The 266,190-nt window shown below is 39.1% G+C and overlaps 1 protein-coding gene across 1 annotated transcript; it reads left to right on the forward strand.

The window, feature by feature from the left end:
- The first annotated feature begins 38,253 nt into the window (after window positions 1–38,253).
- On the forward strand, window positions 38,254–199,190 carry PLCXD3 (phosphatidylinositol specific phospholipase C X domain containing 3). Its single transcript, XM_046671055.1, has 3 exons — window positions 38,254–38,501; window positions 139,142–139,850; window positions 192,677–199,190. The coding sequence occupies exons 1-3, from the start codon at window positions 38,399–38,401 to the stop codon at window positions 192,828–192,830; spliced, it is 966 nt and encodes a 321-aa protein (XP_046527011.1). The 5' UTR covers window positions 38,254–38,398; the 3' UTR covers window positions 192,831–199,190.
- The last annotated feature ends 67,000 nt before the right edge of the window (window positions 199,191–266,190 follow it).

The raw sequence follows: 266,190 nt of genomic DNA on the forward strand, positions 1-266,190 counted from the left end.
ATCTAGTAAAATGCTAACAATAGTGGAATAGAAGTGGAGAGTATACGCATGTTCATTGCTCATTGTAAAACTCCTTTTAAAGTTTTCATAACTACAAGTTGGTAATAGAGAGTATTCAATATTGTGGTAAAAGAAGAATAAAGAAAGCAAGAGCGAATGTGGGCCAGTCAGTTAGGAGGTTATTGCAGTAGTTCAAGTAAGACCTGGAGCATAAACTAAGGAGTGGTCCAGGACATGATCCAGCACATTAGATGGCTGTTTAGGGAACAGAGTGGGTTAAACAGAATGGAGTAGAGCTGATTATTTGGAATAGCACCTGGCACCTAGTAGGCACTCAATTGTCTTAACTCATAAAATAATGAATATATAACATGGGATTAAAAAAGAGGAAGGAATAAAGATGACTTCCAGATTTTTTACTTAGAACCGAGTACATTTTTAATTAGAATAGAAAATGAGAAAGAGCATGTTTTGGAAAAAAAATGGTATGAGCAGGGTGAATTTGAGTTTTCTCACAGATCATCAAAGTGGAGGCATCAGGTTGGTAGTTATACAGAGAGCTCAGGAGCAAATGATTTCAGAATTATCAGCCAATAAAGTAATTGAAGCAGAAAAAACTGCCCAGGAAGAGTTTATAGAGCGAAAGCTAAACGAAAAAAGGTCCAGGATAAAGCCCTGAGGCACTCTAACATTGAATGGAAGGGCAGAGATGGGCAGCTGGCCAAAAATACCGAGATTGAGTGACCAGGGTAGTTGGAGAAAAACCAGGAGAGAGTGGCAGCAAGCATGTTAAGGGAAAAGTATTTTCAGAGGTAAGTATTTTGACACTGTCTAATATTGTTGTCAAATGCTATTGAAAGATCAAGCAAGACGGATTGAAAAGTGAATCTAAAGCCCTAGAAGACTGGTCGCTGGCCTGAGAAACCGTTTTAGAAGAGTGGTAAGAGTAGACATTCGCCCACACTGGATTGTGAAGTTGAGTGACGGGAGGAGATGAGAAGAGCGAGTGCGGCTAACTCCTCTGAGAAACTGGATTGTGAAAGAGGAGACATAGACTAGGAATTGGAGAGACGTGTCGATGGAGGAAGGATATTTTTTTAAATGTGGAAGACATTTGAGCATACATAAATGCAAATTTGAAAGAAAAATTGTAAGGAAAGTTTGTAGTTACAGAAGAAGGAGGGAATACTTGATAGTGCAAGGTCTCTGAGAAGACTGAAGATGGTAGGATCCAGAGCAGACAGATGTAAGACAGGTCTCATTATCTAACCGTATTGGGTTTCAAGTTTTTATTGGTGAAATGAAGGGCATTGGCTGAAATATTTCCAAGGTTCTTTCTAGCTCTAACAACTTGTATTTTGGGGTGTCTAGAGGAAGGGGAAAGACACAGAGGATGGATCATATTAGGCATCAAGACTATATAAAGGCAACAACAGGATACCATCAAAGTGCCAGGTCAAGAATGATAGTCTTGGGGTGACTGTGTTCCTGGGATGTCACTTGTAAGAGATGAAGTGAATGAATGGACACTTGTGAAAATCACTCTAAACCTTGAAGTGCTGGTCATTGGTACTATTCCCATCTAAGCGAGAACAGGAGGGAACGGAAATCAAACATGATTTTGCAGTTTTCCCAACGGTGAGTCTTGCAACTATCAAAGCTCTGCTTTAGAGTCACTCTGAAGATTTTTTTTCAACCTGCAGCAGAATTTAAAATAGTTTCCTTTTAGTACTGTTTTCATATACAACTTTTGTAAAAGATCTTGACCTTCCCAAACATATTTTGGACTTTTGTGATTACTGTGCCTGGTATAATGATGTTGCAGAGAGTGCAGACCGAGAATAGGGAGATAGTGAAAAGAGGGATGGGGACCAAGACGTGAAGGTGGGCCAGTGCAGTGGAGGGGAGAAAGATGACAGGATAGGGAATGGTAAGCACTGACACTGGTTGTGACTCCCGTAGGGGTTCAAGAGTCAAATTTGTTAATGTTACTGTGAATCACGACAACAATAGTGACCATTTATTAACCACTTACTATGTGCTAGGCAGTGTACAGACTGTTCATTATGCAATTCTCAAAACAATCCAATGGGGTACTATTATTATTCCTCTATTTATTTATTTATTTTTTTGCTGAGGAAGATTGGCCCTGAGCTAACATCTGTGACAATCTTCCTCTACTTTATATGTGGGTCACTGCCACAGCGTGGCCACTTACGAGTGGTACAGGTCTATGCCCAAGAACCAAACCCAGGCCACCAACGTGCAGTGTGCGAAACTTAACCACCAGGCCATGGGGCTGGCCCCTCCTGTATTTTTTTATTATGGTAAAATATATAACACATAAAATTTACCATTTTAACCATTTTTAAGTAGCATTGTTGTGCAACCATCACCACCACCCATCTCCGGAACTTTTTCATCTCCTGAACTGAAACACTATACTCATTAAACAAGTCCCAATTCTTACCCCTCCCCCCCACCCCCCATTATTCTTGTTTTGAAAATAAGGCAGCTAAGTCTTAAAGAAAGTAAAAAATATTTCCCAAGGGCATAGAGATAGTATGTGTCACTAATTTTAGAGTCTGGCATTTATGTGTCCAGAAGAGTTTGATTTGAAGTGAATATAGATTTCCAGACAGAATTGCCAGCCTGTGCCATAAGTTTCTGGATCCACTGATGTAAGAAGAATCGTGCTAAGAATATAAGTAAGTCTGAGTCTGGAATACCAGAGACCGTTTAGAACAGTTAACCTATTGCTCGCACAGCGCTGGCGGATGACTTCACCACTCCACGGTTTCTCACTCATCATCAGTACTTTGGGCCTCTATGAGTTTTGTAATTCCAAGGAAGACAGCCTTTTGATGACCACTGGGAAATCTGCTTGAATTACCTTTCAGGCTAGAATGGCCTACAGAAGAATCTAGTAAAGTATATAATTTAATTCAACACTGTGAATTCCCCTAGAAATTAGTAATTTATTAAGCAATAATAGCTGATCCTTTTTTTTTTCAGATTTAGCCAGTAAATTAAAAAAAAAAACAACTGAAGAACAGTTCTACTTTTCCTTGTGATTTTATTCTGCTTTTACCTTTTATGCCTTTTCCCTCCCCCTTCAACTCTTCCTGTTGTCAAGCTTTCTTAGAGACTATACATACATCAGTAGGCAGCACACTTTAATACGTTGCTTGGATACAGATGTTTGGAAATATAGGAACACAATTTATACCTGATTCTGTTACTAAGGAAACCAGAGCAACTTTGGAATTTTCCCGTGGGAATCACGATCACAAACCGGAAAGAAATCTATTAAGAGTTTTAGAAGAAGAAAAATATGTAAGACATGGTTTAATTGTATTTCTACACTGGCAGGTTAATATTTATAAGCTTCTGTAGCCTTTTTCTGCCTGTGGTATAAATATTGCTACATACGTCTTTGCAAAAAGTTTGATCATATTATATGGTATGTGGGGGTGGCCAGGGTATTTAAATATAAACACAAACCACTTGTAAAACATTTTATAACACAGGCTATAAATCAAATCATTGGCGCTTTAAGGGACAACACTTACAGGATTTTAGTTCTACTAACCTTTCTTTCACAATCAGCGCACAGGATTTGCAGGAGAAATGCTTTTCTTGTGTCAACCCTACTGGAAAATCATCTCCGGGAAAAACAAACAAGAAGTTAATTTACAGAATCTATTTTGTTTCTCCAGCCACAAGGAAACATTATGCCTGCCTCAGATTTCCTTCCATCCAAACCCTGACAAGCTTCCTTAATATTATGGAGGCTGACAGTGCCGGAGGTAAGTTTAGGATAGCAAGAAAAACTCCGCCTGCCCAGGCTAGCTGATAGGGCCTTTTCACATGTATAGGTAATTATGTGCTGAAACATAGCTCCTCATGAAAGGGAGAATGTTCTCTTCCAGACGGTGTCTTCAACAAAGCTCAGTGTTCTTGTTATAGCTCAAGTCATCTTCTAAAAACTGCTGCAGCCCGGCAGTAGGAAGCACCTTGTCTCTGAACACGGAGCCCAAACAGGGCTAAAAAGGGAAATGGAACATATGGTAATAAACTCTCTGAAGCTCTGATGCCGGGTTGTAATCAGCAACCAGAGCGAGAGAGGCCCTGGTGACTGTGAACTCTCCCCCTAGGGCCTCATTAACAAGGCCAACTGTGCCTCAATGGAGGAAAACAGCATCACATCCTCCAGGGAGAGCGCAGCCTTTCAGAGCAAACCCTAGATTTTCCTTTGGCTGGAAGGAGCATTAATTGGAAGGAAAGGAAACTTCAACGAGAAGCTGGAAGAAAACCACTGCCCAAGAGTCCCCTTTACCAGAAGTGTCTCTGTTTATTTGGAAATAATATTGATGAGCTTTAGAAAGCTTATTTTTGCCAAATGTTGCATCTAGAGCACTGACTGTAAAGGATCGGAAGATTTCCTCTTTGGCTCCTCCTGGCTCTGACCATAATGGCGGTGGGAAGTCCTCCTTTGTTTCAGCTTTCCCATAGGTGGGATGGGGATGGGACTGTTGGATACAGGGAGGGGGGGGTGCCTGGTCTGAATGTTCTCTAGAATCCTCTTACTGTCCCACTAAGACTCTCCTCCCCACAGGAGCACTGAGTTTTGGACATTTTTTCCTGTGGGAATGAGAAGACCCGTGGGCGATTTTACGAACACTGCCAAGACAGTGTGCATCTTCAATGTCAAAAGGCTTCCTTATGCACAAGTAGTTCTGAGGGGCACTTATATTTGTACATACTGTATATATTCCACCACCTTCTGGAATTCCTCTGTCTCTTCCCTCTTCCTTCTCCTCACCTTCTTCTAACTTATTAATGATAAATCTTCAGAATTCTTGATACTGCATGCTAAAGATACTCATCAAAATAAGATACGAAAAGGTTCCAGGCTGGGTATCATCCCTGGTTCTCCCAATTGTTATAGTCACAGTGGCCTCTGGTAACACATTCCCTATCATATTAACGTATCCATTTGTATGCAGGGTTTTTGTTTTTCAGATTTTGTTTTTACCTTGCAGTGCATAACTGCACCTTACCTCTTTGTCAACTTGAATGCCAGTTTATTTTGCAGCTTTTCTTTGAAAATAATAATAATCATTATTATTCAGCAGTTATCAGTTATTCTGGGTTTATTACACCCTTTAAATACGGCATCACAATTAATCATTAAAAAAAGTCTTTGGTATAAGTATTATTATCTTCATTTAAAGATGAGGAAACTGAGGCTCCTCAAAGCTTAGTCAATTGCTCTAAGTCACAGAGTTAGCAAGTGACTGCCTGGATTCATAGGCAGGTGCCTGACTTTGAAACGTGTGGTCCTTCCATGATACCAGGCTACGTTTCTCTCAGAGTGTCTAGAAAGACTTTTAAGATAGTAACAAGGTTTGGTTGTAATTAGCCTGGAGCGAAATGACCATTAAAGCCCCTTTCAGAGCTATAAGTTGATGCTGTAAGTAAAACAAAGTTTGGAGATATTGGCAGCCATGATACTTACAGTGAAATATTGAGAAGTGTATGAAGACGTAGCCAAGAAGGCAAGACAGACTTAGATTCTCCCCCTATTTCCACAGGTAACAAAATGTGAGACTTTGAGCAAATGGCTAACCAGTTTGCCCTCCTATTCCTCCTCTGTAAAATGATTAGTGCACTTTTAATAGACTTATTGATTCCACGATTACTTTAAAGGGGAAGTAGAAACTTTTCATTAAGCTGTGACATGGAGAAGTTAACTAAAGTCTGTATAACATTTTACATTTTTCAAAGTCACTTGAAGCTTCATAGCATCTCTTAACAACCCGGAATCTGTCCTAGAGGAGGTAAGTGTCCACCCTGAATGACATCCTTGTGTCTCTGGTATAGGACTTGAGGTTGAAAGGAGAGAAAAGGAACAATCAAGAGATCATTGATAATGGTTGAAAATACCTTTGGACCCCAACTCGGGACCTCACACTCATGATGCCTTTCCACTGGGGTGTCCTAGATCATCAGCCTGGGAGGGAAACAATAAAAGTACGGAGAAACAGCTGCAAGCTCACTGAAGTTTTTTTCTGGGGTAATTGCTTGATTTTCAGCTCCACCTCTCAGACCTACACACATTTGCTTCTAGCCTCATTTCTTCACAGAATGAGGTGTGTGATCATCAGTGCTATAGATGGCCTGGGAGCAATTGCTCTTCCTAGAGAGCATGCATTCGTAGGTGCATTTCCTCTTGTCAAGAGAGCTGTTCCCCAAGCAAAGCTGGAGAGAACACTCTATGCTCTGTCCCAAACTGAGCACCGGTCCCACATGGGGCCTGTTATGGGTGCTTTGTGGATTCTTCTTTCCAGAGCCCGTGGTAGCCCTCTTCCTTGGAAAGAATAAAGGTTAGCCTCCTGTCACCACCTATTGAAGAACCACACTTTCTCCTTCCATGAAATCTGGGCTAGTCTGCTTCTGTCTTCCGGCTAGATCATCTCTCTTATCTATGAGGTCTTATTCTAATAAGATAGCAAGATCTTTTATGTTAGGTCTGTAAATTTGGCCTCTCACCCTTTGGAAGTGCATGTAATATATAGTTCTAAAAACTGCCAAACTATGTAATAAACATCTATTTATTGAATAAATGAATAAACTCTTAACTTGCATCATGAGAAAACACAATGATTCCTCTGCTTTTCCTCTGGGATCTTTTCCCAAACAGGCCACTTAGCCTTTTGCTCAGGTTCCTGCTCGTACTACGACATGGGCTAATTTTGCAGCAGCATCTTCCAAGGTGAGATGTGGAGCAGGGGGTTTTATTCTTGCATGTGCAGACTTGTATAGTCAACTTCCCACTGGACATGGTATCAAAACTACTTGGGTATCAAAAAGAAATCTAAAACATAGTATGTTCAATGGTCTCTTGATTTTCCCTCTAGTACCATCTATTTTCATATTCTATACATCTGTAATTGATTTCTTTTTGTCAGTCTAGCCAAAAATCTTGTATTATCATCGACTCTTCTCCTTCTTTCATACCCCACAACTAATCTACAGCAAATCTTGTTAGCTTTACCTTTAAAAAATATCCAGAAAATCACCACTTCTCACCATCTCCACTGTCAAACCACCATCATCTCTCACCAGGATTATTTCCATAGCCTTTTAAGCTGGATCCCTGCTTCCATCCTGCTCCCCTATCGTCTATTTTCAACAGTGGCCAGGAAGTTCCTGTTAAGATGTGTTACATCGTGTTATCTTCTGACCAAAATCTTCCAAGGGCTTCGTATCTCATTTGGAATAAAAGCCGAAGTCTTTACAGTCTGGCTCCCCTGTTACTTCCCAGAACTCATCTCCTACTGCTTCACCCCTTGTTCACTCTGCTTCAGCCATGCTGGCCTCCTTGCTGTTCTTTGAACATGCCTGGTACATTCCACAGAACCTTTGCATTTGCTCTTGTCCAACCATTCACTAGCTGGCTCCCTCATCTTCAGATCTTTGTGCAAATATCTCCTTTTCTATGTGATTTCTTTTGGCTACTCTATTTAATACTGCATCTGACCCCCATTGCCCCTACACACACATCATATTGAGTTTCTCTGCTTACTTTTTCTCATAGCGTCTGTTATGGGTTGAGTTGTGTCCCCAAAAGGATATAGTGAAAGTCCTAACCCCCAATACCTGTGAATGTGATTGCATTTGGAAATGTGTCTCTGTAGCCTTAATCAGCTTAAGGCAAGATCATTAGAGTGAATCCTAACTCAATATGATTTGTTTCTTTATGAGAAGAGGAAAACACCATGGGAAGACAGAGACACCCAGGGATAATGGTATGTGATGACAGAGGCAGAGATTGGCGTGAGGTAGCTGCGAGCCAAGAAGCATCAAGTATTGATGCCCACCACCAGAAGGTAGGAAGAGGCAAGGAATGATTCTATCCTGAGCTCCAGATGGAGCACGGACTTGCTAATACTTTGATTTTGGACTTCTAGCTTCCAGACTGTGAGAGAATAAATTTCTGTTGTTTCAAGCCACCAAGTTTGTGGCACATCATTATGGCAGCTCTAGCAAACTAATACAGCATGTATCGTACCATCTGATATACTACATATTCTACCTATTCGTTGTGTTTATTCTCTCTCTCCCCAACACTGTAACGTGAGCTGCTGGGTGGACACACCAGTTCTGGCTCTCTGTTCCACATTGCTCTGTTCTCTGCTGGGTTCTATCCAATCTGACTTCTGCCTAAAGGCTGATTTTAGTCAGTAATATTGTAATAAGCTTGTATGGTGACAGATGGTAACTAGACTTACTGTGGTGATTATTTTGTAGTATATACAAATATTGAATCACTATGATGCACACCTGAAACAAATAGGCTGTTGTATGTCAACTATACTTCAATTTAAAAGAGAGGGAGGGAGGGAATGAGCGAGAAAGGAAGGAGGGGAGGAAGGAAGGAAGGAAGATTGACTGATTGGTCTTAATGCTTCATGGGTGAACCTGCAAATTAATCTCATGAAAATAAGAACTGAACTCAAAACAAGAAGTGGAAGGGGCTGGCCCCGTGGCCGAGTGGTTAAGTTCGCGCACTCCGCTGCAAGCGGCCCAGTGTTTCGTTGGTTCGAATCCTGGGTGCAGACATGGCACTGCTCGTCAAACCATGCTGAGGCAGTGTCCCACATACCACAACTAGAAGGACCCACAACGAAGAATATACAACCATGTACGGGGGTGCTTTGGGGAGAAAAAGGAAAAAAAAAAATAAAATCTTTAAAAAAAAAAAAAAAGAAGTGGAAGTTCTAGCTCCCATCTAAGGATAGCAAAAAGAGTAATTTTGGATTTGGTAGAATTTGGAGACTATACAGATTGTGGTGCTACCACAGAGAAAGTTATCCATATGAACTCCTGTCTAATGCTGACAGTGTTCCCAGACGGAGTGGTGAAAGGGGTTAGGCAAGTGCCTGCAGATTAGATGAAGAAAATGCTGATGGATTGGTTGGACATAGAAGGACAAATACCATAGAGAATTCCTGACAGTTATGAAAATATCTTGTCCAAAATTTACTTGTCTTTATTTTTTCTCATACTGTTAGTTTTAATAGCTTTTAATTTTTTTCACAGCACTCAAGGTGTCTCAATAACACTATGCTCCAAAGAAAAATATATTATCTTTGTAAAAATTGTGTTATTGGTGAAGCTAAACATGTTAGAAAAGCGATACACAATGTACAAAGCATTCTCTAGAATGCTTTAGAGCATTTAGAATGACACCAAAAAGAAATGTCCATCACCCAGGAGATGTCCTATACCTTATCCCTGGTCTTTGAATATAAATAGAAAATGTTAGGAGGAGAAAAAAGTAAGGAACCGAAAAATAAAGTGAGGGCCCTTAGGACAGGATAGCGCAATATTTGAGGGAATAGACTATGGAGTTAGACAGAGCTGGATGTGAATTCTGGCACCAAGACTCAATAGCTGTGGATGGTCCTTAGCTACTAACCTTAAATTTCCCAGCAATAATACCTGCCTGAGTGTTGTTGTGGGTTATAAATGAAATACACATGGAAAATACTTAGCTCAGTCCTCAGAAAATGGTACCCATTATTGTGATGTCTCCCAGTGCAATTAGTACCTGTAGGTGAGATTTCTTTTAATGTATTGTGAAAGAACATCTAGTGAGAGAGACTCAGCTCGCTGCTGTAGAGCTGCTCAGAATCTCCTTTCAGGCAATGATCTGAATGTGCTTGTTGACAGTAAGTATTATTCTGGAAAAGGATTCATTCACAGCCTTCCTGATTAACTGCCGTATCACTTCCCATCATTATCCTTTTCATCTTACTTGACTATAAATACATAATCTAATGATCCTCTCACTTAAATAGCTCCTTTGATGATGGAATTTTCAAAGTGCTTTTCAGCCATTCCTTCATTAGGCAAATCCACCCATTTTTCTAGAGTCTATCACTGAGACACTTGAGAACTTTGAGGTAGAAAATTCCCCCTGATTTTCTAGAGAAGATAGAGAGACAGCCCTACAAATGTCAAAGCATCATGTAAAGGAGGAGAAAATTTATTCCAGGAGTTAACCTTATTACTATTGCCTTACTAATGCTGTTTCTTTGCAAGTTCCTTGAAAAGCTTTTACCATATGCATGAGTTGACCAGAGTCCATGACGTGACAATTACACCCTCCTGGAAACTATGCCTCCCTATTTTTAATTATCTTCCTCGTTAAGGCCTGGTATCATGAATTCTGATTCTCCAGCATTACTTTCATCTCTCTTATTTCACATCATGGCAAATAGTTATCCAGCTGAGTGTTCAATTTTCCCCCTACCAAGGCGGAGTTGGCTATCAGATAGCTATGAATTTAAAACTACACAGCTAAGGAAAACATCCACCTGTAAATGAACCAGGAACTTGATTGGATCTGAGATTTGGCTGGCAATCTGAGCAAGGAGCTTGGCTGTCACCAAATGAGGCATGTTTTAATTAAAATTTTTTGTTACATCATTACAGGGCTTAAAGACAGTACGGTCCTTGAGATTGTGCACTAGCTGCTTAAGGAAGCTCTCTGGCCATTAGACTTGTCAGAATCTGACCTTTGCCATTCTGGATGATGGGAAAGAAAATGCATTATCTTCCTTGGCTTGCACAGTGGTTAAGAAAATAACTAGATTCTTTGAAATTGCGGAAAAAGTATTCCTCTTCAAAACTAGTTATTTTAGAAAAAGAGTATGAGATCTTTACTGTGCCCTCTGCAGGAAATCCACTCCCCAAGGTTGTGTGGCATCCTTCTCACTTTGCTTAGTTCTCTCTACTCAGATGCCTTCTCCTTTATCTTTCTTTATGGCACACGTTGCAACATTCTCATTGCATTTTATAATTTTTGTAAGGTTATTTATTGTCTCTCTCCTCAGCTGGAACGTGAATTCTATGAGAGCAGAGACTTGAGATGGTCACTACTCCATCCCCAGTCAATAATTGTTGAATGAAAGTTGAATGACTTGAAGGGGATGGTGGGAAGATGGAGTTAAAGATGCATGGTGTAAAATAATGAAATGGACACACTAGCTGGTCTAGGGGCTATTGGACTAGTTTCAAAGAAATTTTCTGAAAACCTAACTCTTCTTGTAACAGCCTAGTTTCTGTCACTGTGGTTATGAGAAACAGAAATAATTACAATCTATACATAATCTACTATTCTCTGCGCCCCTTTTCCATAAGTTTGGGAACGCTTTTCCCTTAAGTTTGTGAGTGTCCACTGTTACGTCTATTCAACATAGTTTTGAAGGTTCCAGTCAGTAGAAGGAAAAGAAGAAAGTTGTAAAAGTATTAAAGAATGAAATAAGTTAAATTGCCTTTATTTACAAATGACATAATTACATAAGAAATCCAAAAGAAGTTATAAACTACTAGAATTAATAAGTAATCTAGCAAATTTGCAGGATGGAAAATCAATATAGAAAAACTACTTTATTTATATGTATCAGCCCAAAAGAAAATTAGAAAAACAATATCATTTAAAATAGCACCTAAACACCATGTACCTATGGATTAAACTTAACAAAAGATGTGTAAAATATAATTAAAAGTACAAAATTTTGCTTAAAGAAATTGAAGAAAACTTAAGAAAATGGAGAGATATATCAAGTTTGTGAAAGACTCAATATTTTTAAGATGTAATGTCCCAAAATTGATCTATAAATTCAAAATGAGCCCGATCAAAATTCTAGAAGGTTTGCATGTGGAAATTGACAAGCTGATTCTAAAATTTATATGGAAATTAAAGGACTGATAATAGCTTAGGTAATATTGGAGAAGAACAAAGCTGGAGGGCTTACACAACCAGGTTTCAAGACTTACTATAAAGCTCCAGTAATTAAGACAGTGTGGTGTTATACAAGGAGAGACAAACAGGTTAATTGGACAGAATTAAGAGTCTAGAAATAGACCCACACATATAGAGTCTCTCCATTTATTACAAAGGTGTCACTGCAGTTCACTGGAAGGAAGGGTGGTCTTTTCGTTTATTGTGATATAGCATTAAATATTCATATGGAAAAAATGAATCTTGCCTCCTACATTACAGCATACAATAAAATTAATTCGAGATGGAGTATAGATCTATATGTGAAAGGCAGAAAAATAAAGCTTCAAGAAAAGAAGATGTCTTTATGACCTTAGCGTAGGAATAGATTTCTTAAATAAGATATGTAAAGCACTCACCATAAAAAAAACCTAATAAACCAGACTTGAATAAAATGATGACTGTTGATTCATCAAAAGATATGAATTGTTGGGGTGAGCCTGGTGGCACAGCTGTTAAGTTCGCATGGTCCGGTGGCCCCTGGTTCGCCAGTTCAGATTCTGGGTGAGGACCTAGGCACTGTGTGTCAAGCCATGCTGTGGCAGCTGTCCCACATGTATAAAATAGAGGAAGATGGGCACAGATGTTAGCTCAGGGCCAATCGTCCTCAGTCAAAAGAGGAGTATTGGCAGCAGATGTTAGCTCAGGGCTAATCTTCCTCAAAACAAAAGATATCAATTGTTATGAGAATGAAAATCCAAGCCATATACTGGGAGAAGATATCTGTAATTTATATATCTGCCAAAGGACTAGTATCCTGAATATGTAAAGAGTTCATGCAAATTAATATAAAATAAACCATGTAATTTTTTTTTAATTTTAGGCATTTCATAAAATGGGATATCCAAATAACCAATAAGCATACCAAAATCTAATGAATCTTATTAAGCATAAAGAAAATGCAAATTAAAACCACAATAAAATAACACTTTACATCCACTAAAATGGGAAAAAATTAAGTGATTTACAGTGTCAACTCTTATTCCCATACACTTTTGGTGAGAATATTGATATAAAATGATTTGGAAAACTGACAGTATCTACTAAACCTGCATACCGATAATTCGAGAATTTTACCCTTAGTTATATAAAAAATAGAAATGTCGACATTTGTTCACCAAAACTTCTATAAGAATGTTAATGGAATTACTATCCATCATAGCTAAAAACACAAAATATCAAAATGTCTATCAACAAGAGAATGGATTAAAAACCATGGTGCATTCACACAATGGACTGATATAGGCAATAAAAAAGAATCAACTACTGATCAACAACATACAAGAATATCAAAATAATTGTGCTCTAAGAAACCAGACAAAAAAAGAGTGCATAGTTGTGATTTTATTTACAAGAGATTCATAACAGGTAAAACCAATTTATTTGTAACAGTAGTCAGAACAGTGTTTATCTCGGGAGAGTATAGTTATTGGGAGGAGCCATGAGAGAAGTTCCTCCAGTGCTCCTGGTACTCTATGCCTTGATTCAGTGGTGGTTACACAAGCCTATACATATGTAGAAACACATTCAGCTATATGGTCAAGATTGGCACATTCTATGTACTTTACGGGATGTACGTTATACTTCATTTCAAAAGGAGGCGAAGCTAAAAATTAGAGTTTAGTGAAAGTAAAAAGCATCAGTAAAAGACCATAACCAAATAGGATAAAATAATAAAGATAAGCCGACAGATGGAAGAACATAAGTCCCAAATTCTCACACCTTTCAGAGACAGGCAGACCACCAGGGTACAGCATCCTGGGGGGGAACATCAGGCAGCATACGCCGAGGTCTGTGCAGGATTTAGGTGCACTAGAGGTCAGCTAATCCCCTGAGCAGCAGGCTTCAGAGCTAACAGCCCTTCAGCTCCTGTGGAAGGCTCAGCTCGTACCAAACAGGTATTAACACCTCAAAGAGGACAGAGAACTAAGCAGCCTCAGGCACCCAGCTGAAGTCTCTGCAGTCCAGTAGCCTGTAGCAACCAGAAGGGAACTTGGCGTTTAGCCTTCCTTTTCTCACCAGCAGACCCCTGGAGGATGCCTCTGGCATGGCCTGACACAAGACCTTTGCTTTTTGTCCATTATCCACAAAAAATGCAATTCCATTCTGTGCAGACCTTTTTGATGAGGGATTTTTAGGCATAGTCAATAGACTACCAGTAAATAATCTTTTTTTAGGATGTTGGAAAACTATTTGTAATCCATTTTGATGGAAGAATTTGTTCAGGAACAGAAAGAGTATTTTAAACCTGGTGTTTGGATTTCATATCATGTTCTCAAACTTTGCTGTGTAAAATGGATGAAATCAACGGCCAAAGAGCTCTGTCTATATCATTGCTTTCTGTTGCCCTAAGCTTGCTCAGTGTGGATGCTGGCCCAGAGGCCGAGCTGAACCAAGAACATTGTAAACTTCTAGGCTTTGGTGTCCTAAACTGTAATGACTAAAATAATAGCCCTGTTTGATGGTGGCCATCTGAGCCTCTTATTCATCTCAAGCTGTAAGGGATGGCACATTAGTATCTGTGGTCACATAACTGACCAGTTGAAATCTCGTAGATTGCTTTCAAAATCAAGTGAAAAAGTGGTTTTCAGGGATGAGGCACTGCAGGAGCTACAGAGCATTGTAACTGGTAGCTCTTTGCCCAGCACATATTCAAACCTACTAACATTGTCTTATGAGACCTCACAATTTCAACACGCTTCTGTACACATTGTTTTATTTGGTCTTCATAAATTCCCCCCAAATAGGTATCATATCCATTGAAGGTCCATTCAAAGTCGCTCAGTAAGTGAAGGAGTTGGGACTAGAACTCAGGTTTTAGTTGCAGACTCCAGTTTCTATAGTTGGTGAGGCTGGACTTTCATAAATGGAATCTGTTACTTTTAAGCTCTTAAATTTGCAAGCTTGAACTAGCAAATGTCTTTTTCTCTTTCTATCTCATTTTGGCACAAAACTTTGCAATTATTGACGTTTATACAAGAGATGTTCATCACCATCCTATGAGGTAGGTCAGACAAGGAACATGGACCCTGTGGAGATCTTGTTATATTTCTCCAAATTAATAGACAATCATGAGGAAAGTAGGGCGCTTGTACAAAAAGATAAAGCTACACGTTTTGCTTTAGGTTTAGAGAGTTTCAGACAAACTTTTATTAAATCATTAGAGAAGGGAGACAAAATCATAGCTGCCATCTCAAACACCTGAGAAGTGGCCCTAATATTTTTATAAAGAGTAAAATATAGGGCTTAACCGTAAGAAGGAAGTTAATTAAAAAAAAAATTAAGTTCTCTGTAAGTTCATTCAGCATCTGAAGTGGTTAAAAATGTAGTTCATGAACTATCACTATTTCTTACACTAACCATGTTATTTTTCTCCATTGTTTTATTGAGGTATATTTTACATTCAGCAAAATTCCTCATTTTTAGTGTTTAGTTCTGCAAATTTGGGCTAACACATGCAAATATATAACCACTACCCAAATCAAGACATAGAATAGTTCCATCATCCCCCAAAATCCTATATCATCTATGTTTTACAATTTTGTGTTTTTACAATTATCTAAAATGTGTGGACAGACCATGACACAAGAAACAGAAGTTGTGATATGTGTGTATATACCAAATGTGGGTATATTTGGGCATTATTCGTCCTAAATTTACAGGTTGGGAAATTGAGATTCAGGGAGGTAAATAATTTCCTTAGTATTGAAATCATGTCTGTCAGATTCCTCAACTCTTATCATTCTTCTGGGGTACACACTGCCGAGACATGGAGATATACAGCTACAGAATACCCCAACCTATGTAGATGGACCTAGGAACTGCTGGACTACACTCCAGCTCCATGGTTATTAAAAAAAAATGTATTTTTCTTTGACAGCAACAGAAACCCTCCTTCGTAAATAATTTTTGACTTAGCCCAATGTGAGATTTTTCTCCCCTGTATGAATACTGCTCTGATTTTCAGTAGAAATTTGTTAGAGAACAGAATTTACAGAACTGTACAGTACTTGTAGAAATGTTTAATTCCACAATTCTATGCTTCTGGCTGCAACTTAACCATAAAGTAAGGATGGCTAATTTTATCAATAGGCAAGCTATTCCAGACTGAAACCTCATGGAGAAAGAAGAGATGATTAATGGGACAAGTGAAAATTTGCTCCTTATGGCATCATCCAACTGTGTATATAGCAAGCATCATTGTATTTTAACATGCTGGGAACACTTGTCTGGATTGAATGTTAGTCAATAAAAATTCTCTTTTAAAGGATGGCTGCTGTGGGGTCTGCACTTGTTTCCTGAAGCTGCAGCGACATGCTGAGAATTCAAAGAAAAGCATACTGCACAATACTTAATAAAGTGCTAAAAGTACTAAAGAGGCACAGTCCGTTGTCCATTAAAAATGCAGTAAATTTTTCTGAAAACCAGATTTAATATCGTGTGTTATTTTTCTCCTTCTTGGAACCACACATGGCTTAAATATTTCCATGAGATCCGAGATAAAGTGAAATGATAAAAATGATGAAATGAAAAATTATAGCTCTCCTTTGGATAGCAGAAGAAAAAGGAGATAGGGAGATTTATAATAAAAAGTAAAACTCAAAGGAATTCAAACTCAGTCTGTTTGTAATTAAAGCACAGATTTAAGTCGTGAGGTTTTGCAGCCTTGGCAGATGAGCTAAGTTAATTTACAGGTATTTAATTCACTCCACAGGGTAGAGCCTCCTGTTGTTGCTTTGTGAATATAATATTTATATTGATAATTATAAAATTCATTTAAAACATTAAAGGAGACCTAAGTAAATACGATAAAGCCCATTCTCTCTCAGACTCCAAATGGTCCATACTAGATAGTGAACACTGGCCCAGTGTTCAGCAAGGGCTTCACTTAGGACCTCAGTGGTCGGGGAAGGAGAAGGAAGAGGCAGAACAGGAAAATGTAGCAAGATTCCTTCCTTTGTTTTCTTTGGGTGGAGGAATCTAAAGAGTGTCTCTTTCTCTTTTTACTGCCTTGGCTCAAAGAAATATAGGGCGAACAACAGGAAACGCCATCTCCTTTAAAGACACAGACCACTGACAAATCACTCTACCCTTCAATTAGTATTTATTCAATGGAATTTTTTTTACTTCTCTTGCATTCCTCCCACTCCTACACAGGCACATTTTTATTTTCAAAGTCCAAGGTCATCACATGACTGTTTTCTCTCTTCTCCATAAGAACTGACTCTATTCTAGAGTTTGCTCAAGAATCAGCCCACACAAGCTACAGAACTCAGGGGATTGTGGGCATGTCCCTGCTCTCTCAGCTGTGGGGAACAACGCTGCTGAGTTTAGTGGGCAGAACTCTCTCAAAAAAATTCCATTGAACTCAAACTTCTTAGAGGAAGTAATAGAAATGTAAAAAGAGGTGTTAGTTGACAATATTTACTGAGCACTTAATGGACAATGTCTATATAATTTTCTCTAAGCTTTGTCCTACCTGTGTTTGGAAAGGAGAGTGGAAAGTGTTATTTTCTAAATTGTCTTGAGTTAAAGCTCTGACTGATTACAAAAGGAGAAATTGTTAGTAGAGTAAGCATGTTTTTAAAAGAATAAGAACATTATTCATTACTCAGAAGTCTGTACCTACAATCCAACTTTACAGCTATCTACTATAATATCCAAATCAGAGTAGAACTATAGTGAGAAACTTCCAGTATTTAATGACTAGTTCTTTAACTAAAAGTAAATTTCTTAGCCTAGCATTTAATTGAATCTCAACAGACTTTGCTAGCCTCATCTTCTCCTTCCTTTTGTAAAAACAGAATAATATAAAACTTCTGTTTGAGAAGAAGAATGTGGAAACGAGAAATATGGGATGCAAGAAGAGAATCAGCTCTATTTAATGGAAAGTTTTGAAGCGACCACTTTAAATTTTGTTTATCTAGGTGCAGTGCAATATGTTCCAAAATATTGATAATGACTGGTGGAGCTTAAAGCCCATTGCCTAGATTTATTAGACGAATGTCAATTATTCCAAACCAGACCACACTTTTCCATACTTCATTCTTTCTCATGAAGTTTCATCAACCTTTAGTTTTTGACATCTGAAGTCCAAGAAGAAGTTACTGTAAAAAATAAGGTAGTAAGTACATGGCAGGCAACTTGAGAATGATAGGTATTCAATAAATCATCTCCTTATATTATAATAATTTGGAATACATACTAGATCTAGCCTATACATTAAATCTAGTCCAAGGGCACTACTGTCTAACACAAGTTCTTCCCCAGTCTAATTTTTGTTCAAGCTTTTTGTTTTGGCTTATATAAAATGAGTCAATTTTGTACCTCCATATATATGTACATAATTAGGAATATTTTTGCTTTTTATAAGTTTCCTAGAAAGTACCACAGTAACTCTCAAAGAACTAAAGAGTTTTGATTAATAAAAAGCGCCAGCCGTCATGTTACAGTAAATAACTGGTAATTCCATAAAATATATCTTAATCACCAGGAAATTTCCTGCATCTCAGAGCATCACAAGTCTTATAATGGTTTCCATCTGCTTTGGGTAAACAAACACTCAAAGGCATTTAAGCCTATGCTTAACTGGAAGGCAGGAAAGGCAGGCTCTGGCATGAGAGTCTCTCTGGCTCTTCCTTCAAAATCAGAACTTAAGCTCCAGGTACTGGGAAATGATGGAGTGAGACTGGTGAGGCCCATGCTCTGAGGACACTTCAAGTACGGAAAAGCTGGCATATTTTGTATTCACTATATGCCTGGTACAATTCAAAGACCTTTACATGTATTAACTAATTTCATCCTCACACCTACCTAGTGAAGTAGTTTCTATTATCAACCACTTGATATCATCCATTTTGTAGGTAGGAAAGCAAAACAAACAAAAAAAATGTTAAATACATTGCCAAAGTCGTAGAACTCATAAATGATGAATCAGGAATTTGAATCTAAGCAAACTGGTTCCAGAACTCGCATGCTTAATCATTATCCCCTCCAATGCGAGAAAACAATAAATCTTTCTAAACTCTAAGCGTTTTGAGATTGTGGAGTTCACAAGTGTAGCGTTAGGCCATTTTCCTAGGAAAAGGGAAATTCTGCAACTATTTGTGCCTTTGTCCTCTGAATTCCTTTATTTCCTGAAGATAGGTTAGCTTTCTTTCTTTTTTTTAATTCAAATGTTCCTGAGTGATTTACATGAATGTCATTCAAACTTGATGTGAATTAGTTTAAAATCTCATTTTCTTTCAAACAACTAGCTGAGATAATTCACACCCAATGATAAACGGGAAACTTTTAAACAATGGGATCAGAGGTACTTTGGAAAGTGGGATATATCCCTCAGACCTCAGCAGACCATGCCTGTAGGTGGGGACTTGGGTCAAGCACTGTATAGAAGGAAGTCATTTATCGCCCTAGATTGTATGGACCCAGGAATAGACGTGAGAGATGTCTTCCAACTGGCTTTTACTAGTCTGTAACAGAATTTGGATGTGTGAAAGAAAGTTCACTGTATTTGCCTCTTTGTATATACAAGAAACTACTCTAGAGAAATGTGCTTGCCTGGGACAACTGTACAATGAAAGAAAGGATGGGACACCATGCTGAGGTACAGAACTTACATAATTAAAGGAAAGAGATGGACAATTCCATGAGCAGAGGCCAGTGAAACACTGTCCTCTTTTTATAAAGTGATATTGGCAAATGTTGAGAAATGCTAAATCAGGACCTCATGCATTATTTAGTCGGATTCTTCCTTTTGGGACCAAAATCACACTTTGAGAAGCTATGAAGGCACCTACAGTTCCAGTGATCCTGGCTAACCTAAAGCTCAAATAAAATTCTCAGTGGTTTAAACAGAGCAGTTCTGCAGAAATATCCATGACATGCAAGAATGGATTTTGAGAAGTTTCCCCTCCTTGAGACCAGAGACTGCTGAAATGTAAATGTAAAGCATGCTCCTTTTGACCATAATTGTGTTAAACAGACAGATTATTCCTAAGCAATGGATCTCAGGAGAGGAATTTTAGGTAATATGATGGATGGTGGTGGAAACAGTTTGAGGAGCCAGGCATTTTACCACCAGCTGCCCACTTTACTTTCTGACACTCTTCCTACAAAAAACCAGCAGGCCAACTGCAGGCTTTACTCTGACAACTCCATGCTGATTGCTAGCCCGCTGAGAAATCCTATGAAGTAGGTATTCCTAATATTGTCTGGTGTAGTTTTGGGTTCCCCTGCAAGCTGAATCTGAAACAGGAACTTGGGTGCAGAGTTTATTTGGGAGGTGACTCCTGGAAGTAGAGTGATGAAGCAAGGGAAGAGAGGGAGGGAAGGAGGAAAAACAAAAGAAAAGGCACATTATTGAGCTGGCTACTGGTGGTGGGCAACCACAGAAGAGTGAGCCTCAGAATTATCTCTCTGAAGGATAGGAAGCTGGGCCATTTATCTATCAACATCCATCCTCAACTGTGACTAACGCTGCAATGAACATGAAAACGCAGATATCCCTTTAGATAGCGATTTTATTTCCTTTGGATACAATACATGTTAAAGTTACAATTAGTGAGCTTCTATTCAGCATCCATATAGCTGGCTTCTATCAGAATTGCTGCTGTACTCCAAGGTCTCTGGTAGTGATGTGACCAAGTGGAGAGAAAATTCAACAATTCTTTAGTTACTAAACTAAGGATTAGGCTTTTTTTTTACCTATTAAAAATCATTTCACAGGATTAACTGCCTTTGCTAGACTTGTAAGTCTAAGCTATTTGATACCATGTATCTTTAGAATGTATGGAAGTATTTTGACAAAGATAAGATCGGAAAATATTAGCCAGAACGAAGAACATAACACAGAGTTCTGGACTAGAAGAAAGGAAACTGAGCTCTTGATTCCAGTCCCAGGACTGTCTCTATTTAATTTGTGACCTTGAGTGAGTCACTTGATTCCTCTGAAGTCCTTATTTGTAAAGTGAATAAATGAATAGACTTGGAAAGAAGACATCCAATGTCTCCTCTATCTTTATATTAAGGAATAATTTGCATACCGTGAAATGCATAGATCTTCAGTGCACTGTTTGATAAGTTTTGGCAAATGTATACAACATTTTGACACAGGTATACCCATCATCCAAATCAAGATACAGAAAATTCCCATTATCTCAGAAAGTTCCCTCATGACCTTTTACAGTTAATCCCAAACCAGGGTAATGTCTGTTCTGATTATCACCATATTTTAGTTTTGCTTGCTCCCTGACACCATTAGTTAACTGCTGTTTCATAAAAACAACCTCAGAACTTAAAGCAACTATTTATTAACGGATCAGCAATTTGTGCTGTGTTCATTTGTATGGTTCTGCTTTCAGAACGACTCACTCAAGCATCTGTGATCAGCTGTTAAGTCTGCAGCTCTAGCACAGCTTTAGCTCTGACATTGTATCTCTACTTCACATGGTCTCTCATCCTCTAGCAGACTATCTCAGGCTTGTTCACATGGCGTCTGCATCAGGTTCGAAGAGCGAGTGGGTATGTGCGTGATCCGATCTCAGAACTGGCCCATCATCATTTCCATTGCATTGTATTGACAAAAGTCACATTCCAGCACAGATTAAAGGAGATGAATAATTTACCACTCTTGATCGAAGGTGGGAGAAAACATTGCCAAGGGCAGGGGTATGGGAGGTGTAAAAGGGCTTTTTTGCCATCTACTATATTTCTATGAAGGGAATGATACAGTATGTGCTCTTTTGTTTCTGTTTTTTTTTTTCTCACAGCATAAAATTTTTGAGAGTCATCCCTGTGGTTAGATCAAACTTTAATTTGTTCATTTTTATTGATGAGTGATATTCCATTGGATAAGTAGACTATGATGTATTTATTCATCCTCCTCTTGATGGACAGTTGGCTTGTTTTAGTTTTGAAATTGTATTACTTTCCTAGGGCTGCCGTAACAATGCACAACAAATTTGATGGCTTAAAACAACAGAAATTTGTCTCTGGGGCCAGAAGTCTGAAATCAAGGTGTCAGAAGGGCCATGTTCTCTCTGCTGGCCCTCTGGGAGAATCCTTCCTTGCCTTTTCTAGCTTCTGGTGTTTGTAGGCAATCCTTGGCTTGTAAATACATCACCACTTTCAGCACACGGTTGTCTTCTCCCTGTGTGTCTTCACTCTGTGTGCGTCTGTCTCTATGCCCAAATTTTCTTTTTTAGAGACACCAGCCATATTGATTAGGGCCTACTAAAATGACCTCATTTTAACTAGACTATCTTTGTAGAGACTCTGTTTCCAAGTAAGGTCATATTCAAGGTACTAGGGGTTAGGTTGTCAACATATCTCTTTTGGAGGACACAATTCAACCTGTAACAGGGATGCTATGCGTAAAGTTGTTATGAACCTACTTGTGTAATTCTCTTTGTGGTAATATACCTCATTATTTGGGGGTATGCCCCAGAGTGAGTAATAGGTAAAGCACATGTTTAACCTTGTAGGAAGCTACCAAATAGTTTCACAAAAAGCTGTATTATTTTACACATTTATTAGAAACGTATGAGAGTTGTAATGATTCCACATCCTTGCTGAGACTTGATATTGTCATCTTTTTGAATCATAGACATTCTATTCAGTGTGGCTGATATCTCATTTTGGCTTTAATTTGTATTTCTGTGATGACTAAGAATGATAAACCCCTTTTCATGTATTTTTTGCTGTTTATATATTTCTTTTGGAGAAGTGTCTGCTCGGTATTTTTCCTTGGCTTCGGGGGGAGGGTTGTTTAATTTTCTACCTTCAAAATGTTATCATTTGATACTATGCTGTATTAGTTTCCTATCACTGCTGTAACAAATTACCACAAACTTACTGGCTTAAAACAACAAGAGGAGGAGGTCAGAAGCCCGAAATGAGACTTATGGGACTAAGACCAAGGTACTGGCAGATCTACATTCCTTCAGGAGGTTCTAAGAGAAAGTCTGTTTCCTTGCCTTCCCAGCTTCTAGAGAAACTGCCTGCATTCCTTGGCTTGCAGCCCCTTCCTCCATCTTCAAAGCCAGCAGTATAACACCTTTAAATCTCTCTTTCTCTCTCTCCTCTGCTTCTCCTCCTTCCCATTTCCTTCTCTGACTCTGATCCTCCTGCCCTCTTGCCTTCCTCTTGTAAGGACCCTTATAATTCCATTGGGCCCACCCAGGTAATTCAGGATAATCTCCCATCTCAAGATCCCTAACATATTCACATCTGCAAAGTCCCTTTTGCTATGTAAGGTAATACATACAAAGGTTTCAGGGATTAGGATGTGGATAACTTTGCGGGAGCCATAATCCCGTCTACCACACATGCCAGTTGCTAAGCTGTTGCTCCTTGGTGAGAAACGTACTTTTCTATATTTCTGATTTGAAATAATGGGTCTCGGCAAAATACATTTCTGCTTTAGTAGCTGGTTCTCTCTTAGGTTATGCCAATAGGAGGCATTAAGGGATACTAGAAGGCAGGAAGAGGAAGAAGGGACTTAATTCTTTCTGTTTAGCTTGATGCTTTTAATAGCTTTACCCCGCATTTGTCCTCAGTGGCAGCAGCAGATGGAGCAGATCCCAGCTTTATGCCACATTCCCAGAATGGCCACACTTCCAGAATCAGTCTCATCACCCTTAGAGGTACTCACATAAGCTGGACAATGGATATTCAAAGGTCTGCGTCTTCACTCATCAGAGCCACTGCTCCAAGCATCTCAGTTCTAGTAACTTCAAATTATTTTCTGTTTCTCCAACTAGAGATGACGGCAGCTTCTTGCAATAATTACAATAGTGTACATTTTTAGATTTTTCAGTTCACCAACATCTGTTTAACCCATTCTCTTCATTAAAATCTCCCGGTTGAAATATCTAGTATATTTTTGTTTTCTTGATACACTTGCACTATGATCAGTTATTCAACTCCCCCAACAAATGGCTACAAAGTTACAGTGATAACAGGCTTAGAAGAAAAGGATAGGAATAACTGTGAAGGAAGAGAAGTTATCTCAAGGCTGTCTGATGCTGGTTCTTTCACAGGAAACATTATGGCATAGAAAGGCGAGTCCATCTTCCCAACAGAATCATTTCACAGGATTATAAGGTCAAAATTTTCTTCTTATTGTGGAGCAGCCGAACTCTCAAAGACATTCACACTGGTTTTGATTATTTTGAAACAGAAAAATCATTTTAAGGAATGCAATACAGGATTATTAGAAAGTCTTAATCCAGCTTAAAGTTAAAACTATGCATAAAACTGACGTAGTTTGGCCAAATTTAATACCTATGTAATTTTTAATACCAGTGGTTTAGTAGTTCATCTCAGTCATCTTAATAAAATTTCACAAGCACACACGTATGCACATGCATGCAAGAGATTTATAAGCTACATAGTCTTATTGTCTTCAAATAAGCTGCCTAAAGAAAATACCCATTTGAATTTCTAGATATGTGCCATAGTGAAGCCACACTCACAATTTATGACCTCATTTATTACATGTTTGAACATCCTTTAGATTACACTCTTGCCAGAGATAAATGGGCTTGACATAAAATAATAATGTTTCAATCATGGAAATGTGATCTTAATCATGTTTAAATCTGCCTGTTATATTGACATTAATTAGCAACCCAGAGCCCCTGCTAAAGCTCCCCACCCACCTTTGAAGAGGTTATTCATCAGATAGGAATGATGTTTGTCTAGGAGTGCACTTCTCTTAATGGACTTAATATCATTATTTTTTAAATGTCCAGATCCTCACCTCCATCCCTTCTGCCCCACTTCCTGCTCAATGGCCTATGTAGCTCTTTAAGGTCATTGAGACACTGGGAGGAGGTGGTGTGATATAAATCTATCAGAAGTCAAAACAATCAAGTACATATGCATTAAAAAGAGGACACCTTGGGAGTGCGTGGGAAGAGTTGAGGACCTGGAGCAAGTCACACTGAAGAGTACCATATGTCTGAAGTGGGGTTAAAATGAACAATGGCAATTTAAAGAGAAAAATAAAGCACAAAAGGAAAAACTGAAATGGGGTGTGTGTGTGTGTGTGTGAGTGTGTGTGTTTAGAGTCAAAGGTAGATCATATTACTGTGTTCCAATCTGAAGTCTAGTGCTGGTAGTAAGGACTCCAGAGAATGTATTGTAGCTTCAAGTGTGTAGATTCTTTTCCACTTGCTGCTCCCTTGAGTCAGTGCCCACCCTTCTCCTGCATCGTCCTCCTCAAGGCACAGAGCCTCGGGGTTATCACAGAATTTTCTGATACTGTAAGAAAGGCTTGTTTACTGAGACTTTAATGAGCTCTTATGATGAGATTAGTTATACAATTGTCTAATATGTTGACCCATCATAGAAATGACCTGAACAGTCTGAATTATGGTGCAGTATAAAAGATTCTCAATGTATGCTAGTTAGAAAAAAAAGGAGAGGTTCTACGGGAAAAAATTAATTTTGATTTGAAAATGTAGAGGTAAGGACAAGGACTATCCTTGAAGTTTAAATTCTAGAGGAATAATACCAAACTTAAAGAGACCTGGATTGAAAGGAAGACCAAAGAAGGAATCAAATCAAGGAGCAAAACCCACCTATAAATTAATTTTAAGTTTATAAACCAGATTTATGATTTAAAACTATGGGCAAAGTTCTAACTGGCAACTTTAGTGCTATGCCCAGACTCCCACACACTCTTCCTCTTCATATCAGAGGATAGTGAGCATGGGAAAAGTGAAAATATTGGAAAAACATATATTAAGGGCTATAAAAATGTTATGGTTGTAGAGAGAAGGTTTGAGGATACTTAATACATCAGCAAAAGAAACATGTGGAACATGGCTACAGGCTACAGTGAGCCAAATGGCAATTAAATTTGAGTAGATTTATATTTAATCATGGGGACATTTGCATTTCTTTGATGACTCAACTGAAAGTTCAAGACTGAGAGAGGCCCTTGGGCACTAATGGGTTAATGCATCTTAATCTCCATGTAAGGTAATAACAGAATTATATGCATAATGTGTGGCTCACCCTAGTGCCTATAGTGTGTACTAAGGACTCACTAACTGTACCTAATATTATTAGTGTGCCTGACTTCTTCCCTGGTAGTGACTTTCTGGTAATATGTGTTTGAGAGTCTGGATCACTGAGTGAAATATGGCTGAATAATTTCTCTTTTAATTAAGTCAGATGAAGCTATATTTTCTGACACTGTTTTAAAAAATGTTTAAAATTATTCTTAAGATGTTATTTTCCACCTTCTTTTATCCTGGTATATATCCCTGGGGATTAAACAAAAATTTGCTACTTGGGTCTAACATCTGTTGGAATGATATATACTGCCAAAATATCTAAACAAAAAATGAAGAAGTTCAGGGGCCAGCCCAGTGGCATAGTGGTTAAGTTTGCATGCTCTGCTTTGGTGGCCCGGGGTTCACAGATTCAGATCTGGGGCACAGACCTACACACCACTCATCAAGCCGTGCTGTGGTGGCATCCCACATACAAAGTAGAGGAAGATTGGAATGGATGTTAACTCACGGGCAATCTTCCTCGAGCAAAAAGAGGAAGATTGGCAACAGATGTTAGCTCAGACTCATCTTCCTCACCAAGAAAAAAAAGAAAGAAAAAACTGAGGCCTTAATGATACAGGCAAAACATCTGAATAATTGAATGAATCACCCCATTTTCCTCTGTATGTTTTGTGCGAGGGTGGTTTTAGGCATAACTACACAATAGAAAGTGAAGTGAAGAGGAACAAGCTAATTAGTGTTGTCAAATAAATAAGAGCTAGAGGTGCCAAACGTGGTATCTTGATCCAAATTAATTGGTCAAATTTTCTACAGTAATTGTATTAACTGAATAACTTCCAAATTTCAGTTTTTCTTTTTATTGCAGAGAATGGTAAAAAAAAAAGAAAAGTTTGTGATTTATTTCATGGTCATTCCTTTTTACCCTTTGCCATGTTTTTCATCTAACTTGTGTTCTAGTTTCTCTTCTTGTTCCCCTACTTTCGTTCTATGATGGTTTCTGGGTTTCTTCTCCTTCTCTGTCCATTGCTAGTAGGACAGATTACACAGACTTGTCCACAGGCTAATCTCAACATGTTTAATAGTTATCAGTGGGAGAGGCTTAAAATTATTCTTTGTTGGTCTGAAATCCTTGCATCATATTACTTGCTGGCTGACTTGCCAATATTTGCTTCACAAGAAATCTGTCCACATAATTTCCAAATTTGTTACAATATATTTTAATTGCTCCTATAACTATTAACTTCAGCAAACATCCCACCATCAAATCACATCTTTAAACATATGCTTGTGGAAATGTGCTTACTTTACAAAACCTTATTATTGTTTCCAACAACTATTTTGTATAGTTTATTTTAAAATTGTTTTTAACTAAGTGAATGCCTCCCAATTCCCTTCAGAGCCGTTGTAATGAACTGCAGTCAGTTCAAACCCATTCTTTGCAAATGCTGGATTTTCCAGACCCTGTGTCTCTTAGATATAAGCCAAGAGCCACATCTCAGCTTTTTCAAAGCTTGTGAAAGAAAATAAGAGCAGTATGAATAATCATAATAGATGTATTCTTTTTCAATCTCACTAATCAAAGTTAATAATGAGGTATAATGAGTAATATCTTTGTGGAAAATTATACCAACAATTGTCATGTATGAAGAATTCAAGTTTTATAATTACACAAAGTATATGATAATGCTGGGTTATAATTTTCTTGCGATAAATTATTTTAAACAGAAAATTACTTCCCTGTTATTAGCCAGTACATACTGGGACATTCTTCCTTTGTTACTTAACAGCCTGCAGGTGGCCATATTACTTAACCATAACTTTAAGTATTGCATTTTTGAATTTCCATGCAAAATCAAGATTAGTCTTGTGCCCCTTTGTGTCTAGAAACCAGCATTATTCACTTTGAGAAGTGTGTCATTTTTCAGAGCCCTAACTGCGTGGATTTTCTGCCAAACCTATTAATTTGGAGGTTGCACACTTATGATTACTAATTTTTCTGTTTTAGAAAGGAAGTTCCATAACTTCCTCACCGCACAATGATATTTGTGTGTGGGTGTCCTCTCGTGTTATATCTTCTCAGTTCCTATTTTCTTCCATGTGCTTCACAAACTAGAATCACGCGGACAGGGAAATAAGACATTTAGGTATTTGCAATCTCCTCTTGGACCTTTTTGTCAGTTGGTAACTGATTTATTATAGATTTTGACATTTATCTCTTCTAGGGCCAAAATTATCTTTGTTGGGGCTGGGAAAGCTACTCCTTAGCCATCTTGTATTAATAATAATTTGTTTTTGTTGGATGTTATATAAATTTTTTTAACACTTTCTGCAGAGCATTAAAAAGCAAGTTTATTTACAAGCTCTTTATGTCAGCTTTCAAAGACACTCTGATTCCAAATATAGCCATTTAGTATTCAGTACAAATATTATATAATCATTAGATAGAATGCATTCCTATGTCTTTTAAATATGTTGTTTCTCTATAACTGTAAAATGGTCTTTATAAGTATTTGCAGAGACACTTGCAAATGTATTCTTAGTATTTTTGTCAAATGTTATTTTCAAGCTATATTCAGTAATTAAGTAAAATTATATTATTGCCTATATGGGAAAGTTAAAAATACTATGTCTTACATAAATGTGATACATAATAAAATAACTTAGTAGTCACATGGGTTACTTGATGTGTAGTGGATAAAATGAGCCATAGATCTTAGGTTCGATTTTTTATCAGACATGCATGCATTTTCTTCTGCTTTTTTTAAAAAACAGACTAACGTTTTGGTAAAAAATACACAAACAAATCATTTTAAAAGAGAAAGGCTTTAGACTATAAAGAATAAATGCAATGATTACGACACACATAGATTCATGGAAATTGCTTATCTTTTCAACAGTGTTTGCCCATAGTAATTGCAGATCCAGTGGGTGTAGTTACTTTGAATTTAGAGTACTCTATAGTTCTAAAGTTTTAATTTTATTTTTTAAAAATTTTCCTACAAATTGTCTGTAGGGACATATAACATCGCCAAGTAGTGTGTATTTCCCTACAGACAACTGAGTTAAATAAGAGAACTGAAAGCATCACATTTATATTGTATCCAGGTTACTAATCAGTGAAGTCAGAAAAATCTCAGTCAGTTCATTAAATCATTGGTGATTTTTAAAATCTAAAGTGACTGCTTGACTAAATTAAATAACCAACTTAATATATTGAAACATTATGGATGAGATGTTATCATATATGGAATTTATTTCAAAATAATCCAATATGGTAGAGAAGTGTGTAAAAAGAAATAGAAATTGGCCATGAGCTGCTAATTATTGAGGCTGGGTGATGAGTGTGTGGAGGTTAATTAACTGTTCTCTCCACTTTTGCAAGTGTGTGAAATATTTTGTGATAAAATGTTTTATTTATTTATTTATTTATTTAAAGATTGGCACCTGAGCTACTATCTGTTGCCAATCTTTTCTTCTTCTTCTCCCCAAAGCCCCCCCCACCCCCATCCCAGTACATAGTTGTATATACTAGTTGCAGGTCCTTCTAGTTCTGCTATGTGAGATGCCACTTCAGCATGGCCTAACGAGCAGTGCTAGGTCCACACACAAGATCCGAACTGGTGAAACCCTGGGCCAGCGAAGTGAAGTGTGCAAACTTAACCTCTCAATCACGGGGCCAGCCCCCATGATAAAATGTTTAAAAAAAAACAAGTCAGAAACCAAGCTGTGGCTGTAAACCACAAAACAAGTTTGGTATTTACCATCAGGACAGTATAGTCACAGGGTTACAATAGCTGGCCATGATAAACACATGCCTAGAGCAAATTATGAATCTGTTCATGTTCAGCACTAGAGTTGTGGACAGCTACTCTGAGCATCTGTAATTATGACTTGGATTCAAGATCCTCCAAATTTATGCATTTGCTAAGACAAATGGAGGATGTGAACATTTTCTTATATCTTTATGATGTTTTTGAAAATCTAAATAATTTACAGATAACTTTCTTCTGGAATGAAGAAAAAATTTAAATGCATTCCACTTTGCTTTCACCCATCCTACCCTCCCCTTTATAATCTCTTTGAAAAGAGTGGTGTGGCCAAATATTACAATGTTGATTTTTAAAGCTCAAGACACTATAAATGATGTGGAATTAACTTTTTCAAATAAAGGGGTTACAGTAACATTTCTTTAATGCATGGTTACATTTGAGCCATTGAGCTAAGCATGAGAAAGAGTAGCTTCAATCTTTAAATTGTTTCTTTATATGATGAAAACAAAAGGAAAAATTTCACACTTAAGGGTGAGGGATTGCATAGAGCTGTAAAGAAAGGTTTAGTACTGAATGAAGATGACTGTCCAATCTTTAAAGTAACCTTTATTAGGCAAAGATGTGCTCTTAAATGATGCTAGTCTGGTAGTCAGAAAAATGAATAAGCACAAATCGTCATTGTCTCTAATTCTTCTTTGTTTCCCAGTGTTGAGCATTACTCAGAGCTCCCTGAACAGCCAGGCACCTGTTCTGCCTCTCACATCCTGCCCAGATTTCTGACACACTCTTCCAGAGCTGCTCTGCAGTTCTCGGACTAGGACTAAACTGAAAGCTCATTATTTGACTTTTCTTCTCAAAATCTCTTGCTCTAAGGTGTGAGTGGTGTCCCACAGCATTATCCATGCCTGTCAGACAGCCCTAGATATAGATGATTGCCTTTGGGGTTTGCAACAAGAGACTGGAAAGAAATGCAAATTTTAAGAGACACCCTGCAGCAGGAATTGTCTTTGCTTCTGTGTAGCTGAGGAAGTATTCGAGAATGGCAGAAAGATACAAAAGGTTTTGCAGGGCATGCTTGTGCAAGAACACTCATGAGCTTGCACATGGACGCATATAATTTGCTTTATTGCATCAATCTGTTTGTACATAAAGTGTAAGTGAAAATCTTCTTGGTGGGGAATACATATCAACGTTCCCAATGACATCTATCATTGACAAAGGTCTGCTAGTACTAGACTAGCACTCTTAGACCCTCAGATAAATTATATTGGGCTGTGTCCTTCTACTTATTGGTGACAAAGAGAAAAATAGTCCCTGACATCTGGGAGTTCTGCTGGTACTATAAGTCAGGCCTTGATGTTCACCTGTTGAACATCAACACATTCACGGAACATCAACATCAGACAAGGTCATTCTGTGACCTTGATAAATAAAAACAAAAGAACATGAGCCCTCTGTGATCATATATGAAAACAGAGAAAACATTAATATTGTTCATGACACAAAAATGATCCAACATCCCCCACTCTAATGAGTGACTCCTGCTTCTTTTCTTACTACAACTCTAACCTTAGTCTAATCTCTCCTCTTTCAGGTTAAGCTTTATCAAGATACTCATTGAATTAGCCCCCACACCACTTCCTGAAAGCATCCAAATCAGAGCAAAACTCCACCTTCTAAACCTTCCTCCAAATCACCTAACCTATGAGCAAATTCGTAATAAGTTCTTTATAACACCCTCTTACTAAGACGTCCCAGGGTTCCCATGATGTGCATTCTCCTTTGCTGCAAAAGGTAATAAATCCAATTTGTATAATTTCAGGTGTGTTCCTGGCAGTCATTGGCTGGAGTATAAACTATTATTAAATGGTTATGATGGGAATTTTATAATTGACAAAACAAATATGTTTCTTCAGTCTAGCAGTGTCAATGGTCATTAGTTTGTTTGTCTTTTTATTGTGATAAAATATTGCCATCAAGTTGGCTCCAGCTCCTGGTGACACTATGAGTAAGTGATGTCCACAATGTCCTGTCCTCAACAGCTCTGCTCGGCTCCTGCAGACTCATGCCTATGGATTTCTTTATGGAGTCAATCCACCTCATATTTGATCTTCCTCTTTTCCTGCTGCCTTCTACTTTTCCCAACATTATTGTCCTTTCCAAAGAATCCTGCCTTCTCATAAAGTGCCCAAAGTAGAACAGCCTCAGTTTTATTTTTGCCTCCAGTGATAGTTCAAGCTTAATTTGCTCTAGAACCTACTTGTTCATCTTTCTGGCAGCCCAGGGTATACATAGAGCTCTCCTCCAATACCATGTTGCAAATGAATCCATTTTTTTCTTATCAGTCCTCTTCACTCTCCAGCTTTCACACTTGTACATAGTAAGTGGAAATACAAGGATGTGGATAATCTTGGCCTTGGTCTCTAGTGATACTTCCATACACTTGACAGTCTTTTTCTTTTTTTGAGCAAGATTAGCCCTGAGCTAACATCTGCCGCCAATCCTCCTCTTTTTGCTGAGGAAGACTGGCCCTGAGCTAACATGCGTGCCCATCTTCCTCTACTTTATATGGGGGACGCTTACCACAGCATGGCTTGACAAGTGGTGCCATGTCCACACCCAGGATCTGAACAGACAAACCCCAGGCTACCAAAGCAGAAAGTGCAGACTTAACCGCTGCGCCACCGGGCTGGCCCCTTGATGGTCTTTCTTAATCCTTTCATTGCCGTCCTTCCAAGACTAAGTCTTCTCTTAATTTCTTGGATGCAGTCTCCATTTAAATTGATGACTGAGCCAAGGTGAACAAAATTTTTAACAATTTCAATGTCTTCATTGTCTATGTTAAAGTTGTGTAGTTCTTCTGTAGTCATGATTTCTGTTTTCTTGAGGTTCACACGCCGTCCTGCTTTGGCACTTTCTTCCTTTACTTTTGCAAGTGTATAGAGCAGTAGCATTAAGTGCATTTTCATTGTTCTGCAACTATCACCACTATCTATCCATCTCCAGAACTTTTTCATGAGTTAAACTAAAACTCTCTACCCATTAAACAGTGAATCCCCCTTCTCCACTCCTCATCCCCTAATAACACTGTTCTTTACGAATTTGACTATTTTAGGTACCTAATAAGGACAATATTTGTCCTTTTGTGTCTGGTTTATTTCACTTAGCGTAATGTCTTCAAAATTCATCCATGTTGTAGCTGAATTGCATTTCTATTTAAGGCTGAATAATATTCTCTTGTATGATTATACCACATTTTATTTATCTATTCATCTGTCGATGGATGTTTGGGTTGTTTCCACCTTGTAGCAATTGTGAACAATACTTCAATGAGCATTGGTGTAACTATGGTCATAATTTTTTTAGCAATGATGAGTAAGACAGTTTCAGGATTTTTCTGATTCTGCACATGATCCTAAAGCAGTCTTCCTCTTCCTTCCCATTTGCCATGCTCTGAGAAATCAAGCATAATGCCAGTAGTGACCCCTGGAAATCTAGATAAGTACATCAGTTGTTTCCAAGTGTCATCACTGACTTTACCAAGATAGCAAAAGGGCTGGGAAGACTTAGGGGAGATGGTATAAAGAGGCAAAACAATTCTGAACCAATTTTTCTTTCAAAATATATTTTCAAGTTATGTCTTATGCTACTTAGTGAAGTGCTAAAAAATAGGCATGCTAAAGGAGGGTTTTTGACGTTGAGGTGAGAGATACAGCCAAAGCATTTGTTAGTCAGCCATTAAGCTATCATTTGCCACTTTCTGCTTGAAACACGAACTCAGTCCATTCAGGCACTTGCTGCTCTATCGTGTTTCTCTAGAGTAGAGCACATAATAGACATTCAATAAATATTTATGAAATAAGTGAGCAAATGAATGATTATAATGAGCCCTTATTCTGTCTTAGGCACTGTGAGAGGCATTATAGGGTATCAGATAATACCACCTCTGTCCACATAATGCTTTAAGGCCAGCTGGGGAGTTAGAAACACCTACAAGATTGGTATAAACAAACTTCAGTGGATGTGCAGCAAAAGGAAAGATTGCTTCTACTTATGGATAGTAAGGGAAGTTGCAGAGATGAGTTGGTTCGAATGGAAAGAATTTGGACAGATGAAAGCATGCATGTGCGTGTCATGTGGCATTAATAGCACGGACAAAGCCATGGTTCCAAGAAGCATAACAATCAACTAGTTTACTGAGCTTCCACTCTGTTCAGTAAACTTTAAATTCTTCACTTCATTTAAGCTTCCTAGAACCTTCCATTTTCTCATGCCCAGAAAGAAATAATTATTCTCTATACTTCACTTAAAGAAACCAAGAAACATATAGTAACTAATTGGGAAAACCTGGATTTGAATCCAAGCCTTTGGATCCCACAGCCTGTGATACCAAGCACTAGATTATGTTCATTGGGTATTGATTAGCTTATTTTTGGCTGGCAGATAAGGCGTAGATGTAGGGAAAGAGAGGAGAGGTAAGATTGAAAACTCTGCAGGGTTCACGTGCTGGAGAAAAGTCGGGGTTATCAATTTTTCCTATCTTGAATTTAAGTACAAAAAGTATTTTTATACTTAAATACAGTCAAGTTCTTTGGATGAAATATCTAGGTAGAGGTTGTAGAGAATGGTAAAAATGCATTTATTATTAACAGTTAATTTTACAAAGGTTCTTTATTGCCTTTTGGGATACGATTTTTTTAAGTTTGACTCTGTAAATGTATATTTCTGAACATTGTGGGTTTTTTTTAATGATTCAGCTTAATTGTTTTAAACAGAGTTCCTTTTTAAAATATTGTTCAGCTGAAATGTGTGCTAATGTTTTTTGACCTATAAGAATCCTTGTTTTTCAGAACATAATTCAAAATCAATTTATTTGAAAAAATGCATAGCAAAGAGCCATGTATTTTTAAGGGTGGAGGAGGATATGAAGTCAGGAAACGTTCCAAATGAGTAGCAATGTTTATAAACTGTGCATAGTGGGGTTTTGATGGACAGCTGAGGATTATATAAAACCACTGCAATAAGTCATTTGTCTCTATTTCTTTTTTTTAAATGATTTATCATGCTGGTTCTTTTTTTTTTTAAATTATGCCTTTTTGTTGTTGTTGTTGAGGAAGATTGGCCCTGAGCTACCATCTGTTGCCAATCTTCCTCTTTTTTTTTTTCTCCATAAAGCCCCAGTACATAGCTGTATATCTGGTTGTAGGTCATTCTAGTTCTTCTATGTCGGATGCCACCACAGCAGGGCTTGATGAGCAGTGTGTAGATCTGTGCCCAGGATCAGAATCTGCAATCCCCAGGCCACCAAAGCAGAGTATGAAAACTTAACCACTCAGCCACGGGGCCAGCCCCCTTTCCATTTATTCTTAAAAGAGTTGTTTTTGTTTATTTGTTTGTTTGTTTTTTAAGGTTGGCTACTATTGATATCACACTTAAAAACCATTAGTGTTTTCTCATCTCTGTTGTAGTGGTAAACATGTTGATCCACACCTTGAGCTGTCTGGATGGAGTAAAAAAACTAAGGTACCTATTTACATTCCTCCTCTTCCTATCTCCAGCAGATAAATGTATGAGAAAGAATCACAAAGGAAACAGAATTATAGAATAATAGAGTCAAAAGGGACCCTAGAGGTTAGTAACAACTTCTAGTTTAGTTTGCCAGTGGGCGTGATGGTTAATCTTATGTATCAACTAGGCTAGGCTCTGATGCCCAGTAGTTTGGCCAAACACTATTGCAGATGTTGCTGTGAAGGTATTCATGGATATGATTAGCATATACAATTATTTGACTTTGAGTAAAGCAGATTACTTTCTATAATGTGGGTGGGCCTCATCCAATCAGTTGAAGGCCTTAAGAACAAAGACTGAGGTTTCTTGAACAAGAAAAATTGTTCTTCAAGACTGCAACATAGAAATCCTACTGAGTTGCCAACCTGCTGGCCTTGCCTTTCAGATTTGCCAGCTCTCACAATCGCGGGAGCCAATTCCTTAACATCTCTCTCTCTCTCTCTCTCTCTCTCTCTCGTCTATACACACACATACATACTGGTTCTGTTTCTCTGGAAAACCCTGACTAATACTAATAGTGGGAAAGCTGAAGCCCAGAGAAATTATGTGATTTTCCTAATATCATTTAGTAATTGGTGGCAGAGCTGATAATAGAAAGATGGGGAAACTGGGGATAAAATTGCCTAAATGATTATTTTTTATATTCAGGAAAGAAATTCAGAACTATTGACTTCCAGCCCTGTCTTCTCTAGTGGATTGCATGCAGAGAAATGTAAAGTTTTATGCAAAACCAATACATTAAAAATTCTGACATTCAAAACAGGTAAAACAGGGGAGGGGTTGTTCATCTACTTTACCAAAGACACAGTATATGATTCTTTATAGGGCAGCTTTGCTCAACATTTAGAGTGGTTTCATTTTTAAAAAATGCTTTGTAACCTTTTAGAGACACATAAGTTCAACACACTTGAAGGAGATGTTTTTAAATTGTATCGTATTAAAAAATGTTATCAAGATTCAGTAATTATTTCATCCTCTTGAATATGAATATTTTATAATGACTGAGAAGGCAAAGAGGGCCCAGCCCCATGGTGAGTGGTTAAAGTTCCCCACACTCTGCTTCTGCACCTGGGTTTGCAGTTCGAATCCTGGCACAGACCTGCTCCTCTCATCCACTATGCTGTGGAGGTGTCCCACATACAAAAAAAAAAAAAAGAGGAGGATTGGCAACAGATGTTAGGTCAGGGCAAATTTTCCTCGGCCAAAAAAAAAATGAAAAAAAGGCAAAGAGAGGGAAATACACATATGTTGTTGTGTTAATAAACTTAACTCTCACATTTCACATGATGCCTTGCTAATAGCAAAGCTCTTTCATATACACTTTTTCCTGGAAGCTTCACCACAAATCTCTGAATTATTATTGCCATTTTATATAGAGACAACTAGGACTGACAGAGACTAGAAGACTCACCCAAACTACTCATAGCCAGAGCAGCTGATTCCCAGAGTTGAGCTCTCCGCATTGCCCTGCAGTGATGTCTAGAGCACCAACATTAGCCAGAAGTGTGATGTTTGTAGATCTCTTGACCAAGAATCCTATAGTGAGCTAAATTCTCACTCTCATCAAAAGCATATGTGGGTTCTACCATGCTAGTAAGAATACTAAGATTCACCTTGGGAAAAAAAGTCCCAGTACATCTCTTTCTCATTCTTAAAGATAACACTACCATACCCTCTCGAAGCTATGAAGTTAGTCTATGGGAGAATGGAAAACTTGATCACAAGGCTAAGGCATTACGTCTCCTCTCTCCATCTTTCCCACAATTGTCCTCATTTAGAGTGAATATTCTTTGGGCTTTGCATCCCTGTACAATAAGCAAGTTTTGGGTGTTTTTAATTCTATATGATTTACTGAAATAAAACGGCCATTCCCATGTTTTACAGGTCTCTCTCCTACCTTGGTTTTCATTTCCCCAACCTAATGGCATTTACTTTAGGAAAAGGATTTACACACCACTGGATCAAAGACCAGAGGTACCTTTACTGCATCTACTTTCTCTGGGTTGCAAAGACCCACCACATTTTCAGTCCATTACTTATTCCTACTCAGGCCATCCCTGGACTTACCAAATTTGTAAGACTTGATTTCTCTCCTCTTTCTCATATGAGAGCAGGTGGACCAAGACAGCTCTTTGGAGGCTCAATGAGTGATTTCTCTTGAGAAAGGTACATCTCTCTAGTCTGCCAAGGAATGAAAATTCAGACAGTCACAAAGATCATTTCGAATGGTGCCAAATAAATTCCACCAAATGCGACTGGCAATAATTACAGCATGTCACTGAGAAATCTGATGATTTTCCTCTAGCATCAGGCTTCTGCCTGCTCCTGAGTGTCATGAGAACGACAGAGAGAGGACATAGGCAGCTTTATCCCTAGAAATAACATAGATTTCTCATGATCGGGGAAATGAAGGAGTTGAAGTGCTTCTTTACCTTGAAATGTCTGAAACAGGATACTAGGGATTAAGTAGGAACCACCTAGAATTTACTGCCTTTTCATGACAGCACACTTGTCAACTACTCCAAAAATTAGGCAAAGTGGTGAATAAAGACCACCATTTTGTTATAAGCAGGGCTGTGGGCTCCAGCTGAGGAAAGCCATAACCTGTTGTAGCTTACAAAAAGGAAAGCTCTCTGGTAAGAATGGAAAGTCCTGAAAGCCAGTATGAGAGTCAGCTCCCCAGGAGACGATAGAATCCCGAAGTCTACTAGGATTTTAGGTCCAACCACAAGACTGTCTTTTTTTTACAAACAAGACCAGGAAGTCACATCAAAGGGCTGAGCAAGACCATAGGCAAAGCAGCTGGGTAAACCAAGTTTTTTTAAAAAAAAAGAATAACGATAAGCCAAGGAGAGCTGCAGAATGGCGAGAAAAGGCAGAGACGCATAGGAGGGATAAGACGGGAGGAGGGAGTCGGGGAGGGAGGGGAGAGAGGAGAAAGCCGAACGCGGACGTCAGGAACAAAAGCTCCGGCGGAGTCTGGCGGAGGCACGAAGGGAGCATGGGGTGTTTTGAATAATTATTAAAATTAGCATGTGTCTGCGCCATCCTGTGGGTGTGGCGCAGAGCGGAGTGTAAACTCTAGCGGGGCTGGAGCAAACATTGGATTAGCGGCAGCAACCTGCCAGCCTGCCCAAGGAGTGCGGGGACCTGCGCGCGGCACGCAGACCAGCACCATGGCCTCGTCTCAGGGGAAGAATGAGCTGAAATTCGCCGACTGGATGGCAACTCTGCCGGAGAGCATCCACAGCATCCCCCTCACCAATTTAGCCATCCCAGGTAGGCGCGCTGAGGCTGCCGACGGGGCGCTTGGCGCCCGCTCCACCTGCCCCGCCCTGCTTTATTTGCCACTAAGTGGTAACTTGCCCCGATGCCCGAGGGAGGGAAACTCATCTCCAGGGGTGGGTCTCGGGCCAGGCGAGCGCGTGCCTGGGAGCCCCGGGCCTCCTCGCCTTTTCCAAACCTCTGGGGACCGTGGCGCTTGGAGTCAAGGTGACTGCTTTTGCGCTGGGCTTTGGAAGCAGGCTGTGTGAGAGGGCTGGGTTAGGGGAAAGGCTCAGCTGTAGGATGCGCTTCGCGTTCCCCTCCCACGGTTTTCCCCGCAGACTCAGGGGGTGGGGGCGATTTCTGGGTCTGTGGGAAGACAGAGCGAGGTGAGCGCGAGCTGGCGTCCTAAGGGCTCGGCTGGTGGACCTCGGACTCCATCCTGTCACAGAATAGAGCGGATTTGGTAGATTTCTCCGCTAGAACCTACTCGAGTCATTGACATTCGTCTCCAGTCTCCTTTAAAGAGACAAAGCGCTTCCCGAAGAGTGATGAAAGTTCAGGGACCGGCGACGGCATGATCGCTGCCCTTGACTGGGAGCTGCAGGGGGCGAGGGGCGAAGGGCGCCGCGTCCTGGGCTGCGTGCATCCCGAGGGCCTGGCCGGGTGGCCACCTTCTGGATTCTGGTCCAAGTGCTGTTAGCAACGTATAGCTCCCGGGTCAGAAAAGCAAACCCTGTAGACTGTGCGTTTGCTGCTTGGGACAGAAGCCGGGTAGGGGACCTTGCGTGAGCAGCGGCTGAGGGATGGGATTCACAGGCAAACCATAGGGAACGGCGATTGCGCGGTGTCCAGACAGCCTAGAAGGAAGGAATCCTGGGCAAAGCAAGGAAGGGATCCAGAGGCTGCAGCATGGTGCGTGCGACTTGGACCAGAGGACTGGGCAGGTTTCTGGGGCAGCAGCCCCTAGCTCAGGTGTGCAGAGCAGACAGTCGTTTCAGGACAGTGTACCATGGTGACAGCTGGGGACACAGCCATACTTTGTTACCAATTTGACTTTTCACTTGGGCTGAGGGTGCAGACAACTGATCCTTCCAGGACCCAGCTAGAGGGCAAATTACCCACAGGTGGTCCATCCCCTGCCCTGAGCCAAGCCCAGTTATCAAGTTCATCCTTCTGGTCTACCTCCTCTTGCTCTGCCCCATTCAGTGCCCTCTCTCAGTCACTGGGAGAAAACATAGAGAAAAGAAAAAAATGGAAAAGAGGGGTACTCCTAAATATCCCAAGAGGCTCAAACCAGCAGCGCTAGAATTGATTAGCAACTCAAATCAATGGCTGTTAGTCAAGCGGATGTTTGGAGGCTGTGATAGGCACAGGCCACGCTGAGCGCCAACCCCAGAAGGGAAAGGATTGTCTCCTTTTACCCATCATCAAGAGGTAGCTTCCCAAGAGCCCAGCTATCTCTAAGGAAAACAACACCGCAGCTTCTCCACTCTGCATGTACCCTGCTACCTGGGTGAGCCTGGGGATTGCTCTTTTGAAGGAGATAGTAGAAAGTACACAACTTTGTTGGCAAAATTCCACTCTCATTTCCACAGGCGTTCTTATCCTCGTTTCTTTCTTTGTTTTTATTTGGTTTTTAGACAGTTACTTTCACATGGTCTCACCTGAGCATTTCTGTACACAGAGAAGGTAAGAAGGGCGAGGACTCTGACGCCAGCTTTCTGACAGGTGGCTCTCCAGGGACACAGAGAGATTAAAAGCCTAAATTCACATTGCTAGTTCTGAGGGATGGAATGATACCATGTCTGGATCTATCTTACATTTCTGTATTACTTCGCTTTGCAAAGCCCTAGTATGTACACCAGATCACATAATCCTTCCCCAAACCTTGGGAAGCAGGCAGTGCTGGTACACTAAACTCCATTTCACAGACGTCAACATCGCAGCTCAGTGAAGGCAAATAACCTACTATTAGGTTAGTGATCTGACCCCTAAAGTGGTCCTTAGGGAAGACCTCCTAGGAATTTTGGAGGGAAATGCTTTGGAGTTCATATCTGGATGATTCAGTTGCAACAAGTACTAACCAGGGTGGGGGGCCGAGGAACTGGGCATAAGTAGGAACAGGGAACTTTTTCTTTTCTCCCCATGGCACAAAGTGAAACCTGAGGTCAGAGACTTAGATATTCTGGTAATCTTAGAGACATAAAGATAATGGCATTGGATGCAGTGGGAATTTCCACTGTGTTCCCAATCCCTCTTAGTAAAGTAAAAAACCCCTGCAAAGCCTCCATTCCTACCCCCTGTACTTCTGAGAAAAAAAAAAAAAAACATATTTCGCCAAGTCTCCATCCTTGAATTCCCCCATGATCCTGTAAAGTTGGTTTGGTAGATCCATATATATAAATCCAGGTTTTAAAATGAGTTTGGTATCTTTCTGCATTACTCAACTGTGAGAATTTGGGGAGGAAAAAAGACATTCAAACTTCGATAGTCAGAGAAGACTAATTGGAGACTATTAAACACTAATGGAATAATTGCCTTGAAATCATGCTAATAGCTTCCTGGCTGCTACATGTTTACTTGGCCAGTTGCTACAGCTTGAATTAAGTAATTATCTCCACCATTTAAAACCACTCCTGATGCACCACACAAGTGTTTCTGTGGAAGGGAACTGCTGCTCAGTCATCCTCAAAGCTTCAGGTTTTCTTAGGTGAAGCAACTGGAGAGTGAAGAGCTGTCTAATTATGAGGCCACCCACTTGGGGCAGCTGACCCAGAGTACCCAGGGCTAGTGCAGGTGTGTGATATTCCCCACCATGAGCACGGTTCTGGCATCTCGAAACATTTCTCAAGTGTCTGCGTCTCGAATGCTTACAGAACCAAATCTCTCAGTGGCTGTTTTGCATTTAAATGGCTTCATGATTTGGTATTGACTGGCCTTAGGAATTAATTTAGTGATTGGTATTAGTAGTTTTACTTTTCATTTATTTTTCAAAGGAATGTTGGAACACGTTGACAGCTACTCAGATTTCAGTTTCGTCTGTTATTTCTTCCTATCTCTGATGACACCAAACTGAGTTTTCATTCATACATGCTTGTTTAACAATATCCTGGCATTTTGGATTTTGAATGATACCTTCTCTCACCACAAGCAGGTCAGAGAGGACTAACAGGGATGGAAACAGGAAGACAAAGTATAAAATTCAGGTGAGGTGAGTCTGATGAATTTCTGGCTGCTTTGAGGCAGAGTTCTAACTCTATAATCGTGGTGCCTCCAGAACCGTTGTAAAGAGATCCATCGTGGGAACGAGCAAGCTGTTGCTTGATCTGGGTAAGGTGTTGGTGATCTGGATCTATGACAGGGAGTCATTCTGTCCAAAATCCAAAGAATCAGGAAGGGATTTTTTTTTTCCCCATGGGAGGGGTCTGTTATGCATTTTCTGATATGTGATGAAAGTCTTCTTTACATAATACAGCAAATTGACCATGCAATAACAAAAGATGGGCCAAAATATTGTGAGACTAGAACCTCAGACACAGTGCGTCTTTCCTTGATGTTGGAGGAGATCAGCGAGAGGATGTGACCGCAGGTTGACCTGAGAGCTGGACCTGGGCAATAGGAGACCCCTTAACCCTGCCCCTGTCCTTGGAATGTACGATTTGACCACTGTTCCCACAGCCAGAGCTGGTTTCAAGGAGACAGCCTTGAGAGAGAAATGTTTTGTTGAGACCATCTGGATGGTATATGTGCCTGAACCCCATTAAGATCTCTATACAAACGTTTAAGATTCTGGCGGGTGGGTGCAGAGATCTACTCATCTTGTGGCCGCCCAAGACGAGCCTTGGATGTGAGTTCTCTTGCTTATTAAAACTGCTCCCTTCCAGTCTGCAGTGGTCTGCTTCTTTCTTCCGTTTCTCCTTGCCCTCTGTGTACGGGGGCCAGTTTGCAAACTAATGCTTGAACAGGAATTGATTGTACTTTAGATAAGAACACAGAAATGCTTTAGAAATCAATAATTATACCTGTCGATTTTGTTCATTTCTTCCGGAAAATGCCAACACCAGTGAAAAAAGAACAGTTTCCTAAGTTAAACTAGATGTTTATACAGTTCTGATTTTTGTGTTCTTGTGTCTGCTTTTCTTAGTTTTTAATTTCTTCCCTCACAGTGATCTCTTCTTCTTGTTGCCAGTGTTCCTGGAGCCAACCGTCTTCTTCCTTTTTCTTGTGACTTACTATTCCTATTTCAATTGGGATGAAACAATCTAAGGACAAATCTGTGACTAGCTCTAACTATACAAATTTCTTTTGAAAAGCAGGGGATGTTTCATCGTTTTAGTCAGATGGTTATACGAAAGTTAATCTTTCAAAGCACTCAAAAAGCAATAGAATTGTTTAGGATATTTCTTGTGTTGCCTTTCCAAGTCCCAGTTTTGTTTTTGATTTTGCTAAAAAGAAAAAATTGAAGAATATCTGGAACATAACTTATTCTGCTAGAACTTTTTCCTGATGAGTTGTACTGAATCCCCAACTATTACTAATTAATATCAAGTGATACTTATGCCATTTTACAGTTTACAAAGTGTTTTCTCATGTACACGTGTGCTTTTCACATGTCCTATCAATAATCTTCTAAAACCTTGCTGTTCAAAGTTGGTCTAGGGACCAGCAGCGTTGACATGCATGGAAGCTTGGTAGAAATGCAACATCTCAGACCCCACCCCTCAGACCAATTTAATCGCAATCTGCAGTTTAACAAGATCCACAGGTGATTTATGTACACATTTAAAGTTTGAAAAACATTGTTTTAGAGCATCTCTAAGGGGATCTTGATGTAAGTGGCAGAGCCAAATTTGAATATACATCTTTGACTAAGCTCTTTCTATTCAATCATGCAGTCTATCCACGAGTGTTCAAATTTACAATCAGGCTTAGAGCCAGAACCCCATATCTGAGTCAAGGCTAATGGCCCAGGCTGGGAACATTTCTGATAAGTGACATTGCAGTTCATCATGCATCTTGAGCGATAAATGTATTTAATTGCTACTTAAGTGTTCAAATTAGGTCACTGTGATAAATGTAAAACCTTTCCCCTCCTTTCCTTAAAGTCCTGCTGCTCATTGATATCAGCCATCAACAGCACTTAAAGTCAGCCCATCTGGTGATGCTGGTGGGCACTTATGACAATCTAGGAAACATCCCTGTGTTAGTTCTTTGTCCATTTAATCTCATTCTTTGTTGTGTTATAGCTTCAGCTACTTTTGTTATATTTATGTGTTGCAGATTCATTCAACTCATCTATAAGCTAGAACTTTTCAATATTGCTCTTGAGTGATAGTGACATCATCAATGCAAAATATAGTAATAATCAGCATCAGAAAGCCACCAAAAACTAAGGTAAACAGTAAATTGATTTTTTATGGAAAGAAAATGATCAATCTTGTTTATATTTGCAAACCATGCCTCATTTATTTGAAGCATGGTTTACATGGAATAGAAACATGCATAAATGTGGTTATAACTCACTTGTTTGACTTTTATTAATTTGGGATAATCAGTGTTCTAAAATAGTTAAAATTTAAAAACCCCTCAAATTGCTAAAATGGATACCACAATGTTTATGTTAATATTCACATACTTTATTCATATGAAAATTTCTCATATCCTTACTCAGAGCTTGTTTTCTCTTATTTAATTCTAACCCCACTCAATCAGAATAGAAAGAGTAAATTACAAAGAGGAACGAGACTGCTGAGTGCCATACATCAGCAATAACAACGGGGAATATTCATGAGGGAAGACTAACAAATGAAGACACAGGGACCCAAAAGGTAGTGTCCCTAAACCCTGCCAGCCTGAAAGTAAAATCAGAGTCATGTTGATTGTCACTTTTGACTCCTTCCAAGTACCGCCTTGATGTGCTTCCAAGTAGTTCTGTAAATCTCTGGACAAATTCTTCTGTATGGTTTATCAGCCAATTTGGGGGCTACCACATGGCATCTGCCATTTTCCTTCTTTCCTGTTTTGGGGAAACTTTGGAGAGTTGTCACTTTTACTGCTTTGACATATAGAGAAACTGTACTTCCCTAGTTTAATGCCTAAAACACCACTGCTGCTGGCAGTCCCACTAGGGCCTGTGCTGTCTGCAGAGGCCCAACATTGAGGATGTTAATGTGTAACAAGCACCCTAGATTCCTCTATAGTCAAAGGCTCCCAGAGCCCGTTCCCCCGCTGTGCAAGCTGCTGATGCCAACTTCTACTGACTTCTACTTCTGCCATTGCTGCCGAAGCCATGGATGCCAGCCCTGCCAGAACTTTTCAATCATTTTGCCTGGTATGGATGTCAACAAAAGAGCTCTTTGAATTTGTATTGATTCTTTTGTTGCCCTCTTGCCCTGGGACTCAGGTATGAGTTTATGAGGGCTGGGCAGAGGACAATATGTGGGATAGATTTTATTCTGTACTCTGCATCATTCTCAATGTTGGCTCACTCTCTGTGTGTATGTGTGCACGTGCACATGCGTGTGTGTGTGCCTGCATAGTGTGTACTGATTTCTCTTAAGATAACTTTCTTCCCAAGAAGCTTCTTGATTTTTCCTACAAGTAGATCTCTGGTGGGTGCTACCTAATTAATCATTCTTCCAGGGAGGTCCATAGTAGGGATACAGTTGGAGTATGTACTGTTCCCAGTGAGCAGCGTGGGACAATGTACATCTGACATACCTAAAGTAATTGCTAATATCTCCATTATTTTAAAGCACATTAGTAGAGTAATTGATGTTCACTGAGCCTTCAAGGAAAGGCTAAATTTCACACACATGCACATGTATGCACATATTTTAATTATTGTTGGTTAAAGGGGTCAGCTCTATTAATCTGGAAATTGCACCCATTACTACCAACAAGGATGCTTCTTACCCATAAGCATTAGTTGTTTGAAACAAGAGGACATGTCACTTTGATGGGCACTCAAGGAACTTCTAGACACAATCATGGGATTTGATATCCTCAAGAAGCTTATACATTCTCTTATCTCTCCTTCTCTGGGTAGGGTTAGGAGTAATCTCCGAAGATGGGGGACCAGAAAAGTGTCTAAATCGTATGTACCAGAAGGCAGGGAAAAGTGAGAGAAATTGACCATGGTGCAGATGGAATTCTTCTTCCAGAAGCTTTCTACAGCACCATATGCTTTTATTATGCTCTGTTAAGAGAGGAAGATGGGTCAGGAAGAGGGGCAGGAGGAGATGGTTAAACATTCTTGAGAAGCAGCCAGGATTAGTCACCTCCGGAGATCAGGTACTGAAACAGATGGCCCGTGATGTGTTAGATGTGCTCTTGTTATGTGATCCTCTGCTTCATTACAGATCCTGGGAGTGGACAGCTCATATACCTCTCTATCTAAATGCCAGCTAATATGATGTCTCACATAGAAGAATTCTTCCTGTGAATTAATTTTTATAAAGCAGCCGTGTTTATCCTTAGTCAACATTATAAATGATGGTTGTGTTGCTTGATTCACTTGAGGAATTTTTATTTCATGAAGGAAAGTAGACTATGATGAACGGCAATCTTGGTTGCCTGCTAAGCTTTCCTGTGGGTCCCGTTGGCTTGTTGGGTGCTGAAGAGAAGGTGCACATGAAGGAGTTCTGATGGGCAAATGGGAACTTGCCTCAATGTGTGTCTCAGGCCATGCTTCCCTGTTGCCGTGTATGGAGGAGAAGGAGGAGGAAGTATGTGAGGAGGAGGACCAAGGCTGCCTTAGCACAGAGTTAGCTCTAAACACCCTCTTGCCTTGACCTGTTCTGGGCTTTTCTCAGAAAAAAAAAAAAGTGATCAGGGGGATGTAAAGATCCTGCCTTGAAAGTTGCTCGAAGGGAAGGCTGCAGAACTGTGAAGTTGGGCTCAGTCTTTATCACCCCCCTCATGTTTTCATTTGTCTTCGTATTAGTTCAAATTCCTTGGGTCCAGCATTAGAGTCTTAATCTTGAAAATATCCTTAATTCCTTTGGCTCACTCTTTCCTGTTCTGCTTGCCTGGAAAAACCCCAACACAATTAATCTCAATTTTTTGCCTATTCGATCCCAGAAAACTTCAATGGCTAAACATTGCTGGAGAAAAATTGCACAGCCTGGATGCCCCAGCCCACTGGAAATTTCTGACCGTGACTCTTACTGCACGTCCCTAGTGTATTCATTTTCCTATTCTCTTAAATGACAATTTCATACTTCTTCTTGCTCCTTAAATCAACACCTCCTTCCCACCTTGCTCTAAACTTAGGACTTCACCTCTTATTTTATAGAACAAAAATAGACGCAAACAGAAAAGAACTTCCTCAGTTTCCCTCCATTAACCCACCAACCCACTGCATCTATTTCTGCATATTCTGCATTTTCTTTAGAAGTCCTGGACCTGCTCCTACCTGCTTCTCTACTTGTGTCTGAATCCCATCCACTCAAATCTCCTCAAAGTTTACCCCTAAATGTATCCGCTCTCTCTCCCACATCATTATTTTTCTCTACCTGTGCTGAATCATGCTAGTTAGTGCACAAACATTTGTTAATATTACCACTCTTAGGAAAAAGAAAAGCTCCCTTTGACTCCACACGTACCTCTCTATCCACTGCACTGTTTCTCTGATATTTGTAAAAATATCCCCTCTGTCTTCAGGTTGTTATTTCCCTTTCTCTCCTGAGCCCATGCCAACCTCATTATTTCCCCACCACTGCACTAAAATTGTTTTTATCAAGGTTGCCAATGACCTGTATTTTGCCAAAGCTAAAAGTTAATTCTGTGTCATTTTATTTGAATGTTCAGCATCATTTGATGGAGTTGATCACACCCCTTTTCTTGGAAACATGTTTTTCCTTTGGCTTCTTATGGCATTCTTTATTGTGGTAAAAAAAAAAAAACCCACGTAACATGAGATTTAGCCTCTTAACAATTTTTGGGGTGTACAGTATTGTTAGCTATAAGCACAATGGTGTGCAGCAGATCTCTGGAACTTTTTCATCTTGCATGATTGAAACTTTATACCCCTTAAACAGCAACTCATCTTTTCCCCTTCCCACAAGCCCCTGGCAACCACCATTCTACTTTCTGCTTTGATGTATTTGACTGCTTTAGATATCTCATATAAGTCTAATAATATAGCATTTGTCCTGTGACTGGATTACTTCACTTTGTATAATGTCCTCAGGGTTCATTTACATTGTAGCATATGGCAGGATTTCCTTTTTTCATGGCTGAATAGTATTCCATCGTAGGCACACACCACATTTTGTTTATCTAGTCATTTGTTGATGGACATTTAGATTGTTTCTATATCTTGGCTATTGTGAATAATGGTGCAATGAACGCAGGAGTGCTAATGTGTCTTTGATATCCTTATTTAAGTTCTTTTGGATAAATACCTAGAAATGGGATTGCTGGATCATATAGTAGTTCTCTTAATTTCTTGAAGAACTGCCATATTGTTTTCCATAGCAGCTGCACCATTTTACCACCAACAGTGAACAAGGGTTCCAATTTCTTCACATCTTCACCAACACTTGTTATTTTCTGATTTTGGGTTTTGTTTTTTTAAAAATGAGTATCCTAACAGGTTTGGAGTGATATCTCATTGTGGTTTTGATGTTAATTTCCCTGATTAGTGATGTAGAGCATCTTTTCATCTACCTGTCAGCCATTTTTGTGTCTTTTTTGGAGCAACGTCTTTTGCCTTTTTTTTTTTTTTTAAAGATTTTATTTTATTCTTTTTTCTCCCCAAAGCCCCCCAGTACATAGTTGTATATTCTGAGTTGTGGGTCCTTCTAGTTGTGGCATGTGGGACGCTGCCTCAGCATGGCTGGATGAGTGGTGCCATGTCCGCGCCCAGGATTCGAACCAACGAAACACTGGGCCGCCTGCAGTGGAGCGCACGAACTTAACCACTCGGCCACAGGGCCGGCCCCCCTCATCTTTTGCCTTTTTTTTAAATTGAGTTATTTGGTATTTTGCTATTTGGTTGTAAGAGTTCATTATTTTGGAAATTAATTTCTTACAAATATATGGTTTTCAAATATTTTCTCCCATTTCATAGGTTTTGCTTTCATTCTATTGATTATTTCCTTTGCCATGCAGAAGTTTTTCAGTTTGATGTATTTCCACTTCTTCTATTGTTTTGTTGTTGTAGTCTGTGCTTTTGGTGTCATATCCAAGAAATTATTGCCAAGACCAATGTCCAGAACTTTTTCCCCATGTTTTCTGCTAGAAGTTTTACATTTTCAGGTCTTAAGTTTAAATCTTTAATTCAATTAGAGCTGATTTTTATGTATGGTGTAAGATAAGGGTCCAGTTTCATTCTTTTTCATTCTTTTGCATGCATTCGATTTTCCCAATACATTTGTTGAAGAGACTATCCTTTCATCATTATGTTTTCTTGGCACCCTTGTCAAAGATTGGTTGACTGTGTATGTGTGGGTTTATTTCTGGGATCTCCATTTTCTTCCATTGGTGTATATATTTGCCTTCATGCTAGTACCATACTGTTTTGATTACAGTAGTTTTGTAACATGTTTTGAAACGCAAAGTATGAGGTCTGCAGCTTTGTTCTTCTTTCTCAAGACTTGTTTTAACTATTTGGGGTCCTTTATGGTTCTATATGAGTTGTGGTATTGTTTTTTCTCTTTCTGTATAAAAGCACCATTGGGATTTTGATGGGGATTGCATTGAATCTGTAGGTCACTTTGGGCATTTTAACAGTATTAAGTCTTCCATCCATGAACATGGGATGTCTTTCCATTTGTTTGAATCTTCTTTAATTTCTTTCACAAATCTTTTGCAGTTTTATGAGTAGAAGTATTTCACCTCCTTGGTTAAGGTTATTCTGAAGTATTTTATTCTTTTTGATGCTATTATATATGGGATTGTTTTCTCAATTTCCCTTTTGGATTGTTTATTTTTAGTGTATAGAAATGAGACTGATTTTTGTATATTGATTTTGTATTCTGTAACTTTACTAAATGCATTTGTTCTAACAATTCTTGTGTGTGTGTGAGCGTAATCTTTAGAGTTTTCTACATATAAGATCATGTCATCTGTGAACACAGATAATTTCAGTTCTTTCTTTCCTATTTGGATGTCTTTTACTTCTTTTTCTTGCTTAATTGCTCTGCCTAGATTTCCAGTATTATGTTGATTAGAAGTGATAAGAGTGGGCATACTTGCTTTGTTCCTGATCTTAGAAGAAAAGCTTTTACCTTTAGATATGATGTTAGCTGTGGGTATTTCATATATGACCATTTTTATGTTAAGATAATTTCCTTCTATTACCAGTTTGTTGAATGTTTTTATCATGAAAGAATGTTGAATTTTGTCAAGTGCTTTTACTGCGTCTACTAAGATGATCATGTGATTTTTATCCATCATTCTGTTGATGTGATGTATTACATTGATTGATCCTTGTATGTTGAACCATCCTTGCACTCTTGGGTTAAATCTCACATGGTCATGATGTATCATCCTTTTAAAGTGTTGTTGAATTTGGTTTGCTAGTATTTTGTTGAGGAGTTTTGCATTTATATTCATCAGGGATATTGACCTGTAGTTTTCTTTTCTTGTAGTGTGTTTGTCTGGCTTTTATATCAGAGTAATGCTGGCCTCACAAAATGAGTTTGGAAGTATTCCCTCATCTTTAATTTTTTTGTAAGGGTTTAAGAAAGATTGGCAGTAATTCTTTAAATGTTTGGTGGAATTCAGCAGTGAACCCACCTGTGGTCCTGGGGTTTTCTGTGTTCAGAGGTTTTTGATTACAGATTCAAATCTCCTTATTAGTTGTAGATCTGTTCAGATTTTCTATTTCTTCAGGATTCAGTCTTGGTAGGCTGTGTGTTTCTAGGAACTTATTCTCAGTTATACAGTTTATTGGCATATAATTGTTTATAGTACTCTCTTTTAATCCTTTTTATTTCTATGGCCTCAGTTGTAATGTCTCCTTTTTCATTTCAGATTTCCTTTATTTGTCTTCTCTTTTTTTCTTAGACTTGCTAAAGTTTTGTCAATTTTGTTTGTCTTTTCAAAAAACCAACTCTTAGTTTTGTTGATTTTTTCCATTGTTTTTCTACTTTCAATTTCATTTATTTCCTCTGTAATCTTTATTATTTCCTTCCTTTTACTAACTTTGGGCTTAATTTCTTCTTCTATTGCTAGTTCCTTGTGGTATAGAATTAGGTTGTTTGAGGTTTTTCTTCTTTTTTAATGCAGGCGTTTATTGCTATAAACTTCAGTCTTAGTAATGCTTTTGATGCATTCCATTGGTTTTGGTATGTGGTGTTTTCATTTCCCTTTGTCTCAAGATATTTTCTAATTTCCCTTTTGATTTCTTATTTGACCAATTGGTTATTAAAAAGTATATTGTTTAATTTCCACATATTTGAGAATTTTACCATTTTCTTCTCCTATTGATTTCTAGTTTCATTCCATTGTGGTCAGAAAAGACACCTGGTATGATTTCAGTCTTTTAAATCTGTTGAGACTTATTTTGTGACCTAACGTGATCTATCCTGGAGAATGTTGCATATGTGCTTGATAACAATGTGTGTTCTGCTGTGGTTGGATGGAATGTTCTGTATATGTCTACTAGCTATATTTGGTCTATAGTGTTGTTCAAGTCTTCTCTTTCCTTAATTGATCTTCTGTTTGGATGTCCTATCCATTATTGAAAGTGGAATATTGAAATCTCCTATTATTATTGTGTTGCTGTCTATTTCTCCCTTCAGTTTTGTCAGTATTTGCTTCATATATTTAGGTATTCTCATATTGGACGCATATATCTTTATAATTTGTGTATCTTCCTTGTGAATTGACACTTTTGTAGTGATATAATGTCCTTTTTGGTCTCTTGTGACAGTTTATGACTTAAAGTTTATTTTGTCTGATATAAGTATGGCTACCCCTGCTCTCTGGCGGTTACTATTTGCATGGAATATCTTTTTCCATTCTTTCATTTTCAGCCTATATGTGTTCTTAAATCTAAAATGAGTCTCTTGTTTCAACAGCAGATTAAAAGGATCATGCACCATGACCAAGTGGGTTTTATCCCTGAAATATAAAGATGGCTCAACGTACACAAATCAATAAATGTGATACACCATATTAATAGAATGAAGGATGAAAATCATATGATCCTCTCAATACCTTCCCATGATTTTCATTTGAATGACTTATAGAAATCTCAAGCTTAACATGACCCAGAAAGAACTACTGAGTTCACCATCCATTACCAAGTTTGTTCTTAATCAAGTTTTCCCCATCTAAGCATTTTGCATCACTATCTATCAGTTTCTCAAGCCCAAAAGTTTGGAGCAATTCTTTATTTCTTTTTTTCCCCCTGAAACTCTAAACCATCATATCTGTAAATCCTGTTGGCTCTTTCTCCAAAATGTATCCCAAATCCTTTCATTTCTCACTATTTCCACCATTACAATCCTAATCTAGTTGCTGTTATCTCCCACATGAATTCCTCTGAAGGCCTCCTAACCAATTTCTCTGCCCTCATTTTTGTCCTTCTACACAGAGTGTCGTTCAAAAGTATAAATCGGGTACATCATTCACTTATTGTAAACCCTCTGCATTTACTTACTAAAATTACTGGCCCCTGTCTGTCTTTCTGACTTCAGCTCCTTCTACCTTTCCTCACTCACTTATTTTAGCCATTCCTTCTCCATACCCTCCAGATTTTTTCTTGTTTTAGAGATTTTCTTGGAATCCTCCTCCAGATCATTACCAGTCTGCCTTCTTTTCTTTCTGGCCTTCAATATGATGCCTTCTCCTCAGGAGATATTCCCCAACCATGCTAGCCAATGCAGTTTACTTCCATCCTTAACATTCTTTAAACAATTGCTTGGTTTACCGTTTTCATAGTGCTTGAGTAGCAACAATTGGTTGCTTTATTTATTTGTATGTTTATTATCTATCAACTGAATAGAATATAAGCTCCTTGAGGACTGGACCTTGTCTGAATCTTTTCTGATGCCCAGAATATGTCTGGCCTATGGTCAATGTGTGGTAAATAATAGTGGACAAATAACAAATGACAAACCAGTGTAGAGGGACTCTGACCTTGCTTCTGTTCTGTTCATTTGAAAACAAGGCAACCCCAAGGAAGTATTCAAGTCAGCTTTATTTTTCAAGTTCTTTAACAAAAACAGGCTCATTTCAGCAAAGGGATGATCTCAATGAACTTTAATAAAGATTATACTGGGCCCAATGTTTTTTGAATGAGTCACATGACAATTGAAAAGGTGAAATAGAAATTTGTTTTATATGGCAGTTTTCAGCCATTACGGCACTACACGTTCAAGCAATTTTCTTGTAATTTCTACGTTTATACACTTAATGATTATTGATGATGATAACGACTTTGAAGAAATATCAGATTGGACTGTGCCTTCAGGAGAAAAAACTATGCTATTTTTAGTACTGCTTTGGTTTTTAAGTTTTGTATTCTAATTATCTGTAAGATGGTAATTCAAGTATGACCTATATAGTAATGTATTTAATGAAAATATAGTAATCATGCTCACCCCCACAATTATTTTGAATAATGCTTTTATTATTTGTTAGCCTCTGTTAAGGAATATGGGAAATTCTACTGAAATATAACGAAAGTATACATGATAGCCACAAGGCAAAAAAAGAGGATCCACCTAAGAAACCAATATAATAGATTTAAAATGCCTGTACAAAAGATGTAAGAGCTGGCATTTAATTGCAGAAATGTGTCAACATGGCTAAAGTCAAGAAACGGCCTAGACTAAAACAATGAAAACATACCAAGATCTCTCTTCGCTATGCTTGGAGCTAGAAGTGGTACAAGGACAGGCTAGATCATGGCTTGTGACAGATAGTGTGAAATTAACAGATGGTAAGAAAAAAAATAAGCACTACCTAATTTATACAGAGGAGATGTAATTTTAAAATGTAGGCTCTAGTTTCAAATACCTGGGTTCGAAGCCTGGCTTTGCCGTTATTAGCTCTGTGACTTCAGGAAAATTACTTAACCTCTCTGTGCTTCAGTTTCGTCAATTAAAAAGTGGGGATAATAATAGTACTTCAGAGGTTGTCAGGAGGACTTCATAGGAAGAATGCTGCTTAGGTGGTTGTAAGGATTAAATGAGGATCCACGTAAAGCGCCTAACAGTGGCTGCTGTACACGAGGCTACCGATTCATATTTTATTGGTGATTTTCAATCAAGATAAATAATCTTTAGAAGAAAAGTGAGAAAATAGTAAGAAAAAATGTTTTCGAATGTGTAAAGCTTTTGTGCCGAGGTAATATATATCTCCACGTACTAAGACGAAAAAAAAACCTGATAAAATATTACAGAACCAAACAGTTGTTTCCAGAGATTGTGAAAACTGAGGTATAAAGATACGTAAATGTCACAATTTCTAAAAGAGCAAAAATGGATCCCAGCAACTGTATAGGGTAATACATGAGTGATTTGTGACTAATTAAAACAAGGAAGTGATGCTAACCTACATGCTGGTTAAGGGAGCACCTTATATTGTGCAAAGTGAGCTGCCTGGGATACATGAAACCCCAACTGCAGTCTTGGATCTGCAACCAAGTCTTGGGCAAGTCACTTAACTCCACTGGGTCTTTGGTGTTAAAGCTGTAAAACTGCATAGCGGTTGATGTTGTGGACAAACTTGGTTCAAACCACGGCTCTGCTAGTTACCAGCTGAGTCATGGGAGGCTCTAAAAATTCTCTGAGTTACAATTTCCTCAGCTCTAAAATGGAGATAATGACAGTCCCAACTTCATATCCTTTGTTGTGAGGATTCAATCGGATAATATATATAGTATACCTGTCACAGAGTAAGGGGTCAATAAATGTAGCTCTTTTTATTATTCCGTCATGCCTAGTTAACCTCATTTATTTTGCTAACAGGGTCCCTGGCAGGGCTTACCTGGTTCTCTGCCTCTCTAATTTCCTTTTTCCTTGACTCCTCTCAGTTAAAGCCTCTCGACTTTTCTCTCTTCCCTTTTCAGGTCCAGCCGTGCCCTACGCTCCAGAACCAGTCCAGTTATAGACAAGGGACTGTGAAGAGGGCTATTTCAACAGTTGCCTTGCTGTGTCCAGAGCTCAGCTTCTGTGATGCAGCTGGTTCTAGAAGATGAGCTGTTGTGGGAGGGGCAGATGTGAGTAGCCCAGAGAGTGGACTGGATCTTCCCACTGGTGGAGAGGATATTGGCTAGGAAACACAGTGACAAGTGACAGGGAGAATATCCATATCCAGAGAGGACAGTGACCAGCAATAGTTCTGGTTCAGCAGAGGGAACACAGTCCAATATATGGACAAGATAATAGCAGATCTGCAAGTAAAATTCCTAGAAACACAGGGAAAATTCAGCCAGATTGGACTTCCTTGTATGAAGTTTCCTTGTCCGAGTCTGAGCTTTGGAGACCACCTTAGATAACTAGACTTTTCTCTCTAAGATGAAGTACTTCAGCCCCAGACTATACCTATATCCTAGGATGAGAAGAATTCTGTATTATTCTTCCCACTCAGTCCCAGAATACCTTGTGCCTGGCTGAGTTCTCTCTCATTGTGATTTATGAGAAAACTCCCAGTTGTTACAAGGCTGATGGATATATTAGGTGAGGAAGATTGGCCCTGAGCTAACACCTGTTGCCAATCTTCCTCTTTTTGCTTGAGGAAGATTGTCACTGAGCTAACATCTGTGCTAATCTTCCTCTATTTTGTATGTGGGTCACTGCCACAACATGGCCTGATGAGTGGTGTGTGGACCATTGCCCGGGATCCAAACCCATGAACCTGGAGCCACTAAAGTGGAGTGCGTGAACTTAATCACTACACTACTGGGCAGAAAGCCTAAATTTTTAAATGATTTGTAAACCTGAAGATTAGTTGAAACTATTCCAATAAGCCTTAACAAGAGTTGAACTGAAAAAAAATGAAATATAAAATATGTAAGAGCAAGTTGATAGAAACCTGACTTTACGATTTGTGAGAAAAAGACCTGGGGCACATAGCCAACTGGAAGCTGACTATAACTCAGTAGTATGACGTGGCAGTAAATGTACATCTGGGCTGCATCGCCGGATACAGTTCATAGAACAAGGAGGGTGCTAGCCTGACTGACCTTGTGCTGGGCAGAACCATCTGCAGCCTGGTGCTCAGTTCTGGGCTTCAGACTTTCAGAGAGACTCTGGAAAGCTGCCATGTGTTGGGGGAGTAAGGGGTTGGGGATTGTAGGTGGAATTGGAGATTTACCAAGTCATTGACTGAAGTTTCTGGAAGCCAAATTGCATGGGAATATAGTCACTTCTCTTCACACACATGTAGGAGAGATCTCTGGAGTTCTAAATTAAAGCAACCAAAAAATAGAATTTAAAAGGATGAAGCTTTGGGCAAACTGAAAAAGACGGGAAGAACCTTTTATCAATGTGATTTTTAAGTAGTGAACTCACCCTCCCTAGAAGTGTGTAAAGAGAGGCTGGATGGTCATCTTCTGAACATCTGCACTGACACAGCGGTTGACCCAAATGACCTCTCAGGCCTTTTCTGATTCTAAGAAGCTGTGTGATTTTGGGTATGTTACTTCAACTTCAATTTCTTGTATGAAAATGGGGCAGGAATAGTACCCACATTCATATGATTGTTGTGTGAATTAATGGAATAATCTGTGTGAAACATTTAGCATAGTGCCTGACACCTCGTAAGTTCTCAATGAATTTCATGAGTTATACAAAGTTACCTTTGTTAATCTATGAGTTAACAAAGTTACAGTTACCTTGACAGACTGAATAAATCCAATCTTTTCACCAATCACTACTTCTACCTTACCTGTCCTCCATCTATGGCATATTTTTTATCTTTTACCTGTATTGTTTTTTAGAATGTTTTACTTATTGTTTAATTGCCTAGAAAAACTTAGCAATCTCTTCTAGAAGGCGGGATATGGACTGAAAATTGAATACAGCAGGAACAAAGCCCATTTTAATTTAGGACATGAATATTATTTCCAAAGCTATTAGATTAAGAACAATATTTTGGCATATCAGTAGATAGAACTTATTTTTCTCTTGTGTCAATGTGAGTATTGAGACTGCCCTCCTGTGATGGAAGATGTGCAGACTGTCCACTGCGATCATTCCATTACCACACACAGATTGGGATCCCCTGGGCCTTTCCTGAAGTCAAGATGCCCAAATGACCCTAAGGCCCTGATTTTGAGCAAAGTTCTTGAAGGGGAAAACAACAACCCTGAGTTTAAAATTTTTCCAAGAATGTTTTTCTCCTTAAAGCCAGTTTCCTCTTCAGACATTTCATTATGTTAATGGACAATTCATTGAAGGGCCATTTAAACAATTTAATGGGGTGGACTACAGTATTTGGCAGCAGTACTTGGTTGGTAAATTGTTGATAAAACGAAAGATTGGAGTGAGAAAAAACTTCCGGACTTAAAGCCTAGAAATGTAAGAACAAACACTTTGCAAAAAGTTGCTAAAAAATAAAGGTGTGTGACTCATGGAGGCAGTAACTTACAGATGGCTCACCTACTTTGGTCTCAATTGTTCAATGAATGTGCATGTAAATATTTTAGAATACTGTAGTGTCTGTATGTGTGTGTGTGTTTTAGGATCTTAAATCATACATTTTATTGGTATCAAGCATTTATCAAGTCAATCTGATTAAGCATTGGAATTTATATATATAGAACTAACCTACCAGCCCCCTCAATGCACATGTTAAAATGGACATTACGTTTTTTAGTAATAACCGACAATTTGGACATCTAGGGTGGGGCAAGTCACTCAACATCTTTGTGTTTATTTCCCCACCTATTAGATGGCAATATCAATAATTCCTTTCTCAAAAGGAGAGGGATTCTATGCTAATGCATATTTACAATATATGTTTGATAACACAAGGATCAGTAAAATTAGAATGTTTAATTTTGTATGTGTTCGTGATGCTAAAAGTATTTTGGATAGAGGAGGGCAAAAAATGGCAATTTAAAATCTAAATACACATGACTATTAATTTAAATAGGAAAATAGTATGACTATCTACTTCCAAAATGTGTAATCTAATAAAGCAATCATTTTTCAAGATTTAGTGTTGTTTTATATATATATATATAATTTTCTTTTTTGCTTGAGGAAGATTAGCCCTGAGCTAACATCCGTGCCAGTCTTCCTCTGTGTTGTATGTGGGATGCCTTTCATAGTATGGCTGATTCGTGGCATACATCTGCTTCCAGGATCCGAACACATGAACTCGGGCTGCTGAAGCAGAATGCATGGAACTTCAACAACTTGGCCACAGGGTCGGCCCCTATATATTTTTTTAATAACTTGTTTTTTAAAAATTATGGTAAAATATACATAACGCTGGATTTACCATTTTATCCCTTTTTAAGTGTACAGTTCAGTGGCTTGAAATACATTCACGTCGTTGTACAACCATCACTGCCGTCCATCCACAGAACATTTTCCATCTTGCAAAACCGGAAGCTGTACCTATTAAACAATACCATTTTCAAGTTACTTTTAAAATAATTTTCTCTTTCACCTATAAAACACTTTAAATATTACAAAAATATAGTATATATTTTATCTTATTTGTGTTTCAACGATCTTTTAAGAAAGGTGGGGACCCAAGGCTCAGAGACACTTGGTAAGTTGCTAACTCTCACTCCTTCAGTTGAGTGAAGAGCCAGAGCTGGAACTCAGGTCATTTGGCGCCCAATCTAGTATTCCTTCCTGCTTAATCCCATTGATAATGCAAAACCGACTCGTTGTTTGTTTCACCTGATCTCTCAAGTGACTGGGGTTCTTGTTCTCTGATTGTGCTCATCTACTATAAACTTTGTACTTACTTTCCAAGTTCTCTTTTGATCCCCAGTATTTGAGATTTGTGGCTTTTTTTGATAGGATAGTATCAGATTCCCTTTAATTGAGATCGTTTATGGTTTAAATGATACATGTAGAAACTGATCTTAAAATGAACTTGTCCAATGGATGAACCTTGAGAACATTATAGTAAGTGAAATAAGCCAGTCACAAAAAGGCAAACACTGCATGATTCTACTTGTATGCAGTATCTAGAATAGTCAAACTCATAGAATCAGAGTAGAAAGTAGGGGGAGGGGAGAGGGGGACTGGAGAGTTGTTTAATGTGAATAGAGTTTCAGTTTGCAAGATGAAAAAGTTCTGGCCAGCTGTTGCACAACAATGTGAATATACTTAACACTATTGAACAGTAAACTTCAAAGTAGTTAAGAAGGTGAGATTTTCTTTTTTCTTTTTTTACCACAATTGGAAAAAAAAAACCACTTGCCCAGTCAGGTCAACTTTTACAGGTTTTAACATAATTACCCATAGGTTCGCTTTGCAGTTTTCTGCAGTGTTTGTAATTCTTTGAGGCTCTAACACCAAAAAAGGGCATTTTCTCTAGCTTTGCTCCTGGCTACAAGGCTAATAATCTTGTTTCTCCCTCTTCTTATTTCATTCTTCTTTCATTCTTGATTTCACTGATTGAAGATGGCCAAATCGCATTACCTTCTCGGGCCTCTGTTTCTTTAGTGTGATATCAGGCTAATGTACTTTGTCCTCTTAAGTATCCTGCTGGTAAGGATTAGTGAAATAATATATGGGAAGCTTTCAAATTCCTTATATTGGAAATATCTTCCTGGGTGTGTAAACATGTTAGGATTCACATTGCCCAGAGTCACCTTCCAAGGACAATTTCTCTTCTTGGAGGGAGGCAGTGGCACCATATTACAACTTGGACGAGATCAAGATTCATCCATTCAGAAATTACATACTAAACACTAAATATGTTCCAGGCTGTTCTAGAGGCTGGAAATGGAGGTAAACAAACCAGATTCGGCAATTCCATTCTAGTAGTAGAAAAGAGATCATAAACAACTACACAGAAAGAGCCTTTGGAAGAATACACCTAAATCAGAGGAGTCATGTTGATTTTTATGGAAATCTCTGAGCTCCAGGTCATAACAAGTCCTCTTGGAGGACTTCATTTTTCATTTTCACATTAAAATTTGGAATATGGGTACAATGGTTGAGAGTCTGTCATATGCTCCCCATAAGCACTCGTGGCTTGGGCTTTCAATAACCAACTAAATAGTGAAAATTCCAGTCTTTCTTTTAGATAGTCACAAATATCTAGATGAAAGCTTAACCTTTTCATCTTTCACAGGGATGTTTCTGTGGACTCACTCCCTGATCTTCATGCTGGAAGGTGGGAGAAGGGAGGGAGGCGGTGGCTGAAATGTGCATACCAGAAGCCTCCCTCCCTTCTTTTTTTTTTTTTTAAAGATTTTATTTTTTCCTTTTTCTCCCCAAAGCCCCCGGTACATAGTTGTATATTCTTCGTTGTGGGTCCTTCTAGTTGCGGCATGTGGGACGCTGCCTCAGCGTGGTCTGATGAGCAGTGCCATGTCCGCGCCCAGGATTACGAACCAACGAAACCCAGGGCTGCCTGCAGCGGAGCGCGCGAGCTTAACCACTCGGCCACGGGGCCAGCCCCGCCTCCCTCCCTTCTTTAACCTTATTCTACACATGGCCTTAGTTTCTTTTACAGGTTCTTCCCAGGCCCAGGCCCCGTGACAGTTGCTTGCAATCATATTGCGCTCTTCATTTACCTGCATCCTTAGCTTCAGACCCTGACCAGGGTAATATCGAAAGAAAGTTTCTCCTTTTTCCTGGCCCTTTTAGAAGCTGTTGATCTAGTTGGAGAGCGCTCGCTGAGTTTTAGGGCCGCCCTGCGCCTTAGAAGTCTGAAGGGAGTTCTTTCAGAGATGATGGAAAGACAATTGTTGAGTCTGCTCCATGTGTGTGATTCCAAAAGAATAATCTGACTCCTCTTCAGTAGGCTGGAAAGCTCTTCCTGACGCAGAAGTATAGTTCTGGGAGATCCAGCTTAAAGTACTCGAGGAGTACGTTCACAGGAAGAGATCACAGTAACATCAAATACAATACCATTTACCAAAGGCCTGCCTTCTGAGAGTCACTTACATGTATTAACTCTAATCCTTATAACACCGCTGTACAGCCAATATTATTCCCATTTTACAAATGTGCAAATAGAGAGATTAGATACTTGGGCTCACAGAAATACTAGGCTATGGGATGGAGAGCTGTCAAGTTTCAGCTTTTTTAAAAAAATTAGATCTTATATCCTGAATAAAACTCCTAGATTTTGAGTAGCAGTCTTTCTTATTTCTCCAGGACTCTCTTCATTGATAATTATAAGTGATATATTTCTGTGTTGTTCTGATTTTAAGTAATTAAGTGCATATTTCTTTGAGCCCTTTTAGAAACAGTCGGTATTCATGCATGCTAATGTTTTAACTTACTTTTCCATTATGTTATAACTTTAAAAATGGACCTAGATATTTTATTAAATGCTTAAACAAGAAAAGCACCAAATCTAATGGTACTTAAATTCATCAAGAGTGAGATTAAAAGTTTGCTTTATGCCTTCAATCCCAAATTGTAGTTTTTCTTTACAGCCTACACTTGGTTGCAAAATATCATCATACTGTTTTCTATCCAACGAGAATAAAGCAAACGTTATAAATGAGAAAAATGTTCAGTGCAGCTGCATCAGCCTCACCAGGGTGTAAGTGGGACTCTAAATCCCAATGTTATATTCAAAAGGACATTACCGTGTGGCGAAGCTCACAGAGCCTCTCGATGGATGATGCCTTGGTCCTCAAACCTGGGAGATGGCATTTTGACTTTGATTGCTTTTCTATCAAGAATTTAGAACCTTTCTCAGAATATTGCTTTCAGGGGATTTTTCTTGGCTAATGTTTGGGCAAAAAATCATTTTTCTTCCTGGTGAAAGGGATCTTTTTCACCAGCATTCAGAATGGAATATGACAAAGCTTTAGTGCCCATCTCTAAAATGGCTTGGATCTTTGTGACATTTGCTGGCAGTCAAAACAAACGCACTTTCCCAAACTTTAAGACAATACTCTAATAGAAAATTAGATGAAAGAAATAAATTTTACCAGAATTTTTTTCTCCATTAAAAAAAAAGTAGAAAATGGAACTAACATTGGATGATTACTTTCTATTGTCTAGACAGTATGTTGGATACTTTGGCAAACATTGGCTAACATTTGTTTGTAATGGAGTCATTTTTTTAAATTATAGAATTTGCCCCTTGAAGGATGACACTATGATTAATTTGAACTATTTTAGACAAGATTTTTTAAAAGAAGACCATCCTTTTTCTCTGTTTTTATTTTTTAGCAGAATACTAAGGGCCAATATAATTTAATCATTTTTATGATTATCATCATTATTATTATCAGCATCAATCATTGAACTGTATATCATACAGAGATAATTGGAAGAATCTATTGGTATGTGCACAGCTGTTTGTGCATACACTCACCGGATCAATATCTATGTTTTTAAGTTTTTGTGTTTGATTGTTGCAGTTTTATTTTTATTTTTATTGTGGTAAAATATACACAGTATAAAGTTTACTATTTTAATCATTCTCAAGTGTATAGTTCTGTAGCATTAAGTACATTCACATTGTTTTGCAACCATCATCACCACTCATCTCCAGGACTTTTTCATCTTCTTCAAGCCTGTTAATCAACACTGACTCCCTACTCCTCCCTCCCTCCATTCCCTAGCAGCCACCATTTTTCTTTCGGTTTCTATGCATTTGACTACTCTGGGTACCTCATATAAGTGGACTCATATAATATTTGTGCTCTTGTGACTGGCTTATTTCTTGGCATAATATTTTTAAGATTCATCCATGTTGTGGCATTATCACAATTTATTTCCTTTTTAAGATGGAATAATATTGCATTGTATTATGTATATACCACATTTCATTTATCCATTCATTAGTTAATAGACACTTGTGTTGCTTCCACCTTTTGGCTATTGTGACGAATGCTGCTATGAACGTGAGTGTACAGAGATCTGTTCGAGTCCCTGCTTTCACTTCTATTGGGTATATTCCCAGAAGTGAAATTACTAGGTCAGATGGTAATTCTTTGTTTACTTGTTTAGGGAATCTGTTATAGTTTTGATCCCTCACCTCTGGCTGCCATTTCTTTGTACTGTTAGTGTGCCTGCCTACATAAAATTTTCCCTACTTATTTACACCTCTTTATTTTGACTGTTTATTTTCTTCTAGCTGAAGAGGGATTTAGCTAAGTTGATTATAATTAGGCTTAGTACAGAAGTAAATAGGCTCTGAGGGATGTTTAATTAAGTAAAGTTCATCATCTTTAGGATATAAATTTTATCACATCTATTTGAACACTAAAAAGTCTTTTTATTTTATATACTTTTAATGTTATAACTGAAAATGTTATTGATAGTGTCTTTAGATAATTAAGATCATGGGAGTGGTGACTTCTAGATAAGTAAGATACTATAGTTGTTGGAATTAAGATTTCTTAATCTGGATATTAATTATATGTGATTAATATTCTGATAATGGACCAAACATTGATGATATCCATAGCAGAAAATATTTTGGAAATTCATGAATTCTTATAGATGCTTATTATGTATCTGTGTCAGTCCCTAAGCTCAGTTTTAGGTTAGTGTGTGGAAATATTGAGTGAGTCTAGATCTCAGGTATAAAATGCGAATATAAGCCTTTGTGCACCTGTCAAAAAAACAAAATAAATAATATATTTTGGTACAAATGGCTTTAATAATAGCCAATAATTTCACTCAGAATAAATAAATACCAATAAATAACATGACCACATGGAAAGGGGATGTAATAATCAGTGTATTATTAAATATCAATCTTTAGCCATGATATACGTAAGTCCTCCTAAGAAAACTTCTCAATGGTCTCATCTTTATCCTCTGACTTTTGAAGGATTACCCTTACTCCTGCAGCATTTCAGCAAATTGTCTTCTCTGACTCCTAGCCTTCTAGGCAAGCCAAACTACCCAGCAAATACCAGGCACCTCACACTCCAACCCTGATCGAGACATTTATCTTGGACCCTGGTTCTTTTTCTTCATTCCCACTTGTGTTTTGGGTCCATGTTTCCATCCAATGTCTATTGGTTTCTGAACCCTTTGGCTTTGTCTTCTATTTCCACTTGCCTCTCATACTTGATAACAGAAAGAAAAATAGTTCTCTGCAAAAATAAAACAAGAAAAATTATCTACATTAGAAACTTCATAAAAACCAAAACCAAAATGGAAAAGACTTCCTTCTCCCAAAATGGAGAAGCTACTTCACTGAGGATTAATAGCAGGAAATCAGTATGTCCTCCTTCTCTCCCTCCCTTCCTCCTTGTCTTTCATTCATTCAATGATGATTTACCTTACAGAACTTATTAGACACTGCTAGGTTCTATGCCCACAAAAAAAATGAATAAGATGGCCTCTACCCTCAAGTTGTTCACAGTTTCCTGGAGGAAGCACACATGTTAAAAAGTGCTGAGAATACAGCATGATCCAAACCAAAGTAGAGATCTTCCTAGCTTCTCTGCAATGTATAAGCAGTAGGGGGAGTAGACAGGGAAGATTTACCATTAAAAGTAATACTAAGGTTGAGTCTCAAAGAATTAGTTTTCTTGGCAGAAGAGGAGGTTCAGGGCAATTCCAGGCAGAAGGGTCAATATGTGCAAAAAGCATCAAGGTGTCAAGTAATACGGCACATTCAATGAACTGTCAGTTGTTTGACACAAGACGTTGTATTTGGAGATGAGATAGAGCAGTGGATGAGAGCTAGAAGAGAATGAGACAGAACTTCGGCTGGAGCTGAGACAGAAACATCCTGGCACCTATGCTTCGGGAACAATTCTAAGGTAAGATGTAAACCATTACATGGTGAGAAGAACTGTCGAATGAGACGTCATACTAGAACAGCAGTAAGTCTAGGGAATCCCGTGTCACTGCAGTCCTTGGTCTTTGGACTGGGACAACTCAGACTTCACCTTGTAGTGTACCCAGATCCAGGTATGTCATCCAAGACCGTCTCTGGGCAATGGGAATATCTCTCCCCATAGCTTATTGCTTAACATTAATTCAGCTTCATTTCCCTGGGCATTAATTTCTCAGTGAAAAAGAGGCTTTGGATTAGATTGTTAGTCCAACTGGTGGTCTCACTCTAACTTTTTACACAAGGTACAGCATTGTGCCCTGAGCTTAGGCTCCACGCCCTATGTTGTAATTTTAAAGGGAGGGGAAAGGCTAAAAATAGCACTCTATTTCTAATTAATTTGAGATATTTTTGGGAAAAGTGGCTTATATTCATAAGCAAATAGGCTTCTTGATACAGAATCCTAAAGTTAGGCTGGCTTACATTTAGGGACTCTGATTGTTACCGCCTGGCAGTGAGGGAAGTGTAACACGTTCTCTGGCAGGGCAGGATGTCTACCGAGGTAGACAGGCTAAACGCAAGAAAGATATTCTTGCAGCCTGCTGGGAAGGACTGCGGAAGTAGGCAGGGATGCTAGGGACGTCAGAAGTCAGGAAGGAATTTTCTCCCCTCAAACACTCTCTACTCAGGTTTCTATAGGACTTGAGTTTTGTCTTTCCCTATAATCCTCCAAAAGACTTAAGTTATGCCTTGAATTGTCATTCCCATGATCGAGCCTGCTATCCAGTTGGACACCAGGATACCGCCTCTATCTTGGCTTTCTTTTCTTGCCTCCTATTTAAACTTTCTCCAGTTGCCTTCTGGGTTTGTCTCAGCTCCATAACCTGTCAACAAAGCCTAACAGCCAAGCGTTGTTTATGCTGGGTGATTTCACTCAATCTTTCTAAACTCCTGTTCCTTTAGAGGGGAGGTCGTGGTATGTGTGATTCATTATGGTACTAAAAATGGTTTCCTCTGGCTAGTTGTTATTTAACTTTTCTGGTACTTAGAGTTCTTGTCTTTAAAATTTGAGGCTTGGACTAGATGATCCCTAGATCCTGGAGGCTGTTTTATCCTATGGCTCTATAGTAGATTGAAATATTGGCCCCAATTCTCCACCTCTCCTGCATCCACTTGGCCTAGCCTCATTATGAGCAGAGGATACTTCCCTCCCCCTTGACTTTGGAATTGGCCACATGACTTGCTGAGAATAAGACAGAAGGTGCAGTATGCCAGTTCTGAGCCTAAGCCTTAGAGAGATCTCCCTCTTGCATTTCTGCCATTGTTGTGAGAGTAGCTTCCCTGGGTCCCAAGAGGAGGATGGGAGAGATGTGGAGGAGAGCCACACAAGCTGTGCCGCCTGAAGTCAAGTCTTCTCAGCCACTTCAAATTGTAAACAAGAAGTGATTGTTCATTGTTGTATGCCACTGAGACTTTGAAGTTGTTTGTTATGCAGCATTATTGTGAGAATCCCTAACTGATACAGCCTCTATGGCTGTAGTGTTTGGCACATAGTAGGCTTAATAAATATTGATTGAGTGATTCTATTATTGAGAATTATTTCATTATACCTGTTTTTGCATGAAGCACAATGGTCAAGAAAATGTCCCCTGCATTATAGGTATTATCAATCTAAAGTACAGTGACTAGAGATTCTTAAAACTTTTCTGTAGGGGAGGGTGGAGTAGTCATTACCCAGTGCTATACTTTGTCAGATATTTCTTAAAGTTCTGTGACCCCTTCAACCACACTCCTAGCCAGTACATGTCTGTCACCGATCCTTAGAGACTCACTCCTTGCAAACTCCCTTCAGAAGGTTCTCGAGTGACTTTGTAATTTTTCCAACTGGTTATATTAGGCCATCCTGACCTAGATCATTTAGGGGAGAAAAGAGAGGCTGCTAAAGAGATGAAGGCCTTTAATGAGACTCTTTTCACTGGAGTCTTTACGAATTAGGTCAGTTACAATCTGATAAAAGCAGAGGCTAGTCTGTAGTGGATAATTAGGAAATTGCACTGAGATATAGGACAGCCTCTTCAAAATTACTGCTAATGCCTAGATGAGTTTTTCTGGAGCAAGCTACAATGCTGAGAAATCCAGAGTTTGGAAGTTACTTGGGTACAAAGGAGGTGGATTTTAGGGATCATGGAAGAGACATCTTGATCCTGAGTACCACTTCAGAGCAAGGATCTGAAAAAAGAGGCACCTAATTCTATGATGTGCCCTTCAAAGAGAACCAGGTGAGGTCACAGACCTATTAACAACAAGGATGCTGAAACTGAGAAAAGGTAAGAAATTGGCCCAAATTCTCTCAACTGCCCAGTGAGATCCTTGTTACTTTCTATAGTGCCATGCGAATAAAGTATGTTGGGGTTTTGGGAGTTTTTTGGGGGGTTTTTTATGCTGAGGAAGATTTGCCCTGAGCCCACATCTGTTGTCAATTCTCCTCTTTTTTTTGTTTGAGGAAGATTGGCCCTGAGCTTCCTCCATTTTTTTGTATGTGGGACACCGCCACAGCATGGCTGGTGAGTAGAGTAGGTCCATGCCTGGGATCTGAACCCACAAACCTGGGCCACCAAAGTGGAACACGTGGAACTTTAACCACTCAGCCAAGGGACCAGGCACAAGTATGTAGTTTTTTTATTGATCATCTACAGTAAGCTCTGTACTGTATGAAGAGATAAAAGGATCATTGGACATTATAGGAAATGCAGCTACTCTTAGTAGCAAGTACCATTTCTTGAGTTCTTACTTTGAACTAAATGATTTTTATCTGTATTATTTCATTTAATTTTTATAATTTTACTGTAAATATAATAATATTATTCCCATTTTTCAGATGAAGAAACTGAAGCCCAGAGAAAATAAATGATTTTTCTCTAAGTTCACAGGACCAGAAATATAAAACATGGGCTCCGGCTTTTAGGAGTTTGAGGGTGTTTTCTCAGGATAACAGGCCTAGAAAAATGATATGTGAGAGGTGAGAACAGTAAAAGTGGCATAAGGTTGGCTAGGAGAGGAAGACCTTGAAGATAAAGGGTCTAGAGGAGGGGGTCTCAAATTTTTCTATAAAGGGCTTTCAGGGCCCTCTGGTGTCTGTTGCAAACACTCAGCTCTGCCACGTAACATGAAAGCAGCCACAGAAATATGTAAATTAATGGGCATGAATATGTTCCAAGAAAATATATAGGGACATTCAAATTTGAATTTCTCAAAATTTTAATGTCACAAATATTATTCTTCTTTTGCCTTTTTTGTTTTTTAACCATTTAAAAATATGAAGCCATAGCATGCAAGCTGTAGAAAAACAGGTGGTGGGCTAAATTGTTCTGTGGTCTGTAGTTTACTGACCACTGGTCTAGTGTCCAGCAGTACATATGTATACATATGTGTATGTTTTTTATCTATCTATCTGTCTATCTGTCTATCTATCTATCTATCTATTTATAGTAGCAGGAAATGGGAGAAGCATAGTCACTGAATACTGATAGGACAGGGAAATCTGTAGAAACTGCATTCAGTAACCATCTCAAAAGCAGTGGAAGATTGGGTGTTAAGCACTGTTATGTCCCCCAGAATAATTTTTCACCTTTACTAAATCCTTGATTAGAAATTTGGGATTTCCTTAACCGTTCTGTGCTTCAGTTTTCTCCTCTGTGTAATGTGGATAATAAGAATATTTACTCTCCGGGTCAGGTTCCCCAGACCAACCCCAGGTTCAATGATTCACTAGGAGGAATCCCAGGTCTCAGCCTATGGTCATACCCACAGCTGCGATTTACTCCAGCGAAAGGATACAAACCGAAATTGGGAGGGGGAAAAGGCCATGGGGCAAACTCTAGGAAAACCAGGCACAAGCTTCCCACCATCCTCTCCCAGTGGAGTCACGCAGGACGTGCTTAATTCTCTCAGCACCGAGTGGTGACAACACGTGTGGGATGTTGCCAACCAGAGAAGCACATTAGAGATTCAACACCTAGGTTATTTACTGGGGGCTGATCATGTAGGTGTCCTCTGCCTGGCTTGTATCAAACTCCAGACACCCAGTTGGAAAACACGTATTCAACATAAACCATATTGTCTGCACATATAGTTTAGGCACAGTGAGTCACTCTTTCAATTCTGGGAACGGTGGGAACCCTCCTGAAATCCAAGGTCCTAGATGCCAGCCAAGAGTGAAACTGGTAAGCAGACCTTTCAAAGGACAGCACTCAGGCCTGTTAGGTTGACTCTTATCTACACACTCTCCCAAAGTGGTAAGGATTAAATGAGATAATGTGTTGTGCTTAAACAATACTTGGCAGAGAATGAGACCACAAAACTACACATTTCACTCTCAGCTGATTATCAAGGAGGCAAGGAGGCATAAAGAAAAAGTCTCACAGGATTGCAGATATGGCACATTCTTTTGTGGATATATTTGTGTGTTATGAATCATTACACACTCATAGAACCACATGAGAAAGTGTCATTAATTTCACCTATCACGCTGCAGCAATTAAGAATATGACCTTCCCAGTAATATCTTGAGTATTATGCCTTATCGGCTAACAGATACTTAGAAGTTCCCACACAAGGGGCAATGTTATCCTGATGTTCAGAATTCCTGTGATAGTGGAGGATACTCATGCTCATGGACTCCTGAAGGTTTGCAGATTTATTTGAAATTAACAAAGAAGAAGGGACTTTTTCTTATAAGTTTCCCCTGAAGGAGTGGAGGGAACATCCAAATCACATCTCATAGTAACTGATCGGGTCACTTCTGTGGACTGTTCCACTGTGTGCCTTTCTTTTCACCAACAACCCTTAATACGGAATGGATCTACTACTGGTTCAGTCATTGTATTACTCACAATTGGCATCAAGTAAGGATGATAAATGTACTATCAATTTGTATGAAGGAGCAAGTGATTACTTTGTTTTGTGCTATGGAAGTCCCAGTGATTGTAAATTGATTCATTAAAGGCCTAAGATGTCAGAGTTCCCCTTTTGAGATACTGTTAATCTTCAATTACCCACCAATGCATTTTCCACTCCATGGCTAATTTAGATGCTAATGCTTAATACTAGGCAGAGTTTCCCCTGTCATCCAGAATATTTTCCTTCATGTGCAGATTTTTTCAGACAATAAAAATGCTTTAGAGAGTAAAACGTTCAAAAATAAACCTTCATAAGGTATCATATAAATTGTTAAGGAGATGGGGAAGTTTATAATTATATTTATTATTTTGCATTACCCATAATATTGATGCTGATATTTGAATCAAACGTGAGTTTTTTCTTAAAACATTTGTTCTTAAAAGAAAGCAAAAAAGGGGCTGGCCCTGTGGCATAGTGGTTAAGTTCGTGCACTCTGCTTCGGAGGCCTGAGGTTCACAGATTCAAATCCCGGGTGTGGACCTACACACTGCTCATCAAACCATGCTGTGGCGGTGTCCCATATGCAAAAGAGGGGAAGATTGGCACAGATGTTAGCTTAAGGACAATCTTCCTCAAGCAAACAAAAAAAAGAAAGCCAAAAAATTATTATTCTTTTCTTTACAGATAATTAAACAATTATCCTTCTATAACGGAGATGTATCTATGTTGAACGTATCTGTATGTAACGATGTTAGTATCTATAATGAGCATTTTTTCCTTTTTTGGTTAGCTAATGAATCTCCTGAGTGTTGAGGAATTGATACCAGGCTAAAGATCATCAACTCTCTAATAATCCAGTGCTTTTCTGACAGAACCATAACCTCTAAACCATCATCACTTCTTAGAAAGCAGGGCCTCAAGCCACTGCAATGTCAGTCTCTGAAATAGAGCAACATGACCTGCTTATTCTGGGATGAGATTTCGTTTATTTTGTTATATAGAAATTATGGTCTAGATTGTTTAATTATTTTCTTTTTAAGAGCCTGCTTTAACTATTCAAGGACTTTAAAAGAAATCCACTTGGGTGAAAACTCAATAATGCAGCCATTTCCAATTCTATCATGTACAATTTAATATAGTTTATATGCTTCTTCATCACCTTAAATCTCTTCCTGAGTTTTGCAGACCAGGAAATCTTAAGTCAAAAGAAAAATGGTATTGAATTAGATAACGAAGAGAAAGAATGGATTACCCAATTCTTAGGCCATAGTCTTCTTACCAAATGGTCCAAAACCAGGCAGGGCAGATTGGATGCAGCTATTGATGCTTCCAGAACTACCTGCCTGTCCTGAAATGTATGGAATGGCAGTTTGGAGAATTAGGAAACAAACTGCCTCAACAATAAAGCTTTTGTAAACAGATAGGGTATTCTTTATGCCATAGGCCTACTTAAGTATATCATTCAATTTGAAACTTTAAGTTGTGAACTCGTTACATTTAGCAACTTAGATTTTAAGTGGGAAATAGATCCAGATATATTTTTTTTAACATTGGCACCTGAGCTAACAACTGTTGCCAATCTTCCTTTCTTCTTCTTCTTCTTCTTCTTCTTCTTCCCCCCAAAGCCCCCGACTACATAGTTGTATATTCGAGTTGTGAGTGCCTCTGGTTGTACTATGTGGGATGCCGCCTCAGCATGGCTTGATGAGTGATGCCATGTCTGCACCTAGGATCTGAACCAGCGAAACCCTGGGCCGCAGAAACCCTGGGCCACCAAAGCGGGGCACGTGAACTTAACCACTCGACCATGGGGCTGCCCTGAGATCCAGATTTTAATGCAGTGGCATTGTTCTGGGATGGGGCCAGGGGCTTGGAGTTTTGGTTTTCAAGAGAGGAGGGAAGGAGATGTAATAATCCTTAAAACCCAGGTGTATAGAGAGGGCAAAAAGTAAAGCAATATGAAAGAGAAATGCCCTTGCGTGTAAACAAATAAACTACATTTTGGTTTTGCTAACAAGTATTTCTGCATGTAGTAATAGGAAAGATCATCTTTAGATCCGATAAACAATCATATTGGTATTTAACCTGGGTTATAAATGAGAGATCAAATCCAGTGGGCAAGTTGACGCTCAATCTCAACATCGTAACTTTGATTAGTGAAGTCAGAGGGGTTTTCAGATACCTTCAAAGATGGGCTTAACAAAATGTTCCTACTTTTGTTGATTCAACTAGACTCAAGACTGGATTGCTCATTTTATTAAAATCTATATGGGTTTGTTGCAGGGGTCCACTTAAGCTATCCAATTAAAATCTGACATTAGGTTAACTGTCACTCTCAGTATGAACACACTATGAAACTTGCTTTTACGTAGAAAGTCCACTTCTAGGAATGCATCCTACTGATGTACTTGACATTTGCAACGTGATATATGTATTAAGATGTTTCAGCATTGTTTGCAGTAGTAAAACATTGGAAACAACCTAAATATCTATCAGTTGGGATCTGTTTTATTTATGGTACAATATAATACTATGGCAGTACTTAAAAAAATATGAAGACAGCTCTATATGTCCAATATGGAATGGTCTTCACAGTATTTTAAGTGAAAAACTATCATACAGAAATCTGTATTATATGCAATCATTCGTATGCAAGTATACTTCTAATGCTTATATATGAATATATATTTATATTCATGCTCAAAATGCATAGAACATCTTTGGAAGGATACATAGTAATTGGTAACGATCACAGTCTCTTCAGAGGTGAAAATTTGTTGGAGACCGGAGATGAGAGGGAGATTTAAATTTCACCATATATACTATTTTACAACTTTTGACTTTTATAATGTTTGTGTATTATCTATTTAAAATGTTGTTTTCAAAAATTCACCTGCCTGGGAAGAGCAAACAGATTCGTAACCTGTTCTCCACATTACTTTGTCCATATTCCTATTGTCACATTTATCAAACTTTCTCCTGTTAAGAATTTGCTGTTGAATTCCCTTGCTAGTTTGTGAGCTTCTTAAGCTTAGAACCATTTATGCATTTTAACACAGGATGTAGCTTGTCTGGCATATGGTAGGGGATCGATAATGTCTGAATGGGTGAACACATTTTTATATGCCATGATTCCCTTTAGTTACTGTTTTTAATTTTTACTTTGTTTTATTATAAATAATTTGTAAACAAAGTGGTAGTTAAAAAATAATTAGTACAAAAAGGCTTATATTGAAAGCAGAAGTCTCCTGCCTTCATCTAGTCCCTTCCTACAGAGAAAACCGCTCTTATCTTCCTTTTAGCTGTGTCTTTTGATATTTACCTCCATATCTCTAAATAGTAGTCTTATACTTATACTTATTGATTTGTCAATTTTAGGCACCATCTATTGACTTCTTGGTATAGTGCCTGAGGACTTAGCTCTCTTACTGACTCCTATTGTGTCCTACCTCCACCCTTTATCATCCTTTCCTTATAATTATATTACCATTTTTGGTTAAATTATTTAGTTGGTGTTCATATTTCTATAGCTAGGTAACTATTCTTCACTACTAAGCCAAGTAATGCATTATGATTATATTTCATACAATTTTTTTTCTAAAGTCAAAGATCTCATTTTTTTTTTTAAGATTTGCACCTGAGCTAACAACTGTTGCCAATCTTTTTTTTTCTTTTCTTCTTTTTCTCCACAAAGTGCCGCCCCCCCCCCCCCCCCCCCCCCACCCCGCCCCAGTACACAGTTGTATATTCTAGTTGTGAGTGCCTCTGGTTGTGGGATGTGGGACGCCGCCTCAACATAGCCTGATGAGCAGTGCCATGTCTGTGCCTAGGATTCTAACCGGTGAAACCCTGGGCCGCCAAAGCAGAGCAGACCAACTTAATCACTTGGCCACAGGACTGGCCCCTTAAAGATCTCATTTTTAAAAATTGTTTTCATTTTTTTGAGGAAGATTAGCCCTGAGCTAACTGCTGCAAATCCTCCTCTTTTTGCTGAGGAAGTCTGGCCCTGAGCTAACATCCGTGCCTATCTTCCTCTACTTTATATGTGGGACACCTACCACAGCATGGCTTGCCAAGCAATGCCATGTCTGCACCCGGGATCTGAAGCTGCAAACCCCAGGCCACTGCAGCGGAATGTGCGAACTCAACTGCTACGCCACCGGGCCAGCCCCCAAAATTTTCTTTATGCTTATGGCTATTATGTTCTGAATGCTCATAAAGATTTGTAACTTGCTTATTATAATTTTTCCAAATGCTTGCAGTTCCAAATAGAGCCTCAGATCCATTTTTCCCTGGACACCTGACTCCTGAGACCTCCAAGCTCCTGTTCCAGTATGGATTGCTCTGTAATCTGATGTGCCGCTGTCATCTGGACTTACCTTTTCTAATCCTGTGTAGAATTTCCTATATGCTGTATACTAAGTCTGTATCTTCCATAATCTAATAAAGACAATGATGATACTAATTAGCTTTTATTATGTGCCAGGCACTGTTTACTGAATCCTAATATGCCTATGAGATGGGTACCATTATTATCTCCATTTTACTGATGAGGAAATTGAGGCACATAGTAGTTCAATAGTTTTCTTAATGGCACACACTAGAATGTGAAAGAGTCAATATTCAAACCCAGGATTCTGATTCCAGGATCTGTGACTTATTCATTTTAATATACTGCCTCGTGTTCTGAAGATATGTCTTCATTACATGTGAAAGGATATATAGGAGGTAAAATTTTGAGATCTTATGTGACAGAAAATATTGTTTTATGCTCATGGTTGATTGATATATTGGCTAGATATAGAATTTTCTCTTGAAAATCATTTTACCTGAGAATTTAGGAGGCATCATCTTTTATGTGTATGACCTGTTTGTAAATAACCTCTGCAAACTCTTAGGCACTCCTGTTTCTCTCTATTGTTTTGAACTCTGATAATTATTTCCTTTCATTCATTTATTTTGCTGGGTAATTGGTGGTCCCTTCAATCTATAAACTTACGTTTTTAGCTCTCAGAAATATTTCTTTATTGCTTCTTTGCTGAGTTCCTTCCGTTCTTTTTGTTTATTTATTTATTTATAAAAATCCTATTAGTCTGTTTCCTTAGAGATCCCTTTTCTCCTTTGTTTTTTGTCTCTCTCTTTCATGCTGGAGGCTTCATTTAAATACCTGGTTATCCTGGGTTGTCCACTCATATTTAAGAGTGAGACCAGATAAAAGTTTATGGAAAATTCAATGATAATAATGAAGATGGTGGTGATGATGATGATGATGATGTGTGTGTTGGAGGGGGCTTGGGGATGCAGTTTATCAACTCTTAGGATTCACTCTGAGGTAAGCAGATGGTAACTGTGTCTGCTCACTGAGGTAGACACCTCCCCAGGTTGTTTGGTAGAAGTATTTTTGTTTTTCTCCTCAGAAGCTCTTCAGGTTATCCAGAAAAGAATATTCTAGTCTTTTGCCTGTTTAGGCTCCTAGCATTAGTGGAACCAGGCCAATAAGAGAGCTGGGATTTCTACTGTTGAGTGGCATTTGCCCACTTTCAATTTCCACCATACACATGCTCCTCCTGGATCAATTTCTCCAGAAAAAACCTTTGTTCTACTTCCAGTTTTGGGGAAGAATCCTTGCCCAGTTGTACAGGATGGAGGAAGAGACCTGTGAGTCTAGCTGCTCTGATTCACAGACTTTTGACTATTGCTTCCCTCATTTTCAGCGTATCTCCTTATTGCATCTTCTGGTGCTTCTAAATCCTACACTTTTTCAGGATTCTGTGGAATGATTATCTTTCTTTTCATCAGTATCCTCCTCATCGTGCCCTTAGGTTTCAGCTTCCCCTGCTCTTCTAAGTCATTTAGAATTTATTTGTTCATCCACTTTTTATCTTCCAGATATTTGTTGATGTCTCTTTGTTTCCTTTTACATTCTCATTATTCTTGTAATTTTTAAATCTCTCGCTCTCTTTTTTTTAGTTTAGGAAGGGAATGAAGAGATAAACACACATATTTAATCTGCTGTCTTTCCCAAATTCATTCTACATCATGTATTTTTAAATGATGCCTTGGCTAACAAAGTCATCGGACAGAGATGCTGGTTTGGATCACGGCAAAGAAGGCTTTGTTGAGTTCTTTCTCAACTAGCTCTTATCAGCCCATTATCACTTTTGGTCCCACCATTCTCATTCTCCATCTCACCAAAGAGAAGCAAGGTGTTTGAGAAGATAGCATGTGGATAAGTTCTGTTGGTGCCTAAGACCTTTCATTAGGGTGAAAGAATACAGTAGATGAATTTATGACTCACACCACTAAGAAAAGTAATGAAAACAGCATATGTTATCACACAGAAAGAACATTTTCCTAGCAAAATGATATGTAAGTATGGCACAGATGAAAATACACTCTAATTTTTTTCTCGCTCATTATTTCATTAAGTTTAAAAAAATAATTATTGCTGCTTTATAAAAATGTAGCTATGATGCATTTTTTGTAGTCCTGTCATATTTCTTCCCACATTATTAGACTCAATTATTAACTTTATAAGCATTTTTACTTGTGCTTTTTCTGTCTGGTGCTCAATTTTCTTACCTATTTGAAAAAATTCTTCAATGAAATCTTTAAAAACAATTTTATATTCTTAAATCTGTTTTTATTAAACATTTGTATAGTATTTTAAGGTCAGATTCTTATTAGAATTTTAATTCTATTTGGAGACTACAACACTTTAGGAGATTAGAAAAAGAGGACATGAAAGAGAGCAATACTTTTTAAAGTATTAGTTAATGAGATCTAAGGAGAAAGATGAAAGAAACGGGGTTCCTTTTGTGTCTACAGAAGGATAAGGGGAGAAAAGGAAGAAAAGACTTAACTGGGTAGGTTTTTTTTCTTATTCAAGATATCGTTTCCATGGTTTAGGGAAATTTGGGGCTTAAAAACTCAGCTAATTTCATAGCAGAGGTATATTTTCAAATTGAATTGAGGGGAAAGGTCTTTTGAGGTTAGTAAGGAGCATCAATAAGGGAGCTGAGACAGCAGCTTTTACCCCAGGCTATTTCAAAAGTCAAGAGCAAAGCTAAGAATAGATGTTCATAGCGGTCAGTCTGGTTTTCAGACCACAGACACATGCTCTCTGGTCCCCATGCCTGCTTAGAGCATCATTTTAGAATATGCAGTGGTTGGATATCTCTAAAGAGACTCTGAGTCACTTCCCTACTCGACCTCAATTTTTTCTTTTAATCCTCCAGTTAGTTGATTATTGGGTTGAAAGGAAGCCTGAGACAAAGACCAAGGACAAGGCTTCTAATTCAAGAGAGTGAATTGAGAATTGAGTACAGGCTGAATTCTCTCCCATCTGCTCCAAACTCATAAAAAAATACTGGGTAAATATTTACAAAAATTAAGAAAACACATAAATATTCCAAATAGTAAGAAAGGGAAGTCTTTGGAGACCACAAATAGAAATGCTTGAAAAAGAAAAAAAGACAAGAACCCATCGGGTAAGTAGGAACTACAGTATAGGAACATAAAATGGTGTTCTTAAGTTGAATTTCCTTAACAGAGCCCGAGTGGTGAGCACTACACTATCAATGCTGGGACCTCCATGAAACTACTACGGATTTACACAGAAGATGATATCCCTGAGTACCTGAAGACGTCAATACAATAAAAAACATGCAAAGAATTTAGCAAGTTTAGGAATCTACATTCCCCAAAATAAGAATCATTGAATAATCTGAAGATATTTTAAAATAGTTTCATGTCCTTTAAAAGATAAAGAACAAAATGGGAACACGAAAGAAAGTATAGTGGATATAAAACAAGAACAAGTGATAATGAAAAAAGAAGATTTATTGAAAATTACCATTAGAATTCTTAGAACTTAGTAAAATAATTTTTGAAATAAAAAGAAAATGCAATTACATACATTGAATAGAAGCCTAGAAACAGCTGAGGAGAGAATAATGAGCCAGAAGAATACAGCGCAAAGATATAGAAATGGAAAATATGAAAGAGTTAGGAGACATAGAAGATTCCAAAAGTCCAACATATATGTGCTGCAGATTCGGAAAGGAAAAAGTACAGAGAAGGGTAGTCAGACAATGTTTAAAGAGATAATGACTAAGAATTCCCCAGAACATAAGACATAGCTCTTCACATTAGAAACACCTTTTGAGTAGTGAGGAAGATAAACAATGACCAGGGGAAGCAAAAGGAGTAACTTTTGAAAGAGGAGACTGGAAGTAAATATAACTTTTACCCATATTTATTTTATCTCATCTCATCTCCTTGTTTATCATATGCATTGTACTGTTCACAATATACAAAGCAGTATACATAAGGAAATTTTTTTTGACTGATATAGGTGCACAGTCAAAAAAATTTGCAACTAACTCGATATTTATTTCATGAGAGTATAATCTTAGAATATCTTTAACCAATAGGTAATTGAGCTCAACCAAAACTGTGGGAACTCAATAACTGGACCTCAAAACTCCTAAAACTATAGACCACAGAGCTCTTCAGATTGAAGCTGACCAATAAGTAAACACAGTCAGTGCAGAGTGAGGGATTCAGTCAGACTAGAAAGATGGAATAATGATCATTTTGCAGTCAGTCCTGGGCATGATGTTGGACTGGTCTGTGAGTGCCATTGGACAGCACACTTATGGTAGTCAAGGTGGTCAGCAAGAACCTGACCGAAAGTGTCTAGAGCGATGCCTGTGGCATAATTCCCAATAAAATATTTACATTAAAAAGTGTTGTCACTGATTTTGTTGAATTCCTAAGAATTTAGGAAGCCTAATTGTCTTTGAGGGGACAAATATTCAAAGAGGAAGGGTAGCCCTGAAAGTGAATGCTTTGATTGGTAGAAAAGAAGGAAAACCAAGCCTAATAGTGGTTCGTGCCAAGGCACAATACAGAGGCTTGAAGATAATAGCTCAGCATCAGTATAGGGACACCTGTCATGGTCAGGAATACAAGCCTTGTGTTGTGGTAATTTCACTCTGGGGAGAACATGGAGCCTTTGCACCCAGATAGCAAAGTCTGGGAAGATCCCTAAGAAGTTGCAAACTTGGATTAGAGATGGAAAGCAAACACTAAGACAAAGACCAGAAATGTGAATCTTTTACCAGCAGAAGGAAGTACAATATGACAAATTCTTTTTGAGGTGGGGCTGGTTTTTAGGTGAGACCACTGTTGTTTTATACAATTGGTTATAAAGTACACAGTATATAAATGTTCCTCAAGACAAGCTTGCTCAGAGTTCTACACATGCTGTTTCCAGTTTCTTACTTTCCATTTATTTTCCTACTGAAATCAATCAGGCTACTACCCTCAACATTCTATTAAAAATTCTCATTCTAATTCACCAATAGCTTTAAGCTGGCAAAGCCAATGGATACTCCATAGTCATCATCTCAGCATCATTTCACAAAGTTGAGCACATCCTCTTTCTTTAAGAAGACACTTTATTCTACAGGCTTGTGACACATGGCACTCTCCTGGATTTCTCTCCTACCTCTTGGCCACTCCTCCTCAGCCCTTCTCCACTATCAGATTTCTAAATATTAGATTTATGCTGTTTCCTTGATCCTCTTCTTTTCTCATTCCATCTTCTCACTCTAGATGAGATCATTGAACACCACCTATATGCAAATAACTCCCAAATTTGTATTTCTAGTCCAGATCTTTCATCTGAGTTCCAAGACTACCCAACTGCCAACATGCCATCTCCATTGACATTACAGGTAGGTTCAAAACTGCCCTTCTGCTCCTACCCCATTTCCCCTGCTGTCCCCCCAGAGCAAAATGTCACCTATATTTTTAGGCAAAATTGCTTATGTTAAAATGACCTTGGATTTCAAAACTGGATCTTGATTAGGAGTAACTCTATATACCCGATGTAGACATCATAGCTTTGGACTTTTCTGAACATGGTGACTCTTGTTACTGGGCATGTCTTTTGTAGGGGTGTGACAGCTACTGCCTGGGCTAAATGTCCTGCCAAAGAGCTGAGTACACATGGGACCCTGAAACTCTCTCAGGCTACTGGGTGTGGTTTTAGTACAGTTAGTTTCTCAGGTTTGTGGATAGTACAGAGTTATTGCAGAGGAGGCACCTACTTTTTCAGTTGGTGATCTAGCAGTTAAGGTTCAGCGCTCTCAACACTGTGGCCCAGGTTCGTTTCCTATCAGGGAACCACGTCTCCCATCTGTCGGTTCTCATACTGTGGTGGCTGTGTGTTGCTGTGATGCTGAAAGCTATGCCACCAGTATTTCAATACCAGCAGAGTCACCTATGGTGGACAGGTTTCAGCAGAGCTTCTAGCCTAGACAGACTAGGAAGAAGGACATGGCCACCCACTTTGGAAAAAATTGGCCATGAAAACCCTATGAATAGTGGCGTAGCATTGTCTGTTACAGTGTCAGAAGGTGAGAGGATGGCGCAAAGAGACCAGGCAGCGTTCTGTTCTGCTGCACACGGGCACTAAGAATCAGAATTGACTTGAGAGCACTAACAACAAACTTCTTCAGTGGATATGATACCTGAAATAAAATTGGATCTGTTAATAGGCAACAGAAATATGGTACTAAATTATCGCAACTCAGTTTCTGAAGAGTTGTCCCTGTGATAGGCTGATCTGTTGGTGTGGAACCCAATTGGGTTCCGACAAGGACACTGAATTGGTCTGCTGCTGTGATTTGGGAGCAGAATAAGCTGCTTCCTTCTCCAACATCCAGGCAACCACTGTGACTGGTATGCCATCCTTTTCTCTCCCTCGATTGTCTGATCACTTAATCACTTGAAAGATGATCAACACCTCTGAACTATTGTAAAAATAATGCTAAAAGTAGAAATATCAGTGTTGGTTAACAAGTGAGGCAGTGATGAAAAATGTTTCTATACCCCAGTGTCTTAGAAAGGAAGAAACCACCACAGTTCTGCAACACACTTTATGGAGGAGAGAAAACTAAATGCTCAAGCGTACGTGAAACAGATTGCAGTAACTTAGTGAGGAGTTATTACTTCAAAAACTCACGTTATTCCTTCTCCCCTTTTACAGATTTTTGAGGGAGGAGAGATAATTTCCTGATCTTTTCTAAGATACCAAAAAAAAAAAAAGGAAATTATTTGAGTCATCTGTTACACTGTCTGTGTAGCCTTCTCTAACTTAGAATCCTGTCCCCTTCGTTCTCGATGTGTAACATGTTAACGCACCCCTTTTGGTTTTGTCTGTTGAGTCAACATATGGATTATACAGAAGAGTCTGTTCCAATATCTAGAAGGAATATTGTGCTTTAGTTTATTTACCAATAAGCCAATATAATACCAAAATGTGTTATACAATTTGATTACCCATTTCATTCTCTAGATATAGCCCAGATAAATTTTGGTCCTTCCAGATAATAACAAGCCAATTGTTAGATTACAAAGATTTGACACTACTGAGAATATTCTGAATGCATTGACTGATAAAATATAAAAAATTAACCTCATACCAAATTTTGAAGCCAGAACTTGTTATCATCCCTTTATCAAAGACAAAATATTTAGGCAATGACAATAGCAAGAAGAAAAACACTGACAGTTCCTAAACAATCACAGAACAGTTCCAATGACTTTACACATTCATAAACAAGAATTGTAAATTACTTACAGACTGTAGACCGCAAGCCATTTGTTAATGATAAAACATGAAATGTAATTATCAAAGATTTCAAATGAAATTTCATTTTATAAATACGTAAATTTGTCATAAATAGAGCAATGAATCTTTTAATTCTTACAGGATAATGAGTATTCACTAGGTAAAATTATTTGTATGAAAACATTTAATTTTTTGGTTACTCAGACTACATGGCAGTGAAATAGGCTGCTTGGTTTTTGTCAATGTGCCAGGCACTCTGTTCTAAATGCTGATGAGCTGCAATAAACCCTGGAATTTCCATGCTAGGATTCGACAGCTTTCACCCCAAAGGTTCTTCAACTTAAAGAAAAAAAAGTAAATCTGATGATGCACTTGTCTTAGTCGATTAGGGCTGTTATAACAAAATATCATAGACTGGGTGGCTTGTAAACAACAGAAATTTATTTCTCACAGTCCTGGAGGCTAAGCCCAAGGTCAAGGTATTGGCAGATTTGGTGTCTGGTGAGAACCTGCTCCCTGGTCCATAGACAGCCATTTGTTCACTGTGTCCTCACATGGCAGAGGGCAAGGGAGCTCTGTGGGGCCTCTTTTTCAAGGGCACTATTTCTCATTCAGGAGGGCTCTACCCTTGTGATCTAGTCACTTCCCTAGAGCCCCACCTCCAAATGCCATCACACTGGGGGTTAGTTTTCAACATAGGAATTTGGGGGGACACCTTCAGTCTGTAGCAACATATATGCTAGCAGAAGATGAGGACCACATTTGTATTACCTGTGCACCTGAGTACTTCTATTTACCCACATTTTGAAAAGTTTAAGTACAATTCCGCAGGAGCAAAGGTGAGGTGTATTAAAATTAGCCAACGTTATTGAGAACTAACAGTGTGGTCACCACAGTGTCAGGCACTGGAGCACCAAAAATGAAATTTTCCCATCTCTGAAAGGTTTACGACACAAATGAGAAGAGAAAGCATCCATCAAATCACCTTTTAGAGAAGACTGGGGACCATTATGTTATATTTTACACACACATATCTTTGTTGGAAAATCTCGCTTAATTCAGCCTTCTAACTGTAGTTTCTTTTCTCCCTGCGTTGCATAGTTAAGCTCTTTGTTACATACAACCTTGACCTACGATTGTTTCTTGAAGCTATTTCTTGACCTTCAGCATTAGCTCCTTGCAAGGTTTGTGTTTATGTATCTAATCATTTCTTCTTCCCTTCTTCTCCATGACACCTTAGCCCAATCATAGGCACAGAATAGATGCTTAGACAATCTTTGTCACTTGTTTGATTGTATGCTTGATGGAGGTAGGCCTTAAATTCAGCACAAAAGAAGTTGGTAAGAAGAGGTCAGAACCTGACCTGTAGATTGAGAATGCTAACTGAAGACGTTGGCAGAAAAAGAACATAATGGTAGACTGAGAAATTGTAAAGAGGTGTTGCTGATGGAATGGCGTGGAATGTGTTAGGAAGCAATAAGAGATAAATCCAGCTAACCAGTTGGCAATCTTGAAGCCAGGACTGTGAAATTTTCTTATTGACCTTACAAATGTGGTATTTTAGGAATATTAACTTGGCATTGGCGTGCTAAAGGGACTTGAGTAGTGTGATGCTATTTAGACATATCCCATTCATTCAAATGAGTTTACCATTCATTTAAAATTATCGAGATTAAGCTGGACTAACAGGATTTATTCATCTTGGCCTTATTTTTTGGTGCCTTGTTGTATTGATTGATTTCTAACCTCCATTTATAGCAATGAAATCTAGTTGAAGGGCTTTCAAGCAAACTGCTCTGCCACATTGATGTGGGTGATTTTTCATAGCATTTCTGAAATCTTAGAGACTATTTTTTTCCTTTCGTCTAGTCTGAATGCCATTTATATTTGGAAGAATCAAGACATGAAATCCTCCTAACCTGTTCAAACACAAAAGTGGCTGAAAACATATTTTTGCCATTTGTCCTTTAAAGCTATATTTGTCTTTACAGCCTTGAACCCAAGTGAAGAGACTCAGAAAGAGAAGAGAATGTTTAATCAATAACTTTACTATTTTTCTATTTAGTCATTTGAAAAAGTACTTGGCATTTAAGGGAATTATGTTTTTTATAAAAAATAGATAAGAAAGGAAGAAAAAAGATCAAGCAATGCTCTATAGAACTGTCTAAACAAAAGATGCTTTTGATAAGGAAATAAGTTGTAGCAACAGAAACTAAAAAAATATGTCCTTTTTATTTGACAATGTACAGCTAAAATGTAGCATATGTTGCATATGTTTGCATAACACTAACCAATGTTTGTGTAAATTATTTTACAGGATCTGATAGGGAACGTTCCCTGTTAAATGTGTACATAGCTTCAGAAATGAATGCAATTTACATAGATGTCTTTGAACGTTTTTCCTTGGAACCCTTGTTTTTCATTTCAGCCCATTCTTCCTGCTTTAGCTTTCTCTGGCCTCCCTGTTCAAACAAAAGCATTCAGATTTCCAGGGAATTCAGCATTACTGTGAAATGACTCGACCCTCTTCCTGGGCCATTTGCTTTAAATCCACCGTTTGTTTTGTCCACCACTTGTTCCCAACGCTTACCCCAGTGCCTGGCACAGGATTGACATTTAACTAATGTTTATTGAATGACAATTATTCAACATCCTATATTTACCCCAACTTTCCTTGTCATTGATAAACTTTCACTCTTCAAGGTAAATGAATGTTTATATTTCTTATTCATCCTGGTCACATTTCTCCTTCTCTGTTACTCCTCACAATTATATTTTCATGACTTCTGGTTCTGTTTTCAACTTTTCAGTTTCAGTTTCTAACCTTTCATTTCCACTGGGGATTTTCTGGCTATTCACTGTGTCCTTTATTCCTTCTATATTCAGTTCTCTAAATACGAAATCCCTAAAGCTTCATCTATTTGGGTCTTATCTTAATATGTTTTCTAAAATATTGCACTGACTACCTGCTACCCTCTCACCTCTGACCTAGCTACTTTTTACCACCATGGACATTATCTAGAATGGGGAGAGGGAGAAGGAAAAGCAATTTATGCATGCTGGTGAAACATCATTCCAGTGACAATTCAGATTTCTTCTCTCCTGTTTAAAGTCATTATTGTCTCAGACACATTGTGTATAATGATGGTTGATACTTCCCTAAGTTAAACTCACTGCTCCTATTGGTTCTTTCCATTCATATCTACACAGTTTTTCTTTGCATCCATCCACAAACAGCACTATATTTCTGTGGCTTTTGAACTGTTTTCTTTCTTAGAACTGCAGAACGTCATTTTTTAGGGGGAAGAGTGAGCTGAGACACAATTGTCTACAGAGGATGGGGAAGAGCCAGGCTTCTTGCATTTCCTTGGGGCTCTTCTCCTTCATTGTCCTGTCCCAATGGGTGACCTGATATATTATGAGCTTTCATGCACCTCCCAGGAGACCTAGTCCCATGGGAGTTTTTTTTAAAATTTTTTTTAATTTTTTTATTGAGTTATTGATAGGTTACAATCTTGTGAAATTTCAATTGTACATTAATGTTTGTCAGTCATGTTGTAGGTGCACCACTTCACCCTTTGTGCCCACCCCCCACCCCACCTTTCCCCTGGTATCCACTAAACTGTTCTTAGTCCATAATTTTAAATTCCTCATATGAGTGGAGTCATACACAGATTATCTTTCTCTCACTGGCTTATTTCACTTAACATAATTCTCTCAAGGTCCATCCATGTTATTGCAAATGGAATGATTTTGTTCTGTTTTGCAGCTGAGTAGTATTCCATTGTATATATGTAGCACATCTTCTTTATCCATTCGTCTGTTGCTGGACACTTAGGTTGCTTCCACTTCTTGGCTATTGTAAACAGTGCTGCAATAAACATTGGGGTGCATAGGACTTTTGGGATTGCTGACTTCAAGCTCTTTGGATAAATACCCAGTAGTGGGATGGCTGGATCGTATGGTAGTTCTATTTTTAATTTTTTGAGGAATCTCCATACTGTTTTCCATAGTGGCTGCACCAGTTTGCATTCCCACCAGCAGTGTATGAGGCTTCCTTTTTCTCCGCAACCTCTCCAACATTTGTTGCTATTAGTTTTAGATATTTAGAATTCTCGCCTCCCCCATGGGAGTTTTATTAAATGAAAATAAGCAAAAGGAGTTTATGTGAAACACTTGAAAGCGCACCATTTTGAATATAGTCATACTTTTCTGACAGTAAAGGTCACTTGAACACAGCCAGCCTGCGTATGAATGTCCTGCAAGTGTTATATCTGAGGCAGTGGTCGTAAGTACAGGTTCCTCAGGAGCAGGTCATGCTGGAGAATGCGCTCCTGGGTTCCAGTCATCTGAGAGGAGAATGAGCAACCCCTGACCAAGACTAAACCCTGGTATCTGTTTCTCTTAGTGACTTGTCACCTCCAAGGTACATGAGCTTCATGTAGATAGCTGACTATGTCTACCACAGTCATTTAAATATATAAATATCTCCCTCTATTATTAGTAGGCTATTGTCATAGCTGTACTTAATTTTCTTATCATTTAAAAAAGAAAGCATCATGTTCTCAGACAGAACTTCATGCCATTCACTTTCCAGTGGCTGTCTTGTGGGAGGACAAAGGTGGATACCAGGTCATGTGAATGTCAATAGGCCCTTAGGTTAGTTAACCAGTGAAAGTGAATTACATATTTCAAGTGTTTACATTGGCTTGACTTTTGTTCGTGTTTCTGAGATGGCAAAAGCATTCCCCAAATATATTTTTGCAGAAAGCTCTTATGTCCCATTGGTTCATGTGTGCTGGGTAGGCGCATTTGCCCATTAGTGCTAATGCGTTCTCATAATGCACCATCCACTCTAACAAGAGCAAGAAGACAATAGCAAAGCGATCTTCCTTAATAAAAGGAGTAACTCCAGCGTTTGAGAACTTGCATTCCTTTTTTTCAACATGAATGGCCATTTTATTTTTTGTTCATCCTTGTAAAGATATTTCCATCCTGAACGTACCTGCTTTACAAAAAGAATCAGCCACTGCATATACCTATTTCATACTTAGAAACACAGAGAATTTTTTGGAATAATAGGTTTTAATGAAGTATGGTGGATAGCTCAATTTTTGTTTGCTATGTGGTTGTACAAAGATCATAAACAGGATTCAGGCAGCTTTCACAGAACTAGACAGAATCTAGGATGCCAGGAGAATTCCAGAATTATTGAGAGTAATAAACTGCTTATTATCTATCTACATGGATAAATCCACACTTCCTTCAGATCTCTGCTCAAATATCACTTTCATTATGAGCCTACCCTGTCTATCCCATATAAAATTGAGGCACTGTCCCTCAGCATTTACCACTCCCATTCATCCCATTCTACATAGCTTAGTAAGTATACAGGAGGATTTGATTCTCTATTTCCCTGGCTTTAGACTCCACATGCCATACTACTGCCTTGTTATCTAGGAATAATGGACTGGGCAGTAGCAGTAGTAATATCTTATATTTTTTACATTTTGCAACAAATTTTCACATGCATTATTTTTAATAAAATGATGATATGGGACAATAACCTTATGAGTTTCTCTTTCTCCCAGGACCTGCATTGTCATACTTGAAAATGTGATAGGAGCAATATAGGTTCCTGAAATCTCCTCTTAGGCTTATAACAGAGTTGATAAGGTCCAAAAGGCTTTTGAGAATCTGGTAGAAACAAATATTCTAAAAATATGAGCAGATATTTAAAAAGAGGCATTGTCTATTTTCAGAATTCATGCGTTGAACCCTCACATCGCAGGATTATGTCTTTTTGTACTTAGTTTTATTTTTCTGGAGTCTATGTTCCTGCACTTCACTCCACATGGCTTTACACCTAACTTTTCTCCTTCTCATGTCCTCTTCCCATCGGATTTGTATTTCCTTTCTCTTCAGCTTTCGGATTCTCCAATACTGTTCAGCCATTGTCTCTGTGGTTAAGGTGTGTCCCTTTTCTCTACCTGACACCTGATCTCATTGTCCTTCTGGGAGAGCTGGACTGGGCATCTTTCTCTGATGTCGCTTACACTTGTCAGTCATATTCAAAATGCAAATCAATGGTTTAGGCTGTTGAGATTGGGAAAAGAGAAAGTCAAGTCAATGGAAAAATAAAGAACTAAAGGATTTTGTGTATTAATTTACTAGGGCTGCTGTAACAAAAATTACCATAAACTGGGTGGCTTAAAACAACAGAAATTTATTCTCCCTCAGTTCTGGAGGCTGGAAGTCGGAAATAAAGGTGTTGGCAAGTTTGATTCCTTCTGGACACTCTGAGGGACAATATGTTCCATATCTCTTTCCTAGGCTCTCGTGGTTGTTGGCAATCCTTGGTGTTCCTTGGCTTGTAGACACATCACTCCAATCTCTGCCTCCATCATCACATGAACCTCTTCCCTTCGTGTGTGTCTGTGTCTTCACATGGTCTTCTTATAAGGACACCAGTCATTGGATTTAGGTCCACCCTAATCCAGTGTGATGTCATCTTAACTTAACAATTTACATCTGCAAGCACCCTATTTTCAAATAAGGTCACATTCTGAGGTTCTGGGTATATATGAATTTTGGGAAGGATATTATTTAACCCAGTAATTTGTGCTCTGTTTCTAGCTTTCAAAGGAATGCTGGTATTATGACGTGTTCTTCTGTGTTATTTAGCAGATGTCTGGGAGGTCCAAACCCATGCCAATGAAGACATTTTTTTCTTGTCAGTGGAAATAACTTGTGCAGAGGTAGGTGTTGGGAATATGGAAACATAGAAGCCTAAACGTCATGATCGTTGTTTTGGATAAAATCTAAAAAGGACACATAAGTGAACCATAGCCCTGCATAACTGAGTTTTCTCATTGCCAGCATCAGCACATAGAGCAAAGTCAGGAAAATGGGATGTTGGTCTCCAGAATACCAGGGACTAGCTGAGTGACTCTGGTCAATGCAGTGGCTGGACCTCTCTGGGGAAAAGTACCTGAGATGAAAATTTTCTATACTTATTCTCCTGTCCAAGGATTAGAGTCTGGGGTTATATAACTCTGTGCCGAGAAAGTTTCTGTGTTCTGTTGAGGAAATATATTTAGCACCTATCACATGCTGGGTGCTATGGTAGCTTCTCTATAAAACATAAGTAACTCATTTATTTCTCAAGACAACCCTGCAAAATACTTTTTAGCCCCATTTTACAGATGAGGCAAAAGTATTAAGAAAGTTTTAAAAATCCATTCAAGATAAGTAGTCCTAACGAGTCGTTGAACCAGGATTTGAACCCATATCTGTCTATGCTTATACCATACAACAGGCACAAAATGAAGTGGACAAATTCCCAGTGAGTGGCTGAATGAGGGGACAGGCCTATGAAAGAAGAAAGATGTCTAGGAAACCAGTTCCCGTGTGGTAGGGAATAGAAAATAGTGAGCATAGTAGCAAAACATCCAGCCAAGAGTCTGACACTTGTATCAGTTCTTTGGCAGAAGAATATTGATAGACTCTCTGGCAGAAAATGGAATGGCACAGGCTTTTGAGACTGGAGTTAGCTGTGGGAGCCTCAGAAGTGTGTTTCTTTAAGTTCAAATGCTTTTAAATTTCTGGTACTAGCTGAGTTGGCCAGGATTGCTCAAGAAAATCATTAGCCATTGTTTGAATAAATATGTCTCTGCCCACACTGACCTTGAAGTAGACTATACAGAGATGCTCCGCGTGGGGAGCAGCTCGGGTGTGTCTCACAGCCTTGTGTGTCTGTTTGAGATTTTTCCCTTGGAGGTCATGTTTGGCACTATTTTTGTTGATGTTTGTTCTGTTTGCTCTGTAATCTGTGGCATGTCTCCTTGTCAGCAGTTCCACAGGTCTCTTGGACTAGGTTTCACCTGCTCTGGGAGGTTATCGCCTACTCATTTTAGGTGCTGCCCTGGATGAAAGCCTTATAGCCTCTATTTATAAAGTTTAGACCACTTCAAACATGCCTTCTAAATTTGGTGAAAATGTAACAGCTTCATTTTAGGTAAATGGATTTTTCTTAAATAATTTCCCTTTTACTTTTCCTTAGTATTTAGTAAGGTTCTGCATTTTCGAAATCCTGATGGTACAGTACTAACTAGAACCAAAGGAAGGTGATCTAGTCCAAACTCTGACAAGCGATTTAACAGGAGACAACATCGGCAAAACTGGGAAGAAGAGAACCCCAAGGGAAGGACACACTGGAGAGCCAAAATGAGGGCAGCTCAGTCTGCTTTCCCCATCCGACTCCTCGTTCCAGTACCAGTACCTTGGGGTATTTGTTCTATTTCAATAAGGAACGTAATCCTTGTGAGAGGAAAGCAAGACTTGGCTGACAGTGTGGCAATAAAAATATCACTGTTTCTCAGCATAGCCACAAAATTGTCTTCATCTGAGAACTGGGTAAATATTATACTCCAAGTGTCAGGCAGGACTTGGGAAACCTCCAAACCAACAAAAAATATTTTATCTTACTGTTCAGTGAATCAGTTGATTATATTGTTTAAAGAAAATTGCTATCTGAAAGCTCTAGGATAAAGTGACAAATGTGAAAAAAGGAAAAACCCTATGCAGAGCCAGTTCTCAGGGCAGTCTCCCTCTGATGTCTTTCATTAGGTGAGTTTGTCTGGTCCCGTACAGATAGCAAAGATTAGGGGTTGACACCCAATGGAAAATAAACAGAGCCCAGATCTACCCAGCAAAATAATCACTCTATTCCTCTTCTGAGGTGTTTCTCTCAAATGTTCTTGGCAAGGCAGTGCTTTTTGCTCCCTACATAAGTGTTCGGGGCATACTACCTTTATTATCACAGTGGTGTATACCCATCTTTTCTGCTAGACTGTGACCTTGTTGACATTAGTGACAATTTTGTTCTTACTTTTGCAATAAGAGGCATGTGAATGTCTATCAGATTGAATTGTAAATACAATCCCACCATTTCCCTCTTCAAGCAGAGATCTTCTATAACATTCCCCAGAGATCATCATATGGCAGATATTCTATACATTTCCTCTATTAAGGAATTCACGGGCTGACAAAATATTCTACATGTGCATCTCAGGAGCCGATAAATAATAAAACAAATTCAGATGTATATTTCTGCTTTTAACTGAGATGTCTCAGGATGCCTTGAGTGTTTGGAACCCTTGAGTCTTCAATATCTTATGAAGTCTCCTCTAGTGTAAAACTCTTTGTTCAACAGGTACCAAAAAAACATTGTTTTCCCAGATTCCATTTATTGCATTTGAAGTGTCCACAAGGAGAACCTGCTCCAGCCTTGGAGGCCTCCTCCAGACCAGAGTTGATGAGGAGGACACAGAGGTGCACTCCAGGATCTTGTGAATTTGGCATAGAGGCAGCAGAGGCTCCACCTCCAGCGTTGTTAGTCGACCTCCTATCCTCTCCCTCCATTTTTCTGCTTCCATCCTCCCCACCATCTATGCTGCAATGCCTCTCCTTCTTTTTCCTCTTCCTATTGGCCCTCTTCTCTCTATTCATCTGGGGAATCCCTTGAACAGAGAGGAGAGAATGAGTTGATGCTGCCCCTCTCTACATTCCTCATGGAATCAGAGTCAGCCCAAGGATTCAGAAGTCCTGCATTTAGAAAATGTGCCACTGGTAAGGAACTTCTATAGAAAGTCTTAACGGGTAAAGCGTTCTTGGAAAGATGAGAATTAAATGGAAAAACAGTAAATTAGATGCTTTGCTTCTGGAGAGACCTGAAGTCAGGTGCGTCTTTGCAGGAAATGTTCAACCTGCTTCTATCAGTGTTAGTCTTGTAAAGTATGTGTAAACTGCCAGCAGCTCTCCTGACAGCCACCTTTGTCAGGCAGTGCCCAGGGAACTTCATCTTTAAACTATTAATGAATTGAAGGTTAAATTTTAATTCTCTGTCAATTGAAACTTGTTAATCAAAATTCTGTGTTCTTTTATCTTAGAGACTTTTGAAAAATGAAGTATAGAAGATTGTCTAGAGATAACATAACTACCACTTGGTTTGAAGCTTTTATACCTAAGATTCTATAAATGTTAATTTCCTATCAATTGCAACTTGTAAGAAAATCAGCAGGTTTTTTCTTTCCTTGCATCAGTCTTTTATACGGCATCTTCTCAAGCCTGTCCTTTGTTCCTACCTTCACCAAGCTCCTCAACATCTTGATCCTGGGGAAATCAAGCTAAAATCAAGGGCAACTTTGAAGATGGAAGAAAGAATGGACTTCCATAGAACAGAGTCACTTTCTTTTGTCTTAGTTTGTTTTCAGGCTACTATTTCTGTATGTAGACATATTTACTATATTGCTACTCTCTTGCATACTCCTCCAAACAATGCCATTGACATCCTCTCTAGAGTTAAAATTATTAAATATTTGGTGTTAATACCATTTCTCTGGTGAGGGTTATAATTATGCTTTAAGATACATGGTGTAGCAGACATTATTGGTGTTCTGCCTGTATCCTCTTGGCACCCATTCCTGTGCTCACCAATGGCTTCTAAATGCAAGGATTCTAAACACAAAAATAGAGACAATATATACCGTGAGAGTTCAGAGGGGAAGACATGTATATGGAAAGAGTCCTGGAAAAGGCATACACTGGGTTTTGTTACCTGGGGAAAAGAAGATGAAGAGAAAGGAGACAAGGATGACTCAGAACTTGGATGATTGAGAAATTAGGAAAATTAAGGAAAACTTGAGTTTGGTTTTAGCCAAATTATGTGTTTATCTAGTTATTCACTAACTTTTCCAGAAAGATTTAAGGCAGGCTACACTGAACCCATATACCAGTCCTGTGTGGTTTCACAACGTGAGAGGTCTTACAAATTTATCTCACTCTCTGATTCTATCCATTTTCTTAGTTTTGGAAAACCTAATTGGCACCAACTCTCAAGGCATTTTTCGAAGGACTAAAGTATTGGCTAGTGGCCAGTTTGGGATGTGGGAAGTTAGAAGACTCTAGACAAAGTAAATCTGCCCTAAGCTCACCCCCAGACCTCTCCTCCACAAGGGCGGGTGGCTTTTTCATCCTTCTCAGTTCATTGAGGTCAACAGGGTTCCTAGCTTGGATCAGCTCTGCAGGCTCCAAGAGTGATGGGAGAAATGGGCTCCAGGTGCCAGTCAAGAGCACCTCGTCAGATGCATTGATTTCACGCAGCCTTTGATGTCTGTTTTTGTTCTGGAGATCCAGGGAAATATGATCTGTAGAGTTGATGTTCCAACTCTTTATGGTATTTTCAAAGCTGTTATGAGGCTGTCATTGCACCAGGGTCTGAGGGTAGGCTTCCTTCTTTCCTTCTTCTTTATCCCCCCAGTTTTGGTGTGTGAATGATTAGTGGTGTTTGTACCATTATATTGCATGTCAACCAGCAAAAGCCAGAATGCTTTTGAATCCACCTTTAATTTATTCACAGCACAGTGTGCAGCCACATGATGATGGCAAGTTAATGGGCTTTGCCTTAATGAGATAACAGTTTGCCTCCCAGGTTGCAGGTTTATGCTAGTTTTATTTGTCAGCCTTACCTAAGTAGATACAAGAAATTGTAGCTTTATGCTGACTTATTATCAGGTCCATTTGCAAAGAGAGACAGATTTTATGGTCTCCTCCTGCTGGTCTGTTCTTTGGGCCATTTCAAGTTGTTTTTCCCGTTCTCTTCTTGGCAGTTAAATGCAACAACCCCTGGGGCTCACCCATGTGGCTTAGATGAAGAGGCAATTCAGTTGCATATTCCATGGAGTTGCATCTTCATTCCAATATGTTGTTATCAAATAAGGTCTAGAAGTGTACTGGCTCTGTCACTCTCCCTGCCTTCCTCTTTACTCCCTCTTTCCCTCTCTTAATCCAGCAGGATTTAGGATCCTGGAAATAATATGACATGAAAATCTAACACCTCCCAAGGAAAGAGAAATTGACAAGATGCTTGGCCTTAGCTTTTTAAATATTTTAGCCTTGTCTTTTTTCTTTCAAATTCTTTTTTCTCTGTTCACTTCAATTACCACTGAGTCTTTAACCCTGGCTAATGACCACATCTTCCCCAGTCTACCTTTCTGGTAACTTATTAATGCTTAGCAGTGAGAAGGGCAACAGCACTATTAACACAACCAAACTGATTCATAATCAGACATGAACCAGGAACTGGTTAAGAGTTTTACAAGCAGTGAAGGTTAATAGAACCATTCTCCTGCCCATTTTCCAAACCAACCTTCATGAGTTTTTCTGACCTCCACCCCCAGACATACAGCCATCACGTAAGAGCTTTTGGCATGGGGGGAATGTAGGTGGAAGTTATTTATGAACATTAATAGCTTTTGCAAGTATTGAACAATTATTAGAGTGCCCCTACGTGTAGCCTCAGCTAGGTTCAGAATAAAGCTATTATATTGTTAATCTAGCATTTATCTGGAAGACAGGCTTCAAAATTAGAAAGCTTGTTCAGTTGAAACTAGCACTTATTCATTCCATGGGGATTTTTACACAGACTGTTTGCCAGTATGAAACACTATGAAGCTATTTTTTGGAATTGACTAGTTGAGTCAGATCACAGTCTAATCAATTTCAGAACGAACAGCCAGCTGGATAGAAGCCATACTTTGCATTACTGGTTAATTGCTTTGGTATGAATGTGATTGGCTAATCCATCCTCCAAAGCCAAGGAGACCTTAAAATAGTTTGTATGTGGTAATTCATTGGTGGGAAGGAACTAACCCATGGAACTCGCCCTCTGTCCCCCCACCGCACGCACCCATACACTATTCTCGGATTATTCTGAATAATAGTTTCACCTTCCTCAGTCTCCCCCAAAATATACTTTGTCTTGTATTTTGTTTTTGGAGACATTATTTCATTGATCCTTTCCTTAAAGAAGACTCTGCCACAGTTTCGGAGAAGGACTCAAGGAAGTCTCTCCTCATTGAATTCAAGCCTCGCTTCCTGGTGAGAATTGGTGGCATCATTGCCATATTCACATAGAAAGAGTCTTGAAGAATTTAATAATTCTTTACCTGCTGAACAACTCACTTGTTGAAATTCTGTCATGCGTGTGAGGTGTGGTACTAGCTTTCCTTTGACTTACTGGTTGAAAGGTGCACGATAAGGATGTCCAATCAGTATAACTTCCGCGTTGGGAGTCAGGACGATCTGATTTATGTGCCCTTCCTTAATGAGAGACACTGAACATTGGACATAAATAAAGTCGTACTTGAAAATAGTCTGTCACCAGGAATTACTCCCCACAATGCAATAAACCAGCCTTGTTGTGAGTTCAGTTGGCAGGATTTTCAAAGTCACAAATCAAAACTGACCTTGCCCCTTGTTGACTCACACATTAATATAAAGACGCAGGTTTCTCTTCAGGGCATGGACCTAGATTCTCATCAACGGAGAATTTTTTCTAGAGCTATGTCCAGGGACAGCATGTCACATAATTACACTTTGTTACTAGCTCTCTATGTGACAAAAGCTTATTAGATAAGCTCTTTCTCTTCCTTTCACTTTGAGGATATGAACCAATTATTACTTCCCTCTCTCCCTTTTTCTTTTTTAAAATGTAATACCCAAAAGTACTTTACTAATTCTAGTGCCAAAATTAATACCCATACTAATAGCAAACCCTTATATAGAATTTACTATATGCTTCCATAATCAAAAACCTACCAGGTGCTAATAAAGTAACTTTGGCATCGCTTTGCTGTGAGTAATTTGTTTGTGTCTGTTGGGTTTGATGCACAAACAGTTAATGGGCTTCAGCCTAGGGTACCTATTTAAAATGGAATTGGTCATGTGATTATTCATTTTTATTAATATCATTATCTGTGGCTATGAAATTGCTGCTTAAAATGTGTCCTCTTTTATTAATTCATGTATTGTTAACCTTCCAGCATGTATTGCAGCTTAACCGGTATTATAGGACCTGAACCGTTTGTTTAAGTAATGAGGACAAAATAAGAAGAATTGGGCTTATATTTCAGCAGGTGGAATTTAGTTCAATTACAGGGAAACAGGCTGTTCTTGGCAGACAAGTTTGATATGACTGCCCAGGTGGGAGAGATTGGCTAATGCTATCTGAGAAGCGCTGAAGGAGTCCCTCTAACCCCAACCCAAAATGTGTCTCCATCTGTTTCTCCTGGCACCTGAAGTGCTGGCATTCCTAATTTTGTTATCCTCAGACAGAACAGTTACAATATTGGTACTCCCAAGAAGGCTGGAGGGCTGTTGGGAACATGTATGAAAAAACTCTCACCTGAGGGAGATACCCATGGTGAGACTAGGGGACATAATTTTGTATACACCTAACAAATAACCAAATGACTGTTATGTGAGAAATATGGTTGTCACCATGTTCACTTCTAATTAAGATCACCAATTATAGAGTGAAATTTAAAGATACTGGCCTCGAGATGAGTAATAAAACCTGAAAAGAAAATGTATCCACAGACTGATTTGCACTTCACTAATTTTCCCATTTAAAAGAATGCCTACAGTAATTGAAGTAGAAAAACAGGAGATTCCAAACTTTTACCAACAAAATAGCTCAGGGAAAGTACCAAGACAGAATAGGGTTAAAAGAAAAAAAAGCTGAATGGTGTAGAATAGTATACATGGATTCTCAGATGAATTTGTTATTTTTTAGCACAATCACAGGCTGTTCTAGTATTTATACCTAAGTCTGGTCTGTCTGTACTTCACCCAGACTGCCCTGAAATGCTTGTCAAAAAAGGCAATTATTTTGTTTTATGAACACATTCCAAGTTTCCTTAAAGGGAAGACTCAGTTCAGATTTCTTCACTCAGACTGCTGAACTTCTCAGTATTCTTGCAAAAGATTGGCCCAGTGTTTCCACCCTCCGTGCTGTGCCTCTCTGAAAGAACCACAACAACAATATTTTTAATGCTTACCAAGTCTCAGGTCCTATAATGACTGATTTTATCTATTTATCTATCTATCTATCTATCTATCTATCTATCTATCTATCATCACCTATCTAAATTACCGAACAAATATTGATGTAGGAGGGCTCCCTGGATCTCTTTTACGTCTATTTCTCCTCATGTTAAGGAGAATTCTGTCTTTGCTGTCTTCATTTTTGGGACTTGTGTAGGTTGGAGTAAAGGGGGAAGGGAAAGACTAAAGCAAACCATGACAAATTGGTTGAGTCACATTGGAAAGTATAGATAGAGAAGGTGGGAGAAGGAGGGACAAGAAAGACAAGAGTAATAAATTTGGATTTGAGATGTTTGTGTGAGGAAAGGGGATTCAGGGGCCGCTAATGAGATGGGGAAAGAAGACTAAAGTTTTCTCCTTTGTGGTGGGTGGAAACCCCCTTAGGCATTGTTTTGCCCCTGCAACACAATTTGTTTGTTTCCTTAGTTTAATTATCTTTGGTTGTTAGAAAAGTGTTACTTCTCAGTGTTACTCTGTGCTCAGGCATACTATAAAACCTCAATGATGTATTATGTATGGTTTACACATTCATTATCTCATTTAATCCTCACAATATTGACTTTTATTTTTCTTCCACTTACAGACGAGAAAACTGACTTAGAAACATGATGATTTCGCAGGTAGACAGTAGCCTAGTCCTCATGCATGTTTATTATTATTTTAATAATAATAAATTATAGTGATACATAAAGGGATGAGATGCACCAACAAACCAGAACATCCTAAAGAACTTCTTTGGCACTGGAAGAACTCTTTGTGGGAGATTGTCTGCTGAGTCATACGGCGTGCCAGTACATATGAACAGTCAAATTCACTGTTATCCTGGCACATGAAAGCTTTGCTCTTTTTCAGAGTAATTATTTTCTTTCCATAGAAAAGAAAAATCATCATGGATGATTAAAATTTCAATATGATCATCTAAATAAGACTCTGGAGTCCTTTGCTGATCTGCATAATGTTCTTTAATGGACATCAATAATTGAATTGATTTAGGGAGAATCTAAAATGATCTGTAACTGAAAATCTAAATTTTGCTTTTACAAACACAATAGGAGTTTTTAAAAAGAGTAATTTAAACCAGACACTGATACTTCCACAAAAATTAGACCTCACGTAAATTTAAACACTTTTTCTGCTTGGCCAGGGTGATCAAATCAAGTGTCTGTATCCTATGTGTGGTGACACTCCATATCTCTGCATTTATAGCATAGACTGTATTACTATTTTCATTTATAGGCAGGGAACCTGAAATATATGGAGGTGAGATGATCCCTCATGTTCATTTGGCAAAATTGAGATTATCTCCAAAACTTGGCCTGAACTTCTCCTCCAGGTGATACGTAAGACATGCAGAGAGACAAAGGAATCAAGAAACAACCTTAACAGTGCATGCTGAGGTCCAGAATATGTAACTCTACATAGTGAGGTGGTGGCACATGTGGGCAAATGGGGATGCTGTGAAAAAGTCTCTTGGATCCACATAGTACTCCTCCCTGGAGAGAGATTTCCCCATGAGAATGCTTCGAGAAGCTATCTCAGGTAAGAAACTTCTCTTGCCATGAAAAGAGAAACGGACTTCCCATGAGAATGAAGAGAAGGGTTAAAATCAGAGCAGAACTGATGGCTTCTGATGCATTTGTATTTTTCTCTGTGAGAAATAATGATCTTACAAATAGTGGCAGAAAGGATGCCTTGTTTCTGCTAGAGTTGCATCTCATTTGGTGAGTGATGACATTGACATTGCATAAGTGAGTTTTCTAAACTAATTCTCTTCTGTGTCTTGGCTAATGCTGTTCCTTCTTGCCAGGTACCTACTCCCTTTCACTGTAACTTTTTTCAAGACTATTATTTTTTGGGTCTGTCATCTTTTCAGGTACCAAAAGCTTGGCTTGAACTATTTTAAGCAAAATCCCCCAAAAATGAATGAATGAATATACAAGTGGACAAGATTTAGTGGCAAGATGTCTGGGTGGTTCACAAAAATAAAGGAAGGGCTGCAATAACCAGGCACCTCTTCTTCCATGGGCCTGGAATTCCACTAGAACTGCTTCTGTTTTTTCCCTCTGCATCTCCCTATGTATTGGCTTTCAGGGTCACCACTAGACATCCCATTCCGACAGCCCAATCTTATGCTATCCTGTGAAAGAAATACCACACTGCACAGAAGGAGCATGAAACCAGGGCTTGGGCATTGGCCCTTGGGGTGACCATATAGGCACAAATCCTGGACTTCTTCAGAGCATCTGGTCAACCCTATATTCAGGGATAGTGGGCCTGAGAGCACCCCAAAGGGAAGAAATGGGGGGTCTTCATCTGGGCTCAGGGCTCACCTAGATGACAGTCCCAGACCCAGCTGGTCCCAGATACCAGAGAGGACTTAAACATGTTAAAGAAGGCCCTCCAAATTATAGGGCCCTACTTGCTCAGGACTATTGCCTTTTTCCTCTTAAGCCAGTTTCCTCTGTGAATTTTGACCCATCGTTTCTAGGTCCATATCTTTCCAGTCTCCCTAAAAGAGAAGAATCCCTCCTTCCCAGCCTCAGTTCTAAAAATTCTAGAGAACATCCTGCCTGTCTTAGGTTAGGTCTCATGTCTACTTCTTGAAATAATCAAAGTGGCCAGGGGGTGAGATATTCTTTGGCCTAACTTGGGCCCTCTTATTCACCTGTGAGGTGGTGGGGGAGAGGAGTATCATGATTACTATGAAGGATGAACAGGTTCCCAAAATGAAGAGAGTGATGTTCCGAGAAAAAGGGTCCAAATCAGAATCAGAATCATAACAGTTAACACCTATAGAGCACGTACTGTATGCCACACATTCCTCTATGTATTTATATATATTGACTAATAAAATTGTTACAATAACTCTATAAGGTAGATATTATTTCCTCTATTTTATGGGTTAGAAAACTGCAGCTTGAGAGATTATGTAATATGCTCGAGGTCACATAGCTAGTAAGTAGTGGAGTTAGGGCCTGAACCCAGGTGGTCTGGCTCCTGAATCCATAGACGTAATCACTGTCCTCTACGGCTCTTTATAAATGACCATCACAAGCCAAGCCCATGCCCTACCTGTCTATGAATCCTTCCCCTTCTATACCTGCCCCAGCTGACTTCTCCTCTCCACTTCAAAGTCACGGTCACTTCTACCGAATTTAACACTAGTTATTGTTATTTTTCACTCTTTGTTCTCTAAACTCTGTCTGCCCAAGTAGCCTCAGTGAATATATAAAGAGAGACAATGTTATACGGTTCTCTTGTATCTCTGGAGAATCTAGTACTTGACGAGGGACCATCATACAAGTCAGTGGAAACTTGAGACATTGAAGGTTTTAGAAATTAGGTTTAAATATATGGAAGACTGTCAATTTAGGAATATGAGTTTCACTGCATATAACAGAAAAAAAGTCCAAACAATAGTAGCTTAAACAAGATGAATTTTTTTTCCCTTCTCACTTGAAGGAAATTTGGAGAAAGTTAGTACAGGGCTGAAGTGGTAGCTTGGTGATGCTTTTGGGGACCCAGGAACCTGTCTTCGTGCCTTGGCATCCCTACTCAGCATCTATCCTTAAGATCAGTTACTGGTCCGGTATTACACCTGCATTTCAGACAGCAGAGAAGAAGAAGGGAACTCTTCAATGGGCAAACTTCTTTTCAGGAGACTTCCTGAAGGTCTCAAATGCTTTAGCTTATATCTCATTGAATGGAACTTTTCATATGGCTTCTCCTAGCTGGGGTGTCTGGGAAATGTAGGTTTTTATTTGGCCCATTCATGTATTCACCTAAAAATCAAGGTTCTTGTACTAAGTTGGACTGGAAGAATGGATATAAATAGGCAACTCTTAAGTTTTGCTACAAGAGGAATGAAAATAACCTTCTGTCAGTTTCTTCTCAGCTACCTTTTATTTTTTATGGACAAATTTTCCATTCATGACCCATGCAAGAAATTTAAATGCACTCTGGATGTCTCCCAGGAGATACAGGACACCTAGAGAGCAGCCTTGTCTCCTTTCTATGGAAATAGTGTAACAGGAAATATCCCTGAGCAGCACTATAAATCACCAATGATGCTGTTTTCGTTTGCTTAGAAATTTACCTTGATAAATGTGCTTTTATAGTTATAGGAACACATACAAAGCTTTGCTTTCTTTGGTACTTTTCCAAGGAGAAAAACAGTTAGCTGATCACTTACATTTTTTACGCTCTGATTTCAGGTGATATAAATAGCTTGTAAAGTTGCTTTTCTAATCAGAGGTTCAGTACTAAATAATAATGTCCAAAGGACTCTGCCCAAGTCAACAACCTTGGGTATTCCTAATGGAGAGCCTTTCACATATGTTAGTAAGCTGCTTTCATTGCCTGTGCATTAATTAAGGTAAAATGGTTAGCTGTTGAAATAAGCATCCCAACAATACTTTGACTTAAAAATGAGGAATTTTATTTCCTTCTCACTTAAAAGTCTAATGCGAGTGTTCCAGCAACTTTGTTCCACATAGTCATTCAGGGACTCAGTAATGATTCACCTAGTGATAACCTTTCCAGCCAACTTAAGGCAGAACAAACCAAAGCCCAGGGCTGGGGATTTCTTCCCAAACAAACAAATTACCTTCTGCACGTTCCAATGATAAACGTTACACATGCCAACAAGAGAATTGGGAAATGTCCGATGGCTTTGTGTCCAGGAAGAAGGAAAAACTGGGTTTGGGTGAATGGCTAGCAGTATTTATCATGCATTGATGGACAACAGTTAATCTCCCTTCTTCCGCTCCCTGCTCCTCATAATCATCTCCCCCAATACCAAAGAAGCCTTTTGAAAAATTCGATCACTCAACTTTTCTGATCCAATCTCTCCAACAGTGGCCCTAACACTTGAATGAAGTCCAAACTTTTTGCCAGTATCTACCAGACATGACATCATGTGACCTGTGACCCTTCTTCACCCCACCCCCTCCATTCTTGCATCAGTTGAATTCTGCCACATTGGCTTCTTTCTATTTTTAGAATTCACCAAGCTCTTTGCAACTTTAAAGTTGGTGAATGTGCTGTGTCGTGGGTCTGGAATGGAGCCCCCTGAGCGGCTCACATTGCTGCTTCCTTTTCATCATTCCGCCTTCTCCTCAAATGTCACCTCTGCCAGAAGGCTTTCCCCAACCACTTCCCACTGTCCCCAGTTGCTATTACTAGACTGTCTTCTTTAATACTTATTTTCTGAAATTGCCTTCTTTTATGCATTTATTTATTTATAGTGTTTGTTTTATTTGCTAAGTGTTTAACAACACTTAATAGAATGAAAGTTATTATAGCAAGTCTCTATCTGAATGGCTCACAGCCCTTTCCAGTGGGCCTGATGTCTCAGTATTTCATATTTCTGTTAGTTTCATGTATGTTGTCTTGTCACTGTATTTAGGTTATAAGCTCCACAAAGACAGGGGTGATGTCTTCTGATTTAATTGTATATTTAAACTCCTGCTAGGGTGAGTTTATTAAATCAAAGCTAAAAGAGAAAACTACAGAAGGTTTTTAAAGAGAAAATGGGTCATTTTCAGTCAGAAGGTCAGATTTTCTATCACCCCCCCTCCTAACCTCATGAAATTCTGTAACAAAGCTTGCCCATATGATGCTTAAATAAAAGAGTTTTCAGAAAGAATTAAGGGGACACTTTCTTTTAAGTTCGTACTTTTTCTTTGACTTTACTACATATCCCAAAGTACAGAATCCATGAAATAAATTCATTGAACTTCAGTTGAATTCTGCAGATAAATTATTTTGGTTTTCAATACTTTGTTTGGCTTTGAAAAATCTATCCTGAAGTAGATTTATGTCTTTTATCCAGTATGGTTCACAGAAATGTGAAGTTGTTTTGTCCTTTCTGCAAGCCCTGAATTTGGCCCTTTAAGCCCTCTGGCTGCGCACCTGCTCAGTAAGTGCTTAGCAAGTGGGGGTAGTATTCAACTGAGCGATTTCATGGCTGCTTGTCATGGTAGGTAGTGGTGAGAGTCACAAACTTCTGCTGCTGGAATTTCTTAGTAGAATGCCTGCTAAGACTGCTACAAAGAGATGCCTGATAAGATCCTCTCAAATAATTCAGCAGTAGTAATAGCTGATGTTTATTGAACAAATTAAGAAGCAAACTCTGAACTTGTCTGTGTAATTGAACTATTTAACCAAGTCTCAGGTTGGAGATGAGTCAACCAACGCTTACAGATATTACGTAACTTGCAAATGATCACACAGCTGGTAAGAGATGAAGCCAGGATTTGAAACCCAATTCAGTTTTATAATAGATCCTGTTCTCTTAAACAATGCTACATTGCCTCATATTAGAGGGCATTTGACAGGGATGATGCTCAGTGATACATGTCTTAGGAAATGCTGTCCTAGATAATTGCTAAGGTAGCTTTTAGGATTGACATTTATGAGTCTAACCTGTTGTAATATTCAAAATATCTATCAGGCATTCAGTAAGAATGGATACCTAATTAATCCAAGTACATGCCAGCACATCTTACCTGGAGTATACTTCCTGAACATCATTCCAACTTCTCTTTCAATATCTGCCCCTTCCTCAGAGAGTACATCAAGAACCTCTCACCCCCAACAAATGTGTTATTATTAATTGGTATCCACAGGGTAGGTCAGGCTGTCAGACGCAGAGACACCATCCAGCAGGTAGCGTAGAGTGACTTCAAAGACCATGAGGCCACAAAGGGCTCTGTGTAGTGTGATGCTGAATGGTCATTCCTGTTTCTTCATGGGAGAAAGAGAGTCTCCTTTCTCTGCTAAATTCTGAGTAAGAAACTCTGCTCCTTTAACTAGTCTCCATAAATCTTATTTTCCAAACTTTATCCAGTGTTTTGAAACTTATTTTGCAACAGATCCATTATGTATACCAAGGAATACCTATTAACTGTGCTCGGAATTAGTGTTTTGGGAAGTGCTATCTAATCTAAAGTGTCTTCCCCTCCAGCACATGCTCATCCTCTACCCACCCCGCGCCCCGCCTCATTTGCATTGAGAAAATTCAATTCAGAGAGGCCAGGTGACTTTTCTAAGTTTCTCAGGCAAGAGCTGAGATTTTGAGTTTTCAAGATCTTTGCCATCCAGCCCAGCGCTCTTTCCACTACATTCCTCTGCTTGCACACCACAGCTGACCAGTGTCCATTTGAGTGGTATCCAGTAAACCTCAACTATCAGATGGTACAACCAGACACTAATCTTGGGTTTCAAAGGCTGGTTGACATTTGTTTGCATACTCTGGCTTGTCTAAGGATGTTTAACAGAAGGTTACTTATAATAGTCAAATCTTGGAAAATAATATCCAGTAACATGGCACTAGTCCTATAAATTACAGTGCAACCTTACGGTGGCATCCACCACCTTCATGAAAATGATGACAAAGTTGTATACTTGCTGAATTGGAGAGATACCCAAGGCATATCAAAAAAAATGATAAAGGCAGTTTCTGCAATAATATTCTCAGTATGATAGCATTTAAAATCATATGTGTCTTTGTTTATACATGTGGATGCACATCTGTATGCAAAGAAAAATATCTGAAATCCTATTTGCCAAAATGCCAATAGACAATTCTTTCAAGAGCGGCATTATATGAATTTTGGTTTCTTCATATACTTTTTCTACTGCTGGAAATGTTTTATAATGAATGTGTACTACCATTAAAATTAAGAGGAAAAAGCTATGAAGCTATTTTCATTTAGAAAAACAAAACATTAGACCTCTTTCCTTCCCTGTTTACCAATTCTAATCCTACCTACCTTCTCCTAGTCTTCTGCATACCTACTAACACCAGCTCCAGGCACAACCCCAGGAATCTTCTAGAGACAATTCCTCCTGCCCCTACTCTCTCCAGGCTCACTTTCACCCAGGTGCTTGATAATAGGTTTCCTACTTTTCTATATAATACCTGCTTCTTCCCCTTTTATCATATTATCTCCACCCACCAAAATTCTATCTTTCAAGGCCCATTCCAAGATTCACCCCTGGAAAACTCAGACTCTTGGTGCCTTGGAAATCACACCATCGCTTGTGTTCTTATTCTGCTTTTACAAGATTTCATATCACAGGATTGGATACACGGCCTCTCTGCTCCTTGTACCCTGCATAAGGCATGGGACTGAGGAAGTGGGTGGAGAATAAAACCCAGGCTGCAATCTGGTCACCAAGCTGGGCTCCCTCATCTCCTTCACTAGGCCAGACCCTTCTATTATTAGCCATTTTCCCAATTGCAACTATAGATTATCAACACCCATCTCTTCATTACTCAGTGAGGAGGAGGTCTAGGTCTTCTTTTACTCATCATCATATTCCCAGCACCGAGTACAGTGTCTGGCACATAGAAAATACTCAATAAATATCCATTGAATTAATTAATAAATGAGTGAGAGGTCAAGTGACTTGCCCAAAATCACACAGAGACATCAAACCTGGGGTGCTTTGTGATATAGCAACTTGGGTAGCATTACAAGGGCAAATAAAGATAAGCAAAGACATGTAGAAGAACCGCAAGAAGGGCCAACCCTGGTGGCCTGGTGGTTCAAGTTTTGTCTGCTCCGCTTCAGTGGCCAGGGTTTGGTTCCTGGGCATGGAACCACACCACCCATTTGTCAGTAGCCACACTGTGGTGGCAACAGATGTTAGTTCAGGGTGAAACTCTCCCAGCAACAACAAAAAAAAGATCCACGAGAATTCACAGCTTTGGGCAAGTAGTCCCCAAGATTTTTCTTATTTAGTTTTATATTATTATAATTTTTTATTGAAGAACATTAACATACAGTATTGTGTTAGTTTCAGGTGTACAACATAGTGATTGGACGTTATTTACATTACAAAGTGGTCACCCTGATAAGACTAGTAGCCATCTATCATCATACAGAGTTATTACAATATTGCTGACTATATTTCCTATGCTAAACAGTACATCCCCGTGACTTCTTATTTATTTTATGACCGGAAGTTTGCACCTCTTCTCCTCTTCACCTGTTTCTTCAGTGGCTGTGTGAGCATCTCCTGTTGTTTGCCTGTGCAGAGGGAGAGGAGTGAAGGGCTCTGGTACTGCTGCTGAATGTGTTTGCAATGTCTGCACCACTCGGGCTGAAACACTCCATTCCGTGGGCTCCAGTCAGATCAAATCACATCACAGCTACAGGAGTGACCCATTCTTTTTCCCTTCCCATCCCGAGGCTTTTAACGGAAGGAAATTAGAGGAGGGGGGAAAAGTCTGATCACCTGAAGGGAGAAGTGTCATTTTATGTTTTCATTTCTGTTTATTAAAGAATTGCTTCACGAGATTTTAACATATTGCTTGATATTACAGCAATTTTCTCTCCCTACTCTGAGAGTGCTGATTAGATCAACTGAGAAAGGCTGCATTCACACCACTTTAATCGTTCTCCGGATGAGCATTTTATTTGCTGATTTCTGCAGTCATCTTGGTGAATCAGTAATAGAAGAAACACTTCAGCACCAGGAGCTCAGGTCTCATTTCTCCCGTGCCCGAGCAAACATGGAAAAATCTATAAAATTGCTCTCAGACGTCACTGAGAAACTGGTCTAGCTCCCTCTATCTTGAGGTGGAGGAAAGGGGTGTTCCGGCAATGTCTGAGTGGGACACTTGATAATAGGAAGGTTTTGAGGAGCCAATGTTGGTCCGTGTTTCTTGCTTCCTCTTTAGCACTACCTGGCTACTTAATAGGTGGAAAAAGAGGCTAAAGGGAAAGAGATAAGTACCACTTCACAAACACTAGCCATATTCCAGGTTATGAGCATTAGGATTTATTATCACATAATCCTCAAACAGGACGATGAGTTTCGTGTGATTACTTTCATTTAGAGTATGGACTCTGAGGCTCAGAGAACCAAATATTTGCCCAAGGTCACCTGGTTAGTAAGTAGGAGAGTCCAAATTCTCATCCTGGTCAGACCAGGAGAGGAGTAGCCACAAAGGCAAGGAAGGCAGGCTGGTGCCATGGATGTTACCTCTGAGCTCCTCCTTCATGTGGTGGAGAGAGATGGGCTGTGAGGCTGATGAACGGAGTGGGCTGTGTTCTGCAAGGCTAATTGAACGGAGCTTCAGGTGTGCTCATCATCAGCACCAGCTCGCTGCTTTGGGACCTGGAAAATAAAGCCAAGTTCCTTGAGATGTAAGAAAATGGTTCTGGGTTAAAAGAAAATTATGGGCAAGACAAAGTAAGATGTGGACAGAGTAGGCAGCCTCTTATGTTCTTTCGTGGGAAAAGAAAGGCTGCATCAGTCAATTCAACCTGTAAAAAGGTCAAAACAAAAAGGCAGAACAACTGGTTGACTACATTTTTTTTGTTTTCATCTGCTAGTTACATTATTAATTTACAATAAACAGAATCTTCTTGCTCCTATTTATTCACTCAGAAAATTGCTATTACGAACTGACTGGGGCAAATTCTGCTCAGTGCTCAGGGGTCACAAACACGTCCCTTCGCTCATGGAACCTGGCTGTCTTACTTGCTTTCCTCCGGCAGGTTGTGTTTGGAAGGGACAATTTGAAAGTAATTTCTGAAGGAGTAGACATTGAAAAAATGGCATGCAATTTATCACTGAAATTTTTAAAACCTTATCACATAAATAGGGAATAAACCTCGATTCAGGATATCTTCCCCTGCCTTCCCTTCCCCTCCCCTCCCCCCCTCCTTTCCCCTCCCCTAGTCTCCTCTCATTCCCTTCTCTCCTCTCCCCTCCTCTTCTCTTCCCTTCTTACTTTCCTTTATCTTTTGAATAAACCCATGCTGGACACCAGAAAAGCAATCGTAGACCCCCCAAAAAAGAGTTTTTCAGCTATGACAAACTTACCCAAATTTCACAAGGGGAACATTTAGAAAGAAACTCCTCTACTTTTAGCACCAATATGAGAATTGCAATTTTTGCATTACAAATTTTACTTTTAATTACATAGTAGGGAGAGGCCTTGTAATATTATTCAGGCTGGGGGCCTCTAAAAGCCTTAATCTGCTCTGGATTGTAAAGGCAATTTAAACAATTTCACAGCATCCAAAGGCAGGAAACCAGGGAAAGTTGCGTCCTTGTGGGTGGACACTGGGCAGATGGGAGCAGTCCCTCTTGTCTCCCAGACACAGGGACCTCTCACCTCTGCTTCATCTTTCTGTCTCCTCCATTCTCTTCTCACCCCTAACTGGCTTCTCCCTCTTGCTCGTCTTGCTCAAGGTCCCATGTGGCTGCCTTGGGCTCTTCCATATACAACAAATCTCATGGGCCTAGCATCCATCATGGACCGATTGTAGGAGGGTGGCTGGAAATTGGAGGGAATCACATTACCATCCCCCTCCTGAATTTCTAAAATCAGTGTCATCTGAACTCTGAAATCTGCTTCTCACCATCAAAAACCTTGTCTGTGTTAGAGATTTGTAAGTAATGGCTCAGCAAGACAGCCAGGTCAATGAGACCTCCCTCTGTGGGTTTTAATGCGATATACTCCACATTTAGTCTGAAAACAATCAAACAAAAATGATGATTGGATTTTGTTCTGCTAGTTTTCTTTTTGAGTGAAGAATAGAAAGGTGAACTATGCAGACAGGCACCCGGGCGTTTAATGTAATATCTTATGAATATTTCCCTCCCAGTTCATGTTGTGTAATTTCTAGAACCTCTTTATAAAATTATCTTCCTTGACAAGAAAATTTAGGATAAATTTATTACAAAAGTGATTGTGTTGCATCGATAAGGAGAACATAGTCATGGTTACCAGAGAAGAAGGGAATAGGGAGAGGGCTAAAGGGGTAAAGGGGCACATATGGATGGTGATGGATAAAAACTAGACTATAGGTAGTGAGCATGATGCAGTCTGTACAGAAACTGATCTATAATGTATATCTGAAATTTACACAATGTTATAAACCAATATGACCTCAATGACAGTAATTAGATAAAAAAATTTTAAAAAGTGATTGTTGCAAGAATAAATCTGTAACCTAATACAAAAGACACCACCAAGTGATGCATAAGAATTTGTAAGTCTAAATATCAAAGATTTTAGAGATATGTTTATTGCATAGATTGTGGTGATGGTTTCATGAACATATACTAATTTCCAAACTCATCAAGTTGTGTACAGTAAATATATATAGCTTTTTGTATGTCACTCATACCTTAATAAAGCAGTTTAAAAAATGAAAATAAATGTCAAGAATTTTGTATACTCAGTGTAGTTTTTACCTTTGCAAACTCTTACCACAGTCTCTCATATTTACAGAGGAGTATGCAGAAATAACTATTTTTCTCATTCTTGTTCAAACCAGAGAAGAGGACAGTGGTTCGATCTATGACCGTTCTTCAATTAAATAAAATTTTGAGTAATAACCCAAAATCTGGTGCTTGGAATTCAAAACATCATCAGTGAGAGAGAAAAATCCCTACATGGATACAGATTAATGATTTCCAGCCCCGAGAATTGGCACAGATCTTCTCTAATTCTGCTGTTTTGTGCATCTGTGAAGTGACTCTTGCCCCTCGGGTAACAAGCTCCTCAGTAGAGAGCTCCTTTCTCACATATTTCCAAGTGCAGACAATTTGGTCAAATACTCATTCGAGGACAAGCAATTGGCCAGCCAAAGCTGGGGGAAATCGTTCCCAGAGCCAGCTTGGATAAGCTGCAGATGGGAAGATGATGGGCTGGAGGGACAGAGCTCTGAGGTGCCAAAATTTCCTCCATCTTTCATTGTAACGTTTCTATTTTCTTTATACTTAACGATATGCTTTTAAGGATGATTTTATAATTTAAATATTTCATTCCCTCTCCCAAAGCTTTTGGGAAATTTATATCTTCAAATTATGCGAGCTCCAGATTATACCACTCTGGTCCTCTGGAAGGTGTCCTGGGGAAAAGGAGGGAAGGACACTAAACAAATGAGCCTTTCCTTTGGTACGCCGCACACCCAGGTCTGAGAATTCTCTTGCAGGCTGGTCAAGTTAATTTTGGATAGGGAAGTCTTGAGCAGCGAGGCAGCGAAAGTCCAACAAGGCTCGTGAAGAATTTTGTGTCCTTCCTAAATATTCCTGCCTCATTAAGCCCCGTTATCAGAGCAAGATGTGGAAATTTTTGCTGCTTCAAGCTGCAGCTATTTTCAGTAAATTGAATTAGTGCTGTTTCCATATTTAACCTTGAAAACTACAGACAGGCCAATTCTTTACAATTTCACTATTTTGGTTTTATAATCTAATCCCGCCAGAGTTCCAAGTAACTGTTTGATTTGCTTCAATTCAGCAAACCTTTCTTGGGTTCATTCCTCTCTCATGGAAAGCAAATTCATTAAATGTATGTATTTACTTCATTGGCAAACATTTATATAGCATCTGCTATATGCAAAGAATGGTTAAAATTGCTTTAGAAATATTAACTCATTTAATTCACAACAATTTTATGATGTAAGTACTATTATTTTTCCTGAGACAGCTAAGGCACAGAGAGGTTATGTAACTTGCTCAAGGTTGCACAGCTAGCAAGTGGCAAAGCTAGGATTTAAACTCAGGCAGCCTGGTCCTAGTGTTTGCTCTCTTACTTTAGCAGGATCACTGGGAGATTCCTTGCCAACCTGGCATTAGGCCCATCTTTGGCATTGCTTTCTTCTGATATGCAAAACAGTGTTTCTGGAGGCATCAATGTTCATGAAAAGTTGAATATTTTTCCAACATTGTGATACTTGTAATTAATTTGTGCCGAATAAGAACATTAAACATAAGTTAAAATTGTAACTTATCTGACTCCTCAAATGACTTTTATGGGTTTTTGGATCAATTTGGATGTGAAGAGATATTATCTCTGGCAGAAAAGTCTCAGATCTGAACTCTCTTCTTGCTCATTTCTTTTTCTTTTTTTCATCCTCCTTCCTTATCATATTTCCTTCTTTCTCTTTTTCAGGGGCATTTATTTCCCAAAGCACCCCCACCTTCACAACATTTACTCCCAATAAACCCAACAGCTCCTCCTTTTATTATTTGAAATCATGTTAATACATTGATGTTCAAGATGATTTGGAACCCAAATTCAGCGACATAGAAATCCCAGTCCCATAAGATACAATCCACAAAATTTTTCCTAAATCATTTGACACACACTCTTCTTTAGCCAATCTTTGCAATTCAGTTTGACCAGGTTGTTGCTAAGGTAACACAAGGTGACATCCTTAGCTCTCTCTCTCTCCTCCTCTCTTTTCCTCCTCTCTTCCTCTATGCGCCCCCCTACAGATTATCTCCAGATACTAAATGTGTCCATTCTCCCCACTCCACTAGCAGTGTCTTCTTTGTCCTATTCCACTTAGTTTCCAGTCTAATCCACTTTTAACTTCATTAAAAGATTGCTTGGTCTTTCCTAAGCAATTTCTAGCAGAAGACAGACCACAGATCCAATGGCTTCTTTGAATGGTATAAGTTTTCATTGTTAATATTGTATTTCGCTAGGTAATATTGTATTTTTGTTTTGGTGATTGACAGCGTGCCTAATGTGATAGACAGAATGAGTAATTTCCCCTTTGAAGGTTGAGTGCTTCCAAAGTTTGGGTTGCTTGGGTACAATCTGAGTAATATAGATATAGGGAGACTTTCTAGGAAGCTGGAATAATTCAGTACTTCCCCAAGGAAGAAATGCTCTCCTCCAGCTCTCCCAAGTCAGTCCATAGTCTGCCTATTCCACTCTCTGGAAATAATCTGAACTCAGGGAGCCTTTGAAATTGCAATTTTCAATTGTTTTACCCCATCCCATTTATCTTACTGTGATACCAATTTTTTAAAACTACTTTTCCTCACCAACGGTCTTTTAATAGCATGGGAAGCTTTCTAAGAAAATTTTCCTTGTGTAGAAAAATGCACTAAATGTTATGGGTTGAAAGTAGGGAGAATGAGGGGATTGATTTTAAAAGTTAAACAATTTCTGAAAAAATACCAGAGTAGACTAGGATGGAGGCTTTTGAGCTAAAACACTGTGTTATTTTACTAGGGCTGTCTTAATGAATGGCTTAAACAACAAAAATATATTTTTTTTACTGTTCTTGAGACTGCAAGTCCAAAGTTAAAGTGTCAGCAGATTTGGTTCTTCTGAGGCCTCTCTCCTTGGCCTGCAGATGCCCACATTCCCCTCTGTCTTTTCTGGTTTTGAGTAGATTAAAAAAAAAGAGTTTCTGAGGGCTGGCCCCATGGCCAAGCGGTTAAGTTCAACACTCCACTTCAGTGGACCAGGGTTTGTGGGTTCGGATCCTGGGTGTGGACCTACACACAGCTCATCAAGCCATGCTGAGGGGGTGTCCCACATAGAAGAACTAGAAGGACTTAACAACTAGGATATACAACTACGTACTGGGGCTTTGGAGAGAAAAAAAAAAGAGGAAGATTGACAACAGATGTTAGCTCAGGGCCAATCTAAAAAAAAAAAAGAAAAGTTTTCAGTTGTCTTTAGTGGGGTTGGAGCCCGAATTTATCCTACCTAAGTAGTACTTCAAAGCCTAGGCTGAGAAAGTACCAAAAAAGTTGTTCCCATGTGGATGATACTCGTGGGGTGAATGGAGGAAGAAAATGCCAAACTGTTTGGGTGCAGCACTTCAACTACTCAGACTCTCCTAGGAGAAGGAGTTAAGATTCCCTTAGGAAAAACAATACTAGCTTAAAATGACCTCCCAATAAAAAGCCCCAAAGCACACCTGGAAATTATCTGGTATAAACATGAGGCAGCAGATAATTAATTTGTAAGGCTGGCTGAAGGATTAGCAACCACAAAACTTGAGACAAATTGTCTGAAAGAGACATTCTCATAAGTATAGCTAAAATTATTGAAGGGATTAAACTAAGATTTAGAAGCCAAAAGGACAGACTAAGGTGTCATTTAAAAGAATAAGAGAAATATGAAAAATATAACAAATAAGACTTCTATATATAGAAGATTCTTCACTGAATTTAAAACAAAATATGCTGGGTAAATATCAGATTATACACAGCTGAAGAAATTTAATTTACTAGAAAACAGAGCTGAGAAAATTAACAAGAGTAAAACACTGAGAGAAAGAAATGAAAATATGAATGATAGGGTAAGAGTCATGGAGGACAGAATAGGAAAATCCAAAGTAAAGCTAAGAGGATTTCTGAGAGAAATAGAATAGGATGGGCAATATTCAAAGAAATCATGGCTGAGAATTTTCCAGATTTGATTATCAAGATGAATGCTCCTTTTGAAAAACCCTATGGGTCTTGAGCAGGAAAACAAAAAATAAATCTACATATGAACATATTGTAGTGAAATTGCAAAACAAAGACAAAGAAAAAGGTCCTAATAGCAACAAGAGAGGAAAGATTGATATGTTACAAAGAATAAAATCAATTAGCAGAATTACAATAAAATCATTAGTAATCAGAAAAGAGGGAAAATACTGATAACCAGTACTAGTCATTCTAGAATTCTCTATTCAAATAAATTATTATTTAAATGAGAACAAAATAAAGACCAGAAAAACAAAAACTGAGAGAAAAGATTACTCAATGACCCTCATCAAATGAATTACCTTAAAAAGAAGGAAACTTTAAGAAGGAATGGGATGCAAGAAGTAATGGTGTGCAAAGAAATTAACAAATACATATGTAAATCTAAATTAACATTAAATGCAAAACTTAATAACAATTCTAATTAATATGGGCAGAGGATTAAAAGCAAGGTAGAACTAAAATTCTAGAAAATAGTAACATTGCAAGGGAAGGGATAATCAGTTTTCTAATATTATATTTTTCAAGAGAAGGATAGAAACATTAATGTTAGCTTGTCAAATAGTGTGTTTGTTAAATTTTGAAGGATAAATGAAATAGAATGTATACCTTCCAAACCAGTAGAAGGAAAAGAGAAATGAAATAAACTTGATCAATACAAAAGAAGGCAGAAAATAACAAGACAGAAAAGTAGAACTGCAAAAAGTGGCAAAAATGATAGAAAAAGTATGGCAAATAGAAGACACAAATAACATGGTAAGAATAAGTCCCAATTTATTGATACAATGAATATAAACAAATTAAAAGACAATTAAGAAACAACTGATAAAAAAAATGGGTCAAAGACCTTAACAGACACCTCACCAAAGAGATATACAAATGGCAAGTAAGCATGTGAAAAGATGCTCCACATCATATATCATCAGGGAAATGCAAATTAAAACAACAATGAGATACACTGCACATCTATTAGAATGGCCAAAATTCAGACCATGGACAACACTAATTGCTGGTGAAGATGCAGAGCAAGAGGAGCTCTCATTCACGGGTTGTGGGAATGCAAAATGGTACAGCCACTTTGGAAGACAGTCTGGCAGTTTCTTACAAAACTAAAAATACTCCTCGTATGATCTAGCAATTGTCCTCTTTGGTATTTACACAAAGAAAGTGAAAACTTATGTTCACACAAAAACCTGCACGTGAATGTTTGTAGCAGCTTTGTTCATAATTGCCCAAACTTGGAAGCAAACAAGATGTCCCTCAGGTGAATGGATGAATAAGCTGTGGTACATCCAGACAGTGGAATATTATTCAGCCCTGTAAAGAAATGAGCTATCAAGCCATAAAAAGACATGGAGGAAGCTTAGATGCATATTACTAACTGAAAGAATCCGATGTGAAAAGGCTACATACATGATTCCAACTGTATGGCATTCTGGAAAAGTCAAAACTATGGTGACAATAAGATGAGCAGTGGTTGCCCAAAGGGGTTAGGATGGAGGAAGAGATGAGTAGGCAGAGCACAGAGGATGTGTAGGGCAGTGGAACCATTCTGTATGATACCATAGTGATGAACACACATTTTTATACGTTTGTCCAAATCTGTAGAATGTATACACCAAGAGCGAACCTTAATGTAAACTACGGACTTGGAGTGATAAGGATGCGCCAATCTAAGTGCATCAGTTGTAACAAATGCACCCCTCTGGTAGGGGACGTTGATAATGGGGGAGGCTCTGCATGTGTGAGAGTAGGGATAATGGGAAATCTCTGTACCTTACGCTCAATTTTTCCATGACTCTAAAACTTCTCTAAAAAATAAAGTGTATTAAAAAAAAAAGACTCTTAGGAGACAGTTTCAAAGAATTCTGCTTTTATGGTCTTCACAAGAGACAGACCTGGGACATAAGAACACAGAAAAGTTGAAAGTAAAGGGAAGGAAAAGATATACTAAGTAAATATTAATAAAAGAAAGTTGATGTAGCTATGTTAATATCACACAAATTAGACTGTAAGGCAAAAAGCATTATTATGAGAGAATGATAGGTACTGTACAATGATTAAAAGAACAACTCACCAAGAAGCTCAAACAGCCCTAAATCTGCCTACACCTAACAAAATAGCCTCAGAATATGTACAGTATAAGGTTATTGTACTTCAATAACTAAATCTACAATTTTAGTTGAGGAATATTTTTAGCATAATTCTCATATTGCATGCTAGATCACGCAGTTAAAAAATTACTAAAGGTATGTATGATTTGATAAGACAACAAAAAAACAGTATAATGGGTATATAGAATTGTGCTCCCCAAAATTAAAAATTCCTCATTTGTTTCAAGCACTTGAATATGTTTAAATATTAACCATGTTAGGTCACATAGCATGTCTCAACAAATACCAAGACGATACATACCAAGTTCTTATTTACAGTGCAAAAAAATAAATAAATAACAAAAATACAGAAAAAATAATTTTAAAAAATTAGGGAATTAAAAAATTAAAATATTTCCTAGATTGAAGAAAAAGTAATGGATATTAAAAGTAGATATTAAAATTTGTATAATGAAGCTAAAATGGTCCTTAGGTGAAATTCAGAGCATTGTATGAATATATTAGAAAATTTGAAAATTCGAGGGACTGGTCCATTGGCGTAGTGGTTAAGTTCATGCATACACATGGGTAGCTCGGGGCTCATGGGTTTGGATCTGGGGCACAGACCTACACACTGCTCACCAAGCCACACTGTGGTGGCATCTCCCATACAAAATGGAGGAAGATTGGCACAGATGTTAGCTCAGGGCGAATCTTCCTCAGAAAAAAAACAAAAAAAAATCTCATACATGAAATATTCAGTATGGTACAATTATGGTCTTTGTTTTGATTTATAGCTTATACCCCACATGCTTTTTTAAAAGATTTGAGCGTATGGTAGCAACAACACATTTGACACAGAATAATTAAAATAAAAAAAGGGGATTCGTAATTAAGGGAAAGAGAGAAAAGGAAGTACCATTTACCTCTAACATGGAATTATTTAGCTACTAAAGGAGCTTGCTAAGGAAGCTCAGGGAACTAATTTTCTGACAATAATCATAATCATAATCATAAGAGTTAATTCTTTGGCGCTTAAGCATTGTACTAAGTGCTGTGCATGCATTACCTCATTTAATTCTCACAACAGCCCATTGAGGGGGGTTAGTCTATGCTATGTTCCCCATTTCACAGCTAAGGGAACTGAGGCACAAAGAGATTACGTCATTTCGCTTGTTGTCACGTAGCTAAGAAATAGTGGAACTGGGCAATCTAATTCTAGAACTGATGTTACTCTTTCCAGCATGACCATTGATGTGGAATGATTTAGTGGACAATAGGATTATATTATTCTAGAAATAAGAGGATTTTGCCCTAGATTTCTGGGGGTTCAGTCTCAGAAATTTTTAAGTTGCCTTATGGTAAACAGAGAGTGAAATGTTAGCTACCATTTTTCCATGACTCCAACTGTGTCTTGGCGTCATCGAGATTTGTCTGACTTGCCATATATGTTGCCTTCTATTGGAAAGAAAATAGCATGTCCTACGAAACCTCTTAAATCTCCCGCTACCTCTTTGATTCTAATATTCCAGGAAATTACTCTAAATAATGAGTGCATTGTATAGGACACTGGTCCTCATTTTTTTGTGAGGTCCTTCTTATTATGATGAAACCTGACGGGAGGGAAGTTTATCTGATTTGAGGGACACATGTGGCTGTCAGATCTTGAGCAGAATTGGGAAGAGATGGACTCTTGCTGCTGGCTGCATTTTCCTATTTTCTCTTCTCTTGAAACCCCAGCAGAGGGCGTTTTCCCTCAAGCAATTACTCTTCAACCCCACTCCTCCCAAGATTCCAACTTTTTTTTTTTTTTAAAGATTTTTTATTTTTTCCCTTTTTCTCCCCAAAGCCCCCCGGTACATCGTTGTATATTCTTCGTTGTATATTCTTCGTTGTGGGTCCTTCTAGTTGTGGCATGTGGGACGCTACCTCAGCATGGTTTGATGAGCAGTGCCATGTCCGCGCCCAGGATTCGAACCAATGAAACATTGGGCCGCCTGCAGCGGAGCGTGCCAACTTAACCACTCGGCCACGGGGCCAGCCCCAAGATTCCAACTTTTACGTTTCAAATCTACACACAGAGAGAAGAAGGAACTAATAATAACATAATATAAGACCCACTGTCTGTCAGTCAAGGGCTACCGCTCAGTCACTCCTCCAAGATGGCAGAACCTAGAACTTTCTGTTGCTTGCAGCTCAGCCTTGGCCTCTCTCTGTCTCTACTGCTCTCCACTTACAAGGTGACTTTTATGACGAACAATGTGACCCTATGGGGTGTAATGGTTCATTATTTCATTGTGAATCATAGGAAATGATAAAATATTTGGGGGTCAAATTCTTTCAAAAAGTGATGACCAATTCCATGTCACTGTCGGAATAACAAATGGTTCAGATAGTCAATGAGTGAATGTGTTTTCAGTTGGAAGCCAGGGTGGCAGATGTGGGGCGGGGGTGGGGAGGTGTGCAGGAAGAAGAGAGGGAAACAAGAAGATATCATTTCCCCTTTAGGAACCCCTCAATCCGGTTTAATTCATAAACTGGAGGACTTATGAGTGAGGTGATATAGTGTTCAGCTTTACGTTTGGTTCGGTGTCTAGGATATTGCCAACCACATGTTAAATATTAAGTAAAGATTACCAAAAAAATTAATTTAACCTTATATAGTCTGTGTCTTCAGCTTCCAGGTTTGTAAAAGACCCTAGGGGCTCCTCCCACTGCCTGTCCCTCTGCTTTTCATAGGGCTGTACATCACCAGAATTGTTTGGAATTTTCCACCCAAGTACTTGTAATGGCTGTATATGAACAGCAGCCCCCAAACAGGGGGCATGCGAGCCTGTGTCATGTTCAAAGTAGTTTACTACAAGGGAAAAAGTCTTTGAGGCCGTATGTTTTATCTTAAAAACAAAAGCAAATTTTGTGCTCTTCTCCTTAGTGTGCGTGTGTGTGATATGAAAGCAATCTCTTCCTCCTAAAAAAATTCAAGTTAAATTGATGTTCCAGAAATATATGCCATGCTTATGCATTGACTTCTAGAATACTACACTGTCATGTGCCAATATTGCCGTTTGAAAAGACTATCCTGAGCCATCCCAGACAAATTTTTCTCTCCAATAATGAAGAGGCAATTACATTTGTTGTCCGTTTGTTTGATAGTCTTAAGTTCAGACACCTTAATATGCCATTTGATTTCTGAAAACCAATACGTAGATAATTCCGAAGTGTTAGTAAGCCGTGAGATGAAACGTGGTATTTTTCTTCTTTATCCCAAAACAAGCTCTGCCAGTTCAGCCACTCTGACATGTGCACCAGATCAGGCTCCACTGTAGGCAAGTTTCTCTGGCCACCCTCCCCGGAGATCCATGGTCACCTTACCCAGGTATCCGAGGGCTCCTTGGAGAAGTCCAGTCATCACAAATTCACACAGTACAGATCTGTGCCATGGCTTGACAGCTTTGTGACGGCAGCAGTCTCCTAACTGTCAGGGAAAAGGCCGGTAAACTCATTTGCAACAATTAGCTGCTAATCAGACAGTCGTTAATATTAATGTGTTTTTCTGTTCCAGGATTTTTAGGATTTCTCCAAGGATTTCTCCAAGGCCTGATGGCCCTCCTTCTGTTGATTCTTCGGTCACCAGCTCTGTCTTCTTGCCTTGCTAGGTAGAACAAGAGGCATGGGAGTACTTTTTCACAGTGTGACAAAACAGCGCTCAGAGCCCCTCTCTTGGTATTGAGCCAAGTGTCATCATCTGCTTTCAGCTCTTAGTTCCTGGGGTGGGAAGGAGGAACCTGACCCAGGAATTCAGCGGGGGCTGAAGAAGTGCTCCCTCACCTTATCTACCCAACTGCGGTGGGAAAATTCTCTTTGTAATGCAGGCATCAGCAATAGAACCATCTTCCAGGATAGTGGGATCCTAAGGGATAGAAATGGGCATTCCCTCTTGGGACCCTTAGGCAGCCCACAATGGGTAAAAGAACAATTGTCAGGTATAGAGAGCTCTACAACTTACAGAGTGCTATTTTACTTTTTCACTTGATTACTGTAATAGACCAGCGAGGTATGTCTACAAAGGAATAATGGGCACCATTAGTGTTAACTGCATATTTGAGAAGTAAAGAGAGGTCTAGTAGACATCTACTATTTCATCCTGAAATGTTGCCATTATTGCTCTGTCCGTGCATTCAGGGTTCCCAGTCTCATGACTGGTCCTGGGAAGCGTCTTTTGTTTATATTGGATGAATTGGTATCTCTAGGACTCCGCTGTGGTGGAGGTTTAGGACAGCTGCCTTCAAGTCCACAAGATATGTGCATCTACTCCTGCCTTCTGGAGTTCAGTTCCACGTCTGACTGAGGCAGGGGTCTTAGGTGTGGGCAAAAGGACACCAGTGGTTCCTGAACTTTTTCACTCTGCCAGGCCTCTTCTCACATGGAAAGATACTTCACAGAGTTAACTCTCAAATTCTGAAAACTAGCATGTCTCTTTCAAACCAGACCAGATCTGTCTTTGGCTATGGTCCCACCCTTCACACAGTGTCCGGCCTGCCGTATGCTGGGTTGTGTCACTGTTTAGCAAAAGAGGATGCTGAATGGATCTGGTTTGGAACATTCCACTTACTTGGCCCTGGGCACTACACTGGCTTCCCATCTGCTTCTGAGTACAGCTCTTGGATCTGACTCTAGTTCTGAAAGTCAGAGATGGTCTGAGACCTGCCCTCACTGAGCCCTGACTCAGCATTACATGTCCAGAGGCTCCTTCTTGTTGGGGAGTTTTCATTCAATTTGGTTGAACCCAACTCAGTGCATTAGGCATTTTCAGCAAGACAAGAAGAATCATGTCATGATTGATAGCGGACTTAGAGTTAGGAGAGCTCTATTACAAACAAAGCTATAAGTCCTAGATATTGCTTTTTTCCCTCCAGATCTTTCCACCTCTGTCACCTTGCCCTTGGCTCCAGAGGCTGACTAATGGAACTCATTAATGGGCTCCTGTGTTCTTAAGCTTACAAGTAGGTTTGACCTCAGTACAACAGAGGTACCTCAAGAGGATGTAGGAAAGTAATGTCAGGTTATTTATTGCTCCAGACCCCTCTCTGAGCTAGCTTTGGGATGGCTGAGCCCCTTCACTGAAGGTCCTTATTCCTCTCAAGGCAACTATCATTATACCCAACTCCTACTATTTCTGAAAACACTCCTTATCCTTGTCCATTGCTGCCTAGGAGGAGTAACAATTCTTCAACTGTGATTAACCTTTAGACACTACACTGTAATTTGTGCTTTCTCTACATCCCATCCACATGGTCTCATTATAAATAAACTCTCCTTGAATTATCCTAATTGCATTGTGCCTTCTGTTTTCTGTTGATACTCAGATACATTGTGTGATTTTGGGCAAGTCACTTCGTAGGACTAGTTACCTCATATGTAGTATGAGAGATTTAAAGCAGATAACATCTGTCCTAGCTCTAAATTTGGTTGGCAATATAGGGTCTGCAAAATAAATCTTTTCTTTGAGAGATTTTGGATCTTCTTTGGGAGCTTCAGGTCTCTTTGAAGAGATAATCTATACACCTGTGAAATGCAGAATAGAACTAAGTATCTAAGCGATTAGGATGTATAATAAGGGCTCTAAGAGTTCAGAAATGGGGCAAGTCAGTGTGAAATGAATGGTCAAAGGAAACGTATGGATCTGCCAATAAATTCTATCCCAACACCAAAGAACCATTTGTTAGTGGATTTTCTAATCTAGATCCAGGATGAATGTTGTATTCAAGGCTGTACCAAGCAGAAAACCTGTCTTGGAGCTCTTCCAGAGAGCCCAAACAACATTGGTTAATCTTAGACAAGCCCTCCTGGAAATGATTTACTAGAGACTGGACTCAGCCACATCCCACAAGAAAATATAAAACTTCTAGGATTTCTTGAATCGAAATATTCTTTTTTAAAAAAGTGTAGAAAAAGCAAAAGATTTGGAGTTGAGAGGCTGGAGTTCTAATCTTAATTGGCATTAATTAACTTACCTTAAGTGCTTTTTAATCTGAAAATAATTCTATCTTTTATTTGCTGTAGGCTACTTTTGTGTTTTTCCTTTGATTCAGAGATATTAAAGATGTATACACTAATATAAGCATAATATAATAATCACCCTCCTATCCACCAAACAGGTTAAGAAATCAAATATTCTCAATATAACTGAAGTCCATAGTCTATCCTTCCCCAATTGGATACTTCTTTTTTTCCACCAAAGGTAATCCCTGCTCCCTCTCTCCCCCTACCCACCCCAATCTAGAGCCAAGGCCAAGATGGACGAATTGCTTTGCCAACTCCCCTTGAGTGGGGAAGCCCCACTTTCAGTGAGAGTACAGGGCACAGTATTGCCCTCTGAGGGTCTTAGCTTTATGTGAACACTGCTTGCTCAGGCCCACACCTTTCTCCTGTGTTTCTGTAAAGCCCAGAGCCCTAGGTTTTTATATCAGTAAATGTCCTCATGACATCCAAGGCTTCAGGGCTGGCTTAGTTTCCTGGACTTCATCTGCTCTTTGGTTTGGTTTTAACCATTGGAGATTTTCTTCATATTATTACTAGCTCAATTGTGCATTTTTTAAATAAAACATTTAAAAACTATATTTTCATGTATTTCTCTTGTAGTAAAAGACTTTTAAAAAATCTAGTTTATCATATTGTAAAGTGCAGAAACAAGAAACTCAGACTCAAAGACTACTCATAGTGAAAGTTTGAAAACCCTTCTCCTCCCTCGCAGGCAAGATGACTGTTGCCTAAACTAATTATAAAAATAGAAAAACTTTTACAGCCAAGGAGCTAATTCAGCTAACCCAAATCTACTGCAATGCAAGTACACTGACAGTTACAAATAAATAATGAAAAGGGAAGTGATCGTCTCTTTGGCAGTCTTCTCTAGAACCTTTCATTTAAAGTTCCTTGAAGGCAGGGAACATTCCTTTAAAAACATGCATTTGAGTTTATTGGAACTGGAGATTCTCTTTAGTTTTACTTCTCTCCTGGTGTGTAGCACGTTTCCTTTCACATCGCAGGTGTTCAATATGTATTTGCTGATTTGATTTGAATTGCCCCATCCAAGTTCAATATTTCCTCTTGTTTTGCCTGTCCTGACACTGAAATTGAGCCAGTTCACAGCAATCCCTTCCTTATGCTGCACAGAATTTGTGACTTTCATAATCTAATCTTGGGCTCATTCACTTGCAAAGTATTTGCTTGGCTTGTATAAAATAAATAACTTTTAACTAGGGAGTTGTTTTTTAATTATTTGAATCTTGTGTAGTGTGGCGTTAATTCCCAGATCAAATATAAACTTGAATAAGTGTAATACCATAAATGGCACGGTTTATTATGATTGCTTTGTGTTTTGTTTTGTTTTCCTCTCAACCTGGGATCACTAGAAAAATCACTGATTGTCATGGGAGATCATCCCACCTCTCATTACTTCCTTTTTCCCAAAGAGATAAAAAGTGAGTAAGAACATGGAGTGCATATTTGACTACAATTTAAACCAAATCTGAGCAATTCCTACTGGAAGACAATTCACACAGTCTGGTACAATAAAAAGACTTTTCAAAAAAAAAGGAATTTCCTTAAGAAGTAAAATAATTATTTGAGATGTGTTTGTTTCTGTGTGGGCTCTAGATAGTGTGCCTCCAAGTCTAAATTATATCAAAGCCTTTTGGTGTTGGGGGAATCTTTGAGGTATGCTCTTGAGTGACTAGACACAAGAAGTAAAGATCAGCAAAAAGAAGATAAATGAGGAAAGAGAGAAGTAAGGCATCAAGGCTGAATCAAGAAATGCCTCTGTCCTGGGGTGGGCAGATTGAAGAAGGTGTGTGATTGGAACAGGGTCATTATAAGCATTGCACGGAAAAAGAGCATGTTGCCACCATAATTTTCCTGCTCACAACACCCATGACTTCCACAGCCAGATTGTAGTGTCCTTTACTCCTCTTAAAGTAGTTACACAGCTCTGTGAGGATACAAGGAGAAGTGGTAAAGAAGAGGAGGAGGACGGTCTGTCCCAAAAAGTGGGACTACTGAGTTTCTGAGAATTTACTGTAAAAAAAAAAAAAATGGAAGAGGTTCCCCTTAGTATAATTTATGAGAGGAAACTCAGAAATACATACCAATAGGGGAATTGTTAAAGTATGTATTAGCATACACAATATATTGCAATCATTTAAACAATGTCTGAAGACTATGTAATACTATGGAAAAACATTGATGATATAGTCCAATGTGTTTAGTACACACTGATCAAACTATGTAAAATATGAATGCATATGGACACATACTAAAAGGATATTTGGGTAAATGCGTAGTTTTCTCTAGGATAGCTCTCTTAGGGTAGGAAAATTGCATAACTTGTTTATTTTTCAACTTTCACTTAATGTTATCACGTTTGCTTTGTAGCCAATAAAAACAACATATATATGCTTGGGTGTGGAAGAGACGGTGGGGTGAAGTTGTTATAAGACCACCAGTCCCTGAATGAGACTGTTCGTATCATTGTTCCCAAAATTTTCTTTGCAATCTTCCTTTATATCCACGACTAGCCTGGTATAGGACACATACTAGGTGCTCATTAAATAGTGTTGAACACTAAATTAGTGTTCAATTAATACATTTGAGTGTCATTGCATAATTTTTTCATTTCCCAAACAGCTACGCCCATTATCATTTTAGGTACAATGTAGAGTCATGGGTTTTCCATTTGAAACTAAGATAAATACTATACAGTCACGCATCGCTTAATGACAAGGATAGGTTTTGAGAAATGCATCGTTAGGTGATTTTTTCATGTGAACATCATAGACTATATCAAAGGAGAACAAAATTGCCACCCCGAAATGTGTCTCTTTAACATGAGGATTATTTTAGGCTGATTATTTTTAAGAAACAAAGACTCAGAAAGTTTTTCTTGTTACCTCCCTCTTAACCACCTAAAAGAATTCAGATTAAAACTGTCTCAGGAAGCAAGCTATCACCTCAGCATAACATGAACTAGGTGGTAGACAGGGAGGAACTTAGAAAAGCTTGTGTGTTGGGCTCCCCTCTGTGTTCTGTTTCTGTGTGGCTAAACACTTGTTTTTCAAAGGTTTGCTCCTTTGTGCCTACCTGTGAATTGCCTTCCTTCCCTTTGAAGCCCCTGACTTCCTTACTAGTAACGTCTTCTTTTGTCTTTAGCTGAGGATGGTATTTAAGGTGAAAGCTTTGGCCATTTTGTCGAGTTACTCAGTTATTCAGGGTTTTTTCCCTGTATACTTGCTATTAAACTTTTGTTTGTTTTTCTCCTGTTAGTCTGTCTCATGTCAATTTAATTCTTAGACCAGCCAGAAGGACCTAGGAGGACAGAGGAAAATATCTTCCTCTCCTACAGTACTTACACAAACCTAGATGGTATAGCCTACTATACTCCTAGGCTGTATGATACTAATTTTATGAGACCACCATCATATATACAGTTTGTTGTTAGCTGAAACGTTGTTATGCATTGTATGACTATATATAAAGTGTGACCAATGCCATTATAAGAAATAATGCTTTATAACAAATATGTGCTTTGGGGTGAGTGTTTTGGGAATGTTTATATGGCATGTAATATGTGTGTTTTCTTGGATTTATAGGGCAAAATGTCATGTAGCATTAAGGTATTGCTATTCAGAATCTTCTCAGGTCCAATAGTGGTACTTATGTTCTAGTTTTTAGAAACCAGTCTGTATGTGTGGACCATTAGGTATCGTTTGTTATCCTAGTTCTGCTGTGAGTTTGGAAAACAAGAGAGGTATGCTGTTCTCTCCATATCTAGATCTCAAATCCCAAGGCTGGAGGAAGAAAAAGGGAGATTAGAAGGAAGACCAAAGGAATAAACTATCCCCATGCCTCAAACATTTCTTTCATAAAAAAAGATCCAGCTCTTGGCAAGAAGTGGTGTCTTGTGAGGGCATCCTAGAATCAAAGGCTTATATTTCAAGGAGATATTCTTTCTGTAGCGCAAACATGATTAAGGGTAATGTTGTGTTATTTCAGATTTTCATTATTCATAAAAGGAAAACCAATAGTGCCAGACGTGCAAGAACAAAGCTAAACAGGCTTCAGAGGCCTTCTGGCTCTCAAACCTAAGAGAATATAATAATTGGACTGTTTGTTTGCCATGTTTCATATTTGTTTTCTTAGAGGGAAAACACAACAGAGATTTTTTTTTCTTTCAGAAGAGTTGATTTTAGTGATGTGGATTCAGTTTTATCTAAGCTTTCACCTCGCTTTCCCCAGGCCATTCATGCTGTCTGCCCAGCTAACCCGAGCTGCTCCTGTACGTACAGGTATTCAAGGCTGCCCCAAGGTCTGGAGTCTGCAGCTACAGGGGGGTTCTAGTGGAGAAACCAGGGAAGGCAGTGGCATTAAAAAGACACCAACCTCTTGAACAATTAGCTCCTAAAGAGGAAAGGGCAAGACTGGACTGACTGTTTGGCACCAGTATCTCTTCCCAGCTTCTTTTCCTTTCCCTTTTGATGTATGTTACCTGATATGACATGGAATCTTTTTTTGCTGTTCCTTCAATGTCTGCTGTTGATGCTCAGTTTTAGGTACCTGTCACAAGGATAGGACTACTGGGGAAGAGGTGGTCCTAGAGCAAGCTGCCCTACACTTGGACCGGCTACAGGTGGCCTGGGTTGAGGGAAAGCTGTGGTTCTGGCTCTGGCTATCAGGAGGAGAACCTCCACTTGTAAGAATCTGGAATGGCCTGGGCCTAAGGAGCAGAGCCCTCCAGACCTGGTGGGGCTTAGCATTGCTGCACCTGGTACAGGAGAGGGAACTCATGGTCCACAGACAAAGGGGGAAGACTTTAAAATGCATTTATCTATCTAAAGCACCCCTGGATGCTGTAGCAATATTTTTACTTAGTAGTTCTAAGAACTTATGGCAACCATAGGTGTTTGAATCCTTTTGGAGCAATTTTCATTCATTCATTCAGACAATATTTCATGAGAACCTCATATGCGCCAGGCACTTAGTGTTCAGAGTTAATAACGAAGAAATAATAATTAATAGTCATACTAAAAGCTAATATTCATGAGCATTTTCTGTGATCCATGTTTAGTGCTTATCACTTATTTTATTTTATCATTTTTATATGTAGAGAGCATTGTCAGTCCCATTTACAGATTAGGATCTTGAAGTTTAGAAACAAGGAAAGGTATTATTTCATACAACAAATATTTATTGAGCATCTTTTATGTGCCAATTTCTGTGCCTTTTGCTGGGGACACAGTAGTGAACAAGACAGATTAGATTCTCATTCTCGTGGAATTTAAATGCCAGTGAGGGGAGTCAGACAATAAGCAAATAAGCAATCATAGAACATGAAACTCAAAGCTAGTGATAAATACTATGAAAAAAATGAAACTCGATCACGTGATAGAGACTGACAGGCAGCAGGGGAAGCTGGGGTGAGTTAGATACTTAAGATACAGGAAGATTTACTAAAGAGGATGACACTTAAGCTGCGACCTGAAGGAAAAGGGGCTGGCCACGCAAACAACCAGGGGCAGAGCATGGCAGGCAGTGGGAATAGCCAGCACAAGGGCTAAGTTGGAATGAGTTTAGTGTATTCAATAAGCAGAAAGAAACCTGGTATAGCTGAGGTCCAGCCAGCAAAGGAAGAGTGACCCATCTTCAGTGGCCATAGGACCCTGGGCTACACACTACTAAAGGCTCCTGGAGTCCAATTTCCTTCAATTTTATGGAGCATCTTTGGAGGCAGCGAATAGGGGAAGAAACAGAGAGTCTGCTGTGCAGATTTTCTTATGTTTCCTCTTAGATAAAGCACATCTCTCTCTTAGGTCCAGACTGTCTTGTCCTTCTCGAGCTGTGCAGGCCCTTTGGTAGTTGAGGCAGAGCAGAATGCCAGGAGGAACATGGTGTTTTTGTTTTTGTTTTTTTAAGATTGGCACCTGAGAGGGGCTGGCCCCGTGGCCGAGTGGTTAAGTTCGAGCGCTCCGCTGCAGGCGGCCCAGTGTTTCGTCATTTCGAATCCTGGGCGCAGACATGGCACTGCTCATCAGACCACGCTGAGGCAGCGTCCCACATGCCACAACTAGAAGAACCCACAACGAAGAATACACAACTATGTACCGGGCGGCTTTGGGGAGAAAAAGGAAAAAATAAAATCTTTAAAAAAAAAAAAGATTGGCACCTGAGCTATCATCTGTTGCCAATCTTTTTTTTTCCCTTCTTCTTTTTCTCCGCAATGCCCTCCGGTGCATAGTTGTATATTGTAGTTGTAGTCCTGCTGGTTGTGCTATGTGGGACACCGCCTCAACATGGCCTGATGAGCGGTGCCATGTCCACACCTGGGATCCGAGCTGGCAAAACCCCAGGTCTCCCAAGTGGGGCGCACAAAATTAGCCACTCAGCCCCAGGGCCAGCACTGGAACATGGTTTTCTTCTGGTTCTTTCCCAGATTATTTGCCAACAGACATGTCCCATTTGAGTTCCTCTCTAGGCTTTGCTAAAATAGCCAAAGCCAACATTGTTGACAAAATATGCCATTTTTCTCCCTAATCTTGCCACATTTCTTTCATGGATACCACCTCCCATCTTTCTTATTTAGTCATCCTTGATTCATCCTTCTCCCTGACTCACTGGATTTGGTAGAATGGTCCTGATGAATCTGGAAGTACAGACATTTGAAAGACAGAGCAGCTTGGTGGCCTCAAGGTTAAGAGGAATGAAGCTTACTACTGCCTTGTTCTTATGGCCAGAGACTTGTGTTTGGCTTGTTAATTAAGATGTGAAGATTGACTTCCAGAGTATATAAGTAAGTGACCTCAGAAAATTTATCAAAATAAATGTTTTATTATAAAAATGATTCATAAATATTTTATTAATAAATAAAAAGAAAGATCAGTTCAGACTTTCTTCTTTGTGACACAGCAAAATATTCAATCAATAACCCACAACACAGGCATTATGACATCTCCCCAAACTTGGAAATTATACAAACAGAAGTGTGTGTATCAATGTGTGTGTGTGTGTGTGTGAAGATAAAGTGACTGGGAGTGGGGAAGAACAGGAAACTGAGAAGAGAAGGCAGTTGTAACAGGTAGTCAATGAGCAAGAAGATGCCAATATTACCTTAATACCTTGCTATTCAAAGTGTGACCCTTGAAACAACAGCCTTGATAATGCCTGGGAGCTTGTTAGAAATGCAGGATCTCATGCCGAATCCCAGACCAACTTAATTAGATTTTAACAAGATCCTCAAGTGGTCCATATGCCCATTAACATTGGAAAAGGATAGCCTTAAGGATGGCGTGTGTTTGGGCTTTTGTTCTCACCCTTTAGTTTTGGTGATTCATTACCTCTAGAAGATCATGTTGAGCTCAGGACTGAACCACTGTTTGATCAAAAGGTATGACATAGTTTAGTATAGCATTTATCATGCTTTATGATAATGGTGGTTTTTCCTTGCCTATTTCTCCTCATTACAATATCAACTCCACAAGGACAGAGCCCAGATGAGTCTTGTATACTGCTTTATTTTCATATCCCTCACTCAATGCATGGCATATAGCAGATACTCAATAAATGTCTACTGAATGCTTAATAACACAGAGCAGGAGATGAGGCATCAGAAATACTTGATGGAAAGAACCCACCTTCCCTTTCCTTACTTTATAAGTGCTGTTATTTTTATCTGCCCAACCCCCTACTTCTTCTCAACCACACGCAGAACTCTTGTCACAGTGTCTTGCATGCAATAGGTGCTCAATTTATTTAATAAATTAAATAAGAGCAACATAAATCTTGTCCCCACAAAACTCATACCACGCAGAAGCTTCTGGAGTAGAGACGGAGATCAATGAATACAAAGTACCTATGTGCATGGTTTAGTTTTATCCTGATTTACTGATGATCTTGAGAACTTGTCAGAACAGTTGACAGAAACTTTGAAGTAAAAATCAAGAGATTAGTAGAAGTCAGTGCCAAAACCACATATTCTGTTGGGTTTCAAACAAACTCAAAAGCAATTCCTCATGTGTGGTAGTTTTCAGTTGCTGTAAGTATTCAGAACAGCTTCAAAGTAGAATGGCACAATGAGACGCATGTGAGAGTTGAGTTAGACATGTGGGAAGATGTGTGTATTATGCAACAGGAGGAAGGGGGCAATTCAGAGTGTTTGGTTTCTCCCTCTGGAAATTACTTTATCTGTTTGTATGGTTTCCACTGGAGTAGGCTTTCTCAACCTTGTTACTACTGACATCTTGGGCCTGTTGATTCTTCGTTGTGGGAACAGTCTGGTGCATTGTAGGATGTTCAGCAGCATCCCTGGCTCTCTACCTACTAGATGCCAGTGGCAGCCCCCTTCAGTTGTAACAACACAAAATGTCTCCACGTGTTGTCAAATATCCCCTGGATCAAAATCACCGCTGGGTAAGCACCACTGCTCTAAGGAAGCAGATAGGCCCATTGCTCTTTCTAATTACCTGACAAATACTGCTGCTCTACTGATTTTCCTCTTAAATCTTTATATTTCGAATATAGATTCTTCCCTTTTTGGAAGCTGTCCTCACCAAGGCTGTGTTGCCTAGCTTAGAAGGTTGTGATGCTGTTATTGTTGGCTTTGCAGCACACTGTGCACAGCAGAAACTCAGAGAGTGATTCCGTTTAACTCTGCTGAGAAGAAAGGTCCAGACAGATGCCACAGTAGAAAGGGAGAATGAATGGCTGAGCTGGTTTATGGGAAGTTGACAGTAATTTAGGACTTCTCTATTTCTTAGTGTCTCTTTTAATTATTTTTCTGGCATCCCTATGGATAGAACTTAAAAAGAAATTCCCATGAAAAGGAGGTTTAAGAGTTTCTCCAAGGGTGGCAGTTGGCACAGGCTCTTTTTTCTGCCCCTTGACTGAAACACTGCTGCTCTAAACTATTCACTGTCAGCTCATCTATTGGTTTGAAGAAAGAACCCAGCAAGTTTAAAGAAATTGTGATGAATATTGAGCTTCTCTACTCCTGGGAGCCATCAATGTAATAGGGCTTTTCAAATTTAGCATCTGGGATCCTGGATCAAAAGACTTAAGTAAGGAAACCCGCCTCCTTGGCTTCAGCTTACTGTCTCTGAGATGTGCTGAGGGAGAAGGTTTTACACAATGTGAAAGAGACAGATTTACCCAAAGAGAGATCACAGCATGAGTATTTTGATTTTTCCTTTACAAAAGGATTAATCTCAGTGTTCTGCGAGATATGTCGGGTTTAATTTAATATTTGAAAATGTATTTCCTATACATTTATTATGTCAAGTGAAGTATACATATTAAATTACAAGTGTGTGGTTTTTAATTATCTGTTCGCTTCTAGAAGTGTTTTGGTCTATGATACATATTATGTGTCATCGCTGATGATACGAAATGCCTTGTATTATCCACAAAGACCTGATGATGTGCTGGGGGATAGAGACAAGTTTATGTGCCAGGAACAAGGGCTGATCCTTTTTCTCCAAGGTTTGGCCTTTGTCTCCAAAAAAATCCAAATAACTGATCTGTTTAATCAATGGAGTAAACAAAAATGAGTGAGATTAACTGTAGGTTGTCAGCTAAGAACTAAGTAATTAATTTTAGATTTATTTTCCGTCAGATTGGGCAAAGTATTTATAATTGGTGAGAACTGATTGACTGGTTGACTTCCAACCTAAGTAAAATTGATTTGAGAATTAACATTGTTTTCATAATCTGTGTATTTTCTCTCCTCCCTCACAGTTAGAAATCAAGTGGATTTTATTTCTTTGAAATACTACCAGGAATGGGGCAGTACAGATCCATCTGCAGAGAGGATCATGAGCTTAGGTTAGAGTCCCATATGCCATCAATCAGGATGATAGCCTCTCAAGGCCAGGAACCACGCAAAGGATTGTGTTTAGGAATTTAGCACAAGGTAACAGGGGGTGGAACTGTACTCTGGAGTCAGTAGTATTGAAGGAATACCAACAGACAGGCAGACTCAGCAGAAAACCAGGTTCCAGTGATCAGTCTAGCATTTAGAGGTGAGATTTCAGTCTCCTGCATGGGAAGGGGTAATAGGAGCAAATAATCATCTTAGAAGAGTTGAATACTAGATAAGTTACCAAGTCAAAATTTCTGTTAATGAAAATGGGCCAGAAAGCAAGAGGAACTTGTTGATGACTGCCAGTGTATTGGGTGAGAATCAATTAAATCCTTTCCCTAAGATTAAATCCATTCTAGAGGCCCAGGCAGGGTATTCCCTGTAGAGGGTTGAATGGTGGCAGCTGGGATAAGGGAACAGTACCTGAAAGCTATTTCAATGGTCCCAACAGGAAAGCAGGCCACTGACAATGGAACAGGAAAGAAGAGGCATATCTGCAAGAGGTTTTGGAAGTCAACACATGGGACTTTAAGTCTGATTAAATGTGTGGTTTGAGGGGCAGAAGAATTGAAGTTGAACCCAAGGATGAGACAGAAGAATTATGAGCCAATTAGGTGTGATGGGGGCACATTAAAAGGAGCTGGTTTGAAGGAGAAGATGCTAAGGTCCATCTGGAACATTTTAAGTTTAAAGTTTCCATGGAGTAATGAAATTTAGTTGCCTGGTAGGCAGACAGGGGGTCTGGAATGCAGGTCAACTTAGATGGTATCAATTTATGATGCATGAGGCTTCAAAGGCATGAGGCCAAAGAAATGGATGAGATCACCCAAGAAAAAAAGCAGGGAGCAAGTTGAAGTCTTGACTAGCGCTTTGGCTTACACCCTCATTTAGGAGCTGGAAGAGCAACAAAAGACAGCGAAGGAGACCAAGAAGGGACAATTACAGAGAGAGCAGAAAACCTAGGAAAGAGTCATGTATCAAAAGCCAAGGAGGAAAATATTTCCAGAAGGAAGTAGAGCAGTATCAAATGTTCCAGAAAGGGTGAGCAGGATTCACTCATTTGTTTATTCAACAACATTAACAAAATGCCTACCAAGCTCTGTGCTACAACTTAGGAATGAGGGCATGGAAGTGGCTGCTGGGTCTTCTTTAGTAATCATCAATGATATTTCACAGAGGATTTATATGAGTTGTAATAGTGATAGTCTGATTACAGTGGTTAAAGATGGAACCAGCTAGGGAGAGAAAGCCAAGCTGTGAAGACTAATTTTCTGAGAAATTTGAAAAGAAGTGGTAAACAAGAAGAGGGTGAATAATAGCCTAAGCTGTAAAAATGATTAGTAGCAGAAATAGTTATTTCACTTTTGTAGCACATCCCATGTGAACAATTTTGATCCATGGACTTGAATCAAATGTTTTTATATTAACAAAGCCGGGTGCAGTAGGAGGCATAGGAAATTATTTGCCTTTTAGGAAGTTTACAATCTGGCTCAAAATCAAGCATGTATAAATGGAGGGGAGCACAGTTACAGGAGGAGAGCAAGATACAAAGACAGAAAAAAAGTCAATGAATGTGACAAGTGTTAGTAACAACATCTAATAACAATTACTGGTTGATGAGGGGAGCTTGCAGACCAGAAGAACTGTGGATTCAGGGAAAGGGAAGATCACGAGGAGTGAAAAAAGGCTTTGCCGCAGAGGAAGGAATACACGTGGGTCATAAACGAAGACTGGGATTCAGACTTTCACAAAGAGAGGACAAGAGAGTAAGCTTCCCTCTGGGACTGCATGTCCTCCCATGGAAAGTGGAGATAGTGTCAACTGCCTACCCTCCACCTAGAGAAGGGCCGCAAAAACTAAACCTACTCTTTCAGTTCCTCCCCCAGCAGTCTTCTTTTGGTTCTCAGATGGAAGGTACATGTACTTTTCCACTCCTGTGGTGTTGGCTCTATTATTACAAAAGGTACCAAGGCATCAAATATGCAGGAAATCTGTTATCAGAAAGCAATAATCTTCAAAACCTCAGCACTGTGCCAAATAACAACAGACCAAACAAGGAGAGGGAAACACGATGTGCCTTACATAAGCTGTTGCAAGCAAGCTCAGGGCTCTGCAGAGGCAAGGAGTGGAGCACAGAGTCAGAGCCTGAATTCCAAGGTCAGGATGTGGATATTGAAATTGCACACGTGGGCATGTGAACCCTTGGTCCACTGGGTCTTTTCATTCTGAAGGTTCACAGGTGAAATTGACTTGATAGATTTTCTTTGATGTTTATTAAGCCTATAATCTTGTAGAACTTGAAATGGATCTATGACCAAACCAAGAGACCAACCAGAAGTTCATCCCAAACAGCTTTTATAGATAATACTGGAGAGATACTGAATGGGAGAAAGTTAGTACTTAGAATACATCACAGATCAATTTTCTTAACATGGCAGAATGGAAATATTTAGTTTGCTGTTCAAAGCAACAAGAAATGGGGTAATTTTGATTGTCACACATTTGCTAAATCTTTTAGAAATGACGGATAAGAATCTCATTTTCAAAAAATATTTATAGGGGCTGGCCCCGTGGCCGAGTGGTTAAGTTCACGCACTCCACTGCAGCGGCCCAGGGTTTCGCCAGTTCGAATCCTGGGTGCAGACATGGCACTGCTCATCAGGCCATGCTGAGGCGACATCCCACATGCCACAACTAGAAGGACCCACAACTAAAAATACACAGCTATGTACCAGGGGGCTTTGGGGAGAAAAAGAAAAAAACAATTTATAAACCTAAATCCTGCAACTTAAATCATTTCTCTTCCTACCCTCCCTCCATATGACCTTTCACTGCTCTCCTGATGTGTATTTATCTTGGTAATGTTTTCTTAGCCTCAAGTGAATAGATGTTTTGTGACTAGCTATATCACCCTAAGAAAATAACAGTAATTTAAGTTTTATAGTTCTTTTGTGGAACTTTCATGAACATGGTTTTGTTTGTTTTTTTTAGGAATCCTATGAAGTAGGTGTGGAAAGTATTTTAATTTAAATCAATTAGAAAACTCAAAGCCAGAATGGCTAACAATCCAATGACCTTCCAGTGTTAAACTGTGAGTTAGCAATAGAGCTTGAATTTGAGCCTAGTCCCCCAACACTCCCTTCAATGCTGTTTTCAGTGCACTGCATTGCCTAATTTTCTTTATTCTAAAGGGCAGACTGTGCCAGACTGAAATCGAAGCATTGGCCAAGGCTGTAATCTCATTTGAGGCTGAGGATCTTCTTGCAAGCTTGAGGATTGTTGGCAGAATCTAGTTCCTTGGGGTGTAGGACTGTGGCCCTCAGCTCCTAGAGGCTGCCTGTTATTCACTATGTTGGGATGAAAACTTTTCCTCTTCCAACTGGATCGAGTGACTGGCAGACTGTAAATTAATTGACAATAGACAGATTAACTGGAGAAAAGACAGTTTATTTATGCATGCACTGTGTGCAGGCGGGAGTGCTCTGTGAGGAGTAACTCACTGAATAACCAGAAAGAAAGGCTTATATACTAAACTTAACAAAGGCAGGGTCTTCACTGGGAGAGTATGCAAGGTTCTTTTGGGTTTTTTGATTCTAACGAGAAGCTGAATTCACACTTGGTGTGAATCCTGGTGCTAAGGGTCAGTTTTCTTCCCAATCAAGAAAATCCCTAGTAGACAGGTCAGTGGCTGCTGTATTTTCAGAGGCTCTGCTTAAATTTAGATAATGTTTCTTTCTGTGGCTGCTGATTGCTCACATATTTTCAGCTTAAGGTAGTTTTTGTCCTGCTTTGGTGGGATATTAATCCCTTCAACTACCACATGGCTCTCTCTATAATGTTGCATTTTGCTTCCTCAGGATGAACAGAAGAACAGGTGTTGCTATTTATTGTCTCTATTTTATGAGATTTCCAGCTTAGGTCAGACCCACTAAGGAGAATCTCTCTTTGGTGAACTCAAAGCCAATTGACTAGGGACCTCAATTACATCTGGGAAAAATGAACTTTTCCATATAATACAACATAATCATGAGAATGACATCCCATTATATTCGCCACAATCAAGGGGAGGGGATTATACAGGGCATCTATACCAGGGGGTGAAAGTTGGAGGGCCGTCCTAGAATTCTTCCTATCACACCAAATAATAGGATGAGAAGCTAAGTCCACTACTACCAGAGACCATAAAAAAGATGATCACACATGTAACACTATTGAGTTAATAAAATGGATGTTTCATGCTAGTTGATTAGATGACATCTAAGTTGATTCATAACAGTAGGCAGAATGGAGTAACTCCATTTGTGTATTCAAGAAGATTTTTTAAACAACTCTTCTTCTTTTATTTTTTCTCTTACCTAATACATAGTTTTCAAGACTAGAAAGATGCATATGAAAATTTTGAATTAAATTAATTTCTCTTCATTAAAACTCCAAGTTCTCGTATTAGGCAGTTGGACCTAATATGTAGACAACAAATCCCCTCATTACCCTCAAAGAGTTGATAGTCTGTATTAGTTAAATATTGCTGTGTAGTAAATTACCCCAAACTTAGTCACTTAAAACAACACACCGTTTCTATGGGTCAGGAATCTAGGCAAGGCTTACCCAGGTCCTCTGCTTCAGGGTTTCTCACAAGGCTGGAATAAAGATCCCATGGGGGCAGGACTGCTTCCAAGCTTACTCAGGGTTGTGGACAAGATTCACTTCCTTGAAGGCTACTGGACTGAAAGCCTCAGTTCCTAGCTGGCTGTTGGCTGACGGTCACTCCCTACTCTTTGCCACATGGGCCTCTCCAACATGGTGGTTCTCTTCATCAAACCCAGCAAGGGGAGGAGTAGCAAGATGGAAGTCACAATCTTTTTTAATCTAACCTCAGAAGTGGTATCCCATCATGTTTGTGTTATTTAATTCAATAGAAGCAAGTCACTAGATTGAGCCCTCACTCAGGGGAGGAATGTGAATGCCAAGAGGGCAGGAATTGTTAGGGGCCATCTTAGAAGTAGGCCTACTGCCTCAATGAGCGAATGATTTAACAGACTGAAGAGAAACTAATAAAAGCGACTGTTTCCAAGAAATGAGAGAAAGTAGCCTCTTCCACTCACTTACTCAGAGCCGGAGCAAAGGAGCTTGATTGGGCTAGGTTCATAATGGGGGTGACCAGCTCTTGTCTGAGTTGAGAGGACAAATGAAACCCAAACTTGAGAAGCTAATTTCAGAATCTGAGGAGCAACATTAAGTATCAGGTCCAACGTATGAGTTTGGGGCTGTAGACAGGGAAGGATACAAGGTCAGGAGCCCAGAAATACTGAGTCAATGTAGACACAAAATATCAGACCAGATTTGGCAGAAAGGTTTGGATGTAGCCAAGAGCAAGATAATGCTTAGCACTATCTTGCTCGTGGGCTGGGCTCCCTGATTTCAAAGACACTGGGCTGGAACAGACTTTTCCTCTCAATTATTGAAAGGTCTAAAATACTACTGTATTTTTCTCTTAAGTTAAAAAAATGGAAAACAATGGATTAGTGAATATGTTGAAATTGGGGAGGAACTAGTATTCCAAATGAAATTAAACGTCATGGAAATATTCCTTTTTTGGCCAACGTTAGATTGTATATTTTCTCTTAAAATGCATGGATAGTGTTTTGCGTCAGGTGATGGCATAATTCTCCTCTCTAAATGATATTTACGGTATGAAGCACCCGCAGGGCGGCATTCTGCACCAGGTGCTACGCGTGCTCCTCAGAGTCATACAGCTTAGAAGGAATATTGGTGGGGACACTAAGGGTTTCTCCTTCTGTTAGCTGTTTTTTGTTTTTATTTTTAACTTTACCTTATTTTGACCTTAATATTAGATTTTCCTTAAATGTCAACAAGTAATTTATCCAGAAATTACAATGTCCTTTTACAGAATTTTCAAAAGTGATGAATTTCCTAGGCTTTTTGTAAAATTTTCCACATAACCACCTGATAGGATGATGAAACTAAAATTAAGTTGAAAATGAAGAACCACTCATTTCTGGAAATAGAAATCTAGTCACATCGAATTCCCTCTCTGCTTGCTTCCAATCATATCTTCCACTGGATTACAGAAATAACCAATTACTTTCATCTGCCTGTCTTTCACATGCCTGGAAATTAATTTGTTGACTCTTATTTTGAGGGTTTATTCATTTATTTTTACCTATCTTAATCCTAGATCATTCAATTATAACTCTTCTTAAACTCATCTTTTTATTTCTTTCTTTAAAAACACTCTTGTATTTTGAGCCACGGCACAGTTGGTTTAGGTTTTTCATTTATATAGCAGTCACCTGAACAGCAACTAATAAATCAATATTAAGCAAATTAAGTCCCTATTACCATTTGCCAATGCCAAATGCAAACTGCCAGTTTTGCTTCTTCGGAAAATGCTGACATTTTCTTCCCATACCATCTACCAAAGAGAAATAGATCAGATAGTTCCAGATTAAATTAAACATGGCATTCCTGTATTTTGGGGTTACCTTTCACGGTTTTAAAAAATCTAATAATTATGAGGAGTTATCTCTTCCAAATCTTAAAGATTATGATTTGCAAGATATCAAAGTGTTTTCAAAATATTTTCTCTCAACAGCCTACTATGGTGTCTGAAATCCATACCCTGTGATTCCTATGGCCTGTTTAATGCTAGTCATAGATAAATAGATGTAGAAATAGATACATATATTATCTATGACATAGATATGGAATATAGACGAAGATAAACATTGCATCACTGAAAAAAAATTGCTTCAAATAGCTCCTCTATGGGTCTGGTTACAATTCCGATGTCTGTGTGTATAGGAGGTGGATATGTCCCCACACAGCCAAACAAGTCTCTGGACCAGCTGTGTGTCCTATAATTTAACTCAATTCTGACACTATCTCCCTGGAGATAACGTCAGATCCCACAGGTTAAGGGTTCAGTCTTAAAGACTAACCCCTCCCCCACCACTTCAGATGCGAATCTCAAGTCCAGGTCATCATGTGTGCTTCTGACCAACCAGCTATAAATCAGAGGTTCCCACGACCCCTTCTTGAGGTTCAATTAATTTGCTAGAGAGGCTCACAGAACTCAGAGAAACATTTCAGTTACTAGGTTACTGGTTTATTATAAAAGGATGTAACTCAGGAACAGCCAGATGGAGGAGATGCCCAGGGCAAGGAATGGGGAAAGGGCCGGAGCTTCCATGCTCTCTGAATGCACCACTCTTCCCCAAATCTCCATGTGTTCACCAACCCGGAAGCTCTGAAGTCCTTTTGGGTTTTATAGAGACTTCATTACGTAGTCACGACTGATTAAATCATTGGCCATTGGTGGTGGAACTCAATCGCCAGCCCCTGTCCCCTCCCCAGAGTCAGGGGGATGGGACTGAAAGTCCCAACCTTCTAATGACATGATTAGCTCCTCTGGCAACAGCCCCCATTCTCAGATGGGGTCCAAAAGTCACTTCATTAACAGCACAAAAGACACCTTTTTCACTCTCATCACCTAGGAAATTCCAGGGGTTTTAGGAGCTCTGTGCCAGAAATGAGGACAAAGACCAAATATATATTTCTTTTTATAAATTAAAATATAGCCCTGAGGTGATGGGTGAGAAACTTAGAAAGGGGGTATGTGTATGTATGTGTGTTTTGGGTTGGTCGAGTGAAAGAACCAGAAAAACATGTGCCTCAAGGGACCCGATCAGGAGTGGGGCTAAAGAGGAAGCCTGAGTAACAGATGGGGAATGATGACATCTGCCCTTTCTAATGGGTGAAAAATCCATGATACGTTATCTAATTTTACCTATTCGGTAGGTCGTGCTCAAGAATTAAAGGAGACTTCAAAAAAGGGATTAAAAGTTGAATTAATTTTTTTATTGGGTCTGATAATATTTTAAATGGCACTCCATACTTACAGGCAAATCATACACAAGTTCATCACTCTATTTCTGGAGTTTTGATATTTGTAACTGCAAAAAATAAACAAATAAACAGGTGGTCCTTGTTGTTCCTAGGAAGAAATTCTTCTAAATTTGGAAGGCAACTCCAAAGAGAGCTTTCAGTGCTGAGAGGAAACATCTGTGAAGAAAATAGTCTATGAGTTAATTTTGAAATGCCGTTAGTTGTGTTAACTTGCAAGAAAACAAATAATTCTTTATTCAATAGGTAAAAAGTGCTTGGCCTCATCTAAGCTGACAGTTGCCCAAATGCAGGGTCAGGAAGGATGTTAACTATATCAGCATTGTCCTGGCCTCTTGCCTTATTTCTCCCTTTCTCTATTCTTGTAACCTCTTGTGCTTTCCCAAGTGTATGAGGTAACAACTCACTGATCATCTGCCTGTGAAAAGGGTTTCTTTAGTCAATGAAACAAGCCTTCAGGCTTAAAATCAACCCAAAATAAAGGGAAAGGGCAAGATTGTAGACAAAGTATTTGGGAACTGCTGAGTCCCCATAAATCCTACTTAATGAATGAACACTTATGACACTGGCATGAAAAGCCAATCCTAATAAATGCATTAAATTCTTAGTTTGTAGAAGTAGATGATCATTTGAATTTTAGAATATTCATCAGAAGGGATTTTTCTTATCATTTTACAATCAATTTGAGCTGTTTAAGTGCTTTGTGTACTGTACTGGGTTTTAAAAAGGACTCTCCTGAGGCCGGCCCAGTGGCGGAGTAGTTAAGTGTGCATGTGCTGCTTCTCGGCGGCCCAGGGTTCTCCAGTTCGGATCTCGGGTGCGGACATGGCACTGCTTGGCACACCATGCTGTGGTAGGCGCCCCACGTATAAAGTAGAGGAAGACGGGCACGGATGTTAGCTCAGGGCCAGGCTTCCTCAGCAAAAAAGGAGGAGGTCTGGCAGTAGTTAACTCAGGGCTAATCTTCCTCAAAAAAAAAAAAGGGACTCTCCTTAGACATGAGAATGAACTAGGTAAATATTGCTTAGTATTTCCTTTGGTTTGGTTGAGGGAGAGATATGAATGTTGCAAGAGGGAAAGAAGTTGGGAAGGACAAAGGACTGAAATATAACCACATTATGCCTTGTTATTCTTCTAGGATCTCACGATTCCTTCAGCTTCTACATTGACGAAGCCTCGCCAGTAGGGCCTGAGCAGCCAGAGACAGTCCAGAATTTTGTCTCTGTGTTTGGAACTGTGGCCAAAAAGCTGATGCGGAAATGGCTAGCCACTCAAACAATGAACTTTACTGGTCAGCTAGGAGCTGGGATCCGTTATTTTGATCTTCGAATTTCCACCAAGCCCAGAGACCCCGACAATGAACTCTACTTTGCTCATGGTTTGTTCAGTGCCAAAGTGAATGAAGGCCTTGAGGAGATCAATGCTTTCCTCACAGATCACCATAAGGAGGTAGTGTTCTTGGACTTCAACCATTTTTATGGGATGCAGAAATATCACCATGAAAAACTCGTCCAAATGCTGAAAGACATCTATGGAAATAAAATGTGCCCAGCGATTTTTGCCCAGGAAGTTAGTCTAAAGTACCTGTGGGAAAAGGACTATCAAGTGCTGGTTTTCTACCACAGTCCAGTGGCTCTGGAAGTGCCCTTTCTCTGGCCTGGGCAGATGATGCCAGCACCCTGGGCCAACACCACAGACCCGGAAAAACTGATTCAGTTTCTTCAGGCGTCTATCATTGAGAGAAGAAAGAAGGGCTCGTTTTTTATATCTCAGGTGGTGCTGACCCCCAAAGCTAGCACTGTGGTCAAAGGGGTGGCCAGTGGCCTCAGAGAAACCATCACAGAAAGGTAAGTGGCCTTAAGGTATCAGGGGAAAAGTTTAAGTAACGTATCCCAAATTCATGGAGCTAGTAAGTGATGGAACTAAAATTCGTACCCACGTGCATTAGTTTCCCAAGGCTGCCATAACAAAATGCCACAATCTGGGTAGCCTAAAATCAAAGAAATTTATTGTCTATTGGTTCCAGAGGCTAGAAGTGTAAAATCAAACTGTTAGCAAGGTTGATTCCTTCTGAGGGCTTTGAGGGAGAATCTTTCAGGTTCTAGAATCCCTAGCTTCTGGTGATGGTTGGCAATCCTTGATGTTCCTTGGCTTGTAGAAGTGTCACTCCAATCTCTGCCTCTATCTTCACATGACCTTCTCCCCATGCGTCTCTGTCTTCTCTTCTTAGAGAATCCAGCCATACTGGATTAGGGACCACTCTAAAGATATTGTCTTAACTTAATTATGTCTGTAAACACCCTATTTCCAAATAAGGTCACACTTATAGGTACAGGGGATTAGGACTTCAACATAGCTTTTGTAGGACACAGATCAACCCGTGGTACCATGTATTTTGACTCCGTGTCCAGTTATCTTTTCTTAGCACTGCTTTTCACATTTGCGTAGCACTTTATAGATTGCAAAGCACATTCCCTACTGTCTGTGGAGTCTTTTAAATACCCAATTCCATTTGATCTGCATGACAACCCAGGGAAGTAGATATTGTCTTACAGATAAAAATTGCGGTTGAGAGAAGTGAAATGTTTTGCCTAAGGCCACTTGAATAATGAATGATGAAACAAAGACTCAAACCCTGTTCTTTTCAAGCCATATTCTATGTCTTTACACTATACCATAAGCAAAGATCACCCTCCAGAGAGTGAGCAGTCCATTGGTGAAGCCCAGTCATATATGTAGAGTGGTACTTGCCTTGTGAGGTGTAGTTTGGGCAATCACCAAGGATCTCTGTAGCTCTTTCCCACGAGTGTGATACAATGGGTAGAATTGTACATATTATTTGTTCTTTTGAGTTAAAGTATTAAATAATGCAAACATTGAAGAAAAAAACACGATTCCTGTCAGACCTTTTACCTTTAACTTTTTTTTTTTTTTTTTTTGGTGAGGAAGATTGGCCCTGAGCTAACATCTGTGCCAATCTTCCTCCATTTTGTATGTGGGATGCTGCCACAGCATGGCTTGATAAGCAGTGTGTCAGTCTGTACCCGGGGTCTGAACCCGCAAACCCTGGGCCGTCGAAGCAGAGCATGCAAACTTAACCACTACGCCACTGGACTGCCCCCCTTTTACCTTTACCCTTAATTGATATTTTGAATTACAGTAAGGAGACAGCATGAATGATTTGCTTGGATTCAAGGTTTTTGTAGGGAAAGACAAGAGAATGAAGAAGAAAGATATGGAGCTGAAAATAGTATGAGTGTCCTTATAGCATAGCATATAGAGTGGGGATTGGCTGGGGGTGAGGCTTGTGGTAGGGCAGGAACACACTTGCAAGAAGGGTTTTAGGCAGGCTACAGGGAACTTCGTCCTGTGAGCAATGGCGAGGCAGGAAATGATCTTTGCAGTAGAATGACTTGACTAGATGCTCATTTTAGACAGATAATTGGCACTGCACGGAGGATAGATGGAACAGAGAGAGTGAGCAGTTAAGAGGTACTTAGAACTGTTTTGGCAAAGTAATGTAGCTAAACTGAGGAAGTGAGAAAACCTAGAAGGGGACATACACCACAGCGAAAATTAGGATGATCCGGTGACTATTTAGTTACGTGATGGGAATAGGAAAAAAGAGTTAAGGAAAAAGATTCTTCTTGAGAAGTAGAATGAGTGATGGAGGCATTTATAGAGGCAGGAAACAAAGACACAGGGACTTGGGGAAGAAGTGGGGAAAATACAATCAGGGCCATGTTAAATTTAAAGTCTTAGTAAGGCATCTAAGTAGATATGGCCAATTGATCATTAGGAATATAGGCCAACTCATCTGGGGATTATTGGCATTTTTTGGCAATGGAAGCCACAAGCCATTGGCTCCTCCATGCAAAATCATTACTTCCTTCTGTTATTCAGATATTAACTGGGATTTCCCTTTTCTTTAAGATTAAAATAGCATACCAAACCCTTCATTTTACACCCTAAGTACAAGGACTTCCCTAAGATTTCTGCTAATGTCTAGATTTCTTACGTTCTTATGGTATGAGCCCTTGCTGCTTCTAGATTGCATCATTTTATGATTTGATTGTCCCATGTGGCCTGTCCATATTCCCAATCTTTATAACCTGAGACATGAAACCTACTTCATATTCAATTTCCACAATGGTTTTTAGACTTTACTGAAGATCTGAGGAGACAGGGGAGGTTTTATGATGATAATAATGCAGATAATTTAAAATGGAATTTTCGACTTGTCTGTAATTATAAATCTTCTAGCTTGGGACATCTTTCCCTGATGACATCTATACCAGTTTTCACTCCAGCCATAGATGCTCAGAGAGAATCCTCTCCACCTCCTTCTCCTTGTCCTTTTCTCATCTCTTGTCTTCCCTGGCCCCATACTGCCTTGGAGACTCTACACTCTCCTCTAGATTATTATGCCAAACTATTCATCTCTCTCCCGGCCCCAACCTACATTAGGCTAGTCCCATCAAAGTATTCATCAGAACAAGAAGACTCTTGATTTAATGAAATTTAATTGTTCCAGTAAATAACAATTTACCACCCCTCTCACATATGTAAAAATGAGGGAGTTATATACACATAAGGATGTGTTGTTTTCACATTTACCCCAGAGAGCACCCAGATTTTGAGGAATCCCTGAGGGCCCACTAGAGGTGAGGAAGGGGCAAGGGGGGCCCTGGAATCAGCCAATTCCAAGTCTCTTCATTCTTGCTACACCTTTAATGAAGGAAGCCTTATTTCTAACATTTATATATTGGGCACAAAAGGAGTCTTCCCCTCCAGCTTTAGCTTTTGCTGTGTAGTTCTGTGCTTAGGAAGACTCTGCATTTCCATATAACAGGCCTGCTTTGCATTTGGCCAAGAACCATACCATGATTTTACCCGTGTAGGGAATAGCCTTTGGGAAGTCAAGAAGAAAACTCTACTCAAGGCATAAATGACTTTCATTTTTCTCTCACGTGGAATTTCACGCAGTTTGGAAGTTATAAGTTGAACTGCTTCTTGGTTACTTATGTTCTAGTACAGTGTTACTAAAGTCAGATTTGTGGATGGAAGATCAAACAAGTTAGAAAAATGCTGAGAATTGTATATCCATACAATTCAATACCACCTCTCAAAAGATTCGCAATGCATATTAGCATATAAAAGGCACTGACAAGTATTTTAGTGAAGAATCCTGTTTAAATGTAACTAATCCAATGTTTTTCAAGTGCTTAGTTTTTTTCCTCTTTCCACTTATTAACAACCCATGGGATTAATTTTGAAAAATTCTCCTCAGTCATCTACTCTAATTCAGAACTTCTTACTTGCCTCTGGCTTATCTATCTGGAATAGTAGGACCTGTATCATTGAAAGGGGAAAGTGGGGAAAAAGAATTTAAAAAGTAGAAATGAAGATCCTATAGGTAGAATCAACCTCTTTTCTCTCAAATTATGCAAATTACTTGCAAATGATTTGCAAATATATCTGAATTTTGCCAGGATACTTGTGCTCTAAGCATCCTTGAATGGAGTTTAGTTTCAGAAGTACCTCCTCTCTTTTTTTTTTTTTTTAAAGATTGGCACCTGATGGGGCTGGCCTGGTGGCCAAGTGGTTAAGTTCACACGCCCTGCTTCGGAGGCCCAGGGTTTCGCCATTCAAATCCTGGGTGTGGACATGGCACCGCTCATCAAGTTATGCTGAGTCAGCATCCCACATGCCACAATTGGAAGGACCCGCAACTAAAAATATACAACTATGTACCAGGGGGCTTTGGGAGAAAGAGGAAAAATAAAATCTTTTTTTTTAAGAAAAAAAGAAGATTGGCACCTGAGATAACCACTGTTGCCAATCTTCTTTTTTTTTTCTGTTTTTTCTCTCCAAATCCCCCCAGTACACAGTTATATATTTTTTAGTTGTGAGTCCTTCTAGTTGTGTCATGTAGGACACCACCTTAGCATGGCCTGATGAGCAGTACCATGTTAGCGCCCAGGATCTGAACCAGCGAAACCCTGGGCCGCAGAAGCAGAGCGCGTGAACTTAACCGCTCGGCCATGGGGGCGGCCACCTCAGAAGTACCTCTTTTTAAACCACCTGCAAAGCTGGCATTTGAGTATGATGTTAATGTGAAACTCAGAAGGTTGGTTTTGTTTTGTTTTGACACATTCCAGCTTTCTGGAGGAGGCATATAGGAAAAAAGTTCATTCTCAGCCCTTGGATAGTGCCTTGCAAAGGTCATTCGCTTACCTTTGAAAAAGTCAGTCAAAGAACACCTGACTCCCCACAAACATACTGCCTCTCTCTCCTCACCAAGTGACAAAACCCATGAAAAATACTTTTTTTATTTTCTTCTTGCTATTGTGCCAAAGTCACTCATTCAGAAAGTCCTATATTGACACCAAAAGTGTTACTGCACAAAATTGGGGTTCTCTTGCCTGATGCACATCAATAAAAAACGAATTAATTACAGCATCAGCTTTTGAGAGAGAAATCAGCTTTATTCAGTGAGATCAATCTGCAGGGAGACGGGGCGTGTGCCCTGAGATCTGTTGCCCCGATTCAGGATTTGGGGTGAAGTTTAAAAGGTTAGGGAGAACAGGCTGACAAGTAGAAATGCTGGTGGGATACAGGTTGTGATTGGTGGGCTTCTAGCATTTATGGTAAGGTTTTAGACATTTACGACAGGGTTCTAAACATTTGTGATGAGGTTGTAAACTTTTAAGATAGGGTCCTAAGCATTTTTGAGGGGGTAGGGAAGGAATTTTAACAGCAGATCTTCCTGAAAGCGGGATGCCTTGCTTTTGATGAGAGTCTGACTTTTCAAGTTCCTGTCCTTGGGTTCCGTGGGAAGGAGGCTCTTTGGTTCCTCAGTCATTTCAGGTCAAAATTTCTTCTTTTGTGCGTGCTCTGGCTACTTGACTTTGTGAATTTTCTGAAAGGCAATTCTTAATCTCTTTGTTGATAAGAGATGAGGTCTGTTCGAATTGGCTCTAAATGGGCCCATGGTTACAAAAGATGTAATGAGACTCTCATTGGCCACCAAAGGAGAAGTCACTGGGCCATATTAAGACCTGTCTGGGCCTTAAGTATTTTCAGCAGTAAAATTTGGAGTTTGAATTAGATTATCTCCAAGATCCTTTCCATTTCTTAAATCCTACAATTCTAAGATCCCGATTTTGACTAGTTTCTCTATTTTTTTTTTATCATGTCTAATATTTGGGTCAAAAAAACTCTGAGCACATGCATTAGAAAACAGTGTTTGAAAGTGTGGGTGGCTTTCAGGGAAACTAAATCCAGCCTGGATTTAGGTACCACAGCTTTCAATCTGGCCACTGGTTCCAAATACTGCAGATGCATTTGCTATATTTTAGCAATGCCAAAAGACACAGATTTTCTTTCTTAAAGACCTATTTTTAATTTATTTTTCAAACACCAGCTTTTGCACCTCACCCCCACGGAATTCACACATTCTTAAAAAGAAGGTGTGTGACTTGAGTCAAGTCTTTCCTTAATTTGTGGAAGTTTATTAAATTATAGGTCTTTTTAGTTAAAAAAAAATTCAGTTAGACCACCTGTCAGAATGTTTAAGGAGCAATGCATCTTGGCAAGTAAATTGATGCTGAATTAATTGAGATAATGTTTACACAGACCAACGATGTAGATGACAATAATGATGATGATAATAATGATGTATTATAAGTGCTCTCTGTAAGTTCAATGCTGCCCTGCCCGTTACTGTCCTGATCATAGTCATCGCCTTGAAGGTAAGGCAGGATTTTCAGCATGTGGCTGGTTGTTAATAAGTGCCAATGTTATCCAGGTGGCAAAAAGAAGGCAACTGCATTTGGTGAGCCCACATTGTGTGCCAGGCACTGTGTTAAGTGCTTTATACGAATTGCATCCGTTTAATCCTCCCTTCAGCCTTGCAATGCAGGTGTTTTCAGATCCAATAGGAAGGAAAACTGAGCCTCGGAAATGTCTAGTACCTTGCTCAAAAATCCCATATTAATTTAGCAAAGCCTGCATTATTATTTGTGTCTGTTTGACTCCAAGTCCCATGTTAACTCCTACAAATTCTGTAAAATTCACATTTCTTAGCAGTGGGTGCATGTAATAGATTATCTATCACCTTGGAGGGCACAGTCGGGTCTAGGGGTTTGCGAAGGTAAAGTATGCGGAGGTGAGGTGGGCGAGACTATAAGAAGAGCAGGTCTGAAGTGTGTGCCTCTGCCTCAAGAAAGCAAACCCAAGTAGAATGCTGGCATGGGGGCCCCAGGGAAGCATTGCTATTGAATGATAGAAAGGAAGGGAACTTGGAGGTGACCTTGCTCAATCCTCCTTGCCTTGTGCCTAGTGCCCATTTAACTTTTCCATTTAGTAAGGAAACTGAGGCCAGAGGAATGCTAAACAATCACCCAAGGTCACAGAGCTAACTGGCAGCAAAGATGGGATTAAAATTCTGGTCTTCTGGTCTCCTGGCTTCTGGACAGAATTCTGTCCTCCACACCTCAGGGAGGGATGAAGACAGAGGATGGACAGGAAGAAGAGGGAGTGGCAGAGAATATTGAGCTGCAGGGACCACGATAGAAGGGCGAGCTGGCTCTCGGTCTGTACAGTGCACAACATAACATGGCAGCCTGGAACCTTGACTGGAGGGGTCAGAGGTTGGGCCTGGGGATGAGCCACAGACTTTGTGAAGAGGTGACCTTCCCTGGGCTCTGTCTCTTTCTGCCTCATGAACACAAAAGATGATTTTTTCGATCCAATGGGGACACACTCCAGCTCACAACACCAGCATTAGCATAATCATTGTTTATAAGACACTTTCATTATAAGATCCATTTCTTCAACGTATATTTATTGGAGTCCTCATTTGTTCAACAGGTGTTATTCCCAATTTGCAATTTGAGAAACTGAGGTCAGAAGGATAAATAATTTGTTCAGGTGGTACTGTGAGCCAGTGCTTGGATCAATTCAGAATCCAGATCTTTTCAATTCAGAATCTAAATCAATTCAGAATCTAGTAGTCTTCAGAACCACTAGAAAGAGGAGTCTGGCTTGTAAATCAGAAGGAAGATCCAGAAAGCAACTCTTTTCCCAGTCCAAGGCTTGGCAAACTGGACTGTGCTTGTAGAGAGTTTGTTAAAATGCTAATTCTGGGGCGCCATCCCCAGAGCTTCTGATTCATGAGTCTGCAGCTCAAGGTTTTTCATTTCTAACAGGCTCCAGGAAAGCCTCACTTTGAGTAGCTCTGCTGCTCTCTGCAGACAAGCTGTACCTCAACCACCCCCACCTATACCTGAACTTGGTTTTAAGGAATCTGGAGAGAGACCATCAATCCCAAGATTTATCAGTCTTCTCTCTACTCCAGGGTGAGGTGTTTTTTCCTTAAATATAAGTTACAACTTCTCTACCCACAGCCCCTGACAGACTTAAGTCCAAATTTGCTTGTTCTATCACTAAGGTAGATCTGCCAATCACTGATTTCCAAAAAGTGGTCCTTTGCTATTCTCTTCCATGCATCCTCTCACTCATGTCACGTAGCTCGATCTTAAGATCATTGTGGGGAGGGACTCTTTGTTCCTCTGGGCTCTAAAGTACATTCCCATGGAAGAGGCCTTGGTAACTTCCAGACTCAGTGTTTTCTCCCAAAACCTATTAATGTTACAGCCTTTTGCAATGCAATGGCCTCCCCAGCCCTGATGTCGAACAGTGAAAAAGAAGATTCCATAACAACTTCAACCATGAGGCTGTGTGACAGAAGAGTGATTTTGGCCTGAGTCCTGCCGAGATATGGCAGGAGGGAGGGCTATCTGTAGCTCTCTCTGTTTTAACAACTTTTGACCCAAGAATTTTTGAAACAGGAGTGCACATAAAAGCTCTCTCTCTCCTTCATTCTGCTGATGTTGTAAGATTAAAGTACAGGCAAATACAGGCAAGTGCCTTTCATTACCCGTGTCAGGAAAGTCAAAGACTAGAGAGAATTCCAAGCTGCTGGGAAGTCAGATACCCATTCAGTGCGTGGTGAGTATGTCTGTGTGTGTGTGTGTGAGAGAGAGAGAGAGAGAGAGAGGATGCATATACTTTTCTAAAAAGTGTGGCATAGGATAGAGGTTCACCCACTTTAGTGAATCTCTCTGGATCTCAGCTTTCTTACGTGGAGTTGCTGAGCAGATTGAGTTTAATGTTTGAAAAGGAACTAGCTTAGTATTTAGCTGGCACTCACGAAAAGCTGAGGGCAGGTGAATTGATGCGGGGTGGAGGGAATAAAGATGGAGTGTCCAGGCAGCAGGGATGTTTATTCAATCAGGTTGTGGCATAATAGTTTGGGGACTTCAGCCAGGAACTGAGGGGACAAGGACGCTTGTTTGGGATTTGAAATGAACTGTAACGTGAATTGTCAGTAAGTGAGCAAGTAAGAGGTATCTGATTCAAGAAGTAAAATGGACCAGATCTGGACAGCTCGGGCCATATTCAGCTCCCTCCGAAGAGGAGGCTTTGGGGCCAGCTTTCCCTTTCTGCCCTCTGCAAGCAGGGCTCCTGGCTTGGAGCACAAGTCCATTCCACTGAAAACTTATCCAAGGAGGAAAAGCCCCACTCTGGAGAGACCTACTTATGTCAAACTGAGAGGAGAGAGGGCATAAGCGTTCTGTGATTGCCAAATCACCAGACACAAACATACAGTTGAACACACTGAGTTTATTACTTATTGCAGCCAGAGAGAATACACACGATGGGGACCAGTGGGATATCCCAGTGAGAAGGTGTTGGAGAGGATTTCCTTATTGATTTGGGGCTCAGCTTGGATGACTTGGAGGGAGATTCAAGGAAGTGGAAGTTCTTTCTAGATTGGATGTTGTCAGAAGGCAAGGACAATTCTGCAAGTGGGTATCTCAATAAGTCAGTTATAGGGCTAGAGTGAGGCTAAACTATAATTGGTAAAGAAGTCATAGTGATTCATTGTAATCTAGAAAGATAGATATTTGGTTATTTTGTGGGTGATCTTGTTTTTGTGGTTAGACAAAATTACAAAGTATCCTCCTTTATCTCACTTTCTCCTGATCTCAAGTAACCTTGTCTGAGGTTGGTATTCTGGGAGATTGTTGATGTCCAACAGAAGAATAACATGACCTAGTTGTGAGTGTAAGGCCAGCTTCCAGATGTCAGGGGTTGCTTTTTAATTTCTTTTCTCTTTTTCAGTGCAATGTGAAGGAAGAAATATCACTTATTTCCATTTGGTTTGAAAGCCTCTGGTGTAAATTAGGCTTTCCATGTACTTTTTCTTTGTGATTCTTTTTCTCATTGAAGCAACTGAGGGTGTATCTAGGTAGAAGCCCACACCATATTGATGAGGCAAATCAGAGTTAGTGATACCCTAGCCCTGGACTTTACTAAAAATGCAAACTCTTCAAACTGAGCCATATTGACAATCAACTTGACGCTGTTCTTTTGTGGTCTTAAGTTTCTGCCTATCTCATTGGGCAAGGGTTGGAATTGATTGACAAGTATAAGGAATCCCAAGTGGTGGAGACTTGAAGGGGTTGGGGATGGGAAAGAAATGTGAGAACACAGCATTTTATAAAGGGAATCGCTGATTCTTTAATATTTGTGGACATTCCAACTTCCTTCTCAAGGTTTCACAACTCATTCAGGGCACAAAGAAGCAGAAGGTGAGATGGCCAACTGCCATATTTTCAACCAAATTGTTTTCTTGCCCTTTGTTAAAAAATAAAATTCCACTGAGTAAATTTGAAGATCTACTTGGCTTTATGGGATTCATGAATTGGGCAGCATCTCTTCTAGCAACCAGAGAGATACTCCAAGGAGTTGTACAACTGGAAGGATTTTATAGGGAGAAGGGGGGTGGGGGGTGGGGGGGCAGAAGCTATTAGCAAAAGAAAAGAAAGGATTGTTTCAAGCCAGGGCATCTTCTTTTGGGGGAAGAAACAGAATGGCCCTGCTTTATCATGCAGATTACTACTGTGCTAGGAGGGAAATTTCAGCAGTCACGTTCCTGGGAGGGGCTGAAAAGTAATTAAATCTTGGTTTTGCTGTTGTGGGGGCAAAATGACTCCATTTGGGGCCCATTATTTCTTTTTTTTCAGCATCTTTTTGGCAGCCAGGAGGCATGCTTTTCTTGGCCTTGTTTGAATGGTGCCTCTGAAGGCTTGTTTGTGCTGGGCATCCTTAGTAGACACAGCTTGGGTGACTGATCTACTGATTATCAAGGGTGACTCCAGCAGGTATGAATGTTTATTTCAGGGTGTGTTGACACAAAATAACCAATAACCATTCCATAGATAAGAGAAATAAAGGGAGTTTCACTGGAGCCCGAGTAAGGGTTACAACCCGGGAAGGGCTTAGAAAGTGTTCCAGAGAAGCATGGTTTTCAGCACAGTGTTGGACCTTTTTAGAACAAAGAGCATACATTAAACACACCCAGGATACACTTTCATAAAAGTTTCAAAGAGGTACTCAGTTGCAAATTAGCCGGTCAACATGACCCTGATGTCCTGAATGGGGCTAATATGAGCGTTACCAATAAGGTATAGGAGGGGAAGTCTGCATTCTTATCTTAAGTGAATGCATTCTTACTTTAATGGGTAAGCAGACTTACAATGTAAGTTTGATAGGCCATAAATCAGGCTTTTCAGTTCAAAACAATCAGTTTTGACCTCGAATAGTTACCACATATACTTCAATATGTGAAAATCTCTTGTCAAGTGATATAAACCAAATCTTCTTTGTCAAAGGACAAAAAGGAGAGGAGTTGCTTTAAGTATGCACCCCGCTAACAAAATTATTACATAAATCTACAATAACTTCCTGACACCACCCTAGGCAATGACATGTCAGCTTTTCAGTTATCACATTCAGTTGATAAAATGTTTTCTTTCATAATATTTTCGATATAACAACAATAAAAAAGCTGGAAGTATGAAATTTTCTCAGAATATCTGGCCGTGGAGGATTCCAGAAGAAAATACTATATGCATTGACCGCAGACACTAATATTTGGCTTCATTGTATACAGCGCAAACCTCCTGGCTCTTGCTCTGTGTGTCTGGGATTATAGCCTATTGCTAATTAACTTATTCTGAAGTACTAAAGTAATTAGACAAGAATAGCTAGAGACTTGCTTGTCATAATTGATTTTTTTTTTTTTGCAGAAATCACAAGTATAGCTTAAATTTTTTGCTTTAAAATATTTCCTCCTCCCACCCCCTCATCACTTATTTCCCTGTGGCCTCAGCTGTTAGAAGAAAAGAAGCTTACAAGTTGTTTCTGGAGCTGTGACATCCTATCTTGAAGGAACTCTATGTGTCATTGAGACTGTAATGTGTGATTTCATTAGTGATGCTAAAAGCACAGGCTGCCCTTTGGAAATGTATGTGAGATTTGGCCAATGTAAAACTGAGTAAATTCACCATGTAGCTGCTGCTTATCTGAATACGAAAAGGCTGACAGAAAAGCTGTTGCCAATATGACTTAGCTCAGGTTCAAAAATGAACCGGTCAAGAAAACAAATAATGTAAGCTATTCAGGAATGTACATTTTTCAGATGTTTTTGTTCATTTTTGAAGAGTTTAATTTAGATTGCCTGCTTCTCCAAATAAAATACTTGTAATAAGTAGCTTGTAATGAATAGATTGTAGGGAAACTTGAATGAGTGCATAGTTCAGTCTAAATTCAGTCTGTTAGAGAGACTGATTATGGTTTTGTGGGAGATGTGATGAAACTATTGCTAAAAAAGTAGCCTGTCTTGGTTTTACATTCATTGGTTAGGAGTTAAAGGTTATTTAATGAATTTAATTCATTGCCATTCACAAATAGAGCAGGCTGCCATGTGCATTTCTACATGGTTTTATGTGACAGAAGGAGAATTTTACACCTTTGCATACACACACAATTCATTGCCACTGTGTGCTTAGACTTCACCCACATGTCCAAGTAGCCCCCAAACAGGATACAGCCAAGGACTCTTATATCTGATCAAAACTGAGAGGCTCCCTAATGCCATGAACACAGACATTTTGATGTCTTCATTACATGGGCTGTGCAAATAAAGGATGTTTCAGTGATCCACAATTTTCTGTTACAACTAGCACTACATAACCAGCCTTAGAGTGAAAATGTATATACGTTTTTTGTGCATATGTGTATGGGTGTGTTTTGAAAGGAGTGAGAGAGAAGTAATGAAAATAAGTAAAATCTGGTCTTCCCTCAGGATCTGTGAGAATATATTGCTTTACTCCTACTCAGGAAGGACAGGAGAGTTTCATGTGCAATGTGTCCTTATCTTCCAACTGAGAGTGGGAAAAAAGTGCTCAAATAGCCAACGTTGTGCTTTCTCACCTAGTTTCATGATTGCAGTAGAACATGCACTTATATTCTTTTAGCTTGCTCTAGACCTCATATTTTCTGTAGTGTTTTTCTTGAGGAATTTCTTTGGCATTTTACTCGTTTTTTTTTTTTCTTTGTCAACATTGCTTATATTTGTGATATTTTGGGGCTTTTGTCTTTCTATAACTCTTGCTAAAAACTTCAGACAGAACTTAGATATGGTAGGATGGAGAGGAGAAGAAAATAATATGACCCACTTGGTGACTAGGATGTGATTTATGCTATCACTTTAGAGAATTCTAATTTCTCTTTTTCAAAGTGGACCAAAGTAGTTTTTCCCAGAGTCCCAGCACAAGAATCCTTCAATTTTTCAGTCAGCCAGTCACTCAACCAACAAGAACATAAGACTGTGCAGTGGGCATCGACTGGGGACAGGAGAGGTATGGTATAATGCTACAGGAGGGGAAGAAATTTTCCTCTACTCTTCTAGGTTCTTCTGGCTGGTGTAAGAATTAAATTGACATGAGACAGAATAATAGGAGAAAAGCAAACAAATTTAATAACATATATACATGGGAGAAACCCAGGAAAACTAAGTAACTCATCAACATGGCCAAAGCCACCACCTTAAATACCATCTTCAGCTAAAGTCAAAAGAGGATGTTGGAGGTGGCATTTTGGAACTTCAGAGGAGAGGAAGGCAATTCACATGGAGATGTAAAAGCAAATGCTTGGTAAACAAATGTTTGCCATGCCTTGCAAAGACAATGGGACATGGGAAGGACTTTGATCAAAGGCGCCTTGCTAGTTTCCTCCCTGTCTACCACACCTAGTTCATTTTATACTATAGTTCTCTATGGTGATAGCGCCTTCCTGGAAGGGGCCTTCTATCTTAAATTCTTTTAGGCATTTGGGGGAAGGTCAAAATTTCTCTCAGTCTTTTGTTTTCAAAAATAATCATCCCAAAATAATCCTCAAGCCAAAGTGACATATTTTGGGGTGGCAAATTCTGCTCCCCTACAGATATAAGACAGAATTTGCCACTAAGTACTAACATTTTGACTTATAGATTTTATATGCCAGAGGGGCTCCAAAGAAAGAAAGATGACACAAGTGACTTCTCCAATGTCTCAGGACAATAATACACTGACCTTTCCTCCCCTTTGCCTTCCCTCAAAACATTGTAACGTTGCACTCAAATATCAGGAGCACCTCAATTTTCTCTGCTCAAATGTGATCCGCTTATGTGGTTGCCTAATCATTAACCACTGACAATGGTAAAAAGCGTCTTTTCTAAGGTAGGAAATTATGCTTACTTTTGGGAACATTTCCAGACCATAAGATTCAGACCAGGCCAACAAGTGAGAGTTCTGTGGAGGTTTGAAAGACCCAGCCTTAGACACCAACATTTTGTGTGCTTATTGGTGCTAGTGACAGCTGTTTATGAGAAAGGGGAAAATAAAACCATTATGTGAAAGGGTTCCCTTTTGACCACAAAATTCAGCAAGTCCCCTGAGAAAATTTGATAACTACATGTTATATATTTTATTTTAAAAATTTGAGGTGGAAAAATATGCTTTTTAGGCTTGACTTCCTGTCCTGCACAGTGTATGTGCCAAGATATATTCCTTTATTATCACAAGTACATACCAAATGAAGTACATTCCTTCACTTATTGAATTAACTTGACAACCAGGGCGCCACTTTTGGTACTTCTCAATGACAACTGAGAAGCAACCTTTTGACAAGTGTGGTTGGCCTTTGCCCTGTTTCTTCCTCTCTTCCTTCTCAGTTTTGCAGAGAGAAGGGACAATTTTATAGCAACTTGGCAAAACGATAGCACAGGAAGTCCCAGCTGTTCTTGCCCCAGCTGTCTCTGAGATCTAATAATGCAGAGTGGGAATAGCGCATCTCCCTAAAGAGCATGCACATTTTAAGTTGCTTTAATTTTCCTGCCAATTAGACTTTTAAGATGCCAAATGTATCTCCAGGCAACCTCCGCGACAATTTAGGACCCTTTGGTAAAGGAGCCAAAAGCAAAGGGAGATTTTCAAGTGGCAAGATAGCATGGGAAAAAATTACTCTTTCATTACCAAAGAAAAAAACACATATTTTTGCTTATGGAAACACGAGGACACAGGGATATTAACACTGACACCAACGAAGGCTACTAAAGAGACTGGGAGTTAGGATTCTCAGCCTAGAACAGGGTTTCTCAGTCTCAGCATAATTGATATTTTGGACAGGCTAATTCTTTGTTGTGGGGGACTGTCCTGTGCATTGCAGAATGTTCAGCAGCATCCCTGGCCTCTACCACACGATTCCAGTAGCACCTTCTCCTGCAGTTACAACAATCAAAAATGTCTCCAGACATTGCCACTATCCCCACCTGGGGAGGGGTGTATGTGAAAGAAAACTCCCCCAGTTGAAAACCACTGGCCTAGAGCAGCCACTGCACAGAAGATCTTGTGACAGTCACTTTTCCTAGAACTTAATTTCTTTCCTTGTTAAACAGATGATACCAACTGCCCAGGGATACGGGAAACATAAAATCTTTAGTTATATGGCTTGTATTTTGTTCAAATGAATATGCCCAAATTTATACATTTCCAGCGTCTGCTGCCTTCGGATTAGTCACCTTGGGAATTTACTCCTCCATCCAAGTGAGGCTGAAGCAATTTTAAGAGTAATTTTTGTAGACAGCAAATCTTTATCCTTTTAAGGTGAATTGGTTTTTGAATTCACTCAGAGCCAAGTTTAGTAAATACAGTGGGTGAGCAAAGCTGACGAATGCTGCTGGAAGTCGAAATCCAGGGGGAACAATAATAAGATCGATTTTCCTTCTGTGCCTCGTGAACATACCCTGAAGGCAATTTCAAAAGAGGAGTCAGAAAAAGGTTTTGAGTCATCCTACCATTGATGGGGTAAGTGAGAAATTGTCTCCACAGGTCACAAGTCTGAATGACAGCTCACTTTCAGCTTGTAAATTCTGGGGTGTTTGCTATAAAAAGAAAATCCCACTACTTTAGAGTCATATCTCATAGAATAGGATAATGTAAGAGAAAATATTCTTGATTCTTGAAAAAAATGTCTTTCTTTAAATATGTTGATTATTGTTAACGTAACTTGGCTCAAACAATAGATATTTGCAGAACTTTTACCGAGTCTGTGCTAAGTGCCTGCACTTCAAAATGACTAAGACACAGGCCCTGGTCCTCAAGGGGGTGACTTTCTAATGGGGAGACATATACATGAACAGTTTATTTCAACATAGTGTAGTTAATGCTAAGATAAATTAGAAGCAAATATTTACTGGTTTCTCAACCCAGCACTGCCATTTGATAACTAACTGTGTAAGATGGAGGAAGTCACTTAATTTTGCCTGCCCTTTGTTTCCTGATCTTGTCAAGTGAAGGCATTGACCAGCCTTTGTTCCCTCTTTCAGCATCAATACTCTGATTCTATGGTAACAGTGACAATTTCTTTTTTGTTTTCTTTTTTAAAGAGTTTATTTTTCCTTTTTCTCCCTAAAGCCCCAGGTACATAGTTGTATATTTTTAATTGTGGGTCCTTCTAGTTGTGGCATGTGGGATGCCACCTCAGCATGGGTTGATGAGCGGTGCCATGTCCACACCCAGGATCCAAACAGGTGAAACCCTGGGCCACCGAAGCAGAGTGAGCGAACTTAACTGCTCTGCCACGGGGCCAGCCCCTCTTTTTTGTTTTTTGAAGGAAAGAGTTAAACCTTTTTTTATTTTTATTTTTTAAGGTATGCTTTTGGGTGAAGAGGATTGGCCCTGAGCTAGCATCTGTTGCCAATCTTCCTCTTTTTTTTTTTCTCCCCAAAGCCCTCATACATAGTTGTCCTAGTTGCAGGTCATTTGAGTTTCTTCTATATGGGATGCCACCACAGCATGGCTTGATGAGCGGTGTGTAGGTCCGCACCCAGGATGCAAACAAGCAAACCCCAGGATGTCAAAGTGGAGTGCATGAACTTAACCACTCTCCCAGCGGGCTGGCCCCAACTAAAGGCAATGTTGACATTGGTTGACAATGTTTTCGAAGGGAAATCTAATCACATAGTATCTAAATACTAACCATTAATTTCATTTAAATCATTATCAAAATAGAAAGAAATGCCCAGCTAGATGTTCATGAACATTAACTGTTGAGAGACCTGACCTGGTACTGGTAGTTCATTATTAAAAAATGATCACAGAGGCTGGCCTTATGTCTTGGTGGTTGAGCTCAGCATGCTCTGCTTTGGCAGCTCGGGTTCGTGGGTTTGGATCCCAGGTATGCACCCACAACACTCGTCTGCTATGCTGTGGCAGTGACCCATATGTAAAATGGAGGAAGGTTGGCACAGGTGTTAGCTCAGGGCTAATCTTCCTCGGCAAAAACACAACTTTTTTAAATAATCATAAACTAAATGAATTATTCTGACTTTCTTCTTCTTGGACTATGCAGGGTTACAATGAGCTACGTGTAGCCTTGGTTGACCAGAAATTGCTGTATCCCAGGAAAATGGCAATCAGTGAAAAGGGAAGGAAAATGTCTATATTTAAAACTTAACTCATAAATCCTTTGTTATTTAAATTAATGCATTATTGGAAAAAATATGAATGACGTCCATAAACCTAGATTCAAGTTTGTATGACTTTTAGGATGTCAGTTTCTGACCTGAATATTCTCAATTGTAAGAGGAAGGGATTGGAATGAGAAAAAATATGTTTTGAATGACTACAATAGATACATAAAATATGTTCTCATTTTAGACCTCCTAACAACTGAATGATGTAGATCTTTTCACTTCCATTTTATATGTGGAAAAAATGAGGCTCAGCAAAGTAAACCGACTCACCCAGCCTCTATGGCAGAGCTGAGATTCAAACATATGTCTGTCTGACTTCAGAGTCTGTGTTTCTTTTTTTACCCCCTACACATCACTCCAACTTTTGGGTTTTCTTTGATTAAGTTCCAAAATTATATGATTATTTTCACATGTAACCCAAAGCAGTAATATGAAAGTATCAGATATTTGCTAACAACTGAAAAATGAAAGAGAAGAAAATATTTATATCTACTTCCAAATTCAGGGATTTTAAATGACAACTTAAAAATCCTATCAGAAGAGTAGCTTTCCCTAACATGTGAAAACGGCTTCTGAGAAGTGTTGTTGATTCCTAGCTATAATATTTTAAATTCTCAGTGCTTCAGGGATAGAGGAAAAGGCAATCCAATTTTCAGGTTATCTCCTTTCAGTGTACTAACTGATACGTTAACATAAAAATAAGCGTGCTATTCTGTTTGGTGGCTTACTCAAAGAGCAGCCACCTCCACTCTAGTTTTTAACTTTCATCTGCGAGAGCCTTGGTGATTCATGACTTTGTAGATCACAACTGTGATAATTAGTTCAAGATTAAAATAGTCAAGTGAAATATCCGTTTTAACTGTACTATTTTTGCATCATGTGGATTAAAAAAAAAAGCTGTAGTGAACTGTAGAACTAGAGATTAACCGAAAGCCCTGAGATGTGGCTTCCAGCAGAGAGTGGCAAAGCAGCTATCCATTCATTTCTTCATCCCTTTAATTATTCTTCATCCTGAGAGTGAGTGAGATAGATTCTTTTGTTCATTCCATTAAGCATCTCATTCATGTTTCCAGTATAGTTTAAGTAGCCCAGAGCATTCACTCTGGACACAGAGCTGGGCTTGTCCTGACTCTGCCACTTGCCATTGTGTGATCTTAGGCAAGTTCCTTAAACACTCTGAGCCTCAGTTCCTCCTCTGTAAAATGGAAATAAAAATACGCCTGTCTCATAAGGCTACTGTGAAGCATAAATGTTATACTCACACAGGATGTTTAGCTGAGTGCCTGGCCCATAGTGAGTGGTCAGTAAATGTTGACTTTCGTTACATTATTAACAGCAGTTTTGCAAGGGCACTCACTGGTACTCTGCTAAATTAAAAGAGTAAATAATCCTCTTCAAGAACCTAATTTCCTAGGAAGAGATTTCATTATTGAGACTAATTAAGTTTACTCTAAATAGAACCTTATTGTAATAGAGCCTATTATTATGATTTGGATTTTTCAATAGATATGGGCACACATAACAATTCCATACACTAATTGTCGGGTGTTATTTGGCCGTCTTGCAACAGGTATCTTGGGATTTTACTTTTCTGTAACACTAATACAGATTTCTGTTGTGTTTGTCATTATTTTTATTTTCTTGTAATCCTTTTAAAACTAAGTTTGAATCTCTTACAGTGATTCTGTGTGTCAGAATTACCAATGGGACTTGACAACCTACACGTGTTCAAGCCCCCTCTCTAGAGACTTGGCAGTGGGCCTGGCTCTCATTTGGTGTCAGGCCAGGTCTGAGAACGACTGATTGACTCTACCATGAGCTCTTTGAAGACAAGGACCACCACCTCTTCAGTTTTATATCCCCTAAAATGGCTTATAATAGCTATTAAATATTTTCTAAGTAGTTTTGGAAGTCAGATACCATAGATGATAATAAAAAAGAACTTGAGTTACGTTTTCCAAACAGAAACCAAGTCTTGCATGTTTTAAGAACTGATTATATTGCTTTCTAAAATTTGATCTCTAGTATTTTTCTGCTATCTGTGTTGGTTTATACCAAGGAGTAAAGACTGTCTACAATCAACGAACAGTTTAAATCTTTGCCTTTCGGGGATCTATTGACAGGTTGGGCTAACTGAGTGATGTTGACAAGGCACTGTCCTGAGGAAGACAAGTTGTTCTCATTAATCTCGTTTCCATTGTTTAAATACAGCAACCAACCCAGCAGATTCTGTTGCGAGTAACCATATGCCCATCTCAGGGTGAGGTCAAGCGTGTCTGCACACACATGGTTGTTATAGTAAAACTGAAAATGGCTCATTAAGTTGCTTCTGTGATCTCCATCACCCTTGGTGACAACTTGGTGTGACTGGGGTAATTGTGCCACTAATTCCAGGAGTTAATGGTGGGCCTCTGGGATGTATGAGTTTTCCACACCCCCATATGGCCCTCCCTGTCTGCCATGTAGTTTGCAATAACACCACATGACCTTCCAGATGGCGTGGCCTGCTGAGCCTTTCCCCCTTCAACCTCATTAGCAGAGAGATGGGATGGGAGAAATAGTCCTCTTATCTCTGGAGTTACATCCCCAGGAGGTTTGGTAAGGGTTCAGAGCATATGTTTCAGAATACATTAATGGCAGAAAGGTTTGTTCAGACATGGTACTCTGTAAACTGAGTTATATGTAAACTAGATTAAAATAAAAGGTGATTTTCATTTTCAAAAGCAAGGATCCATGGGGGCCAGCCCAGTTGCATAGTGGTAAAGTTTGCACACTCTGCTCTGGTGGCCTGGGGTTTGCCAATTCGGATCCTGGGTGTGGACCTACATGCTGCTCATCAAGCCGTGCTGAGGTGGTGCTCCACATAGAAGAACTAGAAGGACCTACAACTAGGATATACAACTATGTACGGGGGCTTCAGGGAGGAAAAGAAAAAAATTACATATGTGGCTTACATTTTAAAAAAACGAAAACAGGGGCTGGGCCCGTGGCCAACTGGTTAAGTTCGCGCCCTCCACTGCAGGCGGCCCAGTGTTTTGTTGGTTCGAATCCTGGGTGTGGACGTGGCACTGCTCATCAAACCCCGCTGAGGCAGCGTCCCACATGCCACAACTAGAAGGACCCACAACAAAGAATATACAACTATGTACAGGGGGGCTTTGGGGAGAAAAAGGAAACAATAAAATCTTTTAAAAAAAAAAAAAACAAAAACCCAATAGGGATGCACATAATTTGGGAATTGTTGATATGCCCAATAATAAGAAGCTTAACATTTATGTTAATGTAGGAACAATTAAAAGATGTGATGCAAAAGTCAGTCAATAATAATAGCATCTCAGCAATGGCTGATGCCTTTGCTCTTAGATCCACACGCCTGAAATGACTTTCCCAAAGGCACTTGCTAATTTTCACTTGGATCAAAATCTCCTGTAATCACGGCCAATCTTCTTTCCACTAACACAAGGCCATCTCTTGGTAGTAAAGCCCATAAATGTAGTAAATTTCTCAGGGACGTCAAGATGTTCAGTTTTTCTGGAGGAGAAGTGATCAGGTAGTAAGGGTAAGTGGCCTGCATTTGCAGACAATCATGTCATATAATTTAAAAATTTTAAGCCAAAAGAAACCATTTGATATCCAAAGGAAAACGATACACTAGTGGGAAAATAAATAAGCCCTGAGGTACAGTGAGCAGAAGTTCTTTTCTTCTTCTCCTAATATTAGCCTCACCGGTCTGAGTCCAAACTTCAGCCTGATCAACACTGCCCCACGCCCACTCTCCGGATCTTACATGTAATCCATTCTTGTGACCAGGGCAGTGTGGATGCGGAGGAAGTCATGATTTAGTGAATGAAAACAGTGCAAAGATGCTCCTTTCCTTTAAATGTGTATAATGTGTGTCAAACCAATTAAAGAAAAATTCCTAGGCACAGTCATCCAGCTCTCCTAGCTGATATGGAGGCCCTGCCCAGGAGTGGCAAGGGAAGAGTTTGGACGGAGTGTAAATGGACACTGACGGTCCATGGCATGACTCTGTTAAGAGTTCAAAAAAAGGTGGGACTTCAGGCTGAAGCAGGAGCACGGAGGTTGGAGCAGATGCAGACTGTGCTGTTAGGATTTCAGACAAGTGCCTTATTGCCTAGAAAGATAATTGTGCAAGCTACAAATTGTCCTAGAGTGCATCATCCCTGTTCTGGTTGGAAAGGCATTGCTCCAGGTGCTGTATGGCTCTTTGTAGCTCTGTGTGCTTTAAAATATCATGCCTACAACTCCAAGGGTATTTTCTGTCTGTCATCGGTCTAAGAGGCTGCCTGCTTCTACACTGTTAGTAGCCTCATAACTGGTGTCAGGCCAGGGTTAGGGGAGGGAAGAGACGGTAGTACAGTGAGGTTTGTCTTGGAGTAAACATGGACACAGCTGGTGTGTCAGAAGCTTGGTGTGTGTCTATCTGTATTCTGTTGGGAATTATTATCTAGAGGTGAGAAAAAGCAGAGAGTGTATTAGGGAAATTGCAAGGGGTTCTATGCTATAGCATAGCATTTGGGATTAAAGCAAGAGATAAGTCTAGAGAAAGAAAAACAGTGCACATTAGGAAGGACCTTCCTTGTATTTCATGCTAAGGAATTTGAGAGTTTTCTAGGGAACTAATTGAAGGGTTTTATACAGGGAAGTAATATGGTCAGATTTGGATTTAGACAAATCACTTTCTCTAGAGTAGTGGGAATGGGTTCAAGTGGGACAATACTATAGGCAGGGAGACCAGATAGGAGTGACCAAACCAAAGTCCCCACTGGAGCAGAGACTTTGTCTATTTTTGCTTCTTGAGGTCTAGGTATGTAATAGGTAGTCCATAAATGTTTGCTGTTAAATGAGGCTGTGGTAATAATTTAGATACCATATGATGACGGACTAACTAATATGGTGGCAGGGGGAATTAAAAGAGGGGGACAGAGATTCTAAAAATGTTAGTGAGCTAGAATCTACAAAAGTTGGGCAACTGACTTGTTATAGGGAGAGGAGAAGAAAGGAGTTTGGCGGAGTCAAAATAAAAACAGGCTTGAGTCACTCATGACGCCATTCACTGAGGTTCGAAACATTGGACGTAGAGCAGGTGGAGGGAGGGAAGATGATAGTTTGCTTCAAATATGTGGACTTTGAGAGGTGGTAGGACATCCAACTCCTAATGACTATAACGTAGCCTGGATTAAAGGGTCTGGAGCTCTGGAGAGAGATCTGAGTGGCAAAAGTGTTTGGGGAGGTTACCATCGTACAGCTGGGCATTAAAGCTGTGGGAATAATGAGATCATTGAGACAGGGGATGGAAATTCGAAAAGAAGTGGACAGAACTCTGATAATCACCAACATTTTAGGTTTGGGCAGGAGAAAAGTGGTTGCAAAAAAACTGGGGAGGGACAAAAGATCAGAAGAAAATACCTCAAGGGGTATGGCTTCCCAGAAACCAAAGCAGATTTCAAGAAGGGGAGCATCTTCTAGCACTGAAGATATAAAGATAAAAGAAAAATCTTCTCTGGAGAAGTTCAAATTCTGGTGAAGAAGGAGACAATGACGTAGATAATTCAGAGCCATTAATGCTCACGGTAGAGAAATACAGTACTGCTGGACCCAGAGGAAAAGTGCCTCCACCAATCTCTCTACGACTAGGTCTGCAGTCAAAACAAACTCAGAAGTAGAAGAATCCTGAACAATTGCTTCGCTAGTGAGTGATTTCATCACATAGCAGAACTCTATATTTTCCCGATAATTTGTTCATTATGTATCCCTTCAATAAAATTGAAACTTCGCAAAGGTATGGTTTTCTGTCTCTTTTGCTCACTTCTGTGCCTAGAACAATGCCTGGCATAGAGCAGATGCTCAATAAATATTTATTGAATGAATGAAATGGCAGTCATACATCTGGACCAGATGTGTACTGACCTCAGACCCTATCTAGGAAAGCCTACTTATATAAAACTACTGATGAGTTCATTTTCTTGTGTTTGGCTCTTTCTCTTAAAAGCTGAGTGCTCAAAATATTGGTTTCGACTGAAGTTTCCAGCATGCTGTGTTTTAGTTACCCAAGTGTTCACTGTGTCATGAGGCTTATTCAATGCCTCTAGTAAGCCTTCTTAGCCATAATGTGCACTGTCTTTAAATCATATGAGAAAATCTTCGTATTTTCTTGCTTTTTAGAATTCTTCAAATAGGTCCAATTCTAGGAAGTATTCTACAGCCGGTGATGACACAAGGGAACTTTTTTCAAATTAACTTTGCTCATTTAGGATTCTCCTAGAAAATTCCCTGAAACTGAAAAAAAAAGAATCCATAGCTCCAAAAGAACAACCTGCAGGGGTCGGCCCGGTGGCTCAGAGGTTAAATTCACATGTTTTGCTTTGGCAGCCTGGGGTTCGCCAGTTCGGATACCAGGTGCAGACATGACACTGTTTGGCAGGCCATGCTGTGGTAGGCGTCCCACATATAAAGTAGAGGAAGATGGGCATGGATGTTAGCTCAGGGCCAGTCTTCCTCAGCAAAAAAGAGGAGGATTGATAGCAAATGTTAGCTCAGGGCTAATCTTCCTCAAAAAAAAAAATTAAAAAAAGAATGACCTGTTAAAAAACTGTTTGTCATTTAAACTCTCTAAGCAAAGCATTCTTCAGCTGTCAGGAATCCTTCATATGTATGTTTGATTTTAGCTTGAATAACTGGGTCTTAAAAATTTCAGACTTACTAGTGCAGCATTCTAAATACAGAAAGGTAGTTTGTACAATGGATTGCTACCATTATTCTTGCCGAGTACACTAAGCAAAACAGGCAGAGATTTAAGACTTGGCTAATTATTGTTCATTAATATCTTGAGCACCTACTTGTGCCAGCATTTGCTAGATGTTGTCCTTTTAAATTTAAATGAGATACTGTCTCTGCCCTCATAAACCCAGAGATTTCCAGGAAAACTTCACAGAGAAAGTGATTTTCGGTCTGAGAATTATAATGAATAGGAATTTGCCAGATGAATCTGGGGAAAAAGAACCCTTGAGGCAGAAGGAGTACTGCATGCAAGTTGTAGGAGTTAATAGGCAAGAATGTTCCTATTCGAGATGTACGAAGTGTTTCATGGGTCTTAGTTCATGTGGGAGAGGGCCAGATGAAGTAACTAACCAGAAGTTTAATAGAGGTCAGACAATGGGTGGGTCCCTCGTGTGCTGAGTCTTTCAATTAATAAGGAGACCCGTTCTTTATTTTATAATTTTAAATACATATATGCATAAGAAGAGTGTGTCTGTGGCTATAGTACATACTGTCACTGGTCTTATCATCAGCCAAGTTCACTGATTAAAATTCTCAGGATATGGCCATTCTTGGAACCAGGCATTTCTGGCCTCATTAAGCCCATATAACTTAATGTTGCAATAGATACATTGGGAAAAAGTGACCTAGTTCTGAAATGTAATAGTCACTATGAAATTTAATATTCACCGTGTCAGAACATTGCAATTATTTTCCTCCTTTTTTCAAATGTTCTCTCAAAAAATAAACAGCATATTTCTCATGTTTCAAAGAAGCAAAGTAAAGCACAGAAGTTGGGCGATATGATTTAATTGAAAACTAATTCAGCCTGGTCTTAACATCTCAAGACCAAGATCTATTTGGTCCTTAATGTGTAACGAGCAGTAGTAATATCATTTACATTGCTTATTCATTGAAAAACTAAATAAACAGTTTACTACACTGGCAACAACGAGAACTCTAGAATTTGAAAACTGGAAGGGATCTTAACTGCTCTTCTTATAGCAACTTCATTTTAAATATATGAAAACTGAGGGCCACAAGTCAAAGAGCTATTTAGCAGAGCTGGTCCTAAAATCCAGGCCTCTGGGCCCCCAGTCCAGTGGCTCCTTTCTGTTCTATGTCTCGTCTCATCACTGAGATGATGTCTGATCTCCCTCTGTTCTGCAAGGAGCCCAAGTAGGCAGCAGAGTGGGAGCCTCACTTCACTTGTACATACTGAAGTCTACCGTGTGCTCAGACCTTTGCCATGTTCTGGGAACACAATGATGGATGAAAGGAAAGAGAGCCCCTGCTAGCCTGAAGCTCCTGCTGCACTGAGAGCAGATATTAGTGTGATACTAATAAAGTCACGCTGATGTGAAATGGCAAGCTATAGGAATGCTAAGTGGGAAAGGGTATGGTCCAATGAAAGCACATATCAGAGGAAGCTAGTGAGTCAGGATATCTGCCCTGATTTTTTTATTTTCTTAAAAATCCAAGAAAACCAAAGGTTAGAACAAGTTTGCCTCAAAAAAAGTACGTGCTCTGGGGAATTGGGAGTTCCTTGATAGCTTATGAAGCACATTGTCACCTAACTTAGTTTTTCTAATCCTTGCCAAAAAGCAATACTATAATGTACGGTTTGGTGAATTTTGCCACTGTAAGAGCAAGAATCAATTTTTTCTAGAGCTTTTCATTTCAAGGTGGTCGTAAAGGCATAAAGTTGTCAAAGCAGTTACCAGTCCCAAATTACAACGTTAAAAACACAAGATTTAAAAAGGAATTTAAATAACCAGAGATTTTGATTTGTTTGTGCAATATATTTATCAGACCTGAAGAGGCAATTTTCTTGGGAAAATAGTGTCGTCTATAATTGCTCGTTCATAGATCTCTGTGGGACTCTTCTCATACTAATCTTCTAGAATGGATGCTCAGGAAAATTTTCTCTACCTTGTCTTTGGACAGAATTGCACCTAATTTTTCTGATTCATGTTATAGGCTCAGATCACCCTTACTGGGTTCTTTTAAGCGTGGCTTAAGAAAGATGAAATTTACCTTTAGTTACCCAGTTTTCCATCACCTTGACAGGCTTTCCAATGGAGTGTATCTAAACCCTAAGAAAAAAGATAGAATTCCATGAAAGTTCATAGTATCCTTTCCATAATGGAGATGGGACCTAATGTCCTAAGATTCTTTCCCCAGCTCTTACAGCTTTGGGTAGAGAAAATGAAAAATTCGAGGCAAAAAGGGGAAGTGAAGAGTCTCAAAGAGAGATGGGGAGTGCAGTGGATGTGGGGGTCATCGGGTGGTGGGAACTGTAGGAGACAGAGCTCTCCCAGTACCTCTCTTATGGGATCTGCTGAAGAACTGGCTGAAATCAACATGCCTCATTCATTTTCAGCGACTAACCAGAGAGGAGAAACTAAAAGAATGAGAGCATTGGGCTCTTAAAGAGAGGGGAGTGGAGGAGAGCCTCAGCCACGCATAGTGTGTTTCAAGCGCTGTCGTTTCTAGGATTCTCACTGTGGAAATGACCTTGAGTATTTTAAAGCAAGGGTATTCAACCAGCATGTAGCAAAACTGCACACTGAGCTGTCAAATTTTGATCAATGTGTAGAATTTATTTAGTCTTTGTTGTGAAAATAAAGCAAGCAGAGAACAGACTGCCCCTCATGTTTCCTACATGAAGAAGAAAAGACTTAGCAGATACTCAGCCCAGAGGAGAATGATTTGACTTTTCAAGCTCCTTAGTATCTTGAAAATTATGTGTAATTTTGTGCTCATAATGTGTAATGAGCCCTAGTAATATCATTTTACTGGGTCTTGAACCTTAGTTCTATGCGGAACTACTTCAAAACTTGAGTAAGCGGGAGCTATGTAAGGATTATGGTATCTTGTGACACAGGGGATGGTGGAAACTTCTGGCATGGGAGGTGAGTCGGGCCTTCATCAACCTCAACCATCGTGGAGTCATCTGCAGACAGATATTAGCTCAACTGAGCAGGCTGGGCAACAGAGGGTAGAGCTGCATACAATTCTCTGCAACAAAATGGTGCAGAACACTAGGAAAAAAATAAAACCTGCCTGTTCACTGGGTCATTCCAGAACTTTGCCTTAGGAGTTTATAGGTAGAGTCAGGGCAGGAACTAAAATAAGCACAGTGCTAAGGGACAAGTTTCCGTCATCGTAGAGTGATTTATACACCCTGTGATGCATGTGATTGTGGGGTAATAATTACTCACTTGGTTTGTGCTTTTTTGAGTCTCTTAAGTGTGCAGCCAAAAATTCTAGCATTTTAAAGTGTCATTTAAATCTTCAAAGCACAAGAACCACAGCTTTAAACCCTGGGACCACTTCATGCAGGGAAAATGTGGGATGCTTTTGACAGCCTCTCACCTCCAACTCCACACCCCTGTGAAGTGGGCCGGGCCCTGGTTGCTGCAGTTTAACGGAATGTTGATTTCTCAGGGATAATGTTCTTTTATCACACTCTGTGCAGAATTGAGTGTAACAAAAGGTTAAAGCACTCCATACACTTTTCCCAACAAGAGGACTGGACATCTCTGAATTTGGGAGAAGTTATTCCCCTGAGAATAAACCCTCCTTTGATTTTGTTTGATTATCAAAAGGGCATTTTTCATCTAGACATAACACTTTGAACTTCTGATTGCTCCTTTGTTCCTAAAGTTAGGTTGAGTGTCCTAACAGCCTCTAAGAAGCCCAGCCATCTTTTTAAAAAATAAATTTTGCCTTTTAAACAGAAGAAAAAACATGGGAACAATTTTCTGGCCGCTTAAACGACTATGGGATAGAATTAGGGGTCTTCTTGCATATGCAGAACTGGTAACATATTGGTATGTAGAATCTTTCTAATACTTTTGCGCTAACTGTCATTATCTGTTGATGGATATTGTCTATAAATCGTAGGAACGATTAGTAAACCACATTACAATCATCCAGGGATTTTGAATTATATGTTTCAGATCCAGTTACTGGATAATTGGAGCAAGTACTTGGACGTCTGATTATTACTTGACTGTGGTAATCCCTACTTTTCACTACCCTTGGCAGACTTTCCAGAGCTCAGTATTTCTAGACTTTCTCTGAAAGCGATGGCTTGCTCTCACTCTGAGGCAGTTTAAAAGTCTCTCTTCTTCTTTGCCAAGCATTCGTGGATCCACTGCAGGTCCTGATCTCTCCCAGTGCCTTTTTACTTAGTGAGCCTGCATTTGAGAGACTGCCAAGCACCTAATGTATTCAACATCACCTCTGGCCCAATGCTCTCGGCACCTAAAAAAAAAAAAACCAAACCAAAACCGCCAGTAATTTGCTCTATTTTTAAGTCACCATGTTATATAAGGGTTATGGCATTTTTTGGAAAAATAAACTTGTTTCAAAGGTGGAAGACCCTTTGTCATTATACTCACAAAAGCCACGTTGTCCTGTTAATTAACTAGCTAACCCAGAGTAGTAGATGTTGACATTGCAAAAGACCACCAGGAATGGCTGGATTTTTTTCCAGTTTCCCTTATCAACTCAAAATCCTCATTCTCATTCTTGTGACATCAGATACAAAGATACAAAAAAACGATTCCTGACAGGATTTCTCAGCTATACTGTGATTACTTCTTTTCATCCTCCTGCCTGTATTTTAAGATAATGGTACATTGGGGTCCAGTTGGATCCTCTATTAGACCATAATATCACACAAGTAGTCATGCCTTTGGTTTGAAAACAGCACCCAAACAGCTGCTCCCTTAACCCATTTAGGACATGAAGCTAATACTATTAACTTACCTTACCAAGTGAGAAGCGCTTTACAATAGAGAATCCCATGAAGTGTTAAAAATAATCATTTGGAAAAAATATTTGTTTCACCAAATACCCACTAGAGCTTCCAGAGAACTTCTCTGAAAAATCTCCTCTGAACCATTTTTGCTTAGTGCTTTGGAGGAGCACTGAGTGGTGTTGGCAGGATTACCCACTAGACCTGAAAGAGTGAAGGCTGGAAGAGAGATTCTGGTGTCATCACTACCAGGAGAGGTGGGGAAGAAAAGGGAAAGAGCGATAAGCCAGCAACTTCCACTTTTTAATGGACTCCTTACCCCTTTGGGGGACTATTTGTTTTTCCTTTCTTGCCCCTACTTGGTGGTTCTTGGAGTAATAGTGCCGCCACTTGGTCTAGTGTTAGAACAGGGAAAGCCTGGGACAACTGCAACTCAGGGCAAAACTGTTAGAGAGAAGCTAGCGAAGCTGCAGTCCAGGACGAGTGTGAGTTGTCTCACATTTCCTCCAGTGCTATCTGTCATTATCAGGAACAATTCTAAGCTGATAACCACCACACATAGACTCTGTGCTCAGCACAGGGATGCAGACCCAAGTACATCAATCTTCCTGCCTTTAGGACCTCAAAGTCCAGTGAGAAAGGCTGGCCTAGCAATAAATTGTTATAGTGTAGTGTGATAAGCAAGTAAGATAAATATGAACAAGGTGCTGTAAGAGTTCAAAGAAGAGATCAATCATTTTGCCTTGGAATGAAAGATTGCTAAAGACCTACGAAACTGATCTAGTAAATATCCAGAGCAGACCAACTCTACTGGTTGGCAAGCTTTGCCAATAATGGACCAGGGATCATTTAAATAAGTGAAGCATTTTTTTCCAGTGCTGAGACCTCTCTTCAACATTTTAATTTGGAAAGTTCTAAAGCATCCACTTATTAAAACAATGAGATACCACTACACACATATTAGAATGGCTAAAATCCAAAACACTGACGACACCAAATGTGGAGCAATAGGAGCTCTCATCCTTTCCCGGTGGGAATGCAAAATGGAACAGCTATTTTGGAAGATGGTCCAGCAGTTTCTTACAAAGCTAAATCTAATCTCACCGTATGATTCAGCAGTCTCACTCCCAGGTATTTATCAAAGTGAGTTGAAAACTTATGTTCACACAAAAACCTGCACATGGATGTTTATAGCAGCTTTGTTCATAATTGCCAAAACTTGGCAGCAACCAAGATGTCCTTCAATAGGTGAATGAATAGACTGTCATACAAACCGTCATACAACCACACAAGGAAATATTATTCAGTGATAAAAAGAAATGAACCATGAAACAGCATGGAGGAAACTTAAATGCATATTGATAAGTGAAAGAAGCCAGTCTGGAAAGGCTACATATTGTATAGTTCCAGCAATACAACATTCTGGGAAAGGAAAAACTATAGAGACAGTTGGATAGTGGTGATGGTGGCACAGCAAAGTGAATGCACTTAATGCCCACTGAATTGTACACTTAAAAATGATTAAAATTGTAAATGTTATGTAATTTATATTTTAACACACACACACACAAAACTATAGGGACAGCAAAAGATGAACGGTTGCCAAGGGTTTAGGGATAGGGAGGGTGGATTGAATAGGTGGAGCGCAGAGCATTTTTAGGGCAGTGAAACTATGACACTGTAATGGTGGACTCAGGACATTATGCATTTGTCAAAACCCATAGAACTGTACCATGCAAAGAATGAATCCTAATGCAAACTATGGACTTCAGTTAACAATGGATCAATATTGGTTCATTGATTGTAACAAATGAATCTCACTCACGCAAGTGGTTTCTCTACAGGAGAAACTGTGTATGTGGGGAGATGGCAGAGAGAGTACCTATGGGAACTCTCTGTACTTCCTGTGTAATTTTCCCATAAACTTAAAAATTCTCTAAAAAGTTAGTCTATTAAAAACATATCCATTGGGATAAAGTCAAATAGGTATAGGGCAAAAACTAAACATGGAATTGGCTGTGAGTTAATGTCAGTTTTGATTTGAGAAACGAATAAAAATCTATAAAAGTTAGTGGCTTTAAACCTGAGAATATACATACACACACAATTTAGGGAAAAGGATGAAACATAATAAGTAATTGGAAAGTTGCCAAGATAGTTGGTTGTATGGGTAGCTATTTTTTTCTTTCACCAGTGGCTTGAGCTGAATGAGAGATTGTGTTCAGAAAACAATTGTTACTTCATGAATATTCTCGTTCTCTAGGCTCTGTTATCACGTTGGTATTCCAGTTATTGCCTTAGTGCCTCAGAGTAGATAATGATGGATAAACCAGACCCAGAGTGGTATGGATGAGAGGAATGCACTCTGGATGGGATTTTAGCATAATGGGGTTACAATTTCATCTCTGCCACTGAGTGGAAACAACATCAGGGCAGGCTACTCACCCTTCCTCCAGTTCAGTTTCCATATCTATCCAATAACAGGGTGGGACCACCTGGTCTCTGAGCCCCATTCTTGCTCTCAAATTCTTTTGTCCTGTCTAGTTCAATCTAGCCAAAGACACAATTTGGGAAATCTCAAAGAAAATCCATATCTGCAGAGATAATTTTATTTTAAGATAAATCTAATTTTGACTTACTTCATCAGATACAAGTTGGACTCTGAAAAAGAAAATACCCACGTTGGTATCCTGAGTACTCTGACTGGGTCAAATTTGCCCTATTAAATACTCTTACAGAGCCATTTAACTTCTATATATATCTTCCACCACAGTTTGTAATTATACAAACTTCTTCTTTTTATGATTACCTTGTTAATTCCTGCATAAACACCCCACCACTAAATTTGTGAGCTATGTGAGAGAAGGGAATGAATTTATTTTATTCACCATTAACTCTCCAGTGTCTAGAGCCCAGAGTAGGTGGGCAATGCATATATATTGAATGAATGAACGAATGTATTAGTTTAATGCAACACAAGTATAATTTTTAGTTATATGAAGTAAAAGAGACCTATGATTTTTAAAATGTAGCTTACTCTGCATGAATTTCCTGACTGATATCCAACAGAGGCTGTAGGTGTGAGCAGAAAGTTTGCTGATAGGAACTTAGGAATTTTAATTTTTAGTAATGAATAACAAGTTCCTTTATGTAAATGATCTGCTGTTAATTGATGTGAGCCACAGGCATCAGTTGCATTTATATATTTCTCATCTAAAATAATTTCTAGGCAAACAAATGGATCAAAATAAAGTTATAAGAGAAAATTAACAGGAGTTATACTGAGTATAAAACTTGTAACAAAAATAATGATTTCCTTAAGTGACAAAATGGGAATAGCTTTTCATTTTAGATTTAAATATTTCTGCAGTTGATCATTTGATTATTTGGAGTTCGTATTTTCATTTTGCTGTGGAAAAAGAAACTGAAAAATATAAAAAGTCCTCCTTTTTATTTGAGTAAGAGCTGAAGAAATCTGAAACGTTAATTATTGAGTCCACTTTTTCTAAAAATGAGTTGCATTTCTGGATGGTTGACTTTGCATTTATTTTTTGGTCAAATATGTCAATAGAATATTGGACAGACTATCTTTTGCCTTCTTCTATCCTGTTTTCATGGAGATGATTCTAAATGCCAGCTTAATGCTTGCCCTTTATGATCAATTTATTATTCATGTTTTAGAAGTCCATCTGAAATCATTCCTTTTAAACATGCCTGTTAATTCAGAACATCAATTTAGAAAGATTATTTCTTCAGTCCAAGTAATGTGTTATGGCAAATGGGGAACCATAGACGCCATTTAAAACTTAGAGCAAGTACAAAATGGTAAAAAAGCAATATAGTTTTTTATTACTTATCTGAAATTGAAATAGCTGCCCGAGGTGTAAAGAAAAATTTTTCTTTTCAAACAAACGAATCATCCAATTCAGCTTAAGCAAGTAAATAACACAATTCATGGAAATGTTTGCCTTGTGTATAGCAAATACATTCTTAGGCTTTAGGGAAAAATGTTTTAATGTGACTGTGACTTGACATTGGAAAACATTTTCATTAAGATCAGAAAAATGTCAGAATTCACTATTAGCTGATGTCATTCTTTATTTTCTCCAGTTTAAGCACATTGCATTTTCATTATTTCTAAAAATATTCTGTCTAGACGTGTTACGGTTTTAAATTATTTCAATCCATTGCTCAGGATGTAGTTACACACTGAGTTTAGTGATTTTTTTGGTAGTCCAACATAGAACCACCTACGGGGGTTAGATATTTTGACTTTAGAACTGAATTGACCATTTATTTTAGCCAAAAGCAAGGCACTTCCTTTCCACATAAACAAAGTTAATTTTCCTTTTGCCTGACAGTAACTCATTTTCAAAATATTCACTGGCTACTTGGAGATATTCTGTTTTGGCTTTGGTTTGGGTCTTTTTTTTCTGTTTATGTAAAAGATTCTTGAAGCAAACAACTAGATTTCAAGTAAGCAAAACCTTCAGATAGTGTAATAAAGGACAGTCCCTCCATTTGAAGGGAAAAAAATGCTTTTAATATCTTTAGTCCAATTTCCCTGTATGACTGTGGTATATGCAGCGGTCTCCATGTACCCATACTCATAAAAGCTAGGTAAGTGGCTAAGGACCCAAGGCAGGAAAGATAAGCTGCCAGGGTTTAACTCTGAGATCCTACAGCTTGTGTGAAGTTGGAGCAGCTTTGACGTCACAGGTGTGTTGATGGTAATGAGTTAATTAGTAGTAAACTTTCACATGCTTCTGATGAAAAGAAAATCTATACTCCGTCTATATTCACAATCCGGGAAGCATAGATTTTTGAAGCTGCCGATTTTCCAGTTTGGAGAATGTGAGGACTTCTAGGACCCATCCAGCCATCCACCATTATTCTTACTTTTGTCCAGATATTATCCTTCTTGTAAAATGAAAAAAAAGGAGGCATCATTGATCATGTCTTTCTATATGTAAAGCAAGGATATCCGATTATTGAAATAACGAAATATATTACAAAATCTTCTATGTTTGAACTTTGGAATGAATCAGCTCCTTCTTTTTTATTGATTTACATTGATTTTTATGCTGCACTTGGGAGTTTTTCTTCTGTTTTGAAATTTTTCTTAGAACAGTTGCTGCTGATTATTGATATATTAAACAGAGTTAGAGAATGAGATGCTGAAGCTGATAATAGAGCATCATTGTTAAATTTACAAAGCATTCTGAACATCTTATTTTTTATGTTCAATAAGACATAGTTTGTGAGGCTTCATTTCAATCATCAAACTGCCTTTTGGCTCAAGCTTTTTGGGGCCCAAACTTTCCGTACCATTGTTAAGGAGTTTGGGGGACAGAGTCAATGACATCTAACTACTGCACAGATGGTGAAACTAAGGCCATTTGCTGAGTATATGTTCAGGTTTTCTAGTTTAAACCAGAAACCTTAAGGTCTCATCTTAAATACTCTTCTGATCTCACTCTTCAAAACCTAGAACAATGCCTCCATTGCTTAGCACAGTGCCTGACATGCAGTAGCATTTGTTTTAACAGGATTGAACAAAAGCTATGGTGTCACTAGCCAGAAGGAACCCAAGGTGGGATACTCTGCTTGAGCTGATGTTACCATGGCTTGATCAATTAGAGGATATATAGATTACTTTTGAGGGACAGTGACTTTAAAATCACATCTGCTTGCTGCTGTGCTCATTTCCAAAAGGGGCAGATCCCTTCCTGGCTGCCCAGATTTATTCTTAAATACACAGATGAGAAGACAGGAGACACTACACCTCAGCCCCATAACCAAGTTTCGTTTATTACAATGATTGGAACAAAGCCTTCTTGTGGATGGTGGCAAGTCCAACTGAGAGACAGCTGTAGACTTGTATTTTTAGCAATAAAACATGGTTAAAAATGGGCTCCTTTGCAACCTAGTGGAATCATTTGGTCTCGAAGCAGCATGCTGGAATCTCGGTTTATAACCTTTAGGTACATAGTAACTACATGACTCCAGCTTCATTTTAGATTCAAGTTATTTGAGACTAGCAACATAGGAGAGATTCCAAGAAATGTAGAAAGGAAGAGTGATAGAAACTCTCTTTTCTGCCATGACCCTGACTATTTCCCCACCATCCTTTATGACTTCTAATAAGGTGAGAGGAATGACACACAGCCAAGGGAGGTTGGGTGAGCAAATATTGAAAATCCAATGGCAATCCAACCCATTTACAAGTGAAAAGTTCAACTGAGGGCCAGGAAGATTCCCAGTTTACATACTTCCAAATAATTCATTTAATTGGAACGACTTAAATTTGTAGGGCACTTTGCAATTTTCAAGGATGTTCACAGTGATGATAATATCTGAGTGTCCCAATAACCACGAGGTAGAGTGGTATATTTCCATCCTGCACATTGCACAGAGACAATCAGTGACTTGCAGACATTGTTCAAGTAGGGTTGCAGTCTTGGTTTCAAGAATTACTTTTTCACAGTCAGAAAGGAAGCTGTCCATTGTGGACATTAATGTAGCAGTGTAGAAATGTGATATCGATGGTGTCATCTTCCGTGGGTAGCCTGTTAGTAGTAGAGCCAAGTTTAGATTTGCAATTCTCAAGTCAATCTTACTGATTTTGTTTTTCACTCAATTCCACTAGAGATAGTAGTCTAACGTAGCTAGGGAAAGCAAATCAACATTATGAACCCTGCTTTATTTGGCATCAGAAATAGTAATGAGCAGCATTCAAAAATGGCAAGTATTTTAACAGCAACATCTTTAACATTAATTTAAAATCTTTACTTCAGTAGGATATGAATGAACGTTGCTGTTTATTTGTCTTCATATCAAATCCTTTATATCTCCTAAAATGAAACTAAATACCAGGGATAAGACCTGTTATAAAATACATTCTATTATTAGTAGCTAAAAAAGCCATACATTTGAAGATATTTTCAAACGAATTCTACTTAATGACTTCCAGTGGGACATGAGTTCCTAACAAAATTAGCAGCCATCTTCTTTGGGCTCTTTCCTGCTGATTTCAACTTTTATTTGAAAAGTATTCATTAATTCTTTCGCTTGAAAAATAGCACTGTCCCTCTGAAACAGTTCCCTGTCAGAGAGATTATAACAATTTAGGAGAAGATTCTTTCTTGGCCTTGCCACTCCAGGGGGCAGGCCTGGTAAAGCTGATGAGCAGCCTGCCCACTCCATTTGTCAGCACCAAGGCCTGTCACTGGTGCTGCTAATTCACCACTGACTTTCCCTTGTGGATTCCTTTTCAAAGTTGAACTCAGGTTCTTTGAAAGAAAAGTTTCCAGTCTACCGTGGTGAAGGAAACATGGGATTTCTATAACTGTACTTCTGGTGTAGAGCAGAGAAACTGAGAACCCTGGCGTTCACTTTATTTTACAACTTTTGATTAATTGATGAGCTGTATCAATTATATATAAAATATATTTTGTTGCCTCTAGGATAGTTCTGATATTTCAGGATATTAGTTATTTAATTTTGTTGACGTTATCTGTTTTCAGGGGCACTCTTCAGTCAAGCTCAAAATTCAGTTGTAGGCAAATGCACTGGTAGAAGGTAGATTGTGGCGCACGCTGGTCACTTCACTCCCTGAATGCAGCTGCTTGTTCATTATCTCAGGGGTGTGCTGCTGATGGAAAGATCGAGGAGAGCAGCCGCTGTATAAAAACATGCAGTTAATACAATTGTAGGTGTGACTCTAGAGAACTTTGGAAGTTCATTGAGATTCCAGAAAACACACAGGCACATGCACACACACCCCCCTGAGCCTCTTTTCAGAATTGTGAACAACTCTTTATGTCACCAACAGCAGGCTCCTCTGACTTTCTTTCTCTATGCCAGTGTCTGACCTCCTATTCCAGCCTGAATCAATCCTCGAACAACTTGTAAAGACTTATCCTGCAGACCTCCCCTGAGATATCCCAGGACTCGTCTGTCATGAGGAAGCGTTTTATCTCACCTTTTGGGGGGGCATTTCAATAGCATTATAGATTAAAGACAGATTTTAATTAAGAAAAAGTATAGCAAATGGTCACATTTTCAAATGCTTCCCTAAAATGCAATCAGACCAAGTTGCTAAAAATGCTCCTCTTTCATATAGCCCATGGTACGTTCAGTGACTCCTAGAATCAATAGCTATTTAATTAATGACTTAATTAAAGCTAGAGTGAGTACCAGCCCTGAGGAAGGGCAGCATTATTGTCATCACGTCACCTTGCCAAACTCTGCTTCTGTATTCGTTAAGTGCAGACTCAATCAGGCAGGCAGGTAATTTACATGGCCCACTATTCACATGCATGTGTGATTCCAAATTTTGAAAAAATTATATTACTTACAGATTTCTCTGTACCTGTACAAATTTTTCTGATGTTGACCTCTGAATTCTAAAACAGCCCAGAGGAGACTTACCTGGATGGCTAACATCCCCTGACAATACCATTGCTACTGGCCAGCTGGAGCTATCTTTTGGAGGATCAAAACTTCCATATTTCTCATCTGCTCCCATTCTTTAGTTTCCAGCCACTATCCAGCCTCAGACCACTCTTGAGGGCTTTTCTGCAGTTCTGGTGGAATCTTAGCTCCTGCATGCTTTCTATTTTCTTTGGCAGCAGAGAGCAGATTCCCTGAGCTGAAGAGGGAGAAGAGTGTGTAAGGTAGCAAGCTTGTGTTGACTCTTCTAAAAGTAGAGCGGCTTCCTTTCCACCAGGACTGCCGAATACCTTCCTGCTTCCTTCAGAAGCAGCTGTGAAAGAATTCCAGGAAAAATGTGATGATGGAATGACTTTGGAAGCATTAATAGAGAAATACTCAAAATAATCTTTGATTGTAGTAAGAGAACAATAGTACCCAGAATGAGGGTGGAGATATTCTGTTAAACTCTACACCCAAGTTAGAAAATTGCATTATTTTCCAGGTACTTCTTTTGGAGGAAATATAGGCAAAGTGGAATGTTCAGAAGAGAGTGACAAGGACACTGAGAAGGTTCCAAACTGAATTCTTTAAGGAAAGGAATGGGGATCTTTAAGATGGAGAAGGAGTGATACAGATGGTGAAGTAGGAGGGTCCCAATTATTTTCAAGTATTTAACGGAATATCATGTTGAAGAGTAATAGACTTTTTTTGGATAAACCTAAGGAGGACTAGTAGGTGGTCAGAAAGAACCTTCTAATAGTGGGAGCAGTCCAAAGATGGGAGGGTCTCACTCAGGAGGCTGTGAGAATTTCAAGTCCCTGAAACATATGGCAGAGTTGAGCCCTTAAAGAGGATGCTGTAGTGCAATAATTCCAGAACAGTAGAACATTAGATCCACTAGGAGTCCCTTAGTCGTTGTAGGAAGGAATAAAAAGGGTATGTGTGTGTGCATGTTGATAGCTGTGGGACAGTTCTTGGGTCAAATAAGTTTAGGAAACACCAGTTTGAAAACAGGGAAGTCAGTACTTACTTCAATAACATCTCAATGTCCTTAATATGATAATATGCTTAATGTGTATTATGGACATCAAAGAGGCTTCAGCGTTACCTAAATGTATTTGACCAAAGGAATATTTATTTGTCTTAGGAATATCTCCAATATCTCATGAAGCGTTGTTCTGTGGAACTCACTTTAGGAAACGTTTTCATAGAGAACGTGTTTACTGTTTATGAACATCTTAAGGACATTTAAAAACCTGATATCCTCTCACGCTTTCCTAAATGTGGCAAGGAGGAAATATACAAGGAGGAGAGAGGATGTATAACAAATAGGACACCTATGTGGTACCTATGTTGTTTGACAATATTTACTGCATGTTATTAAGTTCCTAGGAATTTTCCATGTTGTCAAAGAATGCTCAAGTGGACAATTTAAAAAGTGTCAGGGAACATGATTTCCTAAAGATGTAATCAACAGATAACACAATGGAAAACAGTCTTTTCAGACTAATTGACTTAAAAGTTTGAACTCTTTTGGTACTATTAAAAGACTGACTTTGTAAGACCGCTGTTGGGAGGAAATTATAGAATTAACAGCATAATGAATATTATTCTCTTGCAGAACAGATGACATATTCATCTACCCTTTGCACCTGCAGTTGTCACTGATTAAAGGGGAAAAGGCCAAAGAAATCACCCCTGATAATTATGCATAATTACATGGGCCCACAGATACATGAATACATTAGCACCTGGGATATTATGATCAAATTAAATTCTGTTTGCTTCATTCTGCATGTTAGCGTTTTCTCTAAGGAAAGTGAAATTTCTGAATTTGGCTTTTTAATAATTGAACATCTGATTCGGCTGCTATAACCACACTCATCTTTGAAAGAATGTGTCAGGGACTTGGAGTTGCACAAAGTACTGTACACAAAAGGTTGTGATGATGTAAGAAATACCCCACAGCTTCTGCTGGGCAGTTTGCACTGGAAAAGTCTCCCATTAGAGTGACCACGACAAATGTTTTCTTTAGAAGTAGGTTTAGATTTTCTGAGCCCCTGATACATTATTCATAGCTTAATGGTACCCAGAGGGAAATTCTAACAGATGACTGAGGTAAGACTATGTGGTCACTGTCTCTAAGTAGTCTAGTTTATGTGGCCTTTCTGCTTTCCCAGAGGAGGTAAAGGTACCCACATGAGTCTACACAGTGCATGGCACTGAGCATAAATGCGGTTTTTCTCAGGTGATACTCTCTCCCCCACCAAAAAAAAAAAAAAACAACTCTCAAATCAGCCTACACATACCCTGTTTGCATTTTGGAAATGAAAATGTGGTTTTAATTTCTCTATCTCATTAAGGTTGCCAAAGGTTCCTATTGGAGGTGAAGAAGAACCTACTGATGATACAATTTCCTGCCATCAGATTGGAGAGTTGTAGGTTGGGTTTCCCGAGAAGCAGACCATAAGACACAGATTTGTGTGCGGAAGTTTCATTCTGAATTTCCTTGGGATCAATGCCTATGGGAGGGTGAAGGAAAGAGGACTGGGTGGAGGGAGAAGCTGAGCTGTGATGCAGTCACAAGAAAGGCCTCAGCCAAGCCTACAGGAAGCTCTGGAGCTGGGGTGGACTTTCAGAGTTGTCCTACCTTGAAGCCAATGCCGTTATACACTCCTCCCCAGAGATCAGTCATTGGATGCAGGTTGTCCCCAGAGAGAGTATGTAACCTTGAATGAGGTGGCTCTCTTTGGCTGAAGGCAATTCTTGGACAGAAACTCAGCCGAGAGCTGATAGCCACCAACAGTTCTAATAGCTGGGAGAATGAGTGCCTCAATCTGGAAGGGAGGATCTGAGCAGTCACTACACATTTATATATAGAGCAACTTTTTCCATCGCTTGCCTTAAAGTAAACTAAAACTAGGAAAAATGAAGGTAACATTTATTTACAGTCTACTGTGTGCTAGGCACTTTAAGCCTTAACACTAAAAATGGAGTAGCTGCTAGCATTTATTTTGAGTTCTCATCTCTCAGGTATTGTGTTAAATTTTATATGCATGTTATTCCATTTAATCTTCTCATTAATCGCTTTTTATTCTCTTTCACGAGTGGGGAAATTGAAGCTAGAAAAGGTTAAGTGACTTGCCTAAAGTAACACAAGTAGGAAGGAGAGTGTCAGGATTTCAATCCAGAGTCTGCTCCGAAGTCCTCACTCTTAACCTCTATGTTGTAACACCCATCTATATTATATTGCTTTGTTGTATTTTGCAAAAACCCTATGAACTAGGCACCGTTATTATCCCCATTTTACAATGAGGAAAATGAGCATCTGAGAGGTTAAGTAACCTTCCTGAAGTCACATATTATTAGTAACTCAAATCAAGCTCTGTCTGATTCTAAAACTCTTGCTCTTTCAACTGCCCCTGTATCGATTATAGGCAGTCCATTAAAACTTGATAAATACTCACTTAACTTATGAGTCCTTGGAGCGTAGTTTTTATTTAGCCTCATGAATTTATAAGAGTCCATGGAATATTTCCATTGGAATTGGAGAATATGCCAAGAAAGAGTTAGTTCATGAGGCCAAAAGAGGCTTCATGGACATCTCCGTCTTCCAATGTTTCCATGCAAGGTGATTCAAAGCAATTAAACAATTTCTATTTGTAGCAGTTCAGGTAATTCTGGAATTAGTCCCAGAATTAAGGCAAGGACCATGTCTGATCCATCCCTGTATCTTCCCCAACAACTGCCACATGAAAGGTACTCAGTAAACATTTGTTGACTGTCTGAGGGAATATATGACCGTGATGGAGACTGGCAGTTCTCAGGATTTCACCATCAAGGACCTTTTACACCACTTTCCCTCTCAGAGCCCTTCTCCTCTTAATAAGTGTATACAAGTAATAACTTACTTCCCGTTCGTTAAAATTAAAGGCATACAGAATTCAGCTAGAACTTCCAATAAGCAATAGGTAGGCAATGTTAAAATTGAATTGAGAGCCAGCCCATGGTCGAGCGGTTAAGTTTGCTCGCTCTGCTTCGGCGACCCAGGGTTTCCCCAGTTCGGATCCTGAGCGCGGACATGGCACCGCTCATCAGGTCACGTTGAGGCGGCATCCCACATGCCACAACTAGAAGGACCCACAACTAAAATATACAACTATGTACTGGGGGCTTTTGGGGAGAAAAAGCAGGAAAAAAAAAAAAAGAAGATTGGAAACAGTTGTTAGCTCAGGTGCCAATCTTCAAAAAGAAATAAAAACTGAATTGATAAAATGGCTCTGCCAAAAATAAAATGGCATTTCAGTTAACTTGTGTGACTGCAGTTCATGGGGGACTGATTTCTGTCATGGCTTTCAAGGTTGCCACCTCTGATATTCCTAGGTCCAGGACTCCCAAGTTGGAAACATTGAGAGCCAAGAGATAAACCTAGATAGTCCTGGAGATGTCTGTTCCAAGCAAAAACAGAAATGTAAAATTTCCTTTCAGCACAAGTTCAGCAGCAGCTCTTTTTTAGCAAATAAAAATCTTTCCAGAGAACAGAAAGGAAGGGCAAGTGGCAGCAATAGAAACTGTATGCTCTGAATAAAGTGGATTGCTTCTGAACTTTGAGCACCCAAATTCCCCGAGTATTTGCGCCGAGTGAGGGGCAGTTGGTACTGAGGGGGAGACGGGTGAGAACACTTGATCCCACATAGACGGGTTCATTATACTGAGACTCTGCCCTTGAAAGAAAACCCATTGTCTGCCTCCTGGCAATCTAAATCTTAAAATACTGAAGAGTCTTTTTGTTTAGAATTTGCAAAGCTTTCTTCCTTCCTTTGCTCCCTCAGAAAATTAGCAGACAGAATAATCCCTGAACAGCAGGAGGCCTGCATCGGAGAGCTGACCGTGCTCTCATTCTGTCTCCCGGCAGGGTTTATGGCTTATCCTGAAACACTGGCTTGGAGCGCAGGATGAGCCTGAGGACACAGTACATTTTATGAACTCTAAACACCATTCTTCTTGTAGTTTATATGATCTTATTTTAAATGAAAATGGATTTTTAACGGTTTTCTTCCATGCCACAATAAAAAGGGCTGCTGTTGCCATCATCAAAGGAAATGGATCGCATCTTTTGCTTTGACTTGACTGCATTGCTTTTTTTTGTTAAACAAACTCAAAAATAAACTAAGCCAACAACCCCCCTGGCATGGGACGGAGATGAGATAACTCCTGGGAGTCCCTAAGGACTTGGAATGTGTCCCTTTGAAAATTTAGAGCAGCTAATATAGTTAGGGTGATGGTGAAGGTTGGTCAGGCCCAGTGCCCAATATTCCTGGTGTGACAACAGCTCTTGTGTCTTTATCTTGTGGCTCCCAGGACACGTCTGCATTCATGACTGTGGCCAAGTCATTATGAACAAGCTAGACCTTACATTTGAATAATACTCTCATAAATATCATCACCTTGTATGTGGCTGTGTCTACCTCCAAGTGTTATTATTCCTAATTTTACAGTTAGGGAAAATTGGGGCTCATTGTACTTACATAAATTATGCAAGATTATAAATAAAACACATTACTATAGTCAGGACCAGAACTGAAATTTCTCTTTTAACACCAATCTGGTTGATGTGATAGTTTTTGTTTGTTTGTTTTTAATAAATCTCCTCCCCTACTAGACCATATGTACCAAGAGAGGAAGGGCTGTGTGTTTCTGAGCGCCATCATGTCCTCAGCACACAGAATACGTAGCACATAGGAGGTGCTTTATAACTATTTATTGAATAGATGTCTTTATCAAGCTACAAACGGAGTTTGAACTTAATTTAAGCAGAGAATCTGGGAAAGTCAAGGAAAGAGGGATTTTTCCCTTCCACAGCCACCGATGGGAAAATGCAGATCGACTGTACGTTTCTTCGTGCCTTCATTATTTTCTGTTTTTCACCTAAATGGTTGCAGTAATTTTGTTCTGAATGTACACAGTGCAGGTCACAAGAAGACTTGGGAAGACTTTAGTCTCCTATTCAGGAAAGCCCAGATCTTCCACAATCTCCAGAGTTGCTTGTTAGGACATTGTTTTACACATAATTCATATGACTTCATTCCTTCTCTGAGTGCAATTTTAGGGGAAAAAGGATTTTTTTTAAATGAGCTATTTTTGTCATACATAAATGGGATATGCTGTTTCCTGCACAGAAACAAGTTTGGAAAAAATGATAAGCCCTGTGTTAATGGAAGTTACTATTTATGAGATACACCCGTCTGTCTACCTGAGGTTATTTTGAAGCCCTTTCCAGAGTTTAAACCTGCAGGTGCAAAGGCCCTGCTTTTTATCACTGATAAAAAGCCAATCTTTTGGGCAAGAAGTTCTTTTCATTTGGTTTTCTCTTCTTTACATTTTCAAGTGAAATTTCCAAGTTTTCAGAAATAGCCAGATTTACAGGAAATCACATTTGTGTGTGTGTGTGTGAGGAAGATTGGCCCTGAGCTAACATCTCTTGCCAATCTTCCTCTTTTTGCTTGAGGAAGACTGTTGCTGAGCTAACGTCTGTACCAATCTTCCTCCCCTTTATGTGGCATGCTGCCACAGCACGGCTTGATGAGTGGTACTATGTCTGCACCCGGGATCCGAACCTGCGAACCCTGGGCTTCCGAAGTGGAGTGTATGAACTTAACCAGGCCAACCCCAAGAAATAGCATTTTAAAAGATGGCAGATTTGATTTTAATTACTTGCTCCAGGCTGACTCAGTTGCTCATGGGATAAAAGACCTGTGATCATTATTTTAAACTTTGCAGATCAACTAAGCTTCTATCTCTCAGGACAGGTTGGGTTTGGGACAGGCAGTAAGGAGGCTCTGACATTTTCGTAGTAATCTTTCTCCCCAAGGGCATCAAAGAGTTCTGTAAAAATTAATGAATTGATTTTGGGGATTCTATTTCATTCAATAAAGGAAACATTTCATTGGAAATTAAATGCATTCAGATGAAATTCACTAAAAGGCGTGTCTTATTATCGACATCGTTCACTCATAACTACAAAGTACAACAGTTCAGAGAAGTTGGAGAAGTAGTATATATAAAATGCATTTGTTGTAGCACTATTACATATACACACACACTTGAATATAAATTTGACATGAATTCCTAATAAATTTAAATCTAATTAAATTATAAGTAATTAAAATTAATAGTAAACTGACAATAAATAAATTAAAGAAATCTTATGAATTAAGTTTAATTTTAATAAACTTATTCCTCTTTTTAATTGCAGTAACATTGTATTATAACATTATATAGCTTTCAGATGTACATCGTAATATATTTCTAATTCTGTGTAGATTACATCATGTTCGCCACCCAAAAACTAATTATGGTCCATCACCACACATGTGCTTAATCACCCTTTAGCCCTCCCCCTACTTCCCCTATGGTAACCACCAATAAACTTATTCTTATAAATATGAAGATGATCACTGCGATCATTATCATTAACACAGAATCTCATGTATAATATGCATAATGCAAGGAAAGGCATTTCACAAATTGACTGGTCAATTTGAACATTTGCAAGTAAAACTTGCCAAGTACAGAAAAATTAAAATCCTTCAAGTTAGGGGCCAGCCGGGTGCATTGTGGTTAAGTTTGTGCACTCCACTTTGATGGCCCAGGGTTCGCAGTTTCCGATCCTGGGCACGGACCTAGCATCTCTCATCAAGCCATGTTGTGGCAGCCTCCCACATAAAATAGAGGAAGATTGGCACAGATGGTAGCTCAGTGACAATCTTTCTCAAGCAAAAAGAGGAGAATTGGCAACAGTTGTTAGCTCAAGGACAATCTTCCTCATACACACACAAAAATCCTTCTAATTAGTTTAAAAAGAAAACACTTTTGTTCAGAAAAATAGCATTGAATTCAACAAATAAAATCTGTGGCAGTAGCCACAGTGAGGAAAACAGAGCAGGCTTTTCATGAATTATGTTATTGTATATACTTCTATTCTAAAAGTAAATCTTTTGTTTCTAAAAGTGAAGCTGTTCATTTGTTCAACAGATATTTATTGGGCACTTAGTCTATGCCAGACAGTGCTAAGCCCTGGGGATACAATAGTTGGAAAATGATCCTTGACCTCAAAGACATTGCAAGCTAGTTGGGGAGACAGACAGTGATCAAACGCAATACAATTACCATTCTCACTAGTGTTTTGAAAAAGCGACATTTAGAGTATCACCTGAAAGATGAGTAAGTTGGCCAAGTGAAGGGGCAGGGAAGATAAGCCATTCTTGGTAAAGAAAAATCAAAAAGCAAGCCAACAACAAGAACAAAACAGCATTTACACAGTTCCCTGAGGATAATTAGGCTGGTCAAGATGAGCAACTGAGGATGTGCCTCGAATTCAGTGAGGGGGAGAGTGACTGGAGATGAAACAGGAGGAGCTGCTAATGGCCATTGTTCAGGACCCTATAGGTCAGTTAAGGATTTGAGCTGTAACCTCAAAGCACTCAGAGGTGATTGAAGCATTCTGAGCAGATGATTGACATGAATTAATCAGTCAAAGTCAGCACATTGAGGATTACTGCACTCAGCACTTCTAACTCCTAAATCTTTTCCTTTAAATCTTCAAAGCCAGCAAAATCAGAAGACTCTGGCTTCCACATCTCTCCCCTCCTGGTGCTTCCTTGTGGGGGGTTTTCTGATTCCTGTAGACTTGCCTGTTTCTCTTTTGAGAAGCCTGCCATCTGTTTGAAGATGCCTTTCCTCAGGAGAGTTCCACATCCAGAGAAGGCCTTTGAGGCTTCATGGACCAGTGTTGGTTCTGGACCTGCTCTTTTGCCAACCTAATATAGAATCTATGATGGGAAAAGCATGCTCAGATGTTTGCCACAACTATGTGCCCAGGAAGCAAAGCCCTTCCAAGGATACTTTACAAAAAGCCTCATATCAGTCTTGCCCTGCAGCACCAGGACATTCTCCCCTCCTTTTCCTCTTTGACTGGAACTGTGGAAGTTGGGAAGAAATCCCTCAGGCTCATTTTTACATCACAGCTCTATTCTGGCTGGGTATTGCTCTCAGAATTCCCCGCTGCCTTCCTTCTTTGAGACTGTAGCCTTTGGAGCAGGGCATTGCCAGCTGTCACTCAGTGGATAGTCAACACAATACCACTTAGAGCTAGGCACTCCTCTAAGCACTTTACATGCACTAACTACTTTAAGTCTCATTATCATGCCCAAATTATAGATGGTGAAACTGAACTTTAGAGTGTTGTTAACTAACTTGCTCTAAAGAAATGCTGATGCTGAGACTTGGGTAGAAAGAGTTTGACTCCAGACTTGACACTAGTGATAAGCTTTTATTTAAATTTTTATTTATCTCGAAATGATTCTCCTGGTAGTCAGTGAGGTCTTGCAAGTAAACAGTCTAAAAACACACTATAAATCTAACATCTAATGAAAAAGAGCGATTAAGAAAAAGGGGAGCATTTATCAGACAACATTGCCGTATTTAATACATCTTTCTAGAACAAAGAAGACCATTCCATAAATAGATACTAAAATATTAATATACAAATTCAAAAGGGATTTAGTAATCTCTTCAGATTATATAAGATCACTAAGAAATATTTTCCTTCGTAATATTAATGAACATTATTCAGGTTTCCACTAGAAACTTTTTAGCTATAAATGTGGAAGTAATATGAATGAATGAATGAAGACTTTATTGGACCTCATAGCAATCTCAGAGCTGCCAAAGGAGACAATGAGCCCTTTACTTATATGTGAAGAGAATACAAGTTTCAGTGTCACTAGATGGTAGACTTTTATGGAATGCGTCTAGAGTGATGCTCAGACTCCACAAGCTGTCAAAGGAGGCCCCATCAATCTTCCCCAGAGTACCTTCCTGTTCCTCCCCTCCTCCACTCCGTCCTCCTACTGTCCCCACACCTCCATGGCCCCTACTCTCTGGTCACCTTGTCCTTCCTAATCACATCATCTCTTTCAGGCACATATGCTTTATTTTTTAACCACTTTATTGAGGTATGATTGACATGTAAAAAGCTGTACATATTTAATATATACAACTGGATGAGTTTGGGGATAAGTATATACCTGTGAAACCATCATCACCACCATATCCATCACCTCCCAAAGTTTCCTGCACCTCCTTTATTATTTTTTATGTGTATGTGATAAAAACACTTAACATGAGATCTGCCCTCTTAGCAAATTTTGGCATATGGTACAGTATTGTTAGGAGGGCATTATGCTAAGTGAAATAAGCCAGACACTGAAAGACAAATACTGTATGACCTCACTTATATGTGGAATTGAAAATAGTCACACTCAGAGAAGCAGAGGATAGAATGGTGGTTTCCAAGGGCTGAGGGGGAGGGAGAAATGGAAAGGTAATGGTTAAAAGGTACAAAGTTTCAGTTATGCAAGATAAGTAAGTTCTGGAGATCTACAGTACAGTCCATATGCTTTTGCATGTGCTGTTCTCTTTTCTTGGAATGTCTTCCTTCCTCTTTATCTAAAGAGTCATGACAAGCTCAAATGTCACCTGTTTTGTGATGTGTTCCTTAAATTCCTCCTTAATTTCTCCTAAATGAAATAAATTATTTCATCTGCTATGCTCCCATGAAATCCTATGCTCACAACTGTTGTACCATGTTATATTGTCATGATTAGTTCGCATCCATTTTGGTTGTTAGACTTTGAGAAATCTGAGACCAGGATTTCCAGTTCAACATTTGAGTTCAACAAATGTGTTGTTTTCCTTTTGAGTTCCAGGGATTGTGGTAGGTACAGGGGGTATATTGTTGACTATGATACGATTTTTGTTTACTAAAAAATGTGTGGAGGGCCAGCCCAGTGGTGTAGTGGTTAAGTTTGCACACTCTGCTTTGGTGGCCTGGGGTCCAAGGGTTCAGATCCTGGGTGCAGACCTATGCATTGTTCATCAAGCCATGCTGTGTTGGCATCCCACATGGAAAATGGAGGAAGATTGGCACAGATGTTAGCTCAGCAACAATCTTCCTCAAGCAAAAAGAGGAAGATTGGCAACAGATGTTAGCTTAGGGCCAATCTTCCTCACCAAAAAAAAAAAAAAAAAAAAGCACAGGCACTGATAGAAATAGGCGTGGAAATGAATAATTTCAATTCTATGTGCAATGTATAACCACAGAACTACGCTTAAGGAGTATAAAGCCTAAGGAGTAAATAAAAGGAGTAAATATAAAGCCTAAGGAGTAAAAATCTTTACCCAGATTTGCGTGGGAGAGATTGAGATAATGCCTGGGCCAAATCTTGAGGGGTGAGCAAAAATTAGTCAGACCAAGAAGGGTACTGGAAGAAGGAATGATATTTTACATAGAGGAAAGGCCTGAAAGAATGCCGAGGCATGAAACCACAGGGTGTGTTTGGGGAAAAATACAAGCATTTCAGTATTACTGGAGAAAAAATTAGCAAGTAAGAAGTAACAACAAAAAAGCGTGAAGCGGGATGTGTGTGGCAAATGGTGCGAGGGATGCATCCACACTGCTAAGGAGCTGGGTGTGTTTCGCAGGTGAAAGAAGACTGTGCGATTGCTCATGCAGTGGAATAATGCGCTCGGATGGGAGAAAGATTGTCTGACTGTAGTGTAGAAAAGGCACAAAAGGGAGTGTAGGGGCAAGACTGTGGCAACATCTCCAAGTTGCTGAGGAAGGTCTGAACCCCAGGAGGGCTCTGGGGAGCTACAACCAGAACACTGTCCTCCACAGGTGCACAATGCATCTTTGTTGAATGAATGAATGGGTGATTTCAGAAAAATCAGATTTTAACCACTTTATCTTATACCAAGAAAATTGTTATGTTGAGCCAATTATTACCACCAGAGTAGGCTTTTCAATTAGCTGTAATTATCCGTCCAATACTAAGTATAATCGGAACTTGTCAATTAGCTGCAAATCATGCATTCTTAGGTCCATGTTGCCCCCAAGGGGGCAAAAATTGGTTCTTGAGAGGGCAAATAAAAAATTGGCTCTTTTTATGTATACAGCACAGATATACAAACAGTACATAAGCAGATACACAGCTGATCTGTAGTATTAAAATTCCATAGAGGAGAAGGGCGAGTAGGAAAAAAATATTTTAAAAGGCTTCATAGGGAAGCGGTAGTGAAATAAGGATGCTAGTGCTGCTGTAAATAATTATTTTAACTTCAGTAGCATTTGCTAGTTTTAATCCAATATACTGAATCTTTTTGTTTAACCTAATTCTATTTAAGACTGTTGGATGATTTGAGATTTGACTTGGCGTTATTGCTTGTTTTGTCATATTGACTTTAGGAATGTATATCTGAACAGAAAAATAAAAGTGTTCCCGTGACTCAGAGAAATGGTATTTTAAATGTAACACTCCTATTTCATCTGAAGATTACGTTATTCCCAAGAATGTTTCATCAATCCTCAAAACAATCGATTTTATAGAGAAACAGAGGAAGACCACTCTTGTGTTTTGATAACATCTTTCCAAGGGGATAACAATTAATTGTTCTAAATTCAGGCCCAGGAATTTTGATCTTAGAGTCGTAGAGGGCAGCTGAGGAGCTGTTTCTGTGATGCGCGTGGTTCTAAGATGGGAATTTGGTTGCACAGGATCCTCACATGACCTAGTACCCCTGGGTTCTAGTGAAGCAGGTTCATACAGAATCAGTATCCCTCTCACGCACCCAATCTCTCACCTCTCAAGGTGAAGATATCTGTTGAACAGCCATCCTTCCCAGGAAATGCACTAGTTGTAATTCCCTTTCCAAAGTGTGTCCGCCTTTTCTAGAAGGCCAAGGTGATGCTGCCTTCACAACAGAGATATATCATCTGCTCTAGCAAGTACGGAAGAGAAAGTAATGGAATTCAAACCTGAGTGGCTGCACACACATTGCAGCCCCGTCTGTCTTTCTAATGAACTTGAGCACACTTGTGTCTGTGCTCTAAGGATCCAGATTTTTCATTTTAAGATAAAATTCTCTTCTGAAACTGTTGCTGTGAGGGCCAAATTTCTCCACCTGCCAGTCTATTTTCAGAAGGCGTTGGGTCTTTTAGATCCATGTTACGCTCTTTTGGAAGCAATTGGATCCTCTTCTATCTATGTCTAACAGAAAAATGGATATGCTGAAAGGCATGCATCAGAATTTTTAAGGGATTACCTACAGGATTAATGTCATCCAAGGCAGTTGACCCAGTTTTTCCTGGATGGATTGGGTTTGCTTAGACTGTACTTTCTGAGATCTGGAGACATGAACAGGTACTACATTCCGTGCTTTAACCTCATGGACACAAAAGAGCATGGCTCCCTTTTTTCCTTGATTTTTATGATGCTATATGCTCCCTATTTTCCTCCTACTTCTATGCCTACTTCTCTTTCTCTTTTATTGAATCAACTTTTCTGCCCATCCGTTAAATGCTGCTGATCTTTAAATCTTCTCCTCTCTCCTCCTCTACCAAATCTCCCCAGGTAATCTTATCTTCCCTCGTAGCTCTTACTATTTTCTCTCTGTGATGGCTCTTGACCAGCTCTGTGTCTTGAATGTCAGACTTGTACTTAACTACCAAGCCAGCCCTGGTGGTCTAGTGGTTAAGATTGGGTGTTCTTACTGCTGCAGCCTTGGTTCACTTCCGGGTCAGGGAACCACACTACCCAACTGCCAGTTGTCATACTGTGGTGGCTACCTGTTGCTGTGCTGTTGAAAGCTATGTCACTGGTATTTTAAATACCAGCAGGGTCACCCATGGTGGACAGGTTTCGTCAGAGCTTCCAGACTAAGATAAACTAGGAAGAAGGACCTGACCACCCACTTCCAAAAATATTGGCCATGGAAACCCTATGAAGTACGGGGCATTGTCCCAATCCCATACTAATCAGATGACATTTTATCAACTCACTTCCTTAAATACATCTGTTGCTGCTACTGCCATGTAAGCTACCACCATCTCTGGCCTGGATTATTTCCACAGCTCCCCAGTTACTATTCCTGCCCCGAGTCTAGCTCTCTCCCATTCACTTGTCTGCCCTGAAGGCAAATTAATCTCTCCAAATCACAGATCCAATTATAGTCTTTCCTTGTCAACAGCTCTCAGTTGTTCTACATTTCTGAAGGCCTTCTATCACCTGTTTCCTTCTTATCTCTCCAACATTTTTAAGATTTCCTTAAATTTTTTGATATAACTTCTTTGAGATTCTTAACTGCATCATTCTCTTTCCTCTCTCCCCTTCTGTCTCTCTTTTCCTTCCTTCTCCATTTCATCCAGGAATTGAATGTCCACATGTGTTCCCTCACACTTTCTTTGTTATTACAATATCATCTCTCAGGCCTCAGTTTGTTTATCTCTTTCTCGTGGAAACCTCCTTTCCTGCCCTCTTGAGTCATAGTCGATTTCACTCCAATGTGCTGTCACAGGATACTGCATCATTATTAAAGTCACCTGTATCTGTCTGTTTGCATCCCCTACTCACAAACACACACCATACTTCTGTCAATGAATGAAGAAATGCTATTTCCTCTGCCTGAAAATGCATTACACATCCTCCATCCTCCAGTCCCACCTTTACTCAGCTAAACCTTCCTAATCCCTCAACATTCAGGGAGCATTCTTCTGATAAGTTTTTCTTGACTTCACAGGCTAGGCTAAGTGACTCTCCTCTGTGCTCTCATGGTAATGAATCATCTGTTGTAATGAAAGTTGGATCACACCACACTTCTTCTCAAGATCTTCCAAATACTCCCCATTTCACTCGGACTAAACCTCAAAGCCCTTATAATGCTCTATAGGATCTTCCCCTCTTTCCTCATTATCCCTCTCACTTCATCTCTTACTACCCTCCCCTTTCTTTTTCCAAGCTTAGGCATGCTACCCCTTTAGGGTCCTGGCAGTAGCTGAAATGCTTTCCCCAGATATCCACATGACTCACTTCCTTGTCTCCCTCAAACCTTTGCACAAATGTACCCTTATCAATGAAACCACCCTATAAGTTGCAATTTGCACCACTCCTCTCCACCCGTACCCTCCTTATCCTCCTTATTTTGCTCCATTTTTATAGCACTTATTCCCTCTTTTCAAATGATATCATTTACTTATGATTATTATTTAATGTCTGTCTCTCCTTCCTTGAGTGTAAGCTCCACAAGGGTGGATATTTTTATCTGTTTTGCTCACTCAAGTTTTCCAAGTGCATTTAATGGTGACTGGGATATAAAAGGTGCTAAGTAAACGTGTTTAAAGGGATGAGCCATGATTGTACTATATTAAAATTTTCTTCTTGTCCACCTGCCCGCCACCAAATGGTGAACTCTTTGAATACAGGGATTTTTGCTGTTATGTCTATTTACAATATCTAGTACATTTCCTGAAAATAGTGGGTTCATAATAAATGTTGGCTAAGTGCCTGTATTCATCTATGATCTTACCGCCCCATAGCTTTGCAAGTTTTGCAATTGTATCGTGCTAAACCAGAATATAAGTGCAAGGATGTTGTTTTCTTAGTGGAGAAGCTTCACTATGAACTCTCATAGCATCTGAGATCTCCAAAGCTGCAGAGTCCGTTATACACCAATATAGTGAATATTTCTCCTGCAACATCTCTTCAGAGGTTAAGAATTTACCATTGTCCGTTTAGCGTTTTTTTCTCCATTCTGTACCTATAATTGGGACATTTATTTTAGTAAGGCGGAAAACTAATGGGAAGCCTGAGCTTGAAAAATAATATCTTACCTTCTGTGACTTCTCTTTTTCTTTCCTTTCTCAGGGCTCTTCCTGCCATGATGCAGTGGGTCCGCACACAGAAGCCAGGAGAGAGTGGCATCAATATTGTCACTGCTGATTTTGTAGAACTTGGTGATTTCATCAGCACCGTCATAAAGCTCAACTATGTCTTTGATGAAGGAGAAGCCAACACTTGATAGCACCATTTGGAGTGTTCATGAATAAGACAAAGAAGACTCATCGTATTAGGCATATTATCTATAAACACTCTGATTTTCCTATTCCACTGAGTCTCTGAGGGTATTAGGGTTTGTAGTGGGTGGGAAAAAGGGGAAACCATTTCTTCAGTGATTGTTATCATAGTCTGCATTAGTATAAATACTTCATTGATGAGTAAACTCTACTTCTAGTGTTAGGGATAAAAAAAGACTGGTGAATTTTGTTTTCCAAAATTAGTCTTTGTAACATATAACTGATGAGTGTTTTGTTGATTGCGTTTCTGATTTCAACCTAGGACTCCTCTACTGTCTTTACCCTCTAACCTGAACTTTCCGTTCCCTCTCTCGCTCGCTCTTTTTAATCAGATGCTGTATGGGACTCAAAACAATTGAATGCCCAACATAACATGTATTTCATTGTTGTACTGAAATTTATCTGTTTTGTGGGACTTGGTATAATAGTCTGTAGTCATCCGCAATTGGGTAATCATTGCTAACTTTTGGTCATAGAAAGTACGCATCAAATCAGTTTCCCTGCATCAGTAATATTGGAGGCTATAATCAGTGATTTTTGTGTTATATGAAAATAATAGTGTTTCGTGGTATTTCTATTTAAGGCAGCTATAAATATAGAGTAAAAATTTCTTTTGAAGAACTATTAGTGCCAACTCCATAGTGAAAAATGGCGGGGGCGGGGGGATAGATGCCATTTTAATTCAGGAATCTCTGAAATAATGTTACCCTGAAAATGCTCAGTAAATGAGTAATTATCACATGTGTTAAAATCAGAAAACTCTGAAAAGAACTCTTAGAAAAGCTCTCCTAACAATTTTCCTGATTAAAAGAAAAGCAGAAGAGAAAGCAATGAAAGATTGTGCAAACTTTCCTACCAAAGTGGAATTTCCTAATATGTAATTCAAAATCTCAGATTTTGAGGAACATATTTCAAGAAGCTTTGATTCTAGTTTTTTACTTGAAGTTGAGGAAGGAGGAAGGGTGGCAGAAAGAGTTAGAGCAATCTTTTTGAAATTATGTCCATAAAATCTCAAGGATCCGTGAATCTTTAGGAGATTCTTAAATACATGTGATTTGGGCAGATTTACTGAAAATCAGCACTGACTTATCACTTCTGGGTTCCATCCTACACTAGGGTCGAGATTTAGGCAGGGCAAAAGTGTCACAGGAAGTTTTTTGGCCAAGATTTGACAGCCCAGGTCTACAGGGAAGAAAAATGATAACACAACTTTGAGCATTGCTTCCTCCTTGTCACCTTTGTGATATTAAACAACTCTGAAATAATCTTAAAAGAGCACAATAACCCTTATCTACATGCCTCACAGGAATATCCTGAGGCACTTAAAAAAATCTACAAAATTTGCTGAAATTCCTACAATTATGAATTATTTTATCTTCATGTTTAGAAATAATCACACCTTAATAGTTTCCTGAGAAAATACAGTCCGTGTAAAGTGGGGCCATAGAGAAATAAAAGCATGGCCTCAGCTTTTAATTAATTTAAATGTAAGACATGTGATTTGATTTCTTAGACCTCGGTAACGGAGTTGATTCCAAGATTATGTATGTCAAGATTATAAATAATCAGAGTTGATTACAGGATTATAATACTCATTATCAGAAAATAGTGTTTATTAGTAACTGCAGGGAGAGGATAGAAATTGTTTATACTGAAGAGAATGCTTATGGAACTTGTATAGGTATGCTTGGTAGATCAAGTATCTTGCACACACATGCAAAAGATATGTTCTACATTCCAGTTGTGTGTAGATGTCTCGCCACACACAATATACCAATGTATGCCCACTCCTGCAGGCAGACAGACACAAATACACACAACCACACACAGACCTGGACAAACACAGTCACAATTCTTCTTTTCAAGTAAAAACATTGATAATATTAAACAATTTAATTTTAAGACTGAAACTCTTAACAATGTATAAAAAAGAGTTATAAGACCTTTGAAAGTAGAGTAGCTGACCAAAATATTTTTGTAAAAATACTGTAGCTTTGGAATTAATTATTTACAAGTATAGGTTTCTTTCTGCTTTCTCTCCTCTTGCAATTTTCTTGTCTTTCTATCTCTTTCCTGTGCTCTTTATGTGCCATTGAATATGAATCCTTTTTAAAAGACTATGGATTATTGAAATTTATGTCCTGTAAATTTGCTTTTTGGGCAGATTATCTCTCTGACTATTCATTATTCATCCTTCAGGAGGATCTTTAGCCAAGCACACTTGCAGTGATACAAGGATTTAACTTATAAATATGACAGACAACAGATCGTTGAACATATTAATGAAAAGTGAATTAAATATAGAGGTAACTATGTTGTATTTTCTTGAACTTAGATGCTTTCTTATAATATTTGCTTAGAATTAGCCTTGTCATTTGGGTGCTGGAAAAAACAAACACGCTGAAGCATTAGACTAATTGTGCAGTTTCTTAACTGGAGAAAGCTTTTAATTGCTGTTAATTATATGCACATAGAAACCTTGCTGACAGAAGATACTTTTGAGCCAATGTTGTGGTTTTCATGTGGACATGCAGTACCTATGTAGCAGGCACTGAGAGTAAATGGATTTGCCTTAATTTCTAGAGGAGGGATCAGGCGGAAGTGAACCATGGGTCCTCCAGCTGGAGGGAGAGTTCACTAAGAGGGATTCCTTTGAAAGACGAATGAAGAGAAGGTGCCATCGGCTGTCTCCTGTCCATTGGCCCTGCCCTGAAGCACACTTAGGGAGCAGGCTGTGGACTTTACATAAAGCGATGGGGGTGAGGACTGTGATATGCAATCAGAGCTTACCCTGAGCCTATGCTCCTTTGTCTTAGCTGGGCATTGTCTTTCCAGAAAGCCAGGAGCACAAGGGCTACACATAGGCCCCAAGATGGTAGGAGACACATCTTGGTGCACTTTTTCTTTTGCTTGTTTCTCAAGACTTTACACAACAAGTCTTGTAAGGCAAAAAACAGAAACAAAATCTAACTTTTACCCAATCTACAGCAGGAAATCAAAGAAGTGGGTTGAAGGAGGGAAAATATGCAAAGAGTATCATTTCTTGGTTTCCTTTCCTGTCTGCAATTTTGAAGGACTAATATGGTGAAGACTCCTGCCATTATCATTTATGTCTCCCTTATTACAACACAATCATGTGAATGCAGAGAATGAGGAGGCATCGTTTAAAAGCCTTAGGATATTCTATATGATGACCTCAATATTCACTTTCAGCCATACTGGGATAAGTCACTTTTCATGGAGGGCCACCTACTATGAATGTATTAGAGCATAAAGTGTTTGCATGCATGTGCCTGCGTATGTACACACATGCAAACACACACACATATACACACACACGCAGCATGCACATCTCACACACATACACATTATTCAAGTTGAAACTGCACTCTAAGCAATCAATCTGATTCTATTGTCATTTTAACTCTTACAATCAATATCTCCTACATTAGTACACATAAACGTAATTCAAATATTTAAATATTTAAGAGAAGAAAAACCCCCAGAAAACCAATGAAAAATGAAACCATCATAAGTAAGAAACACCTAGCAGTAATGGTCTAACTACATTGTCAATTACACTTCAAGCTGGAGAATTGAAGATGGATTTGAACATAAATTACAAGCAAATACGCATCTTCATTTAAAGTTGTTTTTATTTCATTGAGGTTCTGACATATTTTAGCCAAGTTTCCCTGTTCAGGTTCTCCCCTGTTAGGATTCCAGACTGGAAATTGAAAGTCTCAGGAAATGTTTCCTGAGTTTTTCAGTTCTACAGTTTTACAGTTTCGATGACACAATTTTCTAACCTTTGGTTGCTCATCCAAATGAGAGCTCCATAGGTAGAGTGCTCGCATTTTGAATTGCTAGCAGAAAATAATGCACAGTGTCCCTCAGGATATGCTATACAAGGTTTTAAAAGTGTTTTATTTTACAGCACTTTAGTCTTTTCAACTAGATTTCTGTGACACAATGGTGTAAATGCTATATTCGCCATAACTTATTGGTGGCTCCTGTGTTACATTCAGTTTTAAATGATGCTCTAAATTGTTTGTTTTCCCTATGACAACGATAAAATATTCGGTAGAATTTGTAAAACGTGTTGATTGAATCTGTTGAAAATTGAGTCATTTTTATCTCATTCGTGACACTATTTTGCAGGCATCAGTTCTGCATGTGTACTTGTATGAGTCAAAACTATGTGCTTCCGTGTGGCGTGTGTGTCGGTTAGCATATTGTATGCTATCAAAAATCAAACTTATCCTAAAGAAAAAGGGCACATTATGACCAGCCTTAATTCATTGCCATTTTTTGTTGTTGCTGCAATTTGGGATTAAAATTTAAAGAGAAATTATGTTTTCGTTAATGATGAGCTTTAAAAAAGTCATATGAGGAATGTGCTTAAGGATTTATCTGAGTTCCTATGAACAAATAGTTCAGCTGTGGAGCATCTGATGCTTCTCAAAAGTTCCAAATGTCAGTTAATTCATTAACTTCATTATCATCCAGAGACTAAATTCACATTCATTTCCATCAGCAACAGAACCAGCGTATTTCTAAAGCTGTTCTTCCAAACATGGAACCTATTTTGCTTGTAAGGATAAGTTTTCCATGAAAGATTGTTTCTCCAAACCATTACTCTTTGAAAGTTGCATCTTCTCAAGCAACATTAACTGCCTTGGCTCTGTAAGAGTCACTAAAGACCCATCAAGATTAGGTGGTCCCAATCTGGTTCCCTTCTCAAAAACTAAGCGTGCAACACTCTTTCAAACTTTTGTTATCTGCTTCCATGGAATCCAGCTATAGAAAACTCATGACTAATTTGAGAGTGTGCACAGGTTGTCATGCTCGAAGCAAAACTCTGGAATCTTCCTTGGGCCTGGCATCTGGTTATGGAATATTAATCAATCTTCTTATTTCCCCTCTTTCTCTATCCTCAATTATTTTTTTTCTATACTTAAGGTTGCCAGGTGAAACACAGGATGCTCCATGAAATTGGAATTTCAGGTAAGCAATGAATATCTTTTAGTATAAGTACTTCCCAAATATTTCACGAGACAGACTTATACCAAAAAATTATTTACTGTTTATCTGAAATTCAAATTTAACTGGGTGTGTCCTGTATTTTTTTCTAATCTGGCAACCCTACCCATCCTGCCTCTCCCTTTTCAGCTGGGCTACCTATAAGGGGTGAGATCTTACCTCTTTCCATAATCTATGTTAAGATACCTCATAGAAATCTATAGTCCTAATACCCTTCTTGAAGGAAAATGTTGGTCCACGCTAAGTCCCACAGATGCTTTATGAAGGGCCAACTGAAGTGTAGATGGAACAGTCAAGCAAGTACCTCTATAAGATTAACACCACCACCTTCAAAATTTCCCTTCACCGGCCTGTTGCGAAGTCAAGAGTCTCGCCCGTTAATCCCTTAAATAACATTTCCTAGGAATTGAGATGACCAAAAACACACCTACATGTTAAAAACGCCCCTAGAAAGTGGAAGCACCTTCGAACTCAGTACCAGGACCTCCTTTAAAATTCAATTTCTTTTTCTTTCAGAGAAGTAACAAAAGAATCCATTACTCCCCTCATTAACACCTTACCACAAATTATTTTTATCCAATTAGAACTGGCCATCTATGGAATTGCAGAAAATTGACATAAAAAGGAACTTTCTTTACCACCAGAAGAGAGAAGAGTCTGAGGTGTCGACACAGCCCTGTCAGTACCTCCTCAAGGGGTTGGGTGGCAGTTGGGCAGCAGACAGGGGACAGCATATGGACCCTGACAATGAAGCTAGCACCTGACAGACAGACTTGCCAAAGCAAATTATAAAAACCAGCACTTTTTCTGAGGAATTGGAAACCCAGGACACCCCAGAGTAACAGTGAGATCTGAGACCAGTTTCTAGAACAGTTTTTGGAGAGCAGAACCGTGTCAGAATTCCTAAATAGAGTTTTCAAATACTGTCGTTTTCAACAGTGAATCCTTGACGTAGTCTGAATGTGGACTGAGTTATGGAACACTTTTGGTACCTACCTCCTCTCTCGAAATTCCTATAAGTGATAAGAAAAATCCACATCCCTTAATGTAACACTTCCATCTCATGGTCCCTGATTGCACACATTTGTGTTGATTTGCTTCATTTCTAAAGGATGGGAATTTGCAGAGCTGGTGACATTTCCTTCATTAAGACACAGGAAATTCACCAGAGGGAGACAGACCTGTGCCTTCTCTTTTTAGGATCTGGTCATTGATACTTTAATAAATGTGGTGTAAATAAAATACATGCCTACAGTTCTGTTTAGCAAATGTGAATTTTTTTGATAAGATTGTGTTCTTAACGTAAAAAAAGTTTCTTTGTATCCAGTGAAATGCCTAATAAAGTCCTGGTACCAGTTATCTTTATTCTTTTATTTCAAATTCATCAGTGCTTCATTAGAAGCCCAAAAGTGGATCTCTTAAATAGGACATGACTCAGGGCATCAGAAAATATAATTCTTTTTTAAAAATATGAATCATCATATTAGGATCTCCTCTGTGAAAGAAGATATTCTCCACCAATAAAGATAATGCCATGAGTGCTACCATTACATCAAAATTAGGTATCTCCAAAGTCTGATATTTTAGCTTCTTATATACCACAAAGAAGGCCAATTTCAACATAGTGCTATTATGTTAATAGAGTATATTAATATTGTAAAATACCATCTTGAAGTCAAAAGCTTAGGATGAAGAAAATCTACTTTTGCTGAATCTCTACTATGCCCAATGCATGAAACACTGTTTCAGAAATGAAATTGCCTCTGTATTTCACCAAATAAATCCTACATGATGGGGTTCAAATCAGCCTTAAGACAAAATTTAAACATTGTAATAGTATTATAAAGACAATCCAACAAAAGAATGTAGTCCAAGATCATCTTTGGGGTTGAACTTGGACCTAAGTGTCCCAAAAAGCTCTGCTTGTTACATACACTAGGAAGTTTATGACATTAGATTTCTCTTTATAAAGCTGTGAGGATTTCTACACTTATGAAAAATTGCATATCTGCAAATAATACTCTACATCGTCATATCTCTGTCCTTGACATAACACTGCTGTAGTTTCATCAGAGCCATTACTCGTTTATTCAGTTATTCAGCAAACATTTGCCAAAAGCCTTTTATATAGCAGGCTCCCTGCTAAGCACGACAAAACATTTCTAAGATGTTCCTTAGGAAAATGGATGAGTACATCTTTGGTAGTTTCTCACTAGAGCTAACAGGTGGCACCAGTTTGTCCTCCAAACAAACAAACATCAATTTATTCTCAATGACCTTTTCAAAGTAATATTCCCAGATAGTAAAACTGTTTGAACACAGTTATTGCTGAAAGCCTAAGAAGAAAAGGACAATTTCTACAGCAAGTATAACGGGCGGTAGGTTGGTCACAGCCCCATATAACCAAGAGTGGATTCCCTCCCTCTCCCTGCCACGTTCCCTGTCACCGTGTGCAGGACGCTGTGTACAAGCTTAGCAGCCACATTCTACCTGACTCTAAACCAGTAAAAGCAGAGGCTCCTTCCCTTGCCTTCCTCCCCTCACCTCCAGGGCTTCAGATGAAACTGCTTTTTCTTGACAGGAGAGGCTGACCTCATAAAGTGAAGCAGACTCCGTAAAGTAAAGAAGTGCCACCTTTATGTAGTGCAAAAATGGGGACTCTTCTTAGATCAAAGGAGCAAAAGCGTCATCTGGAATTGGAGGAAATATTTCTTTTTAAGTGGAAAGTAATACTGTGGCATGATGGAAGGTTTCAATATTGGCTCTCAACATGTAGTTCAATACACATCTTTAGTAATGAGCCATAATGATGGCCACGCTGGAATTAAGTGGCAAGAAGTGAACCTAAGTGCAACTAGGCACCTTCTACCATATTTGTCCTTTAGTCCTGTGGATAGAAATATTCCTGGAAACGGCTGGAGCTATTAGGCAAAGGTCAACCACATTAAAACACAATAAATTCCAGAAAGTGGGAGGTAGTGCCCCAGGCACCAGGGAGGGGAGGATGGTGGAGAACGCCAATGCTGTTCCTGAAGCACTCTTCGGCAGAATGCTTATCCTCCCCTCCCACTTTTTTCCTCATAGGAACATGTAAGCTTGACCTCCTGGGGTTTTACCGAGAAATAATTAAGAAAAAATCTTTTGCCTCAACACAACTGCTCAGCTATTATTAAATTGTGCTCTTTTATTTTGGGGGGAAAAAAATGTGCCTGCAGACTGGTTTCAGTTTTGGCATGGGGAAAAGGCAGAAAATATTAATTTAGAACCAATAATCCTTTCCTCATTGGACTATAAGATTATTCATCTTTGATTTAAGCTTTGAAGGTAAGAGGTACATCTTAGCTATTTCTATATCCCCAGGAAATGGCAGTTATTAAAACATGTTTGGAAACAATGAAATGGAATTGCGACTAGTTGTGACCCAACTGAATGGTGGACAAGTGTTTGATAAATGTCATGCACATGCTGAGCACTTTCAGGTGCAACAAGGGTTCAAAAAGTACGAGGCAGTATCCTCCATCTCCTGAATTCCTTGGAGAAATACAGATAATGGGAGATTTAGGGGGAAATACACTGCATGGCATTCTCTCCAAGTGCAGAAAGACGCTGTCTCTTAGCTGTAATGTCAACAGTAAATCTTTGCGAAGAATATTTACCCAGGGGAACTTGGCTTATGAGGCATTTATTTAAAAGGAGCTGAGAAAGGGTGCAGGAAGAATTACATTTTGAGCTTCAACAAAATCTTTTGTTAGATTTTCCATTCCTCATCTGCTCGTAGATACAAGTGGGGTGGCATGAAGACGTTAGAATTCCACAGACTCTCGCTTCCACACAAGGCCTCTGCTCACACACCCTTTGGGAAGACTGTCCCCTCCCTTACACTTTCGTGAGTCCCCAGAAGATGTTTCCTGTGTGCTTAATAAAAAATTACATGGCCTCTGGCTGCTGCCTGATGCTGCTTTCCCATCTTGCTGCTCACTTTGGTCCAGTCTTTGCTCCTTCTCCACCAGACGCAGCAGTCTGCCCAGGAGCACTGCTATCCTCTGTTGAGCATCACTGCAAAGGCAAATCTTCAAATGTCAAAGAGGTGAATGGTCTGTGGCCAAGCGAAGCTAGGTAAGGAAATGCTTCTCCTCCCTTTATGTTGCATTTTAATAGAGGGGCTCTTGTGTCCCGATAACTACCCGAGATTAGGAGTGAAAATCTCATTCAACACTTAGATACAGCTCTCTCTTTCTGTCCCTCTCTCTCTCTCATCTTTGGGCTCAGGACAGAAATTAATTTCAGTGACAGCCACCACGCTGTTCACATAGTCACTGGTCCCCTCTCAGCACCAAGAGTGTGGACTGCAAAGAAGACCCAGGGTCCCATTTCCTGTGGCCCTAGCAAGCTAAGACAGCTGTGGAATGTTGTGTGCAGAAACCCCTTTATTTGAAGCTCTGCTCCCAGGTTGTGAATTGAAGCTGCTTTCCTGTGTCAAAGTGACTTAGACCCTGCGTGCAAGAGTGGGCTGTTCATTCTTACTGATAGAATTTCAAATAGCCATGGTCACTCAAGGAGGGGGTTATCATGACACTTTAGAGCTGAAGTGTGTCCTTGGGAGAAAGAGTGTTTCCTGTTAAGTTTGCAGAGCTGGCTGGATCTGAGTCTGTTGTTCCAGCCTGATGAATGGCCAGGCAGATTTTCCTTTCTCAGTCCAAGCTAATTTTTACTTTCTCTATTTATAACTGAGAGAAATCCAATTCAAATTAATCTAAGCCAAAAAAAAAAAAAAAAGAAAGAAAAAAAGAGGAGAGACTTTTCAGGCTAATTGAAACTGAAAAAGCAGCAGCTTTGGGGATAACTAGGATCTCACACAATATCAGCAGGGCTTGATTTTTCTCCATCTCTCAGTTTTACTTCCCTCTGCATTAACTCTATTTAAGTATGGTTTTTCCACACTGAGTCAAGATGACCAAAGAATATGTATTTTTCCCAATAGTTTCAATCAAGAAACAGAATTGTGTCTCACTGGTCTGAGTTGGGCCTGAAGTCACTTTTCCAGTCAAGCACTGCGCACATGAGGATGGGCTGAGAACGGAGAAGCGGTGATTTACAAGGAAAATCAAAGCTCTGCTACTAGAATATGTTAGAAGCTACTCTAGTTAGGCACAAATACAGATGTCCTCTCCAAAGGCTCTCCCAGCGCCTCTGAAATCATGTCGTGGAGGGGGCACTGCCTTTATTTAGTCATCAGGTTGACCCTGATTACTTTGACTTCAATTCTGAACCCCAAGGGAAATTAGAAAAGAAAAATAAACATTAAACAGATATGTTTTGAAGTCTTTTTTTTTTTACTTTTAAATAATTTCAAACTTACAGAAAATTTGCAAAAATATTGGAGAAAATTTCCATGTAAACTTTGCCTGGAGTCCTTTTTTATTTTTGCTGAGGAAGATCAGCCCTGAGCTAACGTCTGTGCCAGTCTTCCCATACTTTATATGTGGGTCACTGCCACAGCATGGCTGATGAGTGGTGTAGGTCCAAGCCTGGGATCCAAACCCACAAACCCAGGCTGCCAAAGTGGAGCACACCTAACTTAACTGCTAGGTCAAAGGGCTGGCCCCCTGGAGTCATGTTTTCAATTAATATTTTTTTCAATGTTAGGTTCTTATCATCTGGGAAACAATGTGTTTTAAAGTATTACTCACATTCCAGAAGTAATTAAGACGTCAGAATTGAAAACTTTAAAAATCTGTATCCCTGAAGCCATTCACATAATAAAGTAAATCTTCATTCAAAAGGCACAATATTCTAAAACACCTCAAAGAATATAAAAATAAAGCCAACTGTTTGTAGATAAAGGGGAGAAAGGAAAATCCCTAAGATGTATAATATATGGGAGGATGTTAGGTACTCTGTTTAGTCTGAATAAGATGTGGGCTAGGATTCTTACTGTGGGAGAAGAGACAGGCAATTCTGAAAGACCATTTCCAGAGGAAGATGGTAATGTAGTCAAATTAACGGTTCCATAATGGGAGAAAATTATAGCCTTGGTAGCGCCAAATCATTTTTCCCTAATCAATGCTAATCACAAGGGATCCAGAAGTCATCAGCTCAATTCTTGGGGTCACTGTTGAAATCATTGACTGAAAAAAATCTAGCTGATTCCTGAGATAAAGCATTTCTGAATTAAGGAAATGGATGAAGTAGAGTGGAGTGTGTGTACACATAGGGGGGTGTGTGTGTGTGTGTGTGTGTGTGTGTGTTACTGTTTAGGGACTCAACAGGATTTTCTCTTAAAAACTACTTATTAATAATTGAATTGCAAACTTATTAGGTGCCTTATCGAATGAGCTCCCCACAAGGCCACATTTCCAAATTTTGGCTGCCATTTCAGCAGCTGCAATTTCTTAGGATGCTGCAAAAGGAAAAAGGCCTTCCAAATAAAAAATATTGCGTAAAAATATTTTTTTAAATCAACTCTGGAAATATCCAAAGATGATTAGCAGCCCATGGGGACATGAATGACTTTTGTCTTATTTACCAGTGAATTCCCAGTACCTAGTGCACTAGCTCTGTGTTAGTTTCCTAGAGCTGCTATCACAAACTGGGTGGCTTAAAACAACACAAATTTATTCTCTCACAGTTCTGGACGCTGGAAGTCTGAAACCAATGTGTTGGCAGGGTTCATTGGTGATTTTTGGAGGCTCCTAGCTTCTGGTGGTTGAAGGAAATTCTTGCATTCTTTGACTTTTGGATGAAACACTCCGATCTCTGCCTCCATCTTCATGTTGCTTTCTCCTCCATTTTATCTCTGTGTCCTCTCCTTTTCATACAAGGAAACTACTCATTGGCTTTAGGGCCTACCTTAATCCAATATGACTTCATATTAACTAATTACTTCTGCAAAGACCTTGTTTCCAAACTAGGTCATATTCTCAGATTCTGGTGGACACTATTCAACCCACTACCAACTGGCACACATCTCAAAGAAATGCTGGAATAGCCACAGCATGTTAAAAAATAATATCAACATATTATCCTTCCTTCTTTTGATAGATTCCCCCTTAGTAGGTTAGTTGTTCAGTGAATTTAGTTTAAATCAAAAGAGTGTAAAATAAAATTCAAATTACGAGTTTGTAAAAATCCATCTGGAACATTTTTTTTCTTATATACTGACAATATAAACAAAGAAATACAAGACCTGGACACCAGACGCAACATTCTCACACTGTTGCGTAAATTTAAAAAATAATATTCTGGCGTACTCTGCTCAAACAGTGTGTCTTTTTCCTACAATATCTCCCCCATTACTTGTCTCTGTAGATTTCTTCTCAATAGAATGACTACACGATCAATATCCTTTTAAACTTTTTTATTTACTATTTTTGAAATGTTGCACTTCAAGAGATACAATAGAATGAGCCCTGTGTTAACATGTTTACAGAATGACACCCTGATAGAATAGGTTTGTTGTCTCACACTCTCATATAAATAATAATAAATTTTAGTGTATCCATCAGGATCAAACGAGGAGATAGAAACCAGCACTAATTTGAACAGGGAAAATTTACTATAAGTAATTATTAACTGTAACAGGAGATTGAAGTAATGGAGTCTTGAGTAGCATAAAGTGTGGAGAACTAGAACTCTAAAGAATATCGGAATCGCAGAAACAAGGAGCAGGATCTACCCCCTAGGGCTGAGATAGAGCATTCAAAAGAGAGCTGTTCCCAAGGCTGAGATCCATATCTCACTGGGGAGTTGCTGAGATGCTGTGCCGTTGGGCCTTGATGGCAATCTGCCCTCTGGAGATAGCCATCCAGAGGGAGCTGTCATGCCTCAGAACTCCTTGCATGTGGCACAAGTGGATGCAGGGGAAACCGTGGAACAGCATGTGCCCCACCAGAGAGTCTCCATTGCAGAGCCTTCCCAAGGGTTCCTGGGGGAAACTGCTGGCTTCTGGGCTCCATGCACTGTAAGAGCTGGGCACTGGAGAAGCCAAGCACTGCAGGAGCCAGCACTAGAAGAATCATGTTGCAGAAGCCTGGCAAGAGGTACAAACAGGGGCCGAGAAGAAAATAACACTTTCTTCCTCCAGTTCCCCTCCAACTTCCTCCACTCCTAAAGCTTAGCATGCGCCAGCTAACAAAGGAAATCTCTTTAAAGGGCCTATCTATATTTTCACAAGGCAGGCAATGGAGTGCAGATTTGAAGCTGTAAATTGATGAGTGGCATATCCAGATATCAATTTCCTTAGCTTGAGAACTGAATTTAATTATCTCTCGATTTCTTAATGAAATAGTCTAGACTGCTAACTTTTAGTGGACTCTCATTGCTTAACGAGATATTATACACTGTTAACTAACTTCAATGGAGAAAAGAGAGTTCCTCTAAACTATACAAGTGCTAAAGTATCGCTATAAAACTGGAGGCCAAATACATCCATATCTGATGTGTTCTATCTGAGTAACACTTCATCGTAGAGTCCTTCAATGGTTGGCCTATTACAGTGCTTTTTATCTTTAATATGAATAAAATTGAAATCATCATTACACAGAATTATTTTTATTTAAAGCTCTAATTAGTATTATATCTCCTTTAAATTATTATTTCTCACCTCATGCTTTTTTTACTCTCACTACTTTGTTATTTCTTGATAAACATTAACATTAGGAGGATCTAGCCTGTATCAAAAATCTTTTATGTACTAGTAGTTTCTTTATATTGTTTTATTTAATTGTGAAATATTTACTTTGGAGTTGAAGTATTATCATCTTCATTTTCTTTCTTTCTTTCTTTCTTTTTTTGAGGAAGATTAACCCTGAGCTAACTACTGCCAGTCCTCCTCTTTTTGCTGAGGAAGTCGGCCCTGAGCTAACATCCGTGCCCATCTTCCTCTACTTTATATGTGGGATGCCTACCACAGCATGGCTTGCCAAGAGGTGCCATGTCTGCACCCGGGATCCAAACCAGCGAACCTGCAGCCACCGAGAAGCGGAACATGCAAACTTAACCGTTGCGCCACGGGGCCGGCCCCCTATTTTCTTTATTTAAAGAAACCAAGACTTTACGTTTAGTAATTTTTCCAAGTACATGCAAACTAATAAATGGCTAAACTGGGATGTAGATGCAGCGTGTCTGGATCAATGACTCATCAGACCCCTATAAAGCCCCCTGAAGAAAAAAATACTAATGATAAGAAAAAAGTGAAAAAATAGTTGTACCATTGCTACCGACTACTCGGTTCCCCCTCCCTTCCACTATAATGGCAAAGAACACTACTGCTTCTTGCAGAGTTAGACTAGATAAAGCAGATCAATTATGATTATTTTTAAATAACATACATCATAACTTAGGATGCTTATCATGTATGCTTATAGGAACTAACCTTAATCACTTTTCCCGCTTCATCTTCTTGTTTCCATATTCTATTTTCCTCAGAACCTGGTGTTCACAAGCCTTCTGCTATCACTGCCTGACTCACAGAGACTTACTGTTAATGTCTTGGGGAGGGAGGAACGAAAAATGAGCTTGTCACCAATCCTCACGATTATGTCCACAGAGATTTAATGGAACGGATCAATGAAGGAAATTATTAAAAGGCATCTTGGAAGAATAAAGAAGCATGCAAACATATATCCTGTTGGTCAGTGGACATTTATGAATCTTCTCATTCTTTAATTTGCTTTAGGACCCACCTAGGAAATACTCTACCCTGTCTTTTAATGCTTAAAATACTTGATTGTTTGACAAGATAAACAGACGAAACACACGACCGAATAAACACATTCTAATAAACACATTTGTTTGAATGTCCCATATACTAAATTCAAGCATATTGTGAAAACTCACAGCACCAGTTTCAAGAATTTTTATTGACCATTCACCAAATAGTTATTGAAAGTCTACTAAGCAGACAAAAATCACAGCTGTCCTAGAGGTTAAAGTCTTGTGAAGAAGACTGACAATAAACAAAAACAAATAAGGAATTTTATGGTATGTTAGAATGTGGTATGGGAAAAATAAAGCAGGGAAATAATGTAGTCGGTGACTACAAGTTTAAATGGGAAGTTGAGGAAAAGGCTCACTGAGAAGGTAGCAAAGTGAACCATACCAACATCTGGAGGAGAGCACTCTAGACAGAGTTTATCAGACATCTCACACATCTCTGAGAGCCTCTTGGCCTCGTCTGTGTCTTGTTCCAGTTCTGTGTGGACTCGGACTGATTTAACTCCTTTCTTCTGCCCCGCGGCTTCCTGTTGATAGTGCAGTAGACTCTTGGGCTCCTAGACCCATACATGAGACAATTGGAAGTGCAGGGGAATTAATGCCCATGGAGGGAATCTTCAGCTAACGCAAGAGAGGATCCTGTGGATAAATTCTTCTCCCTTTATATTCCCCAGGAACACTGCTGCTCAAAGTGCAGTCCTATGAATTGAACAACTAATTGCACTAAATGGCAGCCAGCTCAACGTGTCTTTGCATTGATACTCTCTCCTTCCTGCATCTCTCTTCTTGGCCCTGGGATTCGACTCCCTGATTATCACACAAGCTCTATGCCTCTGTTTCTGGATAGCTCAAGCCAAGACACAAAAGGAAAAGAAAATGTACAAGCCTTGAGGTAGAAATCTTATTGAGATTGGTAACATAATAGCTTATAAATAGATAATGAGAATAATCCAGTAGGAGGGGAAATTGATGCTGCAGGAGAGGGGAATTACTGGGGCAACATCCATGAGAGTGTGAGGAGAATGGACTCTGATGGACAATTGAAGAGGCTGTCCTTACTAGGAACATAGACACTTCATCTTCAGTAGCAAGAGGGAAGGCAGAACATAAGGGTGCAGGTGCTGGTCAGTGGGTAGACATGGTGTGGGAACTTGTGGGCCTTCTCCTGTGATTGCTCCAGTGTACTCAGTGAAACTGAAAGCAAATTCATCAGCTGAGAGTAAGGATGAGAGAGTAGATACTGAAGGTAAGAAGAAAGAGGAGAGGGCACAAAATAGTCATCTATCATCTTTTCTGTTTAAGAATTCTATGTTTCTTTCATTCTAAGACTTCTACTCTGGTCTCACCTACCCTAACCACCAGTGCTGAATGGCAACCAGAATAGAAGAATTCAAAGAGAGGTATCACAGTGAGCAGAACCTGGTGAGGTAAACAACGCTGCCCAGTCAATTCCTCTATTTTCCATGGGCCACTTGGGATGGGCTAAGAGTGGGTTCCGTTTCTATCACTTAAAATTTTTTGAGCAACAACTCATCCATCTTCATGTCCAATCTGTGGTCCAATAGACATCAGATTAGTTCTGTGGATGAGGGGTAGGCAGAGCTTTTCTTGCTTGCAATGCCTGCCTGAGAAAAAGCTGAACCAATTTGCCCTGATAGGCATCCAGGGGATTCTGGATATTTGAATGTTGCAAGATGAACCCAAAGTTTTCTTCCTTGCCTCTGGGGCATCTACCGGAGAAGTATGAGTTAGAATTTCTGTGCCCCTGGAAATTCTAAGAATTGAACAAACGTTGACCTCCTTCCTCTCTCTCTACTTCCGTGTGGCTATCCTTTATTATATTCTTTCCCAGATACATAGTTCCAGTCCCTCTTTCGTATGTGCAAAAAAAGGCCTTCTGAATCGCAAACTACTCTTTGCCTTCTCTTATGAAAAAACAAATTACAACATTTAAAGTGCTGTCTTAAAATAAACTTTATGCATGCATTATTTCATTTAATACTCACAGAAAGCTTATCAAAAAAGCATCCAATTTTATAAATAAAGGAACTGAGTTTTAAAGATATTAAAAGGCCTATTCGAGTTTACATGGCTAATGAGCAAAGGACGATTTTTACCTGTGTCCTTTTACTATAGGTCTCATGAGTTTTTACTAGGCTACATTATAATTGCCCATCTTTCTCTCTGCCATTTACCTCCCTCTCTACAACAATTATACCATTATACTAACCTAATAAGGTTCTAGATGAACTCAACTAATCTAAGCTCACAATATCCAACTAGAAATTGCTTAACTGTGGACATATAGCATACTGAAGAAAGATTCTAAACTCCTCAATCAATGGAAATAGACACTTCATCGGTAAAACTAGAGAAGTAGAATTTTTCACTAGTTACTATTGTACTTAAGGAAGGCTAATATTTCCCTAAGTTATAGAATTCTGGAGAATCTGCAAGTCAATATTCTAGCCAGCCAATACCCTGGAAGAGCTGGCCAGGAAGACAAAGAAAAAAAGTCAGAGTAAGAAAGAAGAAAGAAAGGGAAAATCAAGGGATGGTGTGTGGGAAGAGAAAACTAACAATTATCCAGCTTCTATTATCTGTCAAGTATTTCGTACATGTTATTTATTTTAACCTTGACAGCCATGAAGGAGAGAAGCAGGCCCTCTCAAAGGATGTGTTCAAAGCATTGCAAAATTTGTAAGGAGGATTTCAGCCCAAGACTGCCTGTCTACAAAGTTCATGTTCTTTGCACTAAAATAGAAGGTATAAGAAAGGAAGAGAAAAGTCTATTCTACTCCCAAGAGCCCTGAAATAGTTACCAATAACAACATGGTTACAAGAAATATATTTGAGCCAAAAACACACTCCAAGTGGCCTGAAACAGGCCAGACAATATGAAGTTTAACTATGTCACCTCTTTCTGCAATTACTCTTAGTCATCCTTATTGATCTGATTTTATTGCTCTGCATTTTCCATTGACAGCTTCTTAGTGGTGGCTCTCAGTGACCAGCTACAACCTGTGTCTGCCCAACAAGATATAAACACATATTTATTGAAGGGCTTAAACAAAAGGACAAGGTCTGACTCGCCCATGATGTGCCGACCTAGGCAATTAACTAATACAAGTTCAGAACCGTAAGACCTCTTCTTACCTTGAAGAGCCCTCGATTGAGCTTACTGTCTTCTTGTACATGCTGTTTTCAAGTGTGAAGAGTTTCTTACCAAAGCAGTTACAAGGAAGGCAATTTTGCCAAAAAGAATAATGTGTAGTCTAATGTTTCACCTGTTTTCATCAGTTTAGCCATAGAGATGTCAATCGTACACCCAAGCCAAAATTAAAAATTCAGAATCTCAATAAATAGCTGAACTATTTATTGAATAAATAAAGAAGAGACATTCATTCATTAATTGAATTAATATTTTGATTGAACACCCTTATTTTCTAGGTACTTTCCTATATCCTATAGATACAAAAGTGAACCAGATATAAATACACTTATCTTCCTGGAAAAACTTACATTATAGCAGGGAAAGCTAAAACCAATTATCACACAAATAATTACATGATCACAAATGTGTTATATATGAAGTGAAAGTAAGGAGTTGTGAGTGAGCATACATACAAAAGAACTGCCTGACTTAATCTCGGGTTCAAAACAGGTTCCTAGAAGAAGTGGTGCTTCATTGGGTTCTAAAGGATAAGTAGGTGTTGGCTGGGTAAAGAGGAAAGAAGATTCTGAGAGAGCATAGGGAACAGCATTAAGTGGAAGCATGGAATGCTCACTTATCAGAAAGAATTCTAGTGAGGCTCATGAAGATTGGGGAGGGAAGAGCTTGTGATGGAGTTAAAGCAGTTTTACAAAGTCTTGTGCACTGTGAGAAGCATTCTGGACTGTATTTTAAAGTCAATCTGATGCCATTAAAGGATTTAAGCAAGAGAGGAAAGTAATCATATTTGTTTGTTAAAAGATTTCCTTAAATGTGATATGGAGAATACATTGGAAGCAACAAATAGAAATATTTTGCAAGAATTCAGGAAAGAGATGATGATAGTTTGGACTAGAATAAAGGTAGTGAAGGTGGAGAAAAGTGGGTGGGTTTGAAAACACAAGATTTAGTGTTTGACTCAATATGGGGGTCAGGAAGGAATGGAATCCAAGATTACTCCCATGTTTCTAACTTGAGAAGAATCAAGAAATTATTGTACGAACTATAGAAATGGAAGAGATTCCAAGATGCACACATTTGGAGAGATGGAGTAGCGCTTCAAACTTTGGGCATAATAAATTTTAGATAGTGTGTGATGGGGGGAGCTCTTGAGCAGGCAGCTGGGTAAACTGGCTGAAGATACAAACTGAAGAGCAAGGTGAACATCTCAAGATCTATATAGGAACAGAACCTGGATTTAAACAAGGCTCCCTCTCAATTATTAAGGTTGTAGTAAATGATGACAGCAGGACACAGACGTGGCCAAAGGAGATACCATTAATGGATATCCATTGTGACAAGTATTCTCCACTCATGTAGGCCCTCAAGTTAACTGACCTAACCAAACTTAATCCTCCATCATCTAAGTGGCTTCCTTATGTTTCAGTTCTACTGGGATGGGATTTGAGCCATCAATAAATGGGAATAAAGATGTGAACACAACACTGCTCTAAGAGATGGTAAAAGCTAAACTTTTAAGTATGAAAGGACATATTCATAGATGAAAATTTCACAATATAGATTAAACAGAAACCCGAGGCTAGTAGAAAGAAAGAGAACATAGTTCATCAAGTATAAATTCTCAACACCAACCTAGGTGGTATATAGAGTATTTTTTAAATACTTGTTATACATCATGTTTATGATTAACCAAAGGCAATGATGCATAAATGAAAACTATTTAATTATCAAACAGTACCAATAAAAAAATCAAGATGTGCTCAAACATATGGTGTAGGCTATTTTTTCAATTAACAAACATTTGTTGAGGAACCATCATTTGACAGACTCTGTGTTGTATCTATATATTAAGGTACAGAAATGAATAAAACATTAGTTTCATTATGGAAAGTCAAGTTTTAGGGAAAAGAAACAGATGAACATCAAACACAAAGTACTAGAAATAAATATGCATTTTCCATGGGAATATGTAGACAGGATCAATTAAATTTGTTGAGGGTAATGATGTTTGAGTTTGATATCAAAGGATGAATGTGCCAAATGAAAAATAGTGGAAGGATTTTACAAATATAAGACATAGCACGACAAAAGAATGAAAGATCGTGCTGGGCTCAGTGGCTGATACACAGGCATATGGTGGGAATTGGTAGAAAAGTTTGGATGGTGGATTAGGGTTTTGTGTACTGTGCCTGCAGGTAATGAGAGAGTATCTGATCTATTCCCAAGAGGGAAGTGAGCCATATTTCAGCATGAGACTTAGGTCTGGATACTGCCTCAACAGAATGGTTCTCTGAGTACTCATAGGACTATTACAAATCATGTTCAAAAAAAGAACACAACAGCTCAACATTAAGAAAGCCAAGTCTGTTAAGTGTAAGGGGTAAGTACTAAAGATGAAGTCAAGAGTTTCACAAGGAAAGTTGCAGGAATGAGTGGATAACAAAAAACAAGGATGAGTAAAATCAAGGGTCCCAAGGCCTGGATAAAGAAATATTTGTTTAATTGGCCCCTGGCTAGGACATGGATAAGCTGGCCTGGTTAAAAGGCATGCAGGTTGGGGAGCTCTCACAGAGGGAGACATGGATGGTTGTCAAGCAAGGGGCTAACATATCAGATTGGTATTTTAGAAAGGATTACACCAGGGTAAGGTGAAAGATGGGTGGAGATATGGTAAATGGGGGTCAAGAGAGAATTCTTTTGTGAAAGAGAGAGAAAGAATTTGATGAAGATCTGCACTAGGGCAATGTCCCTGGGCTGGAGCAGTTTGATTAGGAAGGGGAAAGATAACATGAAGCCACAGTAGTTGAGCAAGACTTCAGGGTCATTTGCAGGATTGGTAGAATTCAGCTTGATAGTGGAGGAATGGGGCAAGGACTCCATATTGGAGGGAAGGGCAGCAGAACTTTTTACAGGAGAGCAGATGTGGGAAACTCCTGAGCCTGACCCCTTCTGGCATTTTGATATTCACATATAGTTCCTAATATGAGCTCCATCTCTTGGAAGGAATTTGTAAGTGGGCCTCGGCACCATATCGGTTACTGTCTAGTGGCTTCCTGCATCAATCACCTCTAGAAGTTTCAGCACGAATGCCTGTGGTTGGAAACCAACACAATAAGAGCTAATCTGTGGGCTCAAGTTTATTTAGGAGTCTAAAAAGGTCCTCAACTGTCCATTCCCACCATCTCCACCGGATATGAACCATTCTCCAATGTAACTGACCTTTTACACAGGACTATGCCCCATGGTGCAGTGGGAAGAATTTGAGCTTTGACCACATATTGGCTAAATGATTGATGAAAATTACCTTACAACAGGAAAAATGGCTGTCTGTCAAAAGAAAAAATGATACGGCTTAAGTATCTGCATGTTGAGCTGCACTAGCTTCCACGGAGACTTTCTGAAGACCGGTCGCTGCTTTTCAATGATTCCATTGACGTCAGATGGTGTCTAGTGCAACCAGCTATTTTTATATATCAATTGAAAATGCAGCAGCTATCTCTCCTCTGAATTAGATCACAGAGCAGCAATGAAACGCGTGCCTCTGCCGTAAGGTAGACGAACAGGCTCTTCTGGGTTATGTTAGAGAAAATGTGAGTTTTTCTCCAACTGCCCTGGAGCAATGGTTGCAGTCGTCAATTGTACAAATCACTGGGTGCTTTTTCTGGAAGTATTTGTAAGGAAGGAAGAAAGGGAATATTTTGCTTTGCTGATCTGACAGTAACTGCAAGAAAGCTGAGCACAGTACACAGAGCAAAACAGTCCTTAGGACAGCAGCAAGATTGCCAATGCCAGACAAGGAAAGGAGTGAGCGTAAAACGGTTGATGTCCTTTTCTCCATCTTCATGCTGATTCCCTTGTTGAAAAGGAAAGTGGATGATCAGATTCAGGGCCCAGGAGGTTATCTGAGCCCCAGGACTCACCTTCGGTGACTTTTGAGGCTATGGCTTCCAGTGTCTCCAAGTGGATATATCCTGATGCAGATGTTACTGACAATACCCCCTGATGTTGCCAGATAGGACTCTCTGGATTAGAAAACCATATGCACAAGCACACGGCCGCAGCACAACCATTACTGGTATTCCCAACAGAATCTCCAGAGTAGCTTTGAATATATTTTCATGAGCTTTCATATTTTGACTAGAAATAAAACAAACAAATGATCAACAAACATCACATGATACACGGTCAAGAAAAGTCTCTTAACCATGATGGCAAGGGTCATATAGTAGATTTTTAAATCCCCCTACATAAAATCAGTTTCTTGTACATACTGATTTGTTTGTAGCAGAATGTAGAAACTCATTATTTTATGAATTTTGGGGGTGAAATGGGGAGGAGTAAACATTCAACTTCAAAACCATCAGCATTTTTTGACTCTATGCTGTTTTCCCAGAGAAGTCCAGACATTTCAGGAGCCCCTTCATTTGCTGGGCTGTATTACATAACTGCACTTTATAAATTCTGAATTTTAAATTGCAGACGATAATATCAGCTTCCAAATGTCAGACATCATGATGAATTGGCTTTTCAACTTTTCAAGCCATTTGCTTTCTTTGCTTCTGGAATGTCAAATGTAAAGGCTCCTGATAACAAAGCTGTGCAAAGCATGTTATTATTAATTTTTTTGAGGCAATCATAATACTTAATGGACAATTCTTCCAAAGCTTGTTTCATATGTAAAAGCCTGTGTTCTTTGCTTGATATTCTAATTGTTCAGACTGAGCCAGCTTTTCAGTAAACTAATCAATAAAATCTACCCCCCCCAATCTAACACATGTGAAATGACTGTTTTCACCACATCTATAGCACTAAAATTTGTATTTAAAAATGTCAATTGAATGCTTAATTAATCTCTTATTTTGTAATTTTCTTCCAGACACACACAGATGTTCATTGTGCCCTTTTGGAAAGTGAGGGTAGAGCAACTCAAAAAAGAATTTCAAGGCTCATGAATTTTTCTTCCTTAACATCTTAATCTGGCAAAACTGACATGAAAATTGCACCTTGTATTTCATGAAATGTTGTTACAAAGTAATATTAAAAGCTAGACTGTTATGCCTTTTTTTCTACTTTCATTAAAGCTCAAATGGAAATACTCATCATTGGAAACTACAGAAATTAAACTATATATTGTTTGATGGGTTGGTTGATTTATTTTTAGAGGAATCCTTTCAGCACGTATTTATAGAGCATCTACCGGATTCTAAGCACTAGGCTAGGTAAGAAATGCAAGGAAAAATAAAGCACAGTTCTGGCTTAGAGAAGTTGGAATTTAGGTGGGAAGAGATTAAACCATAGCCGTAGATAACAAGAACTCAGCAGGGCAAAGACTATTCATTTTTTCTTTCTGGATACGACTTTGAAATTAAGTTCCTGAAGTTTCAAAAATGAATATTATACAATAATTTTTGAAAAACGTACCTAAATATAATCAGCATAGCTCTAAAGGATACTCCTCCTTTGCTTAGGTCACAAGGCCATTCAGCGTCTGTCCTCGGATTCAGTTATGACTCTTTGATAACATGAGGCAGGGCTCAGTGCCCTTATACATTCCACACTACAGACAAATACAGATTTCTAGCAGTGGCTCTCAGCAAAATAATTGCATGTATTGCTTTATCTTCAGTAAATTATTTCTCCATTTTCTTTTTGACATTCTAGCCAATTGTAGTGGCTCCAAGCTTGTCTTTTATTACAGAGGAGACAGTAAATTTCAGATGGCTTAATTGATAAGCAAAACCGTCAACACAGAAGACTCAAAAACCCTTCCTCCATATTGACAATGGAAGAGAATAAATATAATCACATTATAAATGCATCAAATATCTCTGGAAGGATACACAAGGAATGGTAACATCAGTTGCCTCCAGAATTAGAAACTGGGTAGCTTAGAGGTGGTGAGTGTAGGAACATTTTCACTCTATGTCTTTGTGATCCTTTTAAACATTTGAAATGTGTATATATTACCTATTTAAACACACATACACACAGTTATGTATCCAGGTATGCTTGAGATTAGAAACTTCTCGGCCCCACTAGGCAGAATGTTCACACTCGGTTCCAAGCCCCTTCTCTGATCTAGCTCTCCTCTAAACCAGAGGTCCTCAAATTGCATTTCCTCTTCCTGGCCAGGCCAGCATTCTCTTCCTCATTCCATTTCCTTTTTCTGTACCATCGTTCTCAACATCTTACATGCCTACAATCTCCAGCTTCCCATTTCCCACATCCCTACCCCCAGCCCTTCTCTCCTCTTGCCCAAGGTAGTCCAAGACTCTGAGAAGCTGTCTTTGTTAACTAAGCAGGGGAACAATATTTTTAAGAACCTGGACGTGGCATATGAACACTGATTCCTCCTAACCTATATGGTGGCCCCTGCCCACCATATAGAAACAATTGTTCTTAAGAAGTAAGTTAAAATCCAAGTGCATATATGAAGAACATATAAAATGTTATCTATCCTTACCTGGTTCTCTCAGGTGAAGCCACAGTCCCATGAGCCTCTCAGGTGCAAAGATGACGTAAAAACACACATTGTCTTGAGGGTGAAGGAGATCAGCCTCTCTCACCTGTCTCCAAGATGTCAGCAAGGAAGGATGCTCTCTCTTCCTGGTTAAGGACTTCCGGAGGCCACATAATTTATTCTCCATCCCAGACAACCAGTGGGTAACCTAAGAAAGTATTTTTTTTCTTTCCCCCATTAAAAAAAGAAAAGTAGCTTCTTTTTTCTACCTGAAGTTCCTTTTATAGAGAATACTGCTGCCTTTGCTAACTGAGTCCAGGGACTTAACTATTACATCTAAAATGACATTTTAAATGAGATATTAGTCATTTATTTCAGGAAAGAAGTGACTTTCTTTTAAATAATACCCTATTTTGTGTGAGTGCCAGAGAGAGTGAATCTAGAAAATGGAGTAAAATTTATTGTAATAATCCTCAAAAAAAAGAAAATATTGCTGCTTAATAGAATTCATGAATGTATCACCTTTTCAGATCTCGTTCTAAAAGAAAATGAATATACTTGTTGCTTTCCTTTAAAAGGGCATTCTTTTATTAGAATTTAGTCTGCTGCCAGGAAAGTAAGGACAATATAATTATATCACTAAACCAGGTCTGGTATATTTGATTTTTAAATCTCTTAAAAGACCTTCAATAAGAAGTTTATATAGAATGTCTTGGACTCTTACTTAAATTACGGTTGTGTATTTTCATGTCTTGTCTCTCCAAATATAGTATGTGCTCCTCAGGAATGGGAACTAAATCTTATTTAATCCACAGCATCTGCCTCAATGTTTGACAGATAGTAAGTCTTTAAGAAATGGTTGTTAAATAATTAGAGAAACTAGAGTTGAGAAACTACAGGGAGGTGGTAACATACAGCCTGGAGGAGAAACATTGATGCCGGTACGAATAAGCCATTTCCTTAAGGACTGGTAGTATCCTTAAAAGAACAATCAACTGACCGTAAAAAATAACTTAAGAGGGTTTGCTTTTTCCACAGAGGGAAATATTCTATCTACTTTAGAAAGTGAAAATAGTTCTTTATTAAATATGTGTAATAAGTTTGAAGGAAAAGTGAACTAGTGTGGATCTCAAGTCATGATCAATTAAAGCAAGGGATCTAAAGAGGCAGAAAAATAAAACGGTGGAAGATAGGGGGAAAAAAATAGGGCAGGTTAAGGGAGGAAGTTAACAAAGGGAGTAAGAGGAAGGAGTGTGCGGGGCAGAAATGAAGATACAAAAGGAGTAGAGGTTTCCAAGACATTGGTTGGTTGTACATTTTTATTGTTTATTTGGGTTGTGTAGCTCAGAGTAAATGATCATTAATCAGCTTAGCCAGACGTTTGATATTTTAAAAGATAGTTGTTGCTTTTCCTTGTTGATGAATTAGTTAATTGGTATGAATTATGAATTAGTGTTCAGGGCTCACCTGCTTGACTCTTGAATGGTTACCTGCTACATTCCACTAGTGAATTATGGTAACAGAAATGGCAGCCCAGCATTTCCATGAAATCACCCCAAGTACAAATGTATCTTGAGAACTAGCTGGCCATCACCCCTGACTTAGGCTTATTCCCCAAATTCAGATTCTAGAGGCCTCTATATTCAAGTTAAAGCTTTCCTGCACCAGAAGAATAGAAATGTTCCACATTTTTCTCAATGAGAAAAGGAGTATCAATGAAGATTGTTACTCTAATACTTAACACTTACTAAATGACTGCTAGGACTACCATGTACTTACTTCCAGATTCTGTGAGTTGCCTTTTACATTCATTCATCATCTCATTTTATCCTCACAAGGGCTCTCACTTTCACTGCTACAATCCTAAAAACAAGTCATGGGCCAAAGGTAGTCTGCTGTTCGTATGATATCTACAAAACCTGCTACATGCAGTCGTATCTGCCATCCACCTGTGCAGTCCAGTGGAACTTGAATATGCAAAGATAACTTTGGGAATAAGGGCCAAAGAAGGTTTCACTACTTTATGTATATATATTTTTTTTGCTGAGTAAGATTAGCCCTGAGCTAACATCATTGCCAGTCTTCCTCTTTTTTTGCTTGAAGAAGATTAGCCCTGAGCCAACATCTGTGCCAATCTTCCTCCTCTTGTATGTGGGTCACTGCCACAGCATGGCTGGCAAGTGGTGCAGGTCCATGCCCAGGATCCGAACCCATGAACCTGGGCCACTGAAGCAGAGCATGCTGAACTTAACCACTATGCCACAGGGCCAGCCCCATATTACTCTATATTTTGAGAACAGAGAAGCCAGCAAAGTTGTATGGGGCTGAGAAGGGATTAGAGGGAGTAGAAATGAGAATGAAGCTGCCAAGAAAATGGCCCCAGTGGTATGGTGGCTAAAGGACTTTTCATCCCAATGATCTCTACAGTTTAGTTTGAATTTGTTCAAATGTATGTGATGTACATCTGTACTCGTATATTTCGAGAAAGTCTTCTACTCACACAAAATTACCTTGTATGGAAGTATGTTTATTTTTGTTGATTAATTTGGGGGGAGAGTTGCATTATTTTGCCTGTATGTGGAAAGTAAGGGAAAAGTCTAAGTCCAACCACAGGGTCAACACAGTAAGGTTGAGGAATGACAAGAGCAAGACAGGGAGTCAAGTCAGCCCTGGTGGCCTAGAGGTTAAGTCCGGCGTGTTCCACTTTGGTGGCCTGGGTTCATTTCCCAGGCACAGACCTACACTGCTCGTCTGTCAGTGATCATGCTGTGGCAGCAGCTCACATACAAAAAGAGATACACAGAGAAGACAGGCTCAGATAGTTTGAATAACTTGTCTAAGGTTGTCAAGAAAAAATATTAGGGCTGGATTCACATCTAGTCAGGTTCCTCAAATCATGCTCTTTCTACCTCTTGCAAGGCAATTTCTAGAGGGAGCTCACAGTCGTAATAATGATAACAGTGACATCCATCATTAAACAGTGGTTTCCAATAGCACCTCTGAGGTCAATATACCATCAGTATTATCTCCTTTCCGGAGATGCGAAATCTGAAGAAAGTGTCACAAATGGCCTGTGAGTAGCTCCTTCTCAGCTGAGTTCCTTATCCTCTTGCCACACCCAAGAAACCCAGAAATTGTGGAGTATTGGTCGTCATTTTCCTCTTTGTACTGAGAAGGAAGCTCAGTACAAGGAAGCTCTGAGCACCAAGAGGAGTGAGAATTCCTTCAATGCCTTCCTTAGGATGTTCCTTTGCCTCCAGCTTTCTGTCTAAAGGCAGGGGAAATACACTCACTGGGCAGTGACCTCCTCAGAGACCCTCGTCTTCCCAGAAGAATGTGTCCTGAAGCCAGCATTCTCCTCCTACCATAATCTCATCTGCTTGCCAGTTGCCCCATCAAGAGATATTGCTTATTGTTAGATTACAAGGCACGGAAGATATAGGAGTAAGGCATCCCTCCTCCCTAGGCTCCCACCAGATACCCAAGCATCTCACATCTTTCTTCAAATCATAGGACCTTCAAACTATCTTACTACAACTTTTTGCCAATCCCTGGTCTGAAGAGGTTAGTAAGCACAGTGTAGAACAGTGGGGTGTGGCGTAAAGAGTTCTAACTCAGGGGTATGATTCATCAACTAAGCACTATGTGGGATGCCACCTCAGCATGGCTTGATGTGTGGCGCCATGTCTGCACCAGGGATCCGAACCGGCGAAACCCTGGACAACCAAAGCAGAGTGCTCGAACTTAACCACTCAGCCATGGGACCAGCCCTGTAAACATGTAGCTATTTCTCTGGAGCTTCAGCATTTACTTCTCTTGGAGAAAGCCTGGAGACCCGGGCTAAGGTGATGGACGTGTACCAATATTTTGTGGTAGTAGGATTTTGTTCCCTTGTCTCTGATGACACATTTCTATAAAATCCATATTTGAATTTTCTGTAAAATGGTCATTGAAGACATTGTCCGTTTTGTTATTCCCTATCTGTGACAGAGCCTACCAGTTGCCCAGCAAATATTTTTAATGGTGTACATTACCACCCAGAAAAAGACTACTTTTCCCAGCCAACTCTACATCCTTACATGATGTGGCATGTGACTAAATTCTAGCCAATAAAACAGATGCAGAAATGTTGTGTGAGACTTCTGGAAAGTTTTCTTAAATGAGCAGAGACAAATAACTTTGGGGCTCACTCCTTCTTGCTGACAGCCTGAAACTCAGAGGTGGTGGCTAAAGCTCCAGGCGCCACCTTGGACCAAAAGATATTTTGAGGATGGAAACCACAAATCTTGAGGATGATGGAGTGGAAAACAGGTCCTGGGTCCTGGGGGACACTATGCAGATTCTCTGAACAAGCTTGGGATTCCCTATGTCTGACCTTCTTTTACGTGAGACAGAAAGAGCTGCTAATTTGTTTAAACCATTTGTATTTGGGGTTTTCCTGTTTTATGCAGCAAATCTAACCCCCTGTCTCCTATATAAGGACATGTATTATGTTTAAGTTTCTTGTGGAGTTCAGTGCCAGGAAAGACTAGTTCTTCCCTCATACGTTTACTTCATATCTCACTGCCTTTGCTTTTTTGACCTTGTCTACCATGAAGAACAGATTTCAATTTAGTGGTTGTTGACAATAATGACTCTTGCCCAAGGCTGCTGGTATAACAACTTCCATTCCTCCCCACCTTCCTCAGCCTGACCTATTCTTGCATCTTCTGGTAGTTTACCTCCATTTCAATAGTCCTGTTGCATATCTTTATAAACTTCCTGAAAAGTATTTTTAAAAATATATGATCTCAGGATTTAGTATGATCTGCTGATTAGATGACATTGCATTTTAGCAAGGAATAAAACAGGAAAAGGGAACTGTCACTTAAATCACTGAGATTTGAATCCTAAAACTACTCCGTCTCCCTTAGCTGAAGGCCATTCTCTCTCTGCTCACCAACAAATCAAAACCAAACAAGACCTATATATATTTACAAAATCAATTCAGATGGTAAATACAGTTCTTATGCTGTTGCTTCCTTTGTATACACAGAACTCAGAAACCCAAGACATGGCAATTTACAGGTACTGAATTAATTGATGTCGGATAATGAATTTTTTTGGATAACAGCTAGTGAGTGGCAGAGCCAGGACCCAAATCCAGGTCTGTGTGCACACAAATCCTCTGTCCCCTGTCAGTACTGACTCCTACATATGGAAAACAATTATTTATAAGGCACAGTCTCAAAAAGAAAAAACTAATCTGCTAACAGCCACTGTCTCCCTTCCTTTCTAATTAAGAAAATTTTCCCTCTTTTCTAATTAACAAAATACTTTTTTAATTAATAAAATACTTTTCTTAATTAGAAAGAACAGATGGAAAACAGACCTATAAAAACTCCACAGTTGCACCTCCGCCTCTGGTCTGAGGTGCCGGTGTCATGAAATCAGTGACCTCATGTAGACACGCCTCCTGCCCCTCCCCTACCTGTTCTCTTGCTTCGTCTGAGACTGTGGAAACTTCTCAGACCCTTAGGGACTTGCTATAGGTATAAATACATTGGAGAGAAGTGTGGAGTGATTTTCCCCACATTATATCAATAAATGCAGAAAATAGAAGCCTTATTCTCAGTAGAACACAGTTCTGACCTCCATCTCTTTGGTGAGCAGATAAAGCTGTGCTCACAGTACATGATTCTGGTCTACCTGCTGTCAATAGGAGAAGGAAGTTATATTTCCTTCAGGCAATCTCCTACTTAAACACAAAGATTTTCTTAAGCAGATTATTTGCAAAACGTAACCATAGAGGAATGGGAGGGTATTTTTTTTTCCCTAAGAAATATCCTGAAATAACCTTTTAAAACCTTAGAGAGAGAAATGGCTTAACTTCTCCTGGACAGAGTTTCCAGAATTGTATTGGCCCCCTCTCTCCACTCCTTTGGTCAATACTTGCCTTGGGGTAGTGATGTCATGTTGGTATCTGTTGGTCCTCACTGTTCACTCTTATAGGGAACGGACAATAGGACAGTAACAGAAATTCATATAATGGGGACTCAATAAATGTCCAAATGAAACAAGTTTCTAGTTTCAGACCCTCTTGCCAGTTTCCTCTTCTCCTCCTACTCACACTTCATCTATTCTTTCACTCGAAGATTTACAATCCCCCTCTACATTCTCCTCTCCAGGCCACTTGTGTTTGTTTAATTATATTCTTCTTTCTTAGTTTGATGTGGTTCTTGGTTTTTGACTGCTCCCCTCTCTTTGAATGAGTGGGGAACTAACTCCCTCCTTCACTGATAGATTAAAAGTAGTTCTGACAGCAGTGAAAACACAGCATGCTAATTAAGATGTCAAAGAAGATTCAGGAGGCTGGGGTGAGTGGTTATCTCCCATAAGACCTGGTCTCGTCACTGAGCACCCAGGCCCTAAAAACTGACTCCACAATGCACCTGCCATCTTGTCACATGGCGCCTCTCTGGCATGATTTTTTGTTATTAATCAATTTTTCTAATTAAGAAAAATTAGTCTAATGAGTCGTCAATTGGACTGCCAACTTCCAAGGAATTTAAACACAATAAAATACAATAAATAACAAAAAATACATTATGCAGATATTTTTTCAAAATCCAGAAAGTATTTCAAGACTGCCTGTAGAGCATCTTACCCAGCTACTGGAACATACGAAGTTCTCAACTTCAACTGGAATCAATTTTATGTTATAATGGGAATTGTTATGTTCGGATACGCCAGTATATTAAGAAGTATAGATAAAAGAGAAGTCATTATACTTAACCTGCCTTGAAAAGTAGTTTTGATGACATCTTAAAATCAGATTGGGTGCCAAAAAAAAGGTTATATATGGAAGGGCCAGGCTGAGGAAAAATAACTAAAGCATGACTAGGTAGATATCTATTTTTAAGGAGCTTCATCCAATAACAATTTATTAATATTAAGCTATTAGGACATCTAAGATACCAAGCTAGAGTCTCTACAAGAATAACACGATATAATATCCAGATTCTACTCTAAAAAAATCTTGAATGATAGATAACAGTAAACTGCATAACAGTAAACTTAAATAAGAACCATAAACTTGCAGTATAAGGCAAAGCATAAAAACAAAATTATAGAGGCCAGCCCCGTGGCCGAGTGGTTAAGTTTGCACACTCCGCTTCAGCAGCCCAGGGTTTCGCCAGTTTGAATCTGGGCGTGGACATGACACCACTCATCAGGCCACGCCGAGGCGGCATCCCACATGCCACAACTCGAAGGACCCACAACTAAAAATATGCAACTATGTACTGGGGGGATTTGGGGAGAAAAAGCAGAAAAAAAAGGAAAAGAAAAATTATAGGAACAGCAAAAAACTCTTTAGAGGTCAGAGGTTTCTTCTCAGAGCAAAACTCACAGGCCACCTAGGAAGTTTCAATAATTCTGCCAACCTCAAGTTAAAGCTTCTAGGAGTCAGTCTGTCCTCTGTTTCATGTTCCAGTTCCCACCTCCACCCCCAAATTCAGTCTTACTCCCTTGCCACTCTCATTGAACAAATCATATTTAATCTCCCAAATATACCATCCAGAAGTCAGTGGACAACAGAGTAAGCAATTTTGTATCTGAGACTAAATTTCCAGTCTATTATAGAGGGCTCATGTCACGGAATCTGAGATGGAGATTTACATGTAGGAAGTTTATTGAGGAGTGTTCCTGGGATCAACAGTGGGGACAGAGAAAGAATCAGTATTGGATAGAGGGAGAATTGGGGCTATGATGCTTTCAAATCAAGGCCTCAGCCAGACACTGGAAACTCCACATTTAGCTGGAAGTCCTTAAGAGTTGTTTCAAGTTGGGTCAATAGGCCCAGGCCACCACTTCCGCAAATCAGCCAGTCAGTGGAGAAATCAGCCCTGGGAAAGGGTTGTGACATTGGGCGAGGTTGGCTCTCTTCAGTCAAGGCAATCCTGAAAGAGGGCAGACAAAGGTAGGGGGATAAGTCTTTCAGTGCTAGAGGAGGATCAGAGTGTCATGGATCAGCATCCACACAGGTTGCACTGTTTTTCCATTTAAGTTTTCCAAAGTTGATCCATATTTTTAGAACTGTCTTTAGTAGCTTTATGCATGTGCTCAAAATATTGATGTCTCCTGATTTGTATTATAATTACCAACTCTAAGTAATAAAAAATTCTATAACTTTGTAGGTGATAAAACTTGAAAGCACTGAATTGGTCGTTAAGTTCGTGTCTCCTTGTTCAAACAGACTAGCTCTCCCTTCTCTCTTGCCCAGCTGTTGCCAAGTAATTTACAACTCAGAAAAGGCTAATGGAGGTATAAACAATGCACAGATGTCTCTCTGATTGCCTTTATCGTGTTCCTCTGGGAGGTGTTAGGGAAATCATTCCTCGGCTTTGCCAGAGTTCGTTGAGGAGTTTGATCATAATGGAAATGAACAAGTGCGTGTGAACAAAGAGCAGTCCTGTTCTTCCCATCAGAGAAGGCACCCGGAGGTACTATGTCAAGAAGCCATCGGAAGTTAGACTTCTGGAAAATTGTTTCACAGAGAATTTAACTGTGACATATAAGTAGTCATTTGTATCCTGGAACATGCAAAAATATCATAGTATCGGGTTGAGTTTCTCATTAATAACTTTATTCATTCACCAACAAATTTCTGTGGGCCCACTAAACACCTTGGAGATACAGTAGAAGGTACAACAGATACAGCTATTGCTTTCACAGAGACTGTAGAATAGTTGAGTAGATAAACATTTCAACCAAGAAAATACAATGAAGTCCAACATTTCACAGGAGCATAAGCAGGGCTTCTAATCGAAACTAAGGGAGTTTCTATAGATCTCCAAAAGGAAGTGATATTTAAGCTGAGAGCTGAAAAATGAGTTGAATTTAGGCTTTCAAAGAGGTCAGGGAAAAGTGTCCTAAGTAAAGAGAACAGCATATGCAAAGGTCCAGATAAAAAAGAAAGAATGCTATACTTTAGAAAATAACCTAGAGAAAATAGTTCAAGAGAAATAGTGAGTGGGAAGAAGTTAGAAGTCAGGGGGGAGAAAAGGGCTAAATCATGCAGGACACTGCAAACTGTTAAAGGGCTTGGAGTTTATTGTGATGTCATCGGGAAGCCACTGAAAGTTTTAAAGCAGAGAAGATATGACTATAGTTTAATTTTATAAAAATGACTTTGGTGGCAATGCAGAGAGTAAATTGGGGGCAGCAAGACTGTGGGTAGAAACCAGAAAGGAGGGAGGAAAGAGATGAGGATGGACTTTACTCAGATATTAGAGATGGAGATGGAGAGAAATGATAAAATTTAAGAGATTTTTGGCAATGAGAAACATGAGTACCCAATGATTGATTAGATGATGAGGGGAAGGGTTGGGGAGTCAGGGAGCACTCCCAAGTCTGACTTGGACAGTTTGGTGGAGATTAGTGCCATTTACTGTCAGGGAAGGCTGGAAGGAGAGAAGAGTCAGGGTGGGGCTGACGAGTTCACTTTTGCACATTTGAGGTTAAGGTTCCTTTGAGACGTTGAGGGGTAGAGTTTCAGCAGCAATCTGACTTTTCTTCAGGGGCTTCTTGGCTAGAAATGTACATTATATCATGCGAAAGAATGATATTGACCAGGGAAAGTTTGGAGACCAAAAAGAGTAGCAGACGTGGAACAGAGCCATGAGGAAAATCAATGTTCTAGGCTTGGGTAGCAAATACAGTCACCAATGCATCTGAGAAAGAGCACGAACAGAGGTAGGAAGAAAGCGAGGAGAGTTTGTTTGGCAGAGATTGTTGTCTGAGCACCAATCTGCTTCCTTTTCTTTTTAGACTGTTTTTCCCAGCCTCCCAGGAAGTTCCGTGTTGCTGTGTGATTGAGCTCTAACTAGTAGAATGGGAGGAAAAGTGATGAAGGCCACTTTCAAAGCTGATGCGGAAAGATCTTCCCTAATGATCTCTCTCTTCTTCATCTAGTGGCTCAGTGTTAACCCCCAGAGGAAGACAGAAACCTTTCTCATCTCCTGAGGGAAAACACTATTGGACTTTACATGAGTGAGAAATAAACTTCTTTTGTGTTAAGCCACCAAAATTTGGGAGTTTATCTACTGCAGCAGAAGCATTATCTTCACTTATACAGTGTGGAATCACAGAAGCTAAGGGAAGAGACTATTGCAAAAAGGAGGGAGTATTCAACAATGTCAAATGAGCGCTGAGAAGTCAAGCAAGTTAGGTACTGAAAAGAGTCTCCCAGATTTAGCAACACAGAGGTCCTGAGGCACCTGCGTGTATCAATCTCTGCAACTGAAGACTTCTAGGCTAAACCTAAACATATCTAAGATCTTGACGGCGGTGGTTGTTTTAAGGCTGTTTCCGCGCTCTTAAATCAATTTGACTATCTTGGCAAACTTTGTGTATGAGGTGTTTTCAATGTCACTTTTCAGTCAAATAAGACTTCTGAGATTAGTTATACAATTGGATTTTGATTTATTGACTTGGTCCTCAGTTTTCAACTGACCGAGTAGATTATTTGATTCTCTTGACTCAATTTGGATGAAGAAACAAAACCCGTCCAAAGTGTCAGAGAAAACTTTGGGATCTATAGTAATCAATCGATCAAGGGCTGTTTGGCCTGGCTAGAAGACCTACACGTACTGTGAATTCTCTGAATTTTCTAAATCAGTGATATAAATTTTACACGCCTTGAACTTCAGCATGTGTAAAAGCCCTAGGGACCTTGTTAAAAATGTAGAGACCTAGAACCTTGTGTCCAAATATTCTAATTCAGTAAATAGGTTTTATGTCCAAGAATTCACATTTTTTTAACAGGCACTTCAGGTGATCCTGATAGGCGTTGTCCTTAGCCCACACTTTGCTAAGCACTGATCTGCGCCTACTGGAATGCTTTAAAATCCCAATTTGTTCTCAAAAGAGGAACTATAACTAAGCCTCAAGAACTTGGCACTGAAAAGAAAATTTGAAAAAAAACCAGAAGAGTATTTCTGTTACAAGAGAATGGAAGGGAGGACTATAAAGGCAATGTCACATTCTTCTTTCCTTTAAATTTACAGGCACTATTTTCTCCATTTTTAGACATTCTCTCCTCATTGTGAAATTTCAAATAAAATGCTAATTCAATGATGAAATGTTCTCCTTCCAGAGCCCCAGAATACAATTAGCAGGTGATGCAGCAGGCTCCTGTAGTACTTGGTTGCATTATGAACTCATTATGAAAACAAGAATGGTGTTTACTAATCTTCAGATGCACAGAAAGGCAGCTGAGGATATTATCGCCCACTGCATTCTGCTAGCACCTGAAGCCCGTGCCTTAGGCAGCTCACACAATGCCTATTTACCGTTAAAATTTCATGTACTCCCATTAAATCAATTTCTGAAAGAATTCCTCTATTGGCAGCAATTTCATGTGTAGAGAAGTAAGCAACTGAGCCTTTTAGAAGCTGGTATACGAGAGGTTGATGGGGGCTCCATTTGCCACGCCTGGCCTGATATTGTGCTGAACTAATCTCAGTAGCTAATCCAATCTGGAAAAGGAGAGGAAGGAAGGGAGGGAGGGAAGAAGGAAAGAAGGAAGGAAGGAAGGGAGAGAGGGAGGGAAGCAGGGAGGAAGGAAAGAAGGAAGGAAGGAAGGGAGTGAGGGAGGGAGGAATAGAGGGAAGGAGGGAGGGAGGAAGGGAGGAAACAAATGGGAAGTTGCAGTTAATCAACTCCAAGTGACCAGAATAACCAGTTTTAGTGATATGAACATGTGCAATAGCTATAGTCCATTGCACACAGCATTGCTTTATATGCAATATCTATTGACAGCTTGATTAAAAGCTTGAAATGAACAATATGTGCCTCACTGAGTTAAAAGCAAAATTGGTTATGCATATAAACATATGTGGCAAATCTCAAAAGCCAGTTTTCATCAAGTGAAGTTACACGCTATCTTCTACATGAGAGCCTCATTCTAACAGAACCGTATTTCCCAGCAAACTCACCTTTGAGGATGGCCCTGCCACTGGTATAACTTAAAGAATAGGATCCTCCCCTGCCCCCCATCCAGGTGTGTATCCGCTCAAAGTGCTCGTTCTCCTGCTCTCCATTTATTCTCTCTAGATCTCAGTTTCCTCGTTTGTAAAGATGGGATAGTAATACAACCAATCTCAGAAAGTTGTGAGAATTAAATGAGATGATGTATATAAAATCTCTAGAAAAATATCTGGCATTTCGTAAGTCCTATTCAAATGTTGTCCAAGAAAAATACTAGGTACAGGTGTTTCTGCCATACCACTATATGTACTCATTCTTCACTTTTTGCAAAATCACACACTAAACATAAGAGTGTGCATGGGAAAAAATAGAGCTGGGAGCAGATCCCTCAAAACCTATGGCACTTTTACTTAATTACTTAATTAATTTAATTACTGAGATTTATTGGTTTATAGCATTACATAAATTTCACGTGTACATCATTATATTTCAATTTCTGTGTAGAATACATCATGTTCACCACCCAAAGACTAATTACCATCCATCAGCATATATGTGTGCCCTATCCCTCTTTCACTCTCCTGCCTCCCCACTTCCCCTCTGGTAACCACCCATCTAATCTCTGTATCTATGCATTTGTTTGTTCTTGTTGTTGTTTTTATCTTCTACTTATGAGTGAGATCATGCAGTATTGGACTTTTTCCATCTGACTTGTTTCACTTACCATAATACCCTCAAGGTCCATCCATGTTGTCGCAAATGGCAAGATTGATCTTTTTTGACAGCTGAGTAGTATTTCATTGTGTATATATACCACATCTTCTTTACCCATTCTTCTCTTGATGAGCGCTTAGGTTGTTTCCAAGTCTTGGCTATTGTAAATAATGCTGCAATGAACAGAGGGGTGCATGTATCTTTATGCATTTGTGTTTTCATGTTCTTTGGATAAATACCCAACAGTGGACTAACTGGATCATATGGTAGTTCTATTCTTAAGTTTTTGAGGAATCTCTATACTGTTTTCCATAGTGGCTGCACCAGTTTGCATTCCCACCAGCAGTGTAGGGTTCCCTTCTTTCCACATCCTTTCCAACATTTGTTATTTCTTGTCCTGTTAATTATAGCCATTCTGACAGGCATGAGGTGATATCTCATTGTAGTTTTGATTTGCATTTCCCTAATAATTAGTAATGAACATCTTTTCATGTGCCTGTTGACCATCCAAATATATCTTCTTTGGAAAAATGTCCATTTAGCTCTTTTGCCCATTTTTCAATTGGGTTGTTACTTTTTTTGTTGTTGAGATGTAGGAGTTCTTTATATATTTTGGACATTAACCCCTTGTCAGATATATGGTTTGCAAATATCTTCACCCACTTGTTAGGTTGTCTTTTCATTTTGTTGATGGTTTCCTTTGCTGTGCAGAAGGTTTATAGTTTGAGGGCACTAAGAAAAACACTAAGAATCCTAAAGATACTAGCAGAGTTAAATCTCCACTGGCCTTTGTCCTGAAAATGTGAATCAGTCCACCCTTTGATGTCTCAAATGCTAGAACTCAAGTTTCCCCCGGGGAGATGTAGATTTTCAAGAAGAGTCACTTTAATAAAGGACATTTACATCCAAAATAAAAATATGATTCTGAAGTTTGTTCTGTTTTTATTGCTATCATCTTGTATTCACACGTGAAAATGTCTGTCCAGGTTCTTAATCTGCATTTACAGTTTCCCTGGGGAGTTTAGCATAATGGGTAGTAGAGCGTGTCTGAAGGTCACTAAACTAGCCACTTGCTTGCTCGAAAGGAAGACATTTAGAGACTTTTAAGCTTCTTTTTTTTCAAAGCTTTTCAGATATTAAAGTTTTGTTGTATTTAACTGTGAAAAAGTTTACTTTTGATCGCTTCAAACAGTGAACACACTGGGAAAAATTGCATTTGCTCCAACTTGCCTTCTGTGTTATGTTGACCTCATTCCTCTAATTACCAGTTGCATATGAGTTGATTTGCATTGAAAGTACATGTTGTAGCAGACAAGGCTATGGATGTAGCAAAAAATTCCAGAGGATTTGAGAATTGTGCTATGATAAACAGTGACTCAGAGGTCCAACTCCCCCAGTATTCTTTTCAAAGGTGACTTGAGCCCAATAAGTAAGGTCTAGCAAACGCTGATCTTGTTAGAAGTTTGGAACAGTGTGTGTGTGTGGTGCACCCTGGTGGTTAGCAAAAGACAGTCAGACTTGACGTATTTGGCTAATAGGTTAACCAGAGAAGGCAGCTGCATTGTTTTAACTCCCTTTACATCTCAGTCAGTAATAAACAAACCAATAGAACTTACTGCTGAGCTTTCTCAGAGGACTCTTCTTTTGTTGTTGGGTTTCTTGCTTCCTTTGGTCATCATTCATTTTTATCTCATTTTTCCTTCAAAATTGGAGCGGAAAATAAGTAAAGATTTCTACTGTCGTTCTAAAAGCAAGAGCTGTCTTCCTGAAAGATTTTAGGTCTTAGATCCTTTGAGGAGAACCAATGGGAATGTGATATTACAACAAGCAGCAGTTCTCAAATGGCTTATGGAGCTTCTTACAGGTAACTGATGCTCCTATAAACTACTTGTCACACCCACTCTTCTTGCTCTTTCTTGGGAAACAATATCACAGGATAAAAGAGAAACCAAAGACTGCTGTGGATAAAGCATCAACTGCTGTGCTAGTACAAGAAAATAAGCCTTATGTTTCGGGCATTTGTTCTACTAGATTTGTGGCTACAGCCTACATGGAGCATAGCCACACTGAGGATCCCAGCGGTAGAAAAACTACAACGCAAAACCTAGCTTGCTCCACTCCATCTCTCCATGGCCCCCGGCTACACAAGTTTCTTTGAAAGGTAAAGTTTTCTGAGGTACTGCATCCAATCTTTCAATATATGAGCAGTAGTCATACTAACGTGGGAACTAGCTGAGTTATACGTCGGCAAAGTCAATGGAATATTACCAGGTTAGTTGTGATCATTAAGAAAAGAGAAGACAACAGATCACAAGAATGCAGAGCTCAATTCCTTCTCGAATTAGGAGAAATTGAGTGGAGAAAAGGGAAGATCATGCCACTGTAACAGACTTTGAGATGGGTGGCCCTTTGAACATGTTTTGAATCCCTTTATCCTTGCAGCCATTTCCCATGGCCTCCCCAGTTGACAGAATACATCATCAGTACCCATAGTATTTCATTTGCCTTATTTCACAGACACTCCTGTAGACTCAGAACTCCTAATAATAGTGTCTAGAGTCTGGCCACGTGTTCCCTGAGACTACATTCTTTCTGAGGTCTGTAATAATTGTCAAACCCAATGGACAAAACAAAATCCTCATCTGGCTGATGTCTCTACATTTGGCCTAATTGTCTGATCCCACACCGTTCTCTCAGAAATAATCTTCTCCCAGTGGTTCTTTTCCTGAGTCTCCGTCTACATCTCTCTCACTCTCACTTTCACTCTGATTGCACGCTGCTTCATTTCTGCCTCTCTCAGCATGACAGCTCCATTTTCTTATCCACAGACTCTGCAAGGCCTACAGTATTTCTGTTGCTGCTAGCATTAACTTGCTAGTGGCTCTGGCTTGCCATGAGGTCAGAGCTGACCCCATGTCTACGTGACTATTTGATCCAGTGTGCAATACCATATCATCAGCTATAGTCACTCACCCTATCTCTTAAGGCAAGTATCTGAGATAGAGAATCTGCTTGGTCACAGTCAAGCCAAAAGATGGACTGACTTTGGGCCAGGTAGCCACTTCCCGTCTAATCGGTTGTGGATGTTGGTGGGATGCTACTCCCTCAGTAGGCCCCTCAGGGAGCAGTGGGCAAAGAGCAATTGATTGTAAGTTCATGGCATAAGAGTTTTCACTCTGTTAGTCCCCTGCCTTCTCCCATCAATCCTTTGCTACACTCACAATGGAAGTTTTGCCATTTTTGTCTTACTTTTTCATGCCTTTGCAGAAGTCATTCCCTCTGCCTGAAATGTCCTTTACCATTTCTTTGTCTGCAAAATTTATCATTTTAAGATCCAACTTCACCTTCTCTGGAATAACTTTCCCTACTTCTGTAGGCACTGTTGCTCATCTCCAAGTTCCCGTTCTCCTTTGTACTTCCATTTTAGTAATTACTATACCCTAAGGGCCCTATTTATTAATACACTTGTCTTCCCTAATAGAATGCATGCCCCTTGAAGGACATGTCTACCTCTTAGCCAACATAATTTCTTCACCAATGCTTAGGACTATGTTAGGAATGCAGTAAGGATTCAATAAAAATTTTCTGAAAGAATCCATACATAAATGAATGAGATGTTTGAAGTGAAAAATGGGAGTGGTAAATAAAGAATTAATAAAAGATGAAGAAAGGAAATGATAGTACTCAGCCTACAAATGACAGTCATTCTCTCTGGATGCTTTTTCCCAAACACATACACCTGTACTGGGCAAATTTTTACTGCTTCAATTGACTTCTCTATAAAAAAGGTAGAGCTACATTTATGGGGAAAGAAATTGATACTGTAGCTTATATACCATGAATCTCATTAAAATGAACTTATTTTCTACAAAGTAAATTTAGCTGTAGCTTTTCCTAATGTTGCCATCCTGGGCAAATTCTTAACATAGCTAAGCTTGAAATTGGTCAGCGCTATTAAATCTCTCTAACTTGTATTAATCTGGGATAAGAGTAGGACATAAGAAAAGAGTTTCATTTATGGAAAATGTAGGATTATAAACGTAGAGTTATGTACTTTTTAAACAAGGAATTATTTCAGTTATTTATTGCTGAAAATAAACTACTCCAAGATTAAGTGGCCTGAAACAACAATTTTTTATTATATCGCAAGATTTTACCTGCCACAAATTCAAGTAAGATTTAACTGTGTGGTTCTTTTGCTCCATGTGTCATTGACTGTGGTTACTTTGTGATATTTAGCAAGAAGCTGAGCTGTTCTGGACAGTTCAAGAAGGTTTTCTTATATGCCTGGTGCCTGGGATGACAGGAAGATGGGGCTCAGCTGGGCTCCTCTCCCTCTCCATGTAGTCTCAGGGCCTTGTCAGCTGTGAAGCTGGACTTTAATATATGATGGCTCCAGCCTCCAAGAAACCAGGGCAAAAGCTGCTATCCTCCTAAAGATGAGGACCAGAACTGATGTGGTGTTACTCTTGCTGTACTCTGTTGGCCAAAGCAGTGACAGACTGGGCTAGATTCAAAGGGGTGGAGGAACAGACTTCATCCTTTCACAGGGAAATGGCAGGTGATACAGGCAGAGAAGAAATAAAGGCAGCCATCTTGGGGAAAGCTACCACAGAAATACAACTTTATTACTTTTAAGAAGGCAATGTAATTTGACTCAGCTTTAAATCAATCAATGCATAGTTATTGAATATTTATTTTGTACCTTACTCTCTGCTCAGTTTTATTTGGCCTGCCTTAAACTCCCTGGAAGGCCTGTTTTGGGGAAATAGATGCCATTGCTGGTAATGCTTTTTTGGAAAAGCTCTCTCAATTTGGCCTTAAAGAAGAACTAGCCCTCCCTGGGTTCAGTCTCAGAAGAGGCAGGAGCTCCACTCTGGCCACCTGTGTGACTTCGGGCAGCTTAGCAGACCTTTTCAGGGTTTCTGTTTCTTTCTCTGCAAAATTTACTTAATTAATCTTTACTTAGTCTCTACTCTATATCTTTACTGATGATACAAAGAAACACAAGACTATTTACGTCCTCAAAGAACACACAAGGCAAGGGGCACACTGGTAAAGAAGTGTGATACAGTTTTACAACAGTTAGTACTGATCGCCAAGTTCTCTTTTATGTCTAAAGTTTTGTGACTCTATATGAGTTTTAATTAACTTATAAATAATTTATATGTAAATGAATGTCTTTGAAGAACTTATTCTCTTAAGAATTTGAAATATGCATCTGTACGATTTGTTTACATTCTTAATTTGTAGTTGACTTCATTTTAATCTCTTCTTACAGTGCTAAGACTCTAGGCCTGAAAGTGATTAGGAATGCATCCACTCCAGTCCGTTCTTCTACAGACGAGGAAACTGGGACACAGAGAGACTCAGGGACTTATCTCACCTCACTCAGCTTATTCCTGGCAGAGGCGGGCCAGGCCAACAAGTTCCATACTTCACAGACATGCTTGCCTAGAAAGACATTTTGTTCTAGCATCTCTTTGCCCACTGAAGTGTTAAATGGCAGAGCCCTGTCAGTTTTATTGCATTTTGTTTACCATCTCCAGAATTCTTGTGATGTTTTGGTGAAGAAAGTTTTCATCTCTTTGCTTCACAACCCGTGGAAATTGTATAGCGATCAGTTGATACATACTTCTTCAGCCATGGAGGAAGACCATAACTATATACACACTAAGACATACAGTTACACATCCTATTTCCATCTGCGCTATAATTCCTAATTGGAGTGAGCTCAGAAAACACAGTTGTTCACAAATACAAAAATTCTTCATTACTGAAACCACAGTATTATCCTAAATTTTTATTACTCATACCCAACAAGAAATGTACTAGAGACATGGTTTCTATGAGCATCTTTTCTTTCTCTTAGCTGTCAGAGAGAAACATAAATCTCCAGAATTTTGGCAGTCTAAAGGATCTTAGAGCCAATCTCTACATTTTATAGATGTGAATGCTGAAGCCAGGGGGTTAGTGGCCTTTTCTAAGGTCTAAGGTCCCATAGACAGTCACCAGAGCTGAAACCAGAGTCCAGCTTTCTGATTGCCAGGCAGTGCCCGTGTCTAAATGAAAGAGACTTGCTGGAGCATCCTCACAACATTATATTCTCATTTTGGATGAATGCAAAATGCAATTAAAGCTCTTCTCCTCCCAAAAGAAATGCTAGATTTTGCTATACATCAGAGAAAAGCTTGTGAAATCTCTCCTGCCCTCTCGTTCACAAAGACATTTCTTTTCAAGTGGTTCAATGGTCTTTCCAGATCTGCCCTGGATAATAGGTAAACATTCCATCTGCCTTAATGAAAGTGAGACAACAGGGACGAGGCTTCCCTTTTTGCCTCAATGATTTTTTTTGTTGATATCAAAATGGTTCACTATGGAAATTCTTTGAGCCGTTGTTTTCTGCCCGCAGATGGTTTCCTCAAAATTTCCCAAATTAAGGAATTGTTGACATTATATTTTAAGGATGAATATTTGTGCAAACTAGATCTTCCTTTAACTTCAGTCAAGACTTGTGTGAATACACTATAAACCAGAGCAGAAACCAGTGGGAGACAGCCACTCCTCACAGCAGTGGTGAACATAATTATGCTCAGTAGTGATGCATTGGTCTTTTTGCTATTTCTTATCATTTAGCCACAAAAGACCCATCAAATCTCCCTAAGTCTTCTTCATCACTCGTTCACTCTTCTGTCTAAATATATAACTCTTATCTTACTGTGGCCTGTCTCATGTTTTTTTTTCCCAAGTACTACTACAAATCTATTCTAAGACAGGACAATATTTAGGCACCACATGTGTTTAATATCATACAAACCAATCATCTGAGAGAAAGAGTGAATATTTCACTCTTATTCTCTATAGGTATTGATGTTATATAGATGTAGCCTAACTCTACCTGTATTTTGAGTTGGATAGGAAGTCTTTAGTTCATTTCAAAAATAGACTCCCAGTGAGTCAGCTTATCTCTTTTGACCTAAAAATGAAGAAAAGACCTAGATCTTTCAAAAAATAGCCTGATTCTAACTCCCAAACGGAAATGCAGTTGGATTAAAACTGAGCTTTGGGCACAAACCCCTGATGCCGTTCATTTACTCTTCTCAATGGGATTTGCTGATATTTTCCTCTGCTTCTAATGTAGCCTGAAGTCGTGTCTTTAAGACAGCTTTTAAAAAATTAGAGAGAAAAAGCAAAAGACCAGTCCTTGAGACAAACAGAGGCCAGACTCATCCCTCTGGCAGGCTGAGAAATCTCCATTTGGTGGTGGCAGCAAGTCTAATGGGAAGAAAGCCATTAATTAAATAAACAAAACACTGCAGTTTGATCAGAGGAGGCAATATAGGCAGCAGCACATTAGCCAACTCCTAGCCCTTTCTAGGAGAGAATTACACAGGTTGTAAGGATTGGTTTGGTTTAACCTACCATGATTACTTCCGGAGAGAGAATTCAGAGTATGTGCTCCTGGATCATTGAGCTCATCCTGCACTTTGAATTTACCTTAGAAGCTAAAGTCAACTGGAACATCTTAGTTGCATTCCTTCCACTTAGGGAGAAACTGAAAGAACCATCCTAATCTCCAGGTTTTAGGAGATAGAACAGTTCTCTTGACTCTTTTCCTAGATGACTTTACTTACTGGCTCCCATTCCCCTGGCGTCTCATAGCCTACCCTGGGAAGTTGGGACCCCTCCACTTTGGATCCTAACTTCTCTCCACTGCACTATTCATGGTAGAGATGGATGATGTGAAAAGCCCTAAGCATTGTTCTGTCTCTATTATCTGGTCCCTAGCACAGCTGTGGTACCTCTTTGGAACCTGGCCTAATGGTTTTATGAAGTCAGATAATTATTCACAGGACTTATCTTCATTGAGCACATGCTGGAGAGAAAAATAATAGCAGAATATAGAAAACACTATCTGCCTCAGATTCAAAATTGACTTCCCATGACTCGATTCTGGTTCATGTTATGAAAGGAAAATTAATAGTCTGCCTTTTGTTGCTATGAATGCTTTTGCTAAGCCCCTACACCACGAGTTCCCAAGCATACATCAGAAAACGCAGGTGTTTCATGCTGTTTCCAGTGATGGGGATGGATAATAAAACCATGTATATTGTCTCTGTTGGTCCTTGTTGAGACCAAAGGCATGTATTTGTGCCATGATATTAGGAGAGGGGATTCCTGGTTGTATTTGTGTTATGGCTCCAAGTGACCTCTGTTAAAACACAGGACTATTACCTGAAAGGGGGACACGCTGATCCCCAAAGAGCTCTTTAGCAAGTTTGTTTAAAATTAGGTAGCTTGGGGCCAGCCCCATGGCATAGCCATTAAATTCCCGCACACTCTGCTTCAGTGGCCCGGGTTCACGCGTTTGGATCCTGGGCATGGACCAACACCACTTGTCAGCCATTGCTGTGGTGGCAACCCACATACGAAATAGAGGAAGATGCCAGAGATGTTAGCTCAGGGATAATCTTCCTAAAAAATAAAAAAAAAAAAAAATAGATTAGGTAGCTTGAATCCAAAACCATAAAGAGAGGCAAGATTTTTTGATAGAGTAGGATATTAAGAAAGATTTCTTGGAAATTTAGATCTTTGTAAGTTGTAAAAGTAAGGACACTATACCTTCAGGGGTTATCCCACAAAGTCTGAGTGCCTAGGCAGTGTTCAGAGAGAAATAACTGAGAAGTCCAGGAGGCTGGGACCTGTAGGAAAGCTGGGCAGGATGAGGGTGAGAGGAGAGAAGGTAAAATAGCGCCAAAGGCAAAACTCAAGTGAAGCTCACCTTTGATGAATGTGAATTTTGAGGAAATCAAGCGACCTTGAAAGGAGTAAATATTGTTCAGAGATATCATTTGAAATTTGTATTTTGACTTTTTAAAAAGTCAAATGATCTTTAAACAGCAAACATCTTGCAGCCAACCTATCTGAAGTTTGGATTCATCCTTTTCAAACGAAACAGTGGGACTATTGATGTATAAATTACCAGCACACGGTCTCTTGTTCTTTTTTTTTTTTTTTTTGAGGAAGATTAGCCCTCAGCTAACATCTGCTGCCAATCCTCCTCTTTGCTGAGGAAGCCTGGCCCTCAGCTAACATTCATGCCCATCTTCCTTTACTTTATATATGAGATGCCTACCACAGCATGGCTGTGCCGTGTCCACACCCGGGACCTGAACCAGCAAACCCCAGGCTGCCAAAGCGGAACGTACACACTTAACTACTGCGCAACCGGGTCTGCCCCTCCTGCTCCATTTTAAGTTACAGAACTTCCAGCAGCTTCTACCATCTTGGAGTATGACCATGAACTTTGTAAATTGTCGGCATGCTACAATTTTATCCTTCTTTGTTTTTGGTTTGTAACTTTCCCCTCCTCCCTGCCCACCTTATTTCTTCAATTCCAGTTTTGTGAAACATACTTTAGGAAAAGTGGATTTTGAAAGGAAGCAAGGACAAAAGAAGGAAGGAAGGAAAAGGAGGGAGGAAAAGACAGAGAGAAAAAAGAGAAAGAAAGAAAACGAAGAGAAAGAATTTGTTTGCTCACTTATCATATATTGACAGGATTTTTTTTTTTTTTGTCAGCAGTTTTTCTCGCCCAGAAAGAATGTGTCTTGCTTATTACAGCATTTAGTATATTTAATTCAACGGAATGTTTTTTGTTCAATTTTTATACATTCCCAAAGCCTGTCAGAAAGAGAATTTGAAGGCAGGAAAAACCACCACCTCTGCTGTAGTGATATCGTTATTAAAAAATCTCCTTAAAAATTCAATAAAAAATGTTAAAATCTTTTGTATTGATAAGTGACCATTAAACAATTTTAAAAGTTTCACCACTTAAAAAGTTTAATTGTGAGATAGATTTTAAATGTTTAGATACAACTCCAATGTTCTTTTCCTGAATTCATGAATTTTAAAAACTGAAGTAGAAAGTTATTTCATGTTTAATTTGTAATTGTTTGGAGGCCAGCCCAGTGGCCCAGTAGTTAAGTTCGAGAGCTTTGCTTTGGCTGCCCAGGGTTGGCCTGTTCAGATCCTGGGTGCAGACCTACACTCTGCTCATTAAGCCATTCTGAGGCAACGTCCCACATAGAAGAATTAGAAGGACTTACAACAACAATATACAACTATGTACTGGGGCTTTGGAGAGAAAAAAAAAACAGGAAGATTGACAACAGATGTTAGCTCAGGGCCAATCTTCCTCACCAAAAAAAAAAAAAAAAGAGGAAAGCATCTTGTCCAATCCTTTAAAAAAATTTGTAATTGTTTAAAAAAATGGTGGGAGCAAAACACAGAACAACATATTTGTGCTTCTATTTCTTTTAAAAAGAAAACAAAAATATAGACATTTTAAATCAGATTTAGAGTATATAGAAATTTTTCCCTAAAATATATTCGAGTCTCTCTTAATTTTATTTTCAACTTAATACTTATTAAACTTTATTCTGAAACTCGTCTTAAAAACTAGAATGCTTTTGAAGAGAAATGTTTCTGACCTAAACAATCTGGTAGAGTATCTACTGAGATTCCTGCTGAGAGCCCATTACATGAAATATGAAATTAGTTACTCTGGGTTTGGCTGTTGTGCTGAATTATCTGCTGGTATTCCAAGTCATAGGTAAATGGTAAGTTTTCCACTTTTTTTATTACTCTCTTTCTTTTGTTGATGGGCATGCATGTGAGGTTTGTGTTTCTTCGAATGGCTGGTTTGAAAAAAAAGATTTTTAGATGAAAGTTGGCTAAGGCAGTAATTAAGTTTTATAGACTATGTTTTATAGTGCATTAATACACAGTGTCTTTTATAATATGAGTACTAGGGGACAAAGTCTATGTGAGGTGAATGGCGATTTGATTTACACATTTGGAAGGCAAACCTTTGTGGAGTGTCTTGTTGTCACTAATTGAAGTGCAATCTTGTCAAATCTAACTCGTTATTTTCATTTATTCATTCTGTTTCTCCTTATTCATATTGTTCATCTTTAAGACTGGTGTTTAAGATGAGAGATGTTGTGGGGGTTTTGTTTGTTTTGTTTTACTGAACAATTCTGAATTTACTGAAAAGGAGAATCTGAAAGTACTAATTAAGAAGTTTGATGTTATGTTTTTGAAACTCGGTTTCCTAAGTATTTGCAACTTATCTTTTCCTGCAGCAAGTTACGTAACAGTCACAAAGCTGTTTTGTGTGTATGCCAGCTCAGTTTTCAACTTGGAAACCACTCCATTTGCCCAGACTGAGAATTTGAGACATTGAGTATTAGAGCTTGTATTAAGCTTATAGTGGAAGGAAAACAAAATGTTAGCCTCAATTATTTTTGAAAAGAAATTAAACTATAGGAAAGTTTGGCTAGAACTTGTGAATAACCTAGAAATCATTATCTGTAAGTGGCTAATAAACAGATACATTAAAGAAAAGTTAGTTCTTCCTCCTTTGAGGTTTAGGTTTCCAGCTGGGGATGCTTTGCTGCCTGGAGGATATTTGAAAATGTGTGGAGGAGGTTTTTGGTTGTCATAATGACTGGGGACTGCCCCAGGCATTGAGTGAGTATAGGCCAGAGATGCTGAATAACCCTCAATATGTACAAGAAGGTCTGGCTTAATGAAGAACTGTCACTCACATTATAACGCCAGCAGCACCCCTGTTGTGAACTGATGGCGTCCCTATTCTTAGTGGGTATGACATATGGGATATGTTAGCAAACTATCCATTAGAATGGATAGTCTTTTTCTTTGCTCTTCTTTTTTTTTTTGCAGTGCAACTTTAAGCCAATAAAATGAACTAATTAGGAAACAGAAATCTCTTCTTCCTAAAATTGTAGCCAATGCCCACTGTAAGCAATTGGTAATTTAAATTCTCAATGGTTGTGCCAAGGGGTTTTCTGGTTTTATTTGAGGTGGTAAAGTGCCAGAAACTGTTTAAATCTTATCATAGGAAAATAGTGCTATAATCTCAGAAAAAAATTTCTTGTAATCTCAAGTGCTCAAAATTGGGACAACTGTGGAGGTTTAATAGCATTAGACCTGAAAAATAGGATTTAAAATTAAAGTTATCCCTCTTAAGAACCCAGACAGACATCATTTACATTGATGATGGAATAAACATAAGAGACTCTAGAAAACCCATACATGGACCAAAGAACGGAGGGTAAAATAAGCCATGCATTTAGTTCAACCTTGGCCAAGTAAACATTTTTATCTTTTGTTTTCTCCATTAAAAAGAACAAAGGCTGGATTCATATCTTTTTTAAAATTTCATTAAATGTTTGATTTAGTGATTTTTAAGTTGAGTAAGTAATTTTTTCCAGTCCATTAGAGAAATATCCCCTAAAGGCAACACCAATTTATGACATTCTTTTTTTTAAAGCTTTCAAGATGTAATTTCTCATCTGTGATAGTGACCCAGAGTCCAGTTCTTTATTGCTGAACTAAAACCCATGAACATCTTGGTTAATCTCATTGCATATGTATAGACATGGTTACTTTCATTCAACAAGTCTCTAGCTTTAAGACCTGTCAAATAAAATGGATCCCTTGCAAGCTTGCTTTTTTTTGGCACCTGAGCTAATGCCAATCTTTTTTCTTCTTCTTCTTCTTCTCCCCAAAGCCTCCCAGTACATAGTTGTATATTCTAGTTGTAGGTCCTTCTGGTTGTGCCATGTGGGATGCCGCCTCAGCATCTTGATGAGTGGTGCTAGGTCCACGCCCGGGATCCAAACTGGCAAAACCTTGGGCCGCTGAAACGGTGTGTACAAATTGGGCCAGGGGGCCGGGCCCTCTTGCAAGCTTTTTTGCAATCTTTGTAATCTTTGTAATTTTTGTAATCTTTTTTGTGACACGTTTTTGTAATCTTCTATGGTGAGGTTGAGTTTTAGTTGTGTGTTTCTCTGTTCTCAACTTTTTGAGTTACTGCTGGAGAGTGAAGTAGATAATTCAATAAAAAACGTTATTTGACTCTGGACTGAGTTTAGGCTATTACATTACAGTTCGTTGAATTACACTTCAGTTTTATGTTAAAAAAACCTCTTTGACATTATCTTAAATAATCCTCACAACAACCATCTAGGTTTGGTGGTATTATCCCCAAACTAGAGCATTGAAGCATGTAAGTGACCGTGTGAGGGATCAGAATTTGCCACCCTAAAATGTCTCTCTTTGGCTTGATTATTTTTAAGAACAAAAGACTCAGAAAGAAACTTTGAACTTCCCCCTAACTGCCTAAAAGAACTTAAGATAAAAGGCCTGTTCCAGGAAGGAGCTATGAACATAGATAACCAGAGTATGATATAAACGAGGAGTGGTAGGCAGAGAGAAACCTAGCAGGGCCCCTTTGATCAAAGTCCTCTCCATGTCCCCTTGTCTCTGCAAGGCATGGCAAACATTTATTTACCAGATATTTGCTTTTCCATCTCCATGTGAATTGCTTTCCTCCTCTTTGAAGTCCCAAACCACTATCCCCAACATCCTCCTTTGTCTTTAGCTGAAGACAGTTCTTAAGGTGGTGACTTTGGCCATGTTGGTGAGTTACTCAGTTTTCCTGGGTTTCTCCCATTATGCATGCTGTTAAGTTTGTTTGGTTTTCTCCTGTCATACGGTCTCATGTCAATTTAATTCTTTAACTCCAGCCAGAAGAACCTAGAGGGTAGGGGAATCACCCTTCATCCCCTACAGCTGGGGCCCCAGGTCTAACATTTAGAAAGGGGCTGATCCACCTTTCAGTCTGAAGCTTTTCCTATAATATTAACTAACCTCCCCGTTTTCATTTAAATGTGATTGCCTCATATTTTAGTTAATAAAAGTATTAAATAAAATAAAACTACTACAATGCAAAGACCCGAATCTAAAGACAATTGCATAAGGGTCAAAATCCTTCTTCTGAATTGCATGTAGAACAAAGAAATTTACAAAATTTGACTTTTTAGGTCTTTTCTGGATTTTTAAACTCATAAGGCAAGACAAAAATAATGTTTTTTCAAATTTGCTTTATCTTTCTTTTTTCATAATACATTAATAAGAACTTTAAATCAAGATTTAATATAATCTTGATATAATCAAGATATAATAATCACAAATATGTTATTATAGAGTGATCAGGGGAATTAAAGCAATTTAATTTTTCACTTGTGAGGAACATCCCTTGGTGTTTTTCTTCGGTGTTTTTTCCCTGAAAGTCATATCAAGCTTTATGATTTGGTAGAAACATAATGTTTTATAGAAAAAATATTAACACTTATGTAAAAATGTTTTCTCATATGAAGTTTTAAATTTGATTAAAAAGTTTTTATGCTGATAGTATTAGCTTGTTTCTTTTTAAAAAATCATATCTGTCAAAGAAAAAGAGGAGATTAAATAATAAAAAAAGAAAGAGTGGCATAAAAAAGATGACCAAGTTTTGCTGAAGATATAAGCAGAGAAATGGGAGAGTAGCTGGAGGCTGAAATAGGGTTACCAATTTGTTTTATTTTTGTTTCATGTTTGGGTTTAAGATGGGGGAAATGACAGCATGCATGCATGTTGAAGAAAATCATCAGACAGAGAGAGAGAATTTGATCATTAACAAAAGAGACGGGAGATACGTCAGTGAAATCTTCCTGAACCAGCAAGAACGGATGGGATCCAGTAGACATGTTGGCCTTAGATGGGAGAATAGACGGTTAAAACTGTCAATAGCATGGGAGGCTGAGCAGTTGCAGATGGGTGAGTAGAGGTGGTGGTAACTGTTTGTGGACATTCTATACTAGTGGCTTTTATTTTCTTGCTGATAACTCTGCCTTACACTTAAAGAAGACTTCTCTCAGATACTTCATTCATATGAAAGTATAATAACCACTAAAAGTTTGAAGCATTACCCTGTGTAATATTTATAGTATAGCAAATGTTAAAGCCTTGATTTAAATGGCAGAAAGCCTAGCTCAGAGAGACAACAAAAAAAAGCCAAGGTGAACTTGCTGGGCAGTGAGAGTTGGTACCTCCCACTGATATTATATCATGAGGCAATTGTTCCTTTACCTATTTGTAAAACCTGCTCCATTTTATCAAGGAATTGGTTGGCCTTCAGCCTCTCTTATAACAGCTCATAGATATAGAACCTTAAGAAAAAGGAAGATTGGTATGGAACATGCTGCAGTTGGTGAGACTCTTGATGTCTCTAGAGGTATGACATCTTAGCATAAAACCAGACAAGCTTTATGCCAGAGAATTTATGTCCAAGATTGAAAAATCTTGGATTTCAATCCAAGATTGAAAAAAACCAAGTGTATGATACACAGATTAGCTGGTGCCAAACCACAAAATTTTATCAGCAGTGGGGCCCTCCGATTTCAGTTACTGAAGGGGTGAGAGTTGAGAGAAGCTTAGCAGTCTGTATAATGTAGCCCAATCTGAGGCCTGCAGATATCTAAGATTCTTAAGCCTAAATCATATTTAACAGATTATTTGTTTTTACTGCACAGCAACATCATGATAGTAACTTTTCAAATTGTTAATGTAACACCTCCCCTCCCTTTCTGTTAACACATCTCAACTTGTAGATGCTTAGATACCTTTTCACAATGATTTTTCCCTTCTTTGGGAACTGTTTTCTCTGCAGATACTAATCTGTAATGATGGGCTTTTTACAGTAATGCAATCCCCCATTGGACCATGAATGAACTCCTGACCAAGCTGGCCAATCAGAGTCTCTCCTCTGGAAAACTGGGACTGCCAATTTGTCTTTACCTTTGATAGACTTGTAGCATGTATATTCAGTTGTGGAATGCTATCTTCCCCTTCATAGTCTACACACAGAGAAAGCCAGTCAGTGGAGGTATAAGAATGCCCGTGATAGCAAGAAGTGGAGACGTACACTGGTTTCATGGCTGCCATTGATTCCATGAGACACTCTTGTCCCACTATATACAATTTCCTTTAAGGAAGCCATTATTTCAGTTCCTTGCAGCCAAAAGAGTGCAACTTCTCTTCTACCAAGGGTATGAAATGATAAAAGTGGATCCTTTGGTGCCATCTGAAGATATTGATCCTTTGTTAAAGATAATTTCTGGTTGGCCTCTCAAAGCATAGGGATAACCAGGGGACAAACGTGAACATTTGTGTACCGAAACTCTAGGTCTTCCCCAATTTCCTGTAAAAACTGAAGAGATGTAATCTTTCTATACCTATCTACTCATTTGTAAAATTATCTAGGAGACTAAGATGCTCTCACTGAGACCCACAGTAGCAGAAATCACATAAACCCATGACAGGACTAGTCACTGTTTGCTTCTTATGTATCTTTCTTTCTGGATTGCGCTACTATTCAGTCCAAAATTCTTGAAGATTTGATGTTATCAAGTTGATTAAAGTCTATCCCAACACTATGTTATGATTTCCTTACTAAAGGGAAGATCTTAACCTTCACACTGAGCTAAAATACATGGTGATAATCTCTGATCCATCAGATAATGATTAAAATAATTCTGGAGGCGCTGTGAATGGAGTAATCAAGGTTCTCTGCCCTTGGTAACTACATGATTGTCACCTTAGTTAGCAGGGTGGGGAAATGGGGCTTGATTCCACTGCGGATCTGTAGAAGAGAATGTGGTACATCTCTGAGTTATTTCACCTATGGTGAGAAAAAGTGAGAGTATCTTTCCACCAACTCCCTAACTGTCCAAAGTTGAGGGCTACTCCAGCAGCATTAACTCTTTGCATTTCTGGCTAGTCGTTTGTATGGGCTAAGAGCCTTCTCAGGGTCATTAAATAGCCCTCAGGGAGAGAGTAGCAGAGACTTCATGAAGCAGGCTTTGGTGTATGAGAGGTGAGCTAAGAGGATATGGTAGGCCACTCATAGCTATTGCTACACCCACATTCTAGAGAGGAGATAGACTAAATAATAACAGTCTAATTCAGTAACTAGTCCCATTGTTCCTGAAAGAGCTTTATAAATCAAAAAGAACTTTAAAATATATATATAAAGCAACTAAATTCAAAAAATTCTACTTAAAAAACATGATGCATCATTATCAAGCACTATGCAAGCTTAAAAAGGCCAAGGACAAGAACTTTTTAGCATAATGGATTGCTAAGTGAACAGTTATTTGTAACGCTACAAAATAAGAGAAAAACAATGTACTCATAAATCATAAGATGTGTCAACACAAAAACCATCCAATCCATATATTTTTTTTAGTGACACTTAGTCTAGTTGTTTGCCTGAAGCCTGAGCCACTTCCTGCTCCATCACTCATTGACATCACACTCAAGATTAGTCCTTCGTATGTTGTAGGTAAAATATGTTCCTCTTTAAGCAAGCCCTCTTCTGGCCTTGATGCTTTCTTGATCTGCTGTCCTTAATAAAACTAGGCTCTCTCCTGACCTTTCCCCAGTAGTAGCTGGTACTCGCCAAATTTACCAGAAGGTGGGAAATAAAGCTTGGTGTTCTCCTTTGTCTGCACTCCTCGCCTCCTACCTTCTTCCAGATCATAACTCTTGCCCATCTTGTAAAATTCTACTTCCTCTGTGGATTAACTCAACCTCCTATCCCAACATTTAGTTTCTAGGCCACTCCTTTTCTCACTTCCTAGGGGAAACCTTCCTGATCCTAGACTCTCTGCCCTTGCACTGCCGTCCTGAATTTCTCCTTCATTACACTGTTAATCATTGTTATTATAATAAAATTCCAAACTTATCTATACATATTAACTGTCAGTACTTTAGATGGCTTGTATGTTCTAGCAATTTACATTTGTTTTATTTGATTCTCATGAGGACAAAATTAATTCCAAGTTTACAAATGAAGAAAATGAGGTTTGGTAAGGGGAAGAAACTTGTCGGTATCACACATTTAGAATCCCTTGAGCCAGTCCACTATCAAACTCAAGGAGCCTAACTCCACAACTAGCTCTCCTACCCACACTGCTCTGCTGCCTCCATAGTATTTTAATTTTTTTTGTTATTGTTTATCTTTTTGAGAGATTCTAAACTTTGTGAAAGAAAGGATTGTATCTACATTGCCACATACCTAGGTCCTAGACCCATGCTTGACACAAAACAAGTGTCTGATTTACATTGCCTGAATAAGTGAATGACTAAACCAGTCAATACTCAATCCTGCATGGCAAAATAACTGAATGGATGGTCAATGGGTTGGTGATGGGTCAGTAGTTTTATTTTCCTATGATAAAATCAAGCATATTGACTAAAACAGAATCACAAAAATAAACTTAGTGCTAATCCGTAGCACATTATGTTTTAAGATTTTTCTTCTGAAAAATTCCATTTTCATGTAAACATCTCAATTTAGACTGGCTTCACTAAATGACATATCCTTAAAGGAATAAAATTTTAGTCCTCAAATGTATTGAGCAATAAACAGGGCGATAAGATTTGTTTAATGTTAATTAATTAATTATTGTAATTAGCTTTTCAAATACATTTTTTAAAATATCACCATATATGCCCAAGATTATGCTAAGTGTTATGGAGAATATAAAAGAAGGAAATCTAAACTTTGTTCTCAAGTTCTTTAAAATCTGCTTTTAAATATGAGATAAATAATGGACAGAGCAAAAAAATGTCTAATCATATGACATTTTGTATGCTGCAGATTGTAATGTTATAGATATTCTGAGCTAGAACTTCTTCCTGTGGGTTGAAGAGGTCAGGAAAGTTAGGGGAAGAGATAGATATTAGCTGAGAGAATACAGGCTTTTCTCATGAGTGGAGATGAGGAAATTTTAGAAGGGCAGAGAAGAATAGAGAAATGAGCCAACAAGTAGGTAGTTGGTGAATAGAACAGAAAGGCAAGTTGCTTGCCAATACATACAGTTTGTAGTATGAAAAACTTATGATACTCTCTTAAAAACCACCAACTGGTTGATGGTGACTGCCAAGCTGAGCATTTAGACTCAGTGATAGAGCTAACAGAGAGCCATTGTGGATTAAGATATTATGAACGAAGGCTACTAAGAAGATAACACCAACATTATTTTTAGAAAGATGAAGAGCAGAGGCAGAAGGTAGAGAGATCAGCTAGGAGGCTACCATAGGTATTTAAACATGAGGCGAAAGGGACCTGGCTTATTAAGACAGAAGGAATTAGAAGGAATAAGGAGATGTAAGAGACACCATGAAGACAGAATTGAAAGGGCCTGTTGACTGACTGGGCACACAGATTTAAGGAGAGGAAGAAACAAATGGTTACAGCAAAGTCATAAGTCAGAAGAACTGGAACGATTGTGACACCACTATTAGATATGGAACAATTAGTTGTGGGATCTGTTGGTGGGATAAAGAAGCAGAATAGCAAGTTCAGATTTAGACACGCTCCTCTGGGGGTAACTGAAAGCTTAAACATGGGATTTCTCAAGGCTTTTGCAAACATGAGACAGAAATTTAAAGGAAAATCTTGGCTAAAAATCTATTTTGGGATGAAACATAATTTATAAATTATTGTTTTAAATAAGTAATAACTTATAGAGAGAATTTTGAAAAGCTTCTTCTCTTAAATAAGGAAACATTCTCCTTACAAGTGTGTGCTGGCTATACAGGAATTGAAATTCACTTTCCAGAACTCAGATGTACCTCAAAATGTAATTTTATTTTCTGAGTTCTTCTTGCCTTCCTGACCTTAACTCCATGATTGAAGAAAAACATCTAAATCTTTCCAATTATATTATTGTTCAAGGTAAATATTCACTCATCTCAAAACTTAAACTTTCTATCAAAATTGTTTTTGCCCTGTCGTAGGGTTTCTATTCTACCTTCTCCATTTCAACATCCATGCAAATACTCATAGAGGTGGTGGGATGGGGCCACTGATCCACAGATTGTCATTTCGCACCATGCTGCTTGTCATTGTGATGTGCTTTGTCTTACCTAGTTACTAAGCATCCACAGCTGGTATTCATCTTGAACCAGTCTTTCCATCTGGTCTTTTAAGGCTTTACGATAATACCCATTAGGAAACACATGCTGCTTGTCACAGCATCTAATAAAGAAGGGCAGCAGAGAACCTGGCTTTACAAAAGTATACTCATTGCTTGACTACTAACTTGCTTTTCAAACCCCATCTTCATAATGAATAAAAGGACAAATCTCAGCCAAGACTCCAAATCATCTCAAACTCCAATTAATAGGGTTCCATTAGTGAGGAGTTATTATAGCCACGAGTAGCAATAAATTGTCAATCTTAAGTTCTGAATAATTCACAAATGCAAATGTGCTTCCATATTTTACCACCTTGGCATTCCTTGTTCTTCATAACTTTCTTAGTTTTCAATATAAAGCTGATTTGATTGAACCTAGTAATTAATGAACATGAGTAATTGTGTTCCCTTGGCATCTTCAACAAATGGAATCACCTTAATCCAGCAATCTCAGAGCAGAACAGTCTCTGCACTTCTGTTTCCACAAATGATACGGAGGAGGTAGGAGATTGCTTCATTATCACTTATAAAATTGGAGAAACCACAGACTAATGAATATTTCAGTTTTTTCCAGCTCCTATACTCAGTCCTACTCCAATTAAACTCTAGACTGGATCTCCATTTTCTCATCTGTTGATTAAATGGCCACTTCGCCAGATAGAATTTAAGAGAACGAGCATTTGGGAAATACATTTATTGGCAAATTCTATGAGGAAAGGATTCTAGTTCCCCAAAATATGCAACATTTTCCAAGCAAAAGAAACTTAGAATAACAAAGTTTCACTCATGGGAAATGCTAGAACTTTTCCCTGAACATTATGGGTAAGTAGAATTTCTACTATGGAGACAAAAATCTAGTTACTATGGAGGGTGTCAATATTGGTAGCTTGCGGTTATAGTGTTCTACTTTTATGCTTCAAAAGAGATAATGTGAAGTTCTTCTGGGAAGAATGATCCTTGTGGGAAAGCATTCCATAAGTGACACTATTCACCCAGTTTTGCAAGCTCTGGCTACCAAGTCTTGACTCTATGGTTAAACAAAGTCTATCCATCCAGATATCATATATAGCAATACTTGAAGGTCTTAATTTAATCTCAGAGATTTATTAAGGAAACATAAATATTTGCAGAAATTATTGAAGCAATATTCGATAGTGATAATACCGCCATATGCGTATTAAACCAAAAGAGAATAAGAACTCAATTTAATAAAAGAATTAGCTAAACTGTAAATGTATACACAGATGAGGTGCTCATATCGCCTGATGATAATCCAGCATAGCTAGAAAAAATGACCTGCTCTCATGTGGGTTTTGCTGTTTGTCTCACAGTCCTCTTCTTTCAAATCTTTGAGGACAGGAGAGCTCTTTTTCCTTCTCATCCCTTATTAATAACTGCAATTATTTCTTTTTGCTCATGCACTTACTTAGAAGCAACTGAGCGTTTATTACATTTGCAGATGTGTTTGCCTCCCTCTAAAGTGCTCTACAAAAAGCTAATTGCCTACTTTTCTGTAATAAGAATAGCTGCATCTTGTTTTAGCTTTATGTTGTTTTCTTACCCAATTGCTCTGTGACACTCCTCCCTCTGCCATGATGTAAATATTCTATGTGTGAAGAGCTTCCTCATCTGTGATGTCAATAAAAAGTTACACCTTCCTTAGAGATCTGAATTAAACATGGATCTCTCACATCGTATAGCCCAACTACACTTTTTATAGACCATCCATCAAGCAACAATGGTAACGACAGTTTAAGGCATCACTGTTTAACAATTTCATGTCCAATATCTTTTATGCCACAATATCCTTGCAGATCAGTGGTCTCATTTAGTTTTGATACCTACCAGAATGAGTTGTTACAGCAATGACCATTACCCTATTTTACAGAGGAGGAAACTGAGCCCTAAACATGTTATTTGATATTCCCAAGGTCAAATAATTGGTGACTAAGCTAGTAGTAGAAGAAAATCTTCATATGGATAAGTTTTTATAATATGTTGTCAAATGAATTTAAAAAATGAGGATTAAAATGCAGATAAATATTATACACATACTAGAATATTAATTGAATAAAGAAGAAATACTGGTAGAAAAGTACATTTTATAAATATCAAATACCTTCTATATTCTAGGCCGTGATAGACTCTGTGTTTACAGAGAGGAACAGACATAATCTTTGCCACACTGGAACTAACAATCTAATGAAGGAGACAAATAATAATCTAAGAAATATATAATAACACATTGTGAAAACTGTAAACAAAAAACCAAAATGCCAGCAATAGCATCTAATTTAATATAAATGAGGGCTTATTAGACTCTGAAGAAGTTAATTGAGGCTGAAAAGAGAAAGATCATTAGGAAATAATCAGGTGAAGATGTTGGGTGATGTTTTAATTTTTCTTTTTACTTTTCTCACTTTCCAAAATTCCACAAAACACAGTCTCTACTTTACCAGTCAGAAACTATGCGTGTTTGACTTTTGATTCTTTCTCTAGCAGATGCTTCCTATCAGACCAAACCCCCTAGAAAAGCAACTCTAAAGGCTAAAATTAAAAAGAGAATAACCAAGGCGAGAACTACTGTAGCAAACCAAGAAATCCAAGAGGAAAATTCATGATGGTAAGATAAATTCTCTGCCACTTTTCCTTTTAAGGAATTTTCTGAAATATGACGGAAGTGGGCCAGAGTCCTAACAAAAAGCAGCAGATCAGAGCTTTCTGCTGTCTCAGGCAGAGTTTCATTCAATCATCTAGTCCTTGTAGAATAATGAAATCATCACAGTTTTCTGACTAATTCTCCTGCTCTCTTTGTTTTCCTGCCTCCTCTGACATATAGCCCTCCAGTACCCAGCGAGGTAACAAGGCCTGTTCATCCCTAAATGTCACCTATAGGAGAAACCATAAAAACCAAAGCGTTGTTTATTACAATCGTACCTGAGGCAGGTTCAGTTTTAGGCTGAATGCAAATCTTTCCTTCACATTCTTGTAAATTGTATTCTTTATATCTGTGATCAAAACAGATTGGAAAGTTTAATTGACAATAGAAATTCAAAAGAACTTATGCATGTTAAAGTTTCTTAAGATGGGGGAGGAGAATAGAGAAACTGTCTGGTTCAATGAATGTTGTTAAGAGGTTAAATTTATTCCCATTTAAAAGGCTACATGAATTTCTATTGAACATACAATTGGCCATATAGACTTATTTCATCAATCTCTCATTAGAACATGAAAGAAATAAAATGTTGTAAAACCAGAAGGACAAGGAGAATAGAGGAGATCTCAGTAGACATAATATTTCAACACCTTTTGGAAACTAGAAAGCAGATGGAAGAATGGTGCATGACTTGGGGCAGAGGAAGCAATACTAAAGGGCACACAGAGGTGAATATCAGAGAGAAGTCACTTTTCACCCGCAGATCCCTGTGGAGATAAAGGACTTGGAGGTACCAAGATAAACAACCCCCTCCCCATCTTCCTTGAGCAGGAGACCCCAGGCTTGGGAAAGCAGATCATACAGATGGAATGAAGAACAGCAGAAATGATAAATATGTGGATATACATAAAAATAAACTAGTTTTTCCACTTAATTTCTTTAAAATACATCTAACAGTTTAAATCAGTTTCCCAACTTTTTTTCATTATCATCCCCTAGGAGCCTTTTTAGATTTTTTTCCTAATTACTCACTACCCCCCCAATAAAATTTTAATACCTAAGATATATTGTATACTTGTTTATATGTTGTATTTCTGTTTTATATATAAAAATAAAAAATATAAAGTTTATTCGTTTTGTTTAATGCAGTGTTCAGAATGACTAAATTTTTTAAAATTATTTTATTGCAGTCATGTTGGCTTAAAGCATTGTGTAAATTTCAGGTATACATTATTATATTTTGGTTTCTGTATAGACTGCATCATATTTACCACTGATGGGATTCAGGGCAGGCTGCCCCAAGATGCACCACTCTGGTAAGCGGATTATTTTGAGATGAAGACCATAAAGGCTCAGACTCAGGAAGAACATTTGACCTTTCCCCCCTAACTTCCTAGAAGAAATTTAAAATAAAGACCTGTCCCCAGGACAGGCCATCACCATAGATAACTGTCGGTATCTGGGAGACTGGGAGGATCCTTGCTAAGCCCGCTCTTATCAAAGTTGTATTTACCAAACATTGGCTTTTCCATTTCCATGTGAATTGCCTTCCTCCCCTTTAAAGCTCCAAATCACTACCCCAAACATCCTCCTTGTCTGTAGCTGAAGATGCTTAAACAGGCAGCCTCGGCCAGTTGGCTGAGTTACTCAGTTTCTCATGAGTTTCTTCCATGTATACATGCTATTAAACTTTGTTTTATTTTCTCCTGCTAATCTGCCTTTTTAATTATTTGACCAGCCATAAGAACCTTAAGGAAAAGAGGGGGTGGGATTCTCCCACTTCCCCAACACCACCAATAGTGTAGTTTCTATTCATCACCATACATCTGGGCCCCTTTACCTGTTTCACCCTACCTCCACCCTTTTCCCCTCTGGTAACCACCAATCTGTTCTCCTTATCTAGGTGTTTATTTATCTTCCACATATGAGTGAAATCATATGGTATTTGTCTTTCTCTCTCAAATTATTTGACTTAGCATGAGACCCTCAAGGTCCATCCATGTCATCACAAATGGCACAATTTTGTCCTTTTTTATGGCTGAGTAGTATTCCGTTGTATATATATATATATATATACCACATCTTCTTTATCCATTCATCCATTGATGGGCACTTGGGTTACTTGGCTACTGTGAATAATGCTACAATGAACATACGGGTGCACAAATCTTTTAGAGTTATTGACTTCATGTTCTTTGGATAAATATCTAGTAGTAGAATAGCTAGATCATATGGTATTTCTATTTTTAATTTTTTGAGGAATCTCCATACTGTTTTCCATAGTGTCTGCACTAGTTTGCATTCTTGCTAGCCCTGTATCAGAGTTCCCTTTTCTCTACATCCTATCCAACATTTGTTATTTCTTATCTTGTTAATTATAGCCATTCTGACAAATGTGAGGTAATATCTCACTGCAGTTTTGATTTGCGTTTCCCCAATAATTAGTGATGTTGAACATCTTTTCATGTGCCTGTTGGCAATCTGTGTATCTTTTTTGGAGAAATGTCTATTCAGATCTTCTGCCCATTTTTTGATGAGGTTGCTCATTTTTTTGTTGTTGAGATATGTAAGTTCTTTATATATTTTGGAAATTAACCCCTTGTCAGATATACGATTTGCAAATATTCTCTCCCATTTGATGAATTGTCTTTTTGTTTTGTTGATGGTTTCCTTTGCCATGTAGAAGTTTTTTAGTCTGATGTAGTCCCATTTGTTTATTTTTTCTTCTGTTTCCCTTGCCTGAATAGACATGGTATTTGAAAATTTACTCCTAAGACCCATGTCAAAGAGTGTACTGCCTTGTTTTCATCAAGGGGTTTCATGATTTTGGATCTTACAGTCAAGTCTTTAATTCTATTTTAAGTTAATTTTTGTGTATGGTGTAAGACAATGGTCTACTTTCAATCTTTTGCATGAGGCTGTCCAGTTTTCCCAACACTATTTATTGAAGAGACTTTCCTTTCTCCATTGTATGTTCTTGGCTCCTTTAATTTTTCCTTGATATGGGAAAATAATTTTTTTTTTCCTGAGGAAATTTTGCCCTGAGCTAACATCTGTTGCCACTCTTCCTCTTTTTGCTTGAGGAAGATTCGCCCTGATCTAACATCTGTGCCAATCTTCGTCTATTTTGTATGTGGGTCACAGCCACAGCATGGCTGACAACAAGTGGTATAGGTCTGCACCTGGGAACAAAATTCAGGCTGCCAAAACAGAGCATGCCCAACTTAACCACTAGGCCATGGGGCCAGCCATAAGAACGTATAATTTTTAAATAACTGCTAGATGTTCATTTGGATATCATCATTTTTTTCTTTTCAGCACTTGATGTGATGGGTTGAATAGCCTTTATAGAATTGAATAATAAGATATAAACAATTTTTATTTAATTCTGAAAACCCAAGTCACACACAAAAACACTGAGGATCAAGCATAAACAACATCTACAAGGCAGCCAATGGTAACCAATAGACGCGAGTGGGCCGCTTCTTGCAATATGCTCAAGATAGAACAAACAATCAAAGAAAAGAAGCCATCTACTCACCACAGTTTTTTCACATTGATCTTGTATACATTTTGTGTATCTTCCATGAATTCAATGTCAGTGCTGCTCTTGTGACACCCAGGAAAACCCAAAAAGAGAAATTAAATTCTAAGGAATAAGATTCTGTTGGATAGGGTTAAGCTTTACAGTGTCACAGACTACTGTAATACCTAGGAATTTTTCACCGCCCCTAACCACAACCAATTTTCATCTTCTTGAGGGCAATGCCATCCCTGTTGTGCATGTATAGTTTAAAGCAAAAATTATAACAGTGTATTGTGGCGTTTACATGAAAACTACAGCATAAAGGCCTGGGATCAGGATAAATGCAGTTATTTGGAGTTTGACTTTTTCAATAAACTCATACAGTATACTAGTACTGAGAAATACAGAGATTAAAAGAGAAGAAAAGCAGCTCTAATGTGAACATGACTGGTACTGGACAGAAGGCTGAAGAAGTGGGAAAGGATGAAGTTTGGTTTGCTGCCTGAAGACTTTTGTTTCTGTTTTTTTAGGTATATAAATAGGTTACTTTAATAAAATAAAGAAAATGTTTTAACAAAATATTAAAATTAAACTGCCAAGAATGCTTATCAGATCCTTGGTCTTTGTTTAGTCTAATTTATACAAAGAACTTTTTTTCTGATTACACATAAAACATTAGTAAGTTTATTAAAGGGAAACAGATGTAACAGAATGATTTGGGGTGGCCATGGGGATACTGAAAGATAATAAAGAACAAAGTAAAACAAGTTCCACTAGAGAGCAAAAGACCTCTAATTCTCTTTTTACCATTTATTTGTTGCATTAACTTGGCTAATCACTAAAGTTACCCAGGGCCTTAGATTCTCCTTTATTAGTAACACCTTGCCTGCATAAAAATGGCTGTACAAATGGCCAACAGGTACATGAAAAGGTGCTCAACATCATTAATCATCAGGGAAACGCAAGCAAAACCACAATGAGACATCACCTCACACTGGTTAGAACAGCTACTGCCAAAAAGAGATAAATGTGGGGAGCATGTGGAGAAAGGGAACCGTTGTGCACTGTTGGTGGGACTGCAAACTGGTGCAGCCACTATGGAACACAGTGTGGAGCTTCCTCAAAAAATTAAAAATAGAACTACCATACGATCCAGCAATCTCACTTCTGGGTATGTATATAAAAGGGAAATGAAAACAGGATATCCAGGAGATATCTGCACTCCCATTTGCATTGCAACATCATTCATGATATTCCAACATATGGAAACAACCTGTCCATCAACAGATGAATGGATAAAGATGATGTGGCACATATATATACACACAATGGAACATTACTCAGTCATGAGAAAGAAGGAAATCTTGCCATTTGTGACAACATAGATGAACTCTGAAGGCATTATGCAAGTGAAAGAAGCCAGACAGAGAAAGACAAATATTGCATAATGTCACTTATATGTGGAATAGTAAAACAAAACAAAACAAAACAAAAAGGCAAACTCTTAGAAACAAAGAGTAGAAAGTGGTTACCAGGGCTGTGGGGGGGGGGGGGGGGAAATAGAGAGAGTTTGATAAAAGGGTACTAACTTTCAGCTGTAAGATGACTGAGATCTGAGGATCTAAGGTAACATATGGTGACTATAGTTGATAACACTGTATTACATACTTGAAATTTACTGGGAGAGTAGAACTGGAATGTTCTCACCAAAGAATAAAGAAATATATGAGGTGATAGATGTGTTAATTATCTAGATGGTGGGAATTCTTTTGCAATAGTACCATCAAATCACCATGATGTACACTTTAAATATCTTAAAATTTTATTTGTCAATTATACCACAGTAAAGCCAAAAAATGAGGGGAGTCACAATAAGCTTTCAAGGTCCTTTCTAGCTTGAAGAAAATAATTCTATAACTCATTCTTTATCTGTCTCCCTCCACTCTTCTTACTAAACCCTTTTTAATCTAATAAACCTTAGCTCAAATGTTTGTCCTCCCGCCTTTACTGACCTCCAAATGTAAATTTCCATATCCTTTATACTTTTTCATAGCACTCTATTATTTTATGGAACTTGTCATATTTTATTATATATTTTAAAGTTACTATTTAAAAAATATGACTTACTTTACTATATACATTTTGTGTGTGTTTGTTTAACATCAGTTTTACCTAGTAGACTGTAAGTAAGCTGATGAGAACAAGGATTATATTTGTTTTATTCACAATTATATTTAGAGTTTAATCCATTCCCTAATTATGGGAGGCACTCTAAGAATATTTCCAAAATGAGCCTGGAAAACAGGTTTTTTAAAATACTTCCAGGGGCCGGCCCCATGGCTGAGTGGTTAAGTTTGCACATGCCGCTTTGGCAGCCTAGGGTTTTGCTGGTTTGGATCCTGGGTGCTGACATGGCACCGCTCATCAGGCCATGCTGAGGCAGCACCCCACATGCTACAACTAGAAGGACCCACAACTAAAATAGACAACTATGTACTCGGGGGACTTGGGGAGAAAAAGACGGAAAAAAAAAAAAAAGAAGATTGTCAACAGTTGTTAGCTCAGGTGCCAATCTTTAAAATACTTTCAAATTGAGAGTGGGCTGGGAAATAGTTTGAGTTCATTATCAACTCTCTTAAGACTGAGCTTTGATACCTTGGTAAGAAAAAGTGACATTTTTATCAGGTCATAAAAAGAATAAACACAGCTAAATGATTAGTCTCATGTCTGCAAGTGTTTGGAAAACGTCAAGAAATCAGGAAACTCATTGTCCTTGTATTACACCCTATCCCATGTCAACAGAAGGTGACGTTTTCATCACTGTAAGACTGTCTCTTGTTATCATTTATAAAAAATACAACTATTCATCAGAGTTTGTTATTTTAAAAAGTGACCTCCCTAAACACTTGAATTTGTTCCATTTCTTTCATTTTCCTCTCTGCTTTGGCCACAGACCTAGTAATTTGCAGCAGGGTGACGGGAAACTGCTGTCTTCCACTGCTGGGCTAAACACGCTGTACATGCACTGTTAATGGGCTTGGTAGGCCCTGTAGTCTCTCATGAAACAACTCCCGCCTTGAAGAACTTGAAAAAAATTGGTATTTATTTGTGTGAGCCAAGTCTCCAAGAGAGGACGTGCTCTATCTCTGCCTTTTATTCTTAGACTGTTGTTAAAACTTGCAGTTGTTTACAGTTCCAGATGTAGCATTTTTTCCTTTGCCTCACAGCCACAAACTTAACCAAGACCCCAGTGATCTCTTACCTGGACTTGTTTCTTCCTTTGTTCCATGCTTCAGGTATCTCTCTATGCCCAGAGGACCACATCGCTGCTATCATTTGCTTCTCAGTAGTTTTCCACAGCCTCAGAATTCAGAATAAAAATTTCCCCTCAAAGCTCTTTGTCAGAACTATGTCAAGGACCTCATATTCAAGGACATCCCTTCATTGCTTTCAGTGCCTCATTTATTAGCTACTCACAACCCAGAGGATAAACAGTGTTCAATAGAGCCCACTCCAAGCTCTCTCAACAGCCATACCTGAACTTTGGCTGGCCTTTCTTTCTCAGCCTCTTCCCTTCCATATTATAGATGGATCCTAGATGACCCTACCTCAAGGAAGCAGTCCTGATTTGAAGCACAATTTCTAGCTGCTTCTTTCCACACTACCCTAGGAGGTAGAGTAAATCATTTTTAGTAAATATTTAACTAATTTGTTAATTTCTACAATTGCTGTGGTTGTATGAAACTCATGGAAAGCAGGCAATATGCACCATTGACTTAACTGTGGACAGGGCTCAGGGCTGACATCAGCCGGGATACATGGCTTGAATTCACTCTGACTGAGCAGTGCCATATCATACAGTTGGGAAAGTCTCCGAACATCTCTTTTGAAACTATTTGAAATTGCAGTTGTTTGAAAATTACAAAATATATCTTAGTTAAAAATCACTTGTTTGTAAGAAACAAAAATATATTCAAAGTATCAGAAGCAAGAAAATATAATTTATTAAAAGACGATCGTGTACCTTAAGGAATTCAAGGGAAGAAAGTGTTGCTGGGCCTCATGAGGGACTACTTTACACTCTCTCGGCACATTTCTTCAAGTTCCCACTTCGTTCTTCTTTCTCTCTGCAGAAAGGCTTTCTCTGCTTCTCCTTGCATATGACTTAAGTACACTTCCTGTTATGCCTAACTAGAGTCACCGAGTCCCAATCTCCAACCTTAACACATGAAATTCAATTGACTCATATGCAATCCTGGTGCATCTGTCTTGTCCAAGACGCAGAATCATGAGACCTGCAGCCAACTCAACAGGTCCTATAGGATTAGCTTTTCTGAGACAAGACTGGATAGATTTTCTCCAAAAGAGCACAGGGGCAGGAGAAAATAGAGGCAGAGAGAATGACCTGCATTTTTAGAAGATACAATATTTTAATAAATATTAAATAGATACTTCTAAAAACCTATATAATTCGCATATTTATTTTGCTTGTTTTCTCTCTCCTCTGCTCAATAGACTGTAAATCCCGTGAAGGTAGAATATTGTTTTTTGGTTTTGTTCACTGTTTCGGTGTCTACAATAGTGCCTTGCAGTAAATTTTTGCTGAATGAATGAATAAAACCTTTGGATAACGTTAATGGCAGTAATTATAGTGAATATGACCTAATAGACAAAAGAATAAGCAACTGCATGCACGAGGGAGGTTATAATTCCTGTGATAGATTTCTTATAATTTTCAGTACTTCTCACATTCATTTTTTCTATCCAACTACCATTATCTTTTAACTAAAGTTCCTAAAAGAACTAACCAAACTTATTTTTTTTTTTTGTATCTTTAAGTCTCAACATAATGTCTGGTGTGTAATGGGTGCTCAGTGAATATTTATGGATTGATCAGTATAGGTGAATAGAGACTATTGCTCCTATGGCACTTAGAAAGGATTTTGCAAGCCATAAAATGCTACCCAAGTGTTAGATTGTTATTTTCATCATATTGGAGCTTTAGGAAAATGCTGTAGATTGAATGTTTGTGTCCTCGTAAAATTCTTTTGTTGTAAGCTAATCCCCAGGGTGATGGTATTTGGAGGTGGTCCCTTTGGGAGGTGATTAGGTTATGAGAATGGAGCCCTCATGAATGGGATTAGTGCCTTTATAAAAGAGACCTCAGAGAACACTCTTGCCCCTTCCACTGTGTGAGATTATAGAGAATAGATAGCCACCTATGAACCAGGAAGGGGGCTCTCATCAGACACTGAATCTGCCGGCACCCTGATCTTGAACTTTCCGGCCTTCAGAGCTTTAAGGAATAAATTTCTGTTTTGATAAGCCACTCAGCCTATGGTATTTTTGTTTCAGCAGTCCAAATGGAATAAGACAGAAAATTTCCTTGTTAACAGTGGTCAAGATGCACGGGACAACTGGAGATCAAGAAGCAAACTAGGAAGATGACCCAAGAGGTTTGGCAAGATCTATTTGACTTCAATGAGCTTTGTTGCCTTTTCCCAGAAGGCCCTGAATTAAAATCTAATCCAAGTTTCTCTATAATCCTAGAAGAGGCAAGAATTTGCAGAGGTTTGCTTTTTTAGATCTCAAATTACATTTCTATTACATAGATGTCTATGTTACACTAGTTTTAGACTAGGAGCCTAAATAGCGGTTCATTTTCTTTTCATTCCAAAGAATCGTCCAAGGGCTTATTCAATTTATTATCATCATTATGGATCACTCAACAATTCAGCAAATACGTAAATAAAAACAGTTCTTGGAGCACATTGCTACAGGAAAGATCATTGCCTCTTATGCCAAATGAGTGAGAACTTACATAGTGGAATTTTACCCGAGGGCATGTATGTAAAGGCATAAAGTAAAATTCAGCCATTTTCTTGCAAATTCATTGTGTATAGACAACCCAATTCAATCAACATTTATTTTACTTCTAAGTTAATCAATTATAAATATGAATATTATTCAGGACCTGTCATTAAGGAACTTTGAATATATTAAATGGAATAATAGAGAGTAGGTGATAATACAACATACAAGTAATCATCATATCTGGCAATATCAGGTTCTACATAAGAGGTAAAAAGAACTATGTAAGCTTAAAGGATGGAGGAATCATACACTATCTGATCTTAAGGTGAAAGTGTTTATTGGAATGGTCCTTGAAGAACAGATATACAATACACTACTATTTCAGAATTTGAAATTGAAGAAGAAAAAGTTTCAAGAAATACAATGGCAGGAGAAATTGTAGCCATTTTGAAGAATAACAAGTTATCCAATTTGGCTAGATGATGGAGTATACAAAAGGAAGGAGAGAAAAAAATATCTACAGATGTTATGTAGGATCAAATGGCTTGGGTTTCAGATATTAGATATTAGGGCTCTTTCCTAGTTCAGTGGTCTTCTGAAAAGAACAACATTGAGATTTTGAGTAGAGTTGTGGGGCTGGGCGGTGAGCTCTGGAATGACTAATCTGGCAGAGTAGTTTAGGAGGAATTACAGAAGGAGTCCTAAGGCTCAGAGACCAGTTGAGCCACTGATGCAGTCTTCAAGGTGTGAGTTCGTTGGGTCTGGAAGTGAAGTTGCAGCTGTAGGCATGGTGAAGAGACAGAAAAGATGGGAAGTGCACAGACAAGAGGCTCTTCAGAGACAACAGCTACAGGATTTAGCATCTAGTAAAATAGAGGAAGTGGGGGAGAGAGGATGCCATCACTGTGATATGGTCTTCTATTTGGATACTATTAGTGAACATTAGGATGCAGATTTGTGGACTAGGAAGCAATCAACACAAAGGTGATGGATAAAGCCATGGAAGCAGATATAACATCTGATGAAAGGTAAGAGGCTGAGCATAGAATTCCAGATGGGAGTAGGAAGAGAATCACAGAAGGAGGAAAGAGAGGAAAAACATGTTTTGTACTGTGTCCAAGAAGCCAAATGTGGATTGAGAAGTGGTCATTCATTTTGGCAATTAGGAGAGTACTAGTGGTCATTGAAAGAATAGTTCTTGTAGCCTGGTTGTATTTATAACCCAGACTGAAAAAGAGTGAAGTTAATGAGTAGATGGTAAGAAATTAAATGTAGTCAATTTAGCCTTTCTACTAATTTTAGTAGCAAAGGAAAAGAGAAAAAGAACATGGTAGCCTGAGGTCCAAACCTCTGTTTCGTCCTCTTGAGAGTTTTAATCTATAATTTTCCAAGTGAAATAATTCAATTTGCAATTTCACTTTATCTGCTCATACACTGACTGACAAAGTACACTCTAAAAGGTTTGTGAAACAGACCGGGGTCATTAGCCTTGGTTCTAATGAGGTATTAGAGTATTTTTGCTGTAATGGTAAGTTGGCATGTGAATACTTAGCATATGAAAAATCCTTCAGATAGTCAGCAGCCTCCACTGTTCATTATCTTATGTTTGGAGTCATTTTCTTGGCAAAAAATACCACTTGGCTGTGAATCTATCATCATTAAGAGAGGAATAAAGATTTTTAACAAAATACATCTTCTCCTTCTGGAAAAATGATACTTGCTCCATCTTAGCTTTTCATGTCCTGGCTCTAATTTCCTCCTACACTCTTCTGTTCCTTTATAATTAAAGGCCTTTTCTACAGGTCAGTCTGCATTTAAGCTCACTAGCAACTTTCTACATTATGAAAATATGGAGCATTTTGCGTGAAACAGTATTTCATGTCACCAGCCAACACTTTCAAAAGGCTTCGGTTGCTTAAACGGTTCAGCTGGTGAACTTCGAAGTACACTTTGTTTCTCAGCAGCCCACATCCAAATATTGTTTAGAGAGCGCTCATATTCTTGCACAGAGGCCGACCTAAACATAATTGCACACAAGCATTCGATTCCTAGCTCTGGAACAATCACCCATTCATCAGTCCCATGTAAGACTACTTCTCCTTCCCAAAACCAACTGGACACTGTGGTTGTAACGATCAGACCAGAAATCTCTCCCTCGGGGTTGCAGGGTTCAGAAAATGTTTTCTGTAAAGGGCCAGACAGTAAACATTTTAGGCTTTGCAGGCTATGCAGTCTCTGTTGCAACTACTCAACTCGACGGCTGTAAAAGTAGCCACAGACAATGATTCATTGTGTGATTTTATTCTAATAAAACTTTATTTACAAAACAGGCATTGTAACCGAAAGTTCGGTCTCTGAACACGATGCCAATCCAAATAACGAGAACAGAGTCTTGAGTGGAAGAGGAAAGGTTTTACTATGCCAGGCACAGGGAGCAAAGCAAGGGCTCATGCCTCAGAAATTTCTAGCTCCCTGATGAGGAATGGGTAGGGATTTTTGTTTGGGGTTTTGGGTAGCGGAGGGGGAACATGTAGCTTGTGCAGCTCGGTGCCTTCCCACCAGTCTGCGTTTGGCCTTGAGAGGCTGCTTGCAGCCAGGCGGCGGGGATGGTGAGATAGGAGGATGGCAGGTGGGCGTCCTTCGCCATTGTCTTGTCTTCCTGTTTGAGGCGGGTTCAAGCGCCCGGAGTCCAGGAGTTGAGGTCTGGGAAGCCCCCACTCCTTGATCTTCTTGAGACAGTGGTTTTCCTGGCAAACTTCAAGGACACATGATTAGCTAAATTTTAGTCTGCCTCCAACTCCAGGCCACCTGGGCTTTTAACAATTTGTAACTCCCATTTGGTTGTAAAGCTCAAGGAGTCCAAGTTTAAAGAAACAGGTATTTACATGTGAGTGGAGCTAGAGAAGCAGGAAAGGGGGTGGTGGGTTTTAGTTTTAACCCCATATACGCTGGGTTCAATGTGGGGAACTGATATCAGGGCTGATGTTAAGAGCCTGTAACAGCATCAGGCTACATTTTCCTCAATGGCTGCTCCAGAAAATGACCCTGAGTGGGATATGTCATTTAACCATTAATGAGGACCCAAGATGGGGGACCCAAATACGTCACAGAAAAGACGCTAGATTCTCAGAAGATGCTAGGTCAGTTCCAGTACTTGGGTCATAGGCGGTTGCTCTCCGTCTCAGAATTCCTCCATGCCACATTCAATTCTCTCTACCTGTTTTTGCCATGCCATGGCACACAACTTTCTCACCCTCTGTGCTCCTCATAGTCCACATTGCTTAACAACCCTGGGTAAGGGGTCAGCCCCACGGCCGAGTGGTTAAGTTTGCAGGCTCTGCCATGGTGGCCTGGGGTTCGCCAGTTTGGATCCTGGGTGTGGACTTAGCCCTGCTCATCAGGCCATGCTGTGGCACCGTCCCACATGGCAGGACTAGAATGACATACAACCAGGATGTACATAATGTGCATAGGCTTTGGGGAGAAAAAAAATAGGGGAAGATTGGCAACAGATGTTAGCTCAGAGCCAACCTTCCTCACTAAAAACAAACAAAAAACCCTGTGTAGGCTCATCCTATTGGCTCCTGACTTTCATCTCTCTAGGTTGTCTTCTAGCATTTGCCCTTAGCTGCAAACACAATGACTTTAGGAAAAATGTATTTAATTTTAGGACCTCAGATAACCAACTAGAAAAAAGAAGTGAACATGCTTAAATGGAATGTTTTTTCTTGCCCAGTCACCAAATATTTTCTCTACTTATTTTCTCAGATACTCAAGCGTAAAACTGCTAACCCAACCCCAAAGGGTCTTCAGCGCTGGTCTGTGGCACACCACTCGACTTTCCTTCTTAGCCTGAAATTCCAGTCTCTAAATTCTTCATATAGTACAGGAGAAAGAAAAGAAACTGTAAGTGAGACTCCTGACTTACTCAGGTTGTGGATAAGTAGCTACCACGCATGTTAAAATGTGTTACCTTAGAATAGTGGTTTCCCAGCTGTGCTTCGAAGAATATTTAGACTCGCTGAGATAATCATTCTCCACTGCATGGTGAAAATTTCAGCTAAGAAATATTTTTTTAGCTGTTTTCCAAACTGAGAATATAATTGATATTTTTAAAAGAAGTTTTCTACTGTTTTGAAAAAAATTGTGAAACATAGTTATTTTACCAGAGGAAAGAGTTTCCACAAAGTAAAGCGACTTGCTGACGATTATGTAGCTGGTTATTACAGAATCAAGGGTAAAATGTAGGTGTCCACATTCCTGATCCCTATAGTTGTCTTTTTTCTGTTGCACTATTTTGTTCTGTTTCACCTTAGCATAAAATCTATATTAGCCAATCTCAAA

This window comes from Equus quagga, chromosome 9 (assembly GCF_021613505.1).
Source record: "Equus quagga isolate Etosha38 chromosome 9, UCLA_HA_Equagga_1.0, whole genome shotgun sequence".
NCBI classification, from domain to species: domain Eukaryota; kingdom Metazoa; phylum Chordata; class Mammalia; order Perissodactyla; family Equidae; genus Equus; species Equus quagga.

Excerpts from the sequence above, each read along its gene's own strand:
- PLCXD3 (XM_046671055.1), top strand. The coding sequence starts at position 38,399 with ATGGCCTCGTCTCAGGGGAAGAATGAGCTGAAATTCGCCGACTGGATG. Across the intron at positions 38,502-139,141 it reads CACCAATTTAGCCATCCCAG|GATCTCACGATTCCTTCAGC; the intron begins GTAGGCGCGCTG and ends TTATTCTTCTAG. Across the intron at positions 139,851-192,676 it reads AGAGAAACCATCACAGAAAG|GGCTCTTCCTGCCATGATGC; the intron begins GTAAGTGGCCTT and ends TTCCTTTCTCAG.